The 288358-nt window shown below is 43.0% G+C and overlaps 4 protein-coding genes, 2 long non-coding RNA genes, 1 other non-coding gene and 2 pseudogenes across 15 annotated transcripts; 4 read left to right on the forward strand and 5 right to left on the reverse strand.

Moving 5' to 3' along the window:
• Positions 1–19141: 19141 nt before the first annotated feature.
• On the reverse strand, positions 19142–27154 carry LOC123778558 (uncharacterized). Of its 2 annotated transcripts, none has more exons than XR_015725341.1 (3): positions 26481–27154; positions 20227–20360; positions 19142–19279 (listed from the first exon to the last, which is right to left on the reverse strand). It is a non-coding gene; the product is annotated as an uncharacterized LOC123778558 (long non-coding RNA). The 2 variants fall into 2 exon arrangements; XR_006775946.2 differs by lacking the exon at positions 26481–27154 and adding an exon at positions 22097–22229.
• LOC123778559 (uncharacterized) lies at positions 19271–24019 on the forward strand. The gene is made up of 3 exons (XR_006775947.2): positions 19271–20043; positions 21909–22026; positions 22128–24019. It is a non-coding gene; the product is annotated as an uncharacterized LOC123778559 (long non-coding RNA).
• A 25630-nt stretch (positions 27155–52784) lies between the features above and the next one.
• On the reverse strand, positions 52785–65422 carry LOC123778573 (uncharacterized). Of its 7 annotated transcripts, none has more exons than XR_015725342.1 (5): positions 65284–65422; positions 62802–62893; positions 59820–60228; positions 56557–56676; positions 52785–56451 (listed from the first exon to the last, which is right to left on the reverse strand). XR_015725342.1 is itself a non-coding variant. In XM_087863857.1 (5 exons), exon 1 carries the CDS (start codon positions 64800–64802, stop codon positions 64221–64223), a length of 582 nt encoding a protein of 193 aa, XP_087719983.1. In that variant the 3' UTR covers positions 53054–56451; positions 56557–56676; positions 59820–60228; positions 62802–62893; positions 64106–64220. The 7 variants fall into 7 exon arrangements, 3 of the variants coding, with proteins under 3 accessions (XP_087719983.1, XP_087719984.1, XP_087719981.1); XM_087863857.1 differs by lacking the exon at positions 65284–65422 and adding an exon at positions 64106–64802 and having other exon boundaries at positions 53054–56451; XR_015725343.1 differs by lacking the exon at positions 59820–60228 and having other exon boundaries at positions 52801–56451.
• ROCK2 (Rho associated coiled-coil containing protein kinase 2) lies at positions 64946–198784 on the forward strand. The gene is made up of 35 exons (XM_045776013.2): positions 64946–65086; positions 120722–120803; positions 121770–121870; positions 134852–134989; positions 144805–145065; positions 153350–153494; positions 156233–156371; positions 158481–158572; positions 159373–159532; positions 161023–161083; positions 161693–161704; positions 162697–162776; positions 162951–162999; positions 163594–163729; positions 163825–163916; positions 164163–164409; positions 164807–164913; positions 167517–167676; positions 170396–170556; positions 170947–171131; positions 177425–177494; positions 178431–178534; positions 178696–178882; positions 181372–181465; positions 181564–181658; positions 182651–182830; positions 183014–183182; positions 183535–183711; positions 185398–185468; positions 186424–186512; positions 186961–187039; positions 188184–188445; positions 188533–188746; positions 194981–195081; positions 196323–198784. The coding sequence occupies exons 1-34, from the start codon at positions 64946–64948 to the stop codon at positions 195066–195068; spliced, it is 4428 nt and encodes a 1475-aa protein (XP_045631969.2). The 3' UTR covers positions 195069–195081; positions 196323–198784.
• On the forward strand, positions 89003–89110 carry LOC123778588 (U6 spliceosomal RNA). The gene has a single exon (XR_006775955.1). It is a non-coding gene; the product is annotated as a U6 spliceosomal RNA (small nuclear RNA).
• LOC123778587 (U4 spliceosomal RNA) lies at positions 191881–191999 on the reverse strand (annotated as a pseudogene).
• Positions 198785–200804: 2020 nt separating the features above from the next.
• Positions 200805–213830, reverse strand: SLC66A3 (solute carrier family 66 member 3). Of its 2 annotated transcripts, none has more exons than XM_045775993.2 (7): positions 213555–213830; positions 208080–208162; positions 207926–207995; positions 206062–206119; positions 205477–205597; positions 203316–203357; positions 200805–201983 (listed from the first exon to the last, which is right to left on the reverse strand). In XM_045775993.2, the coding sequence occupies exons 1-7, from the start codon at positions 213695–213697 to the stop codon at positions 201892–201894; spliced, it is 609 nt and encodes a 202-aa protein (XP_045631949.1). In that variant the 5' UTR covers positions 213698–213830; the 3' UTR covers positions 200805–201891. The 2 variants fall into 2 exon arrangements, with proteins under 2 accessions (XP_045631949.1, XP_045631948.2); XM_045775992.2 differs by lacking the exon at positions 213555–213830 and adding an exon at positions 210056–213543.
• Positions 213831–216322: 2492 nt separating this feature from the next.
• Positions 216323–217054, forward strand: LOC123778575 (large ribosomal subunit protein uL6 pseudogene; annotated as a pseudogene).
• A 5596-nt stretch (positions 217055–222650) lies between these two features.
• Positions 222651–229377, reverse strand: CIMIP5 (ciliary microtubule inner protein 5). The gene is made up of 3 exons (XM_045775982.1): positions 229127–229377; positions 224954–224993; positions 222651–222842 (listed from the first exon to the last, which is right to left on the reverse strand). The coding sequence occupies exons 1-3, from the start codon at positions 229375–229377 to the stop codon at positions 222651–222653; spliced, it is 483 nt and encodes a 160-aa protein (XP_045631938.1).
• Positions 229378–288358: the final 58981 nt, after the last annotated feature.

Genomic DNA, 288358 nt, shown 5'->3' on the forward strand with positions numbered 1-288358 from the left:
TCATGTTTCCAATTTGGGACTCGGAGCAAGCAGTCAGCCCTGTAGCGTTCTCATCCCGCTTGACGTCAGCGCTGAGAGCCGCGGTATCTTTAGGAGCTCACTGTGCAGGGTGACGCCAGCTGGATGAGTCGTCCCCGTGGAAAACAGCTCCCTTGGCATAGGTTTGTGAAGCTACAATTTGTCAGTGGTACCCGGACCTTTCTTCTAGAAATTGCTATTACCGCCCCACATGGGAGGCAGATCTGAAAGGGGAAATTTAATTTTCCCACCAACTCGTCCTTTGCCGTGCAGACTATGTGGAAGGCCCTACATAAAATCATGACTCGTAGAGTGAAAACATTGATGGCATTCTTGACATCAGTATTTTCAGTGGGTGAGTTGAACGTGATAAAGTCAAAGGCAGATACCTCTATCTATAACCACGAAATGTTTTCAATAAAACTCAAAGTGTGGGGCGCCTGGCTGGCTCAGTCGGTTGAGCGGCCGACTCTTGATTTTTATTTTATTTTATTTTATTTTATTTTATTTTTTTAAGATTTTTTATTTATTTATTCGACAGAGATAGAGACAGCCAGCGAGAGAGGGAACACAAGCAGGGGGAGTGGGAGAGGAAGAAGCAGGCTCATAGCAGAGGAGCCTGATGTGGGGCTCGATCCTGTAACACTGGGATCACGCCCTGAGCCGAAGGCAGACGCTTTAACCGCTGTGCCACCCAGGCGCCCCCGACCGACTCTTGATTTTAGCTCAGGCCATGATCTCAGGGTCCTGGGATGGAGCCCTGCTCAGTGGGGAGCCGGCTTCTCCCTCTCCCTCTGCCCCCTCCACTCCCCCTGTTTGTGCTCTCTCTCTCTCTCTCTCTAAAAATAAGTAAACAAATCTTTAAAAAGACAAAAACTCAAACATGAAGTATGCATTGTTTTCATTTTGTGCCCCTGTAAAAATGAAAAGAAATCATCCAGTGCACTGGCCAGAATTGGGGAAGAGGGACCTAAAATTTTAAAATCGGTGATACTGAGTTTTTATTTTTCCTTTCAATGACTTCTTAAAAAAATAGACTTCCTATTTAAATTTTTTTTTATGATTTTATTTATTTATTTGGCAGAGAGAGAGGAAGAGCACAGGCAAGGGGAACAGCAGAGGGAGAGAGAGAAGCAGACTCCCCACCGAGCAGGGAGCCCGATGTGGGGCTCGATCCCAGTACTCTGGGATCATGACCTGAGCCAAAGGCAGATACTTAACAGACTGAGCCACCCAGGCACCCCCAGATTTATTATTTTAGAACAGTTTGAGATTTACAGCAAAAATTACACCAAAAGTACGGGGTCCCATACCCGCCCCCCTCCTGCACAGAGTAGCCCCTTGTAGCGGCATCTTAGGTTAGTGCGGTATGTGTTACAGCTGATGAACCGACAGTGACACGTTGTTATGAACCGAAGCCCTAAGTCTACACTGGGATTTACTCTCTGTGTTGTAGCGTTCCGTGAGCTGGACAAATGCCTCACGTCTTGTATCCACCGTTACAGTGTCGTACAAAATAGCTTCATCGCCCTGAAAACGCCCTGTGCTCCACCTGTTCTTCCCTCCTTCTCCATCTCCCCCTCCCCCAGCAAGCACGGGTCCGTTTGGTGTCTCTGGAGTTTTGTCTGTCTTTTCCAGAGTGACTTCGAGTTAGAACCATATCGTATCTAGTCTTTTCAGATGGACCTCTATAACGTAGCAATGTAAGCATTAAGCTTCTATTGTGGTTAAGGTTCTTCCGTGTCTTTTTGTGGCTTGCTGGCTTGCTTTTTATTGCTGACTAATACTCCATTGCACGGCTCTATTAGTTTGTTTCTCCATTCACCTACTGCAGGCAGCTCGGTTGCTCCCAAGTTGGGTTAATCATGAATAAAGCTGCTCGGAACGTTCATGTACAGGTTTTCACGGGGACCTAAGTGTTGACTCCTCGAAAGGGGTAAATACCAAGGAGCACAATTGCTAGATCTCACAGTAAGCCTATGTGTCGCTTTGTAAGAAACCACCAAACTATCTTCCAACGTGCATGCACCACTTTGCATTCCCACCAGCGGTAAGCGAGCGTCCCTGCCGCTCCCCGTCCTCACCAGCGTTTGGTGTCATTGGCACGAGTCACAGTCTCCCAGTCTGTGGCTTGTCTTTTCTCTCTCTGTCTTTTTAAAATATTTATATAAGTAATCTCCACACCCAACATGGGGCTTGAACTCACAACCCCCAGACAAGAGTTGCGTGCTCTTCCTCCTGAGTCAGCCAGGTGCCCCCTGTCTTTTCTGCCCCTTAACAGTATCTTTCGCAGAACAGAAATTTTAAATTTCAGTGAAGTCCAATTTATCAATTTTCTCTTTCATGGATCGTGCCTTTGGTGTTGTAGATACAGAGTCGTCGCATACCCAAGGTCATCTAGATTCTCTCCTATGTTATTTTCTAGAAGGTTTATAGTCTTGCATTTTATATTCAAGTTTGTGATCTGTTTTGAATTAATTTTTGTGAAAGGTGTGAGGTCTGTGTCTATATTCATTTTTTTGCATGTGGAAGGCCAGCTGTTCTAGTTCAATTTGTTGAAAAGTTTCTGAACATTTTATGATGTCAGGAAGAAAAAAAAATGATTCTAGTACTGGAATGTCACAGTATCATTGGCCACTCCTAGGACAGCGACCAATTTCCCGAAGGCCGACATGGCTCTTTCCCCCTCCCCACGTCTCCAATCTCATGTTTGCAGCAGCTACCCCTGAGATAGTATATTGATCAAATATTGCCACGATAATGCCATGTAACAATTCCCACTCCCCTCCTCAAGTTTGGTGGTTTAAAATGTTAATAACTTATCCTCAAGCTCACAGGTCTGTGGATTGGTTGGACAGTCTTGTGTGGGGGTCCAGGCTAGAGGAATGGTGGTTGATCCTTGGGGCAAGTAGGAACAGATGATGCCTCTTAAAGTCCAGGCTGGTCCCATCCATTCATATCGTATTGGCCAAAGCAAGTTACATGGCCAAGCCCAACATCAGTGGGGCAGGAAAGTATATTTTTTTCATAAAGATCAAGAAAAAGGGTGTAAATATTTGTTGGACAACTGTAGAGGAATACATAGTAAATTGAACAGGCAAAGTTTAATAGAAAAAGTTATTAACTGTAACAGGAGATTGAAGTTACAAAGGATTGGCTGAAAAGAAGTAAAGAAAATCCTAAAAAACATAGGAAGAGCGGATGTAAGGAGCAGCCATTACACCTGGGACTGAGACAGAGAGTTCAAGGTAGAGGCCCCAGCTACCCCCAGGGCTGAGGTTCAGATCTGCCTGATAGCACAGAAGCCACTGTGGTCTCAAAGTGCCCTCCGCAGACCTGTTATACCAGAACCACCCAGGCTCGTTACAATGCAGAGTCCTAGGTGCCAGCTGGAACTGAGTGAATTAGAATGGGGGAAGGGAGATAGCAATCTGTAGTTTAAACTTCCACTCCAGCTAGCTTTATGTTCGCTAGCTTAAGATCCAGGAGCCCTTTGAGTAGAGACCTGTTTGATTCACTCTTGTGTCCTTGTCTCTCAGCCCGGTATCTGCCACTTACTAAGTGTTGCATTAGCAACACCTGCATTGGTTCCTGGATTGGTTGGTTGGTTGGGAGAGAAAATTCAAACCCAACTGTCCATAAGCCATATCCCCAGCCATACTTTAATGGTGTTTAATGAGCATGTCCCTTCACTGTTGTTGGGAAAACCCAAAGCTTTTCCCACTATGTTGGAGATGGCAGACGATATTTTCCAAAGATGGCTGCAAGAATGCCTTCCATTGCACGTGTTTTCCTACAACATGACCTTGCCACCCTTCCATCAGAAGGCACGGTTGACGCCCCCTACCCTCGATTCTTAGAAGGCCTGTGACTTGCCTATGCCAACAGAATGTGCGAAAGGAACGATGTGCGCACTTCTGAGGTTAAGTTTAAAAGGCGCGGCGGTATCGTCCTTGCTTTCTGGGGCACTCGGAGATCCATGAGTCTCCGTGTAAGAAGTCTCCACGCTGGGAGGAAGTCCAAGCCTGTGGAAAGACCACACGACGATCTTCCAGTCGATTGCCCCAGCTGAGGTTCCCCCTCGGCCAATCAACCACCAAACCCGTGAGTGAAATGTCTCTAGGGCTTCGAGCCCCCGCTGCCGAGTCACCTCCAGCCCTGCAATCTGCCCAGACTTCACCAGGCCACAGAGCTGGCACACTGCCTTGTCTAAGCATCAATTCACAGAACCTGTGAGCATAGTGGAACCCTCATTTTCATCTTTGTTTGTTGGGGGGGTGGGTAATTTGTTAGGTGGCAATACTGGCTGCAGCCAGTTGTAAGGCTCTTCTGGCCCGAATCTCCTGGCCGCCTCATCCCTCACCTCCTCTGCGCAGAAATGCATGAACTTAGATTTTAGTCGTCCCTCTGCTAGGTGACACTGCTGCGCTCACCTTCCCTTTTGCCGAGGACCGCGAAAGAGAAAGCCAACACCGCCTAATGCTTCTATTTGAAGTGCTTCGAAAACATGCTTTCCGATGTGTCATGGGCCTCGCTCTGTAGCAATTTAAGGGAAGCTTAATAAAGCAACGTGAAAAACTAAACCAAGGTCATTTAAAATTACATTCCAATCCCAAAACGAAAGCACCTAAAGAATCCATTGTGTCACAGTGAGTGGCCGAGAATTTGGCCACGTAATCTGCTGAAACCTCTGGGTTTGGAACGTTAGCTGGAGTGATGGAAAGAAGAAAGAGTTGGGGATTCCTGAAACCTGGATTTGAGAATGCATTCATTCCTCTATCTTGTCTGTGTGGTCCGAACAAGCTGCTTCACCTCCCGGCCCCTCTTGGCCCCTCGCGCTCTCCATCTCTGAAACAGGATGAGATAGGGACCTTCTCAGCCCCGAGGGCTGTTCTGCTGATCCCATGAGGTGGTGAGAGGTGTGGGAGCTCCTGATAAATTCGGGAGACAAAATACAAATGCTTGCTGTCTTTTTCCACTAAGGACTACTTCCGAAAAATGAGAGACAAAATAAACTGAAAAATTCCCCAGGCAAATTAGTCCAGTATCAAAAAGAGTAAAGCAAAAGGCAAAACAAAGTGTTCTATGGACATGTTCTTTCTTGATTTGCAGCGCTCCCAGCCGCCACCACTGCTATCATGGGTCATGGCGATAAGGGGGACGGTAGTGACCACTGCCCTTCCCCGCAGATCCGGTCCCCCCCATGTCACGCCCTGCTGCCTGGAGCAAGTTCATCCTCTGTTGCTGAACCGTTTCCTTCCCCAACACCCCTGCTTTCAAAACTGGCAGCAGCGATGGTTGCTCTGCAAAGACACATTTCCGGTTCCAATTCTTAAGATCAGCTGCCAGGCTTCTTTGGGTCGTACACCTCGCTTTGACCCTAAGTCCCAATGACGGCAGGCTCAGCGCACTCCTGCTGCCCCGCGAATTTAAATGCTAATGTTCTATTTTGTACTTGGCGAGCAGAAAAGACCCTGAGAGGCTACTCATCGCATCCTTGGACGAATGAGGAAACAGACCCAGGAAAGGAGCAGGCCGACAAGGCAATGTCACAACATCTCACGGAGCACAGCTCCTCTTTCCAGAAATACTTTCCCCTGGTTATTCCTGCGTCACGCGCGTGCTGCAGACTCACAGGCCCAGCTGCCTGCCACGTCTCCAGATGGTGACTAATAAGTTTCTGCAACTTCACTTGTCCAAGCAGAACTCCCGATGCTACCCACCCACTCAGACTCCTTCCTCCCCCAGTCTACCTGGCCTCAATTAATTGCCCAGTTCCCCGGGGCCAAACACCCAGGAGTCCTACTGATTTCGTTCTTTTTCTCACTTCCTCCATCCAGTTCACTGGCAAGTCCCATGGCTCTACCCTCAAAATATACGCAGGATTTGTCTACTTCTTACCACTTCGATGACTACCACCAAGCCACCATCACCTCTCACTTGGGCTTCTGCAACAGCCGCCCGACTAGACTCCGTCTCCACACGCATGCTCCTTGAGTCTTTTCTCCACACAGTGAGGCTTTAAAGCCACAAAGCAGATCACATCATTCCCCTCCTCAGAGAGCTCCAATGACTGCTCCTCTCATAATAAAAGCCAAACTCCCCGCCATTTTCTATTAGATCCTCCATAAAGGACCCCGCCTACTTCTTGGATCTCATCTTCTATCACTGGCTCCTTAAACTCCCTCTGTTCCAGGCACAAGGACCTTCCTGCTGTTCCTGGAACACACAAGCTCATTTCTGCCCCAGGACACTTGCACTTGCGTTTGCTCTGCTGACACACTCTTCACCCACACGTTGGCATGGACTGTTGTTCTGCTATCCAACTTTCTGATTGAACCGACCTTGACCAACTCTCTCAAAGAGTATATACCCTACCAGTCATTCCAGTCCTTTAGCCTGCTTTATCTTCCTTTATAGCAATGAAATCATATTATACATTTGTTCATGTACTTGTTTATTATGTGTCATCCCCCTGGTACTTAAGCCCCCTGAACGTAGGACCTTAGTCTCTCTTGGTCCTTTCTTTATCCAGGATGCCTAAAACAAGATCTATCACATATCAGTCATATATCATAATGCCTACCACAATTTTTGTTGAATAAATGAATGAATGAATGCATGAATAAAGAAAACTAGCATATAAAATTTGGGACAGTCCAAAACTTTTTGAGAAGCAACGTGTAGACTTCACACACCACGATCACGCATGTCATTTCTTAGCACGTGGTTCTTACAGAGGGAGTTTCATCTGTAATAAATCTACCAGAAGGCCACAGTGCTTACAAAGGAGAGAGAAAACAGAGTATTAAGAAATTCATGTTGTGCAAGGAACCGACTAACAGGGCACCGGAATTCCTGCTTGGCTCTGTGTTTTCCTGCAGCGTATTATGTACTTGTAAGTTCGGACATACGTGCTTTCCCAGAACATGCATCTCCCAGCAGAAAGGTGGGTCGATTATCAGCAGCATGAGACCCCATTTAGATTCTCTCCAGAGTCCATTTTCATGGTGGACCTCCAGGAATTTCCTGGCAGGAAAGACTCAGACCTGTAGGGGGAGCTGATGGCACATGTCCATTCTGGAAAGCCTTGAAAAACAGGTCCAGAAATTTAACTATTCCTTCAAGTGGAATGAATTAAAGAGGTCATTGACTTTTAGAAACATCCAAGATGTTCTCCTGTTCCTGCCAGAGTCTGAGAAATTGAAAGATTCTTTAGACTTAAAATGTCAAGTGGTCAGATTGGGGTCATGCAGCCCATGTAGTGCAGGATTTTATCTCAGCCCTGGGACCGCTTCCTCTTCACGGATAGATTTGGATGTCCCCACAAAATGGCCAAGGTGGTGGCTCTAAAGTGGTTAAGAAAGCCCAAGAAACACACTATTGACAATTCTGCCTGGAAGAGCCCCCAAACCCAGTTCTCCTCATCACACAAAAGCCCTGTGGGTTTATGGAGAGAACCCCAGAACTTCGTTTCATGCAACTGGAGAGCAAAACAATGTGACCTTTCTGCTCAGAGATATAAAGTTACTGGACAAAATGGAAGTCATGCTATTAATAGCTTATTTATGACTGTATCACTAGGTCAGAATTAATTCTCAAATCTTGCGTCTAATTTCACAATGGCAACCCTGCTTTCGTTGAGCTGGTCCTTCTTGCAGATTAAAAAGACTCTGCGTACTCTAGGACTGCAGGCCCTCGGGCCAACCCCTGAAAGTGAAAACAAGTCATATTCCCCATCCCACCCATTAGAGTCAGAAAGAAAGGGGCAGCAGCTCGTCTTGCTCACGCCGTGTTGGGTCTTGGAAATGGTGCCCACCCTCCCCCGCATCAAAGGGCAGGCGGAGATTTTTGCTCAAGAGTGATGGGATTGCGCAATCCTCCAAGGGCAAGTCTGTACAGCGGGGCTTCATCATTTCCTTTGCAATTTTGTGATTTCCTAGACTTCCCACTCAGGACCTTAAAAAACCAAAAGCACTGTCAGTAGAAAAATGCATTGAAAAATTGTTCATCCCTCAGCCCCACGACACATACACTGTCACTCTGTCTGACCTGTCCTCAGTCCCAGGCAAGCTGTAGCCACAGGCTAAGGGTATACCTCAAAGATAATGACTCGGCATCCGTACCTGCCCAAACTGCAGAAAACCCAAGCTCCTTCCCTTGACTCCTTCAAGTTCCATGTTTCCCTAATATCTTCTTACATAATTTACAATTCTGAGAGGATGCATCTTGCAAGTAACGCCAACAATGAAAGTACAATCTTTGGACTATCCGGGCCCAGGTGGTTGTTGCTAGTGGCCTGTGGTCTCCACCTGTCTGTGTGCACACTCAGTCCTTCCCGGGACGTTATTCCCACAGCCCGTCATCTGCCGCTGAGTTCCCCGTGTCGATGCCCTCCCACACTTCAGAGTCTTCAGCATGCATCCTGAACACTCATCGAACATGTTTTTGGGGCGACAAACCATGAGAAACTCTTAATCATGGGAAACAAACTGAGGGCTGCTGGAGGGGAAGAGGGGGCCGGGGTAACTGGGTGATGGACATTCAGGAGGGCACGTGATGTGATGAACACTGGGTGTTATATAAGACTGATGAATCACTGAACGCTATCTCTGAAACTAATAATACACTATGTTAATTAATTGAATTTAAATTAAAAAAAAAAGAAAATGTCTTTGTAATGTTACACTGCATTGCAGTGTGCGGACAGAAGCTCTTTCTATGCCAGAGACCCCCCTGTCATACACCAACACAGTAAGAGGCAACAGAAATCATCTTAGTTTTTCGAAGCTAGCCTTGCTTAGCTTAGGAAGGTAATGTCTTCTCAAGCTCTAGAACAACCATCTAGCATAAGCTGACAGATTGCATATCATAAGACTGATTGCCAAGAAAATTGTTTTAGTTCCAGTAATAGGTCATTCAATTGAGAGGAAAAAATTAAACGAGGCGTTTCACCCAAGAGGAAATGCAGATACATAATCTCAATACACTGGTCACTTCTGAAGGTTGTCACCAAGTTCAGGTTATAAAGGTCACATGTCATCTGGGTGCTGCAAACCCCTGCCAGCAGCAATTCATAAGAATCTCCGGAGTCGGGATGTGCTTCAGTAAAAACTTTTACTGTACGCAGAAAAAGCTGAGATACGCTCAAATAAAATGTTAACTATAGAATAAAAAAGACAGTAACATGTAATTAACTACCGAGAAATATTTGCTAGCATCCGTTCAGTTTTCTGAAATTGTGGACATGACCTTCTCCCGGTCTGGGCCCCACAAAGCTGTGATGAGATCCACAGCGCACGACGCCTGGGGGGCGCAGTCGGCTGAGTGTCTTACTCTTGACTTCAGCTCAGGTCATAATCTCGGGTTCACGAGAGCGAGCCCCACGTTGCGGGCTCCGTGCTCAGCAAGGAGTCTGCATGAGATTCTCTCTCGCGCTCTCCTTCTGCCCCTTCCCACCCCTGTGCTCACTTGCACGTGCTCCCTCTCTCTCCCTCAAATCTATCAATCAATCAATCAATCTTAAAAAAAAAAACCAACAATGCATTTTACAACCTCCAACACAGGAGAATGGCAGAACCACTCTTCCCAGGCCCTTCCAGCTGCTTTCTCCCCAAGGATCTCCGGCTGCCCAGACAGGTGAGCAGGGGTACTCAGGTGCTGACCTTGAAGAGCATTGCCAACTATACCCGACTCATCCCTGCAACCAGGGGCCTTCCTGGCCTCTACTCACTGTCCCCAGTGCCCATCCTGTTGCCCCCATGACGTAGCAAGCCAGTGAGTGCCAGCCTTAACTGCTGAAATAGTGGGCCGCCTCCGAAGAGTTCACTAAGAGAAAGGGAGCCACAGCAATTGTTTTTTTTAAACCACTGGACTATTTAATGTCATTTTGGTTCGAATGTTTTCTGATTCACCAGCTCCATGCTGCTTTTCATTTGAATGGAAATGTCATTATTTTCTTTATTTCCCTTCAAGGAGCTGAATCAGAGGGTAAAAGGTTCAACGAGGAAAATGGTGAGCCTAGCTCTTGTCCAGTTGTTCTCCATTGAGGTTAGAAATTAAAAAAAAAGAGGTTTGAGCTCTCTCCGAGGCCTTTTGCATCAGAATCTCTGGGGAAAAGCCAGGCATAGGTATTTTGTAAAAAGCCTTCCAGGTGATTCTAATATGAGTCCATGCCGAGAACCACTAATTTAGTGGGAAAACAACATTAGGTGGGACTTGGGGACCTGAGATTCTAGACTCTGCTGTGTCACTCTCCTGGGCAAGGCACTTAGGTCTTTGGGCCCAATTTCCATTTCTGCAAAATAAAGGGTATGGGCTGGAGACACTCATCCTATCAGATCTGACACTCGTGTGAGGACAAGTCTCTGTCGCTGCGTCTGTGAATAGTTCAGTATAATGCTGATTCAACCGCACTTTAGACGAAAACTACCAAAGTAAATCACAACCAGAAAAAGTGGCCTCTCATTGCCAAGTGTATCGACCTTTCCCTGACCTCATTTTTCTCCGCAGCTTTGATGCTGTGGTCCCATCTTCTGGATCCCTCCTCCCTAAAGGATCTAGGGCATTGCATTCACTAGGAGGAATGAGCCAAGTTGGTGTTTGTTCTGTTTTTTCTAAGATTTTTATTTATTTATTTGAGGGGGGAAGGGGAGTAGAGGGAGAGGGACAAGCAGACTCTGTGCTGTGGAGCCCAACACAGAGCTCCTTCCCCCGACCCTGAGATCATGAGCTGAGCCAAAATCAAGAGTTGGACACTTAGCTGACTGAGACCCCCAGGTACCCCAGGAACGAGCCAAGTTTTAAGTAAAGGATCAAAGGACCCCTGACCCGAGGTGTAGGACGGAAATGGACAGGGACTGAGGAGGGATCAGAGAGAAGAATGTCTGGGATAACTGGAGGTGGGAGGCACTCGTGGGGGTAGATTCCCAACAGCCCCCAGATTTCCCACAGTGTCGCTGCGTGTATTGCCAACAGACGAAATGGGCATGTAAGGAGAACAGGCTGTTTGGCTGTGAATGTGATACATTTAGCATTTTGGATCTGTTGAGTTTGAGGCACCCAAGTTTACATAACTGCACCCTGAAGGACATGGCCCTGGAAGGCCTCTGAGATTCCTGTAGACCTTTCGCTCATGCCAAAAATGAGCTCTGTGATGCTGTGCGCTGCTAGTCGATGACAATGGAAAATTAGGTGTGCCCTTGGGGAGGGGTCTCTCAGCCTTATAGAATGTGCTCGGTCATTCTCCTTTTGCTCTTTTTATGAATTCCTTCACACTCACCTGTTCTTCATTTCTTCATCCCCTCTCCTTCAGTTCTCAAAACACTATATCTGAAACTCTTTCTTGGCATTTATTTCCTGCTTTGTGTTTTGTCACCAATGGATGTTAATGAATGAATGGAACGAGGAAGGACGAGGAAAGCGACATGGGACAAGCACCCTCAGCAGGGAGAGGTCTGGCAGTAAGGAAGTAATCAGATCACCTCTCTGCTGCAGGAAAACAGAAAAAAAAACAAGCAAAAACCACAAAGCAGACATAAAACTCAATGAAAACAACAGTCTTGGCATAATTGGTGTAGGGACCATAAGAATATCTGACTTTTTGGTGCATCGTTGATAATGCTAATGATATGATCACATTCTATTTGTAAGATATGCTCCTAAAAGCTTTTTGTATATTATGTACATACATGATCTCATTGAATCCCCAGGAGGTGACAATTATTATTTCCACCTTATGTATGGGGAAAAGGGCTGAGAGGTTAGATCACTTCTATAAGATCACACAGCTGGTGGGTGGCACAGCTGGGATTCAAAGCTGGGTCAGCCTGATCAAGAGCCCAGACTGTCTGCTATGCTGTCCTGCTGCTGGTGGCATCACTGTACCTGGCAGAATGAGAAATGACATTCCTACTAGTGACCCCGAGGCATCATCTCATTGCCTTGTCTCAGAAGGTGCCTGTATGCGTGGTACCATTTGGAAAGGGTCTTCCCCAAATCGTGAAAGTTCAAATGTTTTAGTTCTCAATAGGTTAATCTTCAATTACCTGGGAAATTCACTCATAGGGAGATCTTATCCCCTATCAGTTAAACAAATGAGGAATTAAAATAGTTTTCTTGATATCAAACCACCAGAAATGTACACAGAATGTCAGGTGCAAATGCACTTGGATTTTGCACAAGAGAAGGACAATATATTCTGGTTTGTTTCCAAAACCTTAAGAAATCATGTCCCAACTGGCTTAGCCTTTGAGCCATAAAACCACATTAGCCTCTTGGATTCAGAGAATAATCTATAATGACTCTATCCAAAGTACCTCTCCTGGGTCCCTGTCCAAAGTTCAGTTGCTGATTTTTTTATATTTAGAGGTTGAATGATGTCCCCCTAAAAGTCTTTCCTGTTCACTGCCCCCCACTACTGTTGGGCTACGGATCAGCCCGGACACAGAATGTCCTGACAACATCAGCTCCATCTCTTGCGGGCTTGCTCCTCCCAGCACGATGCCACGAAAGGTACTTGACAGTAAAAATTGCAAATTTGGAGAGGGAGCTCGGGGTTTCAAATATACGGCTCAATGGCTTTCTGTTTCTCTGCCTCGACTTGACCATCAGGATAGCAGGAGTCAAGGTAATTCACTAAACTTTCCTGCTGCCTTTTACTTTTGTCCTGAGCCAAGAAAGTAGTAAGAGAGGTTACCAACACGAGTTTGGAGTTAGAGAGAGTGTCCTTGCAGCTCGGCACTGTCCCTTCCCCTCTGAGCAAGTGGCTTTGGTTTTTTGAGCCGCATCTGTCCAGTGGGGTTATAAGGCCTTCCTGCCAAGTCCCTTCTTTGTTATTTTCCTCACTCATACTTGTCAAGGACAACCTTGCCCTGTCAGAAGCCAACAGGAGTAGCTGCATGGAAGAGGAAGCTCTTAGTGCCGTAATCTTACATCATGAGTTCTCAATAAATTCTTCTAATTGTTAAAGGGGCACACCTGGGTGGGCTCCCAGGACGCCTGAGGGTTCAGCAATGTGCAGCACTGACCCCAGCAGAGCCATCAGGATGGGCACCCATGGTTTAAATGGCATAAATTATGGAGTGTAAGTTGGCTTGGGTTTTGGTCAGTGTGGTGGGTCAAGTGGTGTCCCCCCTAATTGATGCCACTTGGACCCTTAGAAGAAGACCTTATTTGGAAATACGGTCTTTATAGATGTAATTGGTAAAGTATCTCAAGACAAAATTATCCTGGATTTCGGGTGGGCTCCAAATCCAATGACTGGTGCCCTTAAAAGAAGAGGAGAGGACAGAGAGATGGCGGAAAGAAGGCCATGTGAAGACAGAAGCAGAGACTGGAGTAAAAGTGCCACAACCAGGTGACATCAGGACCACCAGAAGCTGGAGGAGGCAAGGAAGGATCCTTGCCTAGAGCCTTCTGACGGAGGCTGATGCTGCTGACATCTTGATTTTGGACTGCTAGCTTCTAGACTGTGAAAGAATTAAATTGCTGTTGTTTTAAGCTTCCCAGTTTGTGGTAATTTGTTACGACAGCCCTAGAAAACTAATAGTCTTCGATTTTTCACTAGAACATTCTCTGTTTTGTCTTACATTTGCTATAAAGTTTGACCCTCAGTCCTCCGAACAGCAAATGCTAATGTAATGAATGAACTTCTGGTACCTGGGAAGGGGTTTGAGAAAGCAGGGAACGACCTCCCATCGCACGCACACAAACATTGCCCACAGCATTAAGACGACATTCCTTAGTGTGTCCTTCACTACTCATCATGACCTGAGTCAGCCCAATTTTCCAGGGTCAGCTTACTTGGAACAGGGCTCATCCTTCATCCAGCCACGTGCAACATTTCAGCCGCTGGGAACATCCCTGTCCTCTCCCACCTCACTGGTCCCTGTCCTACTCATCTTCCAAGTTTTAGGTTATATGCCACCTCCTCCAAGAAGTATATCCTGATCCATCCTATATTAGTTAAGGATCTTTTAACTGGAAATTCAAAACCACCCAACTCAAAGTGACGTTAATAATGAGAGGATTTGGGGGCACCTGGTGGCACAGTCGTTAAGCGTCTGCCTTCGGCTCAGGGTGTGATCCCAGTGTTCTGGGATCGAGCCCCACATCAGGCTCCTCCTCTGTGAGCCTGCTTCTTCCTCTCCCACTCCCCCTGCTTGTGTTCCCTCTCTCGCTGGCTGTCTCTATCTCTGTCAAATAAATAAAATCTTTAAAAAACAAAACAAAACAGTGAGAGGATTTTATTGCCTCCTGTGACTGAAAAATCAAGAATAAAAATGGTGTTAGGTAAAGAATATTCTGGTGATTCAGGGACTAGTTTATTTTTGTCTCTTTATTCACCTTCTGCAGTCAACCCTGTCTGAAGGCTGACTCACCTCATGGGTACAGAACAGCTTTCAGCAGCACCTGGGACTTCTTCCTTCAAATCCAACAAAAAGAGGAGAGTCTTTGTGGTCGCTTTCCCAGCCAAAGGCTTGATCTTCACTCTGATTTGTCCTGCTTAGAGAGCATGGTCTCTCCCGAGCCAATCACTGTGCCCAGAGGGATGGAGAGCTCTGATTGGCCAAGGCAGGTCACGTGTTCCACATCAGCCATACTTGCCCCGAGCCCTGTGTCTCCCCAAAGGGAGCAAAAAGAAAGGATGCTGGGAGGCGTCAACTGCTGGTTACATTCACTCCCTCTTCTGTGTGCCCAGTAGCTTTGTCTACAGTTCTGTGAAGGCACTGATCATCCTTCAAATGTACTTTATTACAGTATCTGTACCTCCCCAGAAAATTCCTTGGGACCAGAGACATGCCTTCCTCATATATAGGTCCCAAGTTAGTGGTTCACATGGTTGGAGTGTAATCAAGTTTTGTGGAAGTCAATTATATTTTTAAAAAGGAAATAAAGCAAAAGTTGTTTTCATACTTTCAAATTCCCAAAGGATCCTATTTCGTTGTTTTCTGTGCATTGATTAATCCCTTCTCCAGTAAGTAAGGCTAATCGCAGGCCGTGCCAAAGGTTCTCACGTGCTGTAATCGGATACATTCAGAACATTTTAGTCATCTAGAAACGAAGTCGAATGTCCACTGCATTTTTTGTGTGTGAATGTGTGGATAGTTATAAATAGACATGGAAAAACACTCGGGCTGGGTGAACTCAGTTGGCGGGGGCCCTGGATTTGGACCCCCAAATATAGCCTGCTAACAATTTGCCACAGGCACTTTTTTTTTCCACACAGTTCATCATTTCAAACATTCTGAGCAACCATCCTGAATATTTGTTCAAGAGTACATTTTTTCCACTTTGTCTTTTAGCAAATGTGTGGCTTTTTCTTTAAAAAGAGATGAGAATCTCAGGCACAGATAAATATATACCCCGGCACTTGGCTATAACACAATTCTCTATAGGCAATTCTGCCGCATGTCTGTGGGATTGGTTTAAATCTGGAAGCCTCCGGAAGGCCTCAGTCTCACACTCCTGCCCCCATAGCTGCTTCTGAGGAGAAGGCCCAGGGAGTGGGCCACAGACATTGTTTTCCACTACACAGAGCCAGACAGAGAAAGGGACGCTCGGTGAGGAGTCTCTTGACAGACGTGAGCTCGGGGAAGCCTTGGCTTCGGAGCTGTCTGGTGACGGTGACAGCATGTAGCCACGCGTGCTGCAGCCCCCCCCCCTTTTCCCAGTGTTGTCATACTGCTGTGCCACCCACGTCTCTCCCTTCCTGTCCCTCTCCCACCCCACCCCCTCCCGCTTTCCAAGCCCAGCCGCACTGCTGGATTTGACACATCTGATTACAGTTGACCCAGGCATTTCCCAGTGTAACTTTGGTCCATGTCCAACAGCTCGACTGGATCACAGTGCTGGAGATCAGAACAGACTTTCCCATGGGCACCATGTAATTAATGAGGTTTAGATTCCCAGGCTAGACCCTAGAAGCCCATGTAACCCACATGTGCTAGTGATGTCCCAGGTGAGAGTTTGGGGTCAAATTTTGAGAAGAAGTAGACCTGATGGGATCTTCATTTAGCTCTTTGTCCTTGGCCCCACCCTCTTCTTTCTGTCTCTGACGCAAATGGGGTGGCTACTTGGAGGTGAGCTGCCATCAGAACACCTTCTTTAAAAAAAATGTATTTATTTGAGACAGAGAGAGAGAGGGAGAGAGCATACAAGCAGGGGAAGGGGCAGAAGGAGAGAGAGAAGCACACTCCCCACTGAACAGGAGCCGGATGTGGGTCTTGATCCCAGGACCCTGGGATCATAACCTGAGCCAAAGGCAGAGGCTTAACAAACTGAGCCACCCAGGTGCTCCAACTTTGGGTTTTAAACAACTTGGGTCTGAGATCTCTTGGTCACATGGAAGCCACTCCTGGCCTTGCTGATTCTCGTGTCCCTGCCTGGTCAGGCCTGGTGGAGGGGACGGGCCTTGTAGAAACGACAGTGAAAACGCCTGACGGAGAAAAGCCTGGAGGGAAGAGCGGGAGAAGCCAAGGAACATGTTCTCGTTTTGAGACGCGTACAGGACCGGGAAAGCATCCGCAGCAGTCCTCGCGCTCAGCTCCGGGGCGCTCACAGCCCGCCTGGCCGTGAAGATGCCGCCGGCAATTCGCTTTCTGACGGAGCTCGGGGCAGTCTAAATTCCCACCGGCTCTCACTGCGTCAGGCCTGGCCCACCCTCTGCTCCCATGGGAGGGACCCTGGTGCCATGTGGCTTCAGAAAGGGTGGGGGCTGGACCAGCTCCCAGCAAACCCAGCCAGAGGATGCGAGGGCGGGAGACGGAGCTCAGAGGGGACAGCACCGCCCCGGGGCCCACCGAGGTCATTGTCAAAATGCGGCGGCAGCGGCTCTAAGAGTTGTGCACTGTATCTGGTCACAAAGTGTCACCTTTCCGTGGGCACAGGGCTTCACAACAAAGGACGGCAGCCTTGCAAGCGCCCAAGACGGGGTCAGTGCTTTGGTGCTGGAGAGAAGCGACGGACCGGAGGAGAGCTACGAGCAGGAACCTTACTACCACTATCACTTTTTTTTAAATTACTTTTTAAAGATTTATTTTTATTTATTTGAGAGAGAGCGAGAGAGAGGTGGGAGGGGCAGAGGGAGAGAATCTCAAGCAGACTCCCCGCTGAGCGTGGAGCCTGACACGGGGCTCGATCCCACGACCCCTGAGATCATGACCTGAGCCAAAACGCAGAGCCTTACGCTCCACTGACTGAGCCACCCCGGCGCCCTCCTATTATCGCTTTTAATCATTCTATTAATAGTTACGCCTTACTTTTTTCCTGAGTATTTTCACCTATATTCCGATGTCTCGCAATATCCCCTGGAAGGAGGAAAGGCTGGGGTGTTATAGTCTCATGTACCAGGTGAAGGAACCGAGGCTCAGAACGGATCGCCGACTCCACCGGATCGCACAGGAAGAGCGGCCCTGGTTCTCAAACTGAAAGTGATTCTGCCGGGAGCCGCGGCGACCAGGGCCCCGCAGGAAACAGATGGCACGCTTGGGAGAGGTGATTCACAGGAGCATAAGGAAAGGCCTATTTACAAAGGTGTGCACAGGGTGGAGGGAAGGCGGGGGGCGGGGGAGAATGAGGCGCCCCAAGGTCCGCAAGAGCGGGGAAGCCCTTGCCACGCACAGGCCCGCAGGGGGAAGAGAGGGAGCTCTTACTGGAACTTTGGTGCGAGCCGGGCCCACGGGAGCGGGCCACCAGGCAGGAGCCCGTGCCAAAGCCGGGGAACGAATACCCCCACGTTCTTTCCTCCCACCCCCTCCCGTTTCCTGTTGGTTGGCGCCTCCCGTGGGCCAAACCCAACTGGAAACCAGAGGGCAAATACGCCCCGTGTTGTGTTCCAGCCCATGAGGTCAGCTTCCCACAGCCAAGAGTCAGTGGAGAAGCGCAGAGCAAATCTGGGGGGCGGGGGTAGGTGCGGGGACGGGAGACGTCCTGCAGTGGTCTGCGGCACACTGATTATGTAGCAGAAATGGCACCAGGGGACGTCTGTGACGGGCTCGTGTCCTTGCTCTGACCCCGTGTGGGGATATGAAACCTCAGGTCGCCAACTCATGTGCATAAAAGTCAAAACTTTGTCTTTCTCCAGTTTAATGTCTGTGTGGAGCTTCCGTTCTTCTGATGGGTGGCAGAAACCTTATCTCAGGCAGTTCGTGGTGTCTCCAGCCAGTTCGGGACCCCAGCACAGTCTAGTCCCTGAGACACCTTCCCCAGGGACTTCGTGTCCATCCGCGTGACTCCCAGCTCACCCAGTCGGTAGTGGCCGCCCTCCCCGCTCCCCACGGACCCGTCTCAAGGCACCCTTGTTCCCATCTGGTCTCTTGTCATCAGATCAGATGCCCAAGCGCCTGTCCCAACTGTAAGATCTCTCTAGGTCCTATTCTCTTTCACCCTCTGGAAAGCTCAGAAACAGGTGGCTGTTGTCCTACGGTTCTGCTGGTGGTGGGGGTTCCTAGGGGCTGTCTGCATCCATCCAGCATGCAGCTTTCTCTATTCTGCCTCTGTCACATGGACCTGTGGGGAGATCCTGAGACTTGTCACCTCGGGGCTCATCTCTGGAAGCAAGGCGAAAGTCCTCTTCAGAGCCAAATCCCCAAATGGACCTGGAGTTTCTGTTGTGCCCCTTTCCCCTAGGGGTCTTATCTAGGATCCTTTCCTTGGAGTCACATGGCAATACCTACCCAACCCTCTTGCTTCTCCTGCTCTCCTCCCTTCGGCTGACCACCTCCTCCTCCTCTGCCACTGGCTCCAGGCTGTGGAATTTTTTTTTTTTAAAGATTTTATTTATTTATGTGACAGAGAGACAGCCAGCCAGAGAGGGAACACAGCAAGTGAGTGAGAGAGGAAGAAGCAGGCTCCCAGCAGAGGAGCCCGATGTGGGACTCGATCCCGGAACGCCGGGATCACGCCCTGAGCCGAAGGCAGACGCTTTAACGACTGCGCTACCCAGGCGCCCCCAGGCTGTGGAATTTTTAAGCAACAAATACTTCAAGGTGTTGGAAAATGTCTCTGAGTAACCAGGTTATGTTTCTGTTTCCAAATATATAAGCATAAGCATTATCCTCTAAGTCATTCAAGGATCGGGGTTTTGAAGCTCAAAAGCCTAGATTTTGGCCACCGCAAAGCCTTTTCTCTTGAAAAAAAAAAATTTTTTTTTATCTCTACCATGGCCATAATTAAACACTCAAAACCAGGAACCGTCTTCTTGGTTGTCTGCCTTCACTTGTGACGTCTCTTCCCCGGGGCAGGAAGCCTCAGCTGCCATCTGAAAAAGAACCTCAAGTTACCAGAACTTTCCAGAATGGAAATGGTAGTAGTTAAGGCAGGGATGGATTTACCATGAAGCTAATGAGGGTCCCTTACTTTCAAGGTCCCCTTCCAAGACTTGGGTAGGGACTCAAGCCACGGTTCCATGGGTTCGTGTGTTTTTATAAAACTAACAAATTTTCAGATGTTTTAAAACTCCCATCAGTTAAGACCCCTGTCTCCTTCCGCTCAGACTTCCTTTCCAGCACATTCTATCCACTTTGGGGGGTGCTCTAGCAGCTGTGGATGTTTGGGAGCTCTGGCCGAGGAGAAGTCGAGCTGCATCCACGCCGTGACAGCCTTAGTCCAGGGCAAGAGCAGTGTAACCGGCACTTTTGGGGGTCCCACTCTTTTCTCCTCTGGCTTCATTCCTACCCTAAGGGTAAGGAGTCTACAGGGCCAAAGGGCCAAGTGCACCCAGAGCTTCAGCCTCTTCTAGACCCCACTCCAGGTGTGGCAGCCATGGAGGTTTCCTCTCAGAAGTCCCTTCATGAAGAGCATGCCGGTCCACAGCGGGGAGTCCCGTCAGCTGAGATCCCCCCACCACTGAACCTTTAGGATCTGCCAGGGTTTGAGCCAAGGCCATGCTCCCCCTGGGCAGCCTTCAGATGAATGAAGAAGAGCGCCAGGGTCCTAGCAGCTGGACACTGCCGCCCAGTGGGGGCCGCTTCTAATGGGCCGTCCTCCCGCTCCAACCTCCGATCAGGTTGGGTAAGACTTCAGGTAGGCATTTCTGTCTGCGTCTCTATCTGCCTATTCCCCTTCCCTGTGTCCTTCCACATGTTTCAGATTTGCACTGTGGGGTGGAGTCTTTCTCTGCCCATTCCTGCTTCCTCCCCTTGCAGTTTCAATAGGCATTACCCCCAGTAAACCTCCAGTACTTCCATCGCCCCAGCGGCTGCTTACCAGAGGACCAACCTGACACGTTGGTACTGGGAGTGGCCCAGGAAAGCAGGCAAGAAGGTGTGGCAGGGGGCCTGATCAGTGATCAGAGGGTGTGTTCCATCTCAGGAGGTATGTCCACGGAGCACCGAGGGTCCCTGCAGCAAGGGGGCAACCCAGTAGCTATCATTTTCACTGACATTGACTTGGGAGAATGCTCTGATGGTGGAAAAACCCAAGCTGCAACGCTTTGGGCTTGAAAAAAACAACGGGGCGTGCAAGTAGAGGGGTACAGAATCTATGTGTATAAACGCAGGGGATCCAGTGGTTGACTTAGGTTGCAATGACCTTCTACAGAGAGAGAATGAAAAACCGAGTGCAATTAACAAACAACAGAAATCTATTTGGGGCGCCTGGGTGGCACAGCGGTTGGGCGTCTGCCTTCGGCTCAGGGCGTGATCCCGGCGTTATGGGATCGAGCCCCACATCAGGCTCCTCCGCTAGGAGCCTGCTTCTTCCTCTCCCACTCCCCCTGCTTGTGTTCCCTCTCTCGCTGGCTGTCTCTATCTCTGTCAAATAAATAAATAAAATCTTAAAAAAAAAACCAGAAATCTAAAGACAAAGGCCGGAGGATACTTAAGCAGTTCCAAAAAGGCCATGTCTCCTGCCATGGGAGAGGAGGAAAGTCTAAAAACGAAACTCAGAGCTAAAAGGTGGAGTTGCCAAGCATCAGTGATGATGGGGTCCTCAGCCGCGGCAGGTTCGTTAGGGCCCTGACAGAAGCAATGGGGTCGTCTGGGCGGATGCCCCTGATAGTTGTGGTTCCGGAGACTCCTCTGAACCCTCTGAACCACTTCTCTTTTTGTGATATTGAAATCTAGAATTAGAAATATATTATTTGGGGGTGCCTGGGTGGCTCAGTCAGTTGAGCAGCCGACTCTCAGCATCGGCTCAGGTCATGATCTCAGGGTCGTAAGGTTGAGCTGTGTGTAGGGCTCTGCACTCATTGGGAATCTGCTTAAGAGTCTCTCTCTCCCTCTGCCCCACCCCCCCCAAAATAAATAAATAAATATTTAAAAAGAAAAAAATATATATATATTATTTGGTTTTTGTCCCCATTTCTGACACAGAGCCTCTTGGAATTTCCTAAGTGATGAGAGCAGTAAAGGTGTCTTTTGTTATGACACCCCAGGCATCATGGCAGAACATCGTGGGACTAAAAATCATGTTGTGAAATGCATGTGTTCTGGCTGCAAAAGTATGGGGTTGTGGAGGAGAAGTGAGTCAGAATAAGTCCATGGAAAATTCTTCCAATCATGAAAATTCTTCACCACCTTGCAACGTCAAATTGCAAACAGAGAATTTGTTTCTTTTTGACATCTACTCAAAACTGTCAATCATAAAAAACAAGCTTTGATCAACCATGCTAGGGCATAGACTGAATCAGCTTCATACTCTCTTTACAGAAAATGCGATTACAAAATCATTGTCATACGTAAAGGCTGTCAAAGTATACACAGCAACCCCCAAATGTAGAAAAAAATATTAAAAAAGCATATAAGTTAATTAGTAAAATATGTTACTTTTCTGGTTTTTTTTTTTTGTGGTGCTTATAGTATTTGTTCAATTATTTTAAATTGCAATTTATTGTGACTTCTTTCTCCTAAGTAACTATTCCCTTTCGTATTTAATTTTGTCTTTGTAAGTTTCCATTCTTCATAAAAAGGCTCCTCCAAACTGAATAAGACTCGGCCCCCACAAAACCTGGATCCCCTGCTGAACGGATATTATTACCATGACCCCGTGCCTTATTTCATCATCGTGGTAAGGTGGACAAGATTGCCCCTGTTTTTACAGAAAAGAAAAATGAAGGCCCAGAGACGAACTTGCTTACTCATTCTGGCCCTGAATGCTTTTCCCTCTAGGTTCCCGTATCTTCCGGCTTCTTCTGGCTTCTTGGCTCTCAGTCTGTGGATCCTCCCACTGCTTCTCCCACCCAAGTCCCAGCAGGGAGAGGCAGAAGGAGGCTGAGTGGGAAGAAGAGGCCTCCCTAGATGAGCCTCTGCTGGAGGGCCCGCGCTGTGTGGCTCTGCGGTGGCCTGAGCGGGGACCCGGGGAGGGGGCGGGATGGCGGTACGGACCCTCTGCCCACGCAGCCGGCTTTTGCAGGACAAAACCAGGGCACTTCCAGGCGCTGGGTCCCGGACCAGGACCCTGCAGCCTCGGTGGATTGCTGGTGCGGCTGAAGCCTGATGTCACAAACACAGGGAGGGGAGGTGGCGAAGGATTGCACATCTGTGCTTCCTCATTGCCTGAATCCGCCCGGCCGGCACAGAGAGGTCTGTGTAGAGCTGGAATCTAACCCAGGTCCAGGATGGCCACTAAAGGCACCTGACTTCTCACTCCTCTTTGGCCGTGGGCCCCGGGATACTCCTTTGGCTAATCAGGCGGGGAAGAATTACAAACGCATTGCCTCTTAGAGCAGAAAGAACGTGCATATCACCGAATCCAGCAATTCTCAGGTCCACCGAGGCCGCATAGAGAATCAGTGAGGGCGATGTAGTGACTTGCTCCAAAAGCGGAATGTATGCGATTTAAGCCCTGTCATTTTGGCTTCAGTGGGGTCCTATCACTTAAATTAAAAAAAAAAAAAAAGCTTCATTTGGTGTTAAAATATCCCTTAGGAGATAATGGTGATGGTGATAATATTTGCTAGCGTGTGTTGTGCCTGCCACGTGCGGGGCGTTGTGCGGAAGGCTTTGCAGTTTGTCTCATTTCATCGACACAAGAACCTTACAAGAGGAATGCTCTTATTAATCCAATTTTACTTCCCAAGAAACTAAGACACTGAGGTCCAGGAGGCAGATGTCCTGCCCGGACATGCCGCGGAGTCCGGACCTGAGCTCGGGCCCGCTGACTTCCCTGTACACGCTCAGCCCTCCCAACCTCCGGCCTCGGGAGATGAAATGTGGATTTAAGTTGTTATGTTACAATGAAAGTCTGGCAAACTTGTTGGAGCCTCGTGCTTTTTTTTTTTTTTTTAAGATTTTATTTATTTACTTGACAGAGATAGAGACAGCCAGCGAGAGAGGGAACACAAGCAGGGGGAGTGGGAGAGGAAGAAGCAGGCTCATAGCGGAAGAGCCTGATGTGGGGCTCGATCCCAGAACACTGGGATCACGCCCTGAGCCGAAGGCAGACGCTTAACTGCTGTGCCACCCAGGCGCCCCGAGCCTCGTGCTTTCTTGAAGAACCTGTACTGGTCTAGAAATCTGGGATCCCAGGAGCCATGGAGGTAGCCCATCCCGTGCATTCGACAGATCCCAGGGAGGACAGATTGGGTTATGCAACGTCACTGGGCAGGTTGGGAGCACAATCAGACCAAGGGAACACCTGGCCTGGCAGATTTTCAGCATTTGTGAGACATGAAAATTGGGGATTTCCTTTGATCTGGACAATGGCTGACTAAAGGAAAGGCAGCTTCGAGAAATAAATTCCGAAAACAATTCTTCTAACCTGTGTTTCCCCAGGGACATCCTGGCTTTGCCATTGTATTTCGGGTGCTCCAGGAATGTCTCCGCATTCCTCAACGGAGCGGGAATTTCCAGGCCTTGGGTTCTTGCTGGATGCTGGGGCTCCAGCCACAAAGGAGAGTCTGGAAGCACGTTGTTGTCGCCTTTCCCTTGGCCGTACCTCCTCCCACCCCGGGAGCGCCTTTCCGGTTGGCTGTCTCCATGGTGAAGGTGAGAGAAAGAGAGAGCTCCGATGGTTTCCCTGGCAACAGCAAGGGAGAGCTTGTTGCCTTGGTGATGGTGAAGAACGTGAGGCAGTGAGCCTCAGAGTATCTGCCCCCCACCCCAGCTCCCACCGGCGCAGGTCCCACCCTGGGCTTCCTGGGTTAAGGACTCGCCAGGCAATGACGACCATCCTACAGGTGATGGTCTCTGTCGAGGCCACTGGACCAGAGTCTCTCTCTGGGTGCAGGCACACTTGGTTAGGGGCACATTAGTTCACCTTTTGGGTTCTCAGCTGCCTCCTCTGTGAAATGGGGCTGATATTAGGATCAAGCTCTTATAGCCGTAAGGAAAGGTAAACATAATTTCCACAAAGAAAGTAAACATACATGCCAGTAAATTTTACCCATTATTATTACACAGTAACCATTTTTTAAAAGATTTACTTATTTATTCTGGAGAGAGAGAGGGAGAGAGCATGAGTGCAGGGGGAGGGGCAGAGGGAGAGGGAAAGAGAGAAGCCCAAGCAGACTCCACACTAAGGGCAGAGCCCGATGTGGGGCTGGATCCCACAACCCTGAGATCGTGAACTGGACCAAAATCGAGATGCCCAACCGACTGAGCCACCCAGGTGCCTCTATTATATAGTAACTATTATCACACACTAATAACCACTGTTTCTAAAATGCAGAGAGGGAAAAAGTGGGATTTAAGACATTTTAGAGAAGGAAGCTGGAGCCCAGGGACAGTGAGAGACTGCCTGAGTTCCAGCATGGTTAAGCTCTAGTAGAAAGGAAAGCCAGATAGCCGGACTCGAAATCCAGCGCTGTTTCACACCCCCTCCCCTCTTGCACAGTAGACACGCCGACCGCTGGCTGGGCCTGCCCTTGTCTCCCGCCTCAATCAGTGATGCCGGAAGCGAAGCGTCTAGTCCCTCCCCTCCCCCATGTCTCCCACGGTTTGCACCGTAAGCCTGGACCGAGTCAACAAGAGCATCTGGATGGTTGTCAGAACAATTAATAAGCACAAGATGGGAATAGTGAATTAATTTAGCCAAGTCTTCCCATCCCATAAATTACTGAAATCAGTCCAGACGCAAGTCTGATGGAATGCTTCACTGTTTCATTGAACGGTTTGGCATCGCGTAGCCTCTAATGGCATTCCTGAATCATACAACTTATGAATTATTAAGGTTTTACTTGTGTGATCTGTTATTTAGAAAGCGATGCATCATTCTGGGAAGACTACCGGCTTTAGAACTAACCAGACTTGAAATTAAATCCTAAATCCCACCAAACACTAGCAATGTGACTCTGGGTGAGTCCGTTCACCTCCCTGGGCGTCAGTTTTCTGATCTGTAAAACAGGCATATAATAATAATGCCCCCTGGCGAACTTGTTGTGAAGTTAGAGATAATATATGTAAAACACCTGGCACATACAGGTCATTCAACAACTGATTGCCTTTCTCATTAAGCACAGGGGGTCTCATCACATTTTGCGGCGTGTTCTCTCTCCACCATTCCTGTCAGTCCTCTTCGGGGTGTGCTCTAGGAAGGAAAGGCTGTATCTTACATGGTTCTGCACCTGCTCCTGCGTAGGATAGCTCAGGAAAGGTTTGCCGACGTTGGCATAGGCTCTTGGTTGCTTTGCACGCAATGCCGGGGAGCAGAGGGGCTTGATGTTTCTAGCCTGCTGCCAGCCGTCTCCATCCAGGTCAGATAGCGCCGGGCGCTGCCTAGCTAACACCTTTCACGGTGTGCTCTCTGAGGCTGGCCGGGAGTGCCCACTTTGGGGGCTGTTGGGCACATTGATAGGGCTGGGTCCTCGCAGCGGGTTTGGACTGCACGGTTCCGCCTGGCAGGAATCCATGCCTAATTGCATCAGAAGTTAATATCGGACCAAAGGCACCAATAAAATCGTATCTCCCAGGAATTTAGGACTGGGTCCAAGAAAGGGTTCAGTTAGTTTCTTGATATCATTAAAATGCTTTTATGGGGTGTCTGGGCGGCTCAGTCCGTTAAGCGTCTGCCTTAGGCTCAGGTCATGATCTCAGAGTCCTGGGATCGAGTCCTGCATCCCATCAGGTTCCTCGCTCAGCGGGGAGTCTGCTTTCTCCCTGTCCCTTTGCCCCTCCCTGAAGCTTGTACTCTTGCTCTTGCTCTCTATCTTAAATAAATAAATAGAATCTTTAAAAAAATGTTTTTATGGAAAGCCTGGAATGGACGATTAGCCATTTGCCATCATGAGGCACTTGATCTAGGTAAAGGCATACGCAGACATGCACGTGCATGCAGAAGCATGTTTGCACGTGCACGCACACACGTGCACGTACACGCTTGCGCACACACGTGCACGCACACGCTTGCGCACAGACGTGCACGCACACGCACACGCTTGTGCACACACGTGCACGCACGCACATGCACGCACACGCTTGCGCACATGTGCACGCACATGTGCACGCACACAGACGCACGCACACATGTGCACGCACACAGACGCATGCACACAGACGCACGCACACACATGCACGCACTCTCACCACTGCGCAGACGCAGAATTCAGGCAGAGAGGTCCCAGATTATGGACCGGATCCTTTTCTGGGTCCTGGCAGCATTTCTGACCTTAGTTTGGTGAAACACCTTAAAATAAAATCCCCCTCTGGCTCTGTTGCTGTTGTTACAGGTCAAGTTTATTTCCGTTACTTACAACTCAGGAGTCCCGGCTCATGCGCTCCCTGGCAGCAGGGAGGCGCGGTATGGGGTGCAGGGAGAACGCTCCGATGCCCTTGAAAGAATTCAGTTCTCCAAGGTCCTAGGACTCAGACTTTTATTAATAATAGAGGAACTCCCAGCTGCTGAGCAACAACGTCCTGAACGTTTTGCATCTCAGACCCTTAATATCCTTGGTCCGATGGGAACCTCAGAGCCTGCAAAGGCAGGCAGACGCCGCTGTGTAGGCCCCTCAGCGACCGCGTTTCCTGACTGGCTTTCACGGAGGCTGATCAGCTCCCTTCTGAGGACAGGAGGGACTCGGACAGTTAATGACCACATGCAGCCAGGTGCTGCCTGCGTGGTTAGGTTTTCCGACTAAATTCGTTCCTGTGGAAGTAAATGCTTCCGTCTGTGCCGGCAGCCAGCTGGGGACAGCCACCACGGTCCATGAGAAGGTCCCAGGGTCTCGGGTCTGCCCCCGAAAAACCAGCCCTCCCCTGGCTCCTGGGACTGTGACTTCAGAAGCACCCGAGAGACGGCCCAAGATGGCGGCGTGCCCAGACGCCAGACCAGGCCAAAGGCTGTGTGGTCATGTAGCTCAGAGAAGAGCCTCCGGGTGCAGGCTGCCCTGCCAGTCTCTGAAGGGCTGTCATGAGGAGGAAGGGGGAGGTGGGTGCTGGGGCAGGGTGGGCCTCCCAGGAAGCAGACTCTGAGAAGAGTTCAGGGACAGGATGTTTGTCACCGAGTGTCCCCGGAACCATCCCCTGAGGAGGGGAGAGGAAGGAAACAGGACAGGGCAGAGGGAGAAGGAGGTCCAGGGATAGACCCCACAGAAAACACAGGAACCACAATGACCTTCACAGTGTCTCCCTTCGGACGGAGCTGACCCAGCCTTTATACCTTCCCCAGTGGATGCGGCAGCCACGGGAAGGGCATGACCCTGGGCCAGCCGGCCCTCCGCAGCTGAGGCCAACCCCGAAGAAGCGGACAGCCGAGCTTGTCCCATGACAGCATTCCCAGCAGCTGGGGGGGCAAGCCCTGCAGCGAAAGGGGCTGTGGGGGCACATCACAGTGTCCACCAAAGGTACCGCCCCAGCAGCAGACGGAGCAGAAACCTGAGCCTGAAAGCCCCCGATGGGAGCCCAGAAGCAGCATCTTCCTGTGTGAGAGGCATCAGCCCACAGAGGTGTAGGAGCTCCGGGTTTAACGGAGACCTAACATTTTAACAAGTAGGACTGTCACCAGAATTAGCTAGCTAACATGGAAAAAAAGAAAGGAAAAAAGCATGCTGGGCGAGGAGTCAGAAACCCTGGATCTGAACCAGGTTCTGCTGGCCGTGTGAGCTTGGTAAAGTCTCTAAGGCTCTCGGAGCTGAATCTGAAAATGGTGATCCTAATACCTATTTCCCAGGGTTGATTTGAGATCAAGAAGCTAACACATGCGGCTGGCACCACCCGTGACGAGCAGCGGGGCTGCAGAGAAGTCACTGGGCTGGCTGGCTTTCTCCAATAACCACCACGGATATTGTAAAAAATTATTGTTCCAACCAGAAGGGCCGTAAACTCTGTTTTTTATGGTCTAATGAAGCCAGATGCCAGGCAGGGAACCACAAAACTGACATTCATTCCTGAAACCTTTGGAACACACCAGTTGTCAGACATCTGATGACCTCCATTACCCTTGGGCTGGGGAGAGGGAAGATTTACATATATTATTTGGGGCTGTCATTCAAATCTGGACAAAATCTGCGGGACTCGGTCATCCTGAGTGACACTAGCCAGGCAACACCCTGTGAAGTTGGGTAGGCAGTTATTACAAGCAGTCCCAACACATACACCACACACATGCATACACACGCATGTGCACGCACGTACACACACACACACACACACACACACACACACACACAAGTCTTAGAATAGACAGATTTTCACAGATAACTATCTGTAAAGCCAGCAGAGGCTCAGATAAAAACAAAACACAACAAAAGCCCAAAACGCATTTTGAGGATGAGAACAGAACCCTCCTTGGCTCAAATAATCAGGAGAACTGAATCATGTTTGCCGCTCCAGTTTGCAGAAAGTAGGAGGCAGCAGAATATTTTTAATCCTGTGACCCTAAAATGCTATGTCACAAACAGAACAGTTGGAGGGTCCCGAGCCTAGAAGCCTTACTTTTCCCTCCAATTTTTTTTATTATGGCAAAATCCACATCCCATAAAATTGACCCGAAAATAACCCTTTGTGAGTGCACAGCTCAGTGGTGGTCAATGCGCTGATAAGGTTGTACAACTATCACCACCCTCCATCTCCTGAGCTCTTACATCTTGTAAAACTAAAACTCTCCACCCATTAGACAATAACTCTCTGTTCTCCCCTTCCCCCAACCCCCGGCAACCACCGTCTAACGCCCTTATTTACAGTTGAGGAAACAGCCCCGGGAGGGCCAGCCACTTGTCACAGACACACAGGCCATCTGTGGCTGGTTGAGGACCCAAGCCAGGTCCTGGGGGTCCTGGTCCATTGCGTTGTTCTGACCTTTCTCTTCATTGTGGGGCCAGGAGTACGGGGTGTGGTTGTCCATGCTCCTGAGCAACGCCGGTCCTGACTGGACCCACAGGTAATAATACCTCACCATCCCATGCTACTTCTGGCTTTGCAGGCCGTGAAGAGCGATAGGCACGGGAGCCGAAAGTGAAAAGCAGAACGGACGCTACCTTAGAGTTCTAGAGCTGCCATGACAAAGCGCCACAGACTAGGGGTCTTAAACAACAGAAGCGTATTCTCCCAAAGTTCTGGAGGCTGGAAGTCCAACATCAAGATGTTGGCAGGGCTGGCTCCTTCCGAAAGCTGTGAGGGACAGTCTGTTTCAGGCCTTTGTCTTGGGCTTGTAGATGGCCGTCCTTGTGTTCACACAGTGTCCTCCCTGTGTTTGTGTGTGTGTGTGTACACGTGTGTGTGTGTGTGTGCGTGTGCCTGCGAGCCCAAATATTCCCCTCTTAGGGCCCCGGGCGTATTGATCAGTGGCCCACTTTACCCCCAGGCTGACCTCATCTTAATTAATTACATCCGCAATGACCCTATTACCAAATAAGGTCACATTCTGAGGTAGTGAGGGGTTAGGATTTGGTGGTGGGGGGCATACGAGGCCACTTAGAGCAGAGGCCCTCTCCTCTATGCACTGGTCCAGAGAGACAGAGGGACCCACCCCCAAGCTGGTGAACTCAGGCCGTCTCACGTGTATTTGGCAATGTGACACATGACATTGTGAGTCCACAAGAAGAGGGTGGTCTAGTCAGTAAACAACCCAAATAGCTCAGCCGTCCCACTCCAAGGCGTGCACACTGGGCACCAGTCAGTGGATGCGACAAGCTTTGTCTGAGGTATTCACTGAAGCACTGTTTATATACCGGGAAGTCTATCCACAGGAGAGGGGGTATGGAGACGGTTGTCGTGGGCTGAATCGTGTCCCCCAAATTCATATGCTGACGTCCTAACACCCGGTACCTCAGAACGTGACTGTATTTGGAGAAAGAGCCTCTAAAGAGGGGATGTAAGTAGGATGAGGTCATGAGGGTGTGTCCTGGTATCTTTAGAAGAAGAGCTTTGGACAAAGGCAAACACAGGAAGAAGAACGTGGATCTGACTGATGTCCTTATAAGAAGGGGAAATTGGGACAAACAAAGAGACACCAGGGATGGGCAAGCTCAGAGAAAAGAGGGCGCTGGGAGAAAGACAGTCACCTACAAACCAAGGAGAGAGCCTTCAACGGACACCAACCCTGCGACATCCTGATCTCAAAGTTCGGCCTCCAGACCTGTGAGAGGGCACGTTTGTGTTGGTCAAGCCACCCAGTCTGTGGTAATGTGTTGCAGCTTTAGCCAACTAACATGGTGACTAACGTGGTGGCGTAAGTTTAAAAACATGGAGGGCCCCTGGGTAGCACAGCTGGTGAAGAGTTCAACTCTGGATCTCCCGCTCAGGTCTTGATCTCAGGGTTGTGAGTTCAAGCCCCGTGTAGGGCTCCCTGCTGGGCATCGAGCCTACTTAAAAAAAATAAAAACAAACATGTATAGAAGTGGGGCGCCCGGCTGGCTCAGTCATTGGAGCATGTGACTCTTGATCTCCAGGTCATGAGTTCAAGCCCTGTGTTGGACATAGAGATTCCTTTAAATCAATTAATTAAAAAAAAAAAAAACCCATGTACAGGAGTAGTAAGCACCAAATTCAGGACAGTGAGTACCTTTATGAGGAAGGAAGTGGGATGTGACCAAGGAGGGATACTCAGAAGGCTTGGTCTATATTATTAAAATATTGCACTATTTTACTTTATTATTATTATTATTATTATTATTAAAGGTTTTATTTATTTGACAGAGAGAGAGAACACAAGTAGGGGGAGCAGCAGGCAGGGGAGAGGGAGAAGCAGACTCCGCGCTGAGCAGGGAGCCTAATGTGGGACTCAGTCCCAGGACTCTGGGATCACGACCTGAGCCGAAGGTAGACGCTTAACGACTGAGCCACCCAGGCGCCCCTATTATTATTATTTTTGAGAGAGAGAGAACGTGTGTGAGAGCATGACCGGGGGAGGGAGGGGCAAAGGGAGAGAGAGAATCTTAAGCAGACCTCACGCCCTCCATGAAGCCTGACTTGTGGCTCGATCCACGACCCTGAGATGATGACCTGAGCTGAAATCAAGAGTTGGACGCTTAACTGACTGAGCCCCCCAGGTGCCCCAAGCAGTATTTTACTTTAAAGCTTTGTGGTTGGTACCTGGATGTTTGTTCCATGGTACCCTCTGTTTTTTATTTAAACCCAGAATAGGTAAGTGTGACTCTTGGCTCGGTAGTCCCACATTTCGAGTTACTCTAGCACACAGGGCCCTTGACCATCATTCACCTCGTGATCCTGGGCTACTCATTTCTCCTCGTTGGCCTCAGTTTCTCTAACTGTAAAAACAGAAGAACGACCTAATTGAATACTTTCCAATATGAGCTCCACAGGACACTAATTCTGTGAGATTTTGAATATATACTATTCTACATCCGGAAAGGGATACCTGGTCAAATAATTTTTAGATGTGCTGGATGACCAAAGATATAATCACGTTTTTTTACTGCAGAAATTTCAAAGGCTTTTGCATCATGAAAAGCCAGCAGGGGGCTAACGCGTGTGCACAACAGAGCCCTCTTTTCAAAGAAGGGCCATCAACTTCTTTTCCTGTTCACTCAAATAAAAGCGTATGTCCCTGATGGTTCAAAAGGAGCATCAGTAACTTTCTGCGTGGGGTATTTTGTGTAAATAAACACATTTTAAAAGTTTAGATGCTGAGAAAGGCAAACCCGATAGCTGTCCTCGTGTGCAGTGGACTTTACTGAGTGTGGCATGGGGCCTCCGAAGAAACAAAAGGAAAGACTTGGCTAAAAATATTTCTGTTCTAATGATTAGAAAGATTAGTTATTTTATTATTAAAACACTAAGCTAAAAAATAAGTTAAACAAAAACTAAGCCGTCATGAAATAACCACGAGCTAACATAACCTATACAGTTTTAAGAAATCCACCAAGCTTTCCTTTTTAAATTTTTATTGTGAAGTATAACATAGGCACGGAAAAGGGCACAGAGTGGGGGTGCTGGGTGGCTCCGTCACTTAAGCGTTTGCCTTGGGCTCAGGTCATCATCCCAGGGTCCTGGGATCAAGCCGGGTATCGGGCTCCCTGCTCGGTGGGGAGTCTGCTTCTCCCACTGCCCCTCCCCCTGCTGGTTTGTTCTCTCTCTCTCTCTCTCTCCCTCAAATAAATAAATACAATCTTAAAAAAGGGGGGGGGCACAGAGTAAATGTCTAGCTTGGTCACTACCTATTGCCCAAGTCAAGAAATGGCGAATTGCCAGAACCCAAGATGGCCCTCATGGCCTCCTTCCCAATCATGACTTCCTTCCTCCTCCCCAAAGATAAACACTTACTCCATTATTCATTCCCTCTTAGTTGTGCCTGTGTTTGTAAACCTTTTCATCAGTAGAATCCAAAGTATGTGGGGTTTTTTGTGTCTGTTTTCTTCTGCCACACACTGTGTTTGTAAGAATCCATTTGCTGTTGATTCGCTGTGGCCCTTCTGTTTTCCTAGCTGTGTAGTATTTCGATGGGCATCCCATCGCTCTTTTTACCTGTTCTAAGGCTGACGGAATTTGGGGTTGCTTCCGGTTTGGGTGTACTTATGAGTAATGCTGCCATGAATAGTCTGCGCCTGTCTTTTGCTGAGCACACATTTCTGGTGGACAGATGCTTAGGGGTAAAATTGTAGGATGTTGGGAAAGCCTGTCTTCAGTTTTGGTTGGTGAAGCCAAAGTGTTCTCCAGAGTAGTATCTTGGGGGGCCATCAGTCTGTCTACCACATCTGGTAAACAGAGCAAGCAAACGGTAAGATTTTGAAAAATCGAGATGTCATTTGTCCCCTTTCAGGTTGAGATTTTTAAAAAATAGTAGTGGTACCCACTGCTGGTGAAAACTACAAATTGTTGGGCTCTTACCCTACTCTTTAGTAAATTAATACAATCTCCTTGCATGGCAATTTGGCAATATGTATTAAAGATATTAGAAAAGTTTATTCCTTTTAGCCCCCCGATTCCACTTTTGGGACATTAGAATAGTCCGCACTGGTAAAGTGTGCTGCCATTAAAAATCATACACTTGAAAGATATACGTTAGGCGCCATGTACCTAAGTATGTAGGCCAGTAGTTCTATATAATGTCTGCAAGAAAAGGTTCCAGAGTTAAAGGTCGCACCCATACCCTTGCTTTGGAAATGTATGATAATATTAAAACATTAAAGGCTCCAACAAGCCCTAGAAGAAGAAAAAAAATAACTATTTAGCCCAACATTTCCCAGATTGGACTATAATTCTTTCTCTGCATGGAATACTCATTACAATCCTGCAAAACCACTATTGTACATTATGTGTTTAATGAAAATTTTGTTAAATAGAGAATCCAGAGAGAGGAAAAAAAGAACCAGGGAATGACCCTCGGGTCACATTCGGATGTACATGTATAGATACATATGTATGTATACGTGACTAGAGGCATGTATCTTTCTCAATTGCTGTTATTGGCATTTTCTCTGTTTCATGCTTTCCTGCATTTTAAATTTGTCTACAATGAACACTAGTACTATTTTTATAATCATAAAAAATATACGTGTGTAAGTGCATGCGTTCGTGTCTGTAAACGTGTTTGTTTCCTTAAAATAAAATGCCAGCCATCCACGGGCCTTAAATGGAGACATCAGGTCCTTGAAGGAAAGCCACACTGAGGGCTGTGATGCTTCTAAGATGAAGGTGAAGTAATGTCATTATAGTCTTCCTGTCCTTGTCCCTCGAGCCTAGAACATCAAAGGCAGACACACCTTCCTTGAATGACGATGCTCCCAGTGACCTTTGCCTTTTTGGAAATGCCCTACAAGCATCATCTGTTTCTTTATTTTTTATTTTTTAATAATTTTTAAGATTTTATTTTCTTTTAGGTAATCTCTGCACCCACCGTGGGACTCGAACTCACAACCCTGAGATCAAGAGTCACACGCTCCACCGACTGAGCCGGCCGGGCGCCCCAAGCATCGTCTGTTTGAACAATGTCTGTGGGTCTTGCGTAATACTGTGGTGGAAGCCGTAACCCAGGGTCTCTTTATAGGGACACTCAGAAGAAGTTTTGGCAAGAGCTGTATTCCAGGAAAATGTCCGGCTCTTGCAAATCAATTTGTATGCATTCTTTTGTCAGAAAAACTAAACTGTGTAACCCAGTATGTTTCTTCCTTCATTTTGGCTGCCAGGAGATAGACCCAAACTCAGGACCCCTCTAGAGCAATAAGCTTTTAGGATCACTGGGCTGCAAAATGTCAGAACCGGAAGACCCCCCTAGAGAGCATGTGGTCTCATGCACACATATGGGGAAACTGAGGCCTCTAGTCTATCCTGGGCTTCTTCTCTCATGTGACCAGTCCCCCTACTTCCTTGATATAGCTTATTCCTAAGAGTGTCCTTTTGCGTCATTAACATTGGAAAGCATCTTCGAATCCAGCTGAAAGGATAGGGTTAACACAGATCAGAGCTCAACAAAGCGGGAGCACAGAGGTGGTCTTCCAGCGTCCCCAGGGTGTAGCTGAGCCTTGGCAGCGAGGGAACTAAGGTAACCTCCACTAACTAAGGAGAGGGAGTCCAGGGGGCGTTTGGGACACATTTAGAGAGATGAGCCCTGATTTAGGGAGGGACCTGGGCGTTAGGGGGGGGAATCTGGCCTTGCCCCTTGATCCTTTGTATCAAGGACATGGTTTAGCTCACGGAGATGGTTTGATGGAGAAGCAAGGTATATTTCAACAAGTTTAGTTGCTAGGGCTTTCATTTTGTGTCAACCCTGAAGCTTGTAAGTCATTATCTGGTCCTGTAACCCCTGGTCCCCAAATGCTGGTCCAGGAGCTAGGATCAGGGCGTGAAAACACGGTTTCCTGTTTGGTTGTTTGTTTGTTTGTCTGAAGCACAGTAAGAAGAATAAGGGTGATGTACGAAGTTTTAAAGAAACTAAACTCATTCACTTTTTTGGTTTTAAAAATACCCTTTATTTGGGGTGCCTGGGTGGCTCAGTCGGTTAGGGGTCTGACTCTACCCTTTATTTTCTGAAATGGTGGTGCTGGAAATTGTTCTATTGCACTTTGAGGGCAAAATAAAATATTGTCGACCTCACGTCAGAACCTCCGATTTCTTTTTAAAATTATCTTTGGTGATGTGTGAAACCCACAAGTGAGGCACCTGAGTGGCTCAGTCTGACTCTTGATTTCAACTCAGGTCGTGATCTCAGGGTCATGAGATCGAGCTCCACGTCAGGCTCTGCACTGGGCTTGGAGCCTGCTTACGATTCTCTCCCCCTCTCCCTCTGCCCCACTCTAGATCTCACTCTCTCTGTAAAAGAACAACGTCAAAAACCCCACAAGCCTGTGCGTCCTTGTTCTCCTGGTCCCTGACCAGTTCCACCGCCAGCATGTGCCTGGAGAGGGAAGCCAGGTGTCCCCAGAGGCCCTTGTATCTGAAGGAGCAGGTAGGCCACGTCTGGAGCGTGGCCCCGAGGCCCTTCACGTGTGGCTCTTTCCCACTTCACCTCACACTCTCCCCACTAAATACCCCATAGAACTCTTGCTATGTGGGATTATTGGCCATTCCTCAAACACTTACAGCTTTGGGACCCTCCATGCCTTTGAGATGAGGTTCTTCCTTCCCACAATATTGTTCTTCCTTCTCTCTCTGAGGCCCAGCTTGCCCACTTGGCAAGATGAAATGACCTATAAAAGTTTGCAAACTTGTGTACGGGAACCCCACCGCTTCTGGGGAGCTTTACCTCTAGGTTTTCCTCGCATGAAACCTTTCCAGAAGCTCCTGGTGGATGTCAGGTCTCTCTCCCTCCCGCCCATGACATCTCGTATTCACATTGTACACGGGTGTGTGAGGGTCACACGTGTCTTTAAAGATCTGTGTACTTGAGGGCAGGGACCATGTCTTACTGGTGTTGATATTCCTTGGGGCCTCACGGATATTCCTCAGGGCCTTGGGGAACAAAGGAGTGAGTGAATGACTCAGTGGTCCGGCTCCGGAAGTAGGCACTGGGCAGTGCATGGACCGGTGTCCTACCTCCCTGAAGCTTCTGCCCCCACGCTCGGCCCTGAGAACAGCAGAACGTGGCACTTGTGGGTGACGGGGGGGTAGGCTGCGAGAGCGGCCGAGAGCCACATCTTTCCCTGCCTGGGCAAGGAGGCCAGTAATGACTATCACAGATGAAAGGTGTGATCAGAGCCAAGCACCTTGTATATATTATCTCGTTTGTTCCTCAGCCAAATAAAGTTAGAAACCCGGGGCTCAGAGAGGTGAAACGACTTGCCCAGGGTTGTACGGTTACTAAGTGGCTTTACAGGGGCTGTAGACTGAACATCTGTGTCCCCCCTCCCCCACCAGGTTCTTAGGTTGAAAAATCTAGTCCCCAGTGTGATGGTATTGGGAGGAGGGGTCTTTGCCAGGTGCTGAGGTCATGAGCGCTCACGAATGGGATCGGTGTCCTCGTAAGAGAGAGCCCAGACCCCCTCACCCCTTCCCCCGTGGAGGACAGCGAGAGCGTGGTCATCCATGAACCAGCCAACGGGGTTTCTCCAGACACCGAACTTGCGGGCACCTTGATCCCGGGCTTCCCAGCCTCCAGAAGTGTGAGAAAGCAGTGTGCGTCCTGGAAGCCCCTCAGGCTACCGTATTGCTCTCATAGCAGCTGATGAACTAAGTCACAGGGGCTCCGTGTGACTCTGAAAGCTGTTCTCATTCTGCTTTTAAGGAGAAGGAGCTCGCCATGCTCCCCAGGCCACCCAGGGCCCACAGGCCTCAGACTCTCCTTGTAGCTCAGAGCCATGTTCCCTGCATCAGAGGTGCGGTGACCGTTCGAGGGAAGGGACCTTCATCGCGGCGGACAACGTCACCGTCTGCTGCCACACCAAACGGCTGTTTCAGACGCCGCAAGCTTGCAAAAGCCAAGGAGAAGGGAAGCTTAGTTTAGCCCGTATTTATTTTTGTGACCAGGACGGCGAAGGCAATAGAGATACTACGGAGAGTTCCGAAAGTTTCGGAAAGGGAAATATTTGTGCTTTATCACTTGACCCAGAAACTCCGGCAGAGTGCTAATCGTTGATGGATTCTGTCTGCTTAATAGGCAAACTAATAATAAAAACGAGGGGGGTGGAGAACATTTCAACACATGGCGCATTGGGATCAGCCCCTGCGGTGCTGCCCTGCCTCCATCGCCTCTCTGGGGGGCTCCGAACACCGAGCACGGTTAAGTGGCTCCTCTGTGTTTGGAACCCAGAAGCTGAGGAGGGGAACATACAGTCCTCCGGGGAAGTTGGCGGCCAAACTCCCCCCCCAGTCAGAATGTGAGCTTGGCTTTCAACAGACCAAGGTTTCCTGCCTTCCCAAATGTTCTCGTTTTCTTGAATGTTCTTAACAACGCTAAGCTTGGGCAACAGTCATGCATTTAATAAATATTACTGAGCCTCTGCCAGGGGAGCCTGGGGACAGAAGTCAACCTGGCAGGAGGAGGGGTGGAGGTGGTCAGAGGAGGCTTCTGGACGAGGTGACGCCTGAACAGGGATCTGAAGGCCAGGAATTCCCCAAGATGCACGCCAGCCCTTGCTGTCTAGGGTCTCAACGACTAGACCTTCATTTTTCTAAAGGTTTTTTTTTTTTTTAAATATTCTTCTAAAGCAAATACTCTGCAACATTTAGCTAGCTGTCACTGGCATTGCAAAGAAATGCAAGATTTATGTACTTCTCCCCAAATGACCTGGTTGCCTAAGGAAGTTATGTGGATATTAGAGGCAAGACGCAGGGCTGGGGGTGGGGGAGTCTGAGAGGCAGGGAGGCATTTCTGACGGCAGCTGTGAGAGCTGCTGTTCACTCCTATCCCCTGCTTTAGGCTCTCACTTGTTCCTTGGCAAGCGACTTCCCACCCCCCACTCCCCCACCCCACCCCACACCATCTGAGCTTCGTAACCGCTCTGAAGAGAAACCGTGAGACACTGGACAGAGATGAAGTTCTCCTGCACAGAAGTCACGGGTCTTTGGAGAAAATTGGACCTAATTTGATTGAGGTTTATTGTTTCTCTTTCTCAGCTTCTGCACCATTAAAAAAAATAATCGCATTGGGCTATAATTCACTTATCACAAATTGTACCTTTTAAAGTGTACAACTTAGCAGTCTCTAGTGTAGCCAGACTACCACGACCCCAGCAAGAAATCCCGTATCTGTTAGAAGTCACTGCTCATTTCCTGCTCCCTGGACCATCTTGTCGAAGGAAACAGTTGATTCCGCCACAGATCAGAATTGGGAGCGCCTTCTGTTTTATAAAGATGTACAGAGCCCCGAGGGGACAAGTGCTTGGCGGGGGTCCTTTAGGGAGCTGGTGGCAGGTGGGCCAGCACTGCAGGGATGGGAGGGCTGGGATCCCGAGCGGAGCCTCCTGCAGGAACAAGGAACCGGATGAAATGAGACCAATTCTGTAGGTCTGGGGCAGGGGGCGATTCTCCATTTCTACCAAGCTCCCAGTGGATACCATTATGTGCCCCCTTTGAGAATGGGGGCCCGAACCACTGAGCGGCACTGACGGGCCTTCTGTGCCGGGCCACCAGAGAGGAGGGGGTGCAGCGGGAAGTCCTTGGATCTGAGTCCGTCAGACCCCGACCTAGGTCTGGTACCCCCGCCCCCACCCCGCTGGTTGTGACTTGGGCAAGTTTCTTTTGATCACAGGGACAAAGTGCCACCCAAACGAGGTTAAGCAAGAAAGGTGACATTATGGGAAGTGTAACAGGGGTCTACTTCAGAGTTTGAAGCCAGTTCTCAGCAGCCATGCTGACTTGACAAAGCCAGCGGGTTCCTCTTCTCCGTCCAGATGACCCTGTGTGCCAGCAGCGTGGGGAGAGGCAGGCTGGAGGGACTGGAGAGCCCAGGCTCACGACCTTAACCCAGATGGAGACGTTGGCTGCCCAGAAGTACCCAGATGCTCTTAGCAGTCAGGAGGGAAGCAGCCCAGCCAGCTACGTCTCAGCCTGGCTGTCCTTCTCTGACACCCGCTTTCCCCGGGACATCTCCGATCACCTTGTAGAGCTCCCATCTCCAACTACCAGGAGGAAGGAGCTTTCCCTTTGCCGAAATTTCTTAGGTCAGCCTAAAACCCAACCCCGCCCTTCCCGGAGCTCTGCAAACCTGGAGGGGCTGGCCTTGCCACGTCCGAGCTTGTCTGTAGAAGTGAGGTTACTCAGGACCTGCCCCGTAGTGACCTTTTGTTTTTGTCTCTCCAGATAGCAGCTGGTAGATTTTTCCATTAAAAAAAAAAAATTTTTTTTAATTCTAATAGATCATCGTGTTACATAAGTCTAAGCCCTGATAGAACATTCTGTTACAAAAAGATAGAGGAATATTTCAGAAAACCAAAGGACCTTGAGAATGACTGGAACTACAAACAGGGAAGCTGTCAGAGCCATCTCGCTGGGGCCCCGGGGGTCATTGTGTGACAGTCTCATTGTCCGCTCTGTGACCGGGCTCCCACGGCTCGTCTTTGCACATGGCAGGCACGGCCGCCCCAAGCCCGGCATTACTGGCCCTTCCCGTTCAGGGGCCTAACAGGGGCCAAGAAGCATCTCTGAATCTAGAATATCCGATTGGCCTTGCTTGGGGCATTTGCCCGTCTGTAGAGGAATTAACTACAGTTGGGGTGACACAAGGTCACACTGCCTGAGCATGGCTGTGGGCGGGGGCCGTTCTCAAATCACAGGGAGTGTGATGGGAGGAAGGCACCCCAAAGCTTATCTAGAAGAGTCTGAGAGCATATACAAAACGGATGTGTTGGAGCTGATGCTGTTTTAAAATACGGATGGTAACACGTACCTCTCTGAGAATGAGTTGATGAACAAGGGCAGTGCCAGCTCTAAGCAACTGTCTGGGGGCTGGTGACCGTTCTCATTAAGGAAGTCGCCCTCGCCAGTCTGCCGCTGACCCCGCAAAGTAGACTGTGGGTTCCTAGTGCCCTAAGTTGAGGGGAGGAGAAGGAGGGGGCCCCGTAGCAGGGGGAGGCGCCCCTGGCTGGAGGACACAGCACCCGGCCCTGAGTTGAGTTCGAGGTGCTGCCAACCCCATGCCCACTCCCTTGGAGAGACGCCAGGCAATTCCCAGGTTGTCTCTGAAACACTGTCTCAAATACTCAGCAATGAGATGTGCTCCACAGAAGCCCAGACTAGTATAAATAGGCCTCTTTATTTCTCTGCCTTCACGCTAAGGAGAAAGAACAGCAGAACTGGGGAAGAAGGACATTCCAGAAATGCCACAGAGAGACCTCAAAAGAGCCCTGCGCTGTGTTGGCTGAAGGAAGCGCTTCATGAGAAAGGAGCTACAGGAAGTGCTCGTGGGCTCCCCGGGCAGCCTCGAGGAGGACAGTGATCCCCCCAAGCTCATGGAGAGCCCTGCGAGCGAGGGCAGGGGGCTGCAGCCCAATCCCAGGCCAGCTTGCTGCCCCCTGCGTCATGGTCTCTCTCGTCTAAGGTGGTGGAATTTGGCCATCGCGTGTCATTCTTTTTTTTTTTTTTTTAAAGATTTTATTTATTTATTTGACAGAGATAGAGACAGCCAGCGAGAGAGGGAACACAAGCAGGGGGAGTGGGAGAGGAAGAAGCAGGCTCATAGCTGAAGAGCCTGATGTGGGGCTCGATCCCATAACGCCGAGATCACGCCCTGAGCCGAAGGCAGGCGCTTAACCGCTGTGCCACCCAGGCACCCCCATCGCGTGTCATTCTGAGAGGATTCCCAAGATATCGGATTGCCCCAAGATCCTTGGGGGGAGGGGTGGCCCGTATTCATTTTTACACGGAACCGTTCTCAAACAAAGACGGTGGCTATTTGATTATAGCAAGAATAAAGTTCTGCTTCTGACTGTACACTTATTTACTCTAAGGAAAACAGGCACTTTCCCCGTCCTCCAGCCTCGGGGGTATGCTCGAGGGACACCAAGTTGTGAAAGAGAAAAGAGAAGTCCCTCCTTCCATCCTCGAGGGGGTCTCACCCTCGAGTGGCTGGCTGTCAGGTCCTCCCAGGCGACTGGCATCTCCGTGTGATCTCTTCTGGTTCGAGAAAGTAAACGTGAAGCTTCTGCAGAGAATTTTTTCCCCAATATGGACAAATGACACACACACACACACACACACACACACACGCACGCACACTACACAGTCCTGCCACTTACTAAGTCTTGATGAGCTGTATTTTTTCAGCTTGTTCCTTGCTGAGTGGGCATGTGGATTTGTGCCTGTTGGCATAATTTGGGTATGGGGTTTAGGTGGGGCACAGCTGTTGCCAGGGTCACTGCTTTGCTTCTTTTCAATCACAGAAAGCAGAGTCAGAAGTTTGGGGTTACTGTTATGGGGTCAAAGGAGACCATAGCTCATGTGGCCCGGTGTGGCCTATTTCCGGAATGGGATTTCTGAGTCACAACCTGAATTAGACACAGGTGTTCTCGGCAGCCCAGACAGCTGAGCAATGTTGCTGAAGGCCCGCCCTGCCTGTTTGACGACCCTCCTGGTTGAGGGTCCAAGAGAGGAGAACTCAAGACGGTCAGGACTGGGAGAGGAAATACACAGGCGCTCCTGAGATTGGATGCCTGAAGTGTCCTCCTGGTAAGGAATAAGTTATGGTCATTCCTTGGCAAGGTCTGGTTTCAAATCCTGCTCCCAGAAGCTCCTACTCTCTGGCATATAGGGCAGCTCACTTATTTCAATTTCATAGTCTATGAAATGGTCCTAACTCACAAACTGCAAGGTCATTACAAATGAGAGATGGTGCCTGCTATGTGCGCACCCCCCCCCCACAGCAGGTGCTTAGCTAATGGAACATACTTGTGTTCATTCTTGAATTTTCCTTCCTGTTCATTCTATCCTCCACTCCCAGAGCCTCAGGCTAAGCTTGTGGAGACAAGGACTGATTTGTTCATCTTTGAAATCCCCAAAGGACAGGAAGGTATATAGGTGGCCATCAGCAAATCCTCGTGGATTCACCCACCAGTAGCTGGGACACCTGCTGTCCCCCCAGCGCTGTCTTGGCCCACCCACCTACGGACTATACTTCCAAACACTTCCTCTCACATCCCGAGGCTGACCAGCAGAGTGAGGGATGGACAGGAAGCAAGAGGCGGAACGTGAGGAAGGTACAACATATTTCCGCTTGTGACAATGGCATCAATGAAGAGGACAGCCCCAGGGGCAGCAGGATACTCAGGAAAAGGTCAGAGGTGACCCTGCGGAGGCTCTGATTCTGATGGGGGCAGAGCCTGGGGCCAGGCCAGCGGGGGCTGGGGATTTCTGGGTGCAATGTGGCTGAGGGTGTGGAAGGTCAGATCACTCTCATTCATTCATCAAGTGCTGTGAGGACCTAGTGTGTGGGCTGAGCACTGCAGGGGCCATCAGAACGAGACACGGTCCAATGGGGAGGCAGAGAAAGGAGAGCTGATGACCAAAGTCTCTGGGGCACAAGGAGTCAGTGCGGTGGGAGTGCACAGGAGGTAGGGAAGGGTGGTGGGGGAAGGAATAGCCCCTGTGGGCATCAGAAGGTCCTTTGGAATAGGACTAGCCAGAGGAGGAAGGACATTCCCAACACAGAGAACAGCACTCAAAAGACCCTGAGATCCTGAGCTCGAATGTGGGAGTGGCTGCGGTTCCAGGGGCCAGTGTTGGGGTTGACCTGCCGGCTCCAGCAGTGGGTACCCGGAGGGAGTCTGCTAGGAGCCGCCTTCCTGGGGTTTCCAGACGCTCAGCCGCCAGCAGGACTGGAACACAGTTTCACCCATGGCAGGTGTGGTGACAACTGGGTTTCTGCCTCTTGTTCAGGCACTCTGGGCTAATGAAGGAAGAAGTTAAGCCTTTTCATTGGCTGTCTCCTTGGTAGACCTGGGCAAAGACACCCAAACAGCTGCAGATCAGATTACATTCCAAAGGTTAACTGCGTTATTAGGATGGGGCTCGCCCTCCGTTCAGATCAGAGGACCCTCAGGTTCAGAGTCAGTCTCCAGCAGTGGTTGGGAACGCCCTCATTCCTGTGACATCTACCTGCCTTTCCAGGCCTTAAAACACGGCCATCAAAGAGACTGATACCTCCACGGCCTAGCTCAGTGCCAGACAGAGACAACATTGCTATAGGAGTTTGCACTTAACATGAAAGAGGAACAGAGTCCAAGCACACACCCCTCCACCCATGTCCTCTCCCCAGAGCTCACTCCTGGCCAGCAGGGCAGCATGCTACAGTGGAAAGAGAGCTGGAGGGGGTCGGGAGACCCAGGTCTGGGCCACTGCTTCTCTGTGTCACCCTGGGCACGTCACTTTCCCTCCCGGAGTCTTCGTCTGTGAGTAGCATGGTTAGGCGCTGCCGTCTGGCTCACAGACTTACAATGGTCAGTGCAGAAATGATGGATGTGTATGTACTTTGTGGCTGAACCACAGTAAAGAGATGATTTCCAAATATCTGTCCCTAGTTTTGTATGACGGTTTTTGCCACTTAACTGCGGCCGAGCGGAAAGAGCTGACAGTTCTCTTCCCAGAGAGAAGCAGAGTGTGCCCTCTCTGCTGACCCGGGTGGGGGCCCTGACTCCGGGGCCCAGCGAGCATCATCACAAGGAAGTCACGGTCAGGGATCCAGGAAGCTGCCCCCTCCCGGCTCCGGCTCTTCTCTGCTTGTGCAGGTAGCCAAAGAGGCCCCAGCAGGCCTCTGCAGCAAGGGTGGGGCTCCATGGGGTCAAAGTCAGGGAGAAACTCAGAACCCCGGAGCGTAGGGCTGGGGGGGACTTTGGACCAGATTCAGCAAACCTTTGTTTGGTGTTTCCAGGAGGCATTAGGCTCTGACCAGGCAGCCGCCTTCTGTGTTTAAAACAAGCTGTGTGACAAACGGGGCTGAGGCATCAGCCTTGTCTCCATGTCTTGAGGTCAGATGGGCCACATCGCCTGCCCCGGGGCCCATGGCTTTAACCCCACTCTGTCCACTCAGAACCTCCCACTGCTTACTTATTTTATTTTATTTTATTTTTTTAAAAGATTTTATTTATTTATTTCACAGAGAGAGAGACAGCCAGTGAGAGAGGGAACACAAGCAGGAGGGTGGGAGAGGAAGAAGCAGGCTCCCAGCGGAGGATCCTGATATGGGGCTCGATCCCAAGACCCCCGGGAACACGCCCTGAGCAGAAGGCAGATGCTTAACGACTGAGCCCCCAGGCGCCCCCCGCCCACCGCTTAGATGTTATCTGCAATGCCACCTCCTCGGGGAGGCCTTCCATGTCCCTTCTCCCACACAGCGCCTGGGTCTTTTACAGAATAACGCGGCGATTGCAGACTTCTTTGTGTTGCCTTTTCTAATGTCCACCACTCCCATCGGACAGTAAACACGAGGACCTGGTCTGTCTCGTCGCCGCCGTCTTGCGAGTGCGGCAGAGGCATTCAAGAAAACACAGTGGGACACAGTGTGGGAGAAAATACAGGTATTCGGGACTTACACACACATTGTCTGACTTCCTTATTTTCATCTGGCTCATCGTTGCCTCTCTCCGTTCTAGATATGACCTGAGCAATGATGTTGTGTTCAGTAAGACCCCAGAGTTCCCATAATCGTTCCCATCTTGAAACCACTGAGCACCTGGCTGCGAAGTGAGGCGAAGGCCTCAGCAAATCCCAGGATCTGCAATCATCTCTTCCCATCGCATAGCTTACACGGTCCCCAAAGCAGGTGCTCTGAGACTTGGTCCTGTCTGCAGAGTAAGCCAGCTACACTAGCTTCTTACCTGTGTAACACGGGCAGATGGCGGCGTTCCCTGCCCTCCGCAGAAGCCCTGTCTAGTCTATACAAACATCTGACTTGAATAGGGTCAGCCGGAGTTCAGAGCATGCTGTCATAATGTCATTAATGTGCATTAGTGATAATTGTACCATTTCCCTGTTGGAAACGCCTTCTTTCCTCCCCTCTTTTCCCACCCCAGTCTTGGGAATTACCAGGGATAACCAGCCAAAGCTCTCACGCTAATGCTGGCCCATAGTAGGTGCTTCATAATTACTACTCCCTTCCTTGGCCCACGTCCTCTCCACCCCAGCCCCCAGGTACGTCCCCTCCTCTGAATCCCATACCACTTACTCCTTTCCCCTAGCAATTGGCAGGTAATCCAGCCAACATGGAGCTGGGATATTTCTCCTCTGAACCAGTTGGTCTCCAAAGCTAGTCTGTGAGCTTTTTGAAGACGGGGACTCAGCCTAATGCGTCATAGTCTCTTCATTCTTGTCCCCCAACAGTGCTGATTTCAGGCCTGGCCTTACATACAGTCAATGCTCCATAAATAAGAACCAGGCCTCAGAGCCATTAAAGACCAAGGCATAATGGATGTAAAAGGGGCTAGGAAAGCGAATTGGCATTAGGTGTGAATCACTGGGAAAATCTACAGCAGACAAACAAAAGCTGAATGAGGAGGTGATGAGGATCCCACCAGAGGAGCAGAATTCTGTCCAATTTGGAGTCAAAACACATGTCCAAGCCAGAAAGCCAGAAGTCAGGCCCTCACTGAGGTGTAGACCAGACAGACAAGGAAAGGGCAGCAGGAGCAGAGACAGCGGCCCTCGGAGAGACTCGTGAACCTGCAGCACCTCGTTCCTGGTGGGGCCCTGGGATTTGGGGCTCAGCCCAGGTGGGTGGCTCAGAATCTGAGGATACCCGCACGGGCCTCCCCGGCTTCCCCTGGCTCCCTGGTGTCCAGACAAAAAGGGAACAAAGCAGTGGGCAAACAGAAGTTCCTGTTTCCCATTTCATTAAAACCGTGTGAGTGCCTTTTCACTCCCGGATTCCCTGTCGCATTCTGGGCTCAGGCTGTGTCCAGGGCCCAGCCCCTGGCCCTCGACCAACTTGCAAGATTCCGTTTCAGTTTGGAGGTTGAAATCTGCCATGCGTTGACATTTTGGCCCAGTGGCTTCGGATCCAGAATCCACCAAGTCTGCATTTTATGCAACTGCCCCCCTCCCCCCTTTGCCAGGTGCAGTCTCCGTTTTTATGGAGAGAGAGGCTAAACACCCGAGAATCTTCAAGCCAGAAATTGCCTGAATTCTCCCGGAGAGCTTCTGCCCTGGGAGGGCAGGGGTGAGGCTACAGACGCTGGAACTTACTCATTCACCTCATTCAAAGGCTACAAATTGGTTCCTCATTCGCAGCAGGGAAAACCGTTTAATGAGCCTTCTTTTTTGTTTTTCAAATGAGATAGACAAGCTGATCGCAATTTCAAAAATAGATAAAGCAGGACTCTCCCATTACGCGAGCACAGCCTTGAGCCTCGGAGTTCCCGGCTCACTGAGGAAGTGGATTGAAATGCAAGGAGGAAATGAGGAGGTAAACGGTCGTGTCTATTTTCGATTTCCAGTGATGTCCTATTTCCTTTTGATTTTGTATAAACAAAGAAAGGACAGTTGTTGGTATGGTTATTTCAGAGAACCCATGTCTTTAAAGTAAAATGTAGTTGATCTAAATGGAGAGCTAAGAAATGACTAAACTTTTCCAAAATGTAACGCCTCAGCTAATAATGAGAATAGGAGCAGATATCATTTTATCGAGCAATGACCGTGTATCGGGCACTTTCTAAACAATTAGCCCACATTAGAAATACTGTTGACTGGCTATAGCCACTTCACCCAGAAATTCCATTCCCAAAAGTCTATTGCAAAGAAATAAAAGCAGTCTGTGCAGCAAAGGTGTGTGTGTGTGTGTGTGTGTGTGTGTGTGTGTGTTGTAGCATTGTTCATTGTCGCGAAACCAGAAACAGGGTGAATATCAATAAATAGGGGAACAGATGAATAAAGAGTGTTATTTCCAAATCAGGAAATATGATGCCACCATTAAAGTCAGAGCTTTCCCGGATGACCAGAATGGATTTCCAGAGAGTGTTGTTGAGTAAGGAAATTACCCTGAGTGTAATAGGGTCTCTTCTTCACAAAGACCAAAAGCCTTTTATATGATTACATGTATTCACTGAAGTGCGTATATTGAAAGGCTTTTGGTACTGTAGTATCATGGAGGAAAATACCAATGGTATGGTCTAGGGGGCCCCCGGGGCGGTGTGGGGTGTGCAGTTGGCCCCGGGCTTGGCAAGAATCTGCGATGTGAAGAGAGCAGCCTGGAGGGGGGAAGGAGGAGTCGACCAGGGAAAGGGGAAAAAAGGATTTCATCTTGAGTAAATCCGCCGGGATATATCATACAATCGTGTTTACGTATTTATGTAAAATCAATTGCCAGTTAAAAGTAATAAAAATATTAGAAAAATAAAAATAGCATTGAATTTTTCAACCTTATCAAATATTGTTTTCCCATTTTAGAGACGAGGAAACAGGTGATCTGATCTTCCAAAGGGCGTCCAATTCCATTCCTAAATTCAGGTCCTGAAACGATGATGCATTGTGATTGTGAAAAAAAATTCAAATGCTAAAGTATAGTAAAGATTGTAAAAATCACTGAGAGCCAGAGATACTGCCGCTAAAATGCGGGAGAACAGCGCTGCAGATGTCTCTGTGTGCACAGACATCTACTTAGCATATCTTGACAAACGCGCTGACGTCAGTCCCCGTAGTGGTTATGGGGAATCCCTGAAGGAAACTCATTCTCAAAAGCGGGTAATCCTGGCAGGAAACGAGTCCGGTCTTAGGACTACGCGGGGAGGGCCCAGGCCCAGGCCCCGCCTTGGAGGCTCCGAGTGGCTCCTGGAGGGGGATCGAGTGGCCCGGACTGCCTGCTGCCAGCCGGCCCACCAGAAGTAGGTGGTGAATAAGGGGTATTTACAGTGACCTCTATCCTCCCAAAGATCTCTTCCCCCTGGACAGCAGCGAAAGGCATTAGGAATGGCCCTGGGACAGGAGGAAGACTGTGTCCCCATCCTGACGTCGGAGAGGACTGCTGTCTGACAGAGCATGCAGTTGACCTTAGAGCTGCTCCTGACGCAGCCCCACCATGGCTTCTGATGAGCGGACATCTGCTTACGTGCAAAAAAGGGGCTGGTCCAGGGCGCCTGGGTGGCTCAGTCGGTTAAGCAGTTAGGTCTGCCTTCGGCTCAGGTCATGATCCCAGGGTCCTGGGATGGAGCCCAGCTTCGGGCTCCCTGCTCAGTGGGGAGTCTGCTTCTCCCTCTGCCACTCCCCCCTGCTCGTGTGCTCTCTCTCTCTCCCTCTCTTTCTCTCTCAAAAATAAATAAATAAAATCTAAAAAAAAAAAAAAAAAGAAAAGAAAAGAAAGAAAGAAGGCGCTGGTCCATAAGGGCTGCCACAATTATGGCATAGTTGCTGTGGGAAGCGTCTCCTGAAAGTAACACGGGCTGGCGGGTCCTTTCTTTCCACTGAGGTGAAGCAGTGGGCCAGCACGGACCACCACACAGGCAGCGAGTAGGGTCCTAAAGAGGCTCCCGTGGCCACAGCAGGGACCCCGGTACTTCCTCTGGCTGCCCGCATGGTCACCATTCAAGGAAGATGCGGAGCCCCTGCTTTTGTGACTGCGGTGAGGCTACCCTGGAGGGAGCTGGCCGAAGCTGGTCATCCACAGGTGGGGACAGCCTCAGAGGACACAGCCAAGTTCATGTTGTCTGGGAGGTGGCAGCAAGGATGCACCTGTGAGGACAGATCCACAGGCAGGTCTTCAGAAATATTTGGGGAAGACAATCTCAGAAATAGACTTTCTTCTAATCTGGGTGGGTAGGGGCTCCTGGCATTAAGATCTGAGTATTAAGGAAGGGTGACTTTATTAAGGAAGCTGGTGAAGTGGGAAATGTCAATTACATGGAGAGCGATGCATGCACTTATCATATCACTCCCCTGTTTAAAACCCACCAATGCTTCTTTGGGGTGAAGCCCAAATGCTTTACAGAGACCCCGGATCTGGAACGCTCAACCACATCCCTCCTGAGGACCCAACCTCAGCCACACTGACATCTTTGAGTCTCTAGGCCTTGACACTTGCTTCTGCTTCTGTTTGGAACACTTCCTATTCCAGTCTTCTAGATAATTCTTGTTCACCCTTCAAGATTCAGCTTGAAATGTCACCTCCCCTGGGAAGTCTTCCTTGCCCATCCATCCTCCTGGATTAGATGAAGCCCTCCTGCCTAGGGCTTGGGCAGTCCCATTGTTCGCTGCCCTTTAGTGATGCGCTCTTCCCAGAGAGGGATTCTGAGAAAGTTGTTACTGCATCCCCAAGGTTTTGTACGTAGTTAGCACATAGATACGTGTCGAATGTCTACATAGTGAAGGTACATAATTTACACAAAGGGATTGCGTCTGTACTCTTATTTGCGTTCAATAATGTTGTGAGCATTGAGCACAGCATTCAAGCACCTCACTATCTAACCCTATCAGCTCTATCCTATCTGCTTTCTGTCCCCTGATTATGCTTTCCTTTTCATTGATGGTGCCTAACTCACAACAGATACACTATAAGTGCTCATTAAACTGCTCAAGTGAAATGCCCCAAGGTCTTCTTTCCCTGCTTGATGGTGTGCCTTTCTTCCACCACTGTCTGGCTAGCTCCCACCAACCCACTAAGGTCCTGCTGGCTCGTATCTCTTCACGAAGTGGTCTCCATCTGCCCCAGGCAGAGTAAGTCTGGCCTCGCTGCTGTGCTCCCCTGCACCTTGCTCCTGTCTCCTCACGGTGCCTACTGTGTACAACTATGATGTGTTTACAGAGCTGGCTCTCTGAGTCAGCTTGGATCATTGAGGGTACTGGCACTGTGCCTTCTTCCATTTGTTGTCTCCAGCATCTAGTGTGGCCTCTGCCACATAACTGATGTTGAGCACGTATTTGTTGAAGGAGGGAATGAGTGGATAGATGCATGAGTAAATAAATGAAGAAAAGACATTTACAGATTTGCTCGTAGAGAACTACCTGGAAGGCTGTAAAATCGATTGGAACCCATCCCAATTTACTGCTGCAGACCTCCAGACCCTGTCAGTTGCGATCAGTCAGCGAAATCATCCCAGCATGTGGGAACGAAGTAGAATCCTTCTTTGTAGCCGATGAAATTGACGTCCTAAATTGAAGGTTACACAGCAAATTACATAATAATGAAATTGGTCAAGGTAACAAGATTGATAACCATGCATTACAAGGGCCATGAGTCATCAGGATCTGATGTCACCTCTGTTTCAGGTGACATGTAATGCACTTTTCATTTCTTAAAAAGATAATAATGATTCCTGATGATTGTATGGCACTTCGTTGTTTACACAAAACAACAACAACAACAACAACAACAGCAAACTTCTGACCTCAGTATTGGTGGTTAAGTGACTTGCCAAGGTCATTTAGCTCTTAAACAATGGATCCAGGGCTAGCACTCAAGTTTTCTAGCTCTACGGCCAGGGCACTTCCTAGGATACGATGTCTGCTTTCAACATCACAATAAATGGTGGGTAAATATTGATTCTAAGCTCACTCATGAGAATCGCTAGCAATGCTAATCGATATCATCATTTCCTCCTTCTAAGAATTTTCTGAAGGAGACATGGACTAGACTTGTCAAACCTTAGGTGATAAGATCTAAGATAAGCTATAGGAAGAACCAGAAATGTGTGTATGTGTGTGCGTGTGTGTGTGTGTGTGTGTGTGTGTGAAACATGTCAATGACTCTGCATGTGGAATTCCTGGTGCTTTAGGTCACTCAAAAGTGTGCGTGTGAACAAAATGAGCAAACCCCCAACGCATAGTGTCTGCACGGAGTATGATCTTTATGTATATTTATCAACAAATTAACGTGCCTTATGTTTAGAAAGTTCTCATATAGGTTTTCTGCATCTAATCACTATTTCCTTGGATTGACTTAAAAAAATTTAAATGTGTTTTCCAAATAACTAAGTCTATGTATTCATACTTTAATTCAATAAGGAATGAATGCCTGTTGGTGCCAGATGAATAGTCCCCCACGATACAGTGTACAAAATAGACGGACAAACCCCTGACCTCGTGGAGTTTATATTCATTTCGGATAGGAGAGAAGGATAACTAAGTCATATAACATATTGGTTATATAATATCTTCACTGGCGTGTAGAAAAGTATGGTAAGAAAACGAGCCAAGGGATGCCAGGGGTGAGTGGGGCTGCAGTTAAAATCAAGGTGTTCGCGAAGGTGACATTTGCACCAACCCCTGACAGTAAGAGGCATGAACTGTGATGCCACCTTGGGGGAAATCTTCACCTTTGGAATGAATACTCATAATTTAAAAAATAAATTCATCCGCCCCAAAATAAAAATAAACTTTCCTCCAATAGCTTAAATACACTTTGCCGCCTTCTGAGGGGGGTATGGAAAGTGCCGTGATGGCTTCTTGGACATCCGGGCATCTCTGGCTCTCACGCTCTGCTGCCCCCGGTGTAGTGATGTCCACAGAGGCTGAGACCGCAGAGGTTCAGGGAGCCGTTTGCCCCTCCCCCCATGGCCCCAGCTCTGTCTTTCTTTCGCACTGAATCTGCCGCCCGCTCAGCTACTGCGGGCTGCTGACTCAGGCACTCTTCATCTGCTGTGTCTAATGTGTCCTTGGTTTGCGAGGACCGGGTCCAGGAGCAAAGAAGCCCAGAGAAAGTCTGAACTTCACTGCCGGGCGCGCTCCAGGGCACCTGCTCTGCGCCCTCGGACAGGACCTGTCGTGCCTGTTGGCTCGCTCCCCATTTCCTTTCTGACTGAACGCCAAATAACTGAACCCCTGAATTTGGGAAATATTGCAAATAAATGCTTCATTTTCTTTCCTTCCAGGGCTCAGACCCATTTTCTTTCTGGTTTCAGCAGATTATCTAACAGAGGCAAGTTAATGCGGAGGTCCTACCACCGTGCCCGAGACAGATTCCGATGGAGAGGAGATTCCCAGAATGTGATCGAAGAGCTCCAAGATGAGGAGAGGGGACCCGGAAACAGAGGACAGGGTCTGCTTTTATTTTTCTAACCAGTACACCTCTCGCACAGAACCCAGCACTGGCAAACAGTACTATGATAGCCATTACGTGTAACTGTCAGGGGGAGTACATGAAAACACTTTCTTTCTTTTTAAAGATTTATTTATTTGAGAGAAAGAGAGCATGTGAAGGGGGGAGAGGGCAAAGGGAGAGGGAGGAAATCTCAAGTAGACTCCCCGCTGAGTAGGGAGCCTGTCACAGGGCTTGATCCTGGGACCCTGAGATCATGACCTGAGTCAAAATCAAAAGAGTCAGGTGCTTAACCGACTGAGCCACCCAGGCGCCCCAGAATGGAAAGTACTTTAACAGAAGTTCATGAAAAGTGCCGGGGAGCACGTTAATAAATAATAAATTCTAAGTAAGGAATTTGGGGTGGTGGTATTTGAGTAAAGCTTCGTCAGGTGAATAGGCTTTTCCTAGGTGAATAAAGGAAAAGCTTTGCAGACAACCTGAACAAAGGCCTGGGGATGGGGGTGAAATGCATAGTTTTTTTAACAAAAAAGTGAGAGATTAAGTAGTAGAACTTAACTTTTCAAGCACTTTTTTTAAATAAAGATTTTATTTATTTATTTGACATAGAGACAGCCAGCGACAGAGGGAACACAGCAGGGGGAGTGGGAGAGGAAGAAGCAGGCTCCCAGCGAAGGAGCCTGACACGGGGCTTGATCCTAGAATGCCAGGGTCACACCCTGAGCCGAAGACAGACGCTTAACCACTGTGCCACCCAGGCGCCCCCCAAGTTTACATTTTTGCAACATTGGCACACACAGAAATGAACTGTCAACTAATAACTCCATGGCCCTGGCCTTGCGGGTGTACAGAGGAGAAACAGGGAGAGGGACTGTGAGTTAGCGGGGGCCAGACGGAGGTGAGCCTTAGCTAAACACCAGAAAGTTTGGCTTTTTACCCACAGGGCAGTGTTTCCCAAAGCAGACTGGAGTTGCCGTTCTGAGGGCCATTGCTTGGAGTTACTCAAGAAAAGTCCTTTTGGTCAAATATATTTCAGAAATATGCTCGGCTCAATGAGCCTGCACAGGTCTCTTTTCTCTGGAATCGTGGGGTGCTGGGACTCTGCAAGGTGGGAGTGAAGTTCTCCAAACTCAAGTGACACAGCCTGGGCTTCTGCATCTCGCAGGATGGGAGCAGCTTGGGGACATGCCCCCATAGCTCAGCAAGGAGGCTTCGTGCACATTTTTGAGCTGGAGAATAACACCAACCACACAGGGCCATTTTGAAATGACCACAGTGTGAGGCCTGTGGGGTGTGGACAAGTGGTCAGGGGGCCACCCCAGGGAGCTCCGCTAGAAGCAAGGAGATTTGTCTCTGGCGAGGCAGTGAGGCTGGCCATGTCTAGAGGACCCCCCCCCCCTGCAGAGGCCCAGCTTGACTGCAGGCTGGTGCTGACGTTCCTTTTCATGTCTGGCGAAAGCCGCACAGCGCTCCAGAGCCGAGCAGCGGCCTCAGGTCTCCGGCCCCTGCGCTCAGAGAGGCCACACCCGGGACAGAGGTCAGGCAAGCTGAAACCAAAGTAGTGTTAGGTTGTCTTGTGCCCTCTGAGGAATGCTGTTTTCAACAGAGTTGAAAGAGAGAGCAGTGGCATGGGAGCTGAAGGCCCTACGTGGGCAGGAGAGATTTCAGAGCCCACCGTCGAGTCTGTCTCCTCTATGTAACATATGGGAAAACTGAGGCCAGAGATGATGGGACGTGCTGAAACTCACACAGCTAGCTGCTTACCAAATCACACTATGGAGTTATTAACTCCACAGTGGTTCTGCATTATTACCCTTCATGTTCATTTCTATCATTTTTTTTCAAGTGTTTTGACTTCATGTCCAGGATCCTTCAGGGTGATATTCTTGCTCAAGCCCGATTAAAATTTTTTATTTCTGAATTTATATTTTTGCAACAGTTTTTTAAAATCACTTTCTTTTGATTATCTGACCTTTGACTTTCCTTCGAACAAACAGATTTCAAAATGTAAGGAGGCTCATGACAGGAACGGGGCCTTTGCCAAGGTTTGAACGGTGCCAAAAAGATCCCTTACCAAATGGTTTCCTCACCCAATAAATTTTCCCTCATCCTTAATTTGACAAGTGACCTTCAGAGAAAGGACTCACAGAAGAGAGAAGGCAGCTGCCATCAGGAGAGGAAGACAGGGACCCTGGTGGCATTTCAGAGGATCGAGCAGAGGAAACTCAAATCCGAGTCCTCTGTTGGCTTCCGGGGCCTCGTGGAAGTCAGATTCCTTCCCTTTTGCAGCGTTAGCTCCTCAGCCCGATGCTCAAGGTCCCTTGAGTTCCCACAGACAACTTCTGTTCTGGCCAGATGTTTATTCTGGGTCATCTGCATTGACCAAACTTGCCCCGTTAATCCCCTCGAGTCTCTATTCATTGGAGTGTCCTGCTGTTCTGGTTGGTCCTTACTATGCTCTTCAAGTCCCTGTCTCTGCCCTGAGCATGTCCCCAACTTCTCCAATTCAAGCTGTTTCTCTGGAATGTTTAGCACTTGATAGGCTGTCCAAGCTAGATGGCTCCTTAGGGGTTATAAACTCTCATTTTTTTTGCTTTAGAGGAGTGGAAATAGAGGCACAGAATGGGAAGATAATTTGCCTAAGATCACACAATTTACAAATAGAAAAACTGGGACTCAGTTTTCCTGATTCTCGACCCATGCCCATTTTTTATATCAAGATAGTTTAAGCTATCTCTTACATTCACTGACCATGTAATAAGAATTATGATAACCAGTACTTTCATACCTAATGCATTAACATCTTGTCACTAATCCTATAAGTATTCTTCCATTCACCCACCCAGCCAGCCATCATGGTCCATCCATTCATTTATTCAACCAACCAGTGTTTACTGAGGGCCCATGGTCAAGCATGGTGCTAGGTACTAAGTATTACTATTTCCATTTCATAGTGGAAGAACTTGACACTCTGAGAAGTTCCATGACTTGCTCTAATAAATTGGGTCTCAATAGGAAACAGAATTGATTCAGGTGGTTTCTACGAAGGAGCTCTTTCTGGAGGTGTAGACAGGATTAAAGAAAGACAAGGCATATTGAGGCCCCAGGTGTTAGTAGCAGTGAGAAGCAAGGGCCACAAGGGTGAGGGGAGGACCCAATGTCCCTGGAGCCCAGTGAGAATGGGATGCAGCGAGGGGGGGGGGGGCTGCAGGTGTTGGATACTGAGCTGTCGTCAGAGGATGGGACAGGGTGGAGGTCCCAATCTCTTATCCAGGGACCCCCTTTGTCTGAGCCCAGCCAGAAAACACATGGCAAGGGAGCCCAGGGAGGTGGGTCACAGAGGTCAGCCCCTGGGGCACAGAGCAGGGTAGACAATGAATTTGGAAGAAGCAGAAGTACCCGGCCTAAGGCCCCGATGCTGACTGGGGGAGCTGGGGTGTCCACTCTGCCTTCACACTCCAAATCCTGTGCTTTCTTCTGACGCGGGGCTCACTTGCGTGTATGGCCTTACGCTCATTCAGTCAACTCCTCATTGTAGCAGTTTGTAAGCGGACCACTTACTCCTTGCAGGGCCTGTGTCTATGTCTCCTTTCCCTCCCCAAGTAATGAGGTCCGTGACCTTGCCTCACTTATCTCCAAGTTCCTCAGTCACAGTCCTTGGTGCCTGGTAGTCACTGCAGCCGCGGTGACGATAAAGAGCTCACGAGGAGCCCTGGGAGCTGCGCAGGAGGAAGCCTCGAGAGCAAACCCCGAGAGAAACCTCGAGAGCCCACGCCCACCCTCCAAGGCATGGGGAGCAGCGTGGGTCACTTCACGTTGCCTCAGTCACCTTTGTGGTGTCTGGGAAGGAGAACGTGCATTGTATCTGAGGCCCAGGCCTCAGAGGCTCTGGCTTCCAGAACATCTCTGCTCCTCTGCGCCCTTCCTGATGCTAGGCTGTCCGCTCTGGCTGCAAATTCTCGCAGCACTTCTGAAGGTCCGTGGGGGAGCAGATGGAACCAGAGCCTGCCCCTTCCCCTCAGGCTGGCGGCTCACACCTTGCTGGTGTCGTGGTGACAGAGTGATGTCTGTCAAGCTTTGGACGGCTTTATCTCACAGGTTCTGCTGGGCGACAGCAAACAATGATTGCGCGTCAACAGCCCGGCCCTGTTCAAACACCGTCAGTGAGAATGTCAACAAGAAATGGAAAGATTTGAAGACTCTGCTCATGGGCATTCAGTCTCTGGGTTGCCACCATGTATTTCCTTCTTTTTCTTTCTTTTGCTCTCCCCCAACCTGCCCAGAAAAGTGCAAAGAATCACAAAGGATTATCCTATTACTTGCTTTGGTTTTGTTTTTTTTTAAACTCATTCATTTTCATCTATGTTAAAATAAACTTACCTTGCATTTAGATGCAATAGTTGATTTTTGTTACTTTACTGATGAGTCCTAGCGAACCCTGGAGGTCATGCTTGACATCTCCTTCCTCTCCTCTTCAATGCCCAGGACGCAAGCTGGGGACTACGGCAGGGATTAAGAGAAAGGACTCTGAACGTGCCTCCGGAGTCATCTTTGTATAGTCCCCTCACGTACGTGTCCCTGTTTTAACACTGAGATCAATTCTGCAGAGTTGGTTTACGGGTGGAGTTGTGGAGGGCAGCTAGGTTAAGTGACTCGCCCAAGGTCACACAGCCCGTAAATGGTGGCGCTGAAGCCCCGTCTCATGTGTCCAACTTCTATTAACCCCACTGGGTTTTGCTGCTTTGGATAAAGGACAGAAATGGGCCCTCTCTCTGGTGTGACCGGAACAAGGATCTATCTGACAGAGTGCTTCCAGATTCACCTGCTTCCAAGAATGACTACAGAAAGTACTTAGAGAAATGACCACAAAGACTCCCGCAGATATGAGGGGTTGGGGACAGGTAGGCTAAAACGTGACCAGGCTGAACTGCAGTGATTTGGAAGAACGAGTGTTTTCTCTCTACTAGTCACGGCCCCGTCGTTTCCGTGGTATGGTGCCACTCTTAGCAAACCACATAGCAAGTGGCCTAACTATAAGCCTGTCTGTTATGAAATGCCCTTATTTGTTTAAAAAAAAAAACCCAAACTTTTCCCCTTGATCTCAGCCAGGCCAGCCCGCTTCTCCCTGGTCCCCAAGTTTTCCCAGGTTTTATGCATCCTTTTAGACCTCTTCTGGATCATTACTTTCTCATGAACCTCCCCTGATCCCCATCTGGATGAGGCCCCCTGTTCTGATTCTCTTCGCATCTTGTACTTTTCCTTTGTAGCTCTTATCCCATCTCTAATGACTTATTTATTTGTATGATTATTTATGTCATGGTCATCCCCTCCGTCATATCAGAAACCTAAAAAGGATTCACAGAGATTGTTTCTCTGCTGTTTACTGCTGTGTGACCGGTACATAAATATCTTTGTTGAACCTCCAAATATACGTTGAATGAATAAATGAAAGAAACAATGCCTGGGATCCTGTCAGCTTCTGATGAGTGAGAAGGAACCAGCTTCTACGGACCACCTGTTCAACAGGTCGGATGCTGTACGAGCCCTCTCTTAACTTGTTCTCACAAAAACCCTAAGAGAGGAACTGAAGCTCAGAGAAGGGGAGCTGATCTGCACACAGCTGGGAGAGGACAGAGCTGGGGGGGAATGAGGTTTCTGTGACTCTACTGCGGGTTTGCTCTCTTCAGCCTCACCGCCTGCCCCAAGATGTGGACCAGCCTGCACTTCCGCCCACGGCTCTGACTCCCAGCACCCCGCCTCCTCCGTCTTCACTTCACGAAGGCCCAACTCCATTTAGGGGCCAAAGCATCAACTGGAATATTACAAGAGCAACCTTAGCAATCGAAGGGCCACTCTAAAGGCCAGGAAGTTAGAAGTGGTTTCTCATTTCACCATAAGCCAGGTGTTTGTGGAAACTCAGTGCTACCCCTGTATTCTAATGACCAACCACTTTACAGTTTTCTTCTTTGTGTGCTTTGTAGGTTTTTAATTACTCGTGATTATAAACCACCTAATTACAAACGGTGGCCTGTGGATTGCAAAAATGTCTCCCAAACCGGCCTCCTTCCACTTCGCTTCATAGTACTGCTGCTGAGTCCCATGTGCCACCCCATCGTGCCCATAATTGCTGATGAGTTCCCCAGTGCCCACCTCAGGGGGTGACAGAATCGGAGGGTGGTGGCCTCTGCCAGTATCTTCAATTACAGCCAGTCCCAGAAGACAGCAGTGGCTTAGAGACGTCACCCAGCATGTTAATACAGACGCTAGGCCTTCCCTGCCCTGGTGTCAGCTTACCTCCTCTGCTGGACCTCTGTGGTCCTTCTAACCATGCGTGTGCCTACTCTCTAGTCATTACTTATTTTCCCTTTCAGTTACTTCACAGTTTCCCACACCTGTCCTTGTTTAGCTTGGAAGACTGTTCCCTCTCTCCATTTCCGAACCCTACTGAATCCTAAGGCCCCAGGTTACAGGTCCCCTCCTTTTCCTGATCCCCTTGCTAGAAGATCTCTCTTGCTCCAGGATCCTTTGAGTTCTCTTAGTATATTATCTGAGAATTTCTTCAGGAACTTACCTTTCTGGAATTATAATTATTTGTGGTGGTTTTTTTTTTGGGGGGGTATATACTTTGATTCGACCATTTGGTCATTAAACAAACACTGGGTACCTATTCAATTTACCATTTCTTCATTGTGAACTCTATGCAGGAAGAATCCATACTCAGTTCCTTTCTGTATCTGCCAAAGAACCAGCACAATGCTCCAGTTGAATTTAGAAGAAAAGCAGGACATAGGGAACTGGATTGGAAGAAGTGTGACTTCCGAGGTGGTTGGTGCTGGGCAGACCGGGAGGGAAAAGGCAGGGAGGTGGAATGGTACCAGCAAAGCTCAGAGGTGGAAATGGCATGGTTTCTTCTGGGAACAATGTGTCCTATATGGATTAAAGTTTGCTGGATCAAAGTGTTTGAAGAATGGAACGGTAGGAAAGGACTCGTCACATGGCAGATGGTAAATGATGGGAAGTTGCTAATTTACTCTAGACACACAACAGACCCATTTTGGGGGATGTTAAAAACACCAAGAGAAAAATAAAGATATTGCTTTCTTCGTGTAGGTGAGGCAAGCACCTTGCTAAATATTTTGTTAAAATCTACAAGGGATCCAGGGCTCAGGACGAGTCAAGCCCTTTATTCAAGAACAGAAGGAGGATGGTTAGAAGCTTGGTGGGTGGAGAAGGGAAGAAGGGATGGCATTCCACATGGATGGAAATTTGCTTAACCAAAGAGCCAAGACGAGAAGAGCCAATTATGTTCAGTTTGAGAAAAAGTAAGGAGGAGCAGTGGAAGAAAAGCCTCGAAACGGAGGTTGTGGACACTTTGTAGAAAGCCCCAGATTCCAGGCTGAGGATTCCATGCATAATCACAGAAAATCCAATGAGATTTTTGAGCAGGGAAATCACATAAAGCATACCTGAGGCCATTTCTAGCTCACTCATGGGAAAAAGATTGCCACACATGACATCAAGGTCTCTCGCCAAACTGGCAGGACCAGGATCGAAGCTTAGCTTTCCGGGGAGCAGGTGAGTTTTCCATTTCTTGGGAAGACTCTTTTCAAACATATATATGTAGATATTTTGGAGTGACTTACCATTTACCTCCAAGTATGCATTTGAGCCGTGACCAGCTTTATTCTCCTCTATCTTCCATAGTATACTGGTGAATAATTTGTCTTGGACGCATCCAGTATCTTTCATCTAGAGATCTTAAGGAGACTTAATGACAACCAAGCTTCATTATTTCTGTTTTGTGTATGAGGAAACTGACTCACAGAAGGTACAGCAATTTTCTCATTCATGCTGTGAGTTATTACCAGAACCATGAATGAAACCTCGGATGAAACCCTATTTCAGAAACCATTAAACCCTGTATCCTTTAGAGGAGTGGAGTTTACTATAATAATGACACCTTTGTGTTTAGAGTTCATTCCTTTATTCTGTGATTAAATCTTGGCTTATGTGGGGCAGAAGCATCTCACTACAACGCCAGCTTGAGTTGTTCTGCAATGTTAAGCAAGATGGGAAAAGTTGTTGCATGTTTTGGTGATAGCCAGCCCATTCAGATTTTATTGTTTTCATCCATCCCTCCATTTATTAATTTATTCATTCCATTATCACATACGAGTCCCTATTACATCATCTGGAAAAATGGGCAGAGTAATATTACCATTAGCAAAAGACTGTTTTGAGAAGTAAGATAATTTCTATAATGCACATTGTCTAGCACATAGTAAGCCCTTATTCATTAATAATTATTTTCATTAAACAAGTAATTCCAAGTGCCACACGGGAAGACAAAAAAATCATTCTTTTATAGACCTCTTTATGGGTGGAGAGGGCAAGGTTGCTTCAGAAGGGTGGCTTAATTCCTGCAGAAGAGGTAGATCCCTCAAATTAAAAACTGGAACAGAGCAGATGGGGCTCAGGTAGACCAGAGAGGGGGTCCCCGAGTTTAGACTATGAAGTACCAGGAGAGCTAGGAAGGTATTGCTGGGTAGTGGATGTTAAGTTGACACGAACCACACAGAAATGGGCTGGGGATGAAGAGAGAGAAAAGAAACACAGACAAAATTCAGATGAAATGGGGTGGAGCTTCTAAGTCCTACATATCTACCTCGTTATGGTAGGACCAAAGCCTTATACACTGATAGGCCAGCCTGTTTACATTCCCTATATTCTCGGTGCTTATTTCCCTGTTACTCTTCCTTCATATCGAACAGTTTTTGTCCACGTTCCCATCTGTCCCATCAGTGCTCAGGATACTTTGGAGACAGTGTTAAAAAGGAAGCCGCCAACCTTGGACCGAGCCACAGAGCAGCAGGAATCCCTCTGAGAAGTGCAAACACAGGGACACCCTCTTTCTACGGCTCACTGGGGATGAGGTGAGCTTGATATTATTAGGAAACTCTCATTTCATAGAGCTGCCTGCAGTTTCAGTCCTCTGTGTGCCCTAAAAACTGGGTTTAAAATCTTTCCCCACCCAGACAAAAAATCCTGAAGCTATTAAGGAAAATGTTGATAGATTTGGTTTCATAAAAGGTAAAACTTTTGTGTGACCAAAAACACCAAAACCAAAACTGAATGACAAGCAACAGACTGTTAGAAAATATTTGCAAAATGTAACACGTATTTTAACATTATATTATAATAAGAAGGAATAGCCATAATGCATAAAGAGCTCCTCTAAATCAGTAAGGAAAGCAAATCCAGTGGACAAAAGATATAAACAGGTAATTTCAGAAGAAACAGAAACACAAAATGCTCATCTTCAGTAGTAATGACGGGAATACAAATGAAAACAAGCTGCCATTTTGTTTGCCCATGAGATTGGCAAAAATTAGTCTTAGAAAGTGAACAATAGCCAATGTAAAGGGATACTGGGAGTTTCCTCTGATCATGACAATGTAAACTGTGTAGCCTTTTTAAAGGAGAGTTTGACAGTATTTACAACTACGTAAGGTATGCTTACCTATTCATACAACAATTTCACGTCTAGGAACCTACGCTATTTATGTATGTCCACATGAGGACAAAAATACAAGGATGTCAACTGCAACAACGTTTGAGACACTGAGCAAATACTACTAACATCTGACATTTATGAGGGCTAGCACTCTTCTAAGCGCTTTGTAACAGACAATGTAAGGAAACTGAGACAGGCATAGCTAGGGTGTGGAAACAGCAGGATTTTAGCCCAGTTTGTTTCCAGAGTCCCGTATGATGCTCTCTAAGAGAGAGAAAATAAAAGTCTGGTGCATACATACCATGGAATATAGTACAGCAGTTCAAAAGAGTGAGGTTTACAGACAGGGAGATCTCTCTAAGACATATTATTAATTAAGGGGAAAGAAATCAAGTTGCGAGAGACTATAAGGCCAGATGTGTGGGGAAAAGATACATTTGTGTATATATACAAATATGTATGTATGAGAATAAGGTAAAGGCCTTGACTGCCAAGAGAATGTGTGGTGTGTAGGGAGACTTGGGAGAGTAATTTTTTGAGGTATGTGTTATATATGTCTGGCTTCTTTTAACTTTTACAAGAATGCATTTGTGCATTACTTTGGTAAAAGAATTGTTCTGTTGGCCAAAATTAAAAAAAAAACACACACACAAAACCACAAAACAAAAATGGTTTAACTCCTATCAAGAGATCAGTCTTCTTTTTTTCCATGTAGACAATGGTGCAGGTCCTGGTTAGCAATCTTCTACAGTATCACCTTTTCTAGCCAATGTAGAAGGTGCCCATTATCTATATCTTGCTGATCACTACTAATTCTTTTCAAATAAGGTTTTCATGGCCAGTATTTGGGACCATGACTTCCTGTTAGCCCACCAAGCTCCATAAAAATATATAGCCAGTTATTGCAAAATTAATTTGGAACCTGAGAACCACATGGTACTCCTTTGGCTTTGCATATATTTTATTGTCTACAGGGAAAAGGATCCAGAATCACGGATTTTCTCTTATTTTGCTCCAGTGCATAAGCAAAAGTCTCTGGCTCACTTTGTTTTCCTGGTGTGGTTGTAGAGGTATGAATGAGTCACTCAACATACAGATTTAAAGGACTTACCTTCTGCCCAGAAGTCAGTGTTATTATCCGAGAGGAAAAGGCTGTATCGGATGGTTCAGGGCCTCTTCCTGCCTAAGTCCAAGTGAGGGTGGCTTTAACACAAAGCAAAAGATGACGCTGCTGGAACATTTACTGATTCAATTGCTACTTTTACAAGGTTATAGCTTTAGAACTCAGCTGCAGATCTCTGTGAGCTTATCTCTGACATGCCAGTGAGAAAGGTTCTTAAGATTCCTATTACTTAATGGGGAGTAGATTATAGCTTTTTTGGAATGGTCCAGCTGAGTACAGTTTTTCAATTTTTGAAATTTTAATGTTCTCTTAAGCATCTATACAGAAAAAAAAAATCGCATTCCCTTAAAAACAACCGTACTCTCTTGTTCTTGCAGCTGCTCATTTTACATCGTTTTAAGTAGTGTATAAAACTATTTTGTATCTGTTGTTCATTTAACCTTATTTCCAATACATCTTTTCATGTACTTGCCAAAATTTCATGCATTTGACATAAATCCGACATACCTGCCAGGATTCTGTTAATGTGACAGAGCTTGCTTGGATTATTCCCCAACTGTTGGACAACCATGCCCCTTCGCAGGTTTTGGTCATTATGAACATTCTAAATAGCCCTGCTATAAACATCTTTATACAAGTTCTCCCTCCCCCTTCCCCTTTGGATTATTTCCTTAGACATGGACTTCCTTAAATGGGTTTACTAGGTCAAAGGGGCTCAATGAAGAGTTTTATAGCTCTTGGCACATATTTTTCAGATTGCGCCCTGGGTGGATCTGACCAACGGCACGGGTCGCGAGAGGGCAGGAATGCGGAGGAGCGGCCCCTATAGCCAACCACCCTTCTTCTGGACCTGGAGCAGGCCTGCGGATGGAAGCCTTTTTCTATCGCTCTTATCCTCTTCCTGATTAGTGTTTAAGCCTAGGCTGGGAGAAGACCGCTGGGGACCTGCACAAAGGTTTTCGGATTCCAGGACTTCTGCCCTGGGGCCGGAAGCAACTCTTCCAGGCCCTCCACACCGGGACGAGAAGTCCAGTTTCCGACTCCCATTGCACACTCCCCCAGCCTTTCCACTAAAATCTTCCTGGCCCAGGCAGGCCCCTCGCCAGCGCAGAGCGCCGCAGGCGAGGGCAGCGACTGGCGGTCGCTATTATTTTGGCGCGGGTGATGCAAGGCCCGCATAGCTGTGCGCTGAGTCAGTGGGGGCGGGCCCACCCATCCCCCCATCCCCCCATCCCCCCAACCTCCCCGACCCCCGGGCGCGGCGGCAGAGGGGGTGGGGGTGGGCGACCGACCCCTGAATCAGCGGGGTCACCCTCCGGTGCAGGGTCTGTCGGGAGCGGGGCCGCGGAAAGACCCCAGCCCCGGGCGCGCTCTCCCCTCCCCCCGCTGGAGGGTCAAGCGAGGCGGTCACCGCGCGCCCGGCCGTTTACCCTCGGAGAACTCAAAGAGGGGGAGGAGGAAGCGGGGAAGGAAGGAGGTTCCAAAAGGAGAAACGCGAAACGGGACCCACAGGAGGAAACGAAAAAAATGGAGGCGAAGGGGCGACAAGAGGCGGAGGCCGGCGGGCGGGGGCGGTGGCGCGCGCGGGGCGGGGCGGGGCGAGCGGGGGCGCGCGCCAGCGGCCGCGGCCCGAGGGGCTTGTGGGTAGCGGCTGCGCGCCGCCGGAGACGGGATCCGCGCGGGAGTGTGTGAGGGGTTCGGGCTTGTGGGACCGAAGCTGCCCCGGCGAGTATGGGGGCGGGCTGGCGGCGGCCGTAGTTGTCTGAGCCCGGGCTTCTGCCTCCGGGAGCGCCAGAGGGCGGGGCGGTCCAGCCCGGCAGTGGCCTCGCCGCTTCCCCGCTCCCGCCCTCGGAGTCCTGAGGGAGCTCGCGGCGGACGAGCGGACCGGGCGGCGCGAATCTGACTGAGGGGCGGGGACGCCGTCTGCTCTTCGCCGCTCCCGGCCGGGCCGGGCGGCCCCCTGGACAACCCCAGGCCCCGGACCGGCATTGAGAGCCGAAGCCGGAGCTAGAGGCGGGTGGTGGGCCCTGGCGGAGCCCCGCCCGGAGCCGGCGGTTCGGGGGCGGCGCTAGGCCCCGAGGCGCCCGGGCCGGAGCGCGGGGAGCGGGAGTGCGGGGCCGGGCGGCGGCGGCATGAGCCGGCCCCCGGCGACGGGGAAAATGCCCGGCGCCCCCGAGGCCGTGCCGGGGGACGGGGCGGGCGCAAGCCGCCAGAGGAAGCTGGAGGCGCTGATCCGAGACCCTCGCTCGCCCATCAACGTGGAGAGCTTGCTGGTAGGTGGCCGGGGCCCGGGCGCCCTCCCTGCTCTAGTAGCGCCTGCTTCTGATCCCCCTCTGTGCCCACCCATCCGTGGGAGGGAGGTCTCGCCCCACCCCGCCCCGCTTCCGGCAGCCGGGCCGGGTCGGAGGCCAGAGACTTCTGCGACCAAGTTCCAGCAGTAGAGACCCACGTTTGATTCTTCCCCTTCTACCTCTTGGAGCTGGTGTCATCCCCGGCTGCCTCTTTCTTGAGCCCTGGGAGGAAACACCCCTCTTCTTCCCGCCTCTCCTCTCGCTTTGGGGAGGTAGGGAGCAGGATTTGCTGTCTTATATTCACTAGACTAGCCAATTTGAAAGAGTGGCATGCTGCGTGGGGACGTGGGTCGAAACAGGGAAACCTGATGCTTTCCCTGTTGGGAGTACCCAGCTGGGGTAGATGACAAAGAGCCAGAGCCAAAGAATCAGTCTGAATTGTCGAGTAGAATAAATCTCTCCTTTTCATTGTATCTCTTTCTTAAGGCAGTCTGTGAAATGCAAATTAATAACCACGTAAAGGCTGCTAGTTGGTTCTTGATTAAGAAAGGAGTATGTTTGACAAATTAGAAATGCACCGTAGAATGCTTGCTTATTTCTTATTTTTGTTAGGATAGACGATTGTATTTCACAGACAGTTTGATCAGTGTGCTTTAGAGATGCATTTATGAGAAAGGGGGATATGGAGTTTTACCCCGGGGAGGAGAAGAAAGTGAAAAAGATGCTCTGGATATTAAATTTACTCGGGAGGACTAGAATTTGTGTGGGTGATCCTTGAACCCTTCAGATGTTCTCTACCAGAACTCCTGTTCAGTTCTACTCTCTGCTGGGAGAAACCTAGTGACTGTATGCTGAGAAAAACTGTCTCCTCCCTTTCCAGTGATTAACTGACTTTTCTTCAGAAGTCATTGGTTATCCTTTGAGGTTTCTGGAATCATTTGCAGAGTGACTCAGTGCTGTTTGGCCAAAGTGCAGGAACTGACTGAAGAGTGTGTCTTTCTGTACAATGAGCAGAATGTAGTGATGTACTGTGTCCTGTCTGATGTCTTTGACGTTGTCTTGCACTGATTTTCACATTAGTGTGTTGGTTGTGTTTTCATGGCATCATGACACCCTGGTCCTTCTTTAGCAGTCTTCAGTTGGGTGTAGGACTGTTTGCATGAAGGGCATAACTTTTCCTAGGCCAAAGCAGAGACTCCGGGCTTCACTCCCAACATTTTCACTTTGGTATTTTGCTAGCAAAACCTTGACCCAAGGCCAGAAAGTTCAGTTAAAAATAGTACCGCAAGTATTCATCAGGTTCATATTCAATCCCAGATAGAAATTTTTTACTGTACTTTTTTACTGCACTTTCATCTCTTGGGTCTTTACTGATGTTAATTACAGTTATTCGGGTTCTAGTTGGGATATTGGAATATCCTAAGTTAATTATACCTGTAATATGTCCATACATTCTGTTTTGTTAAAGTATTTTCTAAATTATTAAAATGAAGGCTGTTTTTAAAAGTGAAACATTACACATGTTTAGTAAACAGTTTGGTCCATTCATTTATTGAGTGCTCAGTACAGCCAAGACACTTGACGCTTTTATTAAGGTGATGTATTGTTGGTATGAAGAGTTGACATTAAATGCTGCTGACTGGACAGATTTTGCTTTTGCTGTTTTTAGTTGATTAAATATTATAGTTCTCAGTTGAAGTAAATCTTACCGGGCCAAAAATTGTCCCTTACTCTTTTCTTTGGAGCAAGGTTGCAGTGCTTCTATTGCAAATTGATGAGCTGAAAATTTTTTTTGACACTGTGCTGTAGTAAGTTTGTTTTATGTGTATCGTACAAAATAGTAGAATGAGTTTGGCTTTTTTTGTGGTAACATTTATCAAATTTACTATTTTTTTTAATTTTATTTATTTTTTAAGATTTTATTTATTTGACTGAGAGAGACAAAGCAAGGGAGGCAACACAAGCAGAGGGAGAGAGAGAAGCAGGCTTCCTGTTGAGCCGGGAGCCCGCCTCGGGGCTGGATCCCAGGACCGTGGGATCATGACCTGAGCCGAAGGCAGACGCTTGACTGAGCCACCCAGGCACCCTAAAATTTACCATTTTAATCATTTTTTAAGTGTACAGTTCAGTGGCATTAATTACATTCATCTTGTTGTGCAACCATCACCATTATCCATTTCCAGAAATTTTTTTGTCTTTCCAAACAGAAACTCCATGAATTAATCTTTGCAAGAATGTTATAAAAACATATTTTCTGAAATACTAATGAAATAATGACTGGGATCACTTTAAAGGTTTGCTATTTTATGATTTAGCCTGCACATCACAGTTAATCATTGTTTTACTGCATATGGCATTTCTTCTGGTTTTACTATAGAAAGTATTTTTTCTGTAACTGAGAAAACTTAAGTAATATAGTCAAATAAAAACACTGCTATGAGTCTTAGTTACTTCATTTAGGAGCTCAGAAAGTACCATTTAAAGTTGTATACTAAGATGACAAAAGTATGAAGATGAAATATACCAGAAGTTACTGTGTAATTATTCTTAGAAGGTAAAAGTCTCTTTGTAGGAAAAAATGTTAGATGAGATTACATGCAAAGTGCTTAGCTCAGTGCTTGGTACCTAGTAGTGCTCATTACATTTAGTTCACTTATGTGTGCAGTTAGTATAGCTAATTGCTTTAAGTTTCCTTTGAAAAGTAGAATGGTTTTATTGGCAACCATTTCTTGCTATATATATATAATTTTGAATATATAGCATTATAATTTGAATTTGCCACCAGAAAAGTGCTAGCAATCATCAATCGAGCATAAGTAAAGCTGGATTTTTTTTTTTTTAAAGATTTTATTTATTTGAGAGAGCAAGTGAGTGGGGGTGGGGGGTGGGGGCGGGGGGGAGGGTATGCGGAGGGGGGGGGAGAGGAGGAGCGGAGGGAGAGGGACTAGCAGGCTCTCCACTGAGCAGGGAGCCCACCATGGGGCTTGATCCCAGCATCCTGAGATCATGACTCCAGCCGAAGGCAGATGCTCAACTGACTGAGCCACCCAGGCACCCCAGTAAAGCTGAATTCTAAGACTGTGTCTGTGTTAAAACACTTTGTCTTTTTTCTCTGCAGATGCTCCTCGCTTTACGTAGGTCCTTAAATTAATCTGAAGAGAGTATATCCCTTTTGTGGTTGCAGATTGTGGGCTGCTTGGTATTATTTAAAAATAGAGGTGTTTTTTTTTTTTTTTTAAGATTTTTTATTTATTTATTTGACAGAGAGAGACAGCCAGTGAGAGAGGGGACACAAGCAGGGGGACTGGGAGAGGAAGAAGCAGGCTCCTAGCAGAGGAACCTGATGTGGGGCTCGATCCCAGAACACCGGGATCACGCCCTGAGCCAAACGCAGACGCTTAACTGCGCCACCCAGGCGCCCCTAAAAATAGAGGTTTTTTTTTTTTTTTTTTTTTTAAAGACTTATTTATTTATTTGAGAGAGAGTATGGGCGGAGCGGGGAGGGGGGGTGGGAGAGAGGTGGGAGGAGAGGAGGGAGAATCCCAAGCGGACTCCCCATGGAGCATAGAGTCAGACTGGGGCTCCATCTCAGGACCCTGAGATCACAGTCTGAGCCAAACCAAGAGTGGGATGATCAACTGACTCTGCCACCCAGGCTCCCCAAAAATAGAGTTTTGAGAGAGGTTTGTTTCTGTAATACTTTTTTTTTTTGGAGGGGAGGGACTTCAATGGTATGCCTCTGCAGTGTTTGAAACTTTTTGGTAAACACCCATGTTCTGTTGTCAAGACTCAGCTTCTCGTAGTGCTTTCCCAGATAATATGGTAAAAAGAATTGTGCTTTAATATTATGCTGGAGAGATGCCTGTCTGCCTGCCTGCCTGCCTGCCTTCCTTCCTTCCTTCCTTCCTCTCTTTCTTTTCTTTTCTTTTCTTTTCTTTTCTTTTCTTTTCTTTTTTCTTTTCTTTCTTTTTTAAGATGTTATTTTTTTAAAGTAATCTCTATACCCAACATGAGGTTTGAACCCACAACGTTGAGATCAAGAGTTGTATGCTTTACCTACTGAATCAGCCAGGTGCCCCTGAAGATCTTTCCAAAGATCTTTCTAAAGATCTGTGCTTTTGGGTTTTGATATGTTTTACTAAAATAGTAAATGGTTATAATAACCTGGGATTCAGGCTTGAGTAAACTGTTACTTAAGACTGGTATTGGTGAGGAAAGGTGATTAAAATTTTATTTATGAATTTCAGTGACTTAGAATACAAAATGCTTTATTTGATAGATTTCATTATATCAGTAAACCGTGTGAAAATATTTCTTATCACAGTGCTTAGATTTCAGCTTGGTACTGGCTATCTTCCTAATTAAAGTAAGATTTTATGTATATTTTTTCCCACTGTGTAATAAGCATGAATATTATAAAGATATAAAGGTGAAATAGAATAAAAATTGAAAAATTGTTTTATACATGTTTTTCTTTTGTGAAATAAAAGTTGGGCATTTATAGTATAAATGGGATTACTTTAAAACTTGTGTTTTGATGATCATTAAAGACAGTGAATTAGCTGGAGAGGTTTAAAAAAGTAATGTATGGAATTTACTGTTTAGGTGAAGTTGAAACTGTTTGAAAGTACCAGTCCACAGTCCCTCACCCACAATTTTGCTGTATAAAGAACTCTGAAAGCCAAGGTTTTGGTAAAATGTACTTGATCGTAACATCTGACCTGATCTGATGTTAGAATATTTATGATCAATTTGTCCCTCTTGGTATAATTGGAATAGCTTTCCTTGGAGAAATATTAATGTGTTTGATTTCAGGGTGCTACAGCAGACTTGCAAGAGGGTTTTCAGGAATGTACTATATGGTATGTGTACTTTATTACCTGTCTAAAATCCAGAAAATTCTGAATTCGGAAACATCTTTCCCCAGTGTAAGGCCAATGTAGACTTACATTCGTCTCAAACACTGTAGTTATAAAGAAATAGTGACTAATTATCTTGAAACCTAAGTTGTTGTTTTGGTTGAGTCCTGATCCATAGTTCTCTTTTCCCATTTTGAATTCTGAAATATTCTAAACATTAAGAGAATATAGCATGCAAATATGAATTATGAAGCATAAAAAAACCTTCCAACTTAATGAACAGAATACTAGCCTGTTGAAGTTACCATGTGTTGGTGTTGCTTGATCAGTCTTCATGCATTCTCTCCTGTTACCCTGAAATTTTTTATGAAGATTTATTTATTTATTTGAGAGAGAGCAAGCGTAAGTGAGGAGGGAGAGAGAATCTCAAGCAGAGCCCCTGCTGAGCAGAGAGGCCAATGTGGACCTTGATCTCATGACCCTGAGATCATGATCGGAGCTGAAATCAAGATTTGGACACTCAACCGACTGAGCCACCTAGGCTCCCCACTAACATTTTTTTTTTTATTCTCTTGCTTTATTTTATAGATTACCACATTTGTATGTATCCCTACACAGTCCTGTTTAGTTTTACTTACTTTTTTAACTTCAAAAAAGGTTAAAATTTGTATTGTACACTATATTCTTTTGTGACTTGCTTTTTTTCAGTAAGAGTTAAATTTCTAAGATGCACCCACACTGCAGTTATTTGCTCCAATCTATCTAATGGATATTTAGATTTTTTTTTTTCCTTTTCTGCTGTTATGGACAGAATTGTTGTGAACGTTCCTGGAGCCCATGTGAAGTATCTGTAGGCTAGGGTATATATTTAGGAGTGGAATTGTTGGGTTTTAAGATATGCTATGTTCAACTTAACAAGGTAATGGGTAGAGTTTAAATTTTCCCCCAACATTTTTTTTTTAATATTTATTTATTTGAGAGAGTGAGAGAGCGTGAGAGCAAGCGAGCAAGTGAGCAAGTGCAGGGAGGAGGGGCGGGGGGAGGCGGAGAAAGAATCTCAAGTAGGCTCTCTGCTGAGCACAGGACCATGAGATCATGACCTGAGCTGAAACCAGGAGTTGGACGGACGCCTTACCCACTGAGCCACCCAGGTACCCCTTTCCCCAACATTTTATTTTGGAAAATTTCAAAGTATAGTAAGGTTGAAAGAATTGATGCTGAACATCTGTATACTCACCATCTAATTAATAGTTTGCTATATTTGCCTTATATCATCTATCCCTCCCTTTATCCATCTATCACTACATCTTTTTTGATTCATTTAAGGTAAGTTGTAGCTATTGGTATGCTTCTTTAAACACTTCAGCATGCATTTTGTTAAGTAAAGGGCAGTATTTGTTTAGGCTTTTTAAATTTTTTTTGTTTAGGTTTTTTAAAGATTAAATTTACATATAACGAAATGCACAAATCTTAAGTGTACTATTGATGAGGTTTGACAGATGCACACACCTGTGTAATGCAAATCCTTAACAAGCTACAGAACATTATTACCAACCCAGAAATTTTCCTTATATGTCTTTTCAGCTAATTCCACACCCCATTCCCTTAGATTCTGTCACTCTTCTGATTTTTTTTTTTTTTTTGTACTAAGGATTACTTTAGCCTCTTCTAGAATGTCATATAAATGGAATCCTGTATAGTGTGTACTCTTTTGTATCTGGCTTATTTAGCTCAGCATAGTTTTTGAGATTCAAACATGTTTTGGTGTGTATCAGCAGCTTGTTCCTTTCTTATGACTGAGCAGTATTCCGATATATGTGAAACCAGTCTGTTAGCCATCTCCTGTTAATGGATACCTGGGCTGTTTTGAGTTTTTGGCTATTATATATTATATATTTTGTTTTTAAATAAAGCTTGCTAAGAACAATCTTGTATTAAATCTTTGTGAGGACATGTTTTCATTTCTTTTGGGTAACTATCTAGTAGTGAAATTGATAGGTCATAAGGTAGAAGTACGTTAAATTGGGGCACCTGGCTGGCTCAGTTGATGGAGCCTGTGACTCTTGATCTTGGGATTGTGAGTTCAGGCCCCATGTTGGGTGTAGAGATTACTTAAAAATAAAATCTTAAGAGACAGAGGGGGAGAGAGAGAGAGAGAGGAGACTGCCAGATCTTTTTCCAAAGTGGTCATTGCACTCCCACAGCAGTGAATGAGAGTTCCAGTTCCTCCCCAACACCGAGTCTTAAATTTTAGCCACTGTGTGGGTGGGTAGTGTTATCTCATTGTGAATTTAATTTTGCATTTCTTTGATAACTAATGATAATAACGTTTTCAGGCACGTACTGGACATTTCTGTATCTTCCTTTGTGAAACATTAGTTCATATTTCTGCCCATTTAAAGGTTCTTTTTTCCTTTGTTATTGATTTAAACAAGTTCTTTATCCTATATACAGTTCCTTGTCAAATATATGTTTTGCAAATGTTTTCTTCCAGTCTGTGGCATGTTTTTTTTTTTTAACAAAATTTTTTATGGTTATCGCTTTTTTTGCCTAAGAGACTTGCCTTTCCCCATGTTGCAAAGATATTCTCTTTTGCTAGAAATTTTATAGTTAACTTTTATGTTTAGTCTAGGATAGATAGAAGCCAGTTTTAGTGTGTGGCGTGAGTTAGGGGTCAAGGTTTATTCCCCCCCAATATTTCCCATATCCAGTTATACAAACAACCCACCATTTTTTTCAAGCTTTATATGTAACTGACACATAACATTATATAAGTTTAAGGTGTACAGTTGATACATGCATATATTGCCAGTTGCTTACCACAGTAACCGTTAGTTAACATGTCCTTCACCTCACGTAATTACCATGTGGTTTGTTGCTATTGTTATTAGTGTAAGAATATTTAAGATTTACTCTATAGCAACTTTCAAGTATACCATATAGTTAACCACTGTTACCAGCACCAATTTTTTAAAAACATTTTTCTTTTCTCATTGGATTGCTTGGTGCCTTTGTTAAAAAATGAATTTTCTGATAGGTGGACTTTTTATTTGTCTATCTACCATCTAGTAACTACACTTAATTGTTAGTTATGGTTCTGTTGTTTAACCGTGCTCTATTCAGAATTTATTGATTTATTTTGTACTTTTATCTTTTTACCTGAAGGAAATGGGCAGGCAACTGTGGTTGAAAAACCTAGATTTTGTTTTTTTGAAGGGAAGAAAGCTGTAAATTTTTGTAATTATAAAAATAATATGTTCTTATTGTAGAAAACTTAGGAAATAAAGGTATAAATGCAAGTGACATATATAGTCTCCCCACATAGAGTTAAATTAACATTTTGGTATAAATATATGTCTGAAAAATTAAAATAGAAAAAAAGTAGAACTACATTGTATATGTGCTTTGTCATTTTCAAACATAATAGAAGCTTTTGTGTAGTCAAATTTATCAGCCTTCTTACTGTAGAGTGATATCTGGCTTAGATATCATGCTTAGGACATTCTCCATCACCAAAATTATGGTATCATATACCTGAATTTTCTTTTAGTGCTCTGATGATTTTGGTAAGGTCTGAATTGTTTGTTCAGATATCTAAAGTGCTTTATAAATTTTTTTGTTATAGTTAATTGCTTATTATTCAATATCTGATTTCCCTTATTCTTTAAGAGTTTAGACTTTTTAGTTATAAAGCAACTGATAGAAAGTTTCTTTCTCTTGTTCCTTTTTTAAAAAGGTTTATTTATTTATTTGAGAGAGAGAGAAGAGAGATGGAGACAGCAAGTGGGGAGGGGCAGAGGGATAGGGAGAGAAGCAGACTCTGCTGAGCACAGAGCCCAATGTGGGGCTCAGTCTCATGACCCTTAGATCATGACCTGAGCTGAAATGAAGAGTTGGACCCTCAACCGACTAAAACACCCAGGTGGCCCAAACTTTTCTTTATTTTCAAGAGATATGGACTTGGAACTAATTTCTAACACTTTGTTATTAGGGTTTTATATGCCATGGAAATGAATAGCAGAACCTTCTCCAGTAATACTTTAGATGGAAACAGAGCAGAACAGGGTTGGCATTATCTTAATTACCTGTATGATTATGATGAGGAATGCTTAATACACTAAGTGTTGTCTTCTTATGTACTTCTTGGTTTTTGAGTTTATTTAATGAACAGAATATAAGTTCTTTTAGGACGTGTCTTTTTTTGTCTTCTGTTGTTGTGTCCTGTAAATATTTGTTGAACGAACTAACAAATAATTCTTTTTTAAGTAATAGGAGTGATAACCTGTAGAAATATATCCCTGCTTAAAGAGATAGTAAAGTATTCCCCAAGTAAACATTTTGATATATGTTCCTGTCATTTATTTCTTATCTATTTATAGGAAGGAAGATAAGTAAAAATTTGTATATGCAGAGAGGATAGGTTTGAGTGATTGAATTAATTGGAGGTGAAGTAGGAAAAGTGAATAATGATTTGGACATTTTCTGGAATGTGAAACAAATTTGTTTTGGAAAGGATTTAAGCTAATTTTAGTCAGTGTTTTAGGTAAAGTAAGGATACTTTGTGTGGGCTGCACAGCCTTTATCATTTATTGAGTTTCATCTGTTCCCCTTACACCCTAATTTTTCTTCTGGTTAAATATATCCAGTTCCTTCTTATATACCTAAGTGATGCCTGTGTTGAAACAGTGCTTCATGAGTAAGGGCAGATGAAATGCTGGTGGGTCTGTTCACAGGGTGAAATTCTTTAAAATGGTATATTGGCTGGTATTAATAGTAAGGCAGTATTGATTAATAAAATTAAAAGAAAGCTAAGGGACATGAGAAATTTTGATCAGGGAATCAAAGTCTTATTATAAGTCACTATGAATGACTGTTTTGACAAATTTTCAGATGTTAAGCATTCTGATTACCAGCATTTTCATTTAGCTTTAAAATGTTTATTGTTTGTAATAATCTGTTCTTTCTCTAATAAACCCCTATACTTGATTTTTCTTGTTCCCTTTGCATTGTATTTTAAAACAGCTATATAGAAAGAAGAGAATTTAGAGTGTGGTTTTTCTTCTGTATGTAATGGGGGCTGTCAGTTAGCAAAGGAGAGCAGTCTTGATAATGTTGGTTGAATGATAAATACAGGCTGCAGATGTAGTGCAGTTGTGAAGACAGCGTTACACTCTCTTCTTTGCTCCTAGAATAAGTTCCGAAAAAAAAGTCTGGCAGTTGAGAGTGGTCAGCAGGTGTCGAACATAGGTATCATTGTTTATTAGATTTATTAGTTCTCTTTGTTCTTTTTATTTTATTCTATAATTTCCATAACATAGATTCATCCATTTGTAAGTATACAATGTATTGATTTTCAGTAAATTTATAGAGTTGTGCAACCAACATTATCACAATCCATTTTCATTAGCCCCCCAAAATTTCCTTGAGCATGTTTGCAGTCAGTCCTTACTCCCAGGGAAGTCAACAGCTGATATGTTTCTTGTGTCTGTAAGTTTTTCTTGTTTGGAAATTTCATACATGTGGAATCATACAATATTCAGTCATCTTTCTGCCTTCTTCCAATTACCATAACATTTTTGAGGTTCACCTGTGTTGTAGCATATATCAGTATTTTGTTCTTTTTTATTGCTGACTAATACTCCATTGTACAGATATACCTTATTTTGTTTGTGAATTCATCATATGTATGGACATGTGTTTTTACTTCTCTTAGCTAGATTTTAAGGAGTTGGATTGGTGGGTCATATGGTATGCTTCTGCTTAACTTTTTTTTTTTCTTCTTCTTCGGCTTAACTTTTAAGAAACTGACAGACTGTTTTCCAAAATGTCTGTATCATTTTACATTCCCATCAACGATGTGTGAAGGTTCCAGTTTTTCCACATGTTCAAATAACACTTGACATTGTATGTCTTTTTGATGATAACCGTGATAGTACCTTTTCCTAATGATAAATGATGCTGAACACTGCTTCATGCGCTTATTAATTTTGTTTTTTAAATTTTTACTAAGGTACCATGAGTATGGTCTAATAAAAGGAGTTTCATTTTGTATACAACAAGCCAATTCCGGTGGTTAAAATTATACAGATACATATAGATTAGCCCTTTTTAGGTGAAATTATCCTACTGACTACTGTCTCCACCTGAAAGGCCTAATTAATACTAAGCATTATTTTCTTTTTAAACCTTATTGTGGTACCTTTTCCTTCCAAGTAGTGAATACGCCTTGCTGAGCTGTAGGCCCTGATGATGGCAGTGAAGTCTCTACTAGTTATTTGTAAGCTACAGATCAAGTTGAAGGACTTCTGACTTAAAGTATGGTCTTTGATTGTTTGATTGTTTCTCCATTCAGTTTTCTGATCTTTCCTTTTTTTAATTATTATTATTATTTTGAACATCTTGATTAAGCTTATAAACTGATTTCTCTCATCTTGACCCAGCATTTATCTTTATAAAACTTCTGTTCTACATAAAAATTAAAAAAGCAGTTCTTACTATTAATTTTGTAACTTGGTTCTTGTGAGTGGGTTAACTACTGGTGTTTTAAACAGTCTGTGTTACACTTGGCTTTTGGCTTTGAATTTAACATACAAATACAGATGTTACTTCTTGTTCATAGGTGGCATGGATATTGATTTGTGGGATTAAATTATGAGCAGAATTTTGGAACTTAACCAAGACCATGTTCTTTTCAGATGTAAAAGTAGCTGCCATATTTGTCCATTTTACCCTATTGTTTTACTGTGTGTTTCAGTATGATTCCTTTAGAAGTCACACTAAAAAGTATGCTTATTGAAATTGAAGTTCTCTGTTTAGCTTTAGTTTATATTGTATTTTTTGAGTTTTTATTAAAGATAATCACAAATGGGACTTTTTTTTTGCAGAAAGGAAAATTTAGGAAATAATTCTTTCAGTACCTAAGGTGCTTTAATTTATTAAGGATGAATTTTAAATATTTTGGTTGTAGTGATATTCTTCTAAAAGGAAAGTGCACTGGGGTTGCCTGGGTGGCTCAGTTGGTTAAGCATCTATCTGACTCTTGATTTTGGCTCAGGTCATGATCTCAGGGTTGTGAGATTGAGCTCCGTGTGGGGTTTGACGCTGGGTGTGGAGCCTGCTTAAGATTCTCCTCTCCCTCGCCCTCTGCCCCTCCCCCTCCTCCTCTAAAACAAAAAAATAAAAGGAAAGTGCAATAGCCCAAGTGCCATGAAGTTTGAGGCCTGCAAGATCTAGTGAAATGTGTTTTTGTATATTGAAACCCTTGCAAAAATATTTCAAGTATTAAATGGGTAAACATTGGTATGATTTTGAAAAATGTTTCACCTTTTTCGGATAACTTATAGAGTTATGGTTTGTGATACTCGGGACTTTTATATATTTAAATACATATGGCCATATTTTATTATGTGTCATGTGAATAAAGTTCAAATTGAAGTTGAATGGTTAGAAATGATGTGTTGTGTTTGACGTGTGCCCGTGTTGAAAATCAAGATTAAACATTTTTTTTTTTTCTGTATGAATCACTAGATTTCTCTAAGGGCCACTAACAGGTCATATAGTCATCATCTTTTGGAATTAGTAGAAAATATATCAAAATTAATATTTTCTTTTTTTTTCATTTTTCCACATGAACTTTATTATTATTTTTTATAATAATATTTTTTATTATATTATGTTAGTCACCATACAGTACATCCCTAGTTTTTGATGTAAAGTTCCATGATTCATTACTTGCGCATAACACCCAGTGCACCATGCAATACATGCCCTCCTTAATACCCATCACCAGCCTATCCCATTTCCTCCCCCCCCCCCCAAGCCCTCAGTTTGTTTCCCAGAGTCCATAATCTCTCATGGTTCATTCCCCCTTCTGTTTACCCCCCCTTTCTTCTTCCCTTTCTTCTACCGATCTTCCTACTTCTTATGTTCCATAAATGAGTGAAACCGTATGATAATTGTCTTTCTCTGCTTGACTTATTTCACTTAGCATTATCTCCTCCAGTCCTGTCCATGTTGCTGCAAATGTTGAGAAATCGTTCTTTTTGGTGGCTGAGTAATATTCCATTGTATATATGGGCCACATCTTCTTAATCCAGTCATAATATTTTCTTTCAGAGAAGCTGGATATCAAGTCAGAATTGAGGAAAGAGTTAATGCAAAATTTAAACCGTATTATAAAATTTAACCATATTGTAGCTATTCTAAATTCAGCAAAATTTCTCCAGAATTAACAGAATATTTGGAGTTGCTTTTAAATATCTAAAACATGAACTTTGAATTTTTGTATTGGCTTCTCATTGATTATATTTCTCAAAATATAATCACTGAAATTAATGTGCAAATGAAATAATGATGAACTTTTCTTTGAACTTTAGATGCAAGGCATGATCTTAGTTGTGTTCAACATGAAACAGTTTTTTTGTTTTATATTCTTTCAAAAAAGGCTATTTTAAGGAAGTTTTAATAAATGACAAAAATTTTCCTACTGGATTAAAATAAAAAATGTATAAAGATATGTCTGGAAATTTAAAAACTTAATATCAATATACTTTATGTCCTGGCCCTTATAGGTCATTTTATTATTTATTTATTTAAAAGATTTATTTATTTGAGAGAGAGCGAGAGCGAGTCAGTGGGGTAGGGGTGTTGGAGCAGAGGGAGAGAAACTCAAGCTGACTCTGTTCTGAGCAGGGATCCCAACTCGGGGCTTGATCCCACCACTCTGAGATCATGACCTGAGTTGAAATCAAGATGCGGGGCTTAATCGACTGAGCCACCCAGGCTCCTCTTATAGGTCACTTTAAGTTACAAATTTTCTAATCTGTATCTGCTAAATCCAATAGCTGTCAGTGGTTTACAAATCTAATATATAGCACTCAACTAGAGATCTTTAGAAATATTGATGTCTGGCTTCCTCCCCCCCCCAGACATTCTAATGTAATAGGTATGTGATGTGGCCTGGAGATCAGGAGTTTTAAAAGTTCCACAGGTGGTTCTCAAGTGCAGGAAAGTGTGGGAACCACTGAGATGAGAGGTGCAATATTGTAATTTAAAGATTGGCAGAGAGGGCATTGGGTCAAAAATTTTTATCTGAGGAAGAGAATACTTACTTATTTTTTTCTTGCCATATTTTTTGTGGCTCACCAAGGCTTGGATGAAGCCAGAAAGTCAGAATTATGTGTTGGAAGCCAGGATCACACCCAGGGTACTTGGTAGAAATCATGTCAGATTCTCTGATTTAGATGTCTGTAGTGGGGGCAGTACTTTGCGTTTAATCAAGCATCTCAGGTGATTGATGCAGGTTAATGTGCAGATCAAAGTTTGAGAAATTTGTAGGTGTTGCTTCTTGTACTGACTGACAAAACCGAAACCAAATAGTCGAAATCTCCTTGGCACACAAAATTGTATCTGTGGAAAAGGCTGGTGAATGGAGAAGTGCCAGATTTTCTGAAATATCAAGGGTCATCATATTTTCTTTTCTTTTTTTTTAGAGCTCCATAGGAATTAGACCGAGGTTTTTCATTTTCTTATTTTAGAAGGAAATTTGATTTGCTTTGCTGAACTTTTCTGAAGGAAGAATCAGACAAGATAGACCACATAGAAGTGAAAAACAATTTTTATTGTGATATAATATACACAGTATAAAATAATGATAGAGAAATGTTATTGCATCTTACCCTTTCATGAGAAATAGAGTCTACAGACAATTATTGGCCTAGAAAAGACATGATTTTGATGTTTCACATTTAATAAATGGTGACAGGGAAATAGTGACAGCCTGTTTAATCACTGACAGTTGATTTAATTCAGAAAGAAAAATTTCACTAGCATCTAAAGCAGCACGGTGTATGTATATTTGTGAATGTGCCTATGTTTAAAAAATAATAAAGTCACTCAAAAATTATTTTGTGGTCTCTTTCAAAGCAAGCAAAAAATAAAATGTTGTAAAATATTCAAAATCTTTATATTAAACTATTTTGAAATTTTATTTTCAGAGCAGTCTTCAAGTTATTGGTTATATAATGGTCATCTTATTAATATGTTACTGTTTAGATTTTTTAAAAATGCACATTCTTTGTAGTTATGTCTCTTCACATCATTGGAAATTAGAGGAAAACCCAGACAATTTATACATAGTGGATAAATAGTCCCTATTTTTCATTTTTCAAGTATTTGTATATTAGACTTCCTATTGTGTGGCCATTTTAGTTTTGGTGGTTAAAGGGATATGTAAGTTTTTTTTTTTTTTTAAGATTTTATTTATTTATTCGACAGAGATAGAGACAGCCAGCGAGAGAGGGAACACAAGCAGGGGGAGTGGGAGAGGGAGAAGCAGGCTCATAGCGGAGGAGCCTGATGTGGGGCTCGATCCCATAACACCGGGATCACGCCCTGAGCCGAAGGCAGACGCTTAACTGCTGTGCCACCCAGGCGCCCCATATGTAAGTATTTTAGAAATTTGAAAAAGTTTTCATTTATTGATTCTTGTGTTAATAGTTATAGCTATTAGAGGAATAGCAGTTGTGAGTTTTATCTTTTTTTTTTTTTTAAAGTATTTGGAATCTTAGCAACTCACTTTTTGTAGATTTTATCTTGGGGTTAATAAAATTGGACACACTTGCAGCCAAGGCAATATTAATTAATATTTAAGAGACTATAGGGTAACACATAATATCTTTAAAGCTCTAAAGATTTGTCACAGTTTGTTATTTAAAATGTATCCATTCTTCCCAAGTTATTGCTGAATAGATAACTAAGATGTGAAACAAATCCAAAACTGGGTGGTCCTCCTTTCACTGACTAATATACTTCTGCAGTTATCTTTAGAAGTTTGTTACATCTGATTTATTAACATTTCATTGGAAGTGTTTTTTCAATTTAGAAACATTTTACAATCTGGTCATTAGAATCCCTATTCCATAATACCTGAGCATTGCACAGGATGTTCCAACATTTCTAAATATTTAACAAAATGCAATTTAGTTTGAGACTTCATGATTTGTTATGTCATGGCCATGCTAAAGCAGCTCTGAGGCATTATTTCTGACTCTAGCTATGGAATATATAATTCATGGTTGCAATATTTAAAATTAGATTATGAATGTGTTTTGTTTTGTTAATGTTGTTATATTCTGGCTGAGGAAGAATTTAGTCATAAAAGCAAGCTGTTACAATGTAAGAGATTGCAAAAACTCACCTAACGGATTTTGCTGGTAGTTTTCTGAGAGACAATTCCTCCCCACCCCCCAAAAAGCTCTGTAAAAGCATATATTTTTGTAAAAGGGGGGAAGCTATAAAATTAAAAATTTTGGAGGCATTATTGAAGACAGATTTGTTTTCCATATTTAAGACATTCCTAGAATAGGAGAAAAACGGATGAACTAATAAAAGGAAACTCTTGTAAAAACTGGCTTGTGAAATTTCCTTCAGAGGAAGTCATAATACATTTTTAAGAAGTTAATTACTCAGGTTTTGGGGGAGAGTTGGTAAGAGGGGATTTTTATAAGTTTTAGTATAGGGAAGTTTATCTTTTAAGATAATATGGAGAATGTAAGTCTCTGGCATAATATTTTATTATGCTACTTTTTATCCTCTTGTAAACAGAATTGTTCAGTTTGGTTCAAGTTACAACAAATCTGTGAAATGGAAGTGTAAGAATCTGGAAAATAGAACACTTATTTCAAATCATTTTCTTTAAAATTCCATTAAATAAGTTCATAAAATGGATCCTGTTTAACCTGTATTAATATGTGAAAAAACAAATGAATTTCTTTAAGAATTTTTTAGTTTTTGTTTAAGATCGTAAAGGTGGAAAAAAATGAAGGGAAATGACTTGATAAATTCTTTTTTAAAGGTTTATCCATTTATTTGAGAGAGAGTGAAATAGAGTGTGCTCGTGCGCCGAACACACACACACACACACACACACACACACACACACACACACACACTTGAGTTGGGGGAGGGGCGGAGGGAGAGAGACATTCCCAAGCAGCCTCCCTGCTGAGTGCGTAGCCAGACGGTGGGGCTCAGTCTGGTGAGCTGGAGATCACTCTCACGACCTGGATGGAGATCACGAACTGAGCTGAAACCAAGAATTGCATGCTTAACTGATTCTGTAATTTTCAAGTGTATTTTTAAAAGAGAAGCAGAGTAGTATGATGGCAAGAACACTGGATTTGGAGTCCGAAAAACTAAGATTGGTATTAATTAGTTAGATGTTTTATTTATTATCTTCTTGACTGTGATAATTTATAAGACTATATCTGTCTACCTCAAGGAGATGTAAAGATTACATCCAGTGGGAAACTAACCCTAGGTATTAGTGTTCTGTAAACTGTACAGAACTTAAGCTTATTCACAGACAGTTGAAAACCTATCTGTAAAATAGCCCAAGTATATATGGCTATAAGTGTCTTCAAAAAGGTATGTGGATGCAGAATCAGTCTCCTGGTGGTAGCTTGTTTTTCCCAGCAATGGTAGCACATTATTTGGCACATATTAGGTTCTCTACTAAATCAACTGAATAAAAAATTAGTTGGCATATTTATTTTTTAATTCATGGAGGATAATTAGTTTCATTCAGTGAATATTTGTTTTTATTCATTTTTATGCTTATTATATTCCAGGTGTCAATTTTTCCCAGCTAAGGTATATTCTTTCATATATTTTTTTAAGGTGTATTCTTTTAGAATTGGTATGATATTGAACTATGAAAACAGAGTCTGATGTTCTTATGTGTTGTTAAATTTCAGAAATCCTGATTTATAAATATTAGGAAAAGTCATGACAAAATTTTTAAGCCTTTGTGTTATTCACTTGCAAAAATGTTAATCATGCTTTATATAAAGTTTAAAGGAGCATTTGGGTTTTACCAAAAGTTTTTAATCTGTGGCATGAATTTAGCAACTATTGGCCTACTTTTAGTAACAAAAGTGAGCTGAGAAACAACTTCAAAGAATGGTTTGGAAGATGTAAACTGCAGGTATTATGCTGTATTACCTCTGATACAGATTCTGGTCTGTAGGCATACCAGGGTAATTATAATTTAATCGTGTAGAAAAATATTTAAAAGTAGCATAATAATGTATGTTATGATCATTCTGTATTGATGGGTACTGTAATCAGTAACTACTTAATATCCTTGGATCATGTAATTTCCAAATTTCCTGATTTAGGGGTTTAGGATCTGGCTAACAGAGTAGGCTAATGTAAATCTATTGTCAACTCTTTAACCTCATGGAGTAAGAATTTGTATTTCTATAGACTAAGAAAAACTGAATTAGCATCCAGGCATAATTAAAATGAAGATAGGGAGAAGTTTGTATGGGAATAGCAACCGTTATGATGATACATTATATACTTTCCCTGTTGTGGCATTTATGAATTAGAAAATGAGTTTTATCTTTTTTTTTTTTTTTAATTTGTATCTGAGTGTTTTTTCTTAGAATAGAGAGACTTCAGCATAGACTGTTTTCTATCTTGTGGTTGGTCTTTTGCGCTCAGGTGCCTATCCCTCTCTCTCCTCCATTAGAAATAAAGGGAAGGGGTTTTTGAAGGTCCCCATGATAAGGGGACAATAGCAGGGAAAAGTCTTCTTTTAATTTTTTTTAAGTAATCTCTACACCCAGTGTGGGGCTCGATCTTACAACCCTGAGATCAAGAGTTACATGCTTCTCTGATTGAGCCAGCCAGGACCACAAGCAGGAAAAAGTCTTGATGGGATATATGGCTCACAGATGATGGGCTTTGGGGAAATAGACTTATCTTCAGAGATGTGAAAAGGAAGAGGGTGAACAGGACCAGGGGTAGAGGCAATCATCTTTTCACCAATGACTGAATAAATATACCGTCTTCTTTTATTTATACCGTCTCTAACGGGAATGCTCCCTCTTATTCTTGGTTTGTCAACTTAAAAACCAAACAGAACTTCATTTTGAAAATTACAAAAGTAATATATGCCTATTTAAAAATGAAAATTACAGAAGTGAATATAAAATATAAGTTCTCTCTTAGCCCTTTCTCCTTGATCTCAGTCTTCTGAAACAACCACTTTACAGCACATCAGTGTATGACTTTCCTTGTGTGCGTAACAGTGTATACATACAACAATGGCGTATCATTTTCCTTTTTTCCTTGCATATAAAAAGCACGAATACTTACAGGGTTTTGTTTTTGTTTTTTTTAATAACCAAAATGCATCTATAACGTATCTGTTGTATTTGCTTTTTAAATTTATTTGGAAACCATGCAGTCAATTTATAATTCATCTAGTTTTTTTCTCTGGATTTGCCATAATTATTTTACTGTTTCAGTATTGATAGACATTTAGGTGGTTTTTTTCTGTTATAAACATTGCTGCAGTGAACGTCACTAATTTTGTGCATATATGTGAATATTTCTGTAGATTTCTAGAAATGGGATTGTTAAAGCATGTGCACATTTAAAATTCCAAAGTAATCCCAATAGTGATGAGAATACACATATGTCTCTATCTTTGCGAGGTAAATATCATTGGCCTTTTGCATTATTTGCCAATCTCAGGGTGAAAAAAAGCCAGTATCTCCTTTTGTTTTAATATATATTTCAATATTTGATTACTAATGAGATTGAGCACTTGTTGTTAGTCATAGTTTTAATTCTTTTTAAAGATCCACCTCAAATTTATTTTCTCTGTGAGGTCCTCTGTAATTCCTACTTACCCCTTTCCCTAACTCCAGGCAGTGACTCTTTGCTCTGCTCTCATAGCACTCTCTGTTGTGATTAGAATCATTATGTATTATGATTATTTACTTATTATATATCAGATCAGGAGCTCCCCTATGATTGTGACCATGTGGTAGTCATTATTTTTCTAACTTTCATGTCACGGTTTATTGGAAATTTGGGAATTAAAACCTAGTTTTTAGGGTAACAGGGCATAAATGCTTTAAAGATAATTTCTTTTTTTTCCCCTTTTAGTTTTATTGAGATATAATTGATGTACAGCACTGCGTAAGTTTAAGATATACAATATAATGGCTGGACTTAAGTATATTGCAAAATAATTACCACAATAAGTTTAGTTAACATTCATACCTCATACAGTTGTGTAGTATTCATCTTTATGTCTCTGCCCAGTAACTGGCACAGAGCCTATAGAATTTAGTGTTGTTTAGGAAGTTTTATCAAATGGTTAGTCTGATTCCCAACTGAGAGTCTATATGTAAGATTTGCTGCCTTCTTTTTTGGAGGAGGGGGAGGGTTGGCTCTTAATGGTAATGATTCTAGTACATCCCTTTATTTTACAAATGAAGAATTAAATCTAAAGGAGGAATGTTTTATCTGGTTAATGAGATATTTTTATTCTTTATCATACCCTACTATGTGTTGTGAAACAGTGCAGCTCCAAACAGGGTTTTTTGGTTTTTTTTTTAATAAATTTTTTATTTTTATTTTTATTTTTATTTTTTTTGATGTAAAGTTCGATGATTCATTAGTTGCATATAACACCCAGTGCACCATGCAATACGTGCCCTCCTTACTACCCATCACCAAGTCTATCCCATTCCCCCACTCCCCTCCCCTCTGAAGCTCTCAGTTTGTTTCTCAGAGTCCATAGTCTCTCATGCTTCATTCCCCCTTCTGATTACCCGCCCTTTCTTTATCCCTTTCTTCTCCTACTGAACTTCCTAGTTCTTACGTTCCATAGATGAGAGAAATCATATAATTGTCTTTTGACTTATTTTACTTAGCATTATCTCCTCCAGTGCCGTCCATGTTGCAGCAAATGTTGAGAAATCGTTCTTTTTGATAGCTGAGTGATATTCCATTGTATATATGGACCACATCAGCATTGTCCACAATAGCTAAATCGTGGAAGGAGCCAAGATGCCCTTCAACAAATGACTGGATTAAGAAGATGTGGTCCAAACAGGGTTTTTTTATAAAGGTCAAGGATGGATATTGATTTTTACTATCTAAGATAGATGGCGAGCTTTTCTCAGTTCTTACAAACCAAGCCTAACCAATGGGCTTTTGCCTAATAGTCTTAGCATGTAGCCTTAAACCAATATAAATTATCCAAACTTCATTTGACTCCTTCCAAAGAGTTAGGACTCTTATGATGCACTAGATATAGACTTTCCTAATTGCAGGCACTGGCTAACTCCTGAGAGACCTGGTGTCTTTTCTTTTAGAGAACTCTTGATCCACCTCAAATTTATTTTCTCTGTGAGGTCTTCTACAGTTGCTACTTATCCCTATCCCTAACTCCAGACTTCACAGTTTCCTCATCTCTAGTGGGGATCTTCACTTAACTCAATTACTTACTCCCATGAAACTACTTTGGGCCTTACCATTCCCTGAAATCAGCTTTAACCTTTGAGATAATTTATTCAAACATTCTCTTCCTGAGCTCTTATCCTTTCATTAAACCTATTCATTGATGCTTTTGAGATCTGCAGTTCCTTGACACCTCTGTCCACCAAATGCTTCCTTTATAAGCAGGCAAGAATCCATTGTCCATCACTTCAGAACTCTTGCCAGAATTCTCAATTTGCTTGCCCTGTTGAATTTGTATCCTATGCATTTGCACCTAGATTTTGGATCAGTTTGTCTCTCTGGCTTATACAAAAGGTGTTTATTGAGCACTGATGGAGGAAAAAATTACTACCCAGGTTAGTAGTACTGTGAATTCATGGTCTCTATTTCTTGTAAGAGCTTTCAAGGTGGCAGAGCAATTCTGTCATTCTCCATAGGGTCTGTTTTATTTATTTATTTTTAAAAAGATTTTATTTATTTATTTATGTGACAGAGCGACAGCCAGCGAGAGAGGGAACACAGCAGGGGAGTGGGAGAAGAAGAAGCAGGCTCCCAGCGGAGCAGGGAGCCCGATGCAGGGCTCCATCCCAGGACCCTGGGATCACACCCTGAGCTGAAGGCAGACGCTTAACAACTGCGCTACCCAGGCGCCCCCATAGGGTCTGTTTTAAACATTCTTTTCTTTCTTTGAGCAAAGTATGCTCCCAGATGGTCTTCTCACTTCATGAGAAAATAGAAGCTATCAAAAGGAGATCCCTTAAATTTCGTGTTACTTGACTCACCCGTTTATCTCTTCTGTACCATTTGTTCTTCCTTTTCCTTCTGTTTCAGTTGATGAAGTATCCATCATTCTGTCTGAGGCTGATTCTCCAACTGTGCTTTGGATCTCATTCTCTCCTTTTGTTGATTAATTCTATTTGTCTTTCATCTCTCTCTTAATTTGGATTATTTTTCATTTGGCTAAACTTGTTCAAATGTCTCAGCTAAAACAAATAACCAAATGACCCTTAGAAAGAAATGTCAGTTCTTTCTACCTTTTGCCCCTCCCCTCACCAGCAAAACAAATTCTGCTGTCTCACTTTCTGTTCACTGTATGCTATAATCTCCCTCCCATTCTGTCCCATCACTAACACTGCTCACTTCAAGATTATGCTGATTTCCTTGCTGCTAAAACGATCATTTTATCCAATGTTCAGAAGTACTTGACACTTCTCAAATTGCTCCGTTGGCTTCTATGACAGTACTCAGAGCATCTCCAGCTGTTTGTCTCAGGCTCCTTTGTTTTCTCTTCCTTTGCTAAATGGGATTCTTGCTTTCTTCTTATTATTATTTTTATTCATTCTTTGCCTTCTTCTTAGCTTGTGTCTATTTCTAGGACTTTCTTTATCATCTGTATGTTGATGATTTCCATTTTTCCACCTGAAAGCTTGCCTCTGAGCCTTAGGCTCATACATCAGCTTGCTACCTATAAGACATCTCCACTCAGATATACCACAGATACTTCAAGATCAGTATATCTACAATATTTTTTCCCCCTTTGCTTTCAGATCTCCTTCATTTTCTAGGATTAGTGATTCTGTTATCCATCTGGCTTGGAACGAGCCAGAAATCTGACTATTTGGGTATCTGTCATCTTTGACTTCACATTCAGTGCCACCAGATTCTGTCAGTGTTATCTCTAACATATGATTCATTTCTCGCCCATCTGACTGCTACTTTCCCACTTCAAGTGACCATCACATTTTTCTTAGGTTGTTGCAGTATTCTCTTCCCCATTGTTCTTTCCTAGCTCCTATCCATTTTCTACTCTCCAACCAAACTACTTATTATAAGATGCAGATCTAATCCTATTATTCCCAAACTAAAGTACTTAAATGACTAATTTCCCATTTATTCAGGGAAAATTTCAAAATACTCAAGTTTCTTACAAGATTGTTAATGACCTGACTTTTCCGGCCCTATCTCTTATAACTTCTCTTCTTCCTCCCAATTTCTACCCCTATTAAATAACTTCATTTGAAGCTGCTTTCTTCCCATTTCCAGGCTTTTTTTTTTTTTTTTTTTTTAACATGTAGGTTTCTCTGCCTGGAATGAAAATGCTAACTCCCCAAATATTACTAATATGCAGTATTTGGAAATACTTTTGCCTCATTGTACTTAGTTTGCTTTGAACCCAAACTTTGGATGAAGAAGACAAATATGTATTTACAATGTTTTTTTTCAAAACTGACCTGGCTATGTATTTAATTATGGATGGATGGTTTATAGAACTCTAACTCCCCAAATATTACTAATATGCAGTATTTGGAAATACTTTTGCCTCATTGTACTTAGTTTGCTTTGAACCCAAACTTTGGATGAAGACAAATATGTATTTACAATGTTTTTTTTCGAAACTGACCTGGCTATGTATTTAATTATGGATGGATGGTTTATAGAACTCAAAAGAGGATTTCCTTAGAGGACTGTTCCAAGGAGGGGTTGCTACTGTGAACTCATGCTTCCTGTGAGATTTCTGTTGTGAGAGGTGTGTATAAAATATGGTTAATGGAAAATGGTGATATAAATGCTGTATATAAAACTTCCTTTAAACTGTAGAAGATATTTTGAATTTTTTAAAATTCTTAATGATAAATACTTGAAACTTAGCATATTGAATAAGTGTTTTTTTATGATGTATCATTAAAGTTATTGTCAATAGCAATAATAGTAACATGGTTAGCAAGATACAGTTCTCGTGCTTGCTTCGGCAGCACATATACTAAAATTGGAACAATACGGATATGATTTAGCATGGTCCCTGCTCAAGGATGACATGCAAATTCGTGAAGCACTCCATATTTTTATCATTATATTGTACACTTGAAACTAATATAACACTGTATGTTAATTGTACTGGAATTTAAAAAAAAGACACATAGTAGATCTTACTATATGCCAGGCACTGTTCTGAAGTGCTTTATTAATTTGTTAGATTTCTGTTTCATTTTCTAGTCACATCAAAATGACATGTTCTTTAAAAATATTCTCTTTAGAAATCCTTAGTTTCAAACATTTAAAAAATATTGTGACCCCTTCCAAGTAGAATAGAGTTAGTTGCCCATTTTTTTGCAGGCATAATGAAAAATGTGTTATCTGTCAGTGTTAAAGTCATTATTAAAGTAAAAAAGTCTGAGTAGCCTGTATCTATCAGTATAAGCTAACAAATTCTTTCAGTAAAGGTTTTATTTAGTCTGTAGTGAAAAGATTTAGCATCTTAGCATTTTTGTATGTTGTCTCATATGTTAGAACAATCTGTGAAATATATGGAGCAGATAATATTCTTCCTAGTTTCCTGAATGAGGACACTGAGGTTTGGAGAGGTAAAATAATTTGCTCAAAGAAATGCAGCCAGTAAATGGCAGAACTATAAAAGGATCTGTACCTTTAGAGTTCTAAGGTAACGTTCTTTTCTTTTCTCTCTCTTTTTTTTTTTTTTAAGTATGTTTCACACCCAGCATGGAGCCCAATGTGGGCTTGAACTCAAAACCTTGAGATCAAGACTGAGCTGGGTCAAGAGTCAAATGCTTGACCGACTGAGCCACCCAGGTGCCCCCTTTTCTCATTTTTATGCTTATTTCCTAAAGCAAAAACTTGAAGCTCTGTGTAAGAAATTGGTAACCATTATTTTTGGACAAGTTGAATAGATATTTTAGAAAATTAATTGATATAAAATGTTGTAAACATTAAAAGGATTTCAGATTTTAGAATATCTTTTAAATCTGATTTTTCATCTTACTCTCCTGAGAATCTTCTTAGGTTCAGGTTGAGCTTCTCCAAAAATGAGTTGTTTGGTTTTAATCTTCCTTAATTAATTTTTTTAATGCCTCCAAGTGGAGAGAATAATTAACTTACTAACATGGAATTGTTTCATTGTATATGGAATCTTGAAAAGTACCATGCTCTATCTTCAAAACACATCAACTGCTTTAGCTGGGAAACTCCTCCCCCCCATATGTATTATGAACTTTTTTTTTTTTGGAAAAAAATTTTTTAAAAAAGATTTTATTTATTAGAGAGAGAGAAATAGAGAGCAAGCATAAGCAGGGAGAGTGGCAGGTAAAGGGAGAAGCAGGCTCCCTGCTGAGCAAGGAGCCCAATGCAGGACTCAATCCCAGGACCCTGGGATCATGACTGGAGCCGATGCTTAACCACCTGGGCCACCCAAGCATCCCTATGAATATTTCTTTTGGTAACATTTCTTCCTTCATAGAAGTAATAACTATTTAACAAAGACAATATAGAGACAGTATAACAAGGTGTTTAAGGACTCAGGCTCTGGAGTCATATTTGGGTTTTTTTTTTTTGTCCTTAACTGTGTCACCTTATGAGTCGCTTAACATTTGAACCTATGAGTAAAATGGAGGATAATAATAATACTTCCTTTATAAAGTTAAGTTTAAATGATGTAATCTAAAGCACATAGTGACAGACATGTTGTAAGCCTTTAACAAATGCCAGATGTTTGTTTGTTTATTATTGTGGTAAAAAATGCATAATATATGATTTACCGTCTTAACCATTTCTGAGTGTACAGTTTAGTAGTGTTAAGCACATTCACATTGTTTTACGACAAGATCCAGAATTCTTTTCATCTTGTGAAACTCTGAACTCCGTACCCATTATGGGGCACCTGGCTGGTTCAGTTGGTGGAGTATGGGACTCTTGATCTCAGGGTTGTGAGTTCAAGCCCCACATTGGGTGTAGAAATTACTTAAAATAAAATCTTAAAAAACAAACGAACAAAACAAAACTCCATTCCCATCAAAGAACAAGTTTTCATTCCCTCCTCCCCCAGCCCCTGGCAACCACCCTTCTACTTTCTGTCTCTATGAATTTGACTGCTCTAGGTACCTTATATACGTAGAATTGTATAGTATTTGTCAAAGGCTTATTGCACTCAGCATAATGCCCTCAAGGTTCACCCATCCATATTGCAGCATATGTTAGAATTTCTTTCTTTTCCAAGGCTGGGTAATATTCCATTGTGTTTATATATGAAATTTTGTTTATCCATTTATTTGTAGATGGACATGAGTTGCTTCCACCTTTTGGCTGTTATGAATGATGCTGCTATGAACACAGGTGTACAAATATTGGAGACCCTACTTTCAGTTCTTTTCATTGTATATCCAGAAGTGGAATTGCTGGATCATGATAATTCTATTTTTAATTTTTGAGGAACTACCAGACTGTTTTCCATAGTGGCTGCACCATTTTACATTCCAATTAGCAGTGCACAAGGATTTTAGTCTCTCCACACCCTTGCCAGTACTTGTTATTTTAAGGTGTGTTTTTTTTTTTTTTTCATAGTGGCCATCCTAATAAGTATGAAGTTCTTCTCATTCTTATTTATTTTTCTTCTGCTTATAGGCTTAAATTGTCCTTTCTCAGGTTTTTCCTCAGGAAACTTAAATTATTGGATTTAGGTCTTCTTTTTTCCTAAGTTTGCATTTTTTGGTATAAATTTTTCTTTACTGCTTTTGCTGCCACCCACAAATTTTGATAAGTCGTAATTTCATTTTTATTTAGTGACTCCTTAATTTTTGAAAGGTATTTTTGCTGTATATTGTATTCTAGGTTGATAGTTTTTGTTTTACTTTTGGTACTTTAAATATGTTGCTTCACTATCTTCTGACTAGCATTATTCCTCTGTTCATAGTGTTTTTTTTTTTTTTTCTAGTTTCTTTTTCTGACTGGCTTTAATCATTTGATATGCCTGTTGTTGTTTTCTTCATGCTTCTTCGTTTTAGCTTTGGTTGAGCCTCTTGATCTGTATAGTTTTTAGTTTTTATCAGGTGTAGAGAATTTCTAGCCTTTATTTCTTCACATGTTTTTTTTCCTTTATTTTTCCCCCTCTGGTGACTTCTAATTATATGTACATTAGGTTCCTTCATGTTGGCCCACAACTTACTGAGAGTCTATCTGCTGTTTTTAGTTTTCTTTTCCCCTCTGTGTTTCATTATGGATAATTTCTGTTGCTATGTCTTCAAGTTCTCTTGTCTTTTCTTCTGCAATTTCTAGTCTCCTGTTGGTCCCATCCAATGGATTTTTCATCTCACACATGATATTTTTTTATCTCTAGATTTTTGGTTTGTGTCCTTTTTTATGTATCATGTCTCTACTTAGCATTTTCAGTATTTTCTAAATCTCTTATTTATCATGGTAAAATATGTATAACATGAAGTTTACCATTCTAACCACTTCAGTGATACTAAGTACATCCACAATATTGTGTAACCATAACCACATCTATTTTTTTAAAGCAGTTTTTGTCGCTGTATATGATTGACCACATGAGTAGTATTGGCTTATGGAATGTGAACAAAAGGGGTTTATGAATAGTGTTGAGGAAGAGTCCTTTGGAGAGCTTATGTATCTTTTTTTGTCGTTTCTTTTTAATGACTGGTATTGGTGCTTGCTGTCCCCACATCGTCAGGTTGGAGCAGTATATTCAGGTTGATGGCAACAAAGCTGAGGAGCCTGGATCTCTGATGATTGTGGGAGCTGTTATATCCACATTTAATTTTTTGGTTTTTTTTAATGGTACAAATGGCCTTTGTTGTTTGAATGGGAAGTGAAAGAGAGGAGGGGATTTGACAGCTCCAGCTCCTGGGACAGCAACAGATTACACCAGTGTCCTTCAAAAGGACCCTTAACTGTTTTAGGGCAGACATAAAGTTACTAAGGGGCATTTTCTGTCATTTACAGCTGAACCCAAGTCAAGTTGATGCTTAAAAATTACCATCACTGGGCACCTAGGTGGCTCAGTCGTTTGGGCATTTGCCTTTGGCTCAGATCATGATCTCAGGGTCCTGGGATCGAGTCCCGCATTAGGCTCCCTGCTCGGTGGGGAGCCTGCTTCTCCTTCTGCCTTCTGCTCCCCCACCTGTGCTCTCCCTTTCTCTCTCTCTGTCAAATAAGTAATAAAATAAAATAAAAAGCTGTCACTTCTTTAATATTGTCAGAGAAATAAGGTTTTTATTTATTTATTTTTAAGTTTTTCTTTATTTGAGAGAGAGAAAGAGTGTGTGTGTGAGAGAGCACAAGCAGAGGGAGTTGCAGAAGGAGAGGGAGAAGCAGGCTCCTCGCTGAGCAGGGAGCCCAATGCAGGGCTCCATTCCAGGACCCTGAGACCATGACCTGAGCCGAAGGCAGACAATTCACTGACTGAGCCACCCGGGTTCCCCAGAAATACAGTTTTTAGAAATGTGTAGTAAAGGGCAACTTGTTTTTTTAGTAGCTTTTAAAAATTAATAACTCTCCTTCATTAGAATTCCTTTTATGTGTGTACTGTGTTTTATAGACATTTTATTTTCTTCTTGTGTTTTTCACAACATTCCTGTGCAATGTTGTATTATTGTCTCTGTTTACTGATGTTATTGAGGTTTAAAGAAGGAAGTTATATAACTCAGTAGTAGTGATGGAATTCATATTCTGTTTCAAGTCTGTCTGGCTTCAAATCACACACTTTTTTCACTAAGCCATGCCTTTTCTTTTATATTTTATTTCTGAGACAAGTCTGGTTGGTAAATTAATCTCTTAGGAGGTACCCTGTACCAGTGACTAAATTAATTGTTTCAGGTAACTTATTTCTTTTGCTTATTAGTGAAGAATGAGAAGTTAAAATAAACTTTCTGAATCTGTAAAGTTGAAAACCACCATAAACCCTAGACTAGAAGTGATTCGATCTTAAGGTTTATATTGTAGATGATGGTTATTCTGAAGGCCTCAACCTAGCGTTTAAGTCTCTCAAGTATGCTAGTGTCCTTCATCAGTTAAAGGTTTAGTTTTAGGTATGGTTAGCTATAAATTGCTGTACTTATGATCTGAGGAAAACAGCTTGAATCTTCTAGTCTATTCTAAGTTTCTTAATTCATTAAGAAATTTTGATGCATTTTTGGTTTTCATTCTCATCATTTTGTTTTAGTCTACTCTTCTTGGTCTGTAATGACATAATAGCATTCACGGGACAAACACATCACACCCTAGGAGCAAAAGAGTGCCAAGATTTACTTGAAATTTATGATCATATAAAACATTTACTTAAAGAAATTTAATTTTTATAATCTGTTATGGCAGAATACTTTTAAAGCCTGGGTGTTCCAGAACCTGTTTAACCTGTTGTCTCTTAAGTGAGACCAAGACTGACTGCATACCTGAAAAAGAAATTCACTGGTGGAAAAGACAGATGCCAGAACTATTGAGAATAAGTCCTTGTTTGTGTAACCTTTTAGTTTGTTGAGTCTTGCCTTTTTTGGAGTACAGGAAATTAAATGCTATGGAAAAATTTGCCATTCCCAGCTGGTCACATGTTCACTGTGCTATAGTCTTTTCTCTTTCTTTCTTTCTACATTTATTTACTTTTTGAGAGAGAGACAAAGATGTCTGTGTGTGAGGGGCAGAGGGAGAGAGAGAATCTTAAGCAGACTTCTCGCTGAGTGTGGAGCCCATGCAGGGCTCCATCTCAGGATGCTGAGATCATGACCTGAGCCAAAACCAAGAGTTGGGTGCTTAACTGACTGAGCCACCCAGCATGATTTTTCTCTTTAGTGATTGACAAAGTGTAGATTTAAATTTAACAAAGGAAATAATTAAAACTGTTAATACTCTACCTACAAATGTATAAATTCTGAATTTTCTTCAGCTATAAGATCTACTACCCATTTTGTCCCCTTCCGCTAACCTCTGTTAATCGGATACATGTAGGAATTTTTTTTTTCTCCTTTTGCTTTCACAGTACTTACCTACTTTTCCAATTCCTCAAGTTTAAGTGCTACCAGTCGAGGGTAGTTTTACTGAGTAGTTCTTTGTTGTTGTTGTTGTTGCTGTTAAAGTATAGTTGACCTGCAATGTTGTATTAGTTTCAGGTGTACAACATAGTGATTCGACAATCCATTCCATACATTATGCAGTGCCCAACATGATGAGTGTAGTTATTATCTGTTACAAAGCATAGCTATTACAGTATTATTGACTATATTTTTCCTGTGCTATACTTTTTATCCTGGTGACTTTTTATTTTATAACTCAAAGTTTGCACCTCTTAATCCCTTTTAAGAGAGCTAAGAATGTATCTAAAAACACCTATGGTCAATGTGGTAGCTATTAGCTACATGTGGCTAAATTAATTAAACTAATTAAAATAAAATAAGTTCAGTTCCTCAGTTGCACTAGCCTTATTTCAAGTGTTGGGTAGTCACATGTGGCTAGGGGCTGCCATATGGGATAGCACAGATAGAGAACATCTGTTGAGTATATGAAATGCAGCTAATCAAATTGTGATCTGAAGAAAGTACCCAGTGTGATCTTTATTACTTTAGTTATGTTACTTAACTTTAAATTTTTTTTAAAGATTTATTTATTTATTTTAGAGAGAGAGAGAGCATTAGTGGAGGGAGGGGTGTATGTGAGGGAATCTTCAAGCAGACTCCCCACTGAGCCTGATGCGGGGGCTTGATCTCACAACCCATGAGATAATGACCTGAGCTGAAACCGAGTCAGACATCATTAACTGACTGAGCCACCCAGGTGCCCCAGTTATGTCATTTAATAATGTAGTTATTGGTCTTAATTTCTAGCAGAGGTTGTTTAGAAAAGTGAGGTCTTTTATTTCTCTCAATCTTTTCTTACCAGTCTACATTTTTTTAAAAGATTTTTTTTTTATGTATTTGAGAAAGAGAGAGAGAGAAGGAATGGGGGAGGGACAGAGGGAGAGTGATAAGTAGTCTCCCGGCTGAGCAGGGAGCCTGATGGGGGGCTCAATCCCCGAACTCCAGGATCATGACCTGAGCCGAAGGCCGACACTTAACCAGCTGAGCCACCCAGGAGCCCCACCAGTCTACATTTTGATGAAACTTTTTTGGTTATATTTTCAGGGAGTTTGGCAGAGTGTTATACAGTGTTATTTAGTTAACAGATAATAGGATTTGCGCCTTGTTTAAATGGCTTGCCAGAAAATACTATGGATATCTTTGTAGATGTTTATTACATTCCTGATTATAGGAGTAATATGTGGTTATTATAGAAAATGGGAAAATGTAAAGAGTAAAAAATAAAAACTTCTAGCTACCCAAAGATAATTACTCCTGCTGTTTTTTTTGCTATTTTCATAATTTTGCTAATTTAATTTTAATTTACCTCATATTCAATTTTGTCTTTAACATGATATCATAAGGATTTTCCTATGATATTGTTAACTTTTTTTCTTAAACTTTTAAACAGATGTACCACAATATTGAATGAAGTGTTTCCATCCTTAACCATGCTCCTGTTGTTGGACATTATGTTCTGTGTAATAGTGCTCTCTGTTTTGTAGCACTGATTAAAGGGTATGTATGTTCTGTAACTTCTGTAACTTGAATATAATTCTTAAAATTTTTTTTTACCCTTTATAGTATGTATTTGGTTTGAGTTTATGCCTTCTACTAGAGTATAAGCCATTTGAGTTTAAGGACCATGCCTTGATTACCTTAGATTTTTTTTGCAAAGAGATAGAATATAAAGTTATTTTAGTTATATTTATATTTCCAGTTTATAGCACTGTGCTTGGCATGTAGTTACTCATTTAGGTTTAACAAACTGAATGTATTTACTATTTTAAAAAGTACTTGTTTAAATTATCTCCACACCCAGCATGGGGCTTGAACTCCTGACGCCGAGATGAAGAGTCGCTTGGTCTTCTGACTGAGCCAGCCAGGTCTCCCTGACAAATTGAATTTAGATAAGTGGCTTTTCCCTTTTCATAGATTTTGCCTATAGACGAGAATATGCATAAAATTTTAATAAAAGCATAATTCAGCTTTTTGGACACAGTCCTTGCTGTAAGGAACAATAGTCTCATTTGTAATTGCGTCCCCCCCCCCCCTTTTTGCACCTCTTTTCTTGGAAGAAAGTTTTTGGCTATGCCATTTAAGGAGATGAATAATTTTTCAAGGAATTCATATTTAAGCATATTTGCCTGTCTTTATCATATGCCACAATATGGTTTAGCTATTTGGAGAACATCTTTAGTGGCAAACACAAAATGGTGAATCATGGGTGCTGGGATACTGGCCAAATTTAATTATGATATAGCTTCCTAACTTTTATAAGTTGATTTCAACAATGTCGTAATAAAAAGAACCATGAAAAGCAAAGCTAATAATATGTATAGTTAATATTTTGTTTATCTAAACTTACTGGATTTGATGATATATAAAATGTCAAGGATATGGGACCTATTTTATGCAAGAAATATAGCATGGTATATGTTGAACATTATTTTGGTGCCAGCAAATGTAGTTCTTAACCACTCTTGAGATATTTTAAATATGCTTAATGTACTGTGTTTCAGTGAATAATAGTAATTAAAAAGCCAGTATATGTGAAGTCTGAATCAGTTCCTTTATAGACCACATAGCCAAAACACATAGTCAAAATCAGCATAGAGCAGCATATCCAAAGGCATTTGTGGTAATGTTTTTAATTGCTACACCGGACTACGAGGAGAGCACCATTGTTATTCTGAAGTGCAAATTACTGACTGAATAGTTTTTCCAGTTCATTTTTAATGTCGTAATTTGTTTTAGTCTTTCAACAGTATATCCTTTTCGTATTTCTATGTTAATACATTCTACTTCATTCTTCTTAATAGCTCTACAGTATTCCATTAGATGTATTTTAATTATCTAATACCTGTAATCAAGGACTTTTGAGTCATTTTAATTACTTACATCTAGATATCAAAGGGTATTCATACAAATACATATTTGTATATTTGTGCAGGTAGTAGGACAAAGTTAGAATTTATTTTTGTTATTTCCTCCATTTTAATTAGCATTACATATATTTACAAGAACAAAATAAAAATTTATGATTATAATGAAAAACTTCTTTTAAAAAGTTGGTTAAGTACTTGAGGGAAAAAATGAGGTTATTTTCTCATGCACTAAAATAAACTCCAAATAGTCAAAGAGGATAAAGGCAAAATGAAAAACCATAAACAGTGGGGCGCTTAGCTGGTTCAGTCCGTAGAATATGCAACTCATCTCAGGGTCGTTAAAATCCCATGTTAGGTGTAAAACTTACTTTACAAATAAAAAATAAAAATTAGGGGCGCCTGGGTGGCACAGCGGTTAAGCGTCTGCCTTTGGCTCAGGGCGTGATCCCGGCGTTCTGGGATCAAGCCCCACATCAGGCTCCTCCGCTATGAGCCTGCTTCTTCCTCCCACTCCCCCTGCTGTGTTCCCTCTCTCGCTGGCTGTCTCTATCTCTGTCGAATAAATAAATTAAAAAAAATTAGTAAGAGTTATTGTAAAAAAAAAAAAAGAAAAACCATAAACAAAATGAAGCTGCACACATGCCCATGTAATCTAAACATAATCGATACAAAAGCATCCATAAAGAAAAACATCATATGGGACACCGGGTGGCTCAGTCATTAAGCGTCTGCCTTTGGTTCAGGGCGTGATCCCGGCGTTATGGGATCAAGCCCAGCATCAGGCTCCTCTGCTGGGAGCCTGCTTCTTCCTCTCCCACTCCCTCTGCTTGTGTTCCCTCTCTCGCTGGCTGTCTCTCTCTCTGTCAAATAAATAAATAAAATCTTTTTAAAAAGTAAATAAATAAAAAAAATCATAGTTTTTATTTGCTGAATTGAACAAGACTAAAGAGAAAGTTAAAAGATAACAAACTGAGAAAAACCAAATGCCCAAAAAGGTAGAAGATGCACTAATATTCTTAATTAAAGAGCTTACATAAATTGACCATACAACCTTAAATTCAATAGAAAAATGTTTTAAAGGATTTAGGTTACTAGAGGGCATAGTTGTATCTGATCTGTCTGTTGAATTTTAAAAAAAATTGTAGTTGACATACAGTGCTACATTAGTTTCAGGTGTACAGCATAGTGATTTGACAACTTTACTTCTGAGCTGCTGCATTGTAGTCAGCTTTAGGCTCACATCCTTGACTCCACTCCCCATCCCCAATTGGTCTCAGTGGTAGAATTGGTTTGCAACAAGTTAGTCTATCATTGGTGGAGGTAGAAATCACCCTGTTATATTGTCCACACGTTACTTGTTTGTTTGTTTGTTTAGAGTGTTTTAGGGGTCTGATATATAACAGTTATTCTTATTCTGAATTCAGAGCCAGTTGAGAATTGGAGGAATATGTTAGAGGTCTGAATGTCTTATGTATTATTGGTAAAATCTAGGATACAGGCTGGGATATGGGACAGAATGAGCTCATTGTCCTGAATAGATTTGGACTCTTCCAACAGATAGGTCTCTCTCAGAGGTGGAGTCTTCCTTGCTGTGTTTATCAAAAGGATGAGAGTAGATGAGAATTACTGTGTATAATTTATAGGGATCAGGATTCTAGAAAATTAGTGTAACTTAAAATAATTATAAGTAGGAGTTGTGATCACTAAGTGTCTATTACATACAACCTATGATTCTTCCTTCAGTAGATCTTACATTTTTATAAATTATAGCCATAGAGCATGGATTTATAGTTAAGTTGTAATGTTGTGCATGCCAGGATAGAAAATATCGTTTTGTAGTCTCAAGAATAATTACAAAATGGAATATTTTGTGGTGATCATACTTTCAATATGATGACCTTTATATGATCTGGTTATTTGTCTTTTAAATTTGAAATTTTTCTGAGTCAGTGACTTGTTGCCCTCAGAATTCTCTTAGAATTGCATATACCACAATGATGTTGGCAGTATCTTTTATGAAGTCTGAACCATATGACTAAGCAAGCACAATAAGTACAGGAATCTCTCACAACTGCTTGACTTTTAATCCCCAACTCCCACTTTTAACTTTCTTGAAAAAATTGTAAGTTAAAACTTTATAGTAACAGCTACACTCATATTTAGAATTTCCTGAGGGTTGCAGTAACACCGGTAACAGTAATAACGCTAATATAGTCAAGTACCTCCCTTAAAAATCAAATTCACCGAATTTTGGGATCAGATTACTGTAACATGGACTAAGTGAGGAGAAATAAAAGATACCAATACTTGTTACAGGGAGATTTGCCAGGAAAAGAAAGCATCAGTAGGTCACTTAGTCTGACTTATTTTACGTTAGTTCAGCCCATTCATAAAATATCTCAAGAAAAACTTTTGACATAGCTTTTCTATTAAATGATTGGTTTTGTATTTAGGAATGTTAAACTACATTTTTGTGTTTTATATTCTTATATTTTTGTGATTTTATTTTTTGGTAGAATACTGTTTCTGTTGGAAATTAGAGTTTGTTTTATAAATTTGGATTTCATTGACCATCAAAGAACCAGTTTGGCTATGAGATAGATGGGGGTCATGTGTGTAGCTCAATTAATGATTATCAAACCATTCCTGTTAATACATATATATGTGTTTATATACCCATGCACATACATAGTTTGTGTTTCATTTTTTTGGAGTATTGGGTTAAATTCAGGTAGGTTTGTTATTTAGGAATTTCTTCAAGGTAATGTCTGTCTTTGGTGATTGGTATGCAAGAAAGGAAGGTCATCTGTATTACTTGGTGGCATAGGAGAAAAATATTTATAAAATGAGATGTTAGTGATTTGACCACTTCATGCGTAGAAACCATAAGATCATTTTGCAGATTTTTGGATTTATACTTTTTTTTTCTATATACAAACCATTTGGTATGTTTCATAATACTGTAAACTAATTGAGATCATTGTGGTTAGTTTGATTATAGTCTTGGTAGTTTTTCAAGGAAATGTGGTAATAAAATCAGAGACCTCAGTTATATTATGCCCCTTGGTTTGCACCACTGATTTTATTTGAATATGAGTTTACTGTCTCCCCCCCCCCCCCCGGAGAAAACTTGCTTTCTCTGTGTATTTATCTATAGTTTCAGGTAAGTTTGATACAGTTAATTCTTGTCTGTCAGCATTTAGAGTGTTTAGATTGTATTTTCCACAAGCTGGTGGTAAATACAGTTGTCTTAGCTGGCTGCATTAGTACAGTTTTGCTTTCTGATGGAAATAGGTTTGCTCACTGAGCTTCTTAGAGCAGGGACATTAGCTCATTCATTTATGCTGCAGACATACTTGTTGAAATGATACCCCAGAGCTATCAGATTAACACTAGAGGTCTTTTTACCTGCTTCAATATTCCCTTGCTGTGATTGAGAAAGTGAATTTATTTTGTAATTGTGTCTTAAGTTCTTTGAGTTCCAAGGACTTTATGTACGTTCAGTCTAATAAATATGTATTTAACAACTGCCACGTACCAGGTTCTGGATTAGACCCTGGGAATGTTGCAGTGAACAAAACAAAACTTCTCTGTTATCAGTTTACATTTTAATGGGGAGCCAGATAATAAATAATTAATTGTATATAAGATAGTGATTTATGGCAAGGAGAAAAAAGTAAAACGAGAAAAGTATGAATATATAGGATGTTGACAGTTTATTTTTTATTTTTTTATTTTTTATTTATTTATTTATTCAACGGAGATAGAGACAGCCAGCGAGAGAGGGAACACAAGCAGGGGGAGTGGGAGAGGAAGAAGCAGGCTCATAGCAGAGGAGCCTGATGTGGGACACGATCCCGTAATGCCGGGATCACGCCCTGAGCCGAAGGCAGACGCTTAACCGCTGTGCCACCCAGGCGCCCCAGGATGTTGACAGTTTAGATACCAAGGTTTCTCTGAAAACTTAAGACCTGGTGGAAGCAGGAGAGTTAGCCATGCAGATACATAGATGTGACCGTTTAAGACAGAAATAGCAAATCCAAAGGTCTTGAGTCAGGAACATGGCTTGTGTGACTTAAAAAAAAAACAACTTATTATTTGGAAACAGTTTCCAACTTAAGAAAACATTTTCAAAACTTCTGTATGTATTTTGCTGAGAGCCCTCATTCAAGTTTTGCTAATTGCCCAAATAATGTTCCTTAGACCAAAATGATCCTAATCCAGGATCATGCATCGCATCCAGCTCTCATGTTTCTTTAATCCTCAGTTTGGAACAGTTTCTCAGTCTTTCTTGATTTTCATGCTGTTTACAGTTTTGAAGGTTGTAAGCCACTCGTTTTGTAGAATATCCCTCAATTTGGATGTGTCTAATGTTTTCTGTTGATTAGATCCAAGATATGTATTTTTGGCTGCAGTTTCACAGATGTGTTCTTGATGAATCCTATTTTGTGGCATACAGCTTATTCTATTAGGTATTGTTAGATTACTTTATTAAAAGTGATGTCTATCAAATTTCTAGTTACTTCCTCCTCCCTTTGTAATTAATAAGTATTTGTGGGGAGATACTCTGGGATTGTGAAAATCATATTTCTGTTTCTACTTTCACCCATTAGTTTTAGTAGCCATTGATGTTTTTCACCAAATTAATTTTTACTGTGAAGATTGCCAAATAGTGATATTCTGATTTAATATTTCTTCTACGTTTTTTAGTTGGTATTTTAATAGAAGAAAGACAGTTACTTCATTTAATTTATTTGTATCAGGAATTCCTTTTTTATTCAACGGGTTATACTCCATTACTGTAATTATTTATTTTAATACTCAGATTGTTCCATGTTTGCCACTGGAGCCCGTTCAGGCTGGCTTGTTATGTCCTTTTGATGTGTTCTCATCAGTCTTTGTGTACTTCTTTACTTTTTTAAAACTTTTATCTTGAAATATAAATTCACAGGAAGTTACAAAAATAACACAGAATGTTCCTTTGTACCCTTTATCCAATTTCCTTCAATGCGTGTGTCTTACATAACTATAGTACATTATCAAAATTAGGTTTTTGGCATTGATATGGTGCATATGTCTAATTTTATGTAATTTTATCACCTGTACATCTACCTACTTTTGCCACAAGATGCTACAGGCTCATTTTAGAATTTACCTGCTGTAGTCCTGGAATCAGCCATTCTCTCTAAGGAGACTTAATTCCTTTTAGAGGAGAGTAGTATTTCAAAACCATGTTCTCATTGCTGTTGGAGTATCTCTGTACTCAGACTCTTTCAGTGGACAGATGAAGGAAGCATAGGTATGTATAAGTGTGTACACTTATATCTACATCTGTATTCCTTTATCTTTATTGAAAACTGTGTATACCTCTGTATTATCTTCATAGCTCCAATTCCATCCCAACACCGTGTTCATTCTAACTTTCTTTTTTTCTCATATTTGTACTTCTCCCAGTAGTAAAAGCTGATTCCTGTTATCACATAGTTCATAATTTGCTCAGTTCCTCTGTATGTTGCCAGCTCCCCATCCCAGACTTTGTTACTGCTCAGACGTTCCTTCTTGTGAAGGCCCTGCCTGTTCCAGAGTTACCTTCCTACCCCATTCCCACTTGTGTTAGGGCCTCCGTTGTGATTTTAAAACCTTAAGGGCAGTGTGTCTGGAGCAGATAATGAGGGAATGAGACATAGAGATTTAAATTACAAGAAGATTGACCACTCAGGAATAGAATGGAGATATAATAGCGTAGAGGGTGATTAAAGGCAGGGAAGCTAGTTAGTAGGTAAGAATCTGAGCAAACAAAGGGAAAGGAGTGGGGAAGGAAACAACTGTGAGGCAAGAATAGTCGCGGTACAGAAGCAGTGACGTTGTATAAGGGACAAAGGAAAGGATTTCTGAACCTGACTTTCCTAGGATGGCGTTGCTTACTAGATACAGAGTAGGTAAGGTATGAATGAGAAAATGACCAAGTTTTGGACATGTTGATACCAAGATGCTAGCCAAATATTTATTTACACAACAGTTTTGGGGAATATATTTTACCTTGGAATGTAAAAAACAAAAATTTTTACCCTTAATGAAGGTAATAAAAAATTCTTACATTTAAGGAGTTTGTGACTTCAAAACTTTTAATTTTGTATCCCATCAGTAAAAGATATATTCTCAAATAGATGTGTCTTTATAATTCATATATAGGTATCATTGTATTAAAATATTACATACATTATAAAATATACATAAAACTACAAATAATATTTTTTGAGGTATTCATTTTATAATGGTATAAAAACTATTCTTACACAAAAATGCTTAATTGCTTTTTAAAGTTTTGGCTTAACATTGTGTTACAGTCATTTAAAGATCAGGTTGGAAGTTCAGTTTATTTTACTACTCGGTTTTAAGGACTATCACAATTTTGGGGTTTTTGTTTAGTTGTTTTTTTTAGATTTCACAAAGATGTATAGATACAAGTGGACACATCAGTGGCTGCAGTTACTAAATCATAATACTCATTTTCCAGTTCTGCCTGCCAGTCATACAACTTTTTTATGTGGCTGTTGGAGTTCAGTTAGTAAATTTCTGTTTTCCCTGGTGGGGAGAGTACTTGAAAATATATTATAACAAATGTGGTTAAAACGTGCTGAAGATCTTTATTTTTAACTGGGTCAGAAAATTATGTTTGCAAGTTTTTAAAACAATGTGAAAAGGTTTTAAAAAAACAGTTTTAATAGGCAAAGCATGTTTTTATCTGTAAGATTCACATATGGATGGAAACACTTCTGGACTCCTCCCTAGTCAGAATACTTTCTCCATGGCAAAAATATCTTCCAAAAAGAAAACTTTTCTTATTGCCAAAATATCACCTTTACTTAGACAAAATCTATTAATTTTTTTCCAGAAATAACTGCCGGCATACTATTAATAGGTACTTGTTATCACAGGCAAGGCCACGTATTTGGAGAAGTGTTTTTTAGGAAGAAAAACAGTAATTCATCTACAAGTGCAAGTAACAAGAAAACTTTTTGCTTGAAACTTTTTTTTTTTTTTTAAAGATTTTATTTATTTATTTGACAGAGATAGAGACAGCCAGCGAGAGAGGGAACACAAGCAGGGGGTGTGGGAGAGGAAGAAGCAGGCTCATAGCGGAGGAGCCTGATGTGGGGCTCGATCCCATAACGCCGGGATCACGCCCTGAGCCGAAGGCAGACGCTTTAACCGCTGTGCCACCCAGGCGCCCCTTTGCTTGAAACTTTTAATGAAATTTTGTATGGTTGTTCTTCATCTCACTACAAAGAGTTGAAAAAATTCTATTATACTTTAACAGTCTCACTTTTACAAATTTTATAGTGTTGATGACATGTTGTACTATTTTGCCCTCATAAGGATTTAATTTCTTAGTTGTAGAAACTTGTTCTGTAAATGATGCAGTGAATGAGTTTCATTTGTAGTAGGACATGTGTAGTTGCAGAGGCAATTTGTATTTCAGGTAAAGTGTCGGTGGTTATTATTACAAAGGTTTTTTTTCTTAATATTGTTTTCATTAAAGAAGTAATTTTCTATTGAGAATATATTTTATTTTCTTCAGTTATTAATTATAACAGTATCCAACCATTTTTAAACTATCAGGTTAGGAAAAGCGTGTACTTTCTTCCAACTGTGTAGTAAACCTCTCTATTGTATAATTTATTTGTTATTCATTTCTTCAGATTTTATTTTTTTCTGTGTGCCTTCTGAAGATACCAGCCATCAAGAGACTTTAGTTTTTCGCTATATTGTTTTTCATGTATTTTAGCCATTTAAAAAAACCTTAGTAAGAACAACCAGTGTTTCCCAGTGGCCTCTGAATGTTTAAAAAAAAATATATATATATATATATATATGTTTGATATTAAAGAAACTAACAAAACAAAAAAAACTGAAACACGAAAGAGGCTTTCAAACATTTATCTTTAAGTTTAATGAAAATTGGTAAAGTGCTGGATAGAACTCAGGCATGAAACATTATGCAAAGAATTACAGATATTTGTTTTCATATTCTTGTTGTTTAGGTTTTAAATATCTTTCTAATTGTGGTGGCTTTGGCTTTGTTCAGTCACAGACATTAAATACAAATTCCTGAAAAGCTTTGTGTTCTGGAAAAATCATGTACCATAACTAAAAGGTTTAGGAGAAAAAATAGGGTAGGATCAGACTGTGCAGAACCTATATAGCTTGCAACCAGAACACTAACAAAAGCAGTAACAGCTCAAATGGAAGTATCAACACAGTTAAATCTTGGCATTTGTACTCAGCATCACAGACATTTGAATTTCTTCAGCTTTAAATCTTGAGGCTTGTGCTGTTTTCTTTGAGATTTAGGCCCACGAAGACCTTTACTTCCCCAGCCTTCTTTATCAGTTTTTTTTTTTTTTAAACAAAGGAAAAATGTCTTCTCAGCTTTTTCATCTGCACTTGTAACCTCCCTAGATAGCTTAATGTCATAAACAGTGTAGGTATCTTTGAAGCTACTATTTTATAATGTAGGAGGGCATTTCGGCATGATTTTTGACTTTTTTCTTAATGCCTTCTTGTATTTCGAAAGCTTTTTTTTTTTTTTTTTAAGATTTTATTTATTTATTCGACAGAGATAGAGACAGCCAGCGAGAGAGGGAACACAAGCAGGGGGAGTGGGAGAGGAAGAAGCAGGCTCATAGCGGAGGAGCCCGATGTGGGGCTCGATCCCATAACGCCGGGATCACGCCCTGAGCCGAAGGCAGATGCTTAACTGCTGTGCCACACAGGCGCCCCTTGAAAGCGTTCTTTTTAATTTGAGAAAGCTTGCCCGTCGTTTAAAAATATTAACAAGAGGGGCGCCTGGGTGGCTCACTGGGTTAAGCAGCCTGCTCTTGATTTTGGCTCGGGTAATGATCTCAACGGTCCTGCGATCCAGCGCTGGGTCAGGCTCCACACTCAGAGAGGAGTCTGCTTCAGGATTCTCTCCCACTGAAGGCCCCCTGCTCACTTGTGTTCTCTCTAGCTCTCTGAAAAATAAATCTTTAAAAAAATAGTAACAAGTTGGAAAGAATAATGTATTTTAATTAATATTCTAATCATTTCCTTCCATCCTAGTTGCATATGAGGTAATTATTATAGAAATTAAGATTGTAGCAGAAATATTGTACATTATTAATGATTATGAATGAAATTCATAATGGGCTTCGCATAATTTTTAATTTTAGGGAAGTGATATGATTAGCTTGCTGTTGTTTTTAGCATTTAATAATTTGGGCCATAAGAGCTTATATAAGGAGTAGGTGAAGGGTTACCACTGCCATTTTCTTTTTGTTTGTACTATTTGCATTTTAGTGTTATCTTAAATCTGTGAATACATATATTACATTCATTTTTCAAATAGCTTTATTGAGGTACAATAGATAATAAATTATACAAATTTAAATTTTACAGTTTGGTAAACTGGTATATGTCTGCACCCCAAAATGGAATGTCTTAAATCTCCTTGGTAATCTTTCTACTAGAGAATTTTTAAAAAAATTTAGTAGGTAATATCTACCCATGATAAGGTACATGCAAACTGTAGTATGTCACACTTCAGTGAAAGCTAACAAGAGTGGGATGTTACTGAAAACTCCTGTATTAAATTTTTTTAAGGTTAAATGAGCGAAATTATATATTTCCTTCCTACACCTTAGTGGATCATCTTACATAGTCCCATTGAGTACATACACCCAAGTTGGGAGGTTTCTGAGGTGTCTTGGATATCTGGTGGATGCTTGGAAATATGGTACTAGGTCCCCGTATAGAAGTAGATAGAATTATCCACCACAGAAGTTGGTTCTTAGAATACTAAGTTCAGATATGTGTGTGTTTCATTACCTTTTCCCTTTGAGTATAGGAGAAATTATGGTGATTTGTGAGTTCTAGTTAAGGATGATTTAGGTTCAGTGTTTCAGGTAATTTTTTTTAAACCAGAGTAATGTATATCTAAGTTAAATGACAAGAAGTTCTTATTCCTACCTGAGGTGCTGTTATTGCCAGAAATTGAGCACTATGCAGAAGGGTAATATATGAAATGATAGTTGGTAATGAGCCTTTAGAAACTCTAGATTTGCCTGTGTTGTTTTCACTTTGTTTTAGCAATGAGACCTTCTCTCTGCCAAATAATAATATATGGACTACCAAAAGGTAAAACAGACCAAAAACTAGTGTATTAGATTTCCTTATGAAGACTTGCTCATCTTCTTTTATTTATAAGGAAGTGTAGATCGGGTGGCCAAAAGAGCTTTGAGACAGATGCTTAATATAAAACGTTTAGACTTTTTTTTCTAATATTTCCAATTATTAACATTTTTTTTCTAATTACTAAAAAAATCCCCTCAGATGTGTAGAAGAAACATTGCTTCCTAGGTGAGGGTCAAATATACCTTGCTTCTGTAGTTTCTATTGAGAAGAATATTTTAGTTTTTCAGTAAAAGCAGGTGGGCACTGAGTCTGCAAAGTTACATGTATAGTTAGAAGGGGAAAAGAGCATGTACTTTAAAAACAAACAACCATCAACTTTTTTTGCTGAGGTTTGCTTTCACTGTTTTCTAGTAGTAGTTATATGGGTAGCAGAAATAGCTGCTTCTGGTTACAACTTCTGCGTCTCTTACGTACCTACATGGCTCTGTCCAAAAACATTTTTCCATTATATGCATTCCTTTTTCAATTTGGTTTTTATGAGAATTAAATGAGAAAGTGACTTTCCTTGGCACAAATTAGCTGCTCAGTATATGTTGATTTCCTAATGTGACTTATGGGTATGTATTTTTGCCCTCTGATTTTCAGGAGAGCTTGGTACTTGGATGTGCCTTCAGAAGCTTATTGTTTAGATTTGATTAACAATTGACTAGAAAACTGAGGATATTATGTCTCTCGATGTAATGATGTGATACTGGAAATATTTCCAGCGATTGCTTTTTTGTGGGATATAAAAGGAAAGATTTAAATGTCTATAGTTTTAAAAAATACTACTAGGAACTCTAGTGACATATCAAAATCTAATAAGAGGCAAGGATAGTTTTGTGTTTGAAATTCCTTTAATTCCATTTCATTTACCTGGCAGTTCAGTTGTCTACTTCTTATCTATAATTGCTGAGGTGGTTTTAAGAGTAAAAAGAAACATATTTTTTTCTACCTGGAAGATGTGATATAGAGTATAATGTTTTACAACTCCACGTTACCCCTCCCGTCCCAGTACTTCAAACACAAATAAGGATTTAAAAGTGGAGGATAAGTCTCTATAATAGAAAGCCTTGATTGAAATTTTGCAAACTTGAAGAGGAGTTTCTTACTCATTTTTATCTCATAATGTAATCAGCACCTGAGTCAGGATGAGGGGGGTTTCTGAATAGGTAAAGTTCATCAGCCCCACAACCCTCATTCATGTTTTTCTTGATGTTTCTCTACTACTTTTCTGTATGAAGTTTTAAACAGAGTTTTAAGGAAATCACATTTGCCTTTTTAATTACCTAAGTTGTATTTGAGCATCATTAATTAGTAAGAAATGGAATATAACAAATGTGTTTCTATTGGGAACTTTAATTAAAGTTTTGCTCTCAAAGGAGCTCAGCGTCCTTCACATGGCCAACCTAGTTAAATGCGATAGTAGCCACAAAAATGTAAAATACTTAGCAATAGATTTAGCAAAGATTTAAATAGAGTATATGCAAATAACACTTTACTGGAAGAAATAGAGGATTTAAGTTGATGGAGAAACCCACCTTGCTTTCTGGATGGGAAGTCAGTTCTTCCCAAATTAATCTGTTAATCCCTATAAAAATCCCAATTCAAATTTTGGGCAGAAGCAGCATTCATTTGAATTCCAGAGAGCTTTCAGGGAGAAAAAGACCATATGATTTGTAGGAGGCAGAGAACAGTAAAAAGTTTTGGAATTTAAAATAGGGTATGTTTTCAGTAGAGATATGGAGAGCTATAGATAATTTTTTTGAAGTCTGAATTTATTAAAGTGTCTTCTATACTACCTTATATTTTGAACATTTAGTAAACATTTAGATTTTACTGTATTTTATTATGAGTTACAAAATATACTACAGAAAATGTTAGAATTTAGGGGAAGAAAAAAATAAAACCATGTAACTCCATCATGATATCACATTTTCTATATTCACTTTGTTGTATTTCCATTTAAAATTTTTCATATGCATAGTCCTATAAGTAGAATTATCATACATTCAGTTTTATATTTTATGCTTTTCTATTAACATTAATATATTTTTTAAAGATTTTATTCATTAGAGAGAGAGGGAGCACACAAGCAGGGGGAGCAGCAGGGAGAGGGAGAAGTAGGCTCCTTGCTGAGCAAGGAGCCTGATGCAGAACTCTATCTCAGGACCCTGGGATCATGACCTGAGCCAAAGACAGACACTTAACCAACTGAGCCAGCCAGGCATCCCTTAACATTAATATTTTGTATTACTTTCTATGTAGTCTTTATAACCATCATTTTTAATGATTGCTTAATATAGCTGTAACAAACCTTAGTAGAATCTTAGTTTTTCTTTTCCCAGATTTTTAGGTTGCTTTGAATTTCTCGCTATTATAAATAATGTGCTTCTAACACTTACGTGTTGTAGGTAATCTTTCCCAGATTTTAATTTGCTGAAATAAAATTTCAAGCTGTGTAAAGTTGAAATAAGATTAAAAACTACTTGGGAATAAAAAGAGTTTGTTAAATTGATTACCATATAAGTGTATTCATAACAAAAAAATGTATAGTGACTAGTACTTTTCAGACTTAACCTTTGTTTCATTTGGCTTCATAACAATACTTGGTTAGTTGTCAAGCTAGCCCTGCGATCTAGATATTGCATTATACAGATGTTGAAAATGAAATTTGAAGAAGTAAAAATTATGACATTAAATTAGTAATGGAACTGTTTTTGGTTCCATCTTTTAGAATCAAAGATGTGCTGATAGGTTTAGATGTTAAAGTCAAATGTAAAACACTTTTAAGTGTACATCTTTTGAATTATGTAATCCCTGTATGCAAAGTGTGTATTTATGTGGTATTGAAAATACTGGAAATAATAACTAACATTCATTGAGTGATTGCTCGATCTTATGGATAGGGTCTGTTTGGAGATGAAGCTGAAATGTTAACTTCACAAATTGTAGGAATGATCTTCTATGTTTAGGTTCTTGGTGGGTGGAAATCATATGGGAAAACTTCTAGTTATAAAATGAAAGAAGATGGTTCTCTTGGTTTAATTAACTAAACAATTGACCAGAAACAGAGGTTTGGAGGACTGTTCTTTGTCTCTGAGTGAAAATGTGACCAAGTTGTTTTACCTTCTGGTAAACAAAGTACTAGTTAACAAAACTTTATGTTTTACCTTCAAAATTTGAAAAATGCTGGAATATCCACTCTATTGTTGGAGTGGCTTGTCTCTCTCTAGGCATAAATCCACAAAGATATAATAAGTGTTGCTTTGTGTTGTTGGCCACTGTCATCTCCAACATCCCTATTTACTACCATTATTATTATTATTATTATTATTATTATTATTACCATTGGTAGTAGTATTAGTCTTTTCTTTGAATAATTGTTACCTTGAATGAGCAGGGGTTTTTTGGGGGTGGGGAGGGGAGAGTCCCAAAGTCTGTATATGATACTTAATTTTGTGAGTTACAGATACGCAGAATATTTTTAAAGTTTGATTTGTTTACAGTCAGTATTAGAAGAACTACTCTGATTTTATCTGCTAGTGGTTTTTCAGCTGAATGCCAGTGTTAAATTAGGGATAGGATTCAGCCAGGTGACATTAACTATTCTGATAATTTTATAATGGGGAGGTAAGTTACTGATTTTCTGTTTTATTCTACAGGGAGCAGTAAAATACTGTATATGCCTCGAGGAGGAGAACCTTGTTTTTAGAAGAAAAGATAAAATTGTTGATTTATAAACTAAAGTATAGTTATACAAATACAATTTGATGTTAATTTTATTCATGTGTCTGGGGCGCCTGGGTGGTGGCTCAGCCCTTAAGCATCTGCCTTCGGCTCAGGTCATGATCCCGGGGTCCTGGCATCGATGCGAGCCCTGCATCGGGCTCCCTGCTCAGTGGGAAGCCTGCTTCTCCCTCTCACACTCCCCTTGCTTGTGTTCGCTCGCTGTCTCTCTCTGTCAAATAAATAAATAAAACCTTAAAAAAAATTATTCATGTGTTTCTGAACAATGTACTACATTATGAATAGTATTTAATTCATATCTTCCCATTGACTTAATATTTTTAGAAGAAAAAATTTAGAACCTAGGTAAAATATTAAAAATACTAATAATTACTTGAAGCAGCATTAAACCCAATCCCAACACTGCTGCAATTCTGAGAAATTGAGTTCTCCAAGCTTAATTTCTTCAATTAAAAAAATGTTGTTAATAATACCTACTTCTACAGTCAACTTGGAAAATTCAGTGAATTACATGAAAGTGTTTGACACAGTGTCTGTTGTGCAAATTCTCTGTATATAGCAGCTGCTTTATTATTATCAACATAGGGGCACTCTCACCATTGGTACTATTATTAACTCTACACTTAATTTTTTGACTAATTCTTTTTTTAAAACTTTAATCAAATCAATTATGTGATTCTTTGCACATTTTTTTAAAACATGCTGCAGTTCATGAGTGTCTCATAGAGATTTCAGTGTGTTAGCACCAGGACTGGGGCCCGGGTGAGGCGTGCAAGGCACTTGCCATAGGCACAAAACTGAAGGGGGTGCCAAAACCCGACCATAATCAAGATAAATAATATTTTATCACAACACTTTTCTTTGTACACTTTTAGTAAAATGCAAAAAAACCATGATGAACAAACTATAAAAATCAAAATATTAAATAAAGGCAGGAACTGGGAGAATGCTGTGCTAAGACACATTGGTGTGTAAGACATAAAGGGTGCTAGAAATCAGGAGCCTGTTAAAATACACACACTTTAGAAAGGCTTAAGATCAGTGGAAACTGTATTCTTTGTTGAAGGAGATTCTTCTTCCCCTACAATTCAGAATTCAGGTTCTAAGCAAGTTTTTAATATAATTACTCTGTTTTAAGTGTTCTAAATATGATTGGTACTCTGTTAGTAACATATTCATTATTGTACCATCTATATTGTTTAAGGCAGTAGGGAACTTTAAGAACTCATTTTACTATAATTATAGGCAGCTGAAGATTTATAGAAGCAAACAGGAAAGCTGTTCTTATGCTTCATTAAGTTAGCTATTCATGTTTATATAGTGAAGTTGATTTATATGATGCAAAATATGTGTGAGACACTTTCACCCAGTTAGTTCTCTCTTATTTCTTATTTTCCTCAGTAACTTTTTTGTCTTCAAATAAAGAATATTTTTTGTTAGGTGACAGGATACATTTAGTTTGTGGTTTAACTTGGCCTATGGATCTTAGACTAATGTACTTTCACAGATATATTGTAAAATAAACATTAAAGATTTTAGTCATCTGATTTTGATAAATCATAACAGATCAGTTAATATGACTTAGATTGTTCTAGGTGAAATAGACGGTGTACTATAAAAATAATATGGGATATATTTAAGATTCAGAAGTTTCTTTGTGTGCACATAGGGTGGCTTAAAAATTTATATTTTATTTGCTAAGTTGGATTTGTTTGGTCCCCCTCTTTTTTTTTTTTTAATGGGTGTGAAACCCAACGTGGGGCCCGAACTCATGATCCTGAGACTGAGAAGTGAGCTGAGTCGAGTCGGACGCCAACCAACTGAGCCACCCAGGTGCCCCTGGTCCCACTATTTTTAGTTTTGTATTTGTATTTGGAGTTGTGTTAACAGAAGGAGGAAATGTATTAAAAATTCATTTAAATAACATTTCCTGGTTACTTATCTGTATAGCAGATACACAGAAATATGTTTCCTATTCTTTTGTTGTCTTAACTTTAAAACTTGGATGTTGTTGTGTTCTGTTAGAGGAATAACTTTATTAACTTCAAGTTCAATAATGTTTAAAGTATAAATTTATCAAAATTGTAATACTTATAAACTGTTGGCTTGGGCAAATTATTTAACCTACCTTATAAGTACAGTTCCTATGCCTACTGGTTGTGGGTATAACTATAATACCTGGTTTATATATTGTCATGAGGATTAAAATGTTGACTGCATGTAAAGTGCTTTGCACAGTACATGGCACAAAGAAGTCAAGAAAAGTTCCTATTATTAATAACAAATACTGTACTGACCTGTTATATAATTTATGACCAAGTCGAATGCTAGGTATTCAATGTATTCAGGGTATTTAAAAGTCTGTGTGAATCCAAAATAACATCTTAAAGAAGGTTTTTGTTTTTAAATACAAGGACAGCTTTTAGTAAAACAGAAGTATTAAGAAGGTGTAAAATAAAAAAAATATAATTTATAGTTTAAGTAGCTCTGATGAAAGTCACTGATGACCTCTACATTGCTAAATTCTCAGCCTTGAATAACTGTACTTACCAGTCACATTGCCTATGGATCACTCTCGCTCTTGCTACACTCTACCTGGCTTCCAAGATAACACAAGTCTTGATTTTCTTCTTTCTTTACTGATTCCTTCTTAGTCCCCTCTTCTTCTCAATCTCTTAATATTGGTACATCCCAGGACTCAGTCCCTTGGTCCTTTTTCACTTGTCTATACTCACTCCTCTAGTGTTCTTACCCAGTTTTATAGCTTCAAGTACTACCCATTTGCTGACACCTCATAATTTTATACGATTTTCAGCTATGTGATATCTTGTGCTGCATTTAACAATTGAAATTCCTAGAATAGTGTCTCCATCATTTTGCTTATCACTTCAGACATTCCAGTTTGGTAAAGTGTTTCCAAACTTTTTCCTTTTTTGAGAGGTGAAGGAGAGGATTGCATTTTATTTGGATATTTAAAAACAGATATTTAGAAGCAGTTTATAGTGAAAGTAAAAACCAGTCCGGCACTTCATTCTTTCTTGACAATTAAAATTTAAAAGGCTCTTCGTTCAGGAAAAGTTAGGAAAATAGGAAATTACATATGTATTTTCCACCATGATGAATATAATGGGAGAAGTTGGGTGTTGGCTTGTACCTGTTTATTCTGGAAGACAGTACTATAATGCACTGTTTGCCTTCCTCTAATGCTAACTTTTCACATATAGGCAACCACAGTCCAGTATTAGAGCTGATTTCATGTTTCACAGCCAGTAATATTAGAGATGTGAGCAAGCTCTGGGAGCTTAGCTTAAGACTTGATTGAAAGCTGTATCTGACCTACCTAGTTATGTAGTTTTGTATAAAAGTTCAGCAGTAAGACTTTTTTCAGTGTCTCTTTTAGGGGCTGGGATTTTCATTCCAGCTACTGTTTTCCCAGTGATCAGTCTGGTTTTGGCCCTTTACCACATTTAGGCCCCCCCCTTTTTAAAAGATTTTATTTATTTATTTATTCAACAGAGATAGAGACAGCCAGCAAGAGAGGGACCACAAGCAGGGGGAGTGGGAGAGGAAGAAGCAGGCTCATAGCGGAGGAGCCTGATGTGGGGCTCGATCCCAGAACGCCGGGATAACGCCCTGAGCTGAAGGCAGACGCTTAACCCTTAACTGCTGTGCCACCCAGGCGCCCCAGGCCCTTTTAATTCTCAGTCATTGGTTTTATGGTTCCCTTCCCTGAAATCCTCTAGATCTTTGTGCCTTTGGCTCTTATTCATTATTTGGCATTTTTCTCTCTGGTCCTTGAATATTTTGTGGTGGTGGTGTTTTGTTTTGTTTTAGCACTTTTAAATGTTTTTTAAAAAAACCTTTTAGAGCACCTGAGTGGCGCAGTCGGTTAAGTGTCCGACTCTTGATTTCAGCTCAGGTCTCGATCTCAGGGTCATGAGATGGAGTCCTGTGTTGGGCTCCATGCTGGGCGTGGAGGCTGCTTAGGATTCTCTCTCTCCCTCTCCCTGTGTTCCTTCCTCCAGCTCGTGCCCCCCACCCCCAAAAAACCAAACCAAAGCAAAACTTTTAAATGTTATCTTACCATGTCTATACATTTGGAAGTAATGAAAGGGATAAATAGTGTTGATTTTCTTCATTGCTTTGAAGTTTTCATAGTTTTGGTAGTTTGGAGTTTTTTTGAAAATTTCTGTATCTCAGCTTAGTGTCACTTTCTACGAAGAGAATCAGAGTTGAAATCACAGACACTGAAAAACAAATCATACTACCTAAAGTTTATATAAAACTTCTAACAAGGAAGATCATAGACTTAGGCTTTCAATTAAGTCCTGAGCTAACCCAGCCACTGGATCTCGGTATTGATTTCATGTACTGAAAATACTGGTATTTTAAAAAAACCCATAATTCGTTTCTTAGTAAGTGATACTAAATAGACTACATTTCAAATATAAAAATTTATAAATATAAAACCTCACATATAAATTTGTTTATAAGTGTATATCACCCCCCTACATTTTGTTCAAATATAAATTATTAGCAGATTAAAGTATAGTATCATTCAAAAATACTGTATAAATATAAAACTAAATGCATAAATGAGGTAGTATTTGATCTTTAAAAAATGGCCTAAAAAAAACCAAAATGGAATTATTGATGAGTTGAATACTTGCTCTAATGTTAGAGCTGCTGAAAAAGCTCTCTGACTGGTGGGGAATATTATGGGAAAAATTTATAAACTATTTTGAGATTTTCTTCTTGAGTATTTAATCTTTACATAATCCCATCTTTTTGTGATGACCTGTGGGAGGATGTGGGGTAAGCAAGGATTCAATCGTTTTACTAGTGTGAAGCTGTAGTCCTTTTTTTCCAGAGGATTTTTTTCTTTATAATGTAGATTTTAATCTTTATTTTAATCTTCAAAATGGAGATTTTAATGTAGTTACTTTTATCATATTTGTATGAAGTGTTCATATTCCATTTGTTTGAAAAGTCTCTGAACAAGAGGAAGATATTTATTCTTGTAATAGATTTTACATTTTAAACTTACTAAAATAGCAAAGTTATACCAAAAAGATACAGCAATAATGTGGTACTTAAAAATGGTCTACTATGCTAAAATGTTGGAACCCTTAAAAAGCAGTTCAACTGTCCTGGAGAGGGGAATTGTGGGTATGTGTGGGATCTCAAAGTGTGAATTTAACAATCTCAACTTCACTGGAAGTTGGATATTTATTGTTTTTTTTACTGTTGTTGTTTTTTCTTTCAAGAGAGTCAAGATTGTTTTATATGTCTGCATTAATGTTATCAGTGGGCTATAAAGAATTTTGTGATAGAAATTATTTGTAGTTTACTCTTAAAACCTCTGCCCTTTCTTTTTTTTTTTTTTTTTTAAAGATTTTATTTATTTATTTGACAGAGAGAACCAGAGGGAGGGCACAAGCAGGGGGACGAGCAGAGGAAGAGGGAGAAACAGGTTCCCCACTGAGCAGGAAACCCCATGCCCCATGCCGGGCTTGATCCCAGGACCATGAGATCATGACCCGAGCCTAAGGCAGATGCTTAACCAAATGAGCCACCCAGGCACCCCTGCCCTTTTTATGAATAAAGAATATTTTCATAAAATGTGGACAAAATTTTTAAAGAATGAAAAACAAAAATATGAAGTATAACTGAATGGTAAACATAGTATGTACAATTCCTCTATAATTAGTAAATTAAAAAGCTCAAATTGCCTTTCTGATTTTCTACCTACTCAGATCCCTAAAAGGCCTCTTTATTGCTCTTTTATTTTTTATAACCCTTCAGCTCGTTAAGCTCCTTATACTCTTCCAGGCTCTGGTTGGTGTTAGTCTGGTCATTGAGACTAGGGGGATGAGTTAAGTGTATTGGACCTTTAAGTTTTAGGTAGTATTTGCTATGTCATTTCCTGTAGCATGACCTTGGACAAGTCAAAGTCACTTAATCTCTCTAAGCCTTAGTTTATTTTTAAAATGAAGAATATTTCTTCATGCCCTCTTCAGAGTTACTTGGAGATGAAACAGTATTTGCAATAGTGTTTTAGAAATACTGTTACCTTCATAAGCATATCCGTTGAGTAAAGACTTTGTTTCTACTTTTTTTTACCCCCAACAAGTTATATGTAGGTACTTTTTCTTATTTTGATTATAAATTTAATGCTTGCTTCTTGTAGAAAGTGTGAAAAATATAGAAAACTTAAAAAAATAGAAATCTGAACAATGCATCATCCTGTTTTTATGTTTTTAGGGGAAATTTAGTTTTGAGGCTGAGTTCCCTGAGGGGAAGGATAGTTAGTGTCATATTGATTGTTGGATTTTTCTGTCCTTTGTATGCATTAGGCAAAAAAAAATAATGCTTGTTGAGTGAATGGGAGCTTTCTTAGTCTGAGTGTATTTTTTTCTTTTTTTTTTTTTTAATGATGTAACCACTAGTCTGCTGTCTGTATTTGTGAGTTTGTTTGTGTTCTATTTTGTTCATTTGTTCCTTTTTTTTTATTCCGTATATAAGTGGAATCATACAGTATTTGTCTTTATCCTCAAAGTCCATCCATGTCATTGCAAATGGCAAAATTTTATTCATTTTTATGGCTGAGTAGTAGGTATTCCATTATATATATATATATATATATATATATATATAAACACTATCTTCTTTATACATGCATCTATGGACACTTAGGTTGTTTCCATGTCTTGGCTATTGCAAATCATGGTGCGGTTAGCTTAGGGGTGCATATATCTTTTCAAATAGTTGTTTTCATGTTCTTCAGATCAATACCCCGAAGTGGAATATCTGTCTCACATTGTAGTTCTAGTCTTGATTTTTTTAGGAATCTCCATATTGCTTTCCATTGAGGAGTGCACCAATTTACAACCCCATCAACAGTGTGAGAGGGTTCCTTTTTCTCCACATCCTCTCCGACATGTTATTTCTTGTCTTTGATAATAGCTATTCTAATAGGTATTAGGTGATGTCTCATTATGGTTTTGATTTGCATTTCCCTAATAGTGATGTTCAGCCTCTTTTCATGTACCTGTTGGCCATCTGTATGTCTTCTTTGGAGAAATGTTTCTTCAGATCCTCTGCCCATTTTTTAAATCAAGTTTTTGGTCTTTTTGTTGTTGTTGAGTTGTAGGATTTCTTTATATATTTTGGATAATAACCCCTTAATAGATACGTGGTTTGCTGATCTTCTCCCATTAAGTAGGTTTTCTTTGCTGTGTAGAAGCTTTTTGGTTTGATGTAGTCCCATTTGTTTATTTTTGTTTTTCATTCCTTGCCTTTGGAGTCAGATACACAAAGATGTCACTAAGACCTATTTTAAGAAGCTTACCACCTGTGTTTTCTTCTAGGAATTTTATAGTTTCAGGTCTTAAAGTCTTTAATCCATTTTGAGTCTTTAATCCATTTTGAGGTAATTTTTGTGTATGGTGTAAGATAGTGGTCTACTTTCTTCATTACTTTGCATGTAGCTACCCAGTTTTTCCAACACCACTTATTGAAGAGACTGTCCTTTCTCCGTTATATGTTCTTGCTCCTGTGTCAGAGATTAATTGTCCATGTATGTGTTGGTTTGTTTCTGGGCTTTCAATCTGTTCTGCTGCTCTGTGTGTTTGTTTTTGTGCCAATACCATACTGTTTTGATTACTATAGCTTTGTAGTATAGTTTGAAATCTGGGAGCATGATTTCTCCAGCTTTGTTCTTCTTTCTCAATATTGCTTCAGCTGTTTGGTACCTTTTGTGTTTCCATACGAATTTTACAAGTATTTGTTATAGTTCCATGAAGTATGCCATTGGAATTTTGATGGTTATTGCTTTGAATCTGCAGATTTCTTGGGTGGTATGGGCATTTTAACAGTATTAACTCTTCTAATCCATAAGTAGAGAATATCTTTCCATTTATATGTTTCTTCAGTTTCTTTCATGAGTGCCTTATAGTTTCCAGTGTACAGGTCTTTCACCTTGGTTAAATTTATTCCTAGGTATTTTATTCTTTTTGATGCAGTTGTAAATGGGATTATTCTCTTAATTTCTTTAGTCTGTATTTGTTAAAGTCAAAAGCTTGGTGAAATTTTACTGGACATTTGAAGAGAGAAAGAAAGACATTTGATTAGCAAAAATAATAGTGGATGCATATTTTCTTTTTAAGATTTTATTTTTAAGTAATCTCTACACCGAGTGTGGGGCTCAAACCCATAACCCTGAGATCGAGAGTCATGTATTCTACTGACTGAGCCAGACAGGCATCCCAGGGGATGCATATTATAAAATGACATTTTCTAGGGGCACATGGGTGGCTAAGTCAGTTAAGCATTAGACTGTTGATTTTGGCCCAGGTCATGATCTCAGGTTGTGAGATTGAGCCCGGCCTCAGGCTCTGTGCTAGGTGTGAAGCCTGCTTAAGATTCTCTGTCCCTCTTCCTCTGCTCTTCCCCACCTCTCTAAATAAATAAATAAATAAATAAATAAATAAATAAATAAATAAATACATTCATAAATGACATTTTTCTACTGGCTAAAATAACAAAGGAAAACACAATAGGATCATTCAAATATTTTCTGGCAGAAGTTAGCAAACAAGTTAGGGCTGTTAGATATGGAGCCACTGGGCAATTTCACATCAAAGTGGATTGATATTTAGCAAGAACAACATATAATAAAATTTAAAGACTTTTTGAATATTTGGAAATTGTAACAACTTTCTTTTTCCTTTTTTATTTTTTGTTAAACAGGATGGCTTAAATTCCTTGGTCCTTGATTTGGATTTTCCTGCTTTGAGGAAAAACAAGAATATAGATAATTTTTTAAATAGATGTGAGTAAACTTTATATTTGATCCTATCACTATACTTTTGATGAGATTCATATTACAGTCTGTACATTATTACCTTAAGTATTTTTTAGTTTGCTATTTGATATATTTAAATACTAGCATTCTTCATTTTCAAAGCAAAATTACAGAACTAGTTGCAGTTTATAAAGTAGGTGAAGTTCAAGATTTTGTATAAATTATTAAGACTAATGACTTCAGGATAGGTTATTTATGGCAGTTCAAAGAGAACTTTTAAATTAATATTAACAATAATAAGACTTAGGAGACTTAATGAGCTTTCTGTTTGTATAAATGTAGACATTTCAATCTAGCTAATGAAAGATAGTGTGATAACAATTATTGTCATATATGCAGTAACTTAACATTTACCAGTATTGATGTTGCAGTGAAGGTGTAAATGAGGTTGAATTCTAAGGATAAATTCTCAAAATAATTCAATATATAGTTTATATCAACACAGTAAGCTTTTTAAGTTGGAATTGTCAGAGACTGGGCTATTTTCATAATGAAACAATCTTGTTTATAGTTACTATATCTATAATATGTGATTACTACTTTTCAAAGAAGTAGGCTACTAAACTTTATTACTAAGATTAGCCTTGCAAGTAATGTCATAGCAGCTCTCTGCCATGATTCAGAATGTACTCTAAGACTGCGTGGGTCATCACTGTTTAGCTGTCATCTTGTCAAGCAACAGAGTCAGAAATGGAATAGATTAACTGCTGCTTTTTGGTAGTTAGTATTGTTTGTTTTATGTGTGTTTAATAAATCATAGAGTTTTGGTTTTTTGATGTAAAGTTAGTATGTATCTTAGATTTTTAAATAGTAACCTTTGAAAACTGACTGATTTAGCTAAAAACTAAATCCAGTTTCTTGAAATAAAAACCTGTTTACAAGTATAGTGATTATTTAAAAGTATTGCTTATAAATATGATCTTTTTATTGCAGATGAGAAAATTGTGAAAAAAATCAGAGGTCTACAGATGAAGGCAGAAGACTATGATGTTGTAAAAGTTATTGGAAGAGGTGCTTTTGGTGAAGTGCAGCTGGTAAGAAAGTTGTTTTTTTTGTTGTTGTTACTTTATTTTTGAAGACAGGGTTTTATGAAATATTATTAGTAGCCTCTGAGTCGATCTTATTTTTATGCCCAGCCATGCCAGAATTAGTTTTGTAAGCTTGGTCAAGTCATTCTATCTCAGAGAACCTGAGTGTCTTCATCTATAAAAGGAGGTACTTGCAAACGATAAACACCGGGTCTCTTCCAGCTCTGAAACACTGAGATTTAGAATATATTAGGCCAACTTGATTTCACATATGACCTGTCTAGCAGCTAATATTCCACAAGAACTATTGTGTTTTTATTTAATGTGTTAAGATTAATGACATTTTTGTTTAATTAATGGAGATTTATTTAGATATATTTAAACCCAACAAAGACATTTTAATGTGAAATTTATCTTTGCAGGCAAAAGTGGTAACAACTGGAAATATCATAAATGTTTATAATAAATATTTCATTTATATATTAATGAGAAACTGTAGTAATATTCCTGTTTTCATCACTTGAGTATGAAACTCCACTGTTTTGTGCTTAAAAATTATTGTCTTTGGTCAGAGTATGGGGTCAGATTCTGTTTTTCACTCAGCAGTGTTCTACTCTTTTTGATGGAGCTGGTTGTGTGTCAGCCTGGTTTCTCTGGGAACAAGTCATGACAGACTAACTTTTGTCTTTGTCATCTCTTTCATTTCTTCTTTCTTTGATAGGTTTATTGAACTTGTAGATCAAGGTAGTGTAATAGGTGTGATATACATCTATTAGATATTTGAGAAAGTCTGATATACTTGAAGAGGATATGGAAAAATGTCAATGAATAAGGATATGAGTCAGCAGCTTTATAACTAATAGCTGTATTCTAAGGAGGCTGATAAAGGCATAACTGGTACCTTGGACAGAGATCCCCAGGGACAGGTTTGTTCTCTCTTCTCCTATTCAGCGTTTTATTAATGAGGCATTTATTGTATGGAGGCAATGGTGACATGTTGAATAATTTTACAAATGAGTTAAAACTGAAGTATGAGGATGCTCTCTCAGATGATAAGCCAAAATCCAGAAATAATCAGTTGGGAAGGTCATTGGCCAGATAGAAGAAGTGAAATTTAACCAGAATAAAGACCTGTACTTAGATGTGAAGAATTCAAGAAGTAGATTCCTTAACAGTAATTATGAATTAAAGAACAATTTTCCTTGAATGTAAATCAAGCAAGAGTCATTGGTAATGTGGCTGCCCAAAATAGTAAAGAGAGTTTGGATTGCTTTGATGTAGGTTTTCTCTATTTTGAGATGATTGGGCCGTACTGCATCATTTATTCATTCTAGATACTCTGTTTTCCTGTTTTAAAGGCACATTGATAGAGAGTACTCGAGGGATGAAATGCTCGGGGACTTGAAACAATGCCATCTGAGGTATGGTGGAAGGAATTGAGAAGTTAGCATGGAGTAGATTTGAGGAGTGGGCTGCATTTGAAAGCAATGTGGTTTTTGTTTGTTTTGTTTTGAGTCAGTGAAAGTGGTGAAGCTTTGGCTAATAGAACGCCCATGGGCTGAGGGTCGGAGATTAGATTTTGTGATAGTTGAGTTATGGAAGGTCCTGTAAGATAGGAAATATAAAGTAGTCGAATCCTATTTCTGCCCTGGTCTCACTCAAAGATCATCATGGTCAGTGTAGACAAGTTTCTCAATCTCCCTGAGTTCCAAACTATAGAATACAGATGATAATACATATGTAATGGAGTTCTTGTAGGGGATTAAGTGAATTAAAAATAAATAAGCCTAGTTATAGAGTTCCCTAAGTGTTAACCATGTTACTATTGCCTGTTTGACACATAGATTCATACTATAAGTGTGTAAAATAAATACATTGTTTCTTCATACTCGGGATTTAGTGTAGAGATAAAGAGGAGAGACTAGAATTTGGAGTTCTGTTTGGAAGGAAATATGACAGATCCTGACTTGTCATGTTTTTGTGGCAATGTAATCATTGTTCTGTGTTAGGTGAATTTGATCATTCAATTTCAGTACATTCAAGAAAGGAAAAAGAAAAGGCTTTTATTTTTGCTGTTAATTTTCCATTCCAGATTTTCTTTTGTCCACAAAACATGCAGAAACAAAGTCACATGTTTTTAAAAATGAAAAATATTTTAACATTCCATTAATATGATGACCTGACCTGAGAACTTGGAGCATGTATGTTTTGGCTTTAGCTCTTGGTTCTGTTACCTTTGGCGGGGGCTCTTTAAAAGAAGGATGAGATTGAAAAGGAAAAGTCCAAGTGCTTCTTCCATAGTCTTTTAAAGTTGCTTTGTATGTTGTAGATAAATTGGTTTGACAGATCTGTAGACAGTGTTCCACATTTGGCACATCTTTATGATTATGTTTTTCTAGTCATCTGAAAAAAGTTTTACAATAGTAGGTGCAAATTTGTCTTTCCTTGTGAAATACTTTTTTGGCCAAGTTAAAAATACAGTACCACAGAGGGCTCACCAGTCAGTTTCTAAAAGAAAATTCTTGTTGTAAAACTAACTTTGGTATGTCACAGCAGCTATACCATAGTATTTAAGAGCTAGAGTCAGACTACTTACAGTTGAATTCTAACTCTCTGACTAGCTGTCGGTGCAGACAAGTTACTTAATCACTCTGTGTCTCAGTTTCTTATCTGTTAAATGAAGATAACAATAACACACCGCGTAGGGTTACTGGGAGAATTAAATGTAATTAAATTTGGATCAGTTCTTGGAATATAGTAAGTGCTTAGTAAATGTTAGCAGTTCATTGTCACACATAAAATGGTTCATTTATCCATCCATCAATGAATATTTAATCAGGATCTGTTATATTTCAGGAGCTGTGCTAACCTCTTAAAAATATAGTATCATAGTTTCAATCTTTCTGTAAGTGGTAGTTTTGTGGAGGAGAAAAGAATTTTACTTTAAACAAGTAAAGTCTTTTCAAATTGTGATAAATACTAGGAAAGAAAAGATCTAGATGCTATGAGAAAAATGGAGGGTTGTGCTTAATTCGGGTGTGGGTGTTAGGAAAGGCCTCACTATGAGAAAATGACATTGGAGTTACTATGTAAAGGAGGTAGTCATGTGAAAAAGAGGGAGTGGGGTAGGAGTCAAAAAACAGAGGGAATAGCATGTGAAAATGTCATGAGTCAGGAAAGTGCCAAGTCATTTCATTTATTTGGGCATTGATTTCCTCACCTGAAAAAGGCATTTTCTTACAGACTGAAAAGTTTTATAATTCGAGGAGGCAAAATTTATTTAGCTTATTGTCTTTTTTTCCTATCTACAGAGGTGATGTACACTTATGTCTTTATATCATGAAAAGTCTGTGATGTGGATGATTTTATCTGATACCACTATTGTTTTTGGATTCTACTCTTTTTGGATTGTTTACCACATTTTTATGGAAAATGGTATCATTCAGTATAGGATATTAAGAGCAGGACTTTGGAATAGTCAAAGTCAACTATTTTTGTTTCCATTCTACAGTATATAGATTTCCTGTCATCAAAGCTTCAATTTCCTTATGTTGGAGTAGCACTAATAATAGAACTTAATAAGATTTTTTGTGAAGATTAAATTAGGCTATGCATGTGTGGTATTTACTGGGTTCTGGCACATTGTAGGTATTAAGTAAATATTACGTGTTGTCACTTTTGTCAGTTTCTATGTGTTTATGAATTTAAATGTTTTAATTTTTAAATAAATAATCAGAAGTCTTTCTCTAACTTTTATGTGTATTTATATGTGTCGGTTCACTAGAGCCACCATAACAAGGTATCACCAACTGTGGCTTAACCATCAGAAATTTATTTGCTCATAGTTCTGGAGGCTACAAGTTCAACATCAAGGTGTCCGCAGGTTTGGTTTCTCCTGAGGCCTCTCTCCTTGCCTTGTGGATGGCCACCTTCTGTTGTGTCCTCACATGGTCTTTCCTCTGTGCTTGCATGTGTCTGGTGTGTTACTCTGTGTGTCCTAATTGCCTGTTCTTAGAAGGACACCAGTCACCTAATAGCCTCATGTTAGCTTAATCACCTCTTTGATGTCCCTGTCTCCAAATACTGTCACATTCTGAGGTACTGGACGTTAGGATTTTAAAACATAACAGGAGCAGGGGTGGTGGGGAATGCAGCACACAGTAATAGTGCGTATGTATGTTGGGATGAACTTTCCAGTGAGATTACTTTTTTGAACAGATATGCATGCTTGCTCGTTTATGGTTATTCACTTACCTTGCACATAATCTTCTTTTCTTTGAAAAAGAAAGTTACAAATTCTAGCCTTGCAGATTTCTTCTTAAGGTAGATATTTAGTCTTGGTCTCTGTTAATAGAATATACATTGTTCTTCAATATTCCTTTGGTTAATTGATTAGCAAATGTTTATTTAATGTCTGGTACCATTATAAGCATTGACAGTACATTGTATAGGTAAACTCCTCAGACAAGATACCTGCATTCATGGAGCTTTTATTTTGAACTGGCTGCTATTAAAGTTTCAAAAAGAAATTGTGGATTAGGTTCTAAAAATAGAGTTCTAAGTTAACTTTCTTAAACGTAGTGCATATTTGTTAGAAATTACCTAATTATGATTCATAATGTATACAGATTTCATGGTCAGTAGTGGAAATCTTATTTTGGAGTTTAGGGACCTTATCTTTAGTTGGTTTTGTGATGTTGCCTACTCATTTTTCTTTCTTTTTTTTTTAAAGATTTTATTTATTTATTCGACAGAGATAGAGACAGCCAGGGAGAGAGGGAACACAAGCAGGGGGAGTGGGAGAGGAAGAAGCAGGCTCATAGCAGAGGAGCCTGATGTGGGGCTCGATCCTAGAAGGCCGGGACCACGCCCTGAGCCGAAGGCAGACGCTTAACCGCTGTGCCACCCAGGCGCCCCTGCCTACTCATTTTTCTTAAGAGCATTCATTAAGGGCACCTCAGTGTCTCAGTCAGTTAGGTGTCTGACTCTTGATCTCAGCTCAGGTCTTGATGTCAGGATCATGAGTTCAAGCTCTGCGTTGGGCTTCATGCTGGGCGAGGAGCCTACTTAAAAAAGAAAAAAGAAAAGAAAAATGGCTCATTACATTTATCCTGGTGATTTGTTTTATCTAAAACTACACAAATTAATATATGAATGCATTCTCACTCTCAAAGGTCTAAGTTGCTTAGAATTGGGTACAATAAAATGTGAAAATCTCCGTTTATTATGTCTTCTCTTTATTTAGTTTTCAAACATAAAGGTAACTAGCCTTTTGGTATCCTTTTAGTGCTTTGATACTTGGAAACATTTGGGAACTGTTAACAAAACTAAGGCCAAATTATTTTCAGTGGATTTTTATGTTTTATTGTAATTATTTTCTTTCTAAGAAAGTTAAAATCTTTCCCTATTGAGTTATAAAAATTGCATCAATGCCAGTTATTCTCCCTTAAAAATAAAAATTCTTTTATTTATACAACAAATACGTTCATAGTAGAATAAGAAAGTAAGCCATCATTATACTTTTTAAAATCCCTCATTGTCCCACTACTTCTGTTACCTTGATGTATAGCTTTCTGACTTCCATTTCTTCTAAAGATACATGTAACATATGGGTGTCTTCTATGTATTAAGGGATCATATTATATATGTGGTTTTGTAATTTGTGGGTTTTTTATGTAACATTAAATAATAACACACACTTTTATAGCAGTTACAACATTACAGGCAGGCTTCTAAAGCAACTTCTATATAATAACCAGTCTTCCCAGCACTCCTTTAGATAGATGTTATTACTATCATGCCCATTTGACAGATGCGGAAGTTCAGATAGATAGGATGAACAACCTGCCAAAGTTCACATAACTAGGAAGTGGTTGAACGGAGACTTGAACCTAGATAGAAGATTTCATAGTTGATTTTCTTTGTTGTATAATCGTAATCATTTTTCTGTGCCAGTAAATACAGACTGTATGTTACCTTATTGGCTTCATGGGGTTTCACTCTCCTCTTACTCAGCCTTTTACTAGTATTCACTTCTTCTCCTTTCTTGAAATACCACTCTTTCCTATGTTACTGGCTCTTCTTTCTCAGTTTCCTTAGTGGTTCATTCTCCAGCTGACTTGTACTAAATATCATAGTTCCATGGTTCTTTGATCTGCAGAATGCACTCTACTATTCCTGTGACTTTAAATATAATCTATATGATGTCAAGGCTCAGATTCATACCTGCTGCTCAGAATTTTTAGTTTGTTCTCTGAACTCATATCCATGATGCCTTATTTGACATCTCCATTAAGAATTGTCACATCTACAACATGTGAAATTAGAATGCTTGATTCCCTTTCTAACTTACCCACAAATTTGTAACACATTTTAATAAATGGCTCCAGTATCAACCCTGTTGCTCAAGCCAAAAAATTAGAAATCATTATTGATTTCTTTTTTGTTTATTTCTTAAATTTAATTTCTCAGTAACTCCTGCTCCTAACAGTTCTCTAGTCTATTTTTCTTCTTCTTCTTCTTCTTCTTTTTTTTTTTTTGGTGTTGACTCTCACTGCTGTCATCCAGGATATATCCTTTTCTTCCCAGTCAGGTATTGAACATCTCCTTTGTATTTTACTTTGTTTTCCACTTCTGCTAATAGTGTTTCACCATTGGACTGTTGATTTTGGATTGGCTGGCAGGTGCTGATGGAAAAACTGTCAAGACCATGCTTATTAAATCTGTAATTCATGCTATCCAGGCTCAGGTGGACCCACATTACTGTTTCACTGACTGTTTTCCCCATACTTCATATTCTCGTATTTTTATGTATCAATCCTGTCCCATTTTGGGTGTGGGTATATAGTAGAATCAATTAGGGGCTTTTCTAACATATTTTCTGTTTTCCGTACTTCCCCACCCCTCTATATTTCAATATATAAAGGATGGGAAATAGAGATCTATCAGCCTAATATAGACTGCTGCTGATTTGAACTTTTTAGAATATACTCATTGTATTTCTTGTTTGCAATTCATGAATCCCTTAACTCCTAAATGAAACACAAAGTCTTCATCCTGGCCTTCTTGGCCCTGTTTTAAGATGTCACCAATTTTATCTTTTAACCCTTATTTTCCTTTATGCTGTTCATTCGGGGCAGGCTACTCATTTCAGAGCATATTCTTTGTTTTCTTGTCTGTTTCTTCAACTTGTCTGTTTCTTCAATCATGTTTTGCTTTCTTTCTCTCTGTGTTCATTTTAAAAGAAAACTTTTCCTATTACTGTCCTTCTTACCCTTTATCTGAGTGTGATCTTTCCTCTGCATGTTTTAATTTAATAATTTTATGTAATTTACCATATTATGCCTTGTACTGTAGTTTATATGTATATTTCTTTGAATCCTTTCATATCGTAATTTTTTTGAGAGTAGGAACCATGTCTTTCGAATACTTCTGGCATTCCCATCAAGGGTTTGTATCTGCTTATCTGAAAATAGTTTGCCAAATCTGGGGAGGTTATCTTTAGTTAAGTACACAGTTTAGGAGGAATATCTGTGGCTTCAAGGAGAAAGGGAGAGCCCTCACTATGTAGTGACTTGTCAGTTCCAGCTGTAGACATTGGTAAGTGATGTGTGTGCAGCCAGATCATATCCGTGATTGGATTTTTCTTGTCTTTTTATATCCTGTACAACACTGAACCCGAAACATAGAAAGTTTTTATTGAATTGAATTGATTGTGATTCCTCGTGATCCCTGGGCTCAAACGCTTCCTGGGATCCTGTGTGCTAAAGGGATACAAGCTCTGTGACAGGACTCGAGGCAGATGAGAGATGAAGATCTTGTTCTTTTTTCCCCCCTCCCACTGGCTTGCTTTTAATTTAATTGGTTTAAACTAAGCTTTTAAAGTAGAATCAACCTGAAAGAGAGTGTAGGGGAAATGATTTTCTAATACTTGCATGTCAACTCAACTTTTTAATTCCTTTTTTGGAGTAAAACAGGCTCTTCACTGGCTACAAAGTTATTTCTGAGTTGCAAGAATTATCTCCTTCCCTCCATGCTTTTGTAATTCCTGTATTCCCTCATTCAGTCTTGGCTGCCACAACCAGACGTTTTTAGTGAAAACCTTAGCAGTACACACTAACTGCTTTAGTCTGTCAAACTAGATCTTATAAAAAAAAATCTATTGTAATTTTTGATATTAAAAGCCAATTTGAAAATCTCAAGTGGGGCATTTAGGTTAGAATAATTTTTGAAAGTTTTTTGTCCACAAATGTTCTATGAGATCTAGGTCCATTTTAGGATTTTCCAAGCATGTCTTATCTCTAAATACACGTAGGGATATTTCATCTACTTAAAGAAATTTTTTTAAGAAGTGCATATTTGCTATAGAAAATACAAATAAGCAAATATAAGAACATAGAAATCACCCAGAATTCTGTCATTTGAGATAAAACTACTGTTATCACCTTTTTTTTGTCTGTCACGTACTCAGTCTAGTGACATAGGGGAAACACATGTAAAGATTCATGATAGAATGAACTAAGTTCCATTTGTCTATGGTGTTAGCTAACATTTTCATTGAGTATATTCTATGTGCTAAGTATTTATAGTCATAGTCTTATTTTATCTTTGCAACAGTTCTGTGAGATTCTTATGTAGATGAAGTCCTGAAACTTAGAAGGGTTAAGTAAGTTGACCCCATAGGTCATAAATAGCTAGGATTTTTGCGAAAGTTTGTTGACATCTAAATCCATTCTTTTAAGCAGTACTCTGTACAGTGTGGTAATGAATAGCTCCTATATTTGACTGTTTATCCATCCATATTGAATAGAGGAGGAGGAACAAAGGGGAGTGTACAGAGATGCTGAGGGAGATTATAATAGAATCATTCAGAAAGAGACATCCTCAGAAGGAAGATCAATGGAAACCAGCTTTTCTAAAGTAACAGCGCTTTATTGTAGTACTTGGTAATACTAGTGCTAATGAATTTTAAAAGTATGAGGTAGATGTTTGGCATGAATACAACTATTGCCTCTTTATGTTTGTTGTATAGATCCAGTCAGAGACTACAAGCTTGTGGTTCCTGACTCTTGTGTTATGAGCCAGTTAAGTGTCCTATCCCAATAGTTTAAATGAAATTCAGGCCTCATCAAAGAGAGTATCGAGGCAAAATGTCTCTATTTTTTGAAAATCGTATAGCTCTCATATAAACATAGCTATGATTTTGTTGAATTGGATATTCAGCATTTTGCCAACCACAAGCCAGCCCCTTTATACTCTGCCTAAAGGAACTTATGAAGCAGACACGTATACAACTAATTATGATACTAGATTGTTGTAAGTGCTTTGGGAGCACAGACAGAGAAATAATGTTGCATAAAAAATCAGCAAAAGTAAAGTGAATAAGCATGTTTCTCATGTTCAGAGAATTATACTGTATAACTTTTTGTGTATTTGAATGGTCTTTTTGTCCTAGGTTTGTTTTTATTTGTTCAGTTAATTCAGATATAAAAGATTAAAAATAGGGGCGCCTGGGTAGCTCAGTTGGTTAAGCATCCGACTCTTGATTTCAGCTCAGGTCATGATCTCAGGGTTGTGAGATCAAGCCCCATGTCAGGCTCTGTGCTAGATGTGAAGCCTGCTTAAGATTCTCTCTCTCCCTCCCCCCTCCCCCGTCCCCTTTCCTTGCGCTCTCACTCCCTCTCAAAAAAAAAAAAAAAAAAAAATTAAAAGTAAATAAATATTTAACTATTTTTTTTTTCCTGTTCTTCTCCTTTCTTGAAATACCACTCTTTCCTGTGTTACAGTATCTGATCTGTAAAGTATGGTGGTTCTTATATATCTTCTCTGGGGAGGACTTGAGCATTGCTTTGGTTTACCTTATTTTCATCAATATAAGTACTGATTCTAAATGTGGGTAGTACTTGATGAGAGATAACTAGAGATATCACCTGTTGGATTTTTCTTAAAACTGCACATTAATAACTTGGCCAGTGATCAAATAAAATTTTTTTTTCACAGACATTCATTCATTCATCAAATATTTAGTATCTATTTTAATTGTCAGTGCTGGCATTGTATTTGACACTGAGGATATAATGGAGAATAAAATAGGTATGGGTAATCCCTGCCTTTGTTGAGCTTAATTCTAATGTGGGAGATAGACAAATACAAGGAAACAACATAAAAAAATCACGTTATGGTATTTCCTAGGGAAAAAACAAATGGAATTCTGAGGTAGAGAACAATGAGTTCCTACTTTGGATAGAGTGATCACTCCTTTGAGAAGTTTATATTTCTGCTGAATGAAGGAGCTAGTCTCTCTGGGGAAGAGGTGAAGTCAGGGATTTTGGTGGATTTTCTGTTACCTTCCCAGTACCTGTAAAGATCTTGAGAAAAGGTATATTAGAGGAAGTGAAAGAAGGTGGTAAGTGTGGTTGAAGTATGAACAAGGGAAAGAAAATGACAAGATTGGGAAGGTGCTTGTAGACTAGCTCATTTAGATCTCTGTAGATTTTTGTCAGGAGCTCAATCGCCTCTTCTTTCATCCAACCCTCAGTAGGATGACCGTATAATTTGTTGTACAGGGACATACTTCTGAATGAAAAAGAGCAGTAACTGAATGGGAGACTGTGCTGACCAATGTAATCTGGCCCCGTTCTGGGGAAAGCATCCTAATTGTGGCTGTACATACGTAGAAATGACATAGATAAGTGGTTACTAGCATGGATTTTGGATGCAGACTACTGTACCTTCATTTTTAAATTTTTTAAAAAAGATTTTATTTATTTGAGAGAGAGAGAGAGCGAGACAGCAAGTGCACGGGGGGGGGGGAGGGAGAGAGGGAGGGAGAATCTCAAACAGACTCCATGCTGAACACAGAGCCTGACACAGGGCTCGATCTCAAAACCCCGAGATCATGGCCTGAACTGAAACCAAGAGTCTGACACAACCAACTGTGCCACCCAGGGGCCCAGGCTACTGTACCTTTAAGTCTTGATTTTTACTCACTGTATAACCCTCAGCAAGTGAATTTCTCTCTGCCTCAGATTTCTCATTTGTAACATGGGGAAGTAACACCTCATTAGGATTGTTATGGAGATTAAATAATACATTTATGAAAACACACTATGCCTGGTATGTAGTAAGCACCCACTCAGTAAATTCATTCTTTTAGCAAATATTTATTCAGAGGTTATTATCTGCCAGGCATTTTACTAGGGACTGTGGGTTGAGCAGTGAACAAAACACAAAAATCCTTGCCTTCATTGGGCTTAATTTCTAGTGCAAGAGATAATAAATAAAAGTAAAAAATAAGGTGTAGGATGGCAATAAGTGCAATGGAGCAAAAGCAAGGAAGAAAGAATGGAATAGGGAATGTGTGGGCAGCAGAGGGTGGCTGTAAATTGAAACATTGAAGTAGCTGGATCAGAGTAGGCCTCACTTAGAAGGTAACATCAGAGCAGGGATCTGAAGGAAGTGAGGGATTGGGTCCTGCTATAAGGGCTGATTCCAGGCAGAGAGAATAACACATGCAGTGAAATGAGAAACTTGGGGTTTTAAAACGGGAGTGACAGGAAATGTTTTTGAAGGATCACCAGACGGTGGGTGAGAGTGGACAGCAGGGAAGAAGCCAGTTTAGGTTATTGTAGGTAATGGAAATAAAAGATTTAGGCCAGGGTGTAATCAGTGGAGGTAGTTAGAGATGGTTGGATTCTGAAACTATTTGAAAGTAGGACTGAAATGATTTGCTGGTGAGTTTGATGAGCTGTGTGAGAGAAAAAGAGGAGCCAAAGATTTTTAGCCATAGCAACTGACTGGAAGGAAGAAGATGCCGTTTACTAAAATGGAGAAGACTATAGGAGGAATAAATTCAGGGGTGAAGATTTGGAGTTCAGTTTTGGACATCCTGTTAGATATCCAAGTATAAATACTAGCACTCACTATTTATTATTAATTATTCAGTAAACATTAACAATTATAATTGTTAGGTATTTATTGGCTCTGTGGTAGAGTTTGCTATGGTATATTTAGGATTAAAATGATGGCCAAAAAAAGATACTGTTTTTGCCTTTGTGGCAGTTACAATCTAATAAGGAAGATAAGAATTGATCAAATAGGGACGCCTGGGTGGCTCAGTTGGTTAAGTGTCTGCCTTTGGCTCAGGTGGTGATCCCAGGGTCCTGGGATTGAGTCCCGCGCTGGGCTCCTTGCTCAGCGGGGAGCCTTGCTTCTCCCTCTGCCTGCTGCTCCCCTGGGTGAGCTCTCTCTTTCTCTCTCTCTGTGACAAATAAAATCTTTAAGAAAAAAAAGAATTGATCAAATAATCGTATTTTTGGTAGTTTTTTTCTTAACATAAAAAAAAAAAAACCTTTTAAGTAGAATACTTTGAAAGAAAGATGACTTAACAAAATCACAAATATCCCTGGGGCGCCTGGGTGGCTCAGTTGTTAAGCATCTGCCTTCGGCTCAGGGCGTGATCCCGGCGTTCTGGGATGGAGCCCCACGTCAGGCTCCTCTGCTGGGAGCCTGCCTCTTCCTGTCCCACTCCCCCTGCTTGTGTTCCCTCTCTCGCTGGCTGTCTCTCTCTCTGTCAAATAAATAAATAAAATCTTAAAAAAAAAAAAAAACTCACCTTTAAAAAAAACAATCACAAATATCCCTTGATATCTAAATTTATTAGTTTCTGTTCAGATAGCAGATACATGTACATACCTTGAAAGTTTCTTATTTAACAATATCTTGTTCTTAAAATTGGTTAGCTTAATTAACATGAAGGAATGAAGCTTTATGAATTCAGGGAACCTAGCGCTTAAAAGTATTGTGTATTTCATGAAATATTTAGGCTGTTGGGAATTTTCTTTTTTTCCATTAAAAATGTTATGCTTTTACTTTTTATTAGCTAGAGATCACTTTGTTTTATAACTGAAGTCTCTAATAATAGAATTATAGTATGATCTGTTCACATTTCTCTCACAAAATTATTTTTGTGTTTTAAAAAATCTATAGGTTCGTCATAAGGCATCACAGAAGGTTTATGCTATGAAGCTTCTTAGTAAGTTTGAAATGATAAAAAGATCTGATTCTGCTTTTTTCTGGGAAGAGAGAGATATTATGGCCTTTGCCAACAGTCCCTGGGTGGTTCAGGTAAGCATACAGACTTTTATAAGTTTATTTCCCTTTTTTGTAAGTGCTTACTATTCATAGGATTTAAAACCTGTATCTCACTCACATAGTAACAGTGCAGTCATTTTTAATAAGATCAGATTCAATATGCTTGTTTAATGTTCCTAAATAGTATGTCATGTAAACATGTAATACTTAAAATTGGTGTATGAAAGCAAGTATTATTTTCAACTTTTAAAAAATTCCTTTATGAACAATTAGATTGGTTACCAGTATGCCATTATTCCCTGCCTACACTCTCGTGATTTACATAATAGAAACAATAATCAGCCTGTCTCAAAAAAACCAAAACTTCCTACAATAAAAATTTTGAAAATTCTCCTGTAGTCCTTTTAATATTACCTATAATATAAAACAGTATTGTGCTTCCTAACTGAGCCTCTTACTTGACTGTAAAGTAAGGAATTCATGCTTGTATTTTCCCTCTTTTTCAATTATATCCCTCGTTAACTTTGCTTCTCTGAAAATGTTTTTATACTAATATCTAATTCTGCAAACATTTTTGAACAAGTATCATGAGTAAGATTAGGTATGTACCAATGCATGTTCAGAATGCTTACTTAAATGATTTGGGAGTTTGATACCTTGCTTGTGGAAGGCAATTTGCAGGTAAAAAATTTGCCGCATGGATGACTATGTAATTTAAAAGCTCATTATTACTGCTTTTTTAATGACGTTGAGCCCATTGCTCTTTTTCTCTACTCAATTTTTTTTATTGTAGCTAGTGAATAGAAATTCTGATATGTGTAGCTAAAACTAAAATTTTTGTAGCAAATTATATATCATGATAACTTAAGGAATGATGGTAATAAATTATCCGACTATTAGCTTTAATAGTTTAAAAAAAAAGCTTTAATAGCTTTAATAATTCATAGCAACAGAATCATTGCCATTTCCAGTTTATCATTTCATACACTGGTGTCATTGATCTTTAATTCTGCTAAGTGGACCTTTTTAAAGTGTTCATTGAGGTAAAGAGTTAATGGATCTGCGGAAACCAACAGTGAAACATGGTAAATTGAAAAGTAACATTATAATTCTGGGTTTCATTTGTTTTTATCTCTGGTAAAGGACATTCCATGCACCATTATATTTGTATGTTTGAAATGTATAACTTTGTGGGGACACTTGTCAAAATGACTGACTTAATTCTATTTATTGATTTAATTCAATGATTTTCAATATATTTATACAGTTTCACTATATTTAGTATATTTATAGAGTTTCAGTATATTTATAGAACATTTTTGTGCCTCAAAAAAGAAACCCCGAACCAACTGGCAGTTTTTCTCCATTCCCTCCTGACTCCAACTCCTGGCAACCACTAATCTGCTTTCTATGTCTGTGGATTTGCCTGTTCGGGATATTTCACGAAAATCGAATCATAAAATATGTGGTCTTTTGTGATATCTTCTTTCATTTAGCATAATGTTTTCACTGTTCATTCATGCTATAGCCTGTATCAGCTCTTCATTTCTTTTTATGGCAAATAATCATCTGTTGTATCGTTATCCCACGTTTTATCTGTTCATCAGTTAATGGACACATAGGTTGTTTCTATTTTTTGGCTAATGTGAATGATGCTGCTATGACTTCTTTCATATGGATTTTTGGTACATATGCTTACACATTTCTGTTAGGTATCTACCTTGGAGTATAATTAATGGGTCATAGGATATGCCTCTAATCAGTTTCAGTAGATTATTTCTAACAGTTTGCCAAATCTTAGTGCTCATTTTTTCATGACTGTTGAATATTTAATTGTACGAAGGCCCCTATATTTTGTTACTGTACTCTCGTTGAAGATAGCTCTTTTTATTTCTCTTATATAAATTATGATACAACATAAATCTTTGACCTATCTGTATTTCTTACAGATATATTCTTAGTGTGATTTGAATTCGATAGATGAATATTGGCACATTTTAAAAAACTTATTCCTTTGCTGATAGAGAAGACTTTTTAAAAAAATCCATCTATTATATTTCGCTTGCTGTGTTCTTTGCCTGTTTTCTAATGTCCATACTTTTATGGTGAACACTTCCTTACTTTTCTGTATAGTTTCTTATACCCAAGTAGGTGTGCAGCCTTTAATACTTCAGTTTGCTTTTAGCTTTTTTAAAATTTAAGTTTAGGTATCTCTTTTAAGTCTCTCAATCTAGTTTCCTTCCTATTTTCTTTTTCTTTTGTCTCCTCAATTTATTTGTTGAAGAAACCTGGCTCTTGCTGATTTCATCCTTGTGTAGTTTAACATGTTCCTGTCTCGTTTGTATTTTTTGAGTTGCTAATTGGGTATAGTGGATCAGAGTCAGGTGTGATTTTTGGGACGGTGGCAGAACAACTTCAAGGGTAGTGTTTTGTTCTATTGGAGGCTAACGTCTGGTTATTTCTCTGTTATTTTACCAGCTATTTGTGCTTAATGCCTAGGTCTGTTAATTTAAGAATTTCAAAATGGTGATATTCTAATTCAGTCATTCCTCCCCTTGCCCACTCCCCAGGCATACCTTTTCTGTTATAGTGACTGGAATAGTTCTATAAAGAAAATATTCCCCCATTTACTGTTTGGTTACCCGTAGTATAATTCACAGAGGAGGGACAGGATAAATACTTTATTCTTTCTTTATATTTGCCAGTTTTCAAAGTAAGGGATTAGTTTCCTTTTATGCTCTAAAGGTGAACAATTTTGGGGAAGTTACCAGTTTGAACTCATGGACTTAAAACCTATTTGAGGTGTTTTAGTCCTTTGAGTGTCTTATTGATGCTCAAATTGTGACACCTTTGAAAAGTAACTTCCTGTTCAGGTTTATTCCCGAGTCCTTTGGACATGGATGTAGCAGCCTTTGATAGCTTGCTATCTGATATAATGGGATGTTCCAGACCAATCTTTTACATTTTCTGTCCTTGACATAGAACTAATTGTGCTTATAGGTCCATCTTTTTTATGCATGTGAGTATTTCCTTAGAATAGATTCCTAGCATTGGATTTGCTAGGTCGTATGGTGTGCACATTTGACATTTTGATCGATAGTGCCAAATTGTTTTGTAAAAAAACGTTTTTATAAGTTTCTATTACTCTAATTATTTAGTATTTTTATTTCACTACGTTTTTAGCCAATACTGGTTATTGTAGTTATTTAAAATTAGTTGCATCCTCAAGAAACAAAAAGATGTTATTGTGCTAAGTTGCATTTCCTTGGTTAATTATGAGGTTCAGCATATTTCATATGCTTATTAGTAATTTGTATTCCTTCATTGCTTATCCTGTTTTTCTATGTGTTGTTTTGCTTTTTTAAATTTGATTTATTAGAATGCTGATAGACCCTGTATATTAATATACGTATGTTGGAAATATATTCTTTGTTACATATGTTGGAAATGTATTCTCTTGGACTCCTGTCTGTTGCTTATTGAGTTTTTTAAAAGTAGAGGTAGTCAAATCTATGTATTCTATGTTTTGATTCTTGCTGGGGAATACTTTCTGCGGCCCAATATTAGGAAGATATCCTTTTATACTTTAACTTTTTTATATTTTAATTTTGAGAGGGGCAGGAGTCTATTTCTGAGTTAGCAGGAATATATTTTTTTTATATGAAGTAAGATTTGTTTTTCCCAAATGGGCAGCCACTTTTCCCAATGCCATTTGTAGAAAGCCTGTCTTTTTCCCATGAAGTAAATGAAATGTCCTTTGTATCATAGACTAAATTACCATGTACACGTGAATTTCTTTTGACTCTTTTCTATTACTTTGAGTTGTTATTTCTTCCTGCACTAAAATCACATTGTTTTAATTTCTGTAGTTTTTCATGTATTTGGTAGGGCAAGTCTTCTCATTGTTCTCCATTTATATTTTTGTGGCAGTTCTTAACATTTTTTCTGTTAAGTTAGAATTAGCCTTTCATTCTGTTAAAAAATACAGTTAAAATTTTTTCTTGCATTGCTTTAATTGGTAGATTTTTTGGGTTGTTTTATTTTGGAATACTAAATCCTCCCATAACAGTATTGTATATCTCTCTGTGTAGAGCTTGATTTTCAGTAAAGCCATGTTACTTTTTCCCATTGAATATGTTCAGAAGAAACTTATGCATAAGAAAACTAGTTTTTAAATATGTAGATATTACAAAATGCAAGAAAACAGCATTGGTTCAGTCTTTTAGTACAGTGTTGAGTTAGTAGAAGGTTTTTATCCTTATCTTTTCTATTATGTTAAACTTCATTAGGTAGTCCTCTGATATTTAATGATTAAATCTGATGTTTACTGAAGCTTTCTGATTAAGACAGTAAAGACCTGTCCATCTGTGTTTAGTTTACCAAGTATTTTTTAATCAGGAATGATGTTGAAGTTTTTGAGGTGTGTTCTTCAGCTGCTTTTAAGATGGTTTTCCTGTTTAATCTGTTATTATAGTACACTAAAAAAAAAAAAAATTCAGGGTAATGTAAAATAAAAAGTAAATGCTATTTGCTATAATTTTATATTCTCTATAGAGTACTGAATTTGATTTACTAATATTTTAAATAATTTTCCATTTGCGTAAGTGACATTTGATCTTTGATTTAATTCAGTTTTTTTAAAATATTGGCTTTTTTGGTTGGTTTTCATATCCTAGTGAGACTACCCTAATAAACGTAGTTGGGAAGCATACCACTTTTTTCTGAGCTTTGGTGCAGTTTATGTAAAATAGAAACTATTCATTCCATGAGGTTGAATTGAACTTGCATATCTTTCAAGAAAAATTTTTCAATATATTTAATGATAAATTTTTACCATTAATATTTATTATAATAAATTCTAAACATCTCAAAGTAGAAGGAAGGTATATTGAATCCCCATGTACTGTTCAGTCAGCTTCAACAATTACCAGCCATGGCCAGTCTTATTTCAGTCACACCAGAAGTTGGCAAACTTTTTTTTGTAAAGGGGCAGAAGTACCTACTTTAGGTTTTGTGGCCCAAGAGGTAGATAGAATGTTAATAACTTATAGGATGAGAAAACAAATTTCTGCCAACTTTTTATCGGTGAAATTCAAAATGTGATAATCAGTACAATTTTTAAAAATGTAAGTCTGTTAAGGAGAAGAATGAACTTATTTTCTGGGGCAATAACATTTTGTTTAACTGGAGTTCACAGTCAAGTGTTTCCTATCAAAATTGTAGATGTTCCATTAATGTTAATGTGTGATAAGATTTTTTATATATTCATCTTACCTTTTCACATAGGGTAGGTACTGCCAGATACTATTATTCACTGGCATATGACTTATTTTTTTATTAATAGACTTTATTTTTTTTAAAGTTTTACATTTATAGAAAAATTGAACAGTTGGTGGAGAGTTCCTGTATCCTACCCCCTAACCCCTGACAGTTTCCTATATTAACGTCCTACTTTAGTAAGGTACATTTGTTACCATGAATGAACAATATTGATACATTATACTAACTAAAGTCCATAATTTATTCAGTTTTTCTTGGTTTTTACCTAATGCTCTTTTTCGGTTCTAGGATCCCATCCAGGATATTATGTTACATTTAGTTATCGTATCTTAGGCTCCTATTGGCTGTGGCAGTTTCTCAGACTTTTCCTTGTTTTTGATGACTTTACAGCTTTAAGGATTACTTGTCAGTTATATTGTAGGATGTGTATAGTCTTCTATTAGAATCTGTCTGATGTTTTTCTCATTATTTAGACTAGGGTTACGAGTTTTTATAGAAAGACTGTAGAGGGAAAGTGCCATTTTCATCACGTATCAAGGGTATATACCAATACTTTATTTATAACTGTTGATGGTGACCTTGAGCATATGATTCTGATTGAGCATTTTTATCACTTGGAAGACATATATAGAATTCTGTTAAATTCTTGTCTGGATATTTACCTTTTAGCAAAGTCATTACATTGCAGGTTAGTCACTTCCAACTGAAGGTTAGGTAGAAACTTCTCAGTTGCAGAGTTTGTGTGTTTATTTATTTTAAAGATGTTATTTGAGAGTAAGAGAGCACAAGTGGGGGGGGGGGAGCAGTAGAGGGAGAAAGAGAAGCAGGTTCTCTGCTGAGCAGGGAGCCCGATGTGGGGCTCGATCTCAGGACCCTGGGATCATGACCTGAGCTGAAGGCAGACACTTAACCGACTGAGCCACCCAGGTGCCCCTCAATTGCAGAGTTTAAGTGGATTTTGAAACATGGATATTTGCTTTGCACTTACATTTAGGTCAAAAAAATGCTTTTGGAACTGTGGGACTGTCATTTGAGTTCAGAAAATATATCCATGGCCAATTTGTGTAGGAGTGGAGATCTCACTTCTTGTTTTAATTTTAGTACCATGGGAAGCATAAAAAGTAGCTTGATGTTAGTTGTCATTAAAAGCTTAGGTTTTGTGGGGCACCTGGGTGGCTCAGTTGGTTAAGTGTCTGACTCTAGATTTTGACTGGGATCATGATCTCAGGATGGTGGGATCGAGCCCTGCCTCTGGCTCCAGGCTCAGTAGGGAGTCAGCTTGGGGTTCTCTCTCCCTCTCCCTCTCTCTCTGCCCCTCCCCCTATGCATGCTCTCTCTTGTGTGTGCACTGTCTCTAAAATAAATAAATAAAATCTTAAAAAAAAGTTTAACTTTTGCATGTAAGTGCTATTTTACCTTGTCATTTTAGGTTGTATTAATTAAGAAACATTACTAAGTGTGCAGCTAAAGCTCATTTAGAAAGCTGTTCAGTGTTCCATAATAGTAGTTGAGGGTGGTCTTGATCAGACAAATTTCAGTCTCAGCTCTAAGCTCAAATAATTGCAATAAAACTTTACCAGTGCTAAGCCATTGAACCGCTGTACGATAGAGTGAGGATATTCAGCATCTATTTCTGACAAAAATTCACAGAACGGGTGATGATGGTTAAGTCCACAAGAGCAAACAACAACCATTATTAATACTACTCATTTATTATACGAGGGATTAAAATATATTTTCCACTTAGTACTTATTGATCAGTATTACGGAGAATAAATACAGATTTCAAATATCATGCATTTTCACGAGCTTTGTAAATTTGTCCAGTGAAGCCTTTTTCTGCTCACATTTATTTTACCACCATCTTTTGTTAACACACCTTACCGGATTCTGCTTCAGGTTTTACTGAATTAGTGTTTTCTCAACCTCTTTGAAAATATTTTTGCCTGTAGTTCATCTATCGCAGACTGTTTATAGAGGCTTATTTTTTACTCACATCAGACTTGGCACTTTACTCCTCCAATAACCAGTAATGACTGCATAATATCAGTAACATCTGTTGACTCATCAAGAGCCGAGGAAAACCACTCGAAATCATTTGCCTTGTTTTTAAACTGACTACTGATATTGCCACCAGTGTCCTCAACTCTTTGAGCAGCTGTCGTTGAAAGACTGAGAGTCTTGCGTTGATTTTCTCTAGATGCATTTCTTTGGCTGATGCATTCAAACACAACTTAATTAATTCACCATTGGTGAATGGCTTTTCTTGCTTGCCTAATAAATAAGCCATCTGGAAACGTTCTTTGGTTTCAGTCTTACATACGTTTAGCAAATTTTAACATTTTTCCATCGTTAATTTTAAGCTTTTAATTTTGAAAACATTGCAAGAATTCTTGAAATACTTTTTGTTCTCCTACCCAGTCTTTTCTCCCTTTTTTCCTTCTGAGAGATAGCTGCTGTCCTAAAACTCGTGTATGTTTTTTCTATACTTAATGCCTCCATTCCTCCTTCCCAATTAGATCTTCTATCAGCCTTTTATTTTCTCACGTGATTTTTGACTAATTCAGGTTTTTAGTTCTCTCTTCAGTCGGTTTATATTTTCTGCGACTGTCTTTCACTTTTCTATTGAAAGGAGTATATGTAAATTTTTTAGTCAACATTTTTTTGTTGTGGTTTTGTTTAAAAAATAACACCTTTTTTTGCTTTTCTTTTTAATTATTTTCTGCTTTTAAAAAAATTCCCTAGGTCATGCTTTCTTTGGGTTTATATTGTTCTTTTCTAGTTTCTTTGTCTGCCTAATTTTTATTGTTAGTCTTTATTTTCCAACGCAGATATCTGTTTGAATATTGGATAGTGAAAGGATAAGGAGATATACCGACAAATACATTTGAAGTTATAAATTCCCTTTTGAGTGCTGCTTTAATTTTATCATGCTTTTTTTAAAAAAATGATTTTATTTGTGACATACACAGAGAAATACATAAAACAGGCGGCAGAAAGATTTATCACAAAGCAAACACCCGTGTATTCACTACCCAGGTCAAAAAATAAACATTGCCAGACTCCAGAAGTTCTCTTGTGCTCTTTCCTAATCACTACCTCCATGTATTCCTCCCAAAATAACCACTTTTCTGACTTTATTAGTAATCATTTCCTTGCTTTTCTTTCTAGTGTACCACCTGAACAAGCACTCAGGAACTATAGTTTTCCTGTTCATTGAACTTTATATAAGTGATATCACTGAATATCTCTTCTTTTGTATCTAGCTTTTTTGTTCAACATTATGTTGGCATGAGTTATCTACATTGCTAGTTTATTAGTTTCATTGCTGTGTTTTATTCCATTGTATGCATATACCACAATTTGTTGGTATATTTCAAAATTTTTATTTGTTACAAGTAGTGTAATGGTTTTTATTCTGTTGGGTTTATTCCCAGGAGTGGCATTTTGGGGTACCTATAATCAGTCTCAGTAGGTGGTGACAGCTTGTTTTTTAGTGTGGTTATAGAAGTTTAGTTTATAAGTTCCCTTTGTCCTTGCCAGCACTTGATGTTACCAGTTTTAAAATTTTTGGTCATTTTTGTGCATGCAAAGTGGTGTCTCACAGTGGTTTAAATTCATCTTTCTCTAATGAGATTTCTTACCTTTTCATCTTTGAATATCTTCTTTTGTGAAATGCCTACTTAATTCTTCTTCATTTTCCCATTAGGTTGTCTGTTGATTTAAAAGATTTGATTTGTAGGAATTCTTTTTATATATTTTGAGTATGAGTTCTTTGTTTTGTTCTATGTTTTCCCTATTTGTTTGTGGAAAACTTTTCTGTTTGCATTGCTTGCTTCTGGGGGGTGGGTTGGGACATGTTGAGTGGAATGTACAAATAACTTTTCTTTTAAATTTGTGGTTCCCGTGCCTCTGGGGAGTCAGTAGCAACCTCGCTTGGTGTGATTTCTCTGGTCCCAGTGCCACTGCTCTAGTCTGGATACCACTTGCTGCTCATGAGCAAGATGATAGGGAATAAATAGGAAAGAGGAGAAGGCCCTGTTCTAAGTGTGGCTACCCGCAACTCACTCTCTTTCAGTGGTGTGGTACTTACTCCCTCTTCTTATATCTGTTGAATGTGGTATCTTTTAGGTTTTTCTCAACTGTTTTTACCTCCTCAGCTTTCTTCTTTGTGAAATATATGCAGTAGCTTGTTTTGTTTTCAGAAAGCTGTTTTTTTAAATTTATGAATTCTTCTGTCATTCTTTCATCTTTTGTGTCCCTCATTCTGTTTCTCTTATAAAATATCTCTATTTAAATAGATTCTTGTATTCTCTAAGAGGGGAAAATGATTCATTTATGTATATTTTTCAGCATGAAGAAGTTAACTATATAAAAAGTTTTGTCCGATGCCTTTTTTTCCATTAGGGTTGTCTAAATCTAAAAGATTTCATAAAATTCAACTCTTTTGGTTGTAAAATAATTTGTCTTTTTCAGTAGTAATAATTGTTTTGGGTTTTGTTCCATTTAAGCTTTTGTTTTGTTTTTTTCTCAAAAAAATTTTTTTCCTTTCTCGTTTTGTTTTACAGCTCTTTTGTGCTTTTCAAGATGATAAGTATCTGTACATGGTAATGGAGTACATGCCTGGTGGAGATCTTGTAAACCTTATGAGTAACTATGATGTACCTGAAAAATGGGCCAAATTTTATACTGCTGAAGTTGTTCTTGCTCTGGATGCCATACACTCCATGGGCTTAATTCACAGAGATGTAAAGCCTGACAACATGCTCTTGGATAAGCATGGACATCTAAAGTTGGCAGATTTTGGCACATGTATGAAGATGGATGAAGTAAGTAAGCAAATAAAAAAAATGCTAATTTTTTAAAAACAAAAATCAAAGAAGCTTTAAATCTTGACTTTATAGTTTTAAACAAAGATAAATTTAGTTTTGCTGTGTAGTGACTTAAAAAAATAAAACTTTTTTTTTTTTTAACTGATCATCTAGCTACAGAGTGCTTTATTTCTTAGTACTAGATTTGGTAAATACAAGAGAAATAAAAATACAGATAAGTTAGGTCTCTCCCCGTAGAATGGTGACAAGCAATTGCTATTAATTAAAACTAGTTTATATGCAAAAAATGATGCAGGTGAAGTGTAGGACACAGAATATAAACTAAGGTACATGGGTATTATTTCCATCACCATTATTATTTCTGTATTTTTCCTTTAAAAAAAAAGCTAAGGTAAGAAGTTTATATTACTGTCTCCTACCAACCCTGTCTGTATCAACCATATCGAATAAATTTAGGGCCATCATCTATTGTGTACTTTACCTGTTGAACAATTCACATTATAACTAATAGATTCGGTAGTTTTAACCTCATAGCTAATTATGATGTCAATTTATTTTTGTTGCAAAATTTATATCTCTTCTCTTTTTCTCTGTAAGTATACTATATATATAATTCCTGGCAATAGTTCCTAATGGGGTGGAATCATGTTTTGTTTTGTTTTTTTTCTCTGTTGGATCTAGGGGGTGACTTACATATATCAGACTCTTTAAATGTTAGTGTATGTTGACAGCAAACTAGATATTATCTTTTGTATGGTTTTTATAACCTTCTAGTATGCTTATATAGCTAATCATATTTCTTAACAGAAATAGCAAGATGTTTATTTTTAATTAAGCTGATTTTCTTTTCTTTTTACCTCTTATTCATGCCACCTGTGTGACATTCACTTTTATTGATCATACTACCTTCATCAGCATTCCATATTCTTCCAAGCTCTGCTCAGATTTTACCTCATTTACAAAGTTCTTCCTGATAATTCTCATCCGACTGATCACTCTCCTAATGTTCTTACTTATTTAGAATTTGTGCTGCATGTATCTAGGTTTGTAAGCCCTGTCTACTCAACTAAAACTTAACATTCCTTTCTTCCTTGGTCTTCGTGGATTATGTATGTCATTGTGTCCATGTTTTGCATACATCAATGTTTGGTAGATGGCACATTTGTCCCCAAAGCTCCCTCTTGTGGTATTTATCATACTACAGTGTGAAATGGTTAATAGTAAAAATTATCTTTAAGGAAATTAAAGTATAAGATAATTTTCTAATAGAATGCTAAACTTTTTTATGTCAGTTGTACATAATGAGTTCATGGGTGTATTCTGATTTCAATTAAACAAAAACTTTGGGGAGGGTGTAGAGAAATAAGTCACACCACGTGTTTTTAGGGTAGGTAATGATGGTTAAGGAAAAAAGGGTATAGAATATGGGGAACAGGACAGAATATGGTTTTTATAGAATATTTTTACAAGCATGTAAGGGAATACTAAATTTAGCGATTTAAATCTCTTACATTGTGTCTTTATAAGGCAAAATAAAATGTGGCTTTTATAATTTTATTTACTATTTTTTAATTGAGGTACATATAGCTGAGGTAATTAATACTCCTTGGTTCATCGCTTATTGTCATTAGGAGTCAACAGAAGAGGCTTCATCTAGTTTTTATTTAATGATGATCTCCCCCTTGCCATTTCAGTCTTATTCTCTCTGTCCCTAACAAACAGCCACTATCATGTGTTTACTATAAGCTCTTGCAGACTATTCATATAGCGTACATGTGTATAAATAGTGTAATGGTATGGATGTCCTTTTTTTTTCTTTTTTCACTCAATCTTGTTTGATATCTATTCTGATATATGTAAATTAGCTCGTTCCTTCTTAGTATTCCATAGTATCTATCTATTTTACTTATTCCCCCTTGTATTGGATTCCTAGGCCACATCAGCTCCCTGCTACCCACAGTACTATGTTCAACCTAACATTGATGTTGAACATCTTCAGACATGTCCCATGTGTATTCGGACAAGGGTTTCCTCTAAATATACACTTCGAAGAAGTGGGACTACTGACTCAGAGGGTACATAAATAAAGTATTAGCTGACCTCCAGAATGGCTGTAAAGGTTATAACCTCTTGCTAGTAGTGCATTAGAGATCGTGTCTCTCTGTGTTCTTACTCACCTTCCTATTACTCACTCTCTAAATCTACCAATTCCATTGGTGTAAGGTAGTAGGTTTTAAAAATTGTATTTATTTTATAACAAACGATGTCAGACTTTTCTTCCTATAATTGTCAGTCATTTATCTCATGAGTTACTTATGTATCTTTTAACCTTTTAAAAATCAACTTCTTGATATTCAGGAATTCCTTATATAATCTCAGTAGTGATTCCACAGATAGTGCTCATATCATCTTCCAGTCAGCTACACATTTGTGTCTGTTTGAACAGGGATTCTTGATTTTGATGTAGTGAAATATGTATTTTTTAAATACCGAAGTTTAAAAATGTTGTTTGTTTTACCCCAGAACTCCATTCCTCAAGTAATACTAATGATGAGAACAACTATATATGTTGAAGAACAAAGGAGTTTATTATTAAAAGCTATAGTATATGGAATTTATAATTTTTCTATGTTAGCTGTTGATGTGAATAAGTGCTGTTGCAGGTTTCAGGTTCATCACTGTATTGGCCTCTGTTTGATTATCGTTATGGTCTCAAAGCCGTTAGAAGTGTTCCTAGTTTCATTCTCATTCATCTGCACGTCTATAGAAGGGATTGGCAAACTGGAGTGCAGGGCTAGATCTGGCCTTTGGCTTGGTTTTGTACAGCTCCTGTACTAAAAATGATTTGTCCATTTTTAAAAGATGGTTAAAAAAAAGATATGAGGTAGAGATCCTATGTGCCCACAAATCCTAAAATATTTACTAAATATTACTAAAATATTTACTGGCCTTTTACAGAAAACTGCCAACCCTTTATCTACAATATAGACAGATTCTCAAATTATTTTTTAGCTCTTCTGGCCATGGATAAATGCAAAAATAAAATACAACTAAAAATTATAACCTACAAAGACTAAAATAATTGGTTACTATTGCACTTAAGAGTACTGGCATATGTCAGTAAGTTCTCTCATTAGTAAATGAAAGTTTCCTGGATACTGTTACTCTTTTTCTCTCTGGAAAAAATATGTAGATGGGAGTGAATGTCACAGTGTAGTGTATTTACATCCAGATGTGTCTCAGTGACGCCCAAGAAGTACTGCTATTTAAATGGCTTGCTCAGCTGGGTAAATGGAGTGCCCTCTTTGCTCATCATTATGCATTTCATAGCCACCTTTACCACCTTTTAAGGCACATTTTATGTTAGTGTTTTAAGTTACCTGAAAGTAAAATAAGATTATATCCCTTAATATTCTAGTGTGTACTCTTTGATTAAATTGAGGCTATTCTTTAAAAGCTAGTTGGTAAATTGTTAACGTTCTTAACCCCTCTACATGTGACATCAGTTTTTAAAATGGAGGTGTTTCTACTCGTGTTTCTGAAAAAAACCCTATTTTCTGCAAAATTATACATAGAAAAGAAGAGGTTTATGGGAGCATTAGGGACAGACATTCAAAAGCTATGCAGCTTTATAACCAGAGCCCTAATAAAAGTAACATTTGGTACCCCCAGGAGATAACTAGAGTAACAGGCAGCTTTTTTTGTCTTGGGCACTGCACAGTGCAAATGGACATGGGCTTCTAAACCAGTTGGGCTCTTTTTAGAGCAACGAAGAAGCAGGACTTTGCACTAGCTGAGAATTTTATAAGGTGGGGGATATGCCTGTTTGAGAAAGGAACCCCTGCTTCAAGTACTCATTTTTAATCATTAAAATGGACCGAGTAGGCTCCTGCCTGTGTAGCAGTCAAGCTGAGGCTCTTAATGCTTTTCTAATAATTAAGAATTCCATTTACAATTTTTTTCCACTTTTACAGGAAGCATTTAGAATACTTCCTTTGGCCAACCTCAGGATTTATGACTGACCAGTTTTGTGTTTTCATAAATCTCTCCACTTACAATATTTTGTCCATTATAAGACACCAAATATATTTTAGCAAATAAACATTGAATCTTATCCATTTAAAGTACTCGTGAGGAAGCTTTTGAAAATGCATACCTGTTTGTGTTGCTCTCCTGTTTAAAGCCCTTCTGTAGATTCCTGTCATCTACTGAGTAAAGTTCGAACTCCTTAACTTGTCATATGAAGCTTCTTATGATGATATGATCCCTTCCACGTTTTACCCTCATTCTCTATCATTTGGCCTTTTGTGCCTTGTAGTTCATGAGTCTTAAATTACATGTAGTTGTTTTTATGCTATGAAATCAATGATTTCATGATTTTTGGCCTTCATATGTGATGTTGAATACAGTTTACCTGGCAGATTCCTACTCAAACCTTGAAACTCAGTCCAAAGTTTACTTATCTTGGCTCAAGTTGGCTCCTATGTCCTTAGGCATGCCCCCCTTTTGGAGCATTTTCTTATTTTTTAGCAGTATAAGTCGTTGAGGACTTGTATTTTCTCTGCCCCAGATCTGGAATCAGCCACTTTTCCAGGAAGCTCAGATTTCTTTTATTCAAGAATGGTTTTTAGAAATCAGTATTTGGGCACTACATATGCTTATTGCTCCTTGAGTGCCATTATTTCTAGGCCTTGTCAGCAGACACATGTAGTCTGAATATACTATATGTGCTAATCCATATGCACACACATGTTCATATTTAATTTGTTACTTACCTCTCTGTATATCTAGGCTACTAAAAATCATGAGTTCATACTGACACTTTTTTTTTTTAAAGATTTTATTTATTTATTCGACAGAGATAGAGACAGCCAGCGAGAGAGGGAACACAAGCAGGGGGAGTGGGAGAGGAAGAAGCAGGCTCCCAGCGGAGGAGCCTGATGTGGGGCTCGATCCCATAACGCTGGGACCACGCACTGAGCCGAAGGCAGACGCCCAACTGCTGTGCCACCCAGGCGCCCCCATACTGACACTTTTTCTTGTCCTTCACCACAGGGCTCATTGTAGTCTTCCTCCTTTCTTTTTTGTAATTTCTGTTTTAGTCACTGAGAAACCTGGCTTTCTTGGGGCATCTGGGTGGCTCAGTCAGTTACGGGTCTGCCTTTGGCTCAGGTCGTGATCCCAGGGTCCTGGGATCGAACCCTGCATCGGGCTCCCTGCTCAATGGGGAGCCTGTTTTCTCCCTCTCCTCCTGCCACTGCCCCTGCTTGTGCTCTCTCTCGCTATCATAAATAAATAAAATGTTTTTTTTTTAAAAAAAGAAAGAAACCTGGCTCTGATTATTACAGTATATTTACTTGTTCAACTCTAGGAGACACACACATAGAATTACTAATTCCTACCTCTGTGACAAACAGATTTACTCATTAGAACGTATTTTTGTACAGTTCATTTTGTATTTAGCCTTATAGTATCTTTTACAGATACTGTTTTCCAGTTACTTATGTTAGTCCTTTTTATCCTTACCCCATTTGGTTTGGTTATTTTATTAATTTATAAAACAGATTCATTACTGTTTGTATTCCATTTGGCGTATCCCCCCCCACATCCTGGTTGATTTTATTATTTATAGTCTTTATGATGTATGAAGCATTCCTCTGGCTTTAGGAGTTAAAACTGTACAAATTGTATGGTCAGAGAAGGATCCTATCCTCCTTACTCCTACTACCCCTTTCCTATACTCCCTTCTTTCCACCCTTTTCCCACCCACTCCCACCACGGGTAAACCAGGTCTTTTTAGTTTCTGGTTTATCCTTTCTGTATTTCTTTTAGAGTACGAGAAGAGACTTGTCATAAAAGTAGATTCTGTATTCATGTAATTTGAGAACTTTTCCATAAGACAGTTTTAAAATGTCTTTTCCAAATATTTATTTTAAAAAATTTTAACCTCCAGAATGAATCAAAAATTGTGGTTAGAATATTTATTTTCCCAAAAGCAGAGTGCTGTTCACATAGTTTACCTACTAAAAATTCTTTAGTTGTGCCAAAGTATTTATTCTGCAAGTGGTTATTCAAATTGATCTCCATCTTACCTTTCCCACGTTCCTCATTGTGAAACTTTACTTTTAGCTAATTTGGACTTTACTGCATTTCTTTTTTGCTTGCTTGCTCGCTTCCTTCCTTCCTTTTTTAAAAATTTTACGTATTTATTTAGAGAGAGAGCATGAGCAGGGGGAGGGGCAGAGAGAGAAAATCCCAAGCAGACTCTGTGCTGAGTGTGGAACCCACACAGGGCTCCATCTCACGAACCCGAGACCATGACCTGAACCAAAATCAGGAGTCAGAGGCTTAACCGACTGAGCCACCCAGGCGCCTCTTCACTGCATTTCCTGAATATGCTTTATATAAAGTCATTCTTATTCTTTTAGCTTTGCTCTTTTTTCTTTCTAAGCTGTCATACTTCTCTCTCTCTTAAAGCCTAACTTGTCCCATCCTTTACAGCCTAATATTATGCCAGTTATTTTTTTTTATCTTACCCTTTCCTCTCCTTCCTTTAAACTTTGAATGCTAAATAAATTTTCTTCTAATGGCATTTTTTGATGTGTGTGTCCAGTTAGATTTTAGCTGTTGAGTCTCATAGGATTCATTTTTTTAAAGTCTAATTTCTATGGATACATGTGAAATGAATTTTGTTTACCCTAACAAGTCTTTTAATGTTTCCTCTAACAAAAGTATAGGAGAGTCCATGATAAAAATTAATTTTATACCTTGCCTTTTAAAGTTAGGCACTGTTGTTTTTCATCTTTTATCCTAAGTATTAATCCATATAAATTATTGCCCTCATAATTTTCAGAACTTTCATTAATTTATATTCAAACTAAACCGACTTCTATTCTCTATTTGCTATATACTTGGGAAAGTAAAATCATTGAATTGTTGCTAATTTGAAGAATGAAAAGATTGTTTTCGAAATTAATTTCCCATGATTAACGTATATTTTATTGCACTTAAATACGTTTACATAAGTCATATTTACAAAATACATGGAACTTCTTTTCCCAAGGTGTTCATAATACTTAGCATTTTGGGAATTTATATTAGCTTCCTTATGAGGAATGTGGATGACATACTCTTTACTGGGCAGGTAAAGGAAATGGAGGGCATTTAAATTAATCTATAAATTTTGCAAGTTTGCACAGAGCTGGAGGTGAACGAATATTATTTAGCATTATACTATTATAGTGATTTAATTTTACAGCACATACACACACATATACTACACACCACGCATGCATACATATATTTACAGTGGTTCTTGTCCTTGTCAAAAAGACATCAGATAGGGATTGTCTTATTACCCACCAAAACTAAACACAGATAAAGGTGTTTTTTTAATCAATTTGCCAAATATCTTGATGCCACAGCTCCATATTTCTTCTTTTTTTTTTTTTAAGATTTTATTTATTTATTCGACAGAGATAGAGACGGCCAGCGAGAGAGGGAGCACAAGCAGGGGGAGTGGGAGAGGAAGAAGCAGGCTCATAGTGGAAGAGCCTGATGTGGGGCTCGATCCCAGAACGCCAGGACCACGCCCTGAGCCGAAGGCAGACGCTTAACCGCTGTGCCACCCAGGCGCCCCCACAGCTCCATATTTCTAAATACGCAGCTTGATGGTGGAGCTTTCAAACTGTTAAGATCTTTTAATTTAAACATTTGCTGTATTTCCTCCATTTTTTCTTAATATAATAACTGTTTCTTTATCCAGCCTCCAAACTAGGCTCTTTGGAATCTTAATTACTGCAGTTTCTTTTGAAAATACCAAAGTCTCCTTTCTCTCTAATTCTTTTCCCCAGGTCACTAGCTTAAGATCACATTTTGTACTTCCCTTATAACTCTTAGAAAGTGAAACAAAAGATGTTGATTTGCTTGGGATTCCCATGGAGTTTACCACTTTTTCCTTTTTCCATTGATGAAGCCTCCTGTATTTTAGAGTTGAAAAGTTATCCTTGATTTCCCACTTTTAGGCATTTCATAATACATTTATCTCCTGTCTTCCCAAAGCTGTATCAGCAATGAAGTTCTGTAGGTAGGAATTTGTAGTGTGTGTGTATATATATACACATATATATATACACACACATATATATATAATAGTCTATATGCTATATATATAATAATATATAATATTATATAAATTACTATATATATAAGTGAATTAGTTGCATTTATGTGTTTATGTTTTTACATGCAGCTGTTTTTCTTTAACTCTGCTCTTTACCAGACAGGCATGGTGCATTGTGATACAGCAGTTGGAACACCCGATTATATTTCACCTGAGGTTCTCAAATCACAAGGGGGCGATGGTTACTACGGGCGAGAATGTGATTGGTGGTCTGTGGGTGTTTTCCTTTTTGAAATGCTGGTGGGTAAGTAAATATTTTAACTTGTCTTTTTTTCAGAACCCATCTCGTAACACTAGTTTTAAGTCAAGAATTTGAGAATATAAGGAAATTAATTGTGTCCTATGGAAGAAGTGGATTTTTAGAAACTTTGAATTAGATGTATCAGATATGACAGATTATTAATTGGAAAATTAAAGCCAAATTGTACTGGCACAGTACAAGGAATCGAAAGTATATTGCTAGGAAATAATCCTTCAGTGGGCCTTTTTGTATGAAGAAAACGTTAGAACAAGAAGCAAGTTTATAGCTTCAGTGGGCCTCTAGTCTAAGATTTTCTTGATAGATAGTATTTGTTGTGAATATTTTAAGTCTGTTAATATTTGTTCCAATAATAGCTTAAAAGTATTCTTTAGTTTGTTTATATAATTATGTAATTGATTTTTGTCAACTGTGTTTCTTCTATTACTTGTATTTACATATGCTTTTAATTCTAGTAAAATAAATCATAGTTATTGACCATTTGATTATCGATAAAAATATTTCACAATAATATTTCATTCTCAGAAAACTCAGGGGCAAATTTAATAATTTCTTTCACTTTGACCAAATCAACATTTGAAAGGCTCAGGTGTTTCAAAACTTTTCTTTACATCGTAGATTTCATTCTTAGATTTCCCATTCCTAAGTACTGGGGTCACAAAAATATCTTCGGGCTAAGGAAGCCAGTGAATGAATTATCTGGCTTGGGGATGAGAACAGATAGAGCCAATAAATCTATTTTCTGAGGCAAGTGTGATAAGGCTAATAACATTATATGAAACATGGGGCACCTGGGTGGCTCAGTTGTTAAGCGTCTGCCTTCGGCTCAGGGCGTGATCCTGGCATTCTGGGATTGAGCCCCAAGTCAGGCTCTTCCGCTGGGAGCCTGCTTCTTCCTCTCCCACTCCTCCTGCTTGTGTTCCCTCTCTCACTGGCTGTCTCTCTCTCTCTGTCGAATGAATAAATAAAATCTTTAAAAAAAAATTATATGAAACAACTTTAAAGTTGAAAATATATTTTTAGAAATTAGAGAATTTATTTTCTAGAGGATGACCCTAAAAAAAATTGGTAGTGGAAAATCTGTTAAAATCTGTATGATTATTATGATTATTGCTTAAAAGAATCAGAACATTTTGGCAAATCTCAAATTTAAATAATAATTAGTCATGGAATGTTTTTGTGGCATAAATTGCCTTCTCTTGATGACCATTTTGTGTATGTAGTATTGACCTTGCTATGCTTTAAACTCATGTCATAGTACGACCTTATGTTGTTTTGGGCCTTTGTAATTGTAGTGCATCTCTTTACATGCAGGGTATGTTCCCAGGTAGCTGTCCATTCTCCCCACCTCTGGCCCAGTCTGATGATACATTAGGTGTATCTTGTAATCTTTAAAGTAGAATTATTCTGTATTTGGAGAAAGTCACATAGCTCCTTTGACGAGACCATTTAAATACCTGCTACTGTTTTCGACTCTTGATTCGAATTTAATGACTTTGACGCTGATTTACAGTATTCTGAGCTTACTCTGGTGCTTGCCTAGGTTGGTTAGCACTGGACTTCATTTAAAGGACTCTACTGCAATTAAAAATGGCACTAGAAAAATCTTTTTTTTTTTTAAGATTTTATTTATTTATTTGACAGAGAGACAGCCAGCGAGAGAGGGAACACAAGCAGGGGGAGTGGGAGAGGAAGAAGCAGGCTCCCAGCGGAGCAGGGAGCCCGATGCAGGGCTCGATCCCAGGACCCTGGGATCATGCCCTGAGCCGAAGGCAGACGCTTAACGACAAGCCACCCAGGTGCCCCCGCACTAGAAAAATCTTGAATTCAAAGCACCCCTTTGTTCTCTTTAAAAACAAACAAAAACTACCTGAATACCCCTTTTGAAATTCTGGATTGTCTGATTTGGGAAAGTCTGGTTTGTACTAAGGTGACTTACAGTTGAGTCATACTGGCAGGGCCTTTAATTCTTATGGCTTTAGATGAATAGTGGCCAAAATGGTGCCTTCAACTTTTTCTGTCTTTACACTCCAATGCCTCTTTAGCATAGCCGTTAGTCTGCAAGAACACTGCATTGGGAGACCATTTCTGCCATTTTCAATTCTAGCTATGTGTCATCTTAGGCAAATCGTGCGCGAAATAATAGGGCTGGTCTAACTCTTAGAGCTGCACTGCCCAGTTTATCATGATGAAAATGGTTTATGTCTGCACAGTCCAGTATGGTGAGCACTGGCCACATTGAGCTCTTGAACTGTGGCTAGTGTGACTAGGGAACTGAAGTTTTTATTTTATTTAATTTTAATGAATTAAACTTTAAATTGCCACATGTGGCTGGCTAGTGGCTACTGTACTGTATAACACAGCTCTAGAGAGTAATCTCAGAAAAGGCTGATCCAGCTCAAGCATTAGTGGACTCTGATCTATCTGACCCTACTTAATAATCTTTTTCTTTAATTATCAAGTGAATTATTTCCTTTCCCATTGTAAAAACAGTAACAAATTCTAGAGTTAGCATTGATTTTATTTTGCTTTTAGGAATTGATGGTTCATTGGTGTGGTTAAAATTTAAATATGTCCTTGGTATGTTCTGTTGTGTTTCGACTGAGACTCCTGGCCCATAGATCATTTGTTCTTCCATGCATGTGACAAATTTAAACAATAGATGAAAAGTGTTTAATTTGCATTCTCTGTTACACTCAGTATCTTCTCTCTTGGAATTTTAGGGGATACTCCATTTTATGCAGATTCACTTGTAGGAACATATAGCAAAATTATGGATCATAAAAACTCACTGTGTTTCCCTGAAGATGCAGAAATTTCTAAGCATGCGAAGAATCTCATTTGCGCCTTCTTAACAGATAGGTAATATACGTTGAATTTCTTTGTAGAGAGCCCTTAACTTTTAAATATGTAGGAATGAAAGCATAGCTTTTATTTGCATATGAAATCTCTCATTCTCTTTATCCAAATTGCTTTTAATTCTGGGTTAGCCTTTTCCTACTGCTAAGTCTGGTGTTGGGTTACTCTCGTCATTATGTGTGTGCAACCCCATTGTAATCTAACTCTAACCTTACCTTCATGTCTAAAAAGAAAAAATAGAACTTGGTAAGATAATGCATTTGAGAGAAATAAAACTTGTATTATTCACATTTTATCCTTTGAAGTGATTAAGCCATCTGACTCTTACTGTATAACTTTAGAGAGAAGAGTGTTTTGTGTAGATACATACTTGACAGGTTATAATCTCAAAAACTATTTGTATTTGACTTGGGAGTGCCTCCTTCCCAGTCCTTTTTTATTTGGATTTGAATATGAGTAAGTCTGCCCTGGAAATTCTATATTTCTGAAAACAAAATAGGTGAACAACACTGTGAAACCTGCCTCAAAAAGGGAAGATAGAAAACTCTTTGGAGTTTCTTCCTTGGCCTTTCTATTCAGTTCTTTCAGCTTTGTGATAAGAGTCAACCTGTCAAAGGACCAACTTTTATAGGGGAGTGCATGCACCACAGTCAGCGCTTCACTCACCAGCATTATGATCTTAGGGAAATAATTTTACTATTTGGGGGAAATTTTACTTATCCATAAACAATGGGATCAGATCAGATTGATAACTGAGGACCTTTCTAGCTCGAAAATGGTATGATTTCTCAGCAAACCATATTGTTTGTTAGCCAGTTGCTGTTACAAGCAGTACTACAGTGACTATCTTCATGCATTTATATCTTGCATACATTCTGTAGGATAAAGTTTTAAAGGTGGAATTCTAGGATACACACTTTAAAATTGAGTTGGTGTTACAGAATTGACCCCCAGAGTAGTCACAGCAGGGTGTATTTCCACTGATGATAGTTTCCTCATTCTCATCAAACTGAAGATAATGGATTTTTTTTTCCATCTAAAGCAAGAAAAGGTATTGCTATTTTTTCTCATTAGAGAGGTTAATCATTTTAATATGTTTATCAATTAATAAGATTTGTTAATTATCTGATTAATGAACAATCGATGCTGATAAACTTGGAACAAATCCTGTATGTTTGATTTGGGACTAGATGAGTTGATGAGGATGACCATACTTTGTGCTGAAAGATAAATATAAAACGGAATATAGCACATGTTAATGAAAGATTTATCATAGCAATTTACTGGGGGGGGTGCAGACTAAGGAATGATTGTAGGTAGAGAAAAGAATTTGGAAAAGAATTTAATGCCATCATTGTGGCTAACAGTACTTCCCTCTAAAGTTTACAGGTTTTTCTGTTTATATTAAACATGGCTCCAGGGGCATATAAAAAAACAGATGTTTTTTATTTCCATAAAATCTTCATTGAAAACTCAAAGGGCCAAAGAATGAAATTGTTAATATTGTTTTTCTTGTATTCAGAATGATCATTTTAATATAAGTGTAGGAATATAATTTATCAGACTCAATATTGATAGTTTCTAACAATATGTAAGTTCTTTTTAAGAGGAGATTTTTATTTTTTTTAATTTTTATTTAATTTTTTTAAAGATTAAAAAAAATTTATTTATTAGAACACATGAACGGGTTGGGGTAAGGGCGGAGGGAGAGGGAGAGAATTTCAAGCAGACTCCATGCTACATTTTTATTAGAGGCTTTGAATAACTCTTCTGTGTCTGAAGTTAACTCTGTCCATTTTACATCCTGGAGTTGGTCATGCAGTTTTGGCACACACAGATGAATATTTTTATTTGAAAGTCTTATGTGTACTTTTGTTTGATACATACTACAGATGGAAATACATTTCCCTTTCTATGGCATTTACTATACAGTCCTTTTAATCTAGAGAGATCATATATAATAAAATGTTTTTGAAAAACATTTAAGCTGAAACTGTTAATAAAGATATCTCAAAGTCATTTGTGATCATTATATTGATCCTAGGCAAGATAAGAAGTAATTTATTTTTTTGGTAATCTTTTTATAATATTATCTTTAACTCCATTGTTTAGGGAGGTACGACTTGGGAGAAATGGGGTAGAAGAAATCAAACAGCATCCTTTCTTTAAGAATGATCAATGGAATTGGGATAACATAAGAGAGAGTAAGTCAGTAAATTTAACTATTTCCATTCCATCACATTTTAAATCTCAGAAATTGATTCCTCTTTTGAATTAGTAATCATGTTTGATACACTTAATGCTAACTAATTTTAAATTGAGAGATTTCATTTCAAATTTATTCTGTGGCAATATTTATGACTAAATGTTCCTCAATATCTTAACCTAATTTGTATTCATTAGCAGTATTTCTTAATACTTTTATAGTAAACGGATTTCTTAATTTGTCAAGTTTTTTATGGATCTCAATAATTTTCAGAATGGGGAAAATATCCCCTAATTTGAATATGTTTGAATTAATAAATCAGTTATTATTTATGTAGGCCATACTTTGGTGAATACTAGAATAAGCATAGTAATTCATTTTAGCTTTATGTATATTTGACATTAATTCATTATAAGAGTAAGAAATATTTTACTTAAAGAATGTAAAAAGCCAAACACAAAGAATGTGTTTGCAAGTTTTTGCCACTTGCAATTTTAATACCTAGAATAATATCATATTGCTCTCCTTGTTTAATTGATTTATCTATACTTAAACCTCCTCTAATGTAGTAATAAAAAATTAATAAAAGTTTAATTTTTTGAAATGATAGAATGTTAAACATGGTACCAAAATTTTCTATAGTAAATCATAATGTTATTGATTAATTATATATTACTAATGTATAATGTGTTGGTATTAATAGATATTACTAATATGTAATTGGTATAAAACAAAATCTGGGTGGTTAATGTGTATTTTGATTATGAAGAGAAGAATCCATTTCTTTTCTTTTACCAGCGGCGGCCCCTGTAGTACCTGAACTCAGCAGTGACGTAGACAGCAGCAATTTTGATGACATCGAAGATGATAAAGGAGATGTAGAAACCTTCCCGATTCCTAAAGCTTTTGTGGGAAATCAGCTGCCTTTTATAGGATTTACCTACTATAGAGAAAATTTGTATGTGTTTTGTTTGTTAGATTTTTATTGCTTTCAGGATTTAGCTGTAAAGAGTTATCTTACTGTGAGACTCCATTACAGAAGATAAAGTGTTAATACATTTTAAACTTTTGAGTTTTTTAAAAAGGACTATCGAAAGTTATTTTTCATTTAGTTCCATTACTTCTGAATGTTATTTACAAATGTATGCAAGGCACTGTTCTATATTCTTTGGGGGATAGAGAGTAAGACTAAGTATGTTCAAAGGAACTTATCAACTAATAAGGGATATAAGAGAATAATATAGTCATAATAAGGATAGAAATATGATATTTGCTTTAAGAAACATACCAAAATATCTGAGATGGTTCAGGACAAAAGTAAAAGTAAAAGGTGAGGTAAGAAGTCAGGTAAGACCTCAGGGAAGGGGGGATGTTTTTAAAGCTAAGAAAAGGTTTTGAGTGGCCAAGATGTGGGGAGGTTAGGTGAGAGTTGTGGGGAGATGAACAATGGAAGCAAAAGTGTGGCATGTTAGCACACGTTGGGAGCAGAGTAGTGTGGTCCAGTAGGGCTCAAACACAAGGTGCATATTACTGTGTTACAATCATGTGGAGGACCTAATGAGACTTCAAGTTTCTTTCCTGTAATCCCTCCATGTAGCACAGAGTCTGGCACAAGGCCGATAAATAATGGTTGGCTGCAGTGAGTATTGGGTATAAAGATTAAAAACTATATTGGAGTTGAAGTTCAGAGGAAGAATAAAGCAGCAGATGATTATTGTGTGCTATACTGAGGGACTTTTGACTTTCATAGGCAGTGAGGAGTGAGACATTAGAGACATTTGAGAAACTTTTGGTACTTCCATGTGTGTGATGGTCGGGGTGACCAACCATTTCGGTTTGCCAAGGACGGAGGGGCTTCGTAGGATATGTCAAAGGACTTTGATGCTGAAACTAAGAAAATCCCCAGCCAACCAGAATGAGTTGGCCACCCTGCTAATGATAGTATTCTGAAAACTACTGTAATGCTCACTAAAATGAGGATATGAGTGCCTGGATAAACCCAGTGAGGGAGGACCCAGTTAAAGAGAGAAATTGACAGGTAAATAGAAGTGATGATTTATGTATTAAGACCTGGGAATCAAGAGATGTTATCTTTGAGAAGGAGGAGAGATGTCTCTTTCTAGAAGATTTCTGGATAAAATAGTTATTACAGGAACTCAAAATGAGATGAAGAGGGGCAAAGTATGGCCCATGTAGTGACTCCAGTCTCAACAATATTAAGACTAGAACATCCAATAAGAGTGGGGGAGGGCAAAAAAAAGTGTAGCATTTTAAATTATTGAGAATGATAAATATCTAGAGAGGAAAACATTACTTCATTTAAAATATTTCAGAGTGATCAGAAAGAGAAGTCTTTGTGGCTGGAATTTAATTCTGATAATAATTTGGGGTATTAGAAAATGGATTAAAATAACATACAAAGGATTTATTTCCTGCCTTTCCTTCTAGGTTATTAGGTGACTCTTCATCTTGTAGAGAAAACGACTCAGTACAATCAAGGAAAAACGAAGTATGTATAGATTTTTACTAGTCTATTTTAGTCACATGTTCAACTAATTTAGTAAAATCCATGTGTTTAAAAAGTTCATTTGATGCTACTTTTTGAATCATTAGATGGCATTCTCTGTTGTAATACAGTTCAAAGAACATTGAAATGATCCATTTATTTGACAGGTATTATTGTGTAGATACAGTGGCTAGTAAAAAGATGAATTACACATGGCTTTAGACTTAGTTTTAGTAGCAAAAGGGATACAATAGATTTGTAAGCAACTATAATATCAGAAATTTTTATAATCTTAGTACTATAAAAGAATGTAGATAATAACGTATAAGGGTACAGAAATAGTGGAGGAAGTAATTGAGTGTTTAGGAATGAATTCAGATAAAGGGTGGTTTTTATCAAACTTAATAGTATTTTGTGGCCTCTAATTTCTAACTGTGTACAAAAGTAAATCATATACACACATACATATTAATGAGGATGCTAAACATTTTTCTCCTTAAAATTTATAGAAAGTAAAAAAGTTGGTTAGGTAATTCTGGTATGATTTATCTTAGGAATTTTCTAAAGCATACAAGTGTTGTAAATTTCTGTTTTCTGTTTTGTTTTAAATAGGAAAGTCAAGAGGTATGTTGATGTCACGTATGTTGAAAAACTGAAAAAAGTGCGTCGCTCTAGCAATGTTTTGATATAGCCATTTTCCACCTAGCATTTGGAGTACTACATCTGACTGAGAGAGAAGTTCCCGACCTTTTTTCTACCAAGTATTTCTTTCCTTATTGCCCTTATGGATCTATTGTTTAAATATGTATTGTGTAATTTTCTTAGTTTATCAAGGATATTATAACTGATTAACATGTGAAAACTAGGGTGATCGAATTATACTAATGCAATAGCAGCCAAAAGCAGTTAAACTTGACTCATTCATTGGCCTGTATATTCTTATTAGAGAAAAATAATAGTTTTGCCCAAGATTTATAAAATACTTAAGAAACCGTGGGGAACCTAATCACTAGAAAGAATAACGGAAAGAACATTGGCCTTGGAATCTAATAGACTTGGATTGATTTTTGACACAGCCACTTATTAGCAAAGCCATCTTGGCCCTGTTACTCACCTTTTTTGAATTTCAGTTTCTTTATTGAATAGATACAACACTACCATATTCTTAGGGTTGTTAGGATTAATGAGACAACATTTGTAAGGTACCTACCACTATACCTAAGGGACAAAAGGAACTCAAAAAGTTAAATCCTTTATGAAGAAGGATAACCCAAAATGGGTTATTTAATACTTTCTGTGATTTTAGTTTATTTCAAGACCAACGTATCTGGCCTAGAAGAAGATGTAAAGAATGGCAAGAAAATGACTTATGGTCAATTAGCTATAGTTCATCAAAGAGTTATTGATTATAACTATAGTACTGTTCTGGCACAGTGTAGGAAGATATAAAAAAGAGCTTAAATTCTTATTTTTAAGAGCAATAATATATTTTTGAGCAAGTTCAAATATTTCAAGTATTTGTTTCAGATATAGACTTTTTCTCTTGTAAGTACACATTGTGACAGTATTTTAAGTGTGACCAAACTTTATAATTATAGTTTCTTGTTTTCTGACAGATTCAGAAAAAATTATACACATTAGAAGAACACCTTAGCACTGAGATACAAGCCAAAGAGGAACTAGAGCAGAAGTGCAAGTATGTTTTGTGGATAGTTAAATGTTGTATTTTAAAGTTTAAGTTTAAACATGTTACTAAAAATGAAGAGTTATGAAGTAATTTAATTATTTGATTATTTTCAAATTTATAGTAAGTAGATGTTTTTATTGTTAATTAGAGATTTTACTTACTGTTTCTTTTGAAATTCTTTAGATCTGTTAATACTCGCCTTGAGAAAGTAGCAAAGGAACTAGAAGAAGAGGTAAAGTTGCTGTGCTTTTATTAACATTTTTGTTCACTAAAAGTTTTGATGCCTCACTTACCTAAGGAGTTCTCTTAGAACTGTATTAATACATATCTTGATACATAGTAAGACCTACCTTCTAGCTTTGGTGAACAGGACTAAAAATTACAGGATAACCGTGATGATAGACTTCATTTTGTTATGTTTTTGCAAACTCGTTAATTTAGTATGTGTAGATATTGCAAGTAAAAAAAAATTGCATTTGTATTAATTACTTGGCTTAACAACAGAAAACCATTGTTTCTTCTTTTAAATTTCTGTTCATAACATTTTAGATCCATAGTTTATATCAAGTGAAGATAGTTTTCAGTGGTAATGGAATGTTTCAGAAAGTTTGACTTTCAGTAGAAACAATGAACACTGTGGTTTTGATAATTTAAGAGAGGTGTGCTATTTTGAAAATAATGGAAAACATTATTGTGAGTTTTAACAAAACAGCAGTTACAGCTTATTTTTAAAGGTGTCTTTTATCTGCTTTGAAATACTGAAGTATTGTTTTCTTTGATTTTTATGCATACTTTGCTTTGGTAATAACTTTAAGCATTATTTCAGATTACTTTAAGGAAAAATGTGGAATCAGCATTAAGACAATTAGAAAGAGAAAAGGCACTTCTTCAGCACAAAAATGCAGAATATCAGCGGAAAGCTGATCACGAAGCAGACAAGAAACGAAATTTGGAAAATGATGGTTTGTGGTGTAGAATATTAAATACTTACCAAAAATTAAGTATGTATGTATGTGTGTTGTGTTGAAGCTTGTCACTGAAATGCTTTTTATCATAGTTAACAGTTTAAAGGATCAACTTGAAGATTTGAAAAAAAGAAATCAGAACTCTCAGATATCCACTGAGAAAGTGAATCAGCTCCAGAGACAAGTAGGTTGATCTCAGTTGTAGTAAGGATATTGAATTATCTTAATGATGACTTATTAATACTACTTTTAGTTGGCGGTGTTACAAAAAGACCTTCTTTGCCTCTGATTTTAAAGGGAAATCATAAGGAAAATATTTTTAGGTTTTTTTCTTATTTTAAATAGTTTGTAATGGGGTACTAAATGGAAGTATTTTCTTAATATATGCCTGTGTTTGTTGTTGTTTGTTTGATTTTAAATGGAATGACAGCTGGATGAAACCAATGCTTTGCTGAGAACAGAATCTGATACTGCAGCCCGGTTAAGAAAAACCCAAGCAGAAAGTTCAAAACAGATTCAGCAGCTGGAATCTAACAATAGAGATCTTCAAGATAAAAATTGCCTGCTGGAGACTGCCAAGTTAAAACTTGAAAAGGAATTTATCAATCTTCAGTCAGTTCTAGAATCTGAAAGGAGAGACCGAACCCATGGATCCGAGATAATTAATGACTTACAAGGTATTAAAGTAGAGATTACACTTGAATTCATCTTGATGATTTGTATTTTGGAAATAACTTTAGATGATGGATAATGTGTTGGGAGTAGCACATTTCTGAATATATTACCTTTTCAGTGTAATAGATCTATTTAGGGTGTTGGAAATGCATTGATACAAACTTTTATGAATAGAAGGTTAACTTAAAAATAGTGTGAAATATTTTAAGTTGTCAGACCACGTCTCAGGGTGGTGGTTTGGATTCCAGCTGACTTCACTATAAGGCACTCTACCAACAGTTATAAAACTGCTCACAAATAACAGCTCCAAACTATGAGGTGACTTCTAAAATTTTTTACTCTTAATTTAATATGTATATACTTTGTGGGCATATTGTTTTTAAAATATTGCAATTTTAGGTAGAATATCTGGCCTAGAAGAAGATTTAAAGAATGGCAAAGTCTTATTGGCAAAAGCAGAGATGGAGAAGAGACAACTACAGGAGAGACTTGCCGATTTGGAAAAGGTAAAACACGTTCAGCGTTATATCTTTTAAGAAAATGACCATAGCATTTCAGATTGGAAAACTTATTCTAAAATAAGGGAAATCAGAGCCACCTGGGTGGCTCAGTTGGTTAAGTGGCTGCCTTCGGCTCATGTCATGATTCCAGTGTCAAGCCCCACATCGGGCTCCCTGTTCAGCGGGGGAGTCTGCTTTTCCCTCTCCCTTTCTCTCTGCCCCTGCTTGTGTGTTCTCTCTCTCAAATAAAATCTTTTAAAAAAATAAAATAAGAGAAATTAGTATGCTTTCAGTGGATGTTTCTCCCTAGGGATCCAAGGAAAACTCAAATTTTGACATATCTTAAAAATGATAGAAAGTTATGGCTTTTGGCATTTAAAAGTTTTTCTTTAAAAATACTATAAGTCAGGGATAATTTCTAGACTCTGTGCTGTGAATGTGGTATTTTTGTTCACTTAACAGGTAGGTGTGGGGCCTACTTAAAAAAATTTTTTTAAAAAGTCTCACAATCTAATGAGTAGTTTCTAAAGTAGTAATAAGGTACACAGATAATTCTAATGCAGCATGGTAAATAGAATGCTAGAAGAATGGACAGGGTATATTGGATGCACAGAATAAAGCCCCCGTCTGACAGGGCAGGATTGGTTGGCAGGGTAAAGGCACATTCTGAGTTGGGAAGATGGCATGAGCAAAGGTACAGAGGATGGAAAATAGAAACAGCATAGTTGGTTTATTTAATGCAAACGGCTCAATATTTCTGGAGTACAGAGCGGGGGTCAAGAAATTTTAGTCTTTTAAGGGCGAGGCAATAAATATTTCAGCCTTTGAAGGCCATATGGTCTCTGTTGCAACTCAGCTCTGCTGCATTACATAAAGGAATGGGTGTGGCTACATTCCAGTGAAATTTTACAAAAATAGACATCAGACCAAAGTTGGCCTAAAGATGGTGATAGGGTCCTAATGTTAAGTGAGGAATTCAGTGACCAGAAAGAACCAGGCATGAGCTAGATCATGGAAGATTTTGAATACTTTCTTAAACTTAGTTTCTCTAGCTAATGGACTAGCCACTGAAGGACTTTAAATTGGATGCTTTTACTAGAGGTACCTTTAAGATAGATCATTGTTAACCGTGTGGAGAATAAATTTGAGAAGGACAGGATAAGTGGTAGAGAGACTAGTCAGAGGCTTTTTCAGTAATTCAGATAATGGAGAATTAACTTGTACAGTGATTAAAAGGATGGAAAATAAGGATGAATCTGAGAAATATTTGGAGCAAGAATATTTGGCAGCACTTAGTGATTGATTAGATTATGCGTGTGTGTGGTATGTAAGGATGAGTTCTAGGTTCCTACTTTGTGACAAGATATATAATGGTACCACTAATTAAAAAAAAAAAGGGGAAACAGCTCTTTTAGAAGAGACAATGACAAATCCATTTTAGTTCTAAGCTTGAGGTGCCTGTGAGTCAGCCAAATTAGGATGTTTACGAAGCAATAATCTGTGTTCGTTAAAGCTAGAAATATTTGAGAGTCATTGGTACAGAAGTAGCTGAAGCCCTGTGAATAAGAGAACCTATCTGGGAAGAGATTGCTTTTTTATTTTTATGTGGTCCTTTTTTTTTTTTTTTGAAGGTTTTACCCATTTCTTTATTTGACAGAGAGAGAGAGAGCGAGAGAGCACAAGCAGGGCAAGCAGCAGAGGGAGAGGGAGAAGCAGGCTCCCTGCTGAGCAAGGAGCTCCATGTGGGGCTTGATCCCAGGACCCTGGGACCATGACCTGAGCCAAAGGCAGACGCTTAACCGACTGAGCCACCCAGGTGCCCCTGGGAAGAGATTGTTTAGAGCAGTGGTTTCTCAGGGCAGAGTAGATTACTCTCTTGGTGGATTGAAAAAAATCATTTTCAGTATTAAAGATTTATTTGAAAAACAAAAGAAGTATCTACATTTATGATACAAACTATAGAGAACAAAGAATTAGAAAATCTTTTTGAGGATATATAGAAAATTGACATCTATTATTAAAGATTCCCAATTTAAAACAAGTCTCCTATGTGGAATATAAGAGGGTAAAATGGAAGAGGATCCTAAAAATTATCTTTAGATACAGCAAAGGGAAATATTAGATGTGTTTTAAAAGTGAGAAATAATGATATAGGAAAGGGAGAAGCTTTGTGGCTGAAGAACACTACCTCCAGAGAACACCAGCATTCATGGAGCAGCTGGGGAAAAATTTCATAAGTGACAGAAAAGATGAGAACAGGAAGCGGGGAGCCAAGGGAATTCAGTGTCAGGTATGTCAAGGAAATAGTTTCAAGGGCAACAGTGAGTCTAAATGAGGTAAAGACTGAAAAGTATCAAATCTAATGTTGAGAATATTGGTTACTCTGTTGAGGTTAAAGGCTCTCAGTGGAGATCTCTAAACAGTAGAGTGGGGGGATGGGACATGGGTGCCATGGGAGGTGGATTCCATGGATCACTTTTATAAGAAGTTCCAGTGAAGAGGGGAAGAAAGGTATTGAACATTCTTAGCCTATAAAAAACAATTTTATAAGTTATTGAAATTGTGAGCCAGTCTTTTTGTTGATAGTTGCTATTTTAAATCTTTAATAGGAAAAGAACAACATGGAAATAGATATGACGTACCAACTGAAAGTTATACAGCAGAGCTTAGAACAAGAAGAAGCTGAGCATAAGGCTACAAAAGCACGGCTGGCAGATAAAAATAAGATTTATGAATCCATTGAAGAAGCGAAATCAGAAGCCATGAAAGGTATGCTTTTTTCTAAGACAGTTTTCCCACACATTGTACTAAGAATTGATTCTGTAGTCAACTCTTTGATTTTGAAAAATATTTTTTTTATATTTTATTGTCAAATAGTGGGAACTGGAGAGAAAAAAAACATTAGGAAAGCTTTATATGCATATCACTTTTTTCCTTTATGGCAACAATCATTTCTAAGAGATAGTAAGGCCCAAACACAAATTACTCAACCAAATTTAAGGATCAGAGAGAAATTAATATTTCAGGGGTATCAGTAGTAACAGGCATACAGAGCATGAAGTTCTAGATATATCTATTCAGATTTGGAGGATTTCCTCTTCTTGTAATATTTAGTTTGACATTTCACCAGTTTGTATAATAAAATTGTTGCCAGTTTATGCAAGATAAATGTTTTAAAAATAGTAGCTGACCTAACTAGAATATAAGCTCATTGAATATTTTGAACTCGGGCATGATGAAGATACTAGCTAGATTTGGTCAAAGTCATCCACTACAAAGGAATATAGGGTAAGATAACAGAGTTAACTTTTCCACAAACCAGCATGTATCTTGGAATTATATTAGGATAATTTCTTGTTTTCCTAACTGACTATTTATAATTATGATGGATTTGAAGTTCCAAGGGAAACTAATAAAATACTCTTGTGAAAGATTTATAGAACTCTTAAGCAGAAATTTTATTTCATACTGAAGCATAACATTTATAAGTAACTTAGCAAAAAAATAGATTTTCAGTTGTTGAATGTAATTAAAACTGGAGATTTTTTGGTTAAAATCAGTTTAGTTTAAGGCACTAATTAAGGATGTTAAGAGATTAAATGAGTACTTTAGTTAGAAAAATCTAATTACAAGAGAGGAAGTTAGTGGGCCATGTCTCCCTGTCAGTGACTTAGAAGGTAGAGTTGAATTTCTTTTGAGGTATAATTTACGTGCAATAAAATGCAGGCACTTTTCACATTGTAATACATACATGTTATCACCATTCAAAACAAGTTGTAGAATCTGTGTTTTCATCACCTCAGTAAGTTCACTTGTGCCCCTTTCTATTCTCTGTGCCCACATTAGGGTGATTGTTTTTTTTTAAATGAGTACATCTGTCCATGTCCGGGTCTAAAAGCCTTTGGTCTTTCTGCTGCATGTCACAGTTTCCTTTAATTAAGAATATGGCTTTCTAATGAATTACTGGTTATATGACCTTGTCCATAGTTACTTACCCCCCCCCCTTTTTTTTTGGTGCACTGTTTCCTCTAAAGAGACAGAGTATTAGGTTGTTGTGAAAACCAAGTACAATGATAGGGGAAAAGTACTTAGAAATAGTTGCTGTTATTAGTAGAATGTGAAAAATAGTTTCATTTTTTTCCACACTTTTGTAGACAGTTCATTAAAAACTGAAAATTCATAGGTTTATAAAACTTATATAACTGTAATAAATGATAATCAGATATCAAACATCAGGTATGAAAGAGCAGAGGAGCCCAATTGAATTTGAACAGATTTTCTAATCAGTACATCAGAAGGTAATCCTTTAATGGTAATAACTGGCATTTAATAATGAAATCACTTGCTTAGACATAGACTTTGCCTGCCCTTCAATTCAGGATTTAAAAAGGCTTTTAAGGGGTGCCTGGGTGGCTCGGTTGGTTAAGTGTCTGCCTTCAGCTCAGATCATGATCCCAGGATCCTGGGAGGAGCTGCATCTGGCTCCCTGCTCAGCAGGGAGTCTACTTCTCCCTCTGCCCCTCCCCCTGCTCATGCTCTCTCTCTCTCTCTCAAATAAATAAATAAAATCTTTAAAAAAAAATAAAAAGGCTTTTAAAAGCCTTTGCTGATTAATAAAACAAATTAAAAGTTTATTACAAATCATTTAGAAAATATAAGGAAGTATAAAGAACTAAAGAGTAACCACAGTCTTACTAATCAGGAGGATATTTTGTATATTTTCTGAATTTTTTGTACTGTTTTGCATTTTTTCTTTTAAAATAACACTGTGAACATTTTCATTAAATATTCTCCTTGAATAGTGAGCACTTATCAAATGCTTGTCATATGCCAGGCAACGTTTAAGTGCCACACAAATATTAACTCAGAATCTTCATAACATCCCTGTGAGGGAGGATAGGTACTGTTATCACCATTCTAGAGATGAGGAAATTGAGCCTCAGAGAGGTTAATTAACTTGTCCAGGCAAATAATTAGGACACATCACAGTTAGGGTTTAACCTCAAGAAGTTTGTTCCCAGAGTCTTGTCCTTTACCATTTCCCCAAGATATAATTGTCATCCTCTGCATAGTAATATGCTAATATGGAAAGAGCTATAGACATCATAAAAAAATCTACCTGGAATGTTTTAGGGTAAGAAGAGTAACACCAAGAGGCACAGAGTAGCAGGAAAATAAAATAAATTTTTATTAAAAAGATGTAAGGCTCTTTTAGTGAAGGCAGAATTATTTTACTTCCATTGGAATGGATAGAATATTGCAGTATAGTGGATTTTTCCACATTGCAAATGAAATAAATGCCTGATTTCCAGGCATGAAACTGTTGACGTTTAAAACTCATTAAGAAGAATGATGAAAATATTAAATTGGAAATTTAAAAAAAGTTTTTAAGCTATCATCATTTACTATAATTTTTATAGCACTGTGTCATGTATTTGATGTGCTTTTGTTTGTGAATTCATGATTGTATACATTTTTTTGGCAATAGAAATGGAGAAAAAGCTCTCAGAGGAAAGGACGTTAAAGCAGAAAGTGGAGAACCTATTGCTGGAAGCTGAGAAGAGATGCTCTATATTTGACTGTGACCTCAAACAGTCACAGCAGAAAATAAATGAACTCCTTAAGCAGAAAGATGTGCTAAATGAGGATGTGAGTATGAAGTGTACTAATAAGTAATAATAAATTATGTAATAAATTCATAGTCAACTTAGGTTTATCTGTAATGATGTGTAATGATGGTTTCATAATTTAAAATTTTTTCTTATAAAATAATATTCTGCAACCTTTAATTTTACCGAATTTGGCTGATATGCTAAATGATGAATCATAATTTAAAATTTTTAAGTTATTTTCACCTTAAAGACCATATTTTATTTAAAAAATAGGACATCAGAAATACAAAAAATATTTTACCATGAAATGAATGAACTGCCTAAGAGCAAAAGTCTGTTTTGTATGATCATATTTGCTGCAGGCTTCATTGATAAGAAAGATCAAATCATTACTTACATTTTACCAAGTAGACGATTTATTTTTTAGGTTAGAAATTTGACATTAAAAATAGAGCAGGAAACTCAGAAGCGCTGCCTTACACAAAATGACTTGAAGATGCAAACACAGCAAGTTAACACACTAAAAATGTCAGAAAAGCAGTTAAAACAAGAGAATAATCATCTCATGGAAATGAAAATGAGCTTGGAAAAGCAGAATGCTGAACTTCGAAAGTAAGTAAATTGTTTGAGACAAAGTTTTATTAATATGTACAACTATCCACATGTAAATTATCTTAATTTTGATTTACCTGGGGATTTTCTTTTGATCATGTCATAGTCTCGACCACATTTGCTCTTTTTTTCTGTATAAGTAATGTGTTGAGTGCCGCTTTTGTCCTTCAAGATTATATTTGCTTCGCCAATGATTTTTTTACTACTTCTACCTTATTATGATAGAATGATAGACTGTTGCTGTTGGCATAGAAGAAACTGGGATTTTCACTTCATGCTCTTAAGATTCCTTCTCAGGACTGTTCTTCACGCTTATTGTCCATGTGCTTTTTGTTTGTTCTGTCTGTTTTTGGGACTTGGACATGTTTGATTATTAAGCAAACATTGTATAAATTTTTAAATCATTTTTTATGATACACTTTAGTATTCTATTTAATTTGCTTAGAAAATAGAAAACATAGCATTGAAATCCTTTAAGGTGTACAGTAAATATACCATTAAAGTTTGTCCCATTCGTTCATTAGTAGTATAATTACTTCTTCCGAATCATGATCAAAGGTCATATTGGATCCCAGTTATTTGGAAAGAACATAGGTTTTGGATACAGATTGAGGTATGAATTCCAGTCCTATTACTTAACTAGCTGACCAACATCAGGCAAAATATTTAACCTCTCTGAGCCTTTTTTTAAAAAAGATTTATTTATTTTAGAGAGAGAGTGAGAGAGTGTGAGCAGGGTGGGGGCAAAGGGAGAGAATCTTCAAGCAGACTCCCCACTACGTGTAGAGGCCAATGTGGGACTCAGTCCCAGGACCCTGAGATCATAACCTGAGCTAAAATCGAGATTCACACTTAACCGACTGAGCCATCCAGGGGTCCTCTTTGAGCCTTTTATCATAAAACCTACAAAAAGGGGCAATAAGAGCTTCCTTGTTAGGCATTCTGTAAGAATAACAGTGATATATTTACAGCATCTAGCACACAATAAGCGGTAGGGGCCATTACTACTACAACTATTACTGTTAATACTGCTGTACTACAGGGATGCCTCGGTGGCTCAGTCGGTTAAGCATCTGCCTGCAGCTTAGGTCATGATCCCAGGGTCCTGGGATCGAGTGCTGCATCGGGCACCCTGCTCAGCGGGGAGCCTGCTTCTCCCTCTGCCTGCCACTCTCCCTGCTTGTGCACGCGCGCACTCTCTCTCTCTCTCTGACAAGTAAATAAAATCTAAAAAAAAAAACCAAACAAAAAAAACCACTACTATACTACTACGACTGTTCCTCTCTTCTTATCATCATTGCTAATTGCTTGCTTTTTACAGACCTGAGACAGGTCAGTAAGATTGACACTACTTAGGAAAGGATGGTCAAGCATTCATATATTGACACTATCTAGGAAAAGATGGTTAAAAGAATCTGTTCTTATTGCTTATCTGCCTGGGTAAGCCTAGACTCTTAAACTTGATGAGATTTCAACTTTTGAAAATTAGAACTAGAAACTTGAACAATATTTAAGTATCTTCATCTTTGGTTTTTTTCCTCCCCTATATAAGCTTTAGTCTCTCTCATTTTAGACCTAGCCTTTTCCATTTAGTAGAAAACTTGGTCTTTCAAGGACAAGCTCTAGAGATAGGTCTTATAGCTTTATTTATTTGGAGAGACTCTGATTTGACTTTTCTGGACCCCAGTTTCAGAAAGTACCCTAAATTACTGGGATGGAATTCTTTGGCCCAGTTTTGGTTAAGAGTGCAAGCCTTCAAACAACTTGACTAAAAAGATACTCTCCATAGTATCTCTAGTATCCATTGTATCTGTTCTAACCATAGTGGTTATATGAATGTAAGAGCTGATTGAACATCTAGATTGTGTTTCCTCTCTTGTGCTAATTACATTTTGTTTATACAAAATTTATAGAACTTAGTATACACGACCCTTGTTTTCTTTGTAAGTATACATGGGTCTGTTGTTTCTTAATCCCTCAGTTCCTAAACTTTTTCCCCCAAAGAACTCACATTTTTAGTCTTAACCACCTAGCACATTATAAGTTCACTGAATGGCAATCATCTCTTTTTATGTTTTGTTCTCTCCAACCCCTGATTAATGTCTTACACATAATGTATTCTCAAATGTTGCATGAATGAATGCTTACCTGTAATGTGTAAGGCACTCATAGTCACTGTGGGAGATTCAAAGATGAATCAGGTACATTTCCTACCTTTAAGAATCTTAGTAGCATTTTATCAGAAGTTACTCCTTAGGTGGGACGCCTGGGTGGCGCAGCGGTTAAGCGTCTGCCTTCGGCTCAGGGCGTGATCCCGGCGTTCTGGGATCGAGCCCCACGTCAGGCTCCTCCGCTATGAGCCTGCTTCTTCCTCTCCCACTCCCCCTGCTTGTGTTCCCTCTCTCGCTGGCTGTCTCTATCTCTGTCGAATAAATAAATAAAATCTTAAAAAAAAAAAAAAGTTACTCCTTAGGGAGAAGTAAGATGGGTACACAATTGGAATACCAGGATAAAATGATATATACATGCAATGGGAATTTACATACGAAGTGCTATGTAGGCTTGCATTTGAAAATGGTCAACATATATATTTTTTCTTCCTTCCAAGATTCCAGTAAAACTTTAGTAAAGGAGTTTTTTAAATGCATATATCCATATCAAGAATTATGATGTATTGGAAGACAAGAAGTTTCTTTAGTAAATGAGGTAGTGTCAAGTGGAAACCTCACTAATGATGTATAGGGCAAAGGAAGCAACAGCCAGATATATGAAGTGGGATATTAGTGAAGAAGAAGATGTTTCTTATTCAGATCAAGTACCTTGAAGGGCTGGAGTAAGATGTGATGCTATAAATGGAAGAATCTGCTCATCAGACTCTTCCTATCAACCCTTTTGCAGAAATGTCTGTAGCCAGACACTACCACTACTTGGGTTCCTACAAAGCAGTCCTGCTAAAGAAATTGGGCATACCCTTTGCAGATAATTAGAACTGCTAGTAAGGGGTTCTCATTTTGCCTTTTAGGGGTTCCCTGGCTTATGTGACTTTTTAAGCCTCTCATCCTAAACTGAAGTTTGCCTGTTAGAAAACCCCTTCCACGTGCGTAGAGATTAAAATTTCTGTCACCTCCTTTGTACGTGAATAACCAAGTATCCCTAGGCATTTGAGGATAGCGTGCAGTCTGTGATAGAAAGTCTGTGATAAAGAAAAAGGAAGCATATCCCCAGATGAAAAATATATCAAGGAAAGAAGAGAAATTAACAAAAGAAGCACAAACCAAAAAAAGCCAATTGGTAATAATTAGTATTGATCAAAACTTCTGGGAGATACTACTTCCATTAAACAAGAACCTGGCATAATGCAAAAAGGGCAGCCAGAATAGGAAAAGCTGTTAAAGGTTAATAACGACTCATATACATTTATTAAGGTGGTTTAAAGAAAGATTCAAAGAAATTTCATCAAACATAGAACAAGAGAGAATGACATGGAAGATACGACAAGAAGTAGGTAAGACACAGAGACTGTCTCAGGAGTTCTCTAGACAAAGAAGTCTAGAGAAACCGAGTGGAGGAAGATATTAAAGAAATAATAGGGGCATCTGGGTGGCTCAGTCTGGTAAGTGTCTGCCTTTACCTCGAGTCATGATTTCGGGGTCCTGAGACTGACCCCCAGCTTGGGCTTCCTGCTCAGTGAGGGGTCTGCATCTCCTTCTCACTTTGCCTCTCCCCCTGCTCATGCTCACTTTCTCTCTCTCTCTCTCTGTCTGTCTCTCAAATAAGTCAATAAAATCTTTAAAAAGCGAAAGAAATAATAGAACACAGTTTCCCATAGCTGAAAGAGGAGTCTTTAGATTGAAAGGACTCAGCAGAAAATAAATGAGAAAAGACCCACATTTAGACATGTTCTCAATGAAATTTCAAAAACAAGAGAAAGGATGGGCGTGTTGCAGTTCTCATCACAAACTGGGTGGAGTGGGGGGGGTGTGGTTTGTGGTTGATGCAGTAGGAAGTGAAGCGTGGTATGTGGCTGAGGCCAGTGATACAACTATATCATAGGGGTTGGGGAGAGGTTAGGGATGGTGAGAGCTCACTTCCTACTTTGGGAGCAGAGAATTGGTAAATCATATTTTAAATTTGTGTTCAGAAATAAGCTGAGATGTGAAGGTAACTGTCAAAAGTACAAAACACAGAAATGAAACAAAGTAAATTCCTCTAGGGGAGTAGGATTAGGGTGTCAAGAAGTGTGGATAAGGAGACTGCTACCTTTCATTGTAATATTTTCGGTGCTATTCTGTACTATTTAATTGTAACCATGTGCGTATTATGTGGTTATTTTTTTGAAAAATAGTTTTCTTAAATATCTGATAAATGTTAGGTTTTTAAAGTTACATATAAATGAATGATAACAGCTTGTCAAAGATCATGATATTAAAAGTATACTGAGGTTTGGTGCAAGTGGACTTAGCTGGTAATGATAAGATCATTTTAAAAATTGACCTTTTTTATATTATTATTGACATCTTTCACATTTTTGACTCAGAAAAATAATCATCATTTTTAATAGTACACACCTTAATAATAAAATACAGATAAAACACAGACAAGTGATATTGAGTGATAACTTCCTTTATATCGAGGTTTAAGAACCAATAAATAAACAAAATGATCAAATTATGTTAAATGAGAATAAGAATAAAAGCCTTAAGTAATACACAGGTTGAAAATAGTATGATTAAATCACTTGATCCGAGTCTTTCTTGCTATATATTTTTAAATATGCAAGTGGTATTCAAATGTTTTCTCCCTATAAAATACTCAGAATTATATTTAAAAAGAAAGAGAAAACAGTATATGCTCCCCTTTATTTTTTTTATTTTTAAAAAGGATTTATTTGTCTATTTATTTATTTAAATATTTATTTGAGAGAGAGGGTGAAAGAACACAACCAGGGGGAGTGGTAGAAGGAGAGGGAAGCAGGCTCCCCGCCTAGCAGGAAGCCCAACACAGGGCTCTGTCCCAGGAGGGATCATGACCTGAACTGAAGGCAGATGCTTAACTGACTGAGCCACCCAGGTGCCCCTTATTTATTTATTTTAGAGAGAGAGAGAGAAAGAGAGCAGGCATTGGGTGGGGAGGGGCAGAGGGAGAGAGAGAGGGAGAGAGAATCTCAAGAATCTCCCAGCTGACATGGAGCCTGACACTGGGCTCAATCCCACTACCCTGAGATCATGACCTGAGCAGAAATCAAGAGTTGCATACCTAACCGACTGAGTCACCTACGCCCCCCCATGTTCCCCTTTATGAATGCAAACATAACTCATCTTTCTAGAGAGAACATACTGTAACAGTTTGTTAGTTATCCTTCCATACCTTCTTCTTTGTTTCTCCTATATACGCCTGTATAAGTGTGTACAGGGTTGAGGTTTTTATAGATTTTGGGTTTTTTTTTGTTTTTTAAGTGTATCATATATGTTGTGTTGTTCTCCAGCTTGCTTTTCCACCCCTTAGCTTTGAGTTGGAATAATTGTAATTTTTATGTTTTTTTTTAATAACCATAGAGTTTTAACTTACTTCAACCCAACCTCTTAAATGCATTGTTAGGCATGCTTTTTATTTTACTTATTTTTTATTTAACTTTCTTTATTGAAGATTAATACACATACAGAAAAAAATACACAAATGATATGTAGAGCTCAGTGAATTTTTACAAAACGTATGGATCCGTGCAATTAATGTCGACATTTAAGCATAAAAATGAGCACTCCCCCTCCCTGTCATTTTTTCACTCATCTTAAGATAAACAATTTTCAGATACTCTCTTAATTCTCCTACTTGGTTGGCAGAATGGCTGATCACAGTGAATATTTGAGAATATGTAATTTAGTATTACTGCTTTAATCAGTTTGGTCTCAGGACCCCTTTATACTCTTAAAAATTATCAAGGGGCCGCCAAACTTTTATTTATGTGAGTTATATCTAATGATATTTTTTGTGTTAGAAATTAAAACAAAATTTTAAAACACAAAAGCATACAAACACATTTCATTCATTAGCTATTGGAATGATGAATCATTGTATGTTATATAACTTCAAGAAAAGTCCATTCGCACTCGTGAGAGAATGAGAATTAAAACAAAACAACAATGCGTTGATGATTAGTATTATGAAAATAATTTGACCTCTTGGGTTTTTTTAAGGGTCCGGGGATGCCCAGTGGTTCCCTAGGCCACATTTCAAGAGTTGCTGGTTTATTATGTGTGTAGCTTATTTGAACCTTTGCTTTAATGTCCCCACAGAGAACGTCAAGATGCAGATGGGCAAATGAAAGAACTTCAGGATCAGCTTGAAGCGGAGCAGTATTTCTCAGTAAGTTCCAGATACGTTAATTTGAAAATTATTGTATTTGTAGAATTTAAAAAATTTTTTTGCTGCAGAACTAGGAGAATGATTCTTGTCTTTAGAATAGATTCTTATAGGATACACCAGACCGGGATTTGGATAAGATGTTTTGTACCACACAATTCATATCAAAAGAACAATTGGGCAAATAAATGACTGTTGATAGCTTAACAGAAATCTATTATCATTGCTAGAAAAATAGTTCTAAGCACATACCCTGTGAACTTGATTTTAAAAAGATTGCTTTTGAGGTAGAATTTTCATGGTGAAAGAAATAAAATTGTCATTTTAATGTTTGTACTTTTTTAGATAAGTTTTAAAATATGAAGTAGTAATGTCACCCATGTTTAAGACAACAAAATTTTCTTATCTAAATTAGTAATATTTTTCTTTGCCTCTTTATTTATTCTGCCAGTCTGTCGTTTAATGAGAAATCTCAGTCTGATATCCAGTTGAAAATCTAGTTTGAAGGGGTGCCTGAGTGGCTCAGTCAGTTAAGTGTCTGCTTTCGGCTTGGGTTGTGATCTCGGGGTTCTGGGATCAAGCCCCGCATGGAACTCCCTACTCATTGGGGAGCCTGCTTCTCCCTCTCCCTCTGCCTCTCCCCCTGCCTGTGTGCTTTTTCTCTGTTTGTCAAATAAATAAATAAAATCTTAAAGAAAAAGAAAATTTAACTTCTAAATTATTAGTGGAACTTTTATTAGTTAATTGGTTGATTTACCAGTAAAAGTCATTCAGTATTAATCTACTCAAGGGCCCAACGTTACTCAGTGTTCAGGACCATATTTGTATGTGTCCAGCTTGACATTTTGTCGGATAGACGTTGAATGTAGAAGAAATAAAATCGATGATGATGATGATGGTGGTGGCAATGACATGTTTCTGTTCTGTTTTGCTATTTAGACCCTCTATAAAACACAAGTGAGGGAACTTAAAGAAGAATGTGAAGAAAAGGCCAAACTTTGTAAAGAATTACAACAGAAGAAACAGGACTTACAGGAGGAAAGGTAAAGATAAGATCCTTGTCTCTTTTGTTCATAGTCATGTACTCTTCTAGAACAGTGCCTACTATACTCCAAGTAAGAATTTGTTGATGAAGTGCATTAGACAAAAACGTTGACTTCCTAGTGAAAATTGTACATTAAAATAATGTATCATTAAAATGTAGGGACTCCCTGGCTGCTCAACTGGAGATCACCTTGACCAAAGCAGATTCTGAGCAGCTGGCTCGTTCAATTGCTGAAGAGCAATATTCTGATTTGGAAAAAGAGAAAATCATGAAGGAGCTTGAGATCAAAGAGATGATGGCTAGACACAAACAGGAACTCACTGAAAAAGATGCTACAATTGCATCTGTAAGTAAAATTTTTCTCTTTTTTGATTTTAATTAAATTACTGTATCATCAGTCTTCCTTAAAAGCACTAGGGAAGTACCACAGATGGAAATGAAAAATCTCATATGCTGGCTATAGGATTTTGGATCCAGTGAACATTCGCTTCTCAGTGTTTGGCAGAGGCTCAAAAAAGACCTACTTCCAGTGGCTCTACCTGTTCGTAAATTCAGAGTGAAAGAACTGAAGTGAAAGGGAAATATCAGATGGAGAAGCAGTATAAGACTTTTTTTTTTCTTGTTAAACAAAGTTTAGTTGAAAAGAATCTTGAAACTACCATGAAGGTACTCCTATGCAGGTTGAAAAAAATTATAAGGAAAATTTCAGAGAAGTAACGTATCAAGTAGTTGAATTTGTCATTAAATTGCTACCGTGGTTAAAAAGTATGGTATTAGAGCAAGGATATTTAATCCTGTTCAGTGGAAATGAGTAGGGAGGCCAGAGCCAGGTTCATGCATGTACAGGAACGTGGTATATGATAGTAGTGGTAATAGACACATTGGTGGGTAAGGATTCAGATGTAATAAATGGTTTGGGATGACTCTGTTTTTATAGGGAAAGGAATAGAGTTAGATCCTTACCTTTTACAACATAACAAAAATAAATTCTAGCTATCTTAAAGGCCTAAATGTGAAAAAGAAAAAATTTAAACAATTAGAATGAAATCCAAAACTTACTATGGCAAAAGATGACAAACAAATTAGAGGGAGAAGATATTTGTAATGTGTTCATTAAACAAGGGACTAGTATCAGGAACACATGTGGCACTCCTTCGAGCTCACTAAGAAAAAGTTAAAAACAATCTAGAAGAAAAATTGGCCAAAAGAGAAAACCCTAAAAACATAAGCAGATGCTTAACCTAACTACTCTTCAGAAAAGGCTAGATAAAATAACTTTGAAATACCATTTCATACTCATTATAATGGCAAAATTCAGTGTCTGACTAATTTCAAGTGTTTGAAAGACATGAGGGAAATGACATTCTCATTTACAAGTATGGAGAGTGTAAACGTAGATGGCATAGTATATAGTAAGTGGTACGGCAGTTTTAAATATTTTTTTTTTATTTTAAGTATTAATATTCAAAATATGGAAGTTTAAATATTCACATAATCCAAAGAAAGTCTATGTTAAGATAAATACGCTGGAGAAATTTAGGCCAGTTTTCATAGCAGCAGTAATGTTTTTAATAGCAAAAATTCAAGTGTCTTTTTTTTTTTTTTTTTTTGAAGATCTTATTTATTTATTTGACAGAAAGAGCAGGGGGAGTGGCGGAGGGAAAGGGAGAAGCAGGCTCCTCACTGAGCAGGGAGCACAGTGCGAGGCTCGATTCCAGGACCCTGGGATCATGGCCTGAGCCAAAGGCACATGCTTAACCATCTGAACCGCCCAGGTGCCCCAAATCAAAGTTTATTGAAGATAGTATAAGTTATAGTACAAAGCTCCCAAAGAGGGAGGGGATCCAAGAGGGTTGCCCATAAGGATATGTGGAAATTTATTATTACTATTTTTTTTTTAAGATTTTACTTATTTATGTGAGAGAGAGAGAAGGAGAGAGCAAGATAGCATAAGCAGGGGGAGCGGCAGAGGAAGAGGGAGAAGCAGGCTCCCTGCCGAGCAAGGAGCCAGACATGGGGCTCAATCCCAGGACCCTGAGATCATGACTTGAGCTGAAGGCAGATGCTTAACTGACTGTGCCACTAAGGCGCCCCCAAAATTCAAATGTCTTATCAGTAGACGAATGGATAAGTGAAATGAGGTAGAAGATGGAATTACTGTATCAGTTAAAATAAATTAATTAAGATCTTTATATGTCAACAGTTTAATTCTTAATATAATGTCCAGTGAAAGCAATTATAGAAAGATACAGTGGGATGCTGTTTATGGACAATTTAATATCACATAAAACCACACTATTTACTGTTTTATGTTTTTGTAACAAAAGTATATAGTCATGGGTGGGAAGGATCAACACATAATTCACAGTACAATTTCTTTTGGGTGGGAAGGAAGAGTAGGAGTAGGATTTGGAAAGAATAATAAATAAGGATGTCAGCTTCTTTAGTAAAATTTTGTTTTGTTTTAAAATGATCTGAAAGAAATATTACCATTTTAAAATTTTTATTCTGCATGATGAAATGCAGAAATTTGTTATAATGTTTGTTTGTTTTAGTTTATTAAATATTTTTCTCATTAAAAATACTGCTAAGGATTTTTGAGAGAAGGGGCCGGTTTTGGCTTCCTGGGGTGCACACGAAGTCGGTGATGGTTAGCAAAATTCTCATCAAGGGTGAAGTTCCATAAGGTTCCACAAAGCCACAACGTGTAGAGATAGATGTACTTAGAAAAATAAGAGTTTTAGCAGCATAGTCTATTTTTATTTTGCATGATTGCTTTATAACTTAGATTTTGTAAATTGGCATATGATTTTTTTTTCTACTTTCATTTTTTAGCTTGAAGAAACGAACAGGACACTAACTAGTGATGTTGCCAATCTTGCAAATGAGAAAGAAGAATTAAATAACAAATTGAAAGATGCCCAAGAACGTATGTATTAATAAAGAATAAAGTTTATTTTAAATATGCCTATTGCTTTGTCATTGCTGTGGTTATTAATACAATCTTGACATTTCCCTGTGTTTCAGAGCTGTCACGGCTGAAAGATGAGGAGATCAGCGCAGCCGCTATTAAAGCACAGTTTGAGAAGCAGCTGCTCACAGAGAGAACACTCAAAACTCAGGTAGGTGTGATAAACTATAAAGAAGATTTTGAAATTTTTGTAGTCTCCCTCTGCAGATTGACTGGAGGGATCATTGAGTGTATCAGTATTTGTGAACCCTCACAATTCCCTGATTTTTGTCCGGTTGCGAGCAGGTAGATTTGGCTAACATTGTCCAGTTCAGTGTTTACTTCAAGTTTCCTTAATTTTTCCATATGAAATCACATTCTCTCCTGATTTTTTATTGTCATCTGGTAAATTTTTTTTGCTTTTAAGAAATTATAGAGAGTGAACATTTGCTGACAGTCTGAGAAAGGGTTAGTCTGAAAAGGCACCTTTGGCTATTAACCATCCTTCTGCCAATTCTGTGATTTTGTATACAGCATGAATCTTTGTGGGTCCCAGATCCTCAGTGCTCTGGTTGGACATACTGTATTTTACTAATGGGATGCCGGTGCAAAATTTCCTTTCTCTGGGATAAAAGTGGATCTGCCTAGTAAAAGTCTCTCTTGAAACTAAAAACTCAAAGTGGTAGAAAGTGACATCAGGTCCAACCTGTAAACATTTTAAATTGCATTTCTCAGAAAACAAGAGAGTGAAAAACTAATACAGGTTGGAGAAGGATAATGAATAATGAAGAAATGTTTTGTTTAATATAGACTGTATTTCTCTCTTGCCCTGTGTGTAAAGGGAAGGAGATTATTATTATTATTTTTTTTAAGATTTTATTTATTTATTCTATGGAGATAGAGACAGCCAGCGAGAGAGGGAACACAAGCAGGGGGAGTGGGAGAGGAAGAAGCAGGCTCATAGCGGAGGAGCCTGATGTGGGGCTCGATCCCAGAACGCTGGGATCACGCCCGGAGCCGAAGGCAGGCGCTTAACCGCTGTGCCACCCAGGCGCCCCGGGAAGGAGATTATTAGTGGTCATATAACTCGTTATTGGTAAATTACCAAGAACCATCAATATGATTTATTTCATTTAATTACATACTTATTTTTATGTTTTTAAGGCTGTGAATAAGTTGGCTGAGATCATGAATCGAAAAGAACCTGTCAAGCGTGGTAGTGACACCGATATGCGGAGAAAAGAGAAAGAGAATAGAAAGCTACATATGGAGCTTAAATCTGAACGTGAAAAACTGACCCAGCAGATGATCAAGTATCAGAAAGAACTGAATGAAATGCAGGCTGTAAGAATACTTTTTGAACTCTAGATTGAAGACTTTTTTTTAAGAAGTGAAAGTATTTTTATGTCTATATATATATCTTATTGATTATAGAACATTCCTATTACTTCATAATTGTTATTGAATTAAGCAAAATTATGAGGTATATAGCATCCAGTTAATTTCATGTAATTTAATCTCTTGTAGCAAATAGCTGAAGAGAGCCAGATTCGAATTGAACTGCAGATGACACTGGACAGTAAAGATAGTGACATTGAGCAGCTGCGGTCACAGCTCCAGGCGTTGCATATTGGTCTGGATAGTTCCAGTATAGGCAGTGGACCAGGGGATGCTGAGCCCGATGATGGATTTCCAGGTACAGATTTATTTTCAGCTCTTACGTTGTTTTTATTGAAAGCCTTTTTCTTAAATATAAAGCAGTTGATTGTGTTAAGCCCTGAGATTTACTGCTCCTGAGAAAAATGTTTGTCAGTTCTTTAAGAGAAAATGTAACTCCTTGGAGTGGGGATTCAAACAACTGTTTAAACTTACGTTATTTATTGATTTTTGACAAAAATTCTTGTGAAAAAATGCAAAAGAAAGTTCCACATATTTAGTTACTTAAATTAACTCTTTATATATTATAGGTAGCTCTTTTTTCAAATTTTCATTTTATTTTCTCTTAATTTCTTTCTGCATTCTTACTTCCTTTTATGTTGGGTGTTTAGTTCATATCACTCAATCACGCACTATGGAATCCATGTCATTCACCTACCAACGTTCCTCTACTTCTCTCAATATTGCCACTAAGCCTTCCAGTTCTCATATGCTTCTTGACTCTGATTCTGACTCAGAAGAAGAACCTTTGCCTTACTTACCTATTTCATCGGAACCTAATGGTACAGGTGATATCCTGAAAATCTTTCACCTTTGGGGTTTTCCCCACTACCCTTAATTTCAGTCCTTTTACAAAATTTTTGTGACATTAACTAATATTCACTAACTCTAACAAATTGTTCTGGTCTCAGTTAAAAAGAAAATGCTGCATGAACAAAGAATTTTTAAAGGTGTTGTCATATGGCATTGCTGTTACATTTGATAGACTTACTTTGTCAACTTTATATCATTTAAAAGCATATGGTTTTACTGCCTGTGTCATCCATTTTCAGCCAAAGAGAAATTTTTTCTGAAGTTTCTTATTAAGAGTGACAGTACAAAAAAAACCACGTAGACTGTTTGAGAGGATGTATGTAGGTTTTCATTGAGTGTTTAGCTCGTCAACCTTGTGTTAGGCCTTAAAAGAGAGTTTAAGACATTTGAACTGAAAGGACTTTGCCCTTAAAGGACTTACAGTTTAAATGAGGAAACTAGTTGGAAAACATAAAATCTCTGTTTAGCACAAAGCTCGTATAAGGACAAACCTTGTTTAATGTAAATGCCACAGGAAATTAGTGTATGAGCAGTTGAATATAAGGTAAAATTTAGTTTCTTACTAATTGAATGCAAAGTGAAATAGCTATAGTTATTTACATTGTTGTCACATTGCCCAAGTATATAACCTTATCTAACATAAATCACAAGGGATTGTATTGAAGTTTTAGATTTTAGCAATAAAATTCAGTGTACTCATTGTTAGAGATCATCTGATTTAGTCCCTTAAGTTGGTGTAGGACCATGTCCAGACAGTTACGTTATATAGGCTGTTTTTAATGACAGCTTTTCTGTTCACAGAGTCTAGAAGGTTGTTGATATGAGAGGGTATAGGTTCTGGAGTCAGAGGTGCATTTCTGTGAGGTTGTAAGGATTAAAAAATATTGATGTTAAGCATCTAGCACGGTTCAGTAAGTGATCATTAGAATATTAGAATTTAGAATTAGAATTAGAATATTAGAATAACCTCCAGAAATACTTGTTGCACCTAATCATTTCATTAAATGGTACAGATCATTGGATGATGATGGTCCAATGGTACATGCCATTGGAACAAATTCTGAGGATTCAAGCAGTTTCCTTTGTTGAACTAGAATTTTACTGATTTTGCTATTTTGGAATTTAGAAATGTTTTAGTTATATTGTTATTCATTAACCAAATTTGATCTGTGATTTACACAATTTTATTTTATTTTATTTTAGCCATTTAAAAAATCCATTTTCTCTGAACTCGTAATTACTCACTTAAATGTTTTCTCTTCGAAGAAGATACATATGCACTATATCAATAACTAGGCCTCTTCCAAAGGAAAAATAAAGAATTCTAATACAGGTGCACTAGTGAGAATAGAGAACTGCTTCTCTTTCTTGTACCTTTTCTGCTGAGCTTTGCAGATGCATGAATTTAATCAGCAGGGAACATTTGACTTTATAAGCTACAGAATATATATTTTCAATGTGCTGTAGCCTGGATTTTGTTTGGCATTCCATAACTTGCTTATACTGCCTGCATTATTATTATAGCCTAGATAATGTATAATGATAAATTCTGAAGGGCGTATTTGATTTGTTCTGTGATTTTTATATTAAAACTTTATTGAATTCCTCATTTTCTTAGGAGAATTGGTAAATTTATCCTCATATCTTCTGCTTGTTTATAGAATCAAGACTAGAAGGATGGCTTTCATTGCCTGTACGAAACAACACTAAGAAATTTGGATGGGTTAAAAAGGTAATTGGTATTTTTGAATATGGTTCTTTTATTTTGCTTTTGGTTTAGCTATAGCCATTTTACATTTGTAGTTCTAAGATACATATAACTAGAACTTTCAGACACGCAAAACTTTGCACTCCCTGATTTGGAATGATGTGATTTTATGTATCTTTGTGAAGGGAAAAAAAACCCTTTGATCATCATAATAATAAAACAGTTTTTGGTGTTGGGAAAACAAAAGTCTGTTGGCCTTGGTGTTTTGTTGTTTCAGTGGGAAAACAACTCTGGGTATGATAGAAAGACCTATTAATTTCTTTTCCTCTGTTACTATGATTTATTGATATCATGCTGTTGATTTTTGGTAAATGTCTTAGTGTATTCAGGCTGCTGTAACAAAACAGACTGGGTAGTTTAGGAGCAATAGAAATTTGTTTCTCACACTTTTGGGACCTGGAAGTTAAGATCAGGATGCCAAATGGTTGGGTTCTGGTGAAGGCCCGCTTTCAGGTTGCAGACTTCTTGCGGTGTTCTCACATGGGGGAAAGGGCTAGGGATCTCTCTGGAGTCCCTTTTATAAGGGCATTAATCCCATTCAGGAGGTCTCTCCTCTCATGGCCTATTCATTCACCTTCCAAAGGCCCCTCGAGCTAACCCATCTCATTAAGTGTTAGGGTTTTACATAAAAATTTGGGGGGAACACAAACATTCAAACCGTAGCAATAAGGTTATTTGCGTTATTGGATTTTGAAGCTAAGTCAGTCCAAAAAATATTTGAATTCATTTCCTCTCCAATTTGCTTATTTAAAATGTATGCAAACTAAATTTGTTATTTTAAGGAAGACTTTTCTAAGGATATATTGAGAACTTCTTAGTTATTTAACTTAAGTATTTTATGTGATTTTTGTTGCTGTAGAAATAAATAAGATATATATTAATTTTAGTCATTAATTCCTTCCCTCCCTTTCTTTAACAGTATGTGATTGTAAGCAGTAAGAAGATTCTTTTCTATGACAGTGAACAAGATAAAGAACAATCTAATCCTTACATGGTTTTAGATATAGAGTAAGTGTTTTCATTAGAATATTTAGAAACTTTCTCTTTTAAAGTACAAGAGAGTAATGTGACCTTTTCTGTCAAATTAGTGCTATTTATTACTCATGTAGATAGTATGTAGATAGATGTGCTCATACAGTATAGCACATACTGTACTGTTGATACATTTTCTTGTATTTGCTTCATAGAGATGAAAGTCTGGGATATAGAGTTAGCTAAAATATCTTTATTTCATGGGTCTTTAATATGTTGTATTCTGAAACTAATTAGAAAATTTCTGATTTCCTGGAAATACTCAAAATCTCAAGGAGTGATTAAATTAATAGAACCAAGGTATCCGGTGGCCTTCTAATATGGGTCGAAGTAGTCAGTTTTAACTTCTGACATAAGTATAGAGTAATTAATTTAATTTGATCCTTTGGTAATATTTTATTCCTTTATAAAAAATCTTTTATAGCAAATTATTTCATGTCCGACCAGTTACACAGACAGATGTATATAGAGCGGATGCTAAAGAAATTCCAAGGATATTTCAGGTAAATAGCTTTATTTTGTTTTTGGTTGGTTGAATTTATTTTGTTTTTTTCACCTTTAGACTAAGGTTCTTAGTATGATAAGACATATCAAATTTCTTTATTCTTGGGCCTTCTTTAGATTACCTTTCGATTTTAGTCCCATTTAAAGGTCATTTGTTTTTCTGTGTCTTTTGTTCTTATTCTGTTTGGATACATCTTCATTCTTCTCTCCATTTCACTTGTTAAAGTCTAGTGTGTTTATATCATATTTCTGGCCTTTGCTGTCGTTGTATTTTAAGATTTTTTATTTTTAAGTAATCTCTACACCCAGTGTGGGGCTTGAACTCACAACCCCAAGATCAAGAGTTGCACACTTTACCGCCGAGCCAGCCAGGCACACCTGTCATGACGTTTTTTTCTCTTCTGTTTCTGATTTTATGCTCAGCTCTCTAGAACGTTAAAAAACTTGCTTATGAAGTTAAATTCTGCACCGAGTAACCATTTTGCTTCCAGTTTAAAGTGAAGCCAAATTTTTCCCTCTTTGGCTTCTATTTTAAAATTAGTCAAACCAATAATTATTGAGTTCCTTCTATATAAAGGTCATTGTGCTTGGTGTACTGTAAGAGAGTTGGCCACTCATTTTCTGTATGCTTATGATGTTTATTTGGGTGTATTATACATCCTTTCCTCTTTTCTTCCTCAGCTCTCCAAATACAAATCTTTTCATTAAAGCTGTGTTTGCCATCATCACCCACCTGTCTGTTTTTGAGAATCGTAGAGCTTCAATCTGTATAATTGCCACATCTCTTAGGGGGATTGTTTTGAACACTCCCTCCCAGGAAAACGTTCTAACACCCATCAAGTGAAAATTTACCTTTTGGCCTATTCTGATGAAATTGCTAAAATATAGTAAGATATCATGGAGAAAATAAGTAGGCATGTTTGAACAAGATAGGTTTTTTCTGAAATGTGAGCCAACTGACTGTCCCAATGACTTTTCTCATAGAAGCTCTTGATTAGACAGAACCTACTAATGTTTGAACATCAAATGCATTTTCTTCTCATTGAATGATTTAGGCTAATATTATGTACACTATGAGAATTGTTACTACATAAAAAATAATCTCTGTTGGAAATCACTCATTATTCTTTTTGCTAATTATAGATTCTGTATGCCAATGAAGGAGAAAGTAAGAAGGAACAAGAATTTCCAGTGGAGCCAGTGGGAGAAAAATCAAATTATATTTGCCATAAAGGACATGAATTTATTCCTACTCTCTATCATTTCCCAACCAACTGTGAGGCTTGTATGAAGCCATTGTGGCATATGTTTAAACCTCCCCCTGCTTTAGAGTGCCGGCGCTGCCATATTAAATGTCATAAAGATCACATGGACAAAAAGGAGGAGATTATAGCGCCTTGCAAAGGTAAAGAGTAAGTTACTTACTTCATCAATATTACTTATGTTCAGATGAATTTAGACATACTAATTTTTTTCAAATATTTCTTTATAGTTTATTACGATATTTCGACGGCAAAGAATCTATTGTTGTTAGCAAATTCTACAGAAGAGCAGCAGAAGTGGGTTAGTCGGTTAGTGAAAAAGATACCTAAAAAGCCTCCAGCTCCAGACCCTTTTGCACGGTCATCTCCTAGAACTTCGATGAAGATACAGCAAAACCAGTCTATTAGACGGCCAAGTCGACAGCTTGCCCCAAACAAACCAAGGTAGTAAATCAAAATGTGATTAAAAACTTGTGTCTTTTTAAATATTTTGCTATTTATGTTCAACTACAAACTCTCCTAATTGTAGTGTTCCTTTGCTTGGTATGTCAGTGAACCATGGGATACCAGATGTTTGAAACTGTTTTAGTATGTATGTCTCCTTCATTGATGTAGTTGAATGCAGTGCAAATTTGTTTACTAAATCACACACATATATTAAATTTAACCAAAAATATATAAAGGGCTCATTTTTGTCATGTTTATGTATGTAATCATAATATTTTAAGATTTTATAAGTACACTGACTAATGATTTAGTAGACAGTGTACACACAGACTTGTAAGTGTCGGGTGCACACATTGTGTTTAGTATTGCAAACCTCTTAAACTTATGTTAGATGACTTGGGAAGCAGGACTGAAATCTTCTTAAGTCTTAATTCACATCTATAAGTTTAGAATAATAACTTGTTTATGATTTAAAGAGCAATAGAGATCAATCTTAAAAATGCAGATATTAACTAATGGGTAAAGTGCGCATTCTTTGTATTTGAGGCAGAGTTGGGACTAGGGAGTAAATTCCGAGACGATGAATGCACAAAACGTTTTGATGGAACTGTTTTCATATGGCTACATTATAGTCATTTCATTCTTGATTCAGAATAACCATTTCTCGGCTTACTAGCTACTGCAGCATTTGTAAATATTGCTATTCGTTGAAATGACCATGAAGATTCGGTTAGTTAGCTAAAGGATAAAGTATATCAGATCAGGTATCTAATTTCAGGTATCCTTTTTGTTCCCTAACACAGGACCTTCAGTATATGAATAATGATGTGCATTGGCTGTTATTATCAGAAATCTTTTCATTCTAACCACAAACATCTTATATGAAACTTTTCTTGAAACTGTTATCTCAAGGAAATAATTTAGAATGACAAAGGTAGAATTGGTGTTTCAGCAGTGAAAATGTTGAATTTTTCTGTGAGGTATGAGAATACTAAATACTATAAAATTAGTGATTATATGATAGTAATTAAGCTGAAGAAACTCAAAGAATTCAAAGACACTGAAGGTCATTCCATGTGCCATGCGCAAAACATCTAAAAATTAAATTTCTGTTATTAGTATTGTAGAACTATTAATGCATGGATGCTATCCTGTTGTAATAGCTTACACTATCTAGTGCTTCACAGCTTCCAAAGTGCTTCCATAATCTGTTCTCTCATTCAACTTTCTGCATATTCTGTCATTTGATCTTTAAAATAGTCCTGTGGAGTAGAATAGACAGGTATTATTATCTTTCTTTTTGATTGAGACTGTAGAGGGGCAAATAATTTCAGATGCAGGACTGTAAGAACTCCACTCCTTTAATAGATTTTACTCTTTGGTACTATTTGATAAATTAATGATTTCACTACTTGTGATGATAACACATAGAATTCGTTTTTGAAGCAGATTTCAGACTAAGTGAGGCATGTTTTCAATTACCTAACAATTTTCACGTTCACTGACTCATAAATACTTTGTCAGCCCCTTCTTCCCCACTTTAGCATTTTGATCTATTGGAGGCACATTTACTTTTTATTTTTGTTGCTTTTTGTTTTGTTTTAGTTCTGGCCCTGCCCTTCGAATCATTCTTCATTGATTTTTTAATACATTTTGCATAGCAACAGTAAGTAATAGGGATTTTTTTTTCTCTCACAACTATGCATGTAGATAAAACTAATATCAAAACTGACTATAAAATGTCTAGGGTATTTTTGTGAACATTTTTTGTCTAATATACTCTGAAATTTTAAGCATAAAGATGGGCACATTTAAGATGCAATTTTATATTTTATTATGTGTCTAGAGCATTATTTCCATTGTCTTTAACATCTGTGACTCCACTGCTTCATTAACTCATAAAATTATATCTGTTGCTGTCTTACATGAATCACCCTAAAGTTTGCATTTCATTTTGGGTGTCACATTTTAAGAGTAGTCTACACAAATTGGAGGGTATACGAAAGAGAATAACAGAGGGAGTAGTGGATCATTTGAAAGTGTTACATGCGTAGCAAGTGAGGGAACTAAGGCTGTTTAGCCATCTGAAGAAATTATTCGGAAGAATGGGAGATGGTAAACAGCAGTGAAGATTTAGAGGACTTTTCTGTAGATGATGTATTAGAACAAGAACCAAGCAGAGGGACACATTTGTAACTCAGAAAGGGAAAAGTATCAGGCAGTCAGAGATTTCCAAAATTGGAAGACTTGGCTTGCTCTAGAGTAGGGCATTCACTATTGAATCACCAGCAGTGTTAGTACCCGATTCAGGTGACTGCTTGGTGACACTGGGAAAGAGCACCCTCCTCAATTTGTCATGCGTATGTAGTCTGACAGTGAACAACAGGGCTCTGGAGGGGAGTCAAGCCTTGGACTTGATGGCCTTTAACGTTCCAGTAATTTATAACATTATAATAGACAAATGGGTAGAGCTGTGAAAGGATCATCCAGGAACACGTAGAAACAGCATTTCTGGTTGATACCAGCAGTAATTTAATATCTAGCTCTTTGTATAATCTAGCTTTAATTGAACTGACTCGCATGGTGTCTTTCTTAAGACAAATGTTTGGCTTTGTTAGACATTATCAAAATCATCAAATGTATTTATATATGCACTAAAACATAATACCTGTAAGTAATCATCTGATTTTTTTTTTAACTTTTCCTCAGTGTTTGTTAATGACCACACCATTACATTTCTTTTCCTTTGGCTTTTGTGACATTCCTGGTTCTGATTCTACTTTTTAGCTCTTTGCAGCACTTCCCTTTTTCTGTAGGGAAGTGAAAGTTAAACAAGCGTTAGCTACTATTGTAGAAGACAACATTTTCGAGGGCATATTTTATGCCAGGCACTCTTCTGTGAGCTTTAAGTGTACTTTTACCCTCATAGCCACCCTGTGATTTAGCTCTTAATGTCTCCATTTGACAGACCTGGAGACAAAGGCACAGAAGCACTGTGTATCTGAGGTCACACACCAAATAACAACAAAGTCCTGAGTTCAGATCCAGATAGTCTAGTTCCAGATCCTGCATCCTCAGCTGTAATACTGCACCACCTCACCGTGATACGAGCAGAAATGAATTAATTGACAGCCTATAAAAAATGTGTAGAAATGCTATTCCAGAGGAATGTATTCTTGGTAATTTCAATTAGCAATAATCGCGCCTCGGATAAACCTCGCTGGCTACGATACTGCCACTGCGCAAAGCTGTTCTTGGTAATTTCGAATTAAAAAAAAATGCTGGAAAAGTAGAAAATTTGTGAATATAATGTTGATTTGTGATAAAGATAGTTTGGAGAGATCCTTAGTTTGTTCCAAAGTAGGACTCAGAATGCTGGTCTTTGCTGAGGGCATTTCTCTTTAATTATTTTTCTTTTAAAGGTCTTCTTTAAACTGTAATATTTAAGCCACACAGAAAAGTATAAAGCAAAAATGCAACAAATGCTCATTTACCCAGTTTTAAGAAATAAAGCATTGCCACCACAGTTAAAACTTAAGGGTGGGGGGAGCTCCTATGTTATCATTATTTTATTTATTTATTGAGGGGAGGGGTAGAGGGAGAGAGAATCTTAAGCAGGCCTCATGCCCCAGTGCAGAGCCCGACACAGGGCTCGATCTCATGACCCTGAGATCATGACCTGAGCTGATATCAAGAGTCAGATGCTCAACCAGCTGAGCCACCCTGCTGCCCCATGTTATCATTATTTCAGTTTTGTTCTTTTCCTTTTATTAAATATTAGGAAGTTAACAGACTAATTATTTGGATAAAAATGAAAAAGCTATATACAACTTGAAGTGTCAAAAATAAATCCATTAAATGATGTAGAAGAAAATAGGTGAATATGTATCTGATCTTGGATTGGAGAACTTCCTAAGAGTAAAAGGGAAGAAAGAAAGTCAGTGGTTGAGTAACCAAAAATTAAAGCCTTGTAAAATTTAAAAACAACATATATATATATTCGCAATGTGTATGAGAAAGATGGGTTATATCTGTGTATATAGAGTTCTTATATCATTAAGAAAAAGATTGCCTCTTCCCAATATAAAAATCAGTGAGGAAATGCAGCCCTTACTATTAATATGAAAAAGTGATCAACTTGATTATTAAGCAAAGAAGTTAAAATTAAGTTAAAAGTAAAATGTAAAACCTGTCAAACTGGTAAGGATTAAGAAACGTGGTATTGGCAGCATGTAAAGAAAGAGGCAGTGTCGCATATTTCTGGCCGAACTCCAAGTACTAATGCTCCTTTCCAAAGCAGTCTTTGGTAGTAAGTTTCACAGGCCTGCAGTGTGTTGTACCCACTGACCAATTAAATGGAGGAGAGAGAAAATCAAACAGTTACAGTACTTTCAGAATGTTATTTATAATAGAGGCATGAGTGAGTATTACAGGGGAACAAGGAAAGCATGGAGAATTCTGCCTGAGGGCATCAAGAAAGATCTCCAAAAGGGAGTTTCAGTAATTTTCCAGGCAACGAAATAAGGGAAAAGACAATAGTAGGCAAAATGTTATGTGCAGAGGTACCGAGTTGTCAGAATTACTTCAGTGTTATGTGTTTGTAACATTGTCTTGGGTTAGAGTGGGGAGAGCGTGATGCAGGGGTGTGGCAGAAGCTATCACTGGAGAGAGCGTTGAACCAGACTGAAAAGGACCGAGTGCACTGTGCTGTAGGAGTTTTTACTTTATCCTTCAGATAGAAGTCTTTCAGCAGGAGATCGGTGTGTGTTGACTTGATGAGCTCCTTCACTAAGGTTACTGGCAGTGAAAATGGAGGGAAGAAGCTAAGAGAAAGCTTTCTCATGTTGAAATGACAAGAATTAGATGGCTGACTGGCAGGGGCTGAGGGGGCTTTAAGGGAAGTCTCAGCAGGTATTGTGCTGACAGCCTAGTGACCAAACTTAAAATTTGAAGACTGTGACACAGGTGTGCACTTCACACACACTTTAAAGGTTTTGAGAGCGTATGAAATGCAGATTTTTCAGAATTGGGGCTTGAATACCCGGGATGGCCCACTGATCTCAATCTCCCAAGCAGTACCTTAGCTACAAGTTACGTAGAAAAATGTGATCTGTGTTTAAGTGAATGATTATATCTGTTTTTGTGCATTTTCTCAAATATTCTACATTTAGCACATTTTGAAATAGAGTAATTTGAGTTGGTTTATTTTCTTTCAGTTAGGGTAACCATCTATCAACATACTCTGTCAGTGATTACCAAAGTCAACCAGATGCATTAGAATTCACTTCAGATTTTTTATTTAAAAATGCAGGTACTCTGGGCACCTGGGTGGCTCAGTCAGTTAAGCATCTGCCTTTGGCTCAGGTCATGATCCCAGGATTCTGGGATCGAGCCCCACATCAGGCTCCCTGCTCAGCGGGGAGTCTGCTTCTCCCTCTTCCTCTCCCCCTGCTTGTGCTCTCCCTGTCTCTCTCTCTCTCAAATAAATACGAATGTTTTTTTAAAAAATGCAGATACTTGCGCGCTACTCCCCCTTCAGTCCAGTTATTGGTATAACGCCTGCGAATATGCATATAAATGGCATTGAGTAAACCATATAAATTCAAGTTTAAGAAGCAACTTTATTTTTTTTTTAAAGATTTTGTTTATTTATTAGAGAGAGAGAGGAGGAGCAAGGGGAGGGGCAGAGGGAGAGGGAGAAGCAGGGTTCCTGCTGACCAGGGAGCCCGATGCAGGGCTTGATCCCAAAACTGGGATCATGACCTTAGCCAAAGGCAGACGCTTAACTGACTGAGCCACCCAGGCACCCCAAGAACCAACTTTAAAGTTGAGGTCACAAATGAGATTTTGGGGACCAAATGAGTACCTTGGCATAAGTTGATTCATGAACCTCACAGTGAAAGCAATAAAAAAGTTACGCCTATTTTTAAAAATAAAGATGATAGCAATTTATCTTCATCTGGGCCCAGTGGGGAGAAGCTCATATCTTATCCCCTAATATTACCGGTCTTCAGGTCTCTGATATTCTAGAAATCAGACCTGGCTAATGTTATATGCACTTACATATAAAGAGAAAGAAGATCTCCGTGTGTGCTACCATCTTAATTTTGACTGTGTTGTTAGGAGAGTTAAAATCTTCACAGCACAAAGTTTGATTTCTAGATAATTATCATATTAAGCTGCCATTTCTAAAGAGTGCTAGAATGTGAATTTGCAAACCTCCTGTTGCAGATTGCTTGATTTGGCATTTAAAGACTGGGATTGGTCATTTGATGATGTTGGTGGTGATGATGATGATGACGATGTTTTTGATTTCTGAAGAAATAAATGGGGTAAATCAAAAAATGAAAAATGAGTTATTTTAGTATTTCCAAGTAGTGCATGTGATTTGCACTTGGGTTTTCATTGTTTTTGACTAGTTTTGAAATTTTATTAAGTTGTCTTTAGTAGTATGTATTGGAAAAGTAGTTTTCAGAAAAGTTTCTAACTGAAATTTCTGTGTTAAGTTATAAAAGTGAAATGCTATGTTCAGAATCTTTACTGGCTATATATTTTCAATACAGTTGGAATTACAGTTTTTTATCTTAGGAATGAAACATGTGCAAATAACAAAGGAGCTAATTCTGGTACTTTTTGTTCATTCCAAAGAAGCCATATTCAGAGAAGTAAAATTTAAAATGTTTTCAAGTTCCTACAACTGTATTAGTTTGTGAACATAGCATGGGATTCCTTCCTCCCTCCATCCCCCTCTCCTTCCTTCTCTAACGTGCGAGAATTGAAACCATAAATACTTTGTAAGTCTAATAAGTGCTGTAAAATACTTTTCTGATTTGACTTTTCTCTGTGATGCTGTGAGATGTTTGCTTTCTGAAAAGTTGATGTTACTCTTGCTGAGGAATGCTACTGATGTGCTGTGAAAGTTCTTGTGCCTGTAGAACACATAAATAGTTTGGTTAACCATGGCTAAAGGAGATTTGAGTGAAAATTGAATCTCATGGTCAAACCTTTTACACAGAATGGATTTAAAAGAAGTAATGTCTGTCTTAACCTAAGTGAGCATATTACAAAAATAGACTTAAATCATGTATTATTGGGAGGTATTTATAACCAGGATTTACAGAGTATTTTTACATATATTTACTACAATAATGTGTTTGTTCCCATTTTATAGATTTAAAAAATGTGGCTAAGAGTCAAACAGTCAAGTAGAACCTGGTCCATAAGCTCACTGTTCTTTCAGCCACATGAGGCAGCGAGCGGCTCATCTCCAAGGCAGACTTACAGTCACTTGAGTTACTCAGTGACATATTATCTAACCCTAATAGCCAGTTAACCGTATTAAAACTTGTGTGTTGTGTTTGTAGAAAATATAGGAAAATATAAGAATATAATTGCATGTACCTAAAAATAAGAAAAGTAATATAGTAAATATGTTTTATGCATGATTTAAGTATTAAAAGTATAGGAGTTGGAAGACTACATAGTTTAATTATATAAGTGAATGCTCTTTCAAAGAATTTAACAATCTCTTATTTTACTGCATCAACTAACTTTGTCTTTCCTTTTTTTCCAGCTAGCTGCCTTCTGTGAATGCAGTCATTATTCAAGGTGATCATATTCTTCCAGTTAAAACAAGACTGAAATATGATGGCCCCAAATTTCTTAAAAAGCTATATTTTCCTGAGAGACTGATACTCAAACACACACACACACACACACACACACACACACACACATACATACCTGTATACATATATATATATATATATAAATATATTTCCCTTTATTCCTGCAATATAAATTATAAATCTTGGAGATTTTCTGGGCTCCTTTGGAGCAGCAAGTTGAACCAACAATGATTGGTTAATAGAGTAAGAATATCATATGTAACTCTTCCAAACTTGTTCCATAAAGCTCTCTTGGCAGTCACTCACACTACATTGCACAAAAGGATTGAGAAGAGTTAAAGTTTAAAGAAATCATCTTTTCAGCATCAACAGAGAGATTTCACCAGCACATTTACCAGAAGAGTCTGGGAATGGATTCCACTACAGTGATAAGAGACTGCATCTTTAAGAAGTGACCATTAGACTGTGTGTGTGCATATATGTGTGTGTGTCTCTCTCCATATATACACACGCGCGCGCACACACACACACCCCTATATATAGTACTGTAATACTGCAAGAGGGTTCTTCAGATGTCCCGTTTTATTTTTTATACACATTAATCAGATCTCATAACTTACTGCAGTTGCAGCTATGCACTTGTATAAAGCCATAATGTTGGAGTTGATATCACTCATTTGTGTATACCCCATGGAAGCTGCATGTTCATGTTCAAGTACTTACTGTAACAGGAAGTTTGATGTTAATTATATCAATTTCCTAATGCTTCATGATAGGCAACTTTTCCCATTTTGAATGCCTTAATTTAATTTTTTTTAAAGTCTCACCCTTTTCTGTATTTTGAAAAAAAGTGTTTACCAGCTCTTAGGATGCAAATTTGCTTTGCAAAAGAAAAATAGTGCACTACTTTTACATGTAATAGTTATCAATGTCAGCCTATTTTGATTGTATGACAGAATTTTTTTTTAAGCATTGGTGTTAGAAACAATAATGGATACTATTGGAACTAATATATCTTTTATGTATATCTATTATTCATCCCACTCTTCTTACAGACCTCAGTATTAGTGTGTGAGTACGAAATGTTTGCTTTGCTTTGAATTTGCTGGCTACCCTAGATGTGTTTTTATTTCTGGTAGAGACATTTGTGACTGTTTTTACATTTTCACACTCAAGATTCTAAGATTATCTCAAATATAAAGAAAGACATACTGTAGATATATTTTAACTATTTAAATGTGATCCCTCAAACACATAACTGTGTATGGCAATATTTCAGGATTGGGCTAAGAAAACTGGTGACTGGGAAGAAGTAGCCTCAGAGGCTCTTGATTTTTATTTTTTAAATGATGTTAAAGTTATAGGTTATGCAGGACAATTTCTGCTAGATTTCTCATTATCCCAGAAAAATGTGTTTTATACTGCTACAGTATGCATTAATGATAAGCATCAAGTTTAAAAAAATTATATAGTCTTTTATCAGTCTCTTTATATATGTACACATACACAGGGTTTGGTGTGATATTGAAATACATCATCTAATATTTCAATGAAGGAAGTAGACATTTTTCATTGATTCCCTCTGGGGTCAGTGTAGAAATGTTTCAAGAGTTAGACCCCCAAAATATAGATACTGTTGTGGAAACTGAAGAGTGGCCTTTGGCCTACGGATGTACTAAAACTCAATCTTGTTGTTCTCTCATTAACCCGCCTGCACTCTTCCACACTGTGTGTGCTGAGACCAGAGACGCGTGCCATTTCCCTCACGGGGGTGCTCTGCAGTTCTGGTTTGGGGCACAGCTTTTTTTTTTTTTTTTTTTAAGTAAGATTTTAAAATGAAAAATATATAAAATTTATATAGAATAAATATTTCCATTCATTAGACTTGTTAAAAGGAGACTGAATTAATATTTTATATAAAGATTTTGTTACACTATGGGAGGTTCTATCATATTATTCTGAATTGGAGAGTATATATATATATATTTTTAATAAACTTTATTAAGGTGAAATAATTTGAAGTTTACACATGAATAATTGAAATATTTGAGTAAAAATGGCAAAAGTTAAATTTTGAATGCTGTATATATTAGAGAATATGGAGAATCATGGTGTGATGCAACTCTACAAGGAAATTTAATGTGAAGTTTTTTGGGGAAAAGTATTCTAGGGGGTGAAAAAAATCTCTCCCATGGAGATTCTTCACATTATATGGTTTAACGTAAAGGTTTATAAGGTTGTTTCTCCAGCTAATGGAAATGCGCTTAATAAAAATTCTGACCTTGGGTAAGAATCTGCTTTTTACCCTGTTGCTGGTTTCATGTACATACATGAATGCATACACCCATCCAAATGTTCTCTTCCCAGCACTCATTAAATATAATATTGACTTGGTTTAACAACCTGATTTTGTGCCAGCTTCTCTTTTTCTTACGGCTCCAAAGGTTCCCAGATAAATAAAAGACCAAAAGTTGCTTATTTCTTCACACCTGATTTCTCCTAGAGCCATAAATACCTCCTTTTGAGAACTAAGAAGTAGTGAATACTGGGATTTTCTTAGTTGGATTTTTTACTTTTGTTTAGTGGGGATAGCGAGACAGAAGTAGAAGGAAAACTGGTGCCGGTATTACTGTTAAAAATTAATGTATAGTGAATTTTTGAAAAGTATTAAAATATGCTATCTAGAAGCAAGATTTAAAAAAAATATCTATCTGAAATTTTTAAATGCCTTTAGCTAACTAAAGGATACCAAGAAATCTAAAATAAGGTTAGTGTTTTTAAAACTAACCTATGCTAGAGTCACAAATCTGGCTCTGAAGGATGTCTTTGTATCAGTTTTTCTGTAGATCCTCAAAAAGAAATACTCTAGGTTGCCGAACCACGATTTAGGAAGTTTTGCTGCTGCTGTTAATCTATTCTTACAGGATTCTCATACAACAGAGAAACTTAGACACTATATTACCTTATTGAAACATGCTTTAAATAACATGTTTAATAGTCTATGAGAGCAAGTCACTTCTGAGTTTCTCAGTCTGTGTCGACACTGCTACTGACTCACGTCTCCTCCCCTGGAAGAAGGCTGCAGTTTCCCTCTGGCATGAAGATAACCATAGTTGATTCATAAAGCACTTTGAAAAGAGGCACTGTATGACAGTGCTGATAGAATGCTTGGGGGCTGTCCTCGTTCCCTTCCCCATAATAATGAGTTTTGTTTGGAATTGTAATAAGTTATGAACTGCATGATTTAGATAATCATAAATATTTGATCAGCTGTCCCCTTTGAACAAAAATCATACCCCCTGATTTTTTAAAAATTTTGTTGCATCTTTGTAGTAATGTAATTGTATTTTATGCCTGCTTTTTATATTAAAAAATTAAATAAAAGAAATTAAGACATAAGCATTTTCATACTCTTCCTGTGAGTAGTCCTGGAATGCTGCAACCTCCTAAAATTTATCCCCCCAAATTTTGCCTTCCTTCCCTGATGGGTATAGCAAAACAAATCACAACCAAGGTTATAGACCTGCAAATGCTCCACCGTCATTTAGTCTGGAGAGAAATACAAAATAGAATTTCAACAAGGAGTCTGTTGCTGATTTGATTTAGGTATTTTAAGGGACATGCAAATCTTACAATCTCATTTGAGTGTCCAGGATCAGGAAAAGACACGGGATGCCTGTTTTGTCAGGAGCCACTGCTGAGAGGTGGTTTTCGAGAAGTACATTTCTTTGGTAATCAGTGGGTTCTTACTTAGGATGCTTATTGGCTATCACATCTGGGACAGGTCAGTCCCTCTGAGCTTCAGTGTTTTCATCTTTTGTGAAATTGAGACGGTTTTGTTACTGGATTGTTGTAGGCTTAAATATGATAATGTGTGTAGGATATCTGGAATAGTTCAAATATTTGTGTCCTTTTCTCCTGAAAAGGAAAAATGGGGAACTCTTCACCTAAGATAGTATGTTCTTAAGGGAGAAGCTTTAAGCAATGATGAAGTTCTAATTAAAAAGTATATTCAAATTAAATATTTGTTGGACTAAAAAATCACACAATTTGTATTTATACTAAATGGTTAGATTATAATTGCATATGAAAAAAGATTCACTTGGATTTTTTTTTTAAATGACAACTATGAGGGGCGCCTGGCTGGCTTAGTAGAGCATGTGACTCGATCTCGGGATCATGGGTTTGAGCCCCATGTTGGGCATACAGCTTACTTTAAAACAGGGGTGCCTGGGTGGCTCAGTGGGTTGAGCCTCCGACTCTTTATTTTGGCTCAGGTCATGATCTTAGGGTCATGAGGTGAAGCCCTGAGTCAGGCTTCGTGCTCAGTAGGGAATCTGCTCGAGATTTCTCTCCCTCTCCCTCTACCCCTCCACCTGCTTGTGTGCTCTCTCTCAAATAAATCTTATAAAAAATGACAACTATGATTGTAAAAGCCACAGAATGAATGATTTATTATTTATCTTTATATACCATGTTTCTCTTCCTGCTGGTTCCAAGCAATAGTTCTAAAACATTAACCATAGTTTATATTTTTAAAACAGCATTTTACATAACTTAAAACTAATCACATTAAAACAACTGACAGTTTTAAGACTCAGCAGAGGTCAGAATATCAAAGTTTATTTTACATAGGAAACTACAACATTCTCTAATAAACACCATTTATTACATCTAACTGAATAATGCCATTCAAATATAAAGGGAAAGAGTTTTAAAATTTTAGGGTTTATAAACTTTTATAGTAAAACACAGTGTCCAGTAATCTTAACATCATGTTTAGAATATGATCTAATGAGAATGAAATCCGTAAGAACTTGGCAGAACCCAGCCATACCCTTTATGTGTTAATGGACAAGATGTGTTTTTGTTTTTTAAAGGGCAGCATTATGCTTGAAGCAGAAAGTTCATTGGGACTGCCTCATCCTAAGTAGAGATTGCAGCTAATAGTACCTTTCCTTAGGAATAACTGAAAGGCACTATATGAAGTTGAAGGACTAACTTTGGTATATGAACTCAAGCCAATTTTTGCTTGCTCGATATCCTTACTATAGCCCAAGGAGGTACTATATTGTATTACGATACAGTAAGGCCGGCCCGTTAAATCTACATTACAACTAAACAGTCCCAGAAAGTGAACCCTAGTAATTTACCACAATTCCACTTCTAACTTCGAGAAAAATCCCACTCCATTCATAATCATTTGTGCCATGGAGAGGATTGATTTCTTACAAGACACAAAGCTGAAAAGCCAACGTAGTTAGCTCTCTGGAGAGAACTTGACCATGACGCTCAACCTGCGGGTGTCTGAGCCCTGCCTCCACCTCCTGATGCCCAGGAGAGGGAGCGAATCAGCATGTCTGAACAAGTGGCTCATGTTGCAAGTACCTTTGGCTTCAATGTTTCCGAAACAGTGGACTAATTTGATAGAAGACCCTGATGTAGCAGAGAGCTTATTCTCCCCTTTGGTTCAGTGACTCGGAATCCACTCCGTGTGTAGGAGTCGCGCGTGCATCATTCAGCCTTTACGACCGTCTTCCTGTAGCGAAGGACTGTGGCCGTTACCCACAGATTCAAAGCGAGCATGAGCACAAATCGCACAAGAACTGAAATTAGAAAGGCAAAGTCCGTATGAACAAGGACTGTTCAGTCCTCAAAATCACTTCCTGCTCCGAGTGGGAATCTAGTTCGCTGCCCAACGAAACCTGGAACTCTGCCTCATGGGAAGTTCTGAACAACTTTGGTTCCAAATATTTCTGGGGGGAAAAACTTTGCTGTAAGTGACTTGATGAACACTCCTCTGATAAATAAGATTTATGAGATTTAATGTATCTTTGTGGTTGTAAAACATTTGTACGAGATCAGCTGAACTGTCGTTAAAAGATTATCCCCAGATATCCTGAACACTTTCAGGGACAGCTGTCACTTTAAATACAAAACAAATTACAACTAGAACGTTCTCAATCTTTCAAACTTTTGATATGTGGGTTTGTTTTGTTGGCTAATTACAGTTTGACTCTTCTCCCCATACAGAGAATCCTTCAGGTCCTGTGGAGAAGGCCGTCTTTCCCTTTCCCCACCTCACCCAAGTTTCTGCTTTGACCAGAATACTTTTAATGCTTCTCTCAGAGCTGGCGCAAGGTGTCTGAGCCAAAGATACAGCCTCTGCAAAGGGACAAGCATACGCACCCACTGCCCTGTAGCAGTATTTTCTCAAACAACAATTAACGTATTTAAAGGGTCTATGTGCCAGGGACATATTTCTAGGTTTCATAGAAAAGGTGACACCATTTGTTTTGATCATTTTCCAAAAAAAAATATATGCTCAACTTGGGAGTGGAAGAAAGCCTAGGGAATTACTAAATTCTTTTTATGTCAATCCAAATATTTTTCTCCCTTTAAAAAAACAAGGATGTGGGGGTCAAATGATTGTCAGCTCAGGAGACCCCGTCCTCACACTCAGCTCCCATTCACACTCTGTGGCTAAGCCATGTGTCCCCCTGCTCACGACCTTCACGCGGGCTGCTGCCTGTCACCATCTCTTCCTCTTCTCCCGATCTCACTCTTCGAATTTGCCACTCTGGGCCCCTCCAACCAGGCCAGATTGCCCCTTCAGGTGCTCCTCCTGTCCTACTCTTCCAAAACACATTTCCCAGCATTCTTCACTAGTTAGTGATGGGGTGACGTCACAGTCCATCTCCACCCACTGCTGGAGCGGAGACCCCACGAAGATCGGAGTCCACTGCCTCGTGCTGCACGTTCTATCCCAGGCACTACAAGACGCAGACGCTTCGTCCCGTAAGTGGGGGGCTGGCGCCCGGGAATAAGCTTGCTGGCCTCTCACCGTGCAGTGGAGCAAGCTGACCCGTGAGGCCGGAAGACAACTGACAAATGAAGGAGGCACAACGGACACACAATTCAAAAAAGTGGGTACTTACTTGTAAGGTCACTGGTGGTCATTAAAGTGGTTATTATTCTTGCTGTAAAAGAAAACATTCAGCAGTATCAACTTGCTTCTCAAGGCATTTTGGTATTTCGCTCACGTCTTTCCATTTTCAAATCCAGGACTATATGCTAACTGATCTTGGTTAAAGAAGATTTTGGTAGTGCAGAAAACTAAATCAGTACTGTATTTTAGAAAACCACTCAAATCCAGCCATGTCCTAGCCCCGTGGTTTTGAAGCTGCTCCTGAGAGCGGAAGCAGCATCTAGAAGGTAGTTTAGTGCTGCCCAGGGAAGCCAGGCAGATGCCGTCGTGTGCACCAACCCACAGCCCCCCCCCCCCATAAAGCAAGCTTTGAAAATCTCATTTACACAGGGCTTCTGGTAAGATTTCATTTAAAGAAAGGCTCCCACTAGCGAAAGACAATGTTTTTAAAGGACTGAACTCTACCCCCTTCTTTTCTAGATATTTTCTAGGTAAAGGAAACTGAGGCCCAGCAAAGGGCATGATTTTCCTCAGGGTCTAACTAGAACTGTTCAGTTCAAGTCGTTTTTCCGATACAGCACTTGACTTCGTGAACACAGGCAACTGGGGTATGGACGTAAGTGGACATACCCGGGAGACGCGAGCTGGGAGTCGGAGAACGCGACCTGCAACCTCAAGGCCTGCCTTTCCTAACCCGAACCAACCCACACAAAGCTCTCCCTCCGCCTCACACGTCGAGACTTTAGGAAATTAGGTTTAAAACCAGTTCATATCTTCCCATAAAGTTATAATCCCCAGGTTACGTGTCATCTATTCAATGTGTATTTAAGTACTTGTTAAGCACAGACTGCCATGCAAAACAGATGGAAACGCACTACATGGTCTCTGAAGATTTCCTACAAGAAAATCGAATAAGCAGCATTTCAAGATAATTCCCGAAGGTAAAATTAGGGAGCTAATAAGTAACATACCTAATTAGCAATTCCAGAAACCATAGATTTCATAGAACTTCAACATTTTAAAGCTAAAAATAAAACCCAAGAAGCCTTAATTTTAAATAACTCGGGACACGAAGACCCCTTCTATCAACCCTTAATGGAGAAATCAGTCCTTTAGGACAGAGAAGAAATATGAAGTAGAATTCAAATATCTAAAAGTAGTAAACCTAATTAATGTGAGAGCTCTGAATTTAAAAATTTTTTCTACCTAAAATAGCGTATATGTATTTTAGGGAGTTCCTGCAAGAATCCACATAAACAGTGGAAATTCTGAACTTAAGACCAACCAATATGGCTCCAGAAAAACTCCACCGTGGCAAATTCTATTCATTCTCACAAGACCGTGTATGACTTTCTTTTTTTTTTTTTTTAAAGATTTTATTTATTTATTTGACAGAGATAGAGACAGCCAGCGAGAGAGGGAACACAAGCAGGGGGAGTGGGAGAGGAAGAAGCAGGCTCCTAGCGGAGGAGCCTGATATGGGGCTCGATCCCATAACGCCAGGATCACGCCCTGAGCCAAAGGCAGATGCTTAACCGCTGTGCCACCCAGGCGCCCCAGTGTATGACTTTCATCTCTGTAATCTGTTACATCATAAAGATTGATATTTTTATTTTTTTTTTATTTTTTATTTTTTTTAAAAGATTTTATTTATTTATTCGACAGAGATAGAGACAGCCCATGAGAGAGGGAACACAAGCAGGGGGAGTGGGAGAGGAAGAAGCAGGCTCCTAGCGGAGGAGCCTGATGTGGGGCTCGATCCCATAACGCCGGGATCACGCCCTGAGCCGAAGGCAGACGCTTAACTGCTGTGCCACCCAGGCGCCCCTAGATTGATATTTTTAAAACGAGTTAGTGGATTCAACATAATCAACCTCTTGATGCTTTTCAGAGACTAAGAGAGGACTGCTGATATCAGGCCAGATCTTTGAAGAAAGGCTGCTTTTACGTTTTTCTTTAGCAACCGGAATATGGATCTTGCAGAGAATGGAAAGTAGGCTTCATGACATCAGGGTCGTAACCACAGATCCGCTTGGAGGGTCTACGTGAATAGCTACGTGCAAAGGATTAAAGCTCGTGGCACTACGACAGTGGACAGCAAGGTGATAAACCCTTGTGGGCAGCCGCCCGACGCCCGCGAATCCGTCCCTGCACTGGCGTCTTGCTCTTACTTGCACAGGTGTAGGAAGCGAGGCTCCAGGTCAGGGCGCTCACGGCTCCCGAGTCCCTGGTCTTCCACAGGTACTGGAGCTGGGCAAACTTGCTGGCCGTGCTGATGAAAGTGCTTAGATTCTGTTTGCAGGTAAAACATGAGAAAGTCAGGAGTCCCTCGGTTAAAAAAAGCAAGAGCACCAGATACTGAAAGTGCATTTGAAGCCACATCGTCTGGGCAAGTGATAACCAACTTGTACAAGGACGAAACCCGGGTTAAGCGAAAAAGAAGGCACTTGAGACACTTGTTTCAAACGCGCCCAGTTCCACCGCTCGGGGGGGGGCAACGGATGGGCCGCGGCCAGCGTGGAAGTGTGGGGAAGGATCACTGTGTGGCCACAGTGGCTTCTCTAACCACCTGCCAATGAAATTAGATAGATGACAGACAGACAAGACAGACAGACAGATAATGGTGTTTTAGAGCCTGGGGAAACCACAATGCTCAGCACTGACTCATAAAACAGCAGGCCGAGGCACATCAGCTCTGAGTCTCTGGCTATTCCAACACCCTCCACGGCGAGCGGGGCCCAACCCTTACCACTTACCATGGCCAGATCTATGATCCACTTCTGCAGGGGAAGGACGAACCACGAGGCCACAAATCTACCCAGCGCTAAGGAAGACAGCAGTGGCTTGGCCGGTGGCCCCGCTGCCCCCCGACCCCTCGCCTGTGCCTTCACGCCAAGACCACGGAGGTTCTGCACATAAGCCGACCTGGGACTGGCAGAAGCAGATTATGGAAGAGAACTGCCAAGAGCCCCCTGCGTTTGTGGACTGTTCCTAGGGGTCCAAAGATTCTACCTGCCCACCTAATCCTGGAACATGCAGACACCTCTAGTGCAACGTCAAAAGTCAAGCATTTGAAGAAGCAGCTTGACATCACAGGGCAGCCGTGTGCTGCAGGTGTCCCGTGAAACTCTCTTCACTGACTTCCCCCTTCCCGGCTAGCTCCAGTGTCAAACCGGTTGCCATCAGCAACGCTGCGAGACGGGAGAAATGACAGCGGATTTCGGATTTTGGTCAGGCTCCGTGAGGCTGCAGGCACAAGCTAGACAGGCTGAGGCAAACACAAGAGATAATGGCCGCGAGCCTCAGCTGTGACCTTGGGCAAGTCACGTGCCTTCTTTTGACCTCAGTTTGCTTATCTGAAAAATGGACTTAACACTCCTTGTCCTATCTACCTCCTCAAATGCCTGGTGGCACATCATAGGGACCCAGCCAGGTTGCTATGATTACAGTTAACAACATTATTTAAATGAAGGGGTCGACAGTGCCCTGGGTGAAAAGTCAGAACTAATTCCTGGAAACCTGGTCAACACCAGAAGGGCCGCTGGAATCCAGGCAGATGAAATCTTGTTTTTAAAACACTCCCTAATTCAATTTCTTACACGAATTTTGCCCAGCTTTATCCTATTCATTCCAAATATCCACCTTACATAATATTTTACAAAACCTGACCAGCGGTGGCAGGAGGAGCAAACCCTGAGTTCCTCAACGTGACTTTTTGGTCAGGTTGCCTGATTTCGCAAATAAACATACAGGGCACCCAGTTAAATTTGAATTTCAGATCAACAAAAATAGTCTGAGTACAAGTATGTCCCATGCAATATTTGGGACGCACTTTTGCTAAGAAAAAGCTCACTGTTAACATGGCAACCCTCACTGCTGTTCATCAGGACCGGCGCGAGGAGGTTATAAACAGGAGCTTGTCCTGGGCTCTCGGCACCGTGAGTCTTTCGACAAAAGGGAGGCACGACTCCTCCCACAGACGGGAACACCGCAGCTTAGTTATTCTCAACAAGGGAATAACCGGATTGTTACAGAGAGTTGAAATGACGGCCAGGCCCTGGCTCACAGAACATGCTGCCTGCGTGAGCGAGCACACGTCTGCGTCATGACCAGATCCCCACCGAGACCCTTCTCACGTCTTGGGCCTCATTTCCACTTGGAACGAGCCTTCGAGAACCCCGCTCGCATGCTGACCAGGTGCGTTAGCTGCCTCGTGTGAATGACAGACATTCCCCGTTATCAGGGCTTCAAAGACTCTGGGGCCGTTTTCAGGGAAGAAGGAACGTCTCCCCGCCCCTAAAGCATCAATGTGGACGAGGTGGCTCTGAGCAGGGCGCTTCGATCCCGCAGCTCGCCGGCAGGGAGGTCCTGAGTCCGCAAGCCGCTGGGCTCAGGGCGCTGTGGGCACCCTGGTCTCAGAAAGGAGGTCACGGGGCAGGGAACACTCTGGAATAGCTCTGGGTTGGGGAAGTATATTCACTCACGTGGAGTCTTGCATTTGGGATCTTTTTCAGTTCAACCATAGAGCGTCTATCTGGTCAAGGACTCTGCTTAGAAACACACACTGCGAGCAGGTAACACCCCTGCCCATCTGATTCCCGGATGCAGAAGGAAGGATACGCTGCGAGGTAGGGCGCTGCCCCTTTCACGTTCCCATTGAAATGGAAGACGCACAGCAGGAGGAGGACATCTGAAAGGCAAAGACCGGAGTGAGGCAGGAGGGGTGAGGGGTCGAGGGGACAGAGGGGACGGAGGGATCCCAGGGGTCCCTTACCTTGTGCGATGAGAATGGGGTACTCTAGGTAGGTGAGCAGCGGGTACTCATAATAACACTGGTACCGGAGAAACACCAGGAAACTGGGGAGAGAGAGGGCACGGCTGAGCTTGGACGGACCCAGCGCCCCGCAGGAAGGCCCGGCCACCCCCCCTCCCCCCAGGAGCCCAGGTTCACTCGCAAGACCCTGGAACTGGAGGCTGGAGCCCGTGAATGTCAAGGGGGGAGACTGGGAACACAAAGGACGGAATGGTGATGTAATAATGGCCATGGCTCTGCTCAGGGCACGTGCCCAGGGCTGACAGGGAGCCGGGCATAATGCGCACTGTCAAGTCCCTTTCACAGAGGGCAAGCTGTGCACCAGGATTAGCAGAGATGGGGGTCCTGGCCCCCAGGCTGGCCCAGCAGCTGCCTGGCACTAGGCAGCCCCCTCGGAAGGCCTCACACAAGAAGCCACACAGGCCAAGACAGACATCCCGGGCGGTGGGAGGCAGAGCTCGTGAGGGGCCGGGCAGGTTTGGGCGCAGCCCTGAGCGGAGAGAGGAGTTTTGAAGAGGACCAACCACCTGGACGATCCCTGTGGCCTTCCAGAGTGCTGCCCAGTCAAGGAGGAGCAGTGGGGGAAAGGCATGAAGAAGAGCCATCGAACCGTTTCGTAAGAAAATTCTAGCTCTGAGAGCCTGGGAATTGGGGGGCGGTAGGTAAAGACCCCAGGACCTGACCTTTCTCAGAAGAAAGTTTCCCGTCCTCCCAGCGCACACCCCAGCCCATCAGTTCCCCAAGAACCTAAATCCCCCCGCTGTCCCCTCAGACTCTCCTGCCCCATCACCCAGGCTGTCTCCCCAGGTGAACCAGAGCCTCCCTCCCTCATCCAGACATAACCCCTCTCGTTTCCTCAGCTGGGAGCCTGTGCCCCCCATCCTGTTTCCGACCTAGCGAACTGTTCTTGGCTGAGCTGAGGGTGAGGGGAAAGGGTCACAGGATGGGAGGTGGGCAGCCTGCGCCACCCTGAGTACGTGGGTCTCCCCAGGCCTAGGCCTCCCTAGCCATCCCCTTCCCGGCCAGCAGCCCTTCCCAGGGATCCCACAGCCTGGCTGCCTGCAGGCTCTCTGGCTTGGCAGTTGGTCATGTCTGGGCTTCAGGGTTAAAAAGCAGGTGCTCTTCCTGGCCCTGCCGTGTGGCGTGGCTTCCCCTCCTGCCAGGCCTCCTGAACAGCACCATTCTGAGCAGGAACTCGGGGGGCCAGCTGCACCCCACCCACCTCTGCAGAGCCGCCAGCCAGGCCTGGGCACAGCAGGCTTGGAGCACACCCTGCTGAATGGATGACCAGTAGTCACAAGCAGGCTTTGGAATCTTCGCCACCGAGGGCCTACCTCCCATATGCAGCCGGAGACCTTCAGGACAGGCGGGAGACCCTGGGATGTCAGAGCTGAGATCACTGTCTGGGGTCATCCACACTGCCCTCCACATTTTACAGACCACCTGGGGAAACGGAGGCCCAAGAAGCCAAGGTCCTATGGCAACTCAGGGAAAAGACAAAGACCAGAGCCTGAATTTCCCGACACGGATGGGGGGCTTCCCACCACCCCCACCCAGGCTGCGGCGCTCCCAGGGAGGCCCGGGTGCCAGGCTGCAATCCTCTCTCTCTCTCTGGGACCCAAATGTTCAAGGTCAACCCCCTGTCACTCCTGTGGCCTGGGAGTAAGTGTCCTTTTTTTATTCTTAATATTTCTTTTAATTAAAAAGTAATACATTAGAATGATCACGACAATAAAATCAAGCCGAATGGTGTCTGCCCCAGCTCCACAAATCTGTTGAAATTCCTGGTCTGCTCCATGGAGTGACCTGAGTTTCCTTCCTCAACACAGGAGCTAGAGGTTTGAACAAGAACTACACATGGACCCACAGAGGCGGTAACTCTCGGGTCAGGAGTGGAACCGGGATTTGGACTGAAGACTTTTCCAAAGGAATCTTACCCAGAGGCCAGTGCATCCAGTAGCCTAGTAGTCACCCTGCTGGGCCTGGGGAGGGGAAGCAAGTGCAGCCGTGGAAGGTTCCAGACCAAGTGCAGAGAGCAGAGCTGAGGCTGGAGGGCACAAGGGGGCCGAGCAGCAAGGATGCCTGCAAGGCCTGGAAAGAGACGTGGCGGAGGAGCTGGGCACGAGCGCCCCCAGCAGGTGAAGAACGCCCGGGCGGAAGTGGAGGCGAACCCCTGGCACCGCAGCCTGGGCTGGGAGGTGCCTGTAGCCCACTTCCGCCAGCCCACAGCCCACTTCCTCCCTACCCGGGAACCCGTCGGGGACACCTGTTCCATTAACAGTGACAACAAGCGGCGTCTGGGCACGGAGCGCTTCCCATGGTCGGCCTGGGGCCCCATCTGTGCTGCCTGCTGCACCAGACGCCCTGTGACCCCAACCAGGGCTCCCCCCGCCCCCCACCTGCTGAGCCTCTGCCCCGCAGTTGGACCCCTTGCTAAAGGCGGAGCCCTCCGTGCACCGAGGCTGCTGGGCTCACAGCCCCCACCACCAGGTACCTAACCTCTCCCGCCCTGGGTTCCGCACCCGTGACACACGGGTAACAGCAGTCCGGGCTCACGAACCGTACTGCACACGTGGGTGCTCTAAACGGGTCACCTAGTCCAGCCCACAGGCTTCTCCCGAAGCCCCCTGCCTGGAGAGCCCTTTTCCTCCTGTGGCCACCTCTTCTCCCTGAAGACGGCGGGTGACTCCCTGCCCCTCCATCCCCCCTCCGAGTGGAGACGAGGCCTCCCTGTCGCCTGAATTAGGAAACTCCGCTCCTAACAGGCAATTAGCCTCCTCAGAGAACTGGGAGGCTTTGAGGGCGGTGTGCTAGCCCCAGGACCTGGCTTGGTGCCTCTGCCCCCCAGGGGTGCATGAAAGAAGGAAGTAATTGGGATGGACATTTTTTTTTAATTGTAAAAAACTATGAGGTTTTTTTTTTAATTTGTTTTTGGTTTTGTTGTGTTTTGTTTTAGAGAGGCAGAGAGTGAGAGCTGGGACAGAGGGAGAGAGAATCTTAAGCAGGTTCCATGTCCAGGTTGGAGCTCAACCTGGGGCTCGATCCCATGACCCTGAGATCATGACCTGAGCCAAAAATCAAGAGTTGAACGCTTAACTGTGCTACCCGTGCACCCCTAAATTGTAAAAACTTGGAAACACAGACACAAACTGGAGAAAACCTAATAAAGCCACGCACCCAGCACCAGCTTCAACAAATACTTTGTTACGTTCACCTATATCCCCCCTTCCTTTTCTTGGCTGCAGTGTGCGTCTGGTTTCCACCCTGCAGCCTTCAGGAGGCATTTCTAAAATACAGGCCTTTTCTTGCCACTTCACACCAACCCACATTACAAGTCATTTTCTGGTATCAAGCTATGGTTTATGTCCCCGTTGGTCCAGTTCTTTCAAAAATGGGTTTTTAGAGTTAATTTGCACAGCTCAGGATCCAAGGAGGGTACATGTCCTCCAAGAGGCTGTTACGGCTTCTACTTCCCAGGAGATAAAATGGGCCTTCTCATGGCGATGCCTACTGGGTTCTTTCTACGGGAATTCTGGCGGCTCCCCCTCGCAGGCCGGCAGGCAGGCACTGCCCCCTGCGCCAGGGCCCTCTCTCCACAGCACCCAGTCCTAGCTGGCCCCCGCCAGCGAAGGCTGCGGAAGGAAAGGGGGAAGAGGGCAGGCTGCTGCCAGTACTTTCCCCCACTCACAATGTGGCGGAGGAGCCTAGAAAGCAGCAAAACCCAGTGAGTGTGGAGAGCAGGGGAGGACAGGCTTCAGAGAGGACAGAGCCAGGACCGGGTGAACCCCACGGGGTTGCTGCCCGTGAACTTGGGCATGGTGCTTCACGTTCTCGGCACAGGTTCCTACAGTCTAGAGATGAAAACAATGCTTGCTCCCTAGGGCGTCCTGAGGATTGAATACGGTTATGCCTTTAAAGCAGTGTCCGCACACAGACCCGGCTCGGGAAATGGTACTACCGAGGTAAGTGTGGCCTGAGGTGGAGATAAAACCCAGGAATCCAGCGGAGGAGGCCCCAGATCCCTTCCAGCTGGGCTTGGAGGAGAGGGGGGCAGCAGGCGGGGCCTGGACACAGCCACGCCCACTACAGCCGTCCGGGAGCGGGGCCCCGCCCTCCACGAAGCGCACCCCCAGCGCCTCCACATGCGCCGCGATCCCCGCAGGCCCCGCACACCGGCCGCCTTCCACGCCGCCTTCAGCTCTCCCGCCCACGTGAGCCGGTTTTGCCGACGTGCGCTGTTAGGCAAAGCGATGACCCACCGCTGCGGGCAGCGCCCGCCGAGTTGCAGGGTGTGGGCAGGCTCCCGACCCCACTCGAGAGGCATCAGGCCGTCTTCGGCTCCCCCCGCACCGGGCCAGCCTCCCCTTCCCCGGCTCAGGGACCTAGGAGAAACCGCCGCCCTCTCCCGGGCCGTCCACGCCCTCCCGAACAGACGCTGCGGTGCAGGACTCTGCACTCCCCGCTATCCAGCCCGGGGGCCCCAGTGTTGTGCGGTCGTTCACAAACCCGCCAGTGGCTGATTCTTTCTGGACGAAACCTCTCCCCCGATGGACGCGCCCGGGGCGGGACCCCCATCTCTCCCACCCCCCGCCCCCGAGGTCTCTTTCTCCCTCCCTTGCCTCTGGCTTCTTTCCGGCACCGGACCCCCGGGGTCAACCAGCCGGCCACCCGTTCGGGCTGTGCTTCCGCCAGACTGGCCCGCACTGTCGCGGGGTGATAACGGGGGGGCCCGGGCCAGCAAGGTGCGAGGTGGGGAGGGCCGGGCTTTGCCAGGGGTGCGCGGCTAGACTGCCGGGTATCATGTGCCTGCTTTCCCACCACTTCGAGTCTTCCCAACCGAGTTTTACAACTCTGTTTTTCGCGTTTACATCTTTAAATATTGGAGTCAGGGCATCCACTCCGGATTTCTGACGGATGAGCGCTCACGGAGCGGCCCTGGCTCCTCTCTGGCTGGCTGTGGCCGGATTCAAGTCCTTCTCCTCTCCTTCCAAAGAGCTCCCCCAGTCTCTGAATCCTCCTCCCCCCACGTGTAACTTTTAAAAGCCAGAGGAGCCTTAGAATTTACAGTTCTACCCCTCATTTTACATGAGAGGAAACCGAGACCCGAGAAAAGGGGTGATGGCGTGAGTGGGGGATGTGTATGACAGAGCCTCCAGGTGCAAATGGCTTGCTCAAAGCCGCTCGGTTGGTCTGTGGCTGCCGGGCGGCGTGACGGTTTCGCCGGGTGTCGGTTTCCGCATCTGTAAAATGGGCGTGCGCCGTCCGCGCGGTGAGCCGCAACTAATCAGGGATGGTGAGGGCCCCGGAAAGTGCCTCCCCAGCGGCCAGGCGCTTTCGGCTCCGCTCCCCGGTACTACTCAGACCCGTGGCGCTCCGGGGTTCCCGGCCCCTCCAGGCCGCAGAGACGAGGGGGGAGGGCAGCCGCCCCGGCCTTACCCCGCCAGTTCCAGAAGTAAACTCGGGAGGCTGATGCCCCGCGCGCTGCGCGCCGCCAGCACCGCGGAGATCTGCGGCAGCTTGAGCGCGGCGCACACGCCCAGCGTGCTCCAGTTGCAGAACAACAGCAGTTGCTCCCGCATGGCGCCCGCGGGGCTGGGGGCTCCGGCTCGAGACTTGGGGGCTCGGCGGGGGCGCCGCTGCGCGAGGGAAGGAAACCGCTCTGCGCTGGGCCGCCGGGCGCGCCAAGTCCTTCCGCCTTCCTGAGTGCCCCCGCCCACGCCCGGGGCCGCCCTGTTGGGGACCGCGCCTCCGCCCAGAGCTCCGCGCCCCGCCCCTCCTGGGTCCGGTCCTTACCCCTTTCCCTCCACCCCCCGCCCATCCGCCCCGCGCCTTGCCCCGACCCCTCCCCAGGTCCGCCCCGGGGCCTCTTCTTCGTCCGTATCTCCGCTCCCCGCCCCGCCCGGGGTCACTCCTCACCACCCCCCACCCTCCCATCCACCGTGCGTGGGGCTCGCCCCGACCCCGCCCCGGATCCCGCCCCGGGTCCACCCCGTCCGGTGCTCTCCTCCCCCATCTGTCTGCTCCGCCCCCGGCCCCGCCCCGCCTGCGCCCGGTCCCGGGGCGGTGGCTCAGCTGAGCCCAACCCGAGCGGTGCCCGCTGCTGATTCACTTTTCCGTGTTGGGCTCGCGCGGTGCCGAGCTGCCGGGGAACCCCAGACAGTTCCGCTTTCCCACGGGTTGGGCGGGTACAGGCTGAATCCCGGGCGGGCCAACGGGCACCCCCTCGCGGGAGGATGGACCGTTTTGTTGAGATGTTTCCCTCCCCAAAGTGCTTTTCTTTCTTTGTTTTTCTTACTAAGCATTTCAGATGAAAACTTGTAACGACGTTAAGGACCCAACTTCGTGTGCGTGCGTCCTCCCCGTTTTACCTGGGGACACAGGCTTCGCCCTTCAGTGAGGGACCAGAACCTCCCGGGGTCGTCTCATTTCCTGCCCTTTCCTGCCGCTGAGTGTGGGGGCGCTCCTCCCCATCCCCGGGCCTTAGTCGGGCGCCTTAGCCCTTCAGAGGGAACGTTTTTCTTAAGGAGGTAAAATAGATTCTATGATAAGGGAAGGGAAGGTTTCATTTTGCGGCACAAAATGAAAGAGTGGAGTGTGTTCTCCAAGCTCTCCGAATCGCATTGGCAGGGGAGGCTCCGAAACAGAAAAAGATCAGACAAATGCAGTGCTGGAATCCACGGGGGCTGGGTTTGTACTGTGAACCTGTCAGGCTTCGAGGCTTTCCTCCTGTCTGCCCCGCGCTCCTTGCCGCGCCTCCAGCCCCCATCTGGCCAGGAAAAACCCTTCCTCTGGAGAAATCCAGAAGTATCGAGTCCTCCTTCCCAAGCTAAAGGGGAACAGGATGTTCAGAAGGAAACTTTTAAGAGGAAAATAAAGAGTGTGCGTGTTTAATCCTTATCTTCTAGAGATCCCAAATACGGACGAAATATATTATGTCTGGAATTTGCTTCAAAATATTGGGGGCTTGGGTGGAAGGGTAGGGATGTAGATGAAACAAGATTAGCTGTGAGCTGGTCATTCTTGGCGTCGGTTTTGGGCATAAGGGGGATTACCATTCTGTAACGTTTAAAAACCAAAGGGAAGTTAGGCGTGAAGTGCTTGTTACCCTTGTTAAGGGGAGGAGCCTGTGCTGGGGAGAGGTGAGGCAGCTTGCCCCTGTCCCACAGCGAGCACGGGCTGGCGTCCGGCTCTGTTCCCCCGCACAGTGCCCTTGCTACCTGGTGCAGGCACACCCCCGGGGGTCTGGTGTAAGCAGAGGTGCTGGGGAGGCTTGGTGGCCCCAGCTTTGACGCTTAGGAGCTGTGTGACTCCACGTCGTTCATCCAGCCTCCTGGGGCTTCAGTGTTCTCCTCTGCAGGATGGGTACTTCAGAAGTGCTCATCGGAGCGTTGTCTCCCAGGGATTGGCATCACCAGCCGCGTGTTGTTGTGATTTTTGGACTGAGTCCTGCCATCACCCTTACCTAGGGCTCCTGGGCGTCCCTGGGAAGCGGCCATTTGCCTAAGGAGCCTGATAACCTTTTAATAAATAGAGCCTGGGGTTTAGAAACAAAGACCTGGGATGAGATGTGCTGAGTACTTTTGAGGTGTCAGTTGTATCTGCCCTCTTAGGAGACCAGAGCTAGGGTGTGTGTACGTGCGCGTGCGTGTGCGTGCGTGTGTGCGTGCACGCGTGTATGTGTGTGTGCGTGTGTGCTGTATTCTTCTGCTTGGGCTGCTTTAACACAATCCCACAGACTGGGTGGCATAAACAACAGAAATCTATTTTCCTATAGTTTGGGAGACTGGAAATGGAAGGTGCTGGCAAGACTGGTTCCTGGTGAGACCCCTCCCCCCAGCTGTCTTCTCCCTATGTCCTCATGTGGCCTTTTCTCTGTGTGTACACATCCCTGGTCTCTCTCTCTCTTCTTATAAGGACACCAGTCTCCACCCCCATGACCTCAATTACCTCTTTAAAGGTCCTTCCTCCAAATACAGTCACATTGGGCATTAGTGCTTTCACATGCAAATTTGGGGCCGGGGGACATAATTTAGTCCATGATATATATATTCCTAATGCTCTGTATATATCCAAATACATAATATATATAACATGTATCACCCATGCACATGCTGACTCAGAATCTTCCTTTTGACAACCCCCCGGAATTTGAAGGCACACCAGCTTGAGAAGCACTTGCCGCAGAACCTAAGGGGGCTGACGGCTCCCCCTGTGGGACACCTTCATCAATACTGACTCTCTTGGCCAAACGTTTGCTACGTGCATAATGGACCCAGCGAGGTTAAAAGGCCACCCCCTGACATCGACTTAAAATGCAGCTAATCTGCTCTTCGCCACATCTGCTGCGAGAATGAAGCCCATTCTCAGCAATCAGACTGTCGACATGCCAGAAAATGTTGACATCCCTCCGAAGGGACGCACTGTTCACCTGAAGGGCCCCAGAGGAACCCCCTGGAGGGACTTCAACCACATCGATGTAGAAGTCAGCCTCCTTGGAAAGAAAAAGAAGAGGCTCCGAGTTGACAGATGGTGGGGAAACAGAAAAGAACTGGCGACTGTCCGCACTGTCTGTAGTCGGGTACGGAAGGTGATCAAGGGCGGTACACTGGGCTTCCTTGACAAGAGGAGGTCTGTGTACGCTCCCTTCCGCATCAACGTTGTTACCCAGGAGAGTGGTTCTCTTGTCGAAATCCAAAATTTGTTGGGTGAAAAATACAACCGCAGGGTTTGGGTGAGGCCAGGGTGTTGCTTGTTCTGTATCTCAAGGTCAGAATGATGAGTTCATTCTTGAAGGAAATGACATTGAACTTGTATCAAAGTCAGCTGCTTTGATCCAGCAAGCCACAACATTAAAAACAAGGAGATCAGAAAATTTGGGGGGTGGTATCTATGTTTCTGAAAAAGGAAGAGTTCAGCAGCTGTTGCATAAGATCTAAGTTGTCCAGCTACTGGAACAGCAAGATGCTGGATGATTTTTCAGACTTATTTGTGGTGTTTTAAAGATGCAATAAAAGCTGTATTGATTCGGGGGCTTTTTCTTTAAAAAATGCAACTGATCTTTAAAGTGGCAAGTGCAAGAGCGTCTTCTTTATTGTTTGCCACACTGAAGATCCTGTTGCATCGTCTTACAAAAATCGAATGGCCCTGATAGCAGGCCACCCCACGACCACCACGGCCTTTGGAAACAAAAAGGTCAACATAACTTTCCTTTGCGTCACAGCTTTGTGCGCTTGCAAGGTTGCTCGCTATAGTAAATTCAAAATGAGTCTGGGCGAGCCTCCCAGACAGGGTCCCAGGAGACGACAGAATGTTCTGGAACTTTGAGGGTTCTGGAAGTTCTCTGCCAAGAAGAATGTGATGGTGATGGTCCAGTGACAGACCACACAATCGTCCTGTGTTGTTAGCTTAGCTATGATCACCCAGTGTGGAGCAGTGTAAGGATGAGGAAGCAGATATGAGGACGAGTCCCTAAGGAACAGAAGGCTCACTGAAGAACTGCCCTGGGACGGGGGCTGCTGGGCCATGTCCACCACCACAGGAGGCTGCCAGTGCGGCTGCCCAGTGCTCTTGAGGCTGGGGCCTCTGCCACAAGACATCAAGGCCCAGCTGTCCTACAAGGACCTGCATGCCTATGTCTGTGTCCTTCTGGAAGGTTCCTGGGGTGGTGCCTTCTGCCTTCTGAGCCTCCTGGGGCTGCTCCTGCTTGGTAGGAATAGGTCACGTGAGAAGGCGGGGTGTGTGCTCCCTCCAGCTTCATTGTCGGGCTACGTCACCACCAGTGACTTCACAGGACCACACCCTCAGCATGTGGCACAGGGACGCTGCTACCAGGATCTGGGGTGCTTTGGACAGAAGACACGATTTCTGTTTATTACGCCTTACTGGATGGCGGGAATTCCGCAGGGCAAATCTCGTCTAAGCTGTCAGCACTCTGCTGTTCCGGTGTTGAGACTGGGTGTTGAGGGCTGAGGCCCTGGCAGGGGGCGTGGGAGCTTTTTGTCTGAAGTCTGCACGGCTCAGCCCCCATTTCCCATCTCACGTCCCTCAGTGCTGTGGCACTCGGGTCACTCAGATTGCAGGGCTCCCAGGGCTGGAGGGGGGCAGCAGGAAAAGAGAGGACCTGAGTTGCAGGGCCAAGGGCTGGCTCCGGGGACCAAGGCCGCAGGAAGTCTGGCAGAGCCCAGAGCCGGCCACGGCCACGGCCACGGCTGCGTCTGTGATCGTCTCAGGGCAAACGGCACTCCCCGACCTCCATGGCCCGTCTCCCTGACTTCCAAAACGCTCCCCTGCTCTGCGCACGAGGACTCCGCTGCACGTGGCCCTGTCCACCTGAGTTTTGAGGTCTGGGTCTGTCCTCTGAGCAGCTGGGGTTGGAGAGGGAGGAGGGCACGAGCGTGCGGGGCAGCAGGCAGGGAGCAGGACACCCCTGGAAGAGAAGGAGGCGGGGACGTGGGCGCTCGGAGCGCAAGGGGGGAGCACTTCAGCTCTCCCTGGATTCGGGATTGAGTCTCAGGTGGGTCGAGGCGTCATTTCAGGTTTTATGTGCAGAGGGGATCGTACCCAGTGGCCTAAGCGTCCCCCGTGGTTTCGGTAAACTCCGCTAATTCTCAGATGCGAGGATTTGGGTGCTAATACTCCTGCTTTCGCCCGAGCGGCGGGAACCCCGCTGGCCTCCGCTGGGTTAGATTGCCTAGCGGCGGCCGGTTACCACTCGTAGGAAGTGAAATAGGGAAGTAAAGAGCTTTCTTACAAACATCAAAGACTTATCAACAGCAGTAGCGACAACCATAGAAGCATCTAGAAGTGGAGTGCCTGCCGTGTGCCAGGTGTTTCGCTTTCATTATGGCCTCCCACTGATCTGCTGACTCAAGAAGGCTTTTTCCATTTTGTGGTGGTTCCATGTTGGAAGTTCCTGGGCCTTTTTCTCCCCAGCTGCTCTCCCTCTCTTCATCCTGGGTCCACAGGAACAGCGACAGGAGAGCGTGGCTCCAACCAGGGGCCCAGCCTGTCCCTACTCTTCTGGGAGTGCTTCCCGCCTGAGGGACCTCAGTAAGACAGAGCTGTCCTTCTCCAGTGTGGGACAAACCACCACCAGGCCAAAGACAGAAGCTGCCTGCTCTGGGGGTCAGCCGGCTGAGCCGGGGTTGTAGGAAGAGGATTTCTACCTGGCTGTAAGCCTCTCCCTGCACTGGCTGCTTTGCACGAAGCCCCGGATGTGGCTGATGTGGGTGTGGGACTCAGCAAACCTCTGCTGTCTTCCCGGCGTGGCCCTTATGGGCTGCGCGAGATGGGACAAGCCCTTAACTTCCCTAGGCCTCAATTTCATCATTTTAAAATGGGGATAATCATACCCACCTCATAAATTTTCTGAGAGGTACACAGTAGGTGTATAATACATGGCAGTTCCTTATGGAGTGCAAACTAGTGAAGTCTTTTTGGAATTTTTGGGTACTGGCTTTGCTCCTGAAGCTGTGGAGAGAGGGTTGCCCTAGGTAGAGTCAGGTATGGGCCCCGCAGGAAGATGGGGCATCCCAGCCCCATGTCCCTGTTATAAAAGGCAAAGAAAGAATCCCTCAGCCTCACTATGGCTTGTTAGCCCCTGATTCCAGTTCTTCCCGGCCTTGGGCAGTGAGATGCCTCGTCTCCTTGTTTCTAATGCCCCTCTTGCCTTTGCTGGTGCCGACACACAGGCTTGGCGCCCGCTTCTCCTGGCCCAGCCAGCCTCCTCTGTTCTGGTCCCAACGAGACATGACGCAGACACCCCTCAGCCCCGATGTCCTTGGCTCCCAGCGGGTGACGTGGCCAGGATGTGGGGAGGTAGAAGCAGGCATCCTCTGGAGAAGAAGGCAGGTGTGGCAGGGAAGGGAAGGTATGGCCGGCTGGTAGTGAGGAGGGGTCTCCGCGAGGATGCCACGCACAGGTGGGCTGCAGAGTGCAGAAGGAGGCTATTCCTGAGGGCTCTGTGCTCAGGGCTGGTCTCCCGGCAGCTCCCTGGCCTTGGAGCCCTTCCTGGCAGTGTCTGCCCCATGGAGCAGAAACCCCTCCTCTCCCCATCTCCCTGACTTTCCCTCAAGGACCAGCTCGATGGCTCCTTCTGCAGGAGGACTTCCTCCCTGAGCGCCCAAGCGGAGGGATCTGCCCTCTGAACTCCCACAGGCGAGCCTTCTGTCTCTCGGGCTGAGAGCTCCCGATCCCCAGCCCCGCAGTGGGGTCAGACACACAAGCTGCAGCAGCAGCCGGTACCTGCCTCTAGCAGGGCTTGTCCGGGTCCGCATAGGACCGATCTGGGACCCGTGCAGTCAAAGGACTTCATTCGCTTGTGGCTGGAGACCCCGAGCTCAATGCCAGGTGTTGTTTCAAGCCACGTACAGAAAACTGTTGCCCAGAGCTACTCATGGGATTAGTTAGATCCTCTGCATCGTTGCTGGGATTATCACTCAGCCAGTATTTGCCTTCTGACCCTCCTGCCGTGGGCGAAGTATGCTTTTGTGCCCTAGGGAGGCTGGGGTTGGCCATGGGACTTGCTTGGCTAAGAAAAGGCTAGCGGAAGTGTGCTTGCAGAAGCTTTGCATGGCTTGGTTTGGCTCTTGGGCTCTGGTGCTGTGCCAAGAGAACGTGCCCCAGGAAGCTGTTGGTCCAGGGTAACGAGAGACATACGGACAGACTTGGACTCAACCTGAAGCGTGGAGCCAAGCCCATGCAGACCGTGTGCAAGAAGTGGCATGGTGTGTCACACGGCGTGACAGCGGCCCACTAAGCCTCATGCATGCTTGCACGCCCACAGATAGAGCGCTGAGCTGGTGACAGCCTGGGAATCAGTCTCTCCGCCCCCATTTTACAGCTGTGAAGACTGAGGCCCAGAGAGGAGAATTTGGTTTGGTAAGTCCGGCGTGAGTCTGGCTCTTCACTAGCTGTGGGACCCTGGCCGGATTGAATGAAGTCTTTGGCTTAGCCTTCAAATCTCTCAAATGGTGACACTAACCCTTACAAGAGACCATTCAGGTAACGGCCGAGCACAGAGTCAGTGCTCAGTAGTCACATTGTCTGTAGGTGGCTGTGCTCCTGGGGAGTGGCAGAACCCACACCTGTCCCTGGGCCTCCTGCCCTCGCTCCAGGCACAGGCAGAGAAGCTCTGGATGATTCCCTCCAGTCTGCATGGGCGCCACCAGCTGCCTCTGCATTTAACCTCGATTTTTCCTACCTCCTGGGAGTTCTCAGAATATCTCTTGCTTCTACCCTCTCTCTCAAATGCAAATAAGACCCCATTGGGATCCCAGGTGCCCTGCTCCCCTTTCCTGCAGCGGCTGGGCTCAAGCCCAGGCCCCTTCGTGTCCTCCCCAGAGCACAGAGCGCGTGGAGTGGGTCTGGGTCACAGGTTCCTGGGGCTGCCGGCAGGGCCTTAGCTTGGGCTCTGCAGGTGGTCTCCTCCCGGCTTGGCTTCGGCCTCACCGTGACCACCCAGAACATCACACGGTAATAAAGGAGATAGAGAGACTGACCCGAGGGCTGACTTCCCAGCAGCCCTTGTGTGAGGACCCACATCTTCCCTGCATCGTTCACCAGGGTGCTACTCTCCCTCCCAAGAGAGAGGCGTCCTCTGCAAACACACCTCATACCACGGCCCAGGCCCTGCTCTGAACAGTTGCACGTGGTAACCCATTTCATCTCCACGACAGTCTTCTAGAATCAGTACTTTTATTACTTCTGTATGTGGTAAGCAGGAAAATGGCCCACCAAAGACATCCACGTCCTAATCCCTGGGGCCTGTTCTGTGTTACCTTACATGCAGAAGGGATTTTGCAGACGTGGTTAAACTGAGAACTGTGAGATGGAGAAATTCTCCTGGATGTCTTAAAAGATGGAGGGAGGCAGAGGGAGAAAGAGAGAGAGAGAGGTCTGGAGATTAGAGATGCTACCATTCTGCTTTTGGTGATGAGGGAGCCACGGGCTAAGGAATGTGGGCAGCCTCTCTCTGGAAGTTGGAAAAGGCGAGGAATCCGGTGCCTTTAGCCTCCAGAAAGAAACGCAGCCCTCGCACACCTTGATTTCAGTCCGGTGAGACCCACTTTGGATTTCTGACCTCTGGCGCTGTAAGATAGGACGTATGTGCTGTTTTAACCCCTCGGTGTGTGGCCATTTGTGATGGCAGCAATGGGAAACCAATATACCATGTTACGGGGGTGGGGAAATGGAGGCACAGAGGGTTCGAACAACCCGCCCAACGTCACATAGCCGCTCAGAGTCAGGAGCAGGATTGGGACCCAGGCCTTCAGCTCGTGACCACAAATGCAGGGCTGCCTCTCACGGACCCCAAGAGGGAGTCCCCAGCCCTGCCAGGTCCAGGACCGTGGGCAAGCTCCTGGCGTCCTTCTAATCTCATGAGTGGAAACGGGCCAGTGCGGCCCTCGGGAAGGTTGTGCGGGGCCCGGAGAGAAGGAAAGGCTGGCTGACGTGTGTGGGCCGTGGACTGGGGCCACAGGGCCCGCTCAGCCCACAGCCTCCCCGTGCCACCCCTGCACCCACCTCTTCCTCCTACACGGGCTGCAGCTCGGCTTCCAGCTTCTTCTTCCGGACTCCGTCCACAAAGAAGAAGTCCATGCCGATGAGGGTTTGCCCCAGGGGCGTGTCCACCCTGCTGCCCACGACCCGGTTCGCGGAGTTGGGGACTGTGTCGGAAAAGAGAGGCACGTAGTCCGGCAACTTCACTGGCTCCTTCTTGTTGCCCTGAGGAGAGGGGACAGTTCGTGTCACAAGCTGCACGGAACAAGGGAGAGGCGTGCACGTGGCCGGGCCCTTTGCAGGGAAGGGAGCGGGGAGCAGGGAGCCGGTGGCCTCGGCAGGCAGCACCCCTCCGGCTGCCTCCTTCCCAGTTTGGCCGTGGGACCCCAGAGTGACTCGAGGTCTAACACACACATGCAGAAACGCTCCCAAATCTTACCCTCCGGTCCACGAGCCTCCACGACGTGAACAAGTGTGTGCAGCCCCACCCAGGTCGGAAAATGCCGCGGACCCGGTCAGACCCCAGTCACGGTCCCCACCCCTGAGGCCACCCGCGCTCCATCTCTAACTCCTGGGTTGAGCTCTGTCTCGGTAAGACCGTGGCCCCTTTCTCTCAGGAACGTGGTTTCGAGGTTCGTGCACGTTTTCATGTGGCTGCAGCATCTTTGCTGTCCTTGCTGCGGGGACCCCCTCATGAGGCTTGTGCGAACCTTCCACGTTATTCACCCATCCTGCCAAGGGGTAGCGTTTGGGTTTGTTCCCGGTTTGGGGGTCCGAACGTTTGCGCACGTGTTTCTGGTGACTTCTGTGGCTGGAAGGTGACTGAGTGAGTCGGTGCATGAACTGAGAATAATCTGATGACCCTCGTGTCGGGTTCACTCAGGGGCTGCCCTGAGTCAAACAGAGGTTACAGGACCAACCAGCGACGTAACGGGATCCTCGATTTCCCCTGGGAAATTCCAGCCCGAGGTGGCCCCACACCTTTGGGCGTGATGCAGGCGTCGGGGGTCAGGTTGCTAATCCCTAGCCCTTGGCAGGGAGACTGTAAGCTGGAAGCCCGGACTCGGAGGAGCTCAGGTCTCAGGAACAACATCTCCCACCCCAGGGCGGGCGGACGGCAAGCCCACAGGCTGGGAAGGCGGACGTCAAACCCTCCCCTAAATCTGGCGAAGGCGTGGCCACTGCCTTGGATGGCTGGGCTCGCTGCTCATTTGCCAGGTTGGTTCTTTGACCATCCTTACAGCCACATTCAGCCAACATTTGGTCATTTATCCAACTTTAACTGAGTGCTAAATGTTAATTAGGTGCTGGGGGGTAGGGCACGGCTGGTGGGTGGGGTACAGCGATGAGGCTGGCTTTGTCCTTTCTCTTAGGGAGCCCACAGCCTGGTGAAATCAATGGTTGAAACACGACAGGCTGTATCAAAGCAGTGGGTTGGATACGCTGGCAAGCAAAGAACAGACGGATCTGATCGAGCCTGCTCAGGAAGGAGAGATTTCTAGAAGGAGGAACTTGATGATGAGAAAGAGTCCACCAGACTGACAAGGTGGGAAGGGCATTTCAGGCAAGGGAACAGCATGCACAAAGCCGTGGCTAAAATAGTGTGTGGGTCAGTGCGGGGAGGCAGGCAAGGTTCGAGCATGGGAAGCACTGTGAACCACCTTGAAAACTGCCGATGTATTGAAGGATTTTAAGTGGGGGGGAGAGAGGGTCAGTTTTGTGGTTGAGGAAAGTTACCCTGGTAGCAATGTGGAGGACGGATGGGCGGTGGTGATATTAGAAGCAGGGAATTCGTTTACAAAATATGTTCACTCACTTAAGCATTTGCCTTCGGCTCAGGTCATGATCCCAGGGTCCTGGCATCAGCCCCACATCGGGCTCCCTGCTCAGCGGGGAGCCTGCTTCTCCCTTTCCCTCTGCCTGCCACTCCCCCTGCTTGCGCACTCTCTCTCTGTGTCAAATAATTAAATAAATAATCTTTAAAAAAAACCAACAAAATATGTTCACCCAAGCTCATCTCCATATGGGGCACACACATATCCCTCACTACACATTGCTGATGTCCTCACCCGGGGGAAAGCATTTCAGAAGCAGTCACCTATCATTTCCAGTTGGTTCCTCTTAATAAAATCTAGAAACACTGGAGAAAACTAATACCTAAATGCTCTAAGCATTTTCTTGCCCCCAGACCCTGAATTTCTTTGAAACAAGACAGTATATTTTTTTGTCTCTGTCCAGTCCAGCATCCAGCACACAGTAGGTCCTCCGTAAACACTAGACGAATGAGCAGACCTTCCCGGTGCAAGAGCGCATGGCAGGAACGTCGTTGGTCTTACCAGGGGGTCATAGTCTTTCAGGAAACTCCAGTGCTGAGCCCTGGAAAGGAAAACACGTGGGCAGTGTCATAGCTTCCCGTGACATTTTTTTTTTACGAGTGGCTCTCCCTGTGTCAGGTGAACGAGTCGAGGCTGCTGATGCGTTTATTACATCACGCGGGAACTAAAATATTCAAGTGAAGCAAACACCCCAAACCAACCAAGTATTTATGGTGTGGCCTCGACACCGAGCAAATATTTCAGTCATTAGTGATGTTTCCCGGAGTGGGATGTGTGGCGCCTGGGGGGGGTCCTGTGATGGGGAAGGCAGGGGTGCGAGCCCACGGCTTGCCTCTGCGTTTTCAGAGCCACGTGGGAGCCCTGAAGTACTTTGTGAAGAAAAACCCCACTTTTTTTGTGGCCTCCCAGTGTGTGCAGCAGAGGAAGGGGGGGCAGGGCAGGAGACCGGGACAGTGCTGCTAATTTAATTTTTATTTTAATCTGTTTTTAAGAAGTTGAACGATTCTGTAAGACTTATAATAAAAACAGGCTTCTCTGCCTCAGTCCTCACCGCCCCCGAACCCCACAGCCTCTGGTCGCGTTTCTAGTCCTTTTGCTGTTTCTTTGGGCCCATCAGGTCATATTCTGGAATAATAAATCTAGGTTGCCATTTCTTGAGTTTTTGAAACTGTAAACGTATCTGTGGGCTTCCTGGGAGACCATGAGTTAGCTTTCTTGCCCCTTTTCCCTTCCCTCATTTCTTGCAAAATTATCGTATTACAGATTTTGGCTGAACTGATGTATTGTCTATATCCTTACGATTCTCTAAATACTGTTGGCAACGATCTAGGATCATGGGATCCCTGTTCCTTCCATGGACAACTTGGAATTTTTTTCTAGAGTTTATAATCACATTTTTCCCTGGTTTTCTTAGCTTTCTGTATACAGATCACTGATTCCAAACTCTCCAGCAAAATTGTAAAGCCCCCTCCCTGTATGATCTTGACACAGTCAAATGCAACAGGTAATCCACCACCTCGTTCACGTTTGTTCTTTAGAGGCCGCTGTCTGGGAGCCCGGGTCGCCCTGCTCCCACGAGGGCTGCTGCCCAGGACCCGCTGCTGCCGTCCTGACCTCCCCTGGGGGGTTCCCTCTTTAAGGGTCCCAGGCCTTCCTTTCTTGTTTACTGTCCTGTCGTGAAGCACATCCTGCAGTGTCTGTGTGTACGTGCATTACTTTGGTTCTAGAAAATTCTCAGACACTTTCCCCTCCAATATTTCATCCCTCTCAGCCTCCCCTTGGGGAGCTCTGTTGAAAGGTATGTTGGATCTTCTTGCTCTGTTCTCTAGGGTTCTAATTCTTCTTCTATGTGTTCCCCCTCCTTGTCTTTCCGAGTAATTATGACAAATTGGAATTTATGAATTCTCACTTCAGTTGTGTTTTGTATTTCAATGTTACAGATTTTTTTTTTTTCTAGAGGTTGTTTTTGGTTCTTTTCCAAGCTGCCTCATTGTTCCATGTTCAGACTTTGGACTTCCCTGTCTTCAGCCTACTCTCCTGGGACGTTGGGAACTCCCCACCTGACCCTTCCTAGGGGCCCTGTTCCCTCATCTGCTTCCCCCCTGTAGTTGACCCTCGCTTCCCCCCCGCCCTCTCATCTCCTCCCGTCCACCATCACCCCCTGTCCTGTCACGCGGGAGCCATGTTTCAATAGCTTTGGTTGTGAATTAACAGAAAGCAGGACCTTGACCTCAGGGCCACACTAAGACAATAGGAGCAAGAGCCATCCCGGTAGGAGGGGGAACGCCGGGTCCCTGTCCTTGCTCTGCTTCTGCCTGCTTTGCTGGCTGTCTGGCCCTGAGCAAGGTCACCGTGTTCTTGGGCCCCCGGTTTGTCTGTCTAGAAAAACTCCAGGAGGACGGTTTATGGAGCACATCTCAGGTGCTCTAAGACTTAAGATACAGACCTGATTTCAAAGACTTGGGACCAAGAAGAATGTCAAGTGATCTCCTTAAAACTTTTTAAAATATCAAGTACATGCCCAAAAGGTAATATGTTGGGTAAGATACAGCATTAAAATGGATTTCACTAGTTTCTTGTTACATTTTTTTTTAAGGCTGCTACAAGAATATGGAAAATTTCGTATGTGGCTCATGTATTTTTGTTGGGAGCGCCGCTCTGGATTTCCCTAAACTCTTTCCTCTTGGGGTCTGTGACCCCTTTCTTCTCTAGCAGCTTCTCTCAGTCTCCTGGCTACTTGCTGACGCCATGTGCTGCGACCTCATCTCTTGGGACACATGACGCCCTTCCCTGGGGAGCTCGTCACGTCAGCGTTCTGTGTGTTCTTTCTCCCTTGGGAGCAGATCCGCGTGTCATAAGTTTCACCCTCGCGGAGGGTATGGCCCAGTGGTTTCCAGCATAGTCAGAGTCGTGCACCATCACCGCTCTTGTTATCACCCCAAAGAGAAACCCCCTGTCCCTTAGCGGTCACTCCCATTCTCCCTCCCCTCGACGCCTGGCCCCTCTCTGCTTTTCGTCCCTGTGGGCCCAGCGCCCCGCTCCTGACTACTGCCACTCAGCTGCCGCCCTGGCGGCCACCTGCATGTGTTTCAGCCTTTAACCCCCACCCAGCTCTCGGCATCTTCACCCCGGAGCTGCCCCCCCACTAATGACCAGGCTGGAGGTGTGGCCCCCTAACGCCTCCTCCCCGCGCCACACCCACTCAGCTCCCCAGTCCCCCTGCGCTCTCACCGACACCCGGAGTCTGTTCAGACTGGCCCCCACCAGACGGCCCTGTCCTCATAAATGTCCCCCGCACCCCACCACCTCCCCGCACACCCCACACCCCACATATACACTCCACACTCTGCACACACCCCACACCACACCCCCCCACATGTACACACACATAATCCCCCCCACACTCACCATGCACATATCATCCACACCCAGCACACACACACCCCCCATACCACACATAGCCTATATATACACCCCCCACACCCTGCACACATACACACCCCCCACGCATACCCCCCACACCACACATCCCCCGCACCCAGCACACAAACACACACACGCCCAGCACACATACACCCCCCCACGCACACCACACACACCACACAGACACTGCACACACCACACACCACACATATACACCCCCCAGACCCACACCCTCCACATGTACACACACACCCTATACTCCCATCCCCCATACACACCACACACACACTCCACACACCCCCACCCCTGCCCCATATCCCTCGTACACACACACACCGCACATGAACACACACATAATTCCCCCCACACTCACCGTGCACATACCATCCACACACACACACCCCACCACATACACACCGCACACATTCTCACTCCAGTCCATCAGCGAGTCTCGGAATTCTTCCGTATAAACATTCCTTGGGTTTTTCCACAGATCTTTGGCTAGATCACGTCACGCTCTTCCTGAAAACCCTTGATGGCGTCTCATTACATTTAAAAATACGACCTCTTACAGTGTATGAGCTGTTCCTCCTGCTTCTTATTTGAGGCTCCCGTCCCCTCACTGAGGCCTCAGCCCCATGGACAGTCTTTGTTTTGTTTTGTTTTTAAATACACCGAACTCTTCTCGGCCCCTTCTCAGACTTCAGGTCTCAGCCTCAATGCTGTCTCCCCGGAGAGGCCTCTGTAAAAAGAAGGCGCCCACCCTCCCCTCACTCCGTGACACTCGTCACCTGTACGTCCTCGTCTCTCTGCTTGCTTTTTGGCTGCCCTGTCCTGAGACTGGAGGCTCCCAGGAGCCAGGGCTGTCTTGTCCCTCATGGCAGCCTGACAGGACGGCTCTCCTAGGAACGTCTGGATTGAATGAATGCATAAAGGGATGTCTCTCCCCTGGGTCAGAGGGCCAGGGCGTCCGTCCCCCGCAGTGCTGCCACGACTTCCTGGCGGCCCACGGTGGTCTATCCCCAGAGCTCCAGAGGGAGGGATTGTTCCAAAGGCAGATGGGACCCCAGAGTGAATGTGGTGGGTCACCTGGCCCCTGAGCACCTCTCCCTCCCACCCTCTAGGCTCCAGTCTGGCCCAGAGCACTTTTCCATCAACACCATTTGCCTGACTTACTCCTCCTCAGGGTCTCTCTTCTTCCAGAAGCTTCCTAGACCCTGAGTTAGCCTGGGGGTCAGGCAGGGCACTCACCAGCGCTGTTGGCCCCTCCTCTCGGCCTCCAAGAGCTCCCTCCACAGCTGATCCTGCTGCACACCATCAGTTCCCAGGGCCAACCGCTCTGCTTCTGCGGCCCGGGGGGCTTGGCGGCTGCCGGCGAGACCCCTGCCCGCCCCAGGGCCACTCCGGGCAGTGGAGGAGTCTAAGGCTGACAGCCTGGTTGAGGGCAGCCGGTACCCAGCTGATGTGGTTCTCCGGAACCCAGGAGTGGGGTGGCTCCCCATTGGGTCCGTGTGTGTGTGTGTGTGTGTGTGTGTGTGTGTGTGACAGAGAGACAGAGACAGAGAAATAGAGATTTTGAGAGACAGAGGGAGAGACAGAGAGAGAGAGAGAGGCACCTGCCTGAGCTCGGACCTCTCCTGGGACACCCCCCCCCCCAGGAGAGGCTGTGCAGGGGTCCTCCTCACTGGCCCTCTAGACCCCAAGCTCAGAATGGCTGATGCAGGCCGGGGAGACCACTTGAGCCTAGCTGTGTTTTGAGCTGCTGTCTGTGTTGACTGTTGCCCAGGGGATGGGGCAGCTCCCCAGTGTGTGTGCGACATCTGAACCCCGGGGGTGGGGTGGAGAGAGTTTCTGCGTCTCTGCCAGGCCCAGCTCATCTGCCCCTCAGCTCTGCCCCCTGGGCCCCTGGCTGGAGACCTCAAAACAGCATAGGGGAGGGGGTGAGGGACCGAAGCCCTGACTTCTGGGGCAGTAAGAAAAGACCCTGGCTCCTAGACAGAATGTGGGGGGTTGGGGCCCGGCCTCCAATGGCCACATGACCTTGATCAGCCCCTGCCCCTCCTGGGGCCTGTGAACTGACAGTAGTCATCCTTTCAGCGACCTGTGGATGCGGGGCTCCCAGGAGAAGGTGGATGGAAGGCTTTGAGGCCCTAGAGCGGACGCCAGTGTGGCAGTCCTCTTCCCCGCTGGCGAGGTTCCGAGCGGGCCGGCGAGATCAGTGACACCGTGTGGTAGAACCCGTTCTGTCCGCATCACACCGGAGGGTTTACAAAGCACCACCCCTCATCTCGCTGAACCCTCTGGGTCCTCTAAGACAGGTATTTCCAACCCCATTCTACATAGCAGGGAACTGAGGCCCTCACCAGCGGGATTAAGTGACTGTCCAAGGTCCCTCGGTTACTCGCTGAGGCTTGGCCTTGACTTTAGATCCTCTGAAGGAAACAAGGAGAACCAGAGGGTGGGGATTCGTATTCTGAGCCTTTGGCTGCGAGATTCTGCTCTGACCCAGTGTGGCCCAAGTCGCTCTGCAGCCCCAGGCCCCTCCTTGATCTCTGCTTGGCTCAGCTGACGTCCTCAGACGGCCTTCCCTCGTGGCTTCTGCCCCCAGCACTCCACCCACCCTCCTCCCCCCGCTCCTGACTCCCTGTGTGTGGGCAGATGCACGGCTCTTCCCTTGAAACTCTCCTGTGGGCCGATCCAGCTGGGCGCAGTGTCCCCTCTCTGCACAGCTGGGGAATGGACACCCGGGCAGCACAGCGCAAAGCCATACTCCCCAGAGGTACGCCCGGCGCCCCGGGGTGTGGGGACGAGTTCCGCCAACGCACCTGAGCTCGCACTGGATTCTGCTTTCAAGCAAGAGGTGCCAAGGAGTGAAGAGGAGAAGAGGATTTGCCAGGTGGAAAAATTGGGGCAAGGACAAAAAGCGTGGACGTGGGAGGGAGCGCCGGTATCAGGGACTGTGGGGGGAGAAGTGAGGTCTGAGGCCAGCAGGTGGGGCCCTGGCCACAGGCCTGGCCAGAGCTCTGCCTGCAGTTAGTGCACAAGGGAAAGAACGAGAAGCCTCAGGAAAGAACAAGAGGCAGGAAGTACCGCTCCCTGGCCCGGGTGAGCAGTGGGGAAGCCCACACTGGCTTTAGGCGGAGGGCTGGAGCAGAGATGGGGTGACAGCCGCCAGCACTTGCCTGAGGAGGGGACTGAGTGACGTGACCTTCTGGGACAGCATCAATTCAAAAGCAGAGGCTGTGGGGCGGCGAGGCTGTCTCTCCTCTCTCCTATGGTCTTCCTCCAGAGCTGGGACAGGCAGGCTGGCATTCTGTGCCCTTGACGTTTTCCCAGTAAAGATGAACTGGGTGAATGCCCGGGGGCCCAGAAGCAGGCTGCCATGGTGGTTATTCTCTCTTCCTTGGCTGTGCCCCCAGCACAGCCAAGACAGGTCCCTACGTTGCTGAGGGGTGGCAGCTCTGACCTCCTCAAGCCTCTGGGAGAGGTCCCATGAGTGTGTGTGTATAGAGGGCAGTGCCTGCTGCATGGGGACGCCTCTTGTAAGGTCAACTGCAGGCTGAGGCATGGAGCAGCCTGGAACAGCCTGGAACAGCCATGGGGTTTGCTCAGACTCCTTGGCCTGGGTCCCCTGGCCACATGCTCCAGAGACAAGGAATGGGACCAAAAAGGGCCAGCGGGGGCATCCAGGATGACCGAGTGCTTGATGTATGTGGAGGCTGAACATTTCTGTAGGGGTCGGTCTTTAATTTAGAAGCCATTTCAGACTGGCATATGGTAGAGGGATAGATAGAAATGTGACAAAGCAAATACAACAAAATGTTAATTATAGAATCTAGGCCATGGGTATATGGGTGTTCACTGTACCCTTCTTTCAACGTTTCTATATGTTTAATTTCACAATAAAATGTTGGGAGGAAAAAGACTCCACCTGCCAGTCCAGCTTGAACACTTCTGTTTCTTCAGTCACTGACCTGAAAAAGTGTCCAGATCCACTCTGGGTGGGTCTCCCTAAGACCAGCCTGGGGGACCCCCGCCCCCCAAAGGGAATCAGGACACTGGGTTGCAGTCCCAGCTCTGCCAGTGACTTGCTGGGTGTCCTTGAGCAAGTCATTGCCCCTGCCACACCTCACACCTTGTTATGTAACTTTATATACAAGCCTCCGGGACAGGACAAAAATCCCTGGATTTAGGGGTTGCTGGAACTGTGTTTTAATGGATTTCTCTCAACCCCAAGAAGGACCTTAACGTAGGTTCTGGTAGAACTCTACAGCCTGGGCTCTGGGGCTCCACTGGACCAGGTGGCTGCAACCTGGGAGAATTCTCCAAGCTGAGTGAGGCTCCGCCCCGTGGGGCAGGTGTGGGTGGGGCTTGCTCGAAGAGCCCCTCCTACTTCCTGTTGTACCCCACCCCCTCCCCAGGTGGCCGGCGGAGGGCGGGTCCCTAGCTGGAGCTCCCAGGCAGGGCAGGGCCAAGGAGCCGCAGGGCGCTGGTGGAGCTGGTTGCCGAGCAGAGTTGGGGGTCAGCAGAAATGGGGGTCAGCAGACGAGAGGCAGGGATGGGGTGCAGGGAGAGGCAGGGCTCCAGGAAGGCAGGGGCTGCGCTGGGGGAAGTATTTGCCTGCCTAGTTTAGGCTTCCCCCCTGTCCCCTAGACCTTCCCTTCCCGGATGAAAATTTTGGCTTAACACCAACCTCCGTTTCCCCCACGCACACATCCTAAAGGCTTTATAAAAGGTGGTGAAAGCCAACGGATTCAGGGCCACCGTTCACACCTTTCCAGCTGCTCCCACCAAGTCCCCAGAAAGTTCTGAGATGATGAGAACAGCAGCATTCGAGGTAATTTATGTGTGGAGAAATCCACACCCCCTTGTCATCCCAGCCATTTTCACTTAAACAGTCAATTTTGATCTTACCGTTTGTGAGTTCTTTGCTGTCAATTTACCCACCATTTTGTACTCAGCTTTAAAAAATTTAACCTCAGAAACATCTTTTCATGTGTTTCTTCATAATCTTTACACTTCTCACTTTAATCAGTTTCTCAGAATTGGCGTGTCGTGATATACTTAGCCGTTTTCCCTGTTTGGGGCATTTACTTTGTTTCCGGATTTAGCATTAGCTCTGATGGATATCTTTGTGCCTCTTTCTGTTGCATTGTTTCAACAGGACCTGTTCCCAGAACGGGATGACTGAGTCAGAGGATGCGGACATTTTCATGACATGTGGCATACAGAGCACGCCGTCCAGCCAGGCACGAGTGCACCGGCTGTGCTGGCCGCCACCGCAACCAGAAGCTGTGTGTCAGGGTCTCTGAGACCATCCCCCAGCTGACGATTTGCTAGGAGGACTCCCAGGACTCAGCCTGCGGTTGTGCTCATGGCTCTGATTTGGCCAAAGGAAATGAAGCAAAATCAGGAAAGAGAAAAGGCACATGAGACGAAGCCCAGAGGACACCAGGCACAAGCTTCTACACTGTCTCCCATGGGGTCACACAGGGCAGGCGGGCTCCCCAGCAGCGAGGTGTGACGACACGTGCGGAAAGTTGTCGGCCAGGTAGGCTCGCTATTTATTTATTTATTAAGATGTATTCATTTATTTGAAAGAGAGTGAGCACTCGAACAGGGGGAGGGGCAGAGGGAGAGGGAGGGAGAGAATCTCAAGCAGACTCCATGCCGAGTGTGGAGCCCCATGCAGGGCTCGATCCCACGGCTCCAGATCATGACCTGAGCTGAAACCAAGAGTCAGACGCTCAACCAACTGAGCCACCCAGGTGCCCTGACCAGGTAGGCTCTTTGGAGACTCAGTGCCCAGGGCTTTCGCGGGGGGCAAGTCATGTAGGCACTTCTGTGTAGCATGTCCCCAAATCCCAGAGTCCCAGACGGAAAGCCACTACTCGGCCTGAATCGTATCGTAGCACAGTTCAGGCATAGGGAGCCATTCTCATCAGGGAATGGAGGGAACCCTCCGGAAATCTAGGTTCCCAGAGCCCGGTGAAGGCCTTGCTGAGGAGAGTGGTCGGAGGCACGCTCTGTTAACTACTTTTCATTTGCGATTGCGCTTGCAATGTTCCCCGCGTTCCCCACGAGCATCCTTGATCATTTTCAGCAATTAGACGCTCTGCATTTTCGATACCAGTCTAGGCTCTGGGGATCATTTAAATATTCCCTGATAGATAATTACATTAGAAATAATAATTGTGGGGCGCCTGGGTGGCACAGCGGTTAAGCGTCTGCCTTCGGCTCAGGGCGTGATCCTGGCGTTCTGGGATCGAGCCCCACATCAGGCTCCTCCGCTAGGAGCCTGCTTCTTCCTCTCCCACTCCCCCTGCCTGTGTTCCCTCTCTCGCTGGCTGTCTCTCTCTCTGTCAAATAAATAAATAAAATCTTAAAAAGAAAAAAAAAGAAATAATAATTGTATAGCACTTCAGGGGTGAGAGTGCTTGCGTTTCTCACTGAAGTATGACAGCCTCGTGAGGGATGGTTGGTGCTATCTGCATTTGGTGCAGAGCCTGGGTGCTCAGAAAACCACGTCTCCCACTGGTTCCATGGGCAGGAAGTGGGGTGCCAGGACCGGAACCCCTGCTGACCGCCATTTCTGGTCTCCGCCTAAATTAGTATTTGCAGAGGGAAAGCATCCCACATAAACAGTTTGAGCTTGGCTCTCCAAAATGTAAGCTCAGTGGTTTACATTCTGAAGACCCTGGATCCCTGGGAGTTGGAGGCATTTTAAGCACCGGAAAAAAATTCTGGGGGCATCGTCTTTATTTGCTATATTCTGGAACTTCCCGCTAATGGGCACCTGAATGCTTTTCAGGAGAAAGCTGTTGAATCGGGGGGTGGTTGCAATGCACATGCGGGGCAGCAGGGGGCAGCCTGTAGCTGCGCATCCTCCATCCGCTCTAAACTGTGATTCGCTCCTGTCCGCTGAGAGAAGCCAGGCGTCCTGAAGGTTTGAGGCACTCTGGAAATGAGTGTAATGTCCGGAGGTGACCATGAAGGGACTCAGCAGTGGGCTGGGGGTAAACCGGGGCTTGACAAAGAGCTCTGAGTTAGCAGTGGCTCTGGGCAGGGGTGATGCCCCAAATGGTTGGCAACAGGTAGAGCCCAGGCAGCAGCCAGCCAGGAGGGACTGGAGGCCAGCAGCCACAGCGCAAGAGTGCAGGACCGAGACGTGAGAGGTGGGAAGTGGGGGGCGGGAGGGGGATTGGGGGCAGCTATTTACCAGTTGGTATGAAGGAATCTGGATATTTAGAAACTGAACCAGTGCTTACAGGCTGATGATTAGCCCGGATGAGGTCTGTAGGGGCCGAAGCAATGGTGTCAAGATCCCTTCAGCCCAGGCGCTGTGGTTTTAGTGGTTCATAGGATTGGTAATTATGAGAACATGAGCTTTTTGCAAACCAAGGGGATATGTTACACTATTACATTCTCACAGCAGATCAGGCTGCCTTGCCCTTGGCTTTCTGAGCCCCCATGATTTGCCCACCCCCGCTGACCCACAGAGGTCCGCGCCCCCGGGAGCCTGCTCTGGCAGACCTCACTCTTGCGCCAGGCTCCCCCGAGTTCCTCCAGCTGCTCGCATAGCGGTGGTCTCCCAGGGGAGAGGCTGGGGGCCGGGCTGGAGCGGGCGGCAGCTGGGCAGGCTGGGGTGTGGAGGGGAGCACCGGGCCGGGTACAGAGCATGGGATTTGTGTTGGGCAGACCTCCGTCCCAGCTCCAGCCCCATCCCCTGGGGGACCGTGGGTGAGCCCCTTTGCCTGTCTTCCACCCTGACCTGGCCATGCTGGTGAGAACAGGCTGGGAAGGTGGAGGTGAGTGGCCTCCAACTCGGGGGTGCAGTGCACGTCCATGCTGAGTGTGTTCACCCTCAGTCAGGTTCTTCCAGGGAGAATCAGGTCTAGAATGTGGGAGTGCCCGAGGAGGGAGGGACCGAGGATTAAAGTCCAGCAAAGGACAGTGACCCCCAGCAGCTTGTCTCCCAAGAGCAAGTTCACTGGACTCTGTAGACTGGGTAAGGCCAATCGTCCTCCCCATGTGCCTTGTCCAGTTACTGGAAGACCTGCATAGAATCAAAAGTCCGAGCAAGAAGAATTCTTCTGTCCTGACTGCCGTGCTGGCGCATTGGTCTTTTTGTGCCTTTGGTCTTAAGCTGGGAAATCGACTCTTCTAGGGTCTGAGTCTGCCAGACTCGAGCTTACACCATCAGCTCTCGTGGGCCTCCGGCCTGCCAGCTGCACTTGTGGGGACTTGTCAGCCTCTGTGACCCCATGGGCCAACTCCTTATGACAGATCTATCTCTGTCTGTCCTTCTGTCTACCTAGCCAACTCTGCGTATCCATATCTGTGCCTTCTTTTTCTTTAGAGAACCTGAGTAATACAGATGGGTCTTATTTTCTCTATTTTATGGATGAGGAAACTAAGTCCAGAGAGTTGAGATGGGGGGTGGGAACTCAGAGTCCCATGAGCACAGGCTGGACCGTCTGAAGCTGGCCGCCATCTTGTCAGGTTGTATCATGCCTGGGCGCAGCTGGACCTGCGGGGAACACACAGGCCTGGGCTCAGGAGATAGGGATCCCCCCTTCTTCGTCACAGGAACCTGTAGGACAAGTAGTTAATCAGCACTACCCTGAAGATATAGTCACCAGATGTACCTAATGAAATCCCTAACATATAGAACAAAGACAGGCACCCCAATGTTTACAACAGCAATGTCTACAATAGCCGAACTATGGAAAGAGCCCAGATGTCCATCAACAGATGAATGGGTAAAGAGAATGTGACACACACACACATACACACACACACACAAACACACACACACACACGCACATACACACTGGACTATTACTCAGCCATCAAAAGGAATGAAATCTTGGTATTTGCAACAACGTGGATGGAACTAGAGGGTATTAAGTTAAATAAGTCAATCAGAGAAAGACAGTTACCATATGATCTCACTCATTTGTGGCATTTAAGAAACAAGACAGATGAACATAGGGGAAGGGAAGGAAAAATTAAATAAGATGAAAACAGAGGAGGCAAACCATAAGAGTCTTAATTATAGGGAACAAACTGAGGGTTGCTGGAGGGTAGGGGGATGGGGTAACTGGGCGATGGGCATTAAGGGGGGCACTTGATGGGGTGAGCACTGGGTGTTGTATGCAACTGATGAATCACTAAATTCTACCCCCGAAGCTAATAATACAGTAAATGTTAATTAAATTGAATTTAAATAATTAAAAAAAAGAATAAAGACTTTTTTTTATATTGCAAGCCTCTTGAGATGGAATCGCCCCTGGGGACCCAGATGTAGCAGCAACAGTAGTTTTTCCAACATGACTTCATGGGCCTGCAGTCAGTGGCGCCCACTTTCTCAGGAGACCCCTGCCCCAAATTTTGCCCTTAAAAACCCTCACTCGCCACCCATCCGGGAGTTCAGGACTTTAGAGCATTAGCTTGTATTCTCCTCGGTGGGGCCATACCAACACGTAGCCCATCATTCCTCACTGCAAAAGCTCGGTGTGGGTTTTTGGGGGCTTGCTGCACATCGGGTGAGTGGATTCTCTTTCGGCTCAGTTGTGTACCTACGTGTTGGCCACTGTGCTCCGGCTGTTGGCCAGATTCTGGGTCTGCCTCTGTGGCCTCCTGGTGAAATGCCTGAGCCCTACAGCTTGGAAGCATGAGGAGCAGAGGCCCAAGGGCCACAGTGAGCCATCACCTCCCAGGACTAGGGGTGAGGGCTGGGGAAGAGGGCAGGACTCACAGGTATCCCCATTCTGCATTTTCAAAGCAGGAGGGAAATAGATAGGAGCCCGGATGTCTGTATCTCAGAGCTAGTGGGGGGTGGGGTGGGCACTGGGACAGGTGCAGCCTGCTTGACAGGTGAAGGGACACGGCCCTTCCCGACCCTGGTGTTAAGTCTGAGCTGGGTGATTTCATGCTGTTGTCTCAGTTGCGTTCACCCCATGCTGTGGATGAGAAGGCAGAGGTTCAGAGGATGCAGGAACTTTAGAGCTCCAAAACCAAAGTGGGCAGAAGAATATTTTATCTACTGATGGAACTTTTACCATTCCTTGCTGATTATTTTGCCAATATTAGCCTTGTTTTGATTCCTGTAAAGGCCAACAGCTGCTTCAGACACGTTGGTTCTACAAACTGGTGCAGAATCTGTAAATCAGGAGGGGTCCTCGGGGGACCACAACCCCAGCTGGGACCTGGGGACGCCCCTTAAAGTGTCACAGGTGTGCAGTGGAAGAAAGATGTTTGTTCCGAGTTCCCAACACTAGCGGCGTGTTTGAATTATGGGCCCCTCCCTGTTAGGGGGCTTAGTGCCTCCTGGGAAGGAGAATGTATTTGCATTTGCATCTTGTAAATTTCCCGGGCTCAAGTGCCCCAGACCAGGGTGCGCCTGCATTTTGCATTAGGGCTGGAATTCACGGACTGGCTTTCTATGCAGAAAGGTGGCAAAATATGGTGGTTAAGAGCAAGCACTTAGGGGTCAGACGTGGATCGGAACGCTAGCTCTTGCCCTCACCGGCACTCAGATGCTGAGAGTAGCTTTGTGTATGTGTAGCTGTGGGGACACAACTCCTTCGTGGGGCGGGCTGGGTCTAAATCCCCTTCGGCTTCTTTATAGTTTCCTCGCTAAGCTTGTCCCACTCCCTGGGAAGAAGGTGGTAATAATAGCAGTCACCCCAGAGGGTTATGGTGACACAAAATGTCACAAATTCTGTGTAAAGTTCTTAGCAAACTGCCTGGGGGCTGGAAAGAGCAATGCAGGCCAGTCTGGTTGTGACTGTGTTGTAGCCTGCCAGGTAGAGCGCCAGATAGAGCTACCCACCACGAACATTCCCGCGGTCCCGGCGCTGAGCATATGTGGCTCACAGAGGCCAGGGAGTGCGCCCACCATGAACTCAAGGCCATCTCGGAAAGGAGCCTTGTGCTGGGCGATTCTAGGAAAAGTGTTAGTCATTTTTGCAGCTGCACCGTGGCCTTGCCTGGGTTTCTTTGTTTCCTTTGTTCTGGTGGCTTCATCTGCATCCCGTTGGAAAACTTGTTTATCTCGGATTGCCTGCCAGCAGGGCTCATTTTCACTTGCTCAGGAGACTATGCAGATCTCAGCTATCAAAGACTTGGGTTTCATTTAAGCCAACGTGTGATCGCTGTTCCCAAGTCGACACCAAAACAAGACTCTCCCGCAGCCTTGGGACTGCACCTGTGTCCCACCTGTGCTCTCCCTCCGCCACGCCGGCCCCACCTGACGTCTGCACACCGCTCGACCCGGGAACACTCTCACCTGTGCGTGGCTCATTCTCGTCATTCAGTCTCAGCTCAAAAATCATTCCTTTCATGACCTCCTCATAACGAGCTCCCGCCCAGCTCTCTGGCCGTCCCCGTCTCCACTGTCATCTTTCACTTTTCACTGCCAAGCTGTTTTGTTCATTGTTGTTTCCCTCCCTGGAGACAGGACACCACGGATGGATCTCCGGCTACAATGGTGCCTTCTTGTACCAGGTGCCTAGGAAACAGGTGTGGAAGGATGCAAGGAGGCAGGAATACGCCCGCACAAGATCCTTTCCTGTTTGGTCCATAGGATTCTAAGGGGTTGGAAGGGGTGCTTGAGGTCACGGGGTCCAGCATCCCTCTGGAGGCAGCGGCTCCTTCTGCAGCATTCTCAGCTTGACTCTTTTGGGCCACTTCCATTCCAGAGAGCTCCACACCTTATGACGGGCCCTGTGCCTTTCTCAGAAATGCCCTTCCTGGAGAGGGACTGAGCTTCACTCATGGGTCTCGGTTCTGCCCCCTAGAACTGCTGAGAGCAAGACTCACCATGACCCTCTGAGTAGGGGAGGATGGCCCTCACACCTCTTCTCTAAGATGAGCCCCCAGTCTCTGGACATTCCTTCCACAACATGGTTTCTAGGTGCCCCACTTTCCTCTCTTTATATCGAAGACCTGAAAAAGTTCAGGGATGTCCTTTAGTACCCCTGATATTATTTGTGATGTGTTCTGCAGGTGCACAGTTTTGGGGTACATAGGGAGATCTGTAGGTTTCATCAGCTTCTCAAAGGCCCTCGACCTCAGAGTGGTCCAGAAGCTTCCAGAAGCCCTGCTGTGTCTACCCTGTCTCTCCATAGTGCACTGTGGGTGTGTTTCTCCTTGATAATGGCCACCCACTCTAGGCAGCACTTTCTCTTCTAATGACTCCCTTTGGCCAGTTCCCGGAGTCCTCACAACACTGTTTCTCCAGTGTGTCTGATTCTGTTTCCATGAGTGAGGAAAGAGGGCCCCCAAAGGGTGGGCTTTTATCTGTTTTGAGGCTGTGTTGTTAGATGGGTCACGCTCAAGACTGTTAGACCGTTCTGGTGTGCTTTTCATCATTAGATGGTAAGTTTGCTGTCTTAGGAAGCACATGGTCTCTTTTTTCCCTCCTGTTAATATAACTATGCTCATTTCCTTTTGATAAATATTTGCCTGCAATTTCTCTCTCCATCCGTTTATTTTAAATGTGAGTACTTATGTTTTAGGTGTATCCTATAAACAGCATAAGGCTGTCCTAAAGCAAAAACCCAGTCTGACAGATTCTGCCTTTTAACAACCAAGTTTAGTTCATTTTTATTGTAATTATTGATACTTTGATTTTTTCTACAATCTTATTTCCTACTTTCTGTTTACTCTGCTTTTTAAAATTCCCGTTACTTCTATTATTTTGAAATAAACTCTACTCTTCTTTAGCTCTTGAAAATTGCCTATTTTTTAGTGGTTGTCCTTAATGTATGTATTTAACTCAGTTTATAAAGGTCTGCCATTTTCCTAGCCTCCACCCAAACATTTGGTATAAAATACACACATTTTAGAATGTTTTCACTGTAATCACTTACCAATTTTTTCATGTTATTTTTGTGTGATATTTGAGTTCCAGCTTGTTTTTATTACCCCTCAAATTAATTATAACTGTTTTGTTTGGTCAGTACTGGTTCTGCTTTTCTGGCATATTTATTACCTTCTTTGCTCATTTCCATCCTTCTTCTGGGTTCAATTTTCTTCTTTTTGAAGTAGTTCTTTTGGTGTTTCCTTTACTGAAGATCTTTTGGTAAATTCGTTAGTTTCTATTTGTCTGTAAACATCTGAATTCTTTCCATCACCCTTCAGTGATGGTTTCACTAGGCATACAGTCGTATTTTGACAGGTTTTCTTAGCACTTTGAGGATAACATGCCGTTGTCTTCTGGTTTCTGCTGGCTGCCCGTGAACGTTGTCCACGAACATCCAGTGTCCTGAGGGATCTGCCCCTTCCTTCTAGTTGCTTTCCAGATCTTCTCTTTGTCTTCGGTCTTTTGTCGTGTTGTCCAGATGTGAGATCCTGCTTGAGGGTGTGTGTCCGTGGCTGCTGGTCCTCCCATTATCCCTTAGCCTATCGGCTCTCCTACATTTCCTCTGGTTTTTTTCTTCCAGAACCTATCGGATGTATGGATTTTGGCCCTTTTCATCTTACTCTTTGTGTCTCGACTTTCCTTCTCTGTCATCCGTCACTCTGTTTCCCTTTTGGTCACTCTGAGGCACGAGTTTGTGTCTGTCATCTTTCAGCTTGAGATGTTGCTGCTGCTTCTTTTGTTTTTGTTTTTTTGTTTTTTTGTTTTTTTTACAAAGAATTGCGGAAAGATGTGGACAATTTTCTTGCTAAAATAAAGGTGATTTGACTTCATGCTTGTCCCAGGGCTGCTTTTTGGAGCTTATCAAAGTGCAATGAGACCAGTCCCAGTGACTGTCCACTGGTTCCCAGTGATGAGCTGTTTTCTTCTCGCTGGTTATTTAAACATTCCTGCAAACTGGGATTTTGCTCAAAAGTGGTCGGCCTTGCCACTGTGTTTCTAGAATTCACCTTTTCCTATTCTTGAAAACTGGATGGCACTTTCTTGTTCCTTCAGCCTTTTGGCCTCTTTCTTCTTCTCCTGGTTTCTTGTGGCCTCTTGCATTTGACCTGGGATGAGGCCTTACAGGTTCTCACTTCCCTGGGCCACAAGCTGCCTAGTTTCAAACATGTAAAATCAGTTAACACGACCAGAAACCTTTTTACCCTGTCTCGTCTGTAAAGTGCGTATCCTGTGCCGTGAGAAGTCTAGTGCTAGAACGTGGGGATCAGAGCTGAAGTTGTGTTAGCAGTTGGGTCAGAGCATCTGGTGAAGGTGAAGGATGGAGTTTGTTTAAAAAATAAGCCCCCATGCAGAATGAACAGGATTCAGGGGAGACCTGCAGACCAGGAAAGGGAAGGGCAGGGGACCCATAGTTTCTTAACTCCTTCCTTTCCCTAGGCCACATGCCAGGCCCCTTAACCAATCCCACAGCCCCTGGAAGCATCAGACGCCATGGTGTGGCCTGAGCAGGTCCGGGACAGCTGCCTCCAGCTGGTTTCATAACCTGTGGGACTGAATTATTTTTTCAACTGACATTCATCAATGCACTCATCAAACTTTTAAAAATATTTTATTTTATTTTGCTTTTATGGCTTGCTGTATACGAAGTCCCTGCCCCTTTTGGTTGAGTTTTCTCATCAGTAAACTAGGTGAAGGGTTGAACTCCATGGTAACCCCAAGTCACACGTCCAGCGATAGCGATGTGGGCAAACCAGAACCAGACAGAAGGGGGCCCGGCCAGCGAGAGGTCTGATTCCCGTCCTCGCGGCGGGGCAGCCGCAGATTCCAAGCGCAGCGTGCCGGGCGTCAGGTCAGTAACGCTGTTCCGGTCCCGTCCTAGGCTCTCCTTCTGGGAGTCTGCCTTCGCTTCCAGGGAGCCCCGAAAATGGTGGCAAATGCACCACAAGCACTTCTGTCACAGGAAAACATTTCTTGGAGTATCTCAGTGGGGAATGCAGAGAGCTGTCAGAGGCTCTGGTGCTGAATTCCAAAAAGAAGGCCGAGCGCCCGACAATCCGTGGCCCGTTTTTGACGTGGAATCTCCCTTTGTGGTTCGCAGAGGAGAGTCAGGATGTGTGATGGTGGCTGAAACTGGGGTGGGCATCAGAGGGTCCCCATAAAGCAGTGTGGTCCTCCCAGGAGCTCACATCCCCGGCCGTTTCTGACGGCGCTTTGCCTGGAGGGACACTGAGGGCTGCTTCTTGGGATCATCTTCAGAGCCTGGGCCAGGTCTGAGGGTGCGACTTCTGCCCTGTATCTTCGTGACCATCTGTAGCGTTCGCCCACCCCGCACACAGGACCCAGCGAGCCTTCTTGATGCCAGCCTGAGCAGAGGCGCTGGCCCTGTGCACTGGCCGCCTGCTCCCTGCCTTGCACCTCGCACCCCTTCATGGCTTGGCACCTCCTCTACCTTTGCTCCAGCCACACTAAACCCCTCGTCACTCCCAGGACAGGTCAGGTGTGCCTGCAGAGCTGTCTCCCCAGAGCGAGCTCTGTCCTTCAGGACGCATCCTGTCACTGTCCCCGAGGAGTCCTTGGTCCCCCCCACCCCATCTGGGGCTGGTCCCCTCCTCCCTGGGCCCCCACCCACTACAGCCTGGGAATTCCTCTGTCACACTGTCACTCTGCATTACAGGCATTTGCTTGTCTCTCTCCCCTCCTGAATTGGAGCTGCTTGAGGGCAGGGAGCTGGGATCCAGAGCTCCTGGGTGTCCTGGTCCCGTGGCAGGAGCCTGGCACATAGCAGAGGCCCCACAGGTGTCTCTCGGAGGAAGACATGAGTAAGTAGCTGAACGTAGCCAGAAGTCACCCGGGCTGAGGCTTATGCGCCAGAACATCACCCAACCAGGATGGGCTATGTCAGCAGGACGAGTTCCCATGGCTGCTCTTAAATGGGATCTGGAGGTGGCTACCCCGCGGGCAGTTTCTGGAATGTTCTGGGTAAGGGCATCATTGTCGTTGGAACAAGCCTGTCCTTTTATTACGGGTCTGTGAGGAGAGACCCTCCTTTTTTTTTTTTTTTTTAATGATTTTTTATTATATTATGTTAGTCACCATACAGTACATCCCCGGTTTCCAATGTAAAGCTCGATGATTCATTAGTTGCGTATAACACCCAGTGCACCAAGGAGAGACCCTCCTTTGGCTGCCACGTGAGTTGTGTTGGGGCCCATCTCCCCACACAGGGTGGGTTCCCTGGGAAGCCTGCATTTAGATCTCATCTCTGCAGAGCCGGCCATTCCTTTCAAGAGCAGTGGACTTCTCTGTTGATTTGGAAGGACAGATTGTGGGGTTACACCACCGTTTCTTGTCTGCACACAAACACTCTATTCAAACCCATGAGAGCATGTCCACACTCTTCGCAGTTCTTTTAAGCGCTAGAGATTAAATCAGGGCCATCGAGATTGTTGATGCTGGAAGGGACATCAGGGGCAGGTGCTCACTGAACTGGAGAGTGGACCACGCTAGGACAGTACGGGGGGCACTGGTACCCATGGGTCAAGGCACAACCGACCGTACGATGGCCCCACTAGCTGGCCGTGCCTGGAGATGGGCTGAGAGCCTCTCCTCTGCTCCTGGGCTCACTCCTCCTCTCCCAAAGGCCTGGCCTCCCCTCGTCACTGACCCATCCCCCTCAGGGAGTGGTGCTATGCGCCCCCACCCCCAGGAACGTTGCCTGTTGGTGCCTGGCTGCTGAGTCTCCTGCCAGGAATCATAGGACAGAGCAGCTCATGCCCTCCCGGGGGCCACCTGCTTCACGGATGGCTGTGGCCATTACCTAGAGGTCTGGCCACCCGCCTCTGCTCAGGATGACTTTCAGGCCACCCCAGCCTCCCTCTGATTCTGGCTGAGGCCTTCCCGGTCTGCCCAGTCCTGCTGTCCTTGCCCCTGGCGGGAGCTGATCTCTCAAACATTCCTGATCATCGACCTACATACCAGTGTCCAGCTTGGGGCGCATTCCCAGCCCAGTCCTGTGGCAGCGGTGTCCGTGCACAAGCCGGGGGAAGTAGACCGCTCACAGAGGGCTGGCGGAGTGGCCTGCGACGCTCCACTCCACACTTGCCCTGTGCCTGGGAGGAGAATGGAAGCGCTCTGCTCCATTGCCCTCTCTGGGTGCCTTGGCCTGGGAGCAGAACCGGGTGGCCCTGTGACTCACTGTGACCCACGCCTCTAAGATTTCCTCTCTGTGAAGGGCCTTAGGGAGAAGTTTCTCTGGCCTTCCTTTCTTCCTTTTGTAGACTCTCCTCCCGGGGCTCAGAGACTCAAGATAAGTCGAGGGGTGGTGTAATGAGCCAATGGTGCTGATTACAGCAATCGGAATCCCAGTTCAGCTCCTACTCACAGCGAGGTTATGGACTTAGACAGAACACCCAGCTAGGAATAAATCCAGTCTCCCGTGTCTCCTGGTTTGAATAGGCTCTTCTGGGGGATACGGTCTCTTGATAGGTACGTGGGCAGCCTGCAGACCTTCTCTTCCTCTTCCTCCTCCCCCATCCTGAGTGCAGACGTGGAGGAGGGTGAGGGTGAGGGAACCCCCGGTCTGCCCTTAAGTGGGTAAAGGCTTTGGTGGCAGGTCTGGTCCTACCCCTGGGTGGCCCAGTGGGTTTGTGGCAGAAGTCTGTGGCTGCTGTCGTTTGTGGTCTGGGAAGCTCAACTGTCCTGTACGTGGGAGCAGAGCATGGCCCAGGGACGCCGAGTCAGCTCCTGCTGGAGACGTCTGCATTTACCCTGGCCCAGGCGGGGGTGGGACCAGGACAGGCGGTCTTCTCTCAGAATCCCAGCTGGGAATCAGGGCAAGAGGTCCTGCCTCTGCTTCTGACTTTCCCCCAGGCAGCTCCAGAGAGCCACCTGACTCAGGGTCCTTGGCCTTGGGAAGGGACAGGACACTGAGGACCCCTACCCACACATCCGCCTCCATCCCTTCTTCTTACATCCACTTTGCTGGAACATTCCTACCGGAAGCTGAGGTTTTGCCTATGCCACACCTTTCTCTTACCTGAAGTGGGAACTTCCCTGGCACCTGCCTCGAGGCCGAGATGGCCTCCAGGGAACAGGATCTGAGGAGAGAAAGAAATGCAAACACTTTTCCTTACACTGCCCAAGTATCGAGCCCACCCCCTAGCCTGGAAGCTCCCCGAGGTCAGGGCCCTGACTGTCTTGTCCCGGTGCCCCTGACATCAGGGTCTGTTCCGTGCGCAGTGTGCAGTACGGAAGTCGGAAGGTGTGCGTGAACTAGCAGCCATCTTCAGGGGTGAGGGGTTACCCGGGTGACCCAGAGTTTCAACACCCTGATGTTTTCAGATCAGCCTCAAATGAAAGCAGAAACTGAACGTGCCCCTAGGGAACGCCAGCCACCCCAGTGAGGTACCTCTGGGCCCCATGGGAGCCGGGAGGAACACTGTTTGAGAAACACTGTTCTGTATTTTCCGTGAAGCCTCAAACGACATTAATTTCACACATCGCTGTTGTTTGGATCACTGTAATGAACCAGATGATTGGTTGTAGAACTTGGCACGCTCAAATGGAGATCAAATTTGGGAATCAATCCAGAAATGCTCTTTATGACAGGAAGTGGCGTTTTCCTCGAAGCATGTTGGAGTTCAGGGCCGATACAAGGCCGTCTTTGCGAGAATCCTGTGAATGTCTGGAGTGAATGTGGAAAAGAAGAGGTGTGGGGGTGGATGGCTGACCTACGCTGGTCCTCACGCCCACCTGTGTTTCTAGAACAGTGTGTCAGGGCAGTCAGCCCCACAGCCAGAAGGGAGCTCTGTCCCTCAGTCCCTCAGTGTGGTGGCCCGGGGAACGCTGACCAGTGGCGCTCTCCCTATAGGGCAGCGTCAAACCCTAAAAACAGAGCAACATGAACATTCTCTAGTGGAAGGAAGTCCTTAAGAAGACCCCCAGGCTAGGGACGATCACTGAAGGGTAACGTTTTGTCCCTTGGAAGGGGGAAGTGCCTGATTTTCCCTCAGCTTTATGAGAAATAGTTGACCTAGGCGACATAGTGTAAGTTGGAGGTTTACAGGGTGACGATTTGATACACACGTTTACCCCGATAAGGGGAGTTAGCACATCCTTCACCTGACATAATTACCATGTCGCTGCCGTGGTGCGAACATAAGTGCTGTCCTCTCAGAGCAAGTATATCGTCAGCGTTACTACCTGTGGTCACCATGCTGGACATTTGGTCCCCAGATTTTAGTCCTCTTAAGATGGAAAGTGCGTACCCTTTGACCCACATCCCCCTTCCCCTCATCCCCGACAACCACCATTCTACTCTGTTTCTGTGTATTAGACCGTTTTCTGTTCGGGGTTTTTTTAGATCCTACCTATAAGTGAGACCATGCAGTATTTGTCTTTCCCTGCCTTATTTCACTTAGCATGACGTCCTCAAGGACGTCCACATTGTAGCAAGTGGCAGGATTTCCTTCTTTTTCCCCAGTGTATAATACTCCGTTGGATGTCTATACAGCGTCTTCTTTACCCATTCCTCCTTCCATGGGCCCTTGGGTTGTTTCTGTGTCTTGCCTACTGTGAGTGATGCTGTAAGAAGTCCATGATTGTGAGCAGGGCTGGGCCTTCCCAGAGCCAGGAGAGTGTCTCCTGAGCCTCACGGGAGAACTTTCTGAATTCTTACTCCAAACCCTGCTGTGATAAGCAGATTACCACCGAGCTGGTCCGGGGAGGGGTGTCGGGGACAATATACAAGGCTGCCACCATGGGGCCTGGAGCCAGTGAGAGCCACTGTTCCTGGCTGAGCCCTGGCTGGGACATCAGGGCCATCTGTGAGGAAGAAACAAGGACAGTTGTAAGAGGAACATCAGGCCCTCAGTGTGACCTGAGCAGAATCCAGCTGGCAGGGCTCATTGTCGCCCTCTGGTGGCTGTGAGTGGATTCTACAGCTGATGGCGTAGCTGGACGGGGGAGGGCACCACATAAGGCGGGAGATCAGAGGACACCAAGTGCCTTACGTGCATCCCCTCACTTCATCCTCCCAACAGCCGTGCAAGGCAACTGTGATTATATCCCACGTGACAGGCAGGCACACCTAAGCTCCGAGAGGTTCCGTGATTTGTCTGAGATCAGGCAGCTGACCCGAATGCAGCAGGATTTGAATCTCGTGCCTCTGCAGCAGGAACCCTCTCACTGTGGGGCACTGTCGGACGAGACGTGCTGCCAGAAACGAGTGTCCGAAGTGGGGCTGAGTGCTCGTCATGAATTATTTCATGTATTCACACATTTCCTTCCTTTTACAAATATTTATTGAGCACCTGCTATTGGCTATCCTGGCAGGCCGGAGAAGTGAGCCCCTCCGAGGGCTTCTCTGACACCCCCAGGCAGTTCAGGCAGGGGGAGGACCAGCACGGGGGGGGGGCACCTGGCTCCCCCAGACGAAACTGCATGCTCTTCCCATGGGAGACAGATGGCGGGTTCACCCCCTGTGCGGGTGCATGGTCCTGGCCACGCACAGTAGATGTCAGATGACGGCATAATTATAGGAATAGAGAACACCCCAAGCTTCCCTAACCACCCTGCTCTAATCACATACAGCCCCAGAACACAGCGTAACAATGTGTCATCCATCTTCCAAGGTAGAATGCGCTAACTCTTAATTATAAGCCAGGACGAGAGATGAGTAAGTAAATATGCATGCCAGTCTGAATGCTATAATTAGAACTACCATTGGCTAAAGAAAAGTAGAGACGTTTTAATTCCAGGCCTCTGCTTGAATGTTGACTTGCTACTAGGGAACAATCCATGTGCATTAACACATTAAGTTCTGAGCAAGCGGTAGCAGGGTAAGAAGACAGGTTTTTTGGTAAGCGGGGCTGGGATGTACTCTGCGTGCCACTAATATTTCCATCTGTGCATTCCCCAAAACCAAAGATGATTAGTATTTTTCAGACATTTCTGACAGCTACTTTGAATGATCATTTTGCATAAAATGTCTAACTCGATTTGTGTAACAAGTTGGCATCATTTCTTGGCAATAATGGGTCAGGTGATGATGGGATGGACATAACGTACAATCTCTTCACACATTTAATATTTTTTCTCGAGTACCCAACCGATGCCGGCACTGTTCCAGGCAGTGAACGACACAGATGGCTTGCTTTCATGGAGCTTATTTTTTAGTGAATGAAGACAGAATAATAAGCAGGTATATAGCTAAGAACCCAGTAAACATAAAATGTCACGTGGTGGTAAGTGCTGTAAAGAAATATGTCAGGATGAAGGGACAGAGAATGAAGGAGGGTGCTGTCTTAGGTGGGGTCGCTGGGGAAGACTCTGATGAAGGACATCATGGCGCAGACCTGATGGGCAAGTGTTGAGAAAAAGCATCCAAGCAGAGGAAACAGGAAGTGCAAAGGCCCTGAGTGTCTGCCCAAAGTGTCCAAAGATCAGCAAGAAGGCCAAGTGTAAGGAAATGAGATCAGAGAGGAAGCCAGGGCACATCGGATAACCTTGAGGGCCACAGTAAGGACGCGAATATTACTCTGAGGAAGATGGGAGCCTCGTAGGGTTCTGAGCGGAGGAGTGACACGATTCAACTTCAGTTTTAAAGTAATTATACTGGGGGTGCCTGGGTGGCTCAGTCAGTTAAGCATCCGACTCTTGGTTTCGGCTCAGGTCATGATTCTCTCTCCCTCTCCCTCTGCCCCTCCTGCTCATGCACGTTCTCTCTCTCAAATAAATAAATAAATCTTCACAAAAATAAAACTAAAAAAAAATAAAAGAATGATTCTGGCGTTGTGTGCAGAACAGATTTAAGGGAGTGAGCGTGTAAGGATGCAGCCCACCAGGGGTGGCCGCTGTCCCTTCTCCAGTAAGTGGCTCTCACTGGGGTGACGTAGCTGGCTCATGAGCAGGCCTGGGGCCGGGCTGCTGGGTCCCAGTCAGGGTTGCGCGTGGTCCTGAAGAAGTTGCTGAACCTCTTTGTGCCTCATTCTGCTCCCTTGTTCTAGGGGGATAATGACCTTACCTTCCTCTGAGGTTCTCCAAGTGCTGCCCTCAGGCCAGCAAGATCAGTGTCACCTGAAAACTTCTTGGAAATGCAAATTCTCAAGCCCCACCCTGACCCACTGATCCGGAAACCTGGGGGGTGAGGTTGCCAGATAAATGACAAGGCATCCACCGAAATTTGCATTTCAGACAGACGATGAATACTACCCAACCAATATTTGGAGCATAGCTACGTTAAAAAAATATTTATTGCTTATGTGTAATTCAAATGTGACTGGGTATCCTGTATTTTCACTTGCTAAGTCTGGCAGCCATGTCAGGGTGGGGCCCTGTGTCATGAGAGGTCCTCCAGGGGTTTCTGATGGACTCGGCTGTCTAAGAACACTGACGTCCCTCATGGTGCTTGTGGAGGTTTACAAGCTTAGTACAGTGCCTGGCGAGGGGCTGGCCTTGGTAGCTGTCACTGTGATCACTGAGCACTGGCTCTGGCCAGGGGACTTCAGAGCCACTAGATGGAGTGACTTGGCTGAGGGCACACGGCAGGTGCAGTGTCTTCTCCCAGATGGCTCTGTGGGCTCACGTGCCGGGATGCTTGGAGATGTCCAACGCGCCCTCACCTGGTTGCCCGAGATCATTCCCCTCCCTCCCTCTGTGGGGCTGATGATGGGGATGGGAAGGGAGTGCACACCCTCCGCCTTGGCTCAGGGATTTGAATCCCGTGCCTCCCGTACCCCTCCCGTGGGTACTCCTCATTCAGTGGTGATGATCTCTAACTCAGTAACCAAGGTTGGCAATCGGTATGCTGGCTGCCTGGCTAACAGCATGGCGGCAGAGAACAGATTTCTGTTTCTGGATTGCTCTGAGCAGCTCTGCCCAGCTCTTGGATTAAGGAGGCACTGCGTGAGGACTGGAAAGAATTACCCTTGTAAATGTCAACTTGGTCAGAAAATGAGGCTGAGGTTTATTTACGAAGATAGTGAGAAAAACTGCCAATGATTGGTCTCATTGGAGGAAGCAGACACGCATATCCTAATTATGTTCTGGAAGAAAAGTGCGGTCAGTGAGTCCAACTGCAATATGCAATTGATAAATTCTAATTAGGTGAGTTTTAAAAGGGATAGTTCAATTACGAAGGATAATCATCTGTTAGTTTAATTGAATTTTCTTTTCTGCCAGCCCCTCAGTTGGTAAGGGTGCCGTTAGCCACAGTAAGTGCTTCTGTGTGTTCATGGACTTGGAACCACCTGGAAATCTGGTATAACAGTCTACTCGGAGGGCTTATATGCGGATTAAGGAAGATCATGCGTGTGAATCTCCTAGCCCAGAACCTGGCATTTAATAGGTGTTCAATAAATGTTCGGTCTTCACAAATCATTCATCTGAACTGCTTTTCTCTGTAGCGGCCCGAGCCTATGGTAGGTGTTGATCTGTGTAGTCCGCGTGCTCACGTGTCTCTTACCCAGAAGCATTGCTTCTGGTAACACCACACTGTGTGTTAGAATAAAGGAAATGAAACCCTTTTTTCCCCTTTTTTTACCCTAGGAAGCTAACGGCTTAGGCCAGCGCTTCTCAAGTGTTCACGTCTATAGGAATCACCCTCCCATGTCTTGATGCTTTCTCCCAGAGACTCAGATGTGCTTGTGTGCCTGAGGTTGAAGCCGGTTACATTCCCTGTCCTCCTCTCCCGGGGCTCCGCTTCCCCCAGGAGAGCTCTTCCCAGCAGGTGCAAGCTGAAAGGGCAATTGAGCTGGAATGTACATGCCGTGAGGCTCGCCTGTTTCAAGTGTGCAAGTCAGTGGTTTCGAGTATGTTCACCAAGCTGGGCAACCATCACCACCACCGAATTTCAAAACACTTTTTTTCACCCCGTACCTATTAGCCCTCATTCTCCACCCCCACCCCCACCCTCCAAATCTCCAGCAATCCCTAATCTTCCTGTCTCTCTCTATGCATTTGTCTAGTGTGAACATGTCATGTAAGTGGGATCATAACACTATGTGGCTTTTTGTTTCTGCCTTTTTTCACTTAACAGAACCTTCTCGAGATTCACCCATGTGGTAGCACACGTTGGTACTTCATTCCTTTTTGTGGGTGAAAATTTCCCGTCGTGTGGATATACGCCCATGTTCACAGCACCGTTCTTCACGATAGTTGTGGCACAGAAGCAATCCGTGGGTCCATTGACAGAGGAACGGATGACCAAAATGTGGTCTCTACCTACAATGGGATGTTATTCAGCCTTGAAAAGGAAGGAAATTCCGCCATATACAGCAACACAGATGAATCTTGAGGACTTGTGCTAAGTGAAATAAGCCAGACACAAAGAGAGAGACCCTGGGTGATTCCATTTACGGAGGTACTTAGAATAGTCCGAATCGTAGACAGAAAGTGGAATGATGGGTTCTAGCGCCTGCCGTCGGGAGAGGGGACTTGTTGAATGGGGATAGAGTTTCAGCTTTATAAGACGAGAGGAGCCCGGAAATGGATGGTGATCGTGGCACATTATGTTTAATATCATTGAACTGTACGTTCAAAACGGTGAAGATAGTCAATTTTATGTTATGTGTATTTTATCACAATAAAAAAATTTCTTAAAAACTTAGTTGAGGGGAAGCTGGGTAATTCCTGTTCTGCAAATAAAAATGTGCCTGTAGAGCTTATCAGTTACGAGCACAATTTTGTGGTCTTTTCCTAAGGGATAGGTTCACACCATAGTTATATGGGGGAAAAAACGTGCTTTTAAATTCATTATTATCAAGCCTTTGAAATTCTATCTTGCGCCCCTCGAAGCCAGCATTCTGTTGGCTCTGCATTGGATTCTGGGCCGCATGAAACAGAGCAGCTGTCTCTTTCCTATGTATCCAGCTCCAAAGAATGCAGTGGTAAATTGGATTCATTTCTTTGGTAATTGTTGAAGTGATGCCTGGGAATGTTGAATTCATTATGGGGCTGCCTTACCCTTCCACAGATCTGAAAAACCATTACTGAAAAAATACAAGCTTGTAATTTCCTTAATTCCCCATCTGAGAGGTTCTTCTGTGCTGGGACAATTTTAAAAAATACTGCTAGGGTAATGGTGAGAGATGTGGCAGATGCACTTACTAAGGTAAATTATAACGACGCAGACGTGAGTGGGAGAGGGGACAAAGCCGAAGTAAAATGAATATGGTGGAACCATCCGTCTAATAGCGAACATTTGCTCCATTTGGGGGCTCTGTTGTGTACTAAGATATATTTTTAAGATTGTAGAATCCATAAATTTTTATAGAGCAATGGAAAAAAAAAGAAACCACACAGGAACCTCTGGGGTTTGTCAACAGCAAAATGTCTTTCCATTCATTGTACGTTTCAAAGAGTTGCACAAAGACAGTCCAGTTTGATATTTGCACCTTTTTCGTAAACACGGAGCACTCTTTCTTGCACAAAATTCTGGATTTTAAGCGGGCTAACTGAAATTGATGTTAACATTTTTGCAATTTCATTAGTAAGTTTTGAAAAGGGTCTTGTGGAAATGAATTGAAGTTGCAGTGTATAAATTTAGACAATGCTCTTTGTCTAGGCACCTCAGCACAGATCTCAGATACCTTGGGGTCTTTTTAGGGATTAAGAGACGAGTGGACTTAGACATTAGAGTTAATCACTTAGCAAAGATGATCCAAAGCCCAGGGGCATTGATCAGCGCTATAGACTGAAAGTTTGCATCGCCTCCCACCCCTGAATTCCTATGCTGAAATCCTAAGCCCCAGTGTGGTGGTATCAGGAGGTGGGGTCTTTGGGAGGGGATTAGGTGGGGGCTGGGGTGGGGAGGAGGCTTTCTTAACGGAATTAATGTCCTTACAACCGAGGCCCTGGAGAACTCCAGCTTCCTCCCCCTACCGTGCTCCTCACAGAAGGAAAAGATTGTCTAGGAATCGGAAAGCAGGCCTTGATCTTGGACTTCCCAGCTTCCAGAACTGTGAGAAATACATTTCTGTTGATTCTGAGCCACCTAGGCTGCAGTATTTGAATGATGACAGCCCAAATGGGCTAAGACGATCAGTTCAAAAAGGTCAACTCCAGGCAGAAGAAACCCAAGGCAAACAGAAAGCAATCCAAGTTACAATTGAGGGAACTGTAGAATCGCTTAAATTCAATGAAGGCTGGAAACCCCATAGAGTGAGAACACCCAGGGTTGGACAACGTCTGGTTTTCCCTCAAAGACACCTCGCTATCACTTTGGTCTGTTTCAGAGGTTTTCACATAAGAGTCCTATCTGTCAAATCTAGAAGCTGGGCTCCAATCTTTCTCTTAGCCTGAAAGCTGATTTGTGTCTTATCTTTCTGTAGCTCCCAGCTCCCAGCTCCCAGCTCCCAAGGAAACAGGTCTGCTGTCCATTGGTCTTTCGCGCTCTGCCTGTGAGTTTTCCAGGGGCTGTAAATCATTCACAAGGGACAGTTCTTCTTGCTCCTTGAGGGGGAAGACGTTTTTGAATTAAAGATGGACTTCTGCTTGGTTCCGTGTTCCCTCTCGGGTGCTTTTTTGGGTAACAGATCAATCATTTCAATTTCTAGCATTTTCAAGTAATTCCCCAGGCCAGCGATTTCCAAATTCTTCTTGCTATGATTCTGAATCATAAATTGAGTTTTGCAAGAACTTCCAACCTTGTGTCCACACAGCCGCTAATACAAGTTATGAGTCACATGTATCTTGAAAGGGGCTTAAATTCAGACCTCGCTTCTTGGCAGACCTCCCCCGTGGTGATTAGAGGCCCCTTCACACAGGCCCCCGGCACAGGGATCGACCGCAGTGAGGACCGAATAATCTTGCCAGAGCTCCCAGATTGAAATCATCCTCACGGCCTCTGACTCCATTGTCCAGATCCTCCTGATTTTTCCCCTCCACTTTCCAGATAAACTGATATCCTTCCCTAAGGATGTCAGTTCCACAAAGATCAGGGAGCACCTGCCCTGTGACAGGCCAGGTCCCTGGTGTTTATTTAGGTGGTGACCCCAGAGGAGCATGGTCCCTGCTCTGTTGAAACTTCCATTTTGTTTTAACTTCTTCTGTAATGTTTTTTCATACCTCAGGATGACTTGGTGTTTGAAGAAGACACAGAAGTTTCCTTTGGAGCACAGAGATGATGTGCTGGGAGCGGGGTGGGAGCTGTGGGGATGGGGAAGAGGCTGGGCAGGTGGCTCCAAGGGGACAGATCAGAGAGGCTGCTGATGGGGTGGGGGTGGGGCTTTACCTGGGGGACACAGTGGGATTGGACAGGATGGAAGGATGGGGGTCTAGAGGAAGTAGAATTGATAGAATTTGTATAGCCTTTTTCTAAGAAATTCCATAATTTACCTTCAGTGAACATGCCGGCTACCAAGTGTGTTTTTCTGGAAAGGATTGTATGGGTGTGAGGAAACTATGGATGGATATATGCTAAATGCTCAACTTGGGTTTATGGGTATTTTATTCTGGGTTTTCAAGTCTGTCTTAGGCTGGGTTTTCCAGAGCAACAGAACTGACAGATACAGTTGTGGGGGAAGGGGCAAACCAAAAGTGAAGAAGAAAGGAAGGAAGGAAGGAAGGAAGGAAGGAAGGAAGGAAGGAAGGAAGGAAAGGAAAGAAAGGAAGAAAGAGAGAAAGAATGAATGAACACCAATAAAACAGTATGATTGGTTGGTATGACTGACATGTTCCCAGGAAAGCATTTTTGTAAAAATTACATGTGTATGTATAAAAGAGAAAGTTAAAAAAAGAAAAATAGGTTCAAAAGGATGTTGGGATCATTCATCTTCTCTCGCAGTTGATTGATGGTGTTGCTTGGACAAATGGGCCGCGGTCTGCTGAAGACTGGAGACGGCTGCCCGGGTGGGAGCATGAGTGTTGGCTTCTCTGATAGGAGGAGTTCAAGGCTGCTACAGCCGTCTTCCTGCCTCTGCTCACTCGTGCCTGGCTTTCTTTCACAAACTCCATTCCGAGGATGGACCGCGTGTTTGTGCCCCACCCCTGTTCACGTGTTGAAGACCTGAGCCCCAAAGTGATGGTATTTGGAGGTGAGGCCTTCGGGAGGTGGTGAGGTCTAGGTGAGATCACGAGGGGGAGGCGTCACAATGGGATGAGAGCCTTTACAAGAAGAAGTGCCTGGAGTGCCCTCCCTCTCAGTCACGTGAAGATTTAGCAAGAAGGCAGTCATCTACAAGCCAGGAAGAGGTCTCACCAGAGCCTGACCATACTGGCATCCTGATCTTGGACTTCTCGCCTCCAGAACTGATAAATACGTGTTTGTGGTTTGTGCCACCCAGTCTCTGGTATTTTGTTCCAGGAGACCAAGCTGACTAAGACAACTCCCATTGCAGTGGAGCTGTAACATGCAAATTACTTCTGGGACAAGTAGCACAGGGACTTAAATTTACACTAAAGTGTAAATGACTACTACTAGATCTGTGACCTGACTTTGGGTGGGGGAGTGGAGGGAGCACTGAGCCTGTCACTCTGGGTTGAAGGCTTAAGGGGAGAAGTTATGCTGTCTGTGCTGAGGAAAAAAGTACAGAACTGTGTTCAAGTCCCAACTGCATCACTTATGGCTGTGTTACCTCAGGCAGGTGACTTAACCTCTCTGGAGGTAAAGGCCCCTATCTCGCATGGCTGTCTCGGAGTGAAATGGGATAACCTATGGATGCATAGCACAGGGTGAATGTTTATTCAGTGTTAAGCAGGTGTTTTTTCCTGCTCTTCCCTTTGCGATGCTCATGTTGGCCTCATGTATGCTTTCCCCCTTCTGGACGTGCCCACAGTCAGAGCAGGTGTTCACTGGCAGAACTTACCATTTGCTCATCCCATTTTCCTCAGCCTACAGGAAACTGGCAGGGGCTGTCCTGCCTTAGTCACCCCAAACAACTCTGCGAGAGTGAGTAGAGCTGAGTAACGGAGTGTGTGTGTGAGAGACAGAGAGAGAGTCCTCATCCAAGCCTCGTCCCTGCAGAGCTTTGAGGGGTCAGGCCACCTTCTCCCAGTGGTCGGGGGGCTCCTCACAGTCCCAGGCCAGGCGACGGGTTCTCCTTTACGTTCATTTATCCCCTGGTCCAGAATAAATGTCCATCTGCCACCACGGCCCCTCCTGATCCTTCCCAGCCCAGCCTCCTGGGCCCCGGGTCATTGAGCTCCCTCCATTGTGTCCAGAACCTCCCCCCCGCCCCCCACATTCTCTCCTCCCTTGAAGCCCCGCCTTCCACGTGGCACAGGGGATGCTCCGCGCATCACGATGTCCTGCACCGTGCGAGGCAGGGAATCAATGCTGCTTTCTCCAGGGGTTGTCTGCCAGGGACCCAACAAAGGTGGCTTCCTGTCTTTATCATAAGGGACGGGCAATTTGGTGTCACGCTGGCCCACAGCACGGACCTGTGGTTGGTGGGGGTGGTGGTGGCTGATGGGACCCGAACACGTGGTTTCATCTGATTTGGAGGAAGAAGTGGGGGGGGGGGGCTCTGCATGTGCTCGCGGGCCGCTGGGCGGTGCTTGCACACCGTGGTTTATTTGCTGTTTTCAATATTTATTGCCTAATGAAATGACAAATTGCATCGGATGCAGCTGTCTTGTCAATGAGGAAGCGAAGCGATTAAGTGTTAAAATTATATTGCTTCAATCCCCAGCTGTGCTTGCTTCGTGTGAATTGAATGGCTGTACGAGATCCCAGTGCAGCCTTGCTAAATGGCCTGTCACTTCCCGTAGGAAGGGAACTCCATGGTTGATGAGACCTTCTGGACTTCTCATGTCAAGAATGACAAATGGACGCTTTCCTCCTTAATAATGAACATTTGTCACCCACTGGTGGCAGAGGAATAGGCCGGGGCTGCTCATTTGCCTAATCTGCCGAGGACGCCTCTGTCCGGGTGAGCTGTGGGTCCCTGGGCGGTGCTGGGGGCACCCGGAGGCCAAGTTTGGTCAACGGCGAAGCCCCCGGTCCGGCGTCTCTAGGTCCTCCCGAGACCCCGGCCCTGCCACGTTTCTGCGCCCCACTGTGTGGTGAGCCCAGACTTGGCCTTCCCAAGCTGGCACCCCGAGCCTGACACACGGCCCTCCCCACTTCTGATGCCGAGACCCAGGGCCCATTCCCAGCCCATGAGGGTTTTTTTTTGATTTGTGGTCAAATATACATAATGTGATATTTATCAATTGAACCATTTGTAAGTGGTGACATTCGGTGGCATTCAGAACATTCCCGTTGCTGTGAGACCATCATCATCGATACCCCAAACTGTCTTATTGTCTCAAACTCTGTCCCCATCAAACAACAGCTCTCCCTTCCTCGACCCCCAGCCCCTGGCAACCTCTACTCTGTCTTCTGTGTCTATGCATTTGCTGCTCTGAGTACTTCAGTGAAGTAGATTCCCGCAGGATTTGTCTTTCTGTGTCTGGCTGATTTCACTTTGCATGTTTCCCAGGTCCATCCATGTTGCAGCATCCATCAAAATTCCACTCCTTTTGACACCTGTATAGTATTCAACTGTTTTCTGTGTATTCCACCAGGTGGGTTTGGGGAAAGGTCCAAGCAGCCCTGCTCGGCTGCCTGGGTCCTTCCCAGACCTGGGCCCTGCCCGGCCCTGGGTGCAGCCATGGCTGGGGGTCATGAGGCCGGGCCTCTCTGCCACCTTCACGCTGAGGACGTGGTAGACTCCTCTTCTATCCCTCCTCTTTGACTCTGGGTTCATGAGCCATGGGTGCACCGAGGGGATTGTGGGGAAAATATGCAAGAAGCCAAGAGCGAGTCATTTCTTGGATTTTGTGAAATGCTAACATGCTAACAAACACTGAGCAGATATCTGTTTGCTTGTAGACAACCAGTCCCGCAGGGTGACCCTCTGTCTGTTGCATGGGGATAGTGGAAAGGTGACTGTCACTGCCTCTCAGGGCCTGAGGGGCCAAGAACTGTTGGCTTCGCTGGTGAGTCGGTGCTGGGATGGTTAGCGAGCTGTAGGATCGCTCCAGGGGCAGCCCCTCGCTCTGCGCACGTGTCTCCTCTCACAACGCCTGGGGAGCCTCACCTTGCATGAAAATGTGATCTGCGCCCTGGCAGCCGTGCGGCTATGAACGTGACCATAAAGTCCTTGAGCGTTCATCTCAGGAGGGGCCAAGCCTCCTTCTCTCTACAGGCGAGGAAACTGAGGCCCTGGGAGCAATGGGAGGTGCCAAGGCCCCTCAGCTGTGACCCGATTGTGGTTCCCCTGACTCGTCTGAAGTTCCCTCCCCATGGGACAGCAGGTATAACTTCCAAACTGACAAGTGGGCAGTGGGTCTGGGGGAGGCTGTGCTGTCGGCGGCAGGGGAGCAGTCAGTCCCAGAGGCGAGCAGACTGGTGTCCATTTCCACTTGACCCTTAGCATCATCACTGTTTGGGTCAGAGAGACCCTTGTTACTCCTGAAATATTTAACTTTTGGAAGACGGTGTTGGCTGATGTTACGTTCTTAAAGAATCCCTCAGGTTTTATCGCTTCTAAAGGAGAAAAATAACCAAGTCCAATAAAACATAGTGTAACTCATTACTAGATGCCAAAGAAGTCACGTTAAATACGAGAACACAGAACAAAGGGTACAAATGGACTCTCCTTGTGAGCAGAACGGTCGGGAATGGCCGAGACCATGTCAGTTAGGAAGCGGTTCACCGCGAGTGAATCAGGCTTAGCTCACATAACAGTTTGGAGTAGCTGCTATAGACTGAATGTTTGTGTCCCCCCAAAATTCATATGTTGAAGCGGAATCTGCATGCGACAGTGTGAGGCGGTGGGGTCTTTGCGAGGTCCTGAGGTCATGACGATGGAGCGCTCATGAATGGATGGGGTCAGTGCCCTTGTAAAAGAGACCCAGAGAGCTCCCTCACCCCTCCTGCCCTGTTAGGACACAGGGGGAAGACAGCCGTCTGTGAACCAGAGAGCAGGCTCCCACCAGACACCGAATCTGTGGGCACCTCGATCCCAGACTTCCCAGCCTTCAGAACTGGGAGAGAAAAATTTCTGTTGTCTGTAAGTCTCTTAGCCTATGGTAGTCTGTTAAAGCAGCTCCAACAGGCTAAGACATTACGTGTCTCAGAGCCAGTGTGGTGACCCCATGAAGCCTTCAGGAACCCGGGTTCCTTCTGTCTTCCGTTTTGCTGTGCATCTCCCAATCTCAAGGCAACCTCTTAGTCTGAAATAGCTGCTGGAGCTCCAGCCATTGTGTTCACAGTCAAAGCAGCAGAAAGGAGAAAGAGAGGAAGAAGGGCTCTCTCAACTGTTTAGGAAGCACTCTGGTCTTTTGTTCCCCCATATAGGTCAGTCATTGGTGAAGGGGTGTCCAGGGAGGGGAGAGGAGGTAGGCACAGCCTGTAGGCATTTCTGGGCGAGGTGACCCCCACAGGCCAAGGGCAAGTCTGCTCACACCAGGACTGTGCCCCAGAGCAGCCTGGCTCAGGCTGTGGGGTGTGGTACACTGGCCCAGTGAAGGGGGGCTGGCAGGGGGTGACCCTGTGGCCTTGTTTTTTGCTTTGGGCCAGCTGACCCACACAGCTAGCTCTGGGTACGCCGGCCCACGGTGTTGGTTGCCCTCTTGTTCTTCATGGGCCTGCCTGTTCCAGCTTTCCCTGCAATCCTGCTCCCTTTCTCTGTCTTCCATTTTGGCCCAAGAATTGCCTGCCCAGTTCTGTTCCCCTGGAGCTCCTCACTGGCCTCCTCGGATGACATCTCTCACCAACCCTCAGGTGCTCTCCCCTTCTGGCGATGGCAGCCCCTCGTGCTCCCTCTGGCTCAGGCCCGTGGAGAAGGGAGATGGAGCCCACAAGGACGTGATCCTGAGTCACGCCCTGCGCTGCCCTGCCAGGCACTCCGGGTCGGATCAGATGAGAAGTCCGAGGCCCCAAGGGGGCGAGTGACCTGACAGGGCCCCGGGCCAGCTCAAGCACCCCTCTCCTCTTAGATGTGACGTCCAGAGATCTTTCCACTGCTCTCTGTTGCCACCTTCGAAACTACCCTTCCGGGGGCACGATCGCCCATTATCTGTGCCATCTGCATTTTGACACTGGGTCAGAGTGAGACAGATGGGAAGGGAAACAGCTGGGCTCTTTATTCCAAGAGAGAGCTGCCGGCCCCACACAATGGCAGAGAGCTGCTTCTTTGAATACAACAAGCCCCGGGCAGGAAGGGCACAGCGGGGGACGTAATTATACCTGCGCCTATCCAAGCTGCACAGGGCCCCGGATTCTTCTGAATTCGCCCCTGCTGGGAAGGGGTGTGGGTGCAGGGGGGCCGAGCACAGCTGAACGCCAGTATTCCCTCACCAGGCCTCGTCTGCGAGTCCAGCTGGGGGCTTGTGTTCTGCAGCTGAAAATAGCAGGAGCTTTGGCCTGAGTTTTTCCTTCGGGCACAGCTAATTCCTGACACAGAAACTTTTCAGGGGTTTCAAACCCTCAAGTGGTTCTTCCTTAAGGATATGAAAGTTTGCAAATATTTCCTCCCAGGGCCCATCTTCCAACCGGAGTTCTTTTGGGTCTCCTTAACTCTCCTCTCTCTCTTTTTCAAAGTAAAATGACGTTGATTTGGTTTATAGTGAGACTAGAACTCCCCGAGAATCCTCGAGTGGGGGCTGTTTGAACAAATGGTGTTGCACGCGGGCCCTGAGACACTGCACTTCTCGTGGGAAGAGTGGAGATGCGTTTCGGTTGACCTGGGTGGTCGGCCTCCAGGATATTCCGAAGTGGAAAAAGCTAGTTGTAAACAAGATTACATAGTACTACCCCGTTTTTTAAAAAAAAAAAAACCAACATGCAGACTCAGTGTGTGCCTGAGCTGGTCCAGACGCAGAGCAGGAAGCGGAAGCAGAGTCACGCCATCGGCAGGGCCCGGGGGTAGCGGTGCCAGTGGGGAGTTAGGAGACCTTATTCCTTATTCTATGTTATTCAGTATGTTACAGCAATGCAATACGAGTTTTAAGTTAACTAATTAAATGGATTGCTTTAAAACTTCAAGGGCGAGGGTGCTTGTAACACTGCAGTTTCAGGGGTCAGCACAATCTTCAGCTGATCCATCACAGTGACCCGTGAATCCCTTCAGGGGGGCTGCTGGCTGCTTTTATATGTTCTCTGTCCCAGCCCTGGAGTCAATTATTTCTCCAAGGAATGTGAGTTTCTTTCCACGGAGAATGAAATGTAAAAGCCAAAGTCCAGGTGCTGGGTGTGCTCACTGCTTTGAGGGCGTTGCTGATCCCTGACTCGTTCAGTGGGCAGGACTAGGGAATGTACATCAGTCTATTATCTATCTATCATCTATCTATCCATCCAGCTATCAATCATCTACCTATCCATCCAACTACCTATCATCTATCTATCTATCTATCTATCTATCTATCTATCTATCTATCATCTATCTATCATCTCTAGCTAGCTATCATCTATCTATCTATCTATCTATCTATCTATCTATCTATCTATCTATCATCTCTATCTATCTATCTATCTATCTATCATCTATCTATCTATCTATCTATCTATCTATCTATCTATCTATCTATCATCTATCTATCATCTCTAGCTAGCTATCATCTGTCTATCTCCAAACCCCAGGTTCACACAGGTACTTTCTAATCCAATTCAACCCTTTACGGCTTACTCAAGTTTCCCTCTTTCCAAATTTGTAAACTCACTTCTGTGACAGTGAGAAACCTGCCTCCATTATCCTTATATGTTTACTTATTAGATCAACGTCCCTATATGTAACCAGTCTCTCCTCACTGCCACCGCCTCCTGCCCTAAGCAGATGCTCCTCTCTCTGACCCTGTGCCGGGCCAGGTATCCTGACCCTGCTGGACACCCTGCCTAGGCTGTCTCCCACATGGATGTCCTCCTCCCCTGGCTCGGGCTCCAACCCACTGAGCTGCCCCTCCCTCCACGTGGATGCCTCCTGCCCTCGCTTGGATTCTGATACCTCACACCACCCCCATTATGCGGGCATCCCCTATTCTGCTCTGTTTTGTGCCACCTCCTTGCCTGAATGCCTTCTTCACCCTCTTGGGCTCCGACATCCATGCAGCCTGCTCCCCCCAACCTTCAAAGACCCCCTTTTCTCTGTGATTGGACTCAGACATCTTACCCTGCCCGGCAGCTCCTTCTGATCCCTGGGGGGGGGGGGGGGACACCTGCCTTGCAGCACCACCTATGGGCTTTGGACTGAAGTGTTCAGGAAGGGGAGAGGAGAGGACCAGGAGCCGTAGGCACGTCTTTACCTAATGCGGCCTCAGCTATTTCCTATTTCCATCCTATGCCAGGCTAGCATCCTATCCATCCAAACATCTGTGATGGCTCCTGCTGTGTTGCCAAGCCCATCCACCTGTGCTCAGCACTGTTTTCATCATTTCAAATAACTGGAGGGATCTCCATGGTAGTTGTTGAAAGGCAGAAAACAGAATGAAGATAAATAGCCACTGACAAAGGGGAGTCAACACTGTCATTATTTACTGATGGATGGAGACACACAATCCTCAAGAGAATCAGCTAAAAAACCCTACTGCACTAGCAAGGGCATTCACTAGGATGTCCGCATAAAGAAAAACTACACACATCCTGAGCTTTCTTGTAAACCAACAGAAACCATTAGAAGATAAAACAGGAGATGATTTACTTTTGCAATTGCTTTCACACTCGGGCTTCCAGAAAGGCTGGTTGTCCAGAATGTTGGAGGGCCTGTCCCAGGTGGGGCCGGGGTGGGGACCCCCTTTGTAGGACCAGGGCACCCCCACACGTGACACTCCATTCATGACTTATTTTCTTTTTCCATCTGGGAAACAAAACAGAGTGCTGTCTCCTGTCATTAAGTGACAGTAAGATTTGTGTGCCCCTTTCTAGAAGATAAATTATATATTTTCAGAGCTAAAACATGTACTACTTACAAAATCCCTCTGAGAAATCACTCTGTCCAGAATTTGTCTGAGTGTTTTTTAACGTTCTTATTAAAGAATAGAGAGAGAGTGACCGATGGAACTTGCTTCAAACGAGGGCATTCTGCTTAGGAAGCAGCATCCAGAAAGTTCTCCGGGACAGTCTCTGTGGGCAAACTGCCCACCCAGTCTGCCCCAGGAAGGTGACTCCTGAATTGGCTGGACATTTGAAAAGGAAAAGTCATCCCAGTGCAGGGGTTTGAGGCCATGTGGACACTGCCTGAATGTCGTTCGGTGTCACCTTGGGTCGAGAAATAGCCACTGGCAAAGTCACTGCTCTCTGGGATGAATAGCTGTGCAGAGAGTAGGTGTATGTTGACCCAAGCTTTCACTTATCTCTGCCTTGCCTATCAACCGGAAGCAAAGCCGGCCTGACCCTGAGGGCCATCCCTGGTTTGGGAACGATTCTGCAGGATGTGTTGGCTCTACTGGCTCGGTGACCCTCTTGGGGTTTGAGGAGAGACCCAGATCCCCAGGCGCCATCGCATGATGGCTTGGGTGACCAGCTGGACAGTGGTCTTCTCAGATAGGAATCCAGGAGAAGCAGGTGTTGAGGGCAGATGGTGAGTTTGGGTCATGGTCAGTTGGGGCACCTGAGGGGTATTCAGGTGAGACCTGCTCCAGCTGCCAAGTGTATCAGTTCCGAGAATACACCTGGGGCCTGCGGGCATGACTGCAGGGAGGGCGCATGGACACGGGGGGCCTCTGTGAGCTGGACTTGTGTCAGGACCCCATTTGTTACTTGGCTCTCACAGGCCCCCACTCTAACAGGGGGCTGTGCTGGGTCTTTTGGGATCAGTGTCAACTCAGGCCCCATGTTAAGTTGCTCTTTCAGTCTGGCTACTGTCTCTTCCCAGTGTATGGTCACCTGAGTGAATGGCCTCAGGTCCCTCTGGGGAAGGACTCAGGGGACCATCATAGTACATACTTGTCATGACATCATGGGGTTCTTCCCCTAGGGGTCCGGCTACTTATCTAGTAGGTTTTGGATCTGAAAATGGGTTCAGGTCTGGGAGCAGAGCGAAGGATCATGATTTTTAAAATCGGGGTGGCTGCCCTCAGCCCCTGGCTCCCTCGTTCTTATATTTTTTGGGGTATAAAGGCTCGGCAATAGCCTGTTGGTAGCCTGTCGATCTTGCCCCAGAAACACCAAGCTCTGTGAACCATCCCCACAGCCCCAGGCTGGGACCCCCAGACCCCGCCCTCCCCCCACTCTCTCTTTCTCAAAAAAAATTATTAGATGGAACCGTATGAAATTATTGATGACAACTCATGGTTCAACCTACTATTTGTTCAACTCTCTGCAAATACAGGTGAGTACCTAGATGGAATTAGCAATATCCTATGAAAATACAAATGACTGAAAATGACCCCAGAGGAGCTAGAAAATCTAAAATAGATCAGTTAACGTGGGATGAAATGAAAAAAATTGTCAAAGAGCTACCTCCAAAACAAATAAAATAACGTCCAGATGGCTTCACAAGACAATGCTAGAAAAAAATTAAAGAACAGAAAATCCAAATACTGCTTAAACTCTTCCAATATATAAGAAATAAAACTTGACATGGAGAGTGGCCAACAGGGTCTCCATCTAAGAATCTTAGGACTCTGGTCATTTAGGGTCATGCCCTGCTCCCACCCCACCTGCACTTTTATTATTGTGAAGAAACCCAGTTGTTTGTCCAGTCTGATATCCCATGGTATGGATTTTGCCGCTTACATCTCCATGGTGTCATTTGACATGTTCCTCTGTCCACTGTTTTTTCTCATAAATTGGTAGTTAGATCTAAAGACTTAATCTGACTTACATTTAATTTGGGGGGAAAGCCTACTTCATAGGGGAGCTATGTGTTTCCATCAGGAGGCACATGGTATCTGGTTGTCGGTTTTTGAGATGTTAGCAGCCTTTGATGGTTATTGCTACAATCTATTAATTCCTTGGAGGTTGCTAAATGGTAATATTCTATTTCTACCATTTCTTCATAAACTGGCATCCTTCAATAGAGTGAAAATTCCCCCCATCAACTATTTGGCTATCCCGAGGTATGGTTCATATGGGAATGGTAGGATAAATGCTTCATTCTTTCTCTTAATTTGCCAGTTTTCCAAACAGAGTTGGTTTCCTAGTATTCCCCAAAGGTGACCAATGAGGAATGTTATGTTTTGTTTCTCCTATCATTACAAGCTTACTATTTTAACATATATGATGTGTTTTTTTTAAAAGATTTTATTTATTTATTTGACAGAGATAGAGACAGCCAGCGAGAGAGGGAACACAAGGAGGGGGAGTGGGAGAGGAAGAAGCAGGCTCATAGCAGAGGAGCCTGATGTGGGGCTCGATCCCATAATGCCGGGATCACACCCTGAGCCGAAGGCAGATGCTTAACCGCTGTGCCACCCAGGCGCCCCTGATGTGTTTTGATCTTTTGAAATGATTAATCTTACTGATGCTCAAATTATCCAATTTTTGGCTGTGAGATTCTCTTTACTCCTGAATTCACTCGCCATGACTCTAGTAGTCTTTGATAACTTCCTTGCCTTCTGGTGTGACAGATGTTCCGGACTCTCCTTCACATTGCCTGCCCCAGACCTGGGGTCAGTTATTTCTCTAAGGATGCCTGGCTTCCTTTTAGTGAGAAATAATATTAGTGACCACGACTGGGAGCTGGGAATGCATCTTGTTTCTGGATTAGTCATTGTTTCCAGGTTTGTTCAGTGGCCAGCACTAGCAAATTACAGACCTACACAGTTTTTGTTAAGCATGTTGATTTTACACTATGCTTCCTTCTCCCACTCCAAAAATCCCAGTTTCACTGACTCGAACATAATTGCTTATTTTTTTATCCCACGAATACACACATAGTAGTTCCAGAAAAATGCTACAAAAACTATGACCAACAGTATGAATAGCAAAAATCAGTTTGAGCTCTTTTTTGGGGGGAAAGGGGTGTTTCTTTTGTTCAGAGGCTATATCCCACTCGGTAGGTAAAAGCAAGATGTGACGCTTTAAAGTCACTTAGAATAGTGCTGTCTATGGGGATAGGTCACACCCCAGAGGCAGAGCGAGAGTCATCTGTTTCATTTGGCTCTTATTTTAAGGGGCTGCTTTTTAAAGTTTAATGTTTTAGAGATACATAAAATATTTACATCAAATCTATAAAACAGGTATGTTCAAGGAAGACTGCCCTATAAACCTGCTCTCTCTGTCCTATTCCTTCTCTCCTCCTATAGATAACAATTTTCAAAATGTTAAAAATTGCTTGTCTTTTGCTTGCTTGTCTGTTCTCCCCAATGAACTTCATCTTCAACTTGTTCAGCTCCAGCAAACAAACAAAAACTCTGGTGATATTTTTCTTGGATTGCATTTCCCCATCTATAACTTATTTTTCTTGGATTGCATTTCCATCTATAACATAACATCTTTATGGTGTTGAGTTTCCTTATCAAAGAACATAGGACATCTCTCTATTTGTTCACATTCTTTTGTTGTCTCAAGAGGGTTTCTAGTTTTTTCCTCATGTTCTAGAAGACATAGAAACATGCTGCTCAGATGTCTCTTCAGTTAGGGCAAGGCGGTCAGCAGACAGCCTCCAGCAGGTACTTGTGTCGGGATAAGATTGTGCACCCAATTCCAATAAGTGTGTGGGTTCCCCACCACCACCAGTCCTCAGACACCAGCTGAGTGTCCTGCAATCCACTCAATTCTAACACCCCCTACCTGGAGATAGTGGCAGACCCCACAGGTTACGGGCTCAGTCCCACCAGACTGCACCACCGTCCTCCCCACCCACTTCGGACACTGGTAGCAAGTCCAGGTTGTCAACTGGGCTTCCGACCAACCTGCTATGGGTGGGAGGTTCCCATGACCTGCTCTTGGGTTAGATTAATTTGCTAATTAACAGAACTGAAAGAAACATGTTACTTATTCGATTATTGGTTTATTATAAAAGGATATAGGTGGTGCAGTTGGTTGAGTGTCCAGCTCTTGGTTTTGGCTCAGGTTGTGATCTCAGGGTCGTGAGATCGAGCCCCACCTCAGGCTCTGCACTCAGTATGGGGTCTGCTTAAGATACTCTCTCTCACCCTCTCCCTCTGCCCCTGGCCCCCAGGCCTCACACACTCTCTCTAATAAATAAATAAGTCTTTAAAAAATAAATAAAAGGATATAACTCAGGAACAGACAGACGGAAGAGATGCATAGGGCCAGGGTATGGGTAAAGAGTGCCGAGTTGCCACACCTTCTCCAGGGCGCCACTCTCCCCAAATCTCCATGTGTTCCCCAACCTGGAAGCTCTTTGAACCCCATCCTTTTGGGTTTTCATAGAGGCTTCATTTTCATAGTGAGATTGGTTAAATCATTGGCCATCAATTCCTCTGATGGTTACAATTGCAATATCCGCCTCCCCTCCCAGGAGGTGAGGCAGTGGGCCTGAAACCTCCAACCTTCCATTCACGTGGATTGGAACCAGCCTGGCAACCAGCCCTGTCCTTCAGTGAGTGTGGCCAAAAGTCACCTCATTAACATTACAAAAGACACTTCATTGCGCTCATCACTTAGGAAATTCCAAGGTTTCAGGAGCTCTGCCAGAAATGGGAAGGAGACCAAATATGTATTTCTTACTATAAATCACAAAATACCAGAGTCCACCTCAGCTTTATGTGCCAGTGAGGTTATTCTCAGGGGAGCCCTGGTGCTGACTGAGCAAGGCCACTCTAAGAGCCTGGCCGCTCGAGTGCATCACAGGACACCTGGAACTCCTGATCTGTCGCCGGCTGGCAGAGACTGTCACACAGGAGGGGTCTGAGGGCTCCTCCTTTCCCACCCAGGCTCCTCTGCGCGTTCCACTTTCTGCACTCCCGACTCCATCTTGGCATCCGCTTCCCAGAGAACACAAACTGTGACAGACACTTACTGTCAACTTTACACTTAAGTATTCATAGTTTCTTTCCTTTTTTGCTGTATGAATGGAGTATGCTTTAAAGTGGTTTCTGTTTTTACATATGAAAGCTATTGATTTTTCTATGTTCATTTTGTAACTTGCTACTTAACTGAATTATATTGTTTGTAGCGGTTTTTCCGTTGGTGTTCTGGGGTTTTCCACAGATAAAGATCACATCATTTGTAGATAGTGAAAATTTTACCTCTTCCTTTCGAATTCTTACTCCTCTTCTTGTTTTCTCTTGCCTAATTGCATTGACAAATACTCCCATTCGGTACTAAACAGTATGGTCATGAAGGGCGTCCTTGTTCCTGACTTAAGTGAAAATCTTGAAGTGTTTTCCACTTAATGCAATTCTGGGTTATAAATAAATAAGTAAATATGTAAATAAATAAATAAATTTATAAATATATATCTCCCTATATGTATTATATATATATATATATGGAATCATATTAAGATATCTTCTAATTCCTATTTTATTGAGTATTTGACATGAATGAGTTTTGGATTTTGTCAAATGCCTTGTCTATGATTTGCTTCTTAGCACTATTAATATTATGGACTACATTAATGAATTCCTTAATATTGAATCAATTTTGTATTTCAGGGATGCTCTGTACTTGATCATGGTGTATCATTTCTTTAATAAGCTGTTGGATTCTGTCTGCTTATTTTCTAGTGAAGGTTTGTGCGTTGATGTTCATAAGTGAGATGGGTCTGTGCTTTTCCTGTGGAGTATACCCATCAGGCGTATGGCTCACTACTTGAGCCTGTGAAGGCCCATAAAACCGCATGGACCTGGGGCATGGTGGTGGTGGTGTCAGTCATCTCCACAGGTGCCAGTCTGATAAACTGTCATTTCTGTAGAGTATTCTCCATTTTATCCAGGTCTTCAAATTTATTTGTATAGAATTCTGCAGAGTAGTCTCAATTTTTTTGCAAGTATCTGTCTTGATGGTCATTTCCCACTGGTCATTTCTAACTTTGTGTATTTGTGTTTTCTTTCCTAATTAGGTTAGCTGATGATTTATCTTTTTTGTTGAGAGTTTTCACCTCCTGAACCAGATTTGTTATTTTTACTTCTACTGTTTTTCTTTTTTTTGAACTCTTTAAATTGTTTCATCTTTATTAAGATTTTTCTTCTGGGGGCGCCTGGGTGGCACAGCGGTTGAGCGTCTGCCTTCGGCTCAGGGCGTGATCCCGGCGTTATGGGATCGAGCCCCACATCAGGCTCCTCCGCTACGAGTCTGCTTCTTCCTCTCCCACTCCCCCTGCTTGTGTTCCCTCTCTCACCGGCTGTCTCTATCTCTGTCAAATAAATAAATAAAGTCTTTAAAAAAAAAAAAAAGATTTTTCTTCTGTTTTCTTTTAGCTTACTCTGTTAACCAGAGTTACACTGTACTAATATATGACATTAAAATGATATATTTTCCTCCGATAATTGGCTTTTGTAGATCCAGTCAATTCTGATATGTTTTCAGTCCGTTTCATTTTCAAGAAGTTGTGTAAATTCGTTTTGTAGTTTCTGTTTGCCCTAAGGATTGTTTAATTATATATATCTTAATTCCAGAGAGAAGAGATTTTTTATTTTATTGTTAACATCACTACTCTTGTTGTATTACGATCAGAGGGTGTCGTTTGTAAAATTTCCATTCTTCGTAATTTACTAAGATTTTCTTTGTGACCTACGGTTAACTTTTACGAACGTTCTATTAGTTAGCATTGTTAAATAGCGGATGCCAATTAGATGAGAAGGGGAAATGAGGCAAACAAAGTAGAAAGGAAGAGGTAAGACAATCGTTATTGTTACATGTTATCATCGATTAGCTGAAAAATCCAAGAGAACCAACAACAAAAAAAAATCTATATAAATATTAGGTAACTAAGAAATGTGGTTGTGTAAAAAAAGTATATATAAATCAATTCCCTTCAAATATAGGTATATATTATGTAGTAAATATTATATTCTATATTAATTATGGATATAACATATAATAATATACATACGATATATAATTATATATATGTATATATACTTAGAAGCATAGCGCAGGACTAGTTATACAGTCTGTAAGCATTTGTGTATAAAACCACATATCTACCCAGAGATGTTTATCCATGCAAAGATTGTCTCTGGAGGGACACCCAAGAAGGGGGGCCCCTGGCGAGAAGTGGGAGACCCAAAGGCATCTTCAGGCTTTGTGTTAAAATTTAGGACAGTGACCCTTCCTTCACTCCACGGAAATATCAGAGTGGCCAGGAAACCAGCGTATCTAGGAAGAAAAGAGGTCCAAGAAAACATTCACGTGAAGGAAGAATGGAAAGAGGGGTGCCATGTGCTTGGAATGCAGAACCACTGCCTTTCAGGGAGGGAGGAGGGAGGAGAGTCTGGGCTTCTCAACAAGAGAAGGTGATAAGGAGACAAGTTGGAAGATGGGCGAGTCCCGAGTTCCTCCTGCTGGAGAGAAGAGGCCATTTCGGAGACAGCAATCCCAGAAGCAGATTTCATCTCTCGAGTTCTCTTTGAACAAACAGCGTGCGTGCACCAGTTTTTCTGAAGGAACTGTGGGAAACCAGCGGATGAAGTTATGACTGCAAAATTAATGGCAAGAAATAGCCTTTGGGGACCCCTCTAAGGGCAGAGTTTTTGTTGGGGAACTTCTTTTGAAAAAGGAGAAATTCACGTGTTTGCTCTTAAAGCTTTAAAAGCTTTTTCATGTTCTTGCATTAAACAGTGTTATTAATGGAATGAGAGCTTTTCCCTTCAATAATGGTCTATTATTGCTTCAGAAACCGCCATCTTTAGAAAGGCCGCGGTTTCCCTTTGCGGGCCCTGGTTTCATCAGTGATGGAGACACCTGAATTTCTAAGTGCTGTTGCCAGGCTTTTTCTTAAACGCAGAGAATGCACAGCCTCTTAGAATTATCCTGACACACCGAAGTCTCTGGAGAGAAAGTGAAGCCGTGAGCCTTTCTGCCAACCCCGTGAGGGCCAGCGATCTCTGGAGCCTGCCCTTTGCCGGGGCTCCCGTGGGAGGCCGCTGGGCTTAGAGCCAGAAGGCTTTAATGAAGCCCTGCATTCACCGTTAACGTGCTTGGCGATCTTGACAATCACCCAGACTTCTCATATCTCCGCTTTCTCATCTGTTGGAGAAGGAGAAGGAGTCTTCCTGTCTCAGGGCTGCTGAGAAGATGAGAAACACGATCACATAGACGAGCTTGTGGGGCACTGCCTGGCGGGGGATGGTCCGCTGACCTGAGACCTGTGTCCATTTCTAGTGTGAGGCAATGGCCCCCATACAAAGTCCCTTGGAACCATCTGGGAAGCTAAAATAAAACAAAACTAACCCAAACTCACAAAATCCTGACCCATGCAGATCCTCGTGCCTGCCCCAGCCGGATTTTTGGGGTTCTCTGTGTTCTCTATGCCTCAGCATTGGGGAGCCCCTGGTCCAGAGTATATGAAGTCACCAAAATGTGGCCACCAGACCCATTTCTAAGTGTGTATGGACCTCGATGCCAAAATTCGGCAGACAGCAGATTCTCTTACCCTCCACTGCCCTGCGAGAAACCTTCCTTAGAATTTTTCGTGCCGGAATAACTTGCCTCAAAATGAAATATAACCTCAGAAACGGAAGCAGAAGTGTTACCAGGAGGTAAATTTCAAACAGAAACGGTTTATGTTAAATACCTACCTGTTTGGAAGTCACACTGTTTTCGGGGTAGTTGGTCAACACTGTGAAGAAGCTCTCAAGGAAGGGCTCTGGGGGGACGGGGGTTGGCATCCCCTAGGGAAGGCTCCCTGGCTACTCCACGAGGTTAAGCTTACCTCAGCCAGTCCCCCGCAGTCTGGAGGGGCCACCTGCACTAACGACACTCCCAGGAGCCAATCATACCAAACATCACTCCACGGGACCTTTCCCCTTAGGGCTGGGCAGGGCCACAGGTGGAGGCCCTTGGTCCGTCCGCCTACTATGAGTGGTTAGATAAAGCATATCCCCTTCTCCTACCTTGACAGGAGTGCCTGGAGGGCAAGGATTGCTTCTAGAATTCCTGGGCGAGTCGGGGTTTCATGTGGAAAGGTGGCCGCATGATGACCTCCAGCCCCTGGACTGAGGTGTGCCTACCCCTTCTCTCCCTGTGCCTGGGAGTGAGGAGTCTCAGCTGCCTCCAGCCTCTCAAGCAGCCACAGCTTGGCGCTTCCTCAGCCCCAGGGGTGTGCCCGCTGGCATGTGTCCCCTTTGGGAGGGTGGGGCCTGGAGCAGACTTGGGGTCATTTGAGTGGGAATCCTAGAAGCCTGGGCACCAGTCTGGAGTGGGAGGGCCATGAGCTCCAGATGGGCACATCTCCTCAGCCTTGCCCTATGGGGAGGGGAGGAGCAGAGCTGAGGAAGGTCAGGGCAGCACCCCGAAAGTGTGGGGCCCCGGGCAGCGTTCATGGCGACGCTGACCTTACCAGAGTAGTAGGGCAATGAGACGTAATCCAGGGCAAAGAGGAGTCACCAAGTGTCCCAGCACACAGTTGATGGCAGCTGGGGTGGGCATTCAGGATGTGTTTCTGGAGGCGGAGAGGTGGGATGGGTTGAATTATCCAAGCCAGGAAGGGAGCGGCAATGGGGACAGTACTTTTTATTTTTTATTTTTTTTGAAGATTTTATTTATTTATTTGACAGAGAGAGAGACAGCCAGTGAGAGAGGGAACACAAGCAGGGGGAGTGGGAGAGGAAGAAGCAGGCTCACAGCGGAGGAGCCTGATGTGGGGCTCGATCCCAGAACGCTGGGATCATGCCCTGAGCCGAAGGCAGACGCTTAACGACTAAGCCACCCAGGCGCCCCGGGACAGTACTTTAGATAGAGGGGGAATCTTATGCCAAGGAACAGAGATAGGAGAAAAGATACAAAGTCCAGAGAAGTGACATCTGAGTCTTGTGGACAAGTGTGTGGACAAGCGTGTGGATGGGGTGCGGGCTTACGGGAGGCTGGGAGCATCGGCCCCTTGATGCCTCACCGCATGGAAGGGGGTTTTTCAGGAAATTAAAGGCAACACTTTATAAATAGGAAGAGGTGTGAGCTCACGCTTGGGATGTATTTTCACACACAGAAAGCACTCTGGGAAAATGGACAGTAGTCACTGGGTTTGCGTATTCTGCGAGCGAGACAGCATCTTATGCTGTAGCACGGATACTAAAACCATCTGATGCTTTGAAGATACCACATTAATTTTATTTGTTAGCTTTTTTAAAGCTACAGAAGAACAAACTCAGTTCCTGTAAGCAATTTGTTTTTAAGAGCTGTGCTTATTAGATGTTTTTATAGCACCGGGGTTTCGTAGGCTTTGCAAGCTGCAATAATGTTCCCAATAAACAAATCCAAGTCTTGCCCTAGGATATTAAGGACAAATAGCACCGAAATCTTTCTTGTTCTCATTTTCATTTATATTATCCGACAGGCTTTTAGGACTGTTTATTGGTGGTATGAATCTGAACAGTGGAGGCCCCCAGAGGGGAGGAGAATGTGAGTTTTGAATATGACTTTTCTACTAAACAAATGAAATGGAATTTAAATCCATTGTAATAAACTCCGCAGGGCATGCCTATAGTCTTGGTGCAACAAAACTCCTTTGTAATGATTGTGCTACTGGCATTCAAAGTCCTTGCTTAGAGCAACTAAAAATGAAATGGTACCAGGAGAAAAAAGCGGTGCTTGGAACCCAGTAGGGGGAAGTGGGCAGCTGGCTCGGCATTCGAAATTCACCTCTCCCTCATCTTGGCTGATTTTGTCTTGAAGTCCACTCAGCTACCACGGGATTAGAGGAAGGTCAGTCCAGTCACTCAGGTGTCATTCTCCTTTTCTGTGATTGGTTTCGATGCAGGTATGAGAAACGACTCTGGCCTATAAGAACCTCTTCTAGCTCTTGTGAGATTTGGGTGTGATGCCCAGACAGCTGCAGCCATCTTGCAACCATGAGGAGAGTTAGCCTAAAGACAGGTCAACCTGCTGAGTGTATCAAAGGGGGCAGGTGAAAAGAACTGTGGTCTTTGAAGATGTTACTGAGTCACAGAGTTAACCAACTGCAGATCCATCTTACCCTGAAAAGTATTATTAGGTAAGATAAAACATTTTTCTTCTAGCTACTGACAGCATCCTCACCAATAGAGAGGGAAATAAACTTTTTCTAATCCCTCCACATCCTACTTTTTCCTGGATCTTTATTGTTTAGGTGAACTTAGAAGTGCAGGTGGGGTCTTCTGGAGACTGTTGGAGATCTTGACTTAGAAAGGATGAAGAGAAGTCCATCTTTAATGACAACACAACTCAGATATCTTATTCTCTAACCAGTATGGTCTATATTCATACCAGTAGCTAGTGTGGTGGTATAGAAGGAGCACTGGACTGTGAGTCCAAAGGCTAAGTTCTAGAGTCTGCTTTCCATTATCTCTATGAGTGTGCCCGTGGAAGGGCATTTGCCTTCTCTCGACCTCACTCCTTTTGTAGAAAGAAAAGTGTGAATAACACTACCTTTGGGGTCCCTCCCAGCTCTCACAGTGGGTGATTCTAGAACCCTTATTCCACTTGTGTTGAGTGTGACAGCAGTGCCTTGCTTCCCTCTCCATCATGGGAGAAGATCTCTCTCCTCCTTGTATTTCTGTGCTAATGGAGGTGTGAGGCATAGAATAGTTGGACCTGGATTAAGTCCTAATGAGATTCTTCCCTTGACATTTAAATTTGTGTCTTTTTGGGGATCTGGAGTAATGCCCACCTGAGAAACTCAGCAGGGCTGAGAACTATTATAGAACTGTGTTGTTTTGTCAAGAGTGTTAGCACACAGGAGCGCCTGGGTGCCTCAGACCGTTGGGCGTCTGACTTTTGATTTTGGCTCAGGTCATGATCTCAGGGTTGTGAGTTCAAGCCCCACATGGGGCTCCATGCTGGGGATGGAGCCTGCTTTGAGGTTCTTTCTCTCTCCCTCTGCCCTTCCCTCCCCACTCATGCACATGCACACATATTCTCTCTCCCTCTCTCTCAAAAAAAAATGTTAGCACATAAATAATGGCAGGTGTGTATAGAATGGTTCACAAACTGACAGGCATTATTCCTACAGGTGCTTTTTATCTGCGCAAATATTATGCTTGGTACCTTTGCACAGCAGTTTTCTACTTGCTGTGTATTTTGAAGAAAGCTGTGTTTCAGAAGACAGCAGAACTCTCTAGGGCAGGCCTGTCTCTCCTTAATCTCTATTAGTACCTAATACCAGTAACTTAAGAATTAAATATGTATTAGTGAGACTGATCGCAATGAGGGGAACTGACAGGGTTCACAATCAGTTCATGGTTCTGGAATGAGAAAAGAGTTTGGTGGCCCTTGATGACTTCTCCCTTCATCTCCCGCCACTGTCCACCCTGCTCTCTGCCTGCCAGCCATGCCGAGCTTTCTTCCTTAGAGCAAAATGGCCCTTCTCCTTCCTGCCTCAGGACATTTACACAAGCCTTTGCTTCTTCCTGGACCACTCTTCTCCCCGCCCCAGCCTGGTTAACTCCACTCATCTTTCAAGGCTCAGGTTGAACATCCATCCGTTCAGTATTCATTATCTTGGTCAGTGTGGGCTGCTTTGGCCATGTACTGTAGACAGGGTGCCTTAAACCACAAATGTTTGTTTCATACGGTTCTGGAGGCTGAGAAGTTTCAGATCAAGGGGTCAGATTTGGTGTCAAGTTAGATGCTGTTCTTGGTTGACAGATGGCAGTCTTCTTACTCTGTCCTCACGTGGTGGAAAAAGAGGGTGAGGGAGCTCTCAGGGGTCCCTTTTATAAAAACACTCATCCCAGGGCGCCCGAGTGGCTCAGTTGGTTAAGCGTCTGACTCTTGGTTTTGGCTCAAGTCATGATCTCTGGGGTCCTGGGATCGAGCCCTGAGTCAGGCTCCACTGTCAGTGTGGAGTCTGCTTGTCCCTCTCCCTGTCCCTCTGCCCCCCCCCACTCTCTTTCATAAATAAATAGAATGTTCAAGAAAACAAAATGAAACAGAAGATTAATCCCATCCCCTCCCTACTTGATACCATCACACTGGGGGCTAGGACTTCAACATATGAATTTTGTGGGGACACAAACAGTCCAGGGCTGGACCCTGAAGCCTTCCTGGACACCGTCACCTCAGGACAGAGCAACAGCGTGCTTGTGTGGTTGTTGGCCTAACGTCTGAATCTAGCAGGCTGGACCGTGCGATTCCCGCGGGCGGCAATTTGGGGGATTCTACAGAACCATCCGGGGTTCTGGGCTGGGCTGCTGACACACAGCGCAGTGCCTGCCACATAACAGGAACTCAGTAAACTTTCTCTTTTTAATGAACGAAGAAGCTGTTGAAGAGACCATGTTGCTATCTAGTCAACCAGTAGGACGCGAGTGGGCTTGTATTATCCCTCTTTTGACAGGGATTTTGAGGGTAACGGGAGCCCACCCCCTGCCGCAGTTGTATGTCTGAAGACTTGACTGTTCTTTGTGGTCCCGGGCAGAGATCCCGAGCTAAAATATCAGGGATTTATATATTTCAAATTCAGATGTCTTCAATCTTTACTCGGTATTTTGACCTTAAGGAAAAAAGCGCCTGCACGAATGCCAGGCTTTTGTTTGTTGGAGAGATGGTGGGTGTTCAAGCCTGGGGAACGAGCCTGTGTACTCCGTGCGTGGGGAGGAGCGTGTCAGTTGGCTTTGTTCTCAGTGAGTAGATTGTTCTGGAACCTGAGGAGGAGACAGACAGGTATTCCACAAGATTAGTCACAGGAGAACTCTCTCTGTCCCGTGGTTTCTTCCTATAATTGTTCGTAGGAATCTTCTCTGTTTGGAAAGGATGAGTGAAATGAGACATTCAATTTATTTGATTGAATGAAAGGCAGCTAGAACTCCCTGTAAATTTAGATTTGGGGGGAAGAATTTGGATGTATTCTTGATTAAATTGTAATAATTGACAGACTTCCTGGACAAAATCTTACGCTGACAGCCTTCGCGTCTTTCCTTGCTCAGTAGGGCTGCACATTTCTTCATGTGGTTCTTTCTTCCTTTCGAAGAATGAGATTATTCCATCCTTACGACAGCCCCGTGAAGGATGAAGACCTATTTTGCAGACAAGGAGACAGAGATAGAAGGACATTATGTGATTTGTCTAAAATCTCACATCTACTAAGTACAGCAAGGCCTAGAATCTAAGACTAGCCTCTTTCTACTGTCAGGGAGTGCCATTTTCATGTGAAACCGGGGTGAGCTCGATGAAACAGGGCTGCAAGAGGGACGAGGGACGGACCAAAGTCAGCAGGGTCGCTCAGTCTGCAATCCGGTGGCTTGGTACAGACCACAGGAGACCAGGGCCTGGCGAGAGCAGCTGCTGGGGTGGGGGGGCACCTTAGGATGGTTGGACCCTGCCCTTGGGGAAAAAGGACAACATCGATATCTGAACACAGCTGAAAGAACGAGGCAGAGTTAATACAGACACGAAGGTGTTTGAAACTCTAGCAAGAGTCAAAACCCTGTCTTAAATGTGCTTTTATGTTTCCACTAATTCAATTTTAACAAATGTCATCTCCTAAAAGCTTTGCATCCTGTCTGGGTGGGTTTTTGAATGTATAATTCATATTCCTCCATTCATTTGGCAAGCGGATTCTCTCTATGTTCATGATGGCTTGGCAAAACTTATACGACTGAGCCCTGTAGTTAATGTGTGTAGACCCACACGTTGTAAATATTGCATTGTTGGAATGAAGTTGGCTTGTTCATTTCTTAAGTGTTTTCTTAATGCGGTGTTGGATTCTGCTGGCTAATATTTTATTTAGCATGTTTGCGTCGATACTCATGAATGCTACTGGTTTGTGGCTCTCTTATAATCCTCCTGTTCTTATCAGACACAGTATCAATGTTATACTTGCTTCATAAAAGGAATTAGGAAGTTTTTCCTGGCTCAGAGAAACAAATCTGTATATATGCTCACTCTCAGAAAAATGTGAAGGCAGAGAATGCCCAGTCTTTGGAATGACTTTAAGTTAAGAGGAAAAACTCACCAGATCCAACAACAGAATTTCTCACGTTCCTGCCCTATCTTTACCTGACCGCAGGCCTTACAGCAAGTGAAATCAAACCAAGAAAAACTGAAGCAAGAGAGAAGAAGGGGGCTAGTGAGGGGCCCTGAGAAAGACAAAATGCACCCTTAATATAAAAACACAAAGAGTGTATTTGGGTAGATCAGAACACGGACTAAAGGGAGGGACTTAAAATGATGTGTAGTTCAAAGGAGCTGTCTTAAAATGCCAGCGTCTGGGTGTAGAAGGACAAATAGGAAAGGAAGGAGGGAGGGAGGGAGGGAGGGAGGAAGGAGAAGGGAAGGAAGGGAAGGGAAGAGAAGGGAAGGGAGACAAGAGAGAAGGGGAGGGAGGGAGAAGGAAGGAGGGAGGAAGGAAGGCAACTTTAAAAAACTGATGGAGGGAGACGAAACCAAAGGAGAAAGTTTAGGGTCCCGCAAGACAAAAGAGAACGAAACGCGGAAGGACATCCAAGCAGTCCCCTCCGTGCCTAACTAAACACACAAAAGGACCCACTCAAGTGTCTGGACTGTGCTGTCCTGACAGCGCAGAGTGCCGTTCAGCTGGGAATCCAGGAAAATACCAACACTGCAGCCAGGACCACGAAAAAGATCAAAGGGTCCATTCAGAGTTAGCAATGCCCCAGACTGAAGATAATTCCTAATACATGGCCACTGAGAAAAGCTTTGCTCAGAAAAATTGTAAAACGGTTCAAACAGAATTAAATATACTCAAATATGCATTTGAGGTTAAAACCACTTTGAATCAGAAGTTCAAAAACTAAGAGAGATATTTAAAAAACCCAGGAAGAAATCAAGAAAGAGGTGATTGAGTTCAGAAAAAAAAAATAGGAGAAAAAGTGAAAAATATTTCAGGAATGCAGAAAAAGTTATAATATTCTCAAGGGAGAGTATTCTCAACAGAAGTATATTAAGAGGCCCGAAACACACCAACAGAAAGACAATGAAACGAAACGGGAGCAAATAGCATCAGAGAGTAAATTGTGGGAAGGACAAAGAGGGAATTACATCTGTGTTACTGGAGTCCTTGAGGAAAGAAGTAAAACAAGACAAAGCTAATATTTAAAATTAGAATCCAAGAAAATTTTCTACAACCCCCCCACTGTTTCTACAAAATTTTGTATAAAAACCCCCATTCTATTTCTACGGGCAAATAGAAGGGGTTCAGCAGGTACCTGAAAAAATTAACCCAGAACAGTCAACGCCAAGACATATGTAGTGAAACTCCTAGATTCAAAGATCAGCAAACTATATCAGGGCCTCCTGGTGAAAACACAAAAGCCAACAGGTAAGACTGGGCCTAGACCTTCCAAGAATAACGTGCGAAGCCAAGCCAGCGGTGAAGCAGCATTTTAAAAAGTGAAAGATATAAAGTAAACTCAGGGCTTTCTTTGTAGCCAGGCTGTTTTTCAACATCAAGGTTACAAGAAAAACAGTTTTCAACGTACGAGGACTAGGGAACGCTGCATCAGCCCTTCGGGCGGAATCCACAGAATGAGTTTCATTAAGTAAGAGGTGACTGAGAAAACACCCACCAAACGACCTGGGTGAGATTTTAGGGTACACTGATGAAGCTCTGTGGCTGAACCGAGCTGGGGACGAGGTGGGAGGAGGGTGACTTTGGAAGTGGGGTGCATCTAAGCTAAGCCCTTGAAAAGAAGCTCCGTGTTCTCACCTTAGCGCAGAAGGAGTCTGGGAGTCGCAGAGGAACCATGGAGTTGGGGAGAGCTATGGCAGGGGAGGGACAGCTGGGAGCAGTGAGGCTGCCCTGGCCTCTGCCGCTGGCCTGGGTCCTCGGTTGCCTCCCCCTGGATGTACCCGAGGATTGCAGTCTCAACAGGCGTCCCAGGTGGTTTGATAAAGGGGATGCCTGTATCCCGCTTGGCAAAGCGCTATCTGACTCCTTCTCCCCAGAGCCTCCTCTACCCGTTCCAGGCTGGAAAGGGCAGCTTTCATCTTGCAGATTCCTTTTAAATATTAATAATAGTGAATGACATATATTTTATGTACTTTCTAGAAGTTATCTTATTAAATTGAACGTATTTTGTTTAATTGGCTCACTTCGTTACATTCTTAAAACCACCCTGTGAGGTTCTCTCATTCCCATTCACAGATGGGGAAACTGACATTTGGAGGGGTGAAATGGTTTGCACAAGGTGATACGGTTCTCTTCCTGTAGCGGCGGACAAGAAATCTGGATCAGGTCTGCCTTTCTCCAAGCCTCTGCTCTTAACTACCACACTGTCCTGTCTCCCAGGAATTGTCCTCAAAGAGCAGGATAGAAAGCCGTTATAAGTAATATATGCCTTCGTGTGAGTGAGTTCATCAGTATTAGCAATTCACATCTCTTTAGCACTTTGCCATTTGCAAAGCCCTTTGATGTGTGCTATGCTGCTTGGTGCTCATAACAGCCCTATAAGGTAGGTAATATAATCTCCAATTTACAAAAGAGGAAATTGAAGTCCAGATAGTTCAATGATACCTAGCAAGTGAGCAATGGAATAGTGATTTGAACTCAGGTCTTTCAGTTGTCTGGCTTTTCCATCACTATAAGCAGAGTCTCCTTGACACCTAGCTGGGAGCAGGGCCTAGAGAGGACAAGGACGTGGGGATACACACACACACACACACACACACACACACACACACACAATTTTTAAGTAAGTAGAAAAAAACTTTAAAAAAGAAAACAAAGCCTGAATGCAGGTTTACCCCAAAAGTTAAAAAAAAAAGAAAAGAAAAAGCAACCTAGTTGAAGATTAAGTAACTGTGGATTAGGACCGTACTTCCTGTCTGCACAGGAAAGACTGGAACAGTTCTCGAAGACACAGACAAACTGTATTTGCCCTGTATTGTCCGAGCTCTGCTTCTGTCCTTCCAACATGGGACACTCTTCCGTTTCACCTCATCTGTCAACCTTACCCTTCAAGACCCAACTCAAACATCCTCATCGTTCCTTCAGCAAGAAGGGAATTGTCCCTCTAAATTTGTTATACGCAAGTAATGAATCATGGAACTTTACATCAAAAACTAGGGATGTACTGTATGGTGACTAACATAATATAATAAGTTATTATAATAAAAAATAAATAAATTTCTGAGCCCTTTTTTTAAAGCTAAAATGCATTTACTTTTATTATTATTTTTTTACTTTTTAGTTGAAGTTCACAGCATGTATAAAACCTTAAAATAGAATTTATGAAAGTTGTTAAAGTGAAACAACTCCAAATTCCGCACGTGACATCACAGCCTCTTAGATACTAAATTTGATAGTCTTACTGTTTTTTAAAATTGACGTTTTTATTTTGAGATGATCATACATTTCGAAGTTATTCTAAGAAACAACACAGAGAGATCCTGTGTTCCCTTTGCCCATTTTCCTCCAATGGTCACATCTCGCTGAACTATGGTCCAGTAGCACAACCAGGATACTGACATACATCTGTCCCTCTGATTCAGATACCTCGGTTTTACTTGTACTCATTAGTGTGTATGTCCGTTTAGTTCTGTGCAACCTTATCACATGGGAAGACTCACATCTCTAACACCACCGTCAAAATACAGTACAGCTCCAACGCTACAATGATCCCTCCTGTTGCTGTTGTGTGATGACACCCGCCTCCCTCCTGCCCCACCTCCCTGCATCCACACCCCGCCCCCTGGCAATAGCTGATCTGTTTTTCATTCTATAATTTTGTCATTTCAAGAGTGTTATATCATGGACCCTTACGGTATATAACCTTTTGAGATGGGCTTCTTCGCCTGAGCACTTTCTAGATCTGCAGTCATTGTGTGTGAATACTGCTTCTACCATTTGGTCAAGTTCCTTAAATATCCCATGTCTCTGTTTCCTCACCTGTAAAATGGATAATAAGGTCTACCTCATAAGGTTGTTGTCTGCAGCTTGAAGTATATCGTCTGTCACAAGGCAAGTTGGTTCCACCATCGAGTATTTTCACTTGACTCATTTGTCACATTGGATGGTGAGCCCCTTGCAGCCTTTAGCTACAGCCGAAGTCCCTGGCCATTGCTGTCTTTATGGTCTTTTTTGGGGTTGCCAGAGGCTGGGTTGGACTAGAAAAGACCCTTTGAACTGAGAAGTCGATTGCCATTTCAAGGAAGGCATTAGAAGAAGATGGCGCCTATATGGGGCTGGCCTTGCCATGCTAGGAACCTGGGAACATGTTATCAGAAAGAGAGATCCTGGGAACACTTTTCAGAGAGAGGGATGCTGGGAACATGCCTTTAGAGTGAGGGATGCTGGGAACACCATCAGAGAGAGGGATGCTGGGAACATGTCTTTAGAGTGAGGGATGCTGAGAACACACCCCCAGAGAGAGGGATGCTGGGAACACCTTCAGAGAGAGCTGCTCCCCCTCAGGGAACCAGGACCTGTTACCACCTGTCCATGGGGGCCTGATTTAGAAGTTTCAGTGTGAAAAGGGAAGATCCTACAAAGAGCAAATGTTAGTAATTATCTGAGAAATGTAGGTATGATGGATTTTTAATCGTATTTAAAGTTTGTATTGTCTTTGGAGAACTAGGTAAAAATGCTTTACTGTAAAACTTCCAACTCACCGCTTGCAAACCAATATGACTTCTCCAGTTAACTAAGCAAATATTACAAAATCCATTTGCACAAGGTTGTGCTCTCCCACACCCTCACAGCTCTCCGTGTGTTTGCTCATTATGGGGGGGGTGGATTTTGGGCACTTTAAAAGCTTTTCCCCAAAGAACACCTCTAACCAAGCAGAAGCAATCTGATCCCCCAGCTGGAATGATGTAAGTGGAATTCAATATTTTTAAATGATGTCTTGATAGTTGTTGAAATTCCTCAGCCTCTGCTGTGACTTGACAGCTTGGTAATTGCTAATTCGCTTTTCTGCTAATTGAACTGGATCCTACTTGACAGTTGTCATGTTAAACTCTGCGTGTTGCGATTGAGTCAGGGGGCTGCTCCCACAGCCCGCCCTTCTCTCCGGGGCGCCCCACACAGGCAGCGGTGGGCAGGGCTGTGCCTCACACCGCCGTCCCCCGACTGCACCTGCGGCCGCACCTCACACCAGCGAGACGCTCGGTAGGTACACATTTCAGGAGCAAAGCCAGTAAAAGGGGGTGTGGTTTTCACGAGGACATTAGTGATCCTTCACCCCCACAAACATTCCTTTACAGTTGTCACTGGCAGCCAGTTTAGTGGGGAGAGCATAGGGTTTCGAGTGAGACATTTGGGTTCAAATAATTTCTCTGCCATTTACTAGCTGAGTGACTTCGGGAAAATCACTTACCCTCCCTGGGGTGTGTTTCCTCATCTACAAAATGCGATCAGTGTATCCACCTTAGCGTGTTGGTGTGTTTGGAGAATGAGTGTATTTAAATACCTGTGGTAGTGAACGTCTGGGACACGGTATTCAAGACACCGGCTTCGTTTTTCTTTCTCCTCTTAAGCAATTGTGATGCTGTTTTCTGCTGTTTTGTTACATTCCTTCCCTTTCCCCAAGCACTCATTTAATGAGGTCTGACTTCAATGGCCTCCACCTGCAAAGGTCCATGGGGCAGTGGAGGTAGGGGTGCGACATGGTGGCCCTTCCTGGCCGGTGAGGTTGGGGTCCCGACTTCTTGTGGCTCGCCGGGCACTCGGATGGCAGCGAGGAGACAGTCAGAAAGCTTCAGTTGTGCGCATTTCTACCCTCACCTTCTGATACTCTTTTTCCGGAAACAAATCCTCTCATTTGTCCCAACACTCAATTCTGGGGCAAGAAAGAGACCCATGAGCGAGTATCTTTCTTCTTTCCAAATGTGCTTCTTCTCACAGGAACTGAGAATGAAATTATGTTGCATAAAGCGAGGTGTAGCGGATGATGGTATGCAAGAAATAAAAGCTTCCTTTGTGTTCTGTGATTCGTCATTTGTGTTTAGAGTTTGCCATTCGCCAAAGGTGGCAGAAAATTAATTTTGGTCAATCTGGGGTCTCCTCCTCCTCCCTGGGTAGCGTCTAGGTACAGGGGACTTAGGTCAGGCCGGTGTTCTGAGTACTCGGCGCCTATGTCCGCGTGGATGCTGCGCTCTGTCCGACTCTGTGTCCACGTGGATGCTGCGCTCTGTCCGACTGTGTCCACGTGGATCCTGCACTCTGTCCGACTCTGTGTCCGCGTGGATGCTGCTCTCTGTCCGACTCTGTGTCCGCGTGGATGCTGCGCTCTGTCCGACTGTGTCCGTGTGGATGCTGCGCTCTGTCCGACTGTGTCCGCGTGGATGCTGCGCTCTGTCCGACTCTGTGTCCGCGTGGATGCTGCGCTCTGTCCGACTGTGTACGCGTGGATCCTGCGCTCTGTCCGACTCTGTGTCCGCGTGGATGCTGCTCTCTGTCCGACTCTGTGTCCGCGTGGATGCTGCGCTCTGTTCGACTTTGTGTCCGCGTGGATGCTGCGCTCTGTCCGACTGTGTCCGCGTGGATGCTGCTCTCTGTCCGACTGTGTCCATGTGGATCCTGCTCTCTGTCCGACTGTGTCCGCGTGGATGCTGCTCTCCGTCCGACTGTGTCCGCGTGGATGCTGCTCTCTGTCCGACTCTGTGTCCGCGTGGATGCAGCACTCTGTCCGACTGTGTCCGCGTGGATGCTGCTCTCTGTCCGACTCTGTCCGCATGGATGCTGCTCTCTGTCCGACTCTGTGTCGCATGGATCCTGCTCTCTGTCCGACTCTGTGTCCGCGTGGATCCTGCTCTCTGTCCGACTGTGTCCGCGTGGATCCTGCTCTCTGTCTGACTGTGTCCGCGTGGATCCTGCTCTCTGTCCAACTCTGTGTCCGCGTGGATCCTGCTCTCTGTCCGACTCTGTGTCCGCGTGGATGCTGCGCTCTGTCCGACTGTGTCCGCGTGGAAGCAGCGCTCTGTCCGACTGTGTCCGCGTGGAAGCTGCTCTCTGTCCGGCTGTGTCCACGTGGAAGCTGCGCTCTGTCCGACTGTGTCCGCGTGGTTGCTGCTCTCTGTCCAACTCTGTGTCGCATGGATGCTGCGCTCTGTCCGACTCTGTGTCCGCGTGGATGCTGCGCTCTGTCTGACTCTGTGTCCGCGTGGATGCTGCTCTCTGTCCGACTGTGTCCGCGTGGATCCTGCTCTCTGTCCGACTGTGTCCGCGTGGATGCTGCTCTCTGTCCGACTCTGTCCGCGTGGATGCTGCTCTCTGTCCGACTGTGTCCGCGTGGATGCTGCGCTCTGTCCGACTGTGTCCGCGTGGATCCTGCTCTCTGTCCGACTGTGTCCGCGTGGAAGCTGCGCTCTGTCCGACTCTGTCTGCATGGAAGCTGCTCTCTGTCTGACTGTGTCCGCGTGGAAGCTGCGCTCTGTCCGACTCTGTCCGCGTGGAAGCTGCGCTCTGTCCGACTGTGTCCGCGTGGTTGCTGCTCTCTGTCCAACTGTGTGTCGCATGGATGCTGCGCTCTGTCTGACTCTGTGTCCGCGTGGATGCTGCGCTCTGTCCGACTGTGTCCGCGTGGATGCTGCTCTCTGTCCGACTCTGTGTCCGCGTGGATGCTGCACTCCGTCCGACTGTGTCCGCGTGGATGCTGCTCTCTGTCTGACTCTGTGTCCGCGTGGATCCTGCTCTCTGTCCGACTCTGTGTCCGCGTGGATCCTGCTCTCTGTCCGACTCTGTCCACGTGGATGCTGCTCTCTGTCCGACTGTGTCCGCGTGGATGCTGCTCTCTGTCCGACTGTGTCCGCGTGGACGCTGCGCTCTGTCCGACTCTGTGTCCGCGTGGATGCTGCTCTCTGTCTGACTCTGTCCGCGTGGATACGGCTCTCTGTCCTACTGTGTCCGCGTGGAAGCTGCGCTCTGTCCAACTGTGTCCGCGTGGATGCTGCGCTCTGTCCGACTGTGTCCGTGTGGATGCTGCGCTCTGTCCGACTCTGTCTGCGTGGAAGCTGCGCTCTGTCTGACTGCGTCCACGTGGAAGCTGTGCTCTGTCCGACTGTGTCCGCGTGGATGCTGCGCTCTGTCCGACTGTGTCCGCGTGGATGCTGCGCTCTGACTCTGTCCGCGTGGAAGCTGCGCTCTGTCCGACTCTGTCCGCGTGGATGCTGCGCTCTGTCCGACTCTGTCCGCGTGGATGCTGCTCTCTGTCCGACTCTGTGTCCGCGTGGATGCTGCTCCCTGTCCGTCGGCCCACTGGATCTTCACCACTGCCCCATATCTGCTGCTGCGTCCTCCCTGTCACGTGGGAGGGCCCTGGAGGTCGCTTGCCTGGGAATCCTCCCACCCTGCAGGGACATGCCACTCTTTAGGGCTATCTTTGACCGTGTCACCCTTGACTGCAGGGCCAGCCGCCCCTCTTTGGGTCCCCCTGCCTCAGTCCTCCTTTGCACGGGGATCCCACACATCTCTCTGGGGTTTGGCTTAGCCCCTGGCCTCTTTGATTGTACTTGGTTGCAACTCTGGATGTCTCCTAACTTGGAACAAAACTAGACTCTACACCTCTCTGTAAATCCCGCCTTGACAATCACTTTTGGGGCAAAATGTAGGAAACAAGGCGTTCTCTTCAGACCCCCTTCTTTTTGCAACGTGTCCCCCCAGTAATAGGTACATTCCCAAATGAGAAAATGGGCTTGTGGCTACTCTTCGTGCCCCAGGCGGGCTTTCTCTGGAGCAGGTGCGTGTACTGTGTCTCTCTGGTAGGGTTCGGGGCGGGAAAAGAGGGGTCCCAAGAACGTCCCGCAACTCTCCCTCTGGTCTACAGCAGTAAACACACCAGCCTCACATTTTTCCTTCTCCAACCACTCGTTTCTCCTCATTTTCTATTTTTAAGAGGTTTTTAAAATGCCTGGGATGATTCTTTTTTTAAGATGGAAATATAAATCTTCTTGACACAACGTGGAATTTTAACCACAGAAAAGAGCACAGCATCTTCCCAGAACATATTTTGAGAAGGTGGCTTTGCCTCTTCACTCAGCATTTTCCTGGGGAGCTCCCCCCAGTCCTCCCTCCACCCCCACTTCTCAGCCAGGGCCCTCCTCCCCCAGGAAGCTTTCTCTGGTTGCCCAGCAGGCAGGGGGGGTCTCGCGTGTGTGGCTCTGTGCAGCACCCCCGTCTGCACCGCCGTCTTGGTCTGCTTGGGCTGCTCCAACAAACCACCGCAGCCTGGGGGGGCTTACGGGACAGATCATTCTGGAGGCCCCAAGTCCAAAATCAAGGCGCTGGTGGATTCCGTTTCGGGTGAGTGCTCGCTATCCGGCTGGCAGATGGCCACCTTCTCCTGTGTCTGCATGTGGCCTCTCTTTGGTGCACGCGCAGTCTTACAAAGCCACCAGTCCTACTGATCAGGACCCCACGCTTCTGACCTGATTACCCTTTAACCTTAATGACCTTCTAAGAGCCCTGTCCCCAAACACAGTCACATGGGGGCCAGGGCTTCGACCTCTGAATTTGGAGGGACACAACTCACTCTACGGCAGTTGCCCTCGAGTCTTCTCTGTTTTGGGGATGAACTCCTGAGCCTCACATAGGCCTTTCCTGTTAACCGTGCTGCGGGCCCAGCAGGCACGAGTTTGCTTTCACCATCCAGCCTTGCCCCGTGCCAGCCTCTCTGGGCCGGCCTCTGGTGTGGCTCAGCCCTCCGGCCCAGGCGCCTGCTCCCGTCTCAGGCAGGAATTCCTCCCA

This window comes from Ursus americanus, chromosome 7 (assembly GCF_024610735.1).
Source record: "Ursus americanus isolate L20-20 chromosome 7, mUrsAme1.1.p, whole genome shotgun sequence".
Classification (NCBI taxonomy): Eukaryota; Metazoa; Chordata; class Mammalia; order Carnivora; family Ursidae; genus Ursus; species Ursus americanus.

Bases quoted from the DNA above. Each gene is read 5' to 3' on its own strand.
- LOC123778573 (XM_087863858.1), bottom strand. From the start codon at position 64,802: ATGCCGGTCCGGGGCCTGGGGTTGTCCAGGGGGCCGCCCGGCCCGGCC.
- ROCK2 (XM_045776013.2), top strand. From the start codon at position 64,946: ATGAGCCGGCCCCCGGCGACGGGGAAAATGCCCGGCGCCCCCGAGGCC. The intron at 181,466-181,563 runs GTATGTATTAAT...CCTGTGTTTCAG, and splicing joins ATTGAAAGATGCCCAAGAAC to AGCTGTCACGGCTGAAAGAT. The intron at 183,183-183,534 runs GTACAGATTTAT...TTGGGTGTTTAG, and splicing joins GCCCGATGATGGATTTCCAG to TTCATATCACTCAATCACGC.
- SLC66A3 (XM_045775992.2), bottom strand. From the start codon at position 210,456: ATGGGGCCCCAGGCCGACCATGGGAAGCGCTCCGTGCCCAGACGCCGC. The intron at 208,163-210,055 runs GTAAGATTCCTT...CTCTCTCCCCAG, and splicing joins CTGGATGCACTGGCCTCTGG to TTTCCTGGTGTTTCTCCGGT. The intron at 203,358-205,476 runs GTAAGAGCAAGA...TTTCTTTTACAG, and splicing joins CGCTTCCTACACCTGTGCAA to CAAGAATAATAACCACTTTA.
- CIMIP5 (XM_045775982.1), bottom strand. From the start codon at position 229,377: ATGGGGAGCCACCCCACTCCTGGGTTCCGGAGAACCACATCAGCTGGG. The intron at 224,994-229,126 runs GTGAGTGCCCTG...TTTCCTTTCCAG, and splicing joins AGGAGGGGCCAACAGCGCTG to GGCTCAGCACTGGAGTTTCC. The intron at 222,843-224,953 runs GTAAGACCAACG...CCCTCTCCTCAG, and splicing joins TGAAAGACTATGACCCCCTG to GGCAACAAGAAGGAGCCAGT.